The 266,073-nt window shown below is 42.5% G+C and overlaps 10 protein-coding genes, 2 long non-coding RNA genes and 1 pseudogene across 32 annotated transcripts; 9 read left to right on the top strand and 4 right to left on the bottom strand.

Annotated features, from left to right (window-relative positions):
* Positions 1-21,308: 21,308 nt before the first annotated feature.
* CD3E (CD3 epsilon subunit of T-cell receptor complex) lies at positions 21,309-32,122 on the top strand. Its single transcript, XM_081240652.1, has 9 exons — positions 21,309-21,347; positions 21,460-21,568; positions 23,908-23,928; positions 25,460-25,474; positions 28,317-28,421; positions 28,850-29,056; positions 29,888-30,055; positions 30,582-30,628; positions 31,461-32,122. The coding sequence occupies exons 2-9, from the start codon at positions 21,520-21,522 to the stop codon at positions 31,515-31,517; spliced, it is 669 nt and encodes a 222-aa protein (XP_081096778.1). The 5' UTR covers positions 21,309-21,347; positions 21,460-21,519; the 3' UTR covers positions 31,518-32,122.
* A 5,311-nt stretch (positions 32,123-37,433) lies between these two features.
* CD3D (CD3 delta subunit of T-cell receptor complex) lies at positions 37,434-41,541 on the bottom strand. Its single transcript, XM_081239615.1, has 5 exons — positions 41,380-41,541; positions 39,524-39,742; positions 38,938-39,069; positions 38,612-38,655; positions 37,434-38,390 (listed from the first exon to the last, which is right to left on the bottom strand). The coding sequence occupies exons 1-5, from the start codon at positions 41,432-41,434 to the stop codon at positions 38,325-38,327; spliced, it is 516 nt and encodes a 171-aa protein (XP_081095741.1). The 5' UTR covers positions 41,435-41,541; the 3' UTR covers positions 37,434-38,324.
* Positions 41,542-42,994: 1,453 nt separating this feature from the next.
* On the top strand, positions 42,995-51,951 carry CD3G (CD3 gamma subunit of T-cell receptor complex). 2 transcript variants are annotated; one of them, XM_081239579.1, is made up of 7 exons: positions 42,995-43,121; positions 45,999-46,022; positions 46,508-46,723; positions 47,511-47,642; positions 48,294-48,337; positions 49,347-49,426; positions 51,175-51,951. In XM_081239579.1, the coding sequence occupies exons 1-6, from the start codon at positions 43,067-43,069 to the stop codon at positions 49,410-49,412; spliced, it is 537 nt and encodes a 178-aa protein (XP_081095705.1). In that variant the 5' UTR covers positions 42,995-43,066; the 3' UTR covers positions 49,413-49,426; positions 51,175-51,951. The 2 variants fall into 2 exon arrangements, with proteins under 2 accessions (XP_081095705.1, XP_081095704.1); XM_081239578.1 differs by having other exon boundaries at positions 49,347-49,430.
* A 2,766-nt stretch (positions 51,952-54,717) lies between these two features.
* UBE4A (ubiquitination factor E4A) lies at positions 54,718-90,267 on the top strand. The gene is made up of 20 exons (XM_081239666.1): positions 54,718-54,800; positions 60,099-60,260; positions 65,535-65,708; positions 66,315-66,427; positions 67,631-67,783; positions 68,430-68,589; positions 68,836-69,038; positions 69,241-69,432; positions 70,375-70,708; positions 71,754-71,874; positions 73,599-73,903; positions 75,177-75,309; positions 76,330-76,517; positions 78,030-78,130; positions 78,245-78,358; positions 79,900-80,074; positions 84,043-84,223; positions 84,658-84,805; positions 85,901-86,058; positions 87,205-90,267. The coding sequence occupies exons 2-20, from the start codon at positions 60,140-60,142 to the stop codon at positions 87,332-87,334; spliced, it is 3,204 nt and encodes a 1,067-aa protein (XP_081095792.1). The 5' UTR covers positions 54,718-54,800; positions 60,099-60,139; the 3' UTR covers positions 87,335-90,267.
* Positions 90,268-92,120: 1,853 nt separating this feature from the next.
* ATP5MG (ATP synthase membrane subunit g) lies at positions 92,121-112,519 on the top strand. Of its 2 annotated transcripts, none has more exons than XM_081239937.1 (3): positions 92,121-92,451; positions 97,799-97,959; positions 112,351-112,519. In XM_081239937.1, the coding sequence occupies exons 1-3, from the start codon at positions 92,400-92,402 to the stop codon at positions 112,414-112,416; spliced, it is 279 nt and encodes a 92-aa protein (XP_081096063.1). In that variant the 5' UTR covers positions 92,121-92,399; the 3' UTR covers positions 112,417-112,519. The 2 variants fall into 2 exon arrangements, with proteins under 2 accessions (XP_081096063.1, XP_081096062.1); XM_081239936.1 differs by lacking the exon at positions 112,351-112,519 and adding an exon at positions 99,262-99,450 and having other exon boundaries at positions 92,135-92,451.
* An 8,704-nt stretch (positions 112,520-121,223) lies between these two features.
* On the top strand, positions 121,224-197,664 carry KMT2A (lysine methyltransferase 2A). Of its 8 annotated transcripts, none has more exons than XM_081239650.1 (37): positions 121,224-121,665; positions 123,764-123,862; positions 146,667-146,736; positions 149,720-152,373; positions 153,697-153,874; positions 154,940-155,174; positions 157,318-157,382; positions 157,817-158,194; positions 158,717-158,790; positions 159,768-159,899; positions 160,477-160,590; positions 164,087-164,233; positions 164,660-164,752; positions 164,964-165,084; positions 166,035-166,157; positions 166,582-166,766; positions 167,757-167,930; positions 168,907-169,017; positions 169,325-169,398; positions 170,567-170,760; positions 171,086-171,192; positions 172,041-172,178; positions 173,526-173,684; positions 173,960-174,077; positions 174,200-174,278; positions 175,356-175,516; positions 175,713-175,898; positions 176,111-180,359; positions 181,048-181,128; positions 182,067-182,131; positions 183,221-183,391; positions 184,451-184,525; positions 190,163-190,337; positions 190,500-190,607; positions 191,484-191,567; positions 191,985-192,114; positions 192,709-197,664. In XM_081239650.1, the coding sequence occupies exons 1-37, from the start codon at positions 121,228-121,230 to the stop codon at positions 192,982-192,984; spliced, it is 12,021 nt and encodes a 4,006-aa protein (XP_081095776.1). In that variant the 5' UTR covers positions 121,224-121,227; the 3' UTR covers positions 192,985-197,664. The 8 variants fall into 8 exon arrangements, with proteins under 8 accessions (XP_081095776.1, XP_081095777.1, XP_081095774.1 ...); XM_081239651.1 differs by having other exon boundaries at positions 164,657-164,752; positions 166,035-166,148; XM_081239648.1 differs by having other exon boundaries at positions 164,657-164,752.
* LOC308620267 (small ribosomal subunit protein uS8-like) lies at positions 158,848-159,565 on the top strand (annotated as a pseudogene). Its single transcript has one exon. The product of its transcript is annotated as a small ribosomal subunit protein uS8-like (transcript).
* On the bottom strand, positions 196,853-198,440 carry LOC308620268. Its single transcript, XR_014016301.1, has 2 exons — positions 198,343-198,440; positions 196,853-198,005 (listed from the first exon to the last, which is right to left on the bottom strand). It is a non-coding gene; the product is annotated as an uncharacterized lncRNA (long non-coding RNA).
* On the top strand, positions 198,368-202,080 carry TTC36 (tetratricopeptide repeat domain 36; the record flags this gene model as incomplete). The annotated part of the gene is made up of 3 exons (XM_081239665.1): positions 198,368-198,485; positions 199,484-199,672; positions 201,807-202,080. 3 exons carry the CDS (start codon positions 198,368-198,370, stop codon positions 202,067-202,069), a joined length of 570 nt encoding a protein of 189 aa, XP_081095791.1. The 3' UTR covers positions 202,070-202,080.
* On the bottom strand, positions 200,062-202,218 carry LOC308620269. 3 transcript variants are annotated; one of them, XR_014016302.1, is made up of 3 exons: positions 202,129-202,218; positions 200,671-200,787; positions 200,062-200,183 (listed from the first exon to the last, which is right to left on the bottom strand). It is a non-coding gene; the product is annotated as an uncharacterized lncRNA (long non-coding RNA). The 3 variants fall into 3 exon arrangements; XR_014016303.1 differs by having other exon boundaries at positions 202,125-202,210; XR_014016304.1 differs by lacking the exon at positions 202,129-202,218 and adding an exon at positions 201,821-201,908.
* Positions 202,219-202,221: 3 nt separating this feature from the next.
* TMEM25 (transmembrane protein 25) lies at positions 202,222-208,714 on the top strand. Of its 9 annotated transcripts, none has more exons than XM_081239657.1 (10): positions 202,222-202,384; positions 202,632-202,711; positions 202,904-202,997; positions 203,265-203,576; positions 204,023-204,313; positions 204,520-204,651; positions 204,961-204,991; positions 205,147-205,247; positions 205,390-205,476; positions 208,523-208,714. In XM_081239657.1, the coding sequence occupies exons 3-10, from the start codon at positions 202,928-202,930 to the stop codon at positions 208,609-208,611; spliced, it is 1,113 nt and encodes a 370-aa protein (XP_081095783.1). In that variant the 5' UTR covers positions 202,222-202,384; positions 202,632-202,711; positions 202,904-202,927; the 3' UTR covers positions 208,612-208,714. The 9 variants fall into 9 exon arrangements, with proteins under 9 accessions (XP_081095783.1, XP_081095782.1, XP_081095785.1 ...); XM_081239656.1 differs by having other exon boundaries at positions 208,520-208,714; XM_081239659.1 differs by lacking the exon at positions 208,523-208,714 and adding an exon at positions 206,647-206,903.
* A 6,709-nt stretch (positions 208,715-215,423) lies between these two features.
* Positions 215,424-232,134, bottom strand: IFT46 (intraflagellar transport 46). Its single transcript, XM_081239647.1, has 12 exons — positions 231,941-232,134; positions 231,100-231,196; positions 226,861-226,940; positions 224,192-224,331; positions 222,447-222,521; positions 222,198-222,291; positions 221,640-221,768; positions 220,089-220,210; positions 219,658-219,724; positions 216,642-216,702; positions 216,272-216,357; positions 215,424-215,912 (listed from the first exon to the last, which is right to left on the bottom strand). Exons 3-12 carry the CDS (start codon positions 226,903-226,905, stop codon positions 215,817-215,819), a joined length of 915 nt encoding a protein of 304 aa, XP_081095773.1. The 5' UTR covers positions 226,906-226,940; positions 231,100-231,196; positions 231,941-232,134; the 3' UTR covers positions 215,424-215,816.
* A 3,925-nt stretch (positions 232,135-236,059) lies between these two features.
* ARCN1 (archain 1) lies at positions 236,060-262,230 on the top strand. The gene is made up of 10 exons (XM_081240934.1): positions 236,060-236,220; positions 246,880-247,143; positions 247,653-247,832; positions 247,964-248,169; positions 248,996-249,160; positions 252,832-252,997; positions 254,936-255,083; positions 255,394-255,502; positions 258,161-258,365; positions 260,277-262,230. The coding sequence occupies exons 1-10, from the start codon at positions 236,218-236,220 to the stop codon at positions 260,364-260,366; spliced, it is 1,536 nt and encodes a 511-aa protein (XP_081097060.1). The 5' UTR covers positions 236,060-236,217; the 3' UTR covers positions 260,367-262,230.
* The last annotated feature ends 3,843 nt before the right edge of the window (positions 262,231-266,073 follow it).

The raw sequence follows: 266,073 nt of genomic DNA, 5'->3' as shown, positions 1-266,073 counted from the left end.
TCTAGCTGCTAGCTTTCCCCGAGACCCACCTAAAATAGACTGACCAAAACAAATCTCAGTGTTTAATGACGCTTTACGTTCGAAGGATTTAAAGAGGAATCAGGACATCATCCCAGCTCATTTACCCTATCTCAAGACAGTTTGCAAAGTGCTTTTATCTACACAACACTGCCATGAAGTATTCCCATTTCACCAGTGAAGACAGTAAGAGCCCAGAAAAGTGATTTGCACAGCCAACAGGTAGCAGAACTGGAACTTTTTTGACTCCTTTTTTTTTTTTTTTTTTTTGGCTGCACAGCATGTGGGATCTTAGTTCCCCAACCAGGGAGGGATCCAACCCATGTCCTCTGCAATGGAAATGCAGAGTCTTAAGTCCCCTTTTTTGACTCTTAAATCTAGTTCTCTTTCCACAAAATAATAGCTAATGTGAACAATCAGACAGAGGACTCTCAAGGAAAAATTTTTCCTAATAACTTTTTTGTACCTCTGATTTTCTGCCATTTTGGGGACAGCCATCTGTCTGAGAAATCTAAAGAGTTGAGGACTTTAAATGAGAAAAGGTGCCTCCTTGTCTGGCAGGACGATGGGTAATTGTTACAGATTAATGAAGCAGCGTGGAAACAGCAGTAGGAGGGGGATGAAGATTACACACACAGTTGAAGTAGGCTTGACCAGGAATCTAACCTAGAACAGAAGAAACAAATTGCCCTTATGCCTGGATTAGTAATCTAGAAACTCTTTAGTGATTCATAAAATCTCCTAGTGAAACCCTGGAACAAAGAAGTTTCCAGGACGGGGAGGAAGGGGCAAGCTAGCTAGAAAAAATAAAACAGCTTAAAGAGGGAAGCAAAGAGAAAATTCCACCAAGAGGGAGGCAGATTACGGAAGAAAAAGAAAAGCAAAAGAGGAGAGAAAAGCAGCAGGAGAAAGATGTCATGATGATGGAGCAAAAAAGGTAAACAACAGCAAAAATCAGTCCCCATTAGAACTAAGAAAACAGGGGCTCCCCAGATGAAGACCAGCGGTGTCCCAGCATGAGTGTCCTGTGAAGAGTGTTTCTGAACACAGAATGTTTAGCTCCTTTGTCAGCTTCTAGGCCGGAAATGCTGGGGAAACATTTCAAATGGTGATAGGATAAAAGAGCTTTTCTGGTATGTAGGTCCAAAGAGTTCAGCTCCAGGAGCCTGAAAGAAAAGGAGTTAAGGAAACTTGAGCCTCTTTGTTGGCTTTCAAATTGCAGGGCAGTGCAGCTCTGGAGAGGTAAAGCCTGAGGTTTTGAAGTCTACCACAAATTGCAAACTTTGGTGAGAGGTAGGGTTACCAAAAGGCTCAGCGATGCAGTGAACAGCAGCATGAGAGGAATGGGGGCGGGAAGGACTGAACAAACTGCCCCTTTGTCAGGAGGAGAAGAGTCCCCCCTCCCAGGTAGCCAGAAGCCCTGTGAGCTGGCTGCCAGCACTGCTCTGGGGAGTCAGCCGCTGCCCAGACCCCATTCCTCAGCAGAGTTCAAGTTCCTGGCTGTGTGCCCGGCAACACCCAATTCCTTCCAGTTCGCAGGAGAGTCAGCCGGTTCTCCTCCCTGGGTGGGGAGGGGAGAGGCCAAGGGCTGGACTTGCTAAGTAGAGAAAACACTAAAGAAAAAGGACGTTTGTCCCTAAGAGTCCCCAGGTTGCCAGTCAGCAGGAGTCTGATCAGAGCTGGAGGCATCTGGGTAAGGCCTAAGTTACAGTTCAGTTCGTATCTGGGCAAATGAGAGAAAAGGAAGAGGAGTTCTGGAGTTTAAAAAGAAGAAAAGTGAAGTTTTCAGAGATATTACTTTCTCTCTAAACTTTTCCAGAGAAAAATTCTGATTGTCGTTAAAATTCGTGGCATCACCTCATCTGTCCCCTCCCCAACACATTTCCTAAAACTATTTCTAATGGATACTGAGACCTTGGTCAGTAGGAAACTCACTGGGGGCTCAGAAGACAAAAAGGACAACTGGCCTGTATCAATATTTGTAAAGATTGTTTTCTTAGCATCCTAGGCAAAAATGTTTTTTTTCACCACAAGATGAAAATAACATTCTGTGAAGCAAGGAAAACAAATAATTTAGCTCTTGGGGTGATTCAAATAAAGTATTTAGTTACTCAACAGTTTTGGTCCATATGTCTTTCTTACTAGAAAAGCTCTATGAAATTTTTGTTATATGCTAGGCTAGAAATACTAAGTAGAATAAGAAGGACTTCTTAAATTAAATAAATAAATAAATATTAAAGTAGAACAAGACATTTCTGCCTGGGGGGAAGAATCAGTCTAAAGAGGATTGGGAGGTGAGGAGTGTATGTAAGCAAGTAGTTACCGTATTTGCAACTTTTGAACCAGTCCTAAAAGGATGAATAGAGAGGACAGAAGAGAAACAGATGGGTGGAATGTGGTATCCGCAAGAACCTGCAAGCAATTCCTCAAATCTAGTGCATAGGGAGGAGTGGCAGTTCAGGAGGCTGGAGAGAGGTTGGGCCCAGATGTTGAGGGTCCTCATTCGCCATCTGAAGGTGTATGGACTTGATCCTGACAAATATATCCGTTGGGAGTAGCTAACATGTGACCAGAAGAGAGAATTTGGTATTTCCCAGAACCATAAAAAATAACAAGGTATAACTGAATCACTTTGCTGTACACTTGAACATCGTAAATTAATTATACTTGAATTTTTTTAATAGTTATAAAACAAATAAGGAGGGACTTCCCTGGTGGCACAGTGGTTAAGAATCCGCCTGCCAGTGCAGAGGACATGGGTTTGAGCCCTGGTCCGGGAAGATCCCACATGCCGCAGAGCAGCTAAGCCCGTGCACCACAACTACCGAGCCTGTGCTCTAGAGCCTGTGAGACACAACTACTGAGCCTGTGTGCCACAACTACTGAAGCCCACGTGCCTAGAGCCCATACGCTGCAACAAGAGAAGCCACTGCAATGAGAAACCCGTGCACCACAACAAAGAGTAGCCCCCGCTCGCCGCAACTAGAGAAAGCCAGCGCACAGCAACGAAGACCCAACGCAGCCAAAAATAAATAAATAAAAACAAATAAGGAGTGAAGGCCTTGAGACATCAACCACCACATACTCAACCAACTGCCTCATAAGGCCCCTGGCCTAGGAGCCAGAATGAAAATATAAACTTACTACGTGTTTTCAGAAGACTCAGACTCCTAGCCTTCCCTAACCAACAATTCCAATCTATAGCTCCTTTTTTTTTTTTTTTCTAACTTCCTCTGGTTTAGAGACCTTTTCAAAGATGAGAGAGAATGTCAGAGTCCTAGATGAGAGGTGGATTCTCAGCCCAAGGAAGAGGTGTGTTCCCTTGGGTCCTCCTCCTTGCCACAAGGTTCCTACAGACAGTCCAGGGCAAGTCTGGATCTGAGACTGAGCTCTAATGGCTTAGTAAAACCATGGGCAGGAATGCTCTTCTACCTCCCCACCTCTTGGCAGCTTATATGTACACTTCTCCAGTAAAGCCTCAGACTCCTTTCTTAATTATAGAGGAGAGGCATCATAATCTTATTAAACAACCCAAGGAAGAGACTCTGAAGTTTAACCCTTCGTATTCTAAAGAGAAGTTAGGGCTTCCCCGGTGGCGCAGTGGTTGAGAGTCCGCCTGCCGATGCAGGGGACGCGGGTTCGTGCCCCGGTCCGGGAGGATCCCACGTGCCGCGGAGCGGCTGGGCCCGTGAGCCATGGCCGCTGGGCCTGCGCGTCCGGAGCCTGTGCTCCGCAACGGGAGAGGCCGCGGCGGTGAGAGGCCCGCGTACCGCACCAACAAAAAAAAAAAAAAAAAAAAAAAAAAAAAAAGAGAAGTTAGATGGATTTGCACAGGGTTGGAGAGATAGGGTGTCTTTAAAGATAAACTTGAAGATTCTCCCAGGAGGATAAAGAGACCTTGATGGAGGCATTTGTCTATCTCCCTGTTTACCATATGCACTACATCTAAATACTGGGTGAGAATTTACATTTACATAGTGCTTATTGATGAATGTAGTACCTTTTGGTTACCATGACCAATTTTCATTCTTAGGAAATTATTTCATTTCCTGAGAAAAGAAATCGCCTCTTCTTATACTTCTTTTTCTTCTTCTTCTTTTTTTTTTTTTTTGCTAGTAAATATTCGGAAGCATGAGGCATAGGAACTGGAGTCCAACCTGCTTAGATCCGAATTCAAGCTTGGCCACTTACTAGCTGTGTGGCCTTGGGCAGTTATTTAATTCTCTGTGCCTCAATTATCTTACACGTAAAATGAGAATAATATCTGACCCATAGGTCTCCCCTGGTGGCACAGTGGTTAAGAATCTGCCTGCCAATGCAGGGGACACGGGTTCGAGCCCTGGTCTGGGAAGATCCCACATGCCATGGAGCAACTAAGCCCGTGCACCACAACTACTGAGCCTGCGCTCTAGAGCCTGCAAGCCACAACTACTGAGCCCACATGCCACAACTACTGAAACCTGTGTGCCTAGAGCCCGTGCTCCACAACAGGAGAGGCCACGATAATGAGAAGCCCGCGCAATGCAATGAAGAGCAGCCCCGCTCACTGCAACTAGAGAAAGCCCACACGCAGCAATGAAGACCCAGTGTAGCGTAGCCAAAAATAAATAAATAAAAATGTTCAGAAAAGTTAAAAAAAAAGAGTAAGTACTACTTTATGTCTGGGTAATTTTGTTTCCACTTATATGAAGATTTGATTCTTTGATTCCACTTATATGAAGTTCTAGAACAGGCAAAACTAATGTTTGGTGGGAAAAAAATCATAACAGTGTTTGCCCTTGGGGGAGTGAGTTGGGGAAGGAATTGACTAGAGAGGCATGTGGGAAATTTCTGGAGTGATATTAATGTTCTGCATCTTGATATGGGTTTGGGTTATAGAAGCTTAGGCATTTGCCAAGTTCTTTGAATGGTATATGCTTAAGTCTTGTGTGTTTCATTGTATGCAAATTTTATTTCAATGTATTCTTAAAAGGAATTTTAAATGAATATTGAACTCTCATTAATGCTGAAGTGTGTAGGAGGATGTGTCCTGATGTCTGAAATTGTAAAATGCATACAAAAAATAAGATATTAATGGATAAGTGGATAAAGGGATGAAAAGAGAAATGAATAGATATATGATATAAATCATGTATTAATATATAGTAAAATGTTAGCTGAAGAAACTAAGCAGGGAATATAGGTGTTTACTGTAAAATCCTTTCAATTTTTCTGCATGTTTGAAACTTTTCATAATAAAATGTTGGCAAAAATCTGCTTCCTCATTTACCAAGTTTCCTTAGCATTCAGTAAATGACAACACCAAACTTAGAAATAAAATGTTTGAGAGTCATTATTTTACATCATTCTAGTTTAGACATCATTCCTTAGAATATTGGTCAATTTTAACAAATAAAAATTACCATTAATTTAAAAATTACCATTTATCAAGTGCCTACTGTGTTCCCAGAACCACCACAGGCATGTCACAGATATTATGTCTGATCCCCGTAATAGCAAGATAAGCAGAGGTCTCCATTTTATAGATGAGGTAATTGAGGCACAAAGAGACTCATTCATTCTAATACCTATCGAGCCCTTGTGGGTGGAGAGAAAAGGGGGAAAACGAGAATGAATGACCAGAGATGAGACTGAAAATCTAATCAGGGGTGAGACCCTAAAGGCCCTTGATAAGAGTTAAGGAGTTTGGACTTTATCTGGAGGGCAACGGGGAGACATTGAAAACTTTTCAGCAGAAAGTGATCTGATCAGATTTGTATATTTAAAAGATCATGTGGGACTTCCCTGGTGGTCCAGTGGTTAAGAATCAGCCTCCCAATGCAGGGGACACAGGTTCGATCCCTGGTCAGGAAACTAAGATCCCACATGCCGCAGAGCAACTAAGCCCCCAACACCACAACGAAGAGCCTGTGCACCACAACGAAGACCCAGCACAGCCAAAATTTCAAAAAATAAATCAATAAATAAAAAATAAAAGATCACGCAACTACAATTTGGAGAGAGACAATGGAGGGGAACAAGACCGAAAGCGAGAAGATGCTTCTGGGAACAGTAATCAACAGGCAGGTAATTTGACAGGAACTGAAACAATGGCAGAGGGAATGGAGAGAAGTAGGGATTTGAGAGCTATGAAGGAGGCAGAGTGGATAGAGATTCGTGCATGATTAGAAGTGGAAGTGAGGGAAAGTGTCGGAGGATAATTCTCAAATTTTTAGCATAGGTAACTTTGTGGACAGTGGCTGCCCTTCTCTGAAATGGAGAGGGTGAGGAGTTGTCAAGTTTGATGTTCCTGTGGGACAGCCAAGCAGAGATGTTCAGTACAAAATGGGATAAATGGATCCGAGCTCCAAAGAGAGCTCTGGGCCAGAGATGCCAGTTGGAGGTCTCCAGCCCTTCCAGAAGGCAATTGTGGGGCCACTGTAGAGTGAGAAGGGATGCGGTCCTAGGACAGAATCTACAGGCTGAACATCACCTAAGGAATAAGAGAAAAGGAGATCTCTGAAGAAAGTGGGTAAACGCGAGGGAGAGAGAAGAAAATAACTGGAGTGGTGTCCCAAAGCTAAAGGAAGAGGGAGGTTTCCAAAAAAAAAAAAAGGCAAATATACAAAATATCAAATGCTACTGAGAGTCAAGTAAAATAAGGACTGAAAGTATTCACTAGATCACCCAACTGGTGACCTTGGTGAAAGCACTTTCACCTGAAAAGTAGTAAAGGTGGAGGTCGTTTTGCAGTCGATGGAGGGGTAAATGGGAGTGAGGAAGGGGTTTACTTATGGTCAGAGCTTATGAAGGAGAGCAGAAGAGGCAGTAACTAGGAGGCAATGTGGTAGAAAGAAGTTTTTTAGCTTTTGGCTCATTTGTTGGTTTTAAGAAAGGAAAGTATTAGCATGTTAAAATGCTTCCTGGAATGAACCAGCAAACAGGAGGAAGTGTACCTCCCTCATTGTTAACAAGAGGTTAAGAATGTTCAGAGACCTCCCTGGTGGTTAAGAATCTGCCTGCCAATGCAGGGGACACGGGTTCAAGCCCTGGTCTGGGAAGATCCCACATGCCTCGGAGCAACTAAGCCCGTGCGCCACAACTACTGAGCCTGCCCTCTAGGGCCCATGAGCCACAACTACTAAGCCCATGTGCCATAGCTACTGAACCCCACGTGCCTAGAGCCCGTGCTCTGCAACAAGAGAATCCACCACAATGAGAAGCCCATGCATCGCAACGAAGACTAGCCCCTGCTCGCTGCAACTAGAGAAAGCCTGCACACAACAATGGAGACCCAACGCAGCCAAAAACAAGTAAAATTAAATAAATAAATAAATATATATATATATATATATATATATATATTTTTTTTTTTTTTTTTTTTTTTAATGCTCAGGGGATGCTTAGGACAGTCCTGCTTTATACCTGTTGTCCTGCTGTAATGGTTCATAGTACCCCTTTCGGAGGACTTCCCTGGTGGTCCAGTGGTTAAGACTCCACACTTCCAATGCAGGGGACGCAGTTTCGATCCCTGGGTGGGAAACTAGGATCCCACATGCCATGCAGGGTGGCCAAAAAATAAAAAATTAAAATTAAAAAATATACCCCATTCACACTGTGACAGTGTGGAAGATAATATATATGGTCAACCTAGATAAGGGGGAAGCCCAGGCTGTGCAAAGACTTGGCTAACTTTGAAAGTGAAAGTGTTGGGACCAAAACTTGAAGTTTTCATCCGTGTGTGTGTGTGTGTGTGTGTGTGTGTTTATAAAGTTTTTTTTGCCTCCTGAGAGAATTCTCATCTAGTGGTTCCTACTTCATTTGTGTACTAGGGAAGAAAGGTCACTGTCCTAGGATGAGGCAAGGAGACAGAGGAGCAGAAGTCGGAAAGGGAGAGGAGGTCTGACACAGTTGGTGACAGGAATGAGAGGAGAAATTGGCCAAAGTCAAGTAGCATTCCCAAGGTCACCTACCTAGTGGCATGGTCAGAATTCAAAACCAGGCCTGCCCAGCTCTCAAGTCAACTCCAGAGCCAATCTGAACTCTTCCTACAATACCAGTCACCCCTTCTCATTACAATGTATCAAATGGGACTTCCCTGGTGGTCCAGAGGTTAGGACTCAGTACTTCTACTGTCAGAGCCCGGGTTCAATCCCTTGTTGGGGAACCAAGATCCTGCAAGCTGCGCAGCACGGCCAAAAAAAAAAAAAAAAAAAGAATGTATCAAGCATGTCTACGGTCAGCCCTCCATTGTATGTTCAGGCCACTCTCTGACCAGTGGTGCCTTCCTTCCCTCCCCATCACTACCACTGTCACCATTCTGAGACTTCTGAAGCACAAGTAAATGAAATAAACATTAGGCATCCTCTTCTCGGCATCTCTCCTAAAAGAAAAGATTTGATGAGAGAATATTTGGAGATTTTGTCAAAAATGAGGTTTGGATTATGCCAAAATCTCACTATGTTGTTCCTTCTATGTCCTATTACTCATTTTTTGTATGTGTTTTTTTGTTTTTTGTTTTTTAATAGTTTTGAGCAACTACCAAGTATCAGGCACTGTCCTCAAGAATTCAAGGTATGGGACTTCCCTGGTGATCCAGTGGGTAAGACTCCACGCTCCCAATGCAGGGGGCCCAGGTTTGATCCCTGGTCGGGGAACTAGATCCCACATTCATGCCACAACTAAGAAGCCCATATGCTGCAACTAAACAAGCCTCAGTGAAGATCCCACGAGCCACAACTGAGACCTGGCACAGCCAAAATAAATAAACAAATTTTTTTTAAAAAAAGAATTCAAGTGTAAAAAAAAAGATAAGATCTTAGCCCTTAAGGCATGATCAGGCTAATAACAAAAAAAGTAGTCATAATAAAGGTTGATATGCAATATAAAAGTGCATACCAGTCACCAGTGATAACACAAGAATACTGAAAGCCTTCCCACTAAATTCAGGAACAAGACCAGGATGCCCACTCTCACCACTTCTATTCAACATAATATTGGAAGTCTTAACCACAGCAATCAGACAAGAAAAAAAAAATTAAAGTTTTCCAAATTGGAAGGGAAGAGGTAAAACTGTCACTATCTGCAGACGACATGATACTCTATATAGAGAACCCTAAAATCTCTACACAAAAACTATTAGAACTAATAAATGAATTCAGCAAGGTAGCAAGATACAAGATTAATATACAGAAATCTGTTGCATTTCTATACACTAATAATGAAATATCAGAAAGAGAAAGTTTTAAAAATCCCATTTAAAAAAATAATAAAATAAATAAATAAAATAAAATCACATTAAAAAAAAAAAACTAGGAATAAACTTAACCCAGGGGGTGAAAGACTCATATGCTGAAAACTATAAAACACTGATAAAGAAACTGAAGATGATTCAAAGAAATGAAAACATACCCTGGACTGGAAGAATGAATATTGTTAAAATGGCCATACTACCCAAAGCAATCTACAGATTTAATGATATCCCTATCAAATTACTCATGACATTTTTCACAGAATTAGAACAAATAATCCTAAAATTTATATGGAACCATAAAAGATCCAGAATTGCCAGAGCAATCCTGAGGAAAAAGAACAAAGTAGGAGGCATAACTCTCCCAGACTTCAGACAATACTACAAAGCTACAAAATACTATGGTATTGGCAAAAAAACAGACAATGTAGTTCAATGGAACAGAATAGAGAGCCCAGAAATAAACCTACACACCTACAGTCAATTAATCTTTGACAAAAGAGGCAAGAATATACAATGGAGAAGAGACAGTCTCTTCAGCAAATGGTTTTGGGAAAGCTGGACAGCCTCAGGTAAACCAATGAAGTTAGAATACTCCCTCACCCCATCCAGAATAATAAACTCAAAATGGCTTAAAGACTTGAATGTAAGACATGACATCATAAAACTCCTAGAGGAGAGCATAGGCAAAACCTTCTCTGACATAACTTGTAGCAATCTTTTCTCAGATAAGTCTCCCAAGACAAAAGAAATAAAAGCAAAAATAAACAAATGGGACCTAATTAAACTTATAAGCTTTTGCACAGCCAAGGAAACCATCAACAAAACAAAAGGACAACCTATGGACTGGGAGAAAATATTTGCAAACAATGTGACCAACAAGGACTTAATTTCCAAAATATATTAACAGCTCATACAACTCAATATCAAATAAATAAATAAACAACCCACCCAATCAGAAAATGGGCAGAAGACCTAAATAGACATTTCTCCAAAGACATACAGAGGACCAACAGGCACCTGAAAAGATGCTCAACATCACTAATTATTAGAGAAAGGCAAAGCAAAAGCACAATGAGGTATCACCTCACACCAGACAGAATGGCCATCATCAAAAAGTCGACAAATAACAAATGCTGGAGAGGGTGTGGAGAAAAGGGAACCCTCTTGCACTGTTGGTGGGAATGTAAATTGGTGCAGCCACTATGGAGAACAGTATAGAGGTTCCTTAAAAAACTACAAATAGAGTTATCATATGATTCAGCATCCCACTCCTGGGCATATATCTGGAAAAAACAAAAACTCTGATTCAAAAAGACACATGTACCCCAATGTTCATAGCAGCACTATTTACAATAGCCACTACTTCGAAGCAACCTAACTGTCCGTCAATAGATGAATAGATAAAGATGTGAGGTACATATATATATATATATATATATGAATATTACTCAACTATAAAAAAGTCAGCTATTGCCATTTGCATCAATGTGGATGGACCTAGAGATTATCATACTAAGTGAAGTAACTCAGAGAAAGACAAGTATCATATGATATCACTTTTATGTGGAATCTAAAAAATAATACAAATGAATCTATATACAAAACAGAAACAGACTCACAGCCATAGAAAACAAATTGATGGTTACCAAATGGGACACGGAGGTGGGGAGAGACAAATTAGGAGTATGGGATTAACAGACACAAACTACTATACATAAAATAGATAAGCAACAAGGATTTACTGTATAGAACAGGGAGTTATACCCAATATCTTAATAAGTTAATAATAACCTATAATGGAATATAATCTGCAAAAACAAAAAACAAATCACTATGCTATACACCTAAAACTAAAACAATATTGTAAATCAAATACACTTCAATAAAAAAAAAGTTTACCTGTTCCTTGGAAAAAATGCCATCTCATCGATCAGACACAGTACTTAGCACACTGTAGGTGTTCAGTAAACACTGGTGATTGAGTAAGCTGATCTCGGGTTAGCAGAAACAAGTTTTTTTTTTTTTAATTAAATTTATTGTTCATCTTAAAGCAAATCAAATACACAGTAACATGGCAATTCCAACTTGTTCAGAAAAAGTGATAACTGAGTTCTACTGAGAAATAAGTACTTTTAGGATAATGGGGAAAACATAAGTTTTGACTAAAAATTCTTTCTTCTTCATAAAACCAAAGTCAACTCAAGGTGTTCTTTCACGAAAAAAAGTCTACCATTTTGAGTTTTTCCCCTAATCTAGTTTATTTCTTTGGTATTTTTATATGAATGATTTGTAGTAATTTGTTTGTAACAGCCAAAGAGAATTTAACCATGGTACTAGTAATAAACAGCAGATTACCAAAACTTTAATATTTATTCCTCTCTATTTTATCTTGAGAAGCAAAACCTTTATGAAAGAAAATGTAATTTAGCAGAACCACTGAAAAAGGGTTCTACCATACTAAGTTCATTCTTATTTTCATCTCTATACCTTTCTCAAACTGTTTCTTTCCTTTAACATTCTTTCTTTACTGCTCCCCACCTATTCACAGCCTTCTTTTTCTCTTAGGGTGGGGGTGGGTGACCATATAATTTACTGTCCAAACTGGAACAGTTGGTTTTTGGTTTGGGTTTTGGTTTTCATGGAAAGACATTTTATTTTAAATACAGCAGTGTGTACAAGCCAATCCCAAACTCCCAATTCATCCCTCCCCCAACCCCCCCAACCATAAATTCATTCTCTAAGTCTGTGAGTCTGTTTCTGTTTTGTAAATTAAGTTCATTTGTATCATTTTCTTTTTAGATTCTGCATATAAGCAATAATATCATATGATATTTTTCTTTCTCTGTCTGACTTAGTTCACTTCAAACTGGAACTGTTTTGAGACTGAAAGTGGCATTATTGATATTTACACTGGAAAAATAAAACAGGGCTTTCCCAGGGACACTGGGATGTAGGGTCACCCTACTTTAAACTCTCGGGTCCTCAGTTTCCACATTAATAAAGTGAGGGGGTTGGACCAACTGACTTCTAAGGACCCTTCTAGTCTTAACCATCAAAGAGTCTACTGTTCTGATTTAACCTGCTTCATCCTCAAAATTCAGTCTTACTCAGAAAACCTCAGATGTTGCAAGGCCTCAGAACCACTCTTTTTCATCACAGGTCCATTGAATGTTGAGAAGCAGCAAAGGTGCTGAGTTAGCTAAGGCATTTCAGCCTCTCTGCACTCCCCTCTATTTCCCATCAAGGCCTGTTGCCTGCAAGGGAACAAGCAGGTTGGACTTGTCGGCTCAGAAGCATTTCTGGGTGGAAAGGGCAGCCCAGCTGCTTGTCCAGGCAAACAGTATGTGTCTTCCCTGGTGAGTCAGAGCCAGAGAGAGAAAGCATGCCTGCCCAGACCCCTGGGGGGTTCCCCTCCCCCTCCCCAGCTTCCAGCTCCTGAAAGGGGAAGACAGGGAAAAATTCTCAGCAACGTTGCTGTTTTCTTCCAGCCTGCCTCCGTGTTATACACCCTCTGAGTGTCAGTGTCTGCTGGGCTACACTAGCAGTAAGCAGAGGAAATGAGGCTTTCAAAGACAGAGCAAAAAATGATCATTTAAAGCTGTCACCCTGAGTGCAAGCTCTTACTCTAATGATGCTGACATTATTCCAAACGTTTCTATTTTATTTATTTATTTTTTTATTTATTTTTTTTTTTGCGGTACGCGGGCCTCTCACTGTTGTGGCCTCTCCCATTGCGGAGCACAGGCTCTGGATGCGCAGGCTCCGCGGCCATGCCTCACGGGCGCAGCCGCTCCGCGGCATGTGGGATCCTCCCGGATGGGTGCACGAACCCGCGTCCCCTTTATCGGCAGGCGGACTCTCAACCACTGCGCCACCAGGGAAGCCCTCCAAACGTTTCTAGACTCTTCTGGAATGGCCTTAGCAGCTTGAACCACAATTTTTTTTTTTTTGGAGATCCTTAACGATGACAAATCTTCACGCTTTTGAGAGCTAGTTTGATTCTCCAACACATCTAAAAGTCACATAGATCAAATCCAAAAAGTGTGAGAAAGTGAGTAACCAAACACCACTGATTATAAAATCAGGAGAATGAAGATCTTGTGTAGTGTGTACGAGCTCCCTGAGGAGCCTTTCAAAGGCAAAAAAACTAAAGGACTCTTTTGTGCGTAACTATGATGAGAGGATAATCCCTCCTAGAGCTTAAGATCGCTCCTGTGGTTACTGAGCTGGATATAGGCACGAACAGGGGAGCTTCCCGGCAGGTCCAGTGGTTAAGGCTCCACCCTTTAAATGCAGGGGGTGAGGGTTTGACCCCTGATCTGGGAACTAGGATCCCACATGCGGAGTGGCACGGCCAAAAGAAAGAAGGAAAAAAAAAACACTCAGAAGCCCTTCTCTTTTCACGGAATAAGGCCCTTCATGACCCGGCCCCACCAACTATCCAGCCCCACTTCCACGTTTTCCAGGCTCCTTGAAACTCACTCTTGGCCACGCCAAACTAACCACATGTGTGTTCTTACCTTCATGTATATATCTGTACATGCTATTCTGTCTACTTTGTCCATCTGATGAATTCTTATTTGCCTTTCAAAATTAAGCTCACATTCTATGAAGTCTTCCCTGAGCCCTGGAGCCAGAGTTAATAGTTCCTTACACCTTGTAACACCTTTATTATGGCCCTTGCTGCACTATGCCATCATTACTTGTTTACACATCTGTCTCCACTCTAGACTGAGTCCTTTGAGGGCAGGGTCCAGGTCTTTTCATCTCTGTATCCTCAGCACCTAAACGTGCTAGACACACAGTAGAGGCTCAATGTACATTTGCTAAAGGAGTGACTACATACCTACCAGATAGGCTCCTGTGGGCTCTATGCTGGGCTCCCACGCCTCAGCGAAGCCATGAGGTATGGAGCGCCCTCTGGTGGAACCCAAAAAAGCTCCAAGGTTGAAGACCTAAAACCAAGTCCCAGCTTTAACTTTGCTTATTTTTATGTCTCAGTAAAGATCCTCTCCATAATTGAAAAATCTACACTGAACAAGAGTTTTCCACCTTCCACTGTTTTCAGCCTAGTAGCCATCATGAAAGGAGGGGAGCAAATATAATCTATAATATATATAATAGATTCTATTTGAATATGTATAATGTAATGTATTAAATCATAATTGTCAGGATGTGTCTCCTACTTTTATTCATTTATTCTAGGTCTTAATTACTGAATGGATGATTCAACCTAGAGGTCTGAAACCTAGAATTTGGAATGTACTCATCCATTCATTTATTTAATAAATAATGATTTGACTGAATAAGAAAACTGAGGCTAAACACTTAAAGAGCAACTGATATATGCCCCACACTGTGCTGAAGAAATATTAGAAGATGCCATATTGGGCTTTAAGGAATTCACAGATACTTCATACTAGAAGCTTCTATCTGCAAAGCTCTTTGCAAAGCATTTGAAGACATTATATCCTTTAATTATGACTATTCTTTTTTACAGATGAAGAAAATGAGGAGGAGGATGTGAAGCGATTTGCCCAGCTATCCAGCTCACTTCCACTACAAAATAAATGGAAGAACTAGCGCTCATTCTGGGGATTCTGTATTTAAAACCAAACCTCTTCCCATGCGTTCTCACAAAGCCCCACAAAGTCAAAGGCTTTTTTTTTTTTTTTTACCATTTTACTATAGAGAATTTCAAACATATACAAAAGTATACAAAATGGTATACAAAATGACCCCTAGGTACCTATCACTCAGCCCTGATTATCAGCAACTCATGGTCAACTTTTTTCCACTTATACCTTCACCTATCCATCCAATCTTATTTTGAACAAATGGAAAAAAATCATTTCACCCATAAATATAACTTCAATGCCACTGTCACACCTAAAAAGAATTAACATTTCCTAAATATCAAATATCCAGTGTTAAAATTTCCACTTATCTCATAAATGTTATGTTTTTTACAGTTTACATATTTGTGTTTTATTGTTGTTTTTTTTTAATTGGAGTAAAGTTGCTTTACAATGTTGTGTTAGTTTCTGCTGTACAATGAAGTGAATCAGCTATATGTATACCTATATCCCCTCCCTCTTGGACCTCCCTCCCAACACCCCACCCCACCCCACCCATCTAGGTCATCACAGAGCACTGAGCTGAGCTCCCTGTGCTAAAGAGTAGGTTCCCACTAGCTATGTATTTTACACATGGTAGTGTATTTATGTCAAACCTAATCTCCCAATTCGTCCAACCCTCCTCTTCCCTCCCTGTGCCCACATGTCCGTTCTCTACGTCTACGTCTCTATTCCTGTCCTACAAATAGGATCATCTGTACCATTTCCCTAGATTCCACGTATATATGTTAATATGCGATATTTGTTTTTCTGTTTCTGGCTTACTTCACTCTGTGTGACAGACTCTAGGTCCATCCACATCTCTACAAATGACCCAATTTCGTTCCTCTTTATGGCTGAGTAATATTCAGCAATGTTGTATATATGTACCACATCTTCTTTATCCATTCATCTATTGTTGGACATTTAGGTTGTTTCCATGTCCTGACTATTGTAAATAGTGCTGCAGTGCGCATTGGGGTACATGTGTCCTGAGAAAATCATAATTCAAAAGGATACAGTTTACATATTTGAATTAGGGTCCAAGTAAGGTGCAAAATTTGCAATTGGTCCATATGTTTCCTAAGTCTCTTTTAATCTATAGCTTCCTCTTCATCACTTTTTCATTTCCTTGAAATTTACATTTAAAGAAACTGAGTCATTTGTCTCTGGATATTTCCACAGTCTGGACTTTTTGCCTACATTATTATGTCGTGTAATATGTTCCTCTGTATTTCCTATAAATTGGATTTAGAGCAATGTTTCTCAATCTTCAGTGGGCATCAGAGTCTCTTCTGAATAGTTTGTTGAAACAGATTGCGGGACCCCACCTTCAGAGTTTCTGTTTCTGGTCCCAGGCAAGTCCTGAAATTTTGCATTTCTAACAAGTTGTCAGGTGATGATTGACCACACCTGAGAGTCATGCTGTAGACTTGACTGAGCCTCAGTCAGAATCAGAGTTGATTTTTTGTAAGACTACCTCACATGTGGTATCGTATTCTTCCTTCAAGAGGTACATAATGTCATCTTTTTTGGTTCTGTCAAGCAGTCTTCAATGCTCAGTGCCTAGAACCATTCATTCATTTATTAGGCATTATAAACTATGATGTTCTAATTCTATCATTCCTGCTTCATTTACTAGCTAGGCTACTTCTAGGAAGGGAAACTCCCTCATCTGCTAAACGGTTACCCAGTGGGATAGTTCATACAGGAAAGATTAGTTTTGAACACAACAACCTGGTTCACTAGTATCGTTCAATTGTTACCATTTAAAGATTTTTTTGTGTGTTTGTTTGTAGTGTCATTATAAACTCATGGCATTAAACATATTTGATGCATTGCAAACATTACAGATATTATACTTATTGATTCTCAAATTATCCCATCATTAGCTGGTGGGAGCCTCTTCAGATTGGCTCTCGAATCCTTGTAAGGTGTGTTGCTATGTTATTTAGGAATATTCAGGTCTGGGAATTCCCTGGTGGCCCAGTGGTTAGGACTTGGTGCTTTCACTGTCTCACTGCCGGGGCCCAGCCCGGGTTCAATCCCTGATCGGGGAACTAAGCTTCCGCAAGCTGCACGGTGCGGCCAAAAAAAAGGAAAAAGAATATTCAGGTCTGCTATGGAAAATAAGAGAAGGAAACAAATAAGGAGGATAGAAGAAATTAAGTGTAGAAGTGAGTAGCTTGTGAGGTAGATAGAGCAGGGCTTAATGAATAAAGCAGATATCTGTTGATATAAGAAGCAGTGGACAGACTAAGTAGGTGACTACTAATCTACACAAGGCACATGAAACACCAGATACTTCTGAGACACTCACTATTTGTAAAATCTTAAATCAGTCATTTGCTTGTGACACCTATTGTGGCACTCTGTGTACTCTGCCTGACAAACGCAGGTAAAACCCATAACTGCCTATCACAGTAATTGACAAGCTACAGCTGTAGCCTGGAATTGTTGCCCTTGTGTTCCTACAACAAGAGTATAGGAGAGGGGAAAGTCTTCCTTGACCCTCTTAGGGTCCCTGGCTGGGTCTGAAAATTAAACTGACAAAGAAAGATTAACGGGAGGAAAACCTACACATTGATTTAATGTAATTTTGCAAGACATGGGAGACTTCATAAGGAAATGAAGACTCAGAGAAACACACCTGAGTATTTTATGCTGGGTTTGCTGAAGAGTGGACCATTGTGGTGGAATAATAGTTTGAGGAGTATGAGGTCATTGTTCTACACTGGGGGGAATTTCACAAGGACAGATTCTTCGAGTTCCTCTGTCTTTGGAGATAAGAATGTTCCTTTCCTCCAGGCATAGGTAGGGAACCTATCACATGAGGATTTATGACCTACATGTTTCAGGGTAGAAGGGCAAGGGGGGAAGGTGAGAGTGAGCTTCCTGCTGCTGCTGCTGTTTTCTCAAAGTCCTTCAGCTTAAAATATTCAATATGCCAAGGTGCCATCTTTTGGGGTAGTATGTCCTGAGCCCCTTGATGGGAGCAAGAGTGTTTGCAATCCAGCCACCATCATCTGCAGAGCCTCCCTGTTCATCCACAATCCCAGTCCTTGCAGCAGAGAGAAAGGTAGGGCTGATGAACATTATGTAGACAGGATTCACACCCAGTGGGTCTTCCACCGGTTTATACCCTATCCCAGAGGGATTAAACTTCCACATCTCTTTCCCATTGCTACTCATTAAATGTTTTTAATTGATTTAATAAACCAAATGAATCAAGGGTATTAATTTTGTCTGTGAACCATTCTGCTCTGTGATCTCTGGGATTGTTTGTTATATAGTATATTAAGAGGCCATCATAACATCAAGGTAATTTCTCATATGACAGTCTTTTTGACACATGTGACAAGATGTTGCAGCCTCATCTTGTCTACTTCTCGCCCCAGGTCTGAAATCATCCACAATTCTTCAGGTATCCTTGATTACTTTTTTTTTTTAATAAATTTATTTATTTTTTATTTTTATTTTGGGTTGCGTTGGGTCTTTGTTGCTGTGTGCAGGCTTTCTCTGGTTGTGGCAAGCGGGGGCTACTTTTCGTTGCGGTGCACGGGCTTCTGATTGTGGTGGCTTCTCTTGTTGCGGAGCACAGGCTCTAGGCGTGCGGGCTTCAGCAGCTGTGGCACACGGGCCCAGTAGTTGTGGCATGCGAGCTCTAGAGCGCAGGCTCAGTAGCTGTGGCACACGGGCTTAGTTGCTCCACGTCATGTGGGATCTTCCTGGGTCAGGACTTGAACCCGTGTCCCCTACATTGGCAAGTGGATTCTTAACCACTGCGCCACCAGGGAAGCCCTCCTTGATTACTTTTAATGTGAAATAGTATTTGAGGCCTACTTATCTGGGCTTTGGGGGTGCTCATTGCTACTGAATTAGTAAATTATTTTTTTAACTATGTACTGTTTTATGTTATATAGGCTTCTTAGTTCTTCCATTAAAATGAATAATTTAAAGTTAAATATGCAAGCTCAGATCTGAATCTACTCTTTATACAATCAACTCTCAGCTAGTCCAACTTTACAGATAAATGCATAAGTGGGAAAGGAAATAGAGATATCAGATTTGGTATGACAAGCTGAACACACACGTTATTTATCCCCTTTCACTCCTGAAACCCTACTAAAATGGTATATACCCATAAAAGACAAGGAGAATGTGAAGATAACAGCAGATAGGAAATGGAACAAAAGTTTAGAAGCTGAAAAACCAGTGAATGAGTGGCAAATGACTTACCATACCAGAAAAAGTTAAATTCTTCCAGAGTATTGAAGAAGTAAAATACTACTTAACTCTTTCATTGAGGTCAGCATAATGCCAATACAAAAATCAAAGATACTGTAACAAAGAAATTTCAAGCCTATTTCACTAATGAAAATAGAGGGAAAAATCAGAAAGAACGAAGGAAAGAAAGAGAGGAAGGAAGGAAGGAAGGAAGGAAGGAAGGAAGGAAGGAAGGAAGGAAGGAAAGAAGGGAGAAAGGAAGGAGGGAGAAAGGAAGGAGGGAGAAAGGAAGAAAGAAAATACAGAGGGAGGGAGGATGGAAGGGACCACTACCAAACAGGATTTATCCAGTTGTATGGTCAGGCCATTCAAATGGTTGTTCTCTTGCTCTCTGTACATCTCCTGCTCAACCAGTCGCTGTTTCACTCACATTACTATCCAATTAATCATAGGGCTTAATTAGCCCCTGGTAACTGAGCCCAACTGACATCAATTCCCACCCCCACGCCCCCCAGAGCAAAAGCCACTATGTCTTTCCAGGCCACCTGCCACACACAGTGGGGTGTCACTCCAGGACACTTTGTGAAAGATCCCCTGTCCAATAAACCATTGATGTCTCTGTCCCTGTCTCCAGGCTCTTTCTTTGGTCACTAACTGGGCAAGTACAAGGTGTTCAGGCCTGCAGGGTGCAGCCCAACACCAGTTATACAACAATGGTTTAATATTAGAAAATCTACACATGTAATTTACCACATAAACAGATTCAGAGAAAAACTACATGAGCAACTCAATAGAAGTAGAAAAAGCATTGAATAAAATCCCATGCCTATTCAGGATAAAAATTCTTTGTAAATTGGAACTAGAAGGGAATTCTTTAACCTGATAAATAATAACTATTAAAATCCTTCAGCAAATATTATCCTAAATGGGGAAATAGCAGATTCATTTCCAAATTAAGAATTGAGAAGAACGCCCAATGTCCCCACTTCTATTCCATGTTGTATCATACAGAGCCCTGTCCAGTGCAGTACAATAAGGAAAACAAATTAGAGGATTACAGAACAAAAAAAGAGGAACTAAAGCTGTAATTGTTGGCAGATGACATGATTTTTCACAATACCATAACAAAAGACTATAAACAAATGATTAAGAATAATAGGAGAATTTAGCAATGAAACATATAAGATTAACATATATAAATATATATTAATATATATATAATCTGTGTGTATATATATATATAAACAGATAATATTAATAAACATTTGTATCCCAACAATTAACTAAAAACAGCTTTAAAAAATTTTAGAGTGTAATCTATAAAAATGTTGAATTACTATGTTATACACCTGAAGCTAACATATTATTGCAAATCAACTATACCTCAATTAAAAAAAAAAGATACCACCTAACATAGTATCAGAGTATATTCAACAAAAATCTAACCCAAAGAAAATGTGACCTATATAGAGGAAATTATAAAACATTGAGACATTTAAAAATAAATAAATGGAGAGCTGGGACTTCCCTGGTGGTCCAGTGGGTAAGACTCCATCTTCCCAATGCAGGGGGCCTGGGTTGGATCCCTGATCGGGGAACTAGATCCCACATGCATGCCGCAACTAAGAGTCCAGATACTGTAACTAAAGATCTTGCATGCCACAACTAAGACCTGGCGCAGCCAAAATAAATAAATATTTTTTTAAAAAAGGAATTCGGGGGCTTCCCTGGTGGCACAGTGGTTGGGGGTCCGCCTGCCAATACACGGGACACGGGTTCGTGCCCCGGTCCAGGAGGATCCCACGTGCCGTGGAGCGGCTGGGCCCGGGAGCCATGGCCGCTGGGCCTGTGCGTCTGGAGACTGTGCTCCGCAGCGGGACAGGCCGCGACGGTGAGAGGCCCGCATACCGCAAAAAAAAAGAAAGAAAGCAGCTCTTTGGTGCTCCTCTCTCTGCCTGTCACAGCTTGTTTGGCGGGCAGGGGTTTCTGAGAAGGGAGCCCCTGACATGGGGGTTGCATTGTGCAAGGCCCAGACAACTAAACTGAAGGTATTTTTCACAGCACCTTCAGGTCTTGCTCGTCCAATGGGAGGATGTGGGGCCCAACTCTCCCCAGACAACCCAGGTGGCTGCTTCTGCCTCGAACGTTTCCCAGTGACGTAGAAACCTGCAGGCCCAGAGGCCCCTCCACACTTCCTGTGTAGGTTTCAGAAACCGGCCTCCCCTCCCAGCCTTAGGTGCCTGCTTCAGAAAATGGTGAGTCTCCCTCTTACAAAGCCCCCTTCTTCATCCCAGCATTGAAAGCAATGGCCCCAGGGTCCTCATCTCCATCAGGGGTTTTGAAAAAGTCCTCTGGCTTCTTTTTCAGAAGTTATAAGCCAACTGGCCTCCGCCATCTTAGGTAGAGTGTGTGTCTGATGAGGGAAGGATGCAGTCGGGGAATCTCTGGAGAGTTCTGGGACTCTGCCTCTTATCAGGTGAGTAGGATGGAATGAAAAGGGGGGTGTTTCTCCAGACCATGGAAGGCTCACAGCCTAAGCTGGTGCTGCCCAGTGGTACCAAGGAACCTCATTTACTAGAAAATATAAAGTGTTTGTGCAATGTTAGCGTAGGGAACCAGGGCTGGAGGCTAGTGCGTGCCCAGGAGACCTTTCAGAGAACAGCCAAAGGAAAGCAGTTGGGATGATCATATCTACTGAAAGCAAGGCGGTCTTTGTGCCTCTGAGAACAAGCTCATTCTGTCAATGGACAGCCAAGCCCTTAAGAGCTAACACAGAAGAGATTAGAAGAGTTAACCTTCACTCTTTGTTGTGAGGAGACTAGATAGTTGAACCCAAACTCTGCACAGGGTATACAGCAAGCTTAGTATCTGAGACAATGAAACACCTCATAATTTTCAGTCTTCTTCAGTTGACAAAGAGCTTTCAATTACTTTAGTCCTTTTTGAAGCCAGGTGGAATATAAATTGATAAATAACCAAGAGCATTTCCATATCTCATAACAGACAAAGAAGATTCTTTTAAAGGTTGCCATTTATTGAGTGTCAGATACCGTGTTAAAAAAGTCTTTACACGTGTTAACTAATTTAATCCTTACCTCCACCTTGGAAGATAAATGTTATATGTATCCCCTATTTTACAGATGAAGAAACTAATACTCAAAGAAGCTCAATAACTTGTTTAGAACCACACAGTTAGTAAGTGCTGAAGCTGATCTGGGACCTCAGGACTGCCTATGGGCCTGTGCTCTTAATGACAGCACGACCTGATGCCAGGCAGCTCACAAGGGTTTTATTTCAGAGACCTAGAAACTGCTATCACAGCTGGGGCTCCCATCTCAGAGCTACAGCCATGGTTTCTCTACTTCCTGCTTCATCTTGGGTTTCTCAAGCTTGAATGTTCATACAAATCACAGGGAGATATTGTTAAATTGCAACTTCTGCTTCAGTGGGTCTGGAGTGGGACTGCGATTCTGCATTTCTAATAAGCTCTCTGGCTTATTCGTCTGCTACTGGTCCAGGAAACACATTTGGAGTGTCAAGGGGCAGAGTGTGACTCCTTCAAGGAATTGGCTTAGAGGCCTATAGTATAAACTATGCTCTGCAGAGCGGGGGGGAGAGAGAGAGAGAGAGAGAGAGAGAGAGAGAGAGAGAGAGAGAGAGAGAGAGAGAGAGAGAGAGAGAGAGAATACCAAAGACCCAAGCATCTCTAGAGATTTGGCATCATGAGAATGTGCCCAGTCTGCTCTGGTTATGCAGGTGCGGGCAGGAGGCAGTTGGGAGGGGTGTCTCACCCAATATAGAGGCTGTTGATAAAAGAGGTACACATAAAACTTTAAGGCAGGACTTCCCTGGTGGTGCAGTGGTTAAGAATCTGCCTGCCAATGAAGGGGACATGGGCTCGATCCCTGGTCCGGGAGGATCCCACATTCAGCGGAGCAACTAAGCCCATGTGCCACAACTACTGAGCCTGCACTCTAGAGCCCGTGAGTCACAACTACTGAGCCTGCGTGCCACAACTACTGAAGCCCACGTACCTAGAGCCCGTGCTCCGCAACAAGAGAAGGCACTGCAATGAGAAGGCCACCCACCGTAACGAAGGGTAGCCCCCACTCGCCACAACTAGAGAACTCCCACAAGCAGCAACGAAGACCCAACGCAGCCAAAAATAAAATTAATTAATTTTTTTTAAAAAACAAAAACTTTAAGGCAATGTCAGGGAAACTGATTTTTATAAAGAATCCAAATTACTGCTAAGTGTGGGGACTCTGGAGGGCCCAGTGGAAATATGGTGGGACTCTTCAATGCACAGGTTCTAGTTGATGAATAAATGGTTTCAAATATTTCCATCTCTTTCTCAAGTAGGAAACAAATGGAAAAACCAAACCATCAGACAAGCAGGAGTCAGAGATGGAACAAGAATCTCAGTCTTTGTACCTAACCCAGAGCTTGTTTTTCTTCCACAGTCAGAGATTTCTTTTCAAAATTGTGGCTGGGCTGCAAACTTCTTTGGCTGTTTCTCCAGTCTCCCCAGATGTACCCTCAACGTTTTCTAACTTCTGTTTGCTAAATATTGTGTGTTCATGTTTAACGCTAGATGCTTTCTTCTTCTGTTTCATCCCGAATTGACCAGGAACCCGTGGTCAGTACGCAGCAGTCTTTGTCACTTATCTGGGGTATAGGAATAACTGTGATCCAGCAGTGGGTGGAAAGGACCTTAGATCTTCAGAAATGGGCAGACTAGGCCTTAGAACTTTTTCTGCTTGGAATCTCAGGCACTCACATTTACTAACTCTTTTTTTCTTATTTATTTTCTAGTTGGTGCTTGGGCAGAAGAAGGTGAGATATGCTTTCTTTCCTTGTTATGAAGTCAGCCCAATGTGTTTTGTATTTATGAGTGGAGTTTTCATTAGACCTCCCACAGAGCTCCCACAGATACCAATAAAAGAGGTTTCTATCATCTTCTCCTCTGCCTTTTCTTCATAAGTCTAGAGATAGTTCTAGCCAAGAAGAGGAATGAAACAGAGATCATAGGAAATAATAAGTCTTAACTATTCAAAAGAAAAAAATTGAGACAACTAAAAAAGTGCAAACAGTTTTCATTTGTTTGCATTTCATATTTGATGGGAGATTTTTGTAGAGGGTTTGTGGCTTGAATGCCTGCATGGAGATGCACTGAGTAAGCCTCTGGGGCAGCATTTGAGTGCACTTTCAGAATTACATGTCCAACTACTTTGAATGTATGTGCATATGTGTTCATGTGTGCACTTGCATATGAGTGTGCCTGCCCTGGACTTACTTTCTCAGTCATTGCGGAGAGTCAAGAATGTCCCAATATTGGAAGGCTTTCTATTCAGTCAGCTCCTCCAAATTGAGTGAACCAATTTTGCGTTTAAAGGCAGCCACTGGGCCAGTCTCCATTCCATTGCATTACACTGCCTAATTTGTAGTGTCCTTTGGATACTCTTTTTAATATATCATGGAGAATGTGTTAATGTTTCATTATTGACAGATGGGGTATATCAAAAGCACTGATATGCTTCAGAATAACTCACCTCTTCCACATGTTATTGGCCATTTAGGGTTGATTTTGTTTATCATTTAATTTATGCCCAATACAGATCTTCTTCTTTCCCCAGCTTTATTGGAATATAGTTGACATATAACATGGGGTGAGCTTAAGGCATACAATGTAATGATTTCATAAATATATTTTTATATTTATATACCAAATATATATATTATAGTCAAAATGATTACTTAGAACCCTTTTTTATAATTCGTTACCAGTTGTTTAATGTAGGATCCTATACAGCTTTTTGTATACAGCCATGGGGAATTTGAATACCCATTGTTTTCTTTTTTCTTTTTTTTAACATCTTTATTGGAGTATAATTGCTTTACAATGGTGCGTTAGTTTCTGCTTTATAACAAAGTGAATCAGTTATACATATACATATGTTCCCATATCTCTTCCCTCTTGCGTCTCCCACCCTCCCACCCTCCCTATCCCACCCCTCTAGGTGGTCACAAACCACCGAGCTGATCTCCCTGTGCTATGCTGCTGCTTTCCACTAGCTAACACATATATATGGAATCTAAGAAAAAAAAAAAAAAAAAAAGGTCATGAAGAACCTAGGGGTAAGATGGGAATAAAGACACAGACCTACTAGAGAATGGACTTGAGGATATGGGGAGGGGCAAGGGTAAGCTGTGACAAAGTGAGAGAGTGGCATGGACATATATACACTACCAAACATATCCATTGTTTTCTAAAGGTTGAGGGAAGAGTCCTAACCCATGGCAGCAGGGTCTGATCTTAGTAGCTGATAGGAGTATTGCTAACAGTTTCTTATCATTTCCTTTTCAGATTTCGAAGAAACTGGTAAGACGATTTTCACTCTGTACGACTTCCTTTCAAATGTGGAACAAAATGGTCATAGAAGACAATCATAGTAATAAATACTAAGAACCAGAACTATTAGAGGGAAAATACAATTATCTTTCAATGATATGTGCCTATGTTTGTTGCTAACTGTCAGGTCTGATTGTAGCTGAGCGTGATGTGTATCCCTGAGCATCCATTCAGGAAAGAATATACATGTAGGTGTTGAAGCCACCACAAGTTTTTGTGTAAATCATGAATTCATTGAAAGCAGAGATGGCGTCTTATTTACCTGGCCCAGTGCCTGGCACATAGTAGGTGCTCAATGAATATTTTTTGAATGAATAAATAATCATACATGTGAATGCATCACTAGTTTCTTCCCCTCAAGAAGCTGATGATCTTGGGAATTCCCTGGCAGCCCAGTGGTTAGGACTCCACGCTTTCACTGCGGAGGGCCCAGTTTCAATCCCTGGTTGGGGAACTAAGATCCCTCAAGACAGGTGGTATGGTCATAAAAAAAAAAAAAAAGCTGATGGTCTTATTTGAAAGACAAATAATTGATAATATAGTCTTTTGCATGTTATGGGTAGATACAGAATAAAATATAAAGAGTGGTCAACTCTACAGAGGATGGTTGGGGAAAGCTCCCCAGAGGAGGTGATTCTTGAGCTGAATTTTAAAGGGTGAGCTTATATTTTAAGGAAGAATATCTCAGGCAGAGGAGAAGGCCATGTAGTGTGAGGTTAAGAGTCTAACTCTGAATCTAGACAGTTGTATATGAATCCTGGCTCAACTTCTTATTTGCTGAGTGTCTTTGAATAATTTACTTAACTTCTCTGTGCCATAGCATCATTACATGCAAAATGGAAATAATAATGATACCTAGCTGGTAGGGTTGTTATGAGGACTGAATGAGTAATTTACCTAGAACATTATCTGATGTATAGAAAGCAGGGGGTGGATTTTAGCTATCATTATATGGGAAGTATGCAGACTAATTAATATGCATTAAAGTTTATTGAGCATGTGTGTTCTACGTATTGCCCTTAATATTTTACCTGAATTTCCTCATATAATTCTCCTAACATCCCTATTCTACAGGTAAGAAAACCAAGGCTTAGAAAATAAATATATAGTCCAATCAGAGAGAGAAATATAAATGCAGATTTAGCTGATGCTGAAGCTCATTTTTTTAATCATTATGAATGTGTATAAAAGTTTTGTGAGCGTAGACATCTAGGCCCTCATATGCGAATGTGCTGGTCTGAGCTCTACTACTGCATTTGTGCCAAAAGGAGTTGTGAGCAATTTCCATTACATTGCTTTTCCAAACAAACACACCAATCAGAGTGAAACTCCTATTTACTTCTAAATTATTTTATTTATGATTTCTAGTTTAATATTTCTAAGAAATATCAGAGCTGAAAAATTATTCCCAAATCAAAATATTATAGACTATCTATTGTCATTATACTCAACTCCCAATTATTAGCAGATAGCTCCACCTGGAGAATGACTTGTTTACATTCCGTATGATCTCAGCTGGAGGGCTGACTGAGCAACTGGGGCAGAACTCTGTTCTGTTCTCCATTAGCAGGACCCCCAGAAGGAAAGGAAGAAAGTAACTAACGCTTTCCTTGAGCATCTGCTATGCACCATCCATTTTCACCTTCATAATCCATTTAATTCTCACGAATACCCTGTGAAGTGGATGTTTTATCTCCATTTCCCAGATGAAGAAACTGAAGCTCTGAGAAGTTAAATGGTTTTCCCTTGGTCACAGCCTAAAGCAGATCTGGGATTCAAACACAGTGCTACTGACTCAGCCCAGCGCTCCGTCCCCAACAGCACACTGTAGCAAAACACCCCCAACAGAGAGAGGGCTGTCTCTGAGCACCACTCTCCACTCTTCCAGCTGTCATATACAGGCTCAAGCATAGCCTAGTGCCGCCCAGTGTCCCAGCCACAAGTTTTCTAGGAAATGAGGGTGCTCCCCAGCCCACTTCCCAGGGCAAAATTGCTTACTGTGGGGAATTTGGCTGGATCCCCAAATTATAATAGTGGATTTCAGTTGTCCACACCAATAGTTCTAACAAAAATAATTGAGGGGCTTCCCTGGTGGCGCAGTGGTTGAGAGTCCACCTGCCGATACAGGGGACACAGTTTTGTGCCCCGGTCCGGGAAGATCCCACGTGCCGCGGAGCGGCTGGGCCCGTGAGCCATGGCCGCTGAGCCTGCGTGTCCGGAGCCTGTGCTCCACAATGGGAGAGGCCACAACAGAGAGAGGCCCGCGTACCGCAAAAAAAAAACAAAAAAATTGAGAGTTGATTGCACTCATATATAATTTAAACTAAAGTCACATTTTATTAGAAGAACTATTTCCTTAAAATGTGCATAGTGCTTCACATAATTTAAGGGCAATAACAGAAAAGTGGCATGGAATAAGAAGAAAGATATTTGATCTCTACTATGAGGGTTTCTGTTAGTTTTAAGTAAGAACTTCTGAATAACGAAAAACAGGTAAACCCAAGTATCAGTGATTCAAATGTACGAAGGTCTTTATCTCTGAGAAGACCCTTTCATATCTACCTGGAATATGGTTCTTGCTAATGCAAGAGAATAAGCTTGAAGATGACTGGAATTTTTTAGCTTTAGGATTTTAAGACTCTGAGCTCTAGTGGATCTAAATCTAGAAGCATATGCTGGTATATTCTCAGATTGATGTACCTGAGTTGTGTCTATGAGCATATCTTATAGGACAAGTACATACCTCACCTTCAAGAGTTGGAACTCCCTAAAAAACAGGCCCTCTTTGGGAATTCTTGGGGATAGTATCTAGTTCCACTTGAAATTTTTCCCCTACAATTTAAACTTAAACCAAGGTTATTTTCTTACCATTCCTTCCTTTTTTCATTTTCAGATGAAGAAACACAAACACTGAAATGTAAGTTTATCAGTCTTTTATATCTGCCCTATCTGATGATGCAAGTCAATGGTTGGGAAGAAGGAACTGATTGAGAGAGATTAACCCCAAGAACTGAGGTCCTCCCAACCTCATATTTCTAACTCCCATTTTAGAAACATTACAAATAAGGACTGCTGTGGATTTTCTTTACTTCCCTCCTGCCCTTCCAAGTCCCCATGTCCATGCCTAAACTCTGAAGGCACCTTCAAAAGTTTCTCTAGGGCCCCTTCTCCTACATATCTCCTCTTTCATACTCCCAGCCAGCAGAGTTCCCTTTTGACAAGAAAATCTAAGATCTAGGATGTCAGAGGACTTTCCGCATTTGGTTGATTCTTCTGCTACTAATTTGCCTTAAGTCTTACTGGGTTCTCCCCTTAATTTCCCTTCTCTTTTGTCCCATTCCCCAGTATATAAAGTCTCCATCTCTGGAAACAGTGTAGAGCTGACATGCCCTGAGGATACTGTATCTGAGGAAATAACTTGGAAAAAAGATAATAATGACATGCCCCATCATAACAACCCACTGTTACTGAAGGATTTTTCAGAAATAGAGAACAGCGGATATTATACCTGCTCAAAGGACAAGAATCATGGGATCTACCTGAAAGCAAGAGGTAATATAGATCTTCAGAGCAAGCACTATTAGACTCTTTAGGGAGGACCATTTCAGAAGGGCATTCCCAATATTTCCCCTAACCCAACTCAGAGTCCCCTGGCATCTTTGTGCTTCTGTGACACTCAATCCGGGACTGTCTGGGGCCACACAGCATCAGTGTTTTCTGAAATATAGATTAAACACCAATATGGGGCTGTCTGGGTAAACTCAGTCAGCTCTAGATCTAAAACTACAATGTCCCAAGAGACAAGATTGGGTCCTTTGCATTATATCATGTCCAGAATTACGGGACACCAATATTAGTTTATCTGATGCTTTATCCAGAGAGGAATTCTCCAAGATTTACCAAAAGGACTCAAAGCCACTCTACTAAAATGTCATAAACTAAGGCATATTAATAAGCAATAATGATAGCTAACAATCATTGAGTGCTTATTAAGTTTTAAGCACTATACCAAATACTTGCCGGGGCTTTTCACACAATCCTTTTAACCACCATATGGGTTGAGTGCTATCTTACTCCCATTTTATAGATGAGGAAACAGAGGTTTTGTGAGTTGAACACACATTCCACAGCTTTCACAGCTAGTGAGTAGCATGGCTGGGACTTGAACCCAGGACTGTCTGACTGCAGAGCCTCTACGCATGAACACCATAGTTTGCTTGTTGTTATAAACGTGTTGAAAGGGGGCAGGGGGTGTCTGACCATGGCAGGCATGTGAGTATTAAAGGGAGAACGACCTTCATTTTTTCCTTCCTCATCTCCAGTGTCCTGTGTTTTCCTTTCTGGGTGATTTCTCTTCTTCTCTCCACACTCCCCACCCCACAGTGTGTGAGAACTGCGTGGAGGCGGATCTGACGGTGGTGGCCGCAATCATCATAGTGGACATCTGCATCACTTTGGGCTTGCTGCTGCTGGTGTATTACTGGAGCAAGAGCAGAAAGGCCAGGGCCGTGCCTGTGACGAGAGGAGCGGGTGCTGGCAGCAGGCCCAGGGGTAAGACCATGGAGGAGATTCCCGCCAAGGGGGGATGTCCAGCCCAGGCCAGGATGGGCTGGCAAGTCCAGGGCGAGGTCAAGACAGCTTCTCTAGAACATTCACAGTGTGGCCAAGATCTTGACAGAGAGTGTCCCATTTCAGATCACTCCTGTCCTCTCCACCCTTGAAAAATGAAAAAACGTTTACTACCAGGATGGGCTTCTTCAAGTGTCTGTCAGTGTTCTGGAGTAATCAGACTCTACCCCTCAATCTTTGGGAAGACTTTGGGACATTAGTTCCTGCCTTTTCCTTGCCCTCCCAACTCCAACCTGTGGGAAACAGAGGAAGGACCTTTAGCTGAGGTCACAAATGATAAGGACAGTGTGGGGTCATTAGAGATGGGATGAAACAAAGCAAAGAGAAAGGGCAGCTGAAATAGAAAAAAGAAGTAGAGGGGAGTTCGCCCTCCTTAATCTGGGTCTCATTCTCACAAGATTGGTGTTTCCTCATGGAAATGAATATTTTTCCCTTCCCTCCTCTGCAGGGCAAAACAGGGAGAGGCCACCACCTGTACCCAACCCAGACTATGAGGTAACAAGGGATAAAGTGGGGGGAGGGGTCTTTCTAGGAGAGAAGGGGACAGGTGGGACTGTCCATCTGGTCCATCAGACACTTCAAATCCTCTCCCTCAGGGCTCCAGGACAACCCAACATATGCCCACCTCTGCATCCATCATAGTAGAACGGGGCCATCTCAAAGGCTGCAGGGCTTCCACAACCACGGGTGGTAGGGGTGAGGTGCTGCTCCTATTTCTCTGGCTTATTCGTTAGCTGGGCGACAGCCATGGGGAATACCATACACCCAGACTCTAACATGATAAACTCATGACTGATGTTCCACCGGCATGCACCTACCAGTTGTTGGAATATGAAAATATTTCACTGGTGAATAGCCCCAAGCTTCCTCCATCCTCCATCCCCAGCACACACACTGCCAGACATCACAGCCCCTCCCCCACTGGACCACCTCTAGATTGGGCAACTGAAGAGTTACTGCCTGGCATAGCAGAAAACCACCAGGATTGTTCTGATTGCTCAGTGTATGTGCACTACGAATTGTTAAATATTTTGAATATCACACCTGGACAAACTCAACAAATATTTATTGAGCAGCAGTCAAGAGCATGCTCTTCACTTTCGCACGAGTGACTTCATTTAATTCTGAGAAAAGCCCCAAGAGTTGGGTCTTTAGTTTCCCATTTTTGAGACAGGAAAACTGAGGCTCACAGGAGGTGACCAGATCAAATCTCTTACCAGTTGAGCCTGCCTCCTGACCCCTGGTCTAAGGTTCTTCAGAGGCCCTTCTTTCTCAGGAGTGACCTCCTCCCACCCTGCTGACCACCCCCTCTCTATTCCACCCCTAGCCCATCCGGAAAGGCCAGCGGGACCTGTATGCTGGCCTAAATCAGAGAGGCATCTGACAGCTCCTGAAGACACTGTCTCCCACTGACCCAGGTCTGGCTCCTCTCCAGGCCTGCTACTCCCTGTTCCCTGGGCAAACCTTGGACCCCACAGGAGAACTGTTCCTCTGCCTTGTGGGGAGCTCACACCCTCAGCCTTGTCCCCGGCGGCCTCCTTCCTGCTTCTCTGCTGGCCCCCATCCAAGGATGTGGCTGCCTCATTATCCTTTGAAACATCATCACTACTCACCCCTCACACCTGGCCTCCCCTCTTATCAGGATATTTATTTCTGTTCTTCACACACCCCCATTCCTTCCTGCCCTGATGGCTGTTACTTCTCCCTTTGGCTCCCTCCTTCTCCTGCATAGAAGTTGCCCCATCCCTAACTATTCCATCTACATTTCCCTGTTTCTAGCTCTCTCTTTGGCGACCCTCTGTGGGAATGGACTGGGTAAATGCTGGCAGAGGTCCTGCCCTGTTCACAGACCCTGGCCCGGAGTTAGTCCTGTGCCCCTTCCCTCCCTGTCTCCACAGCAGGCCCCTAGACGGTCATTTGCAGCTCCATGAATGTGCTAGCCTCCTTTTCAGCTGAGAGAGAAAAGAAATAAAGTGTATTTGGCTGAAAGAGTCGCTGTCCCTCTTTTCTGGGAGGCCCTCAGAGGCTGCCTTGTTTCCTAAGACAACACAGGTCCTCCCTTCCTCTGACTATATTCCTAGCTATGACCCCAAATGCCAGTACTACCTGTTTTCACAGCTGAAACAGGCATTATCTGAAGCTCTCTTTGGAAAGGGCATCAGGGAATAAATCAAGAGAGAGAGAGGGAGTGGGAGGGAGGGAGGGAGGGAAGGAGGAAGGAAGGAAAAGAAAGAAAAGAGAGAGAGAGAAAGAAAGAGAAAGAAAGAAATGATCGTTTGCCTAACGTCTTTTGGAGAAAAACATCAAGGATGGCAGAGAGTGCCTGATGGGTCCCTGATGGAGTGGTCAGCTCAGAAAATGGGTGAGACAGAAACAGAGGCCTTGAAAGGTAGATGAAGGCAGCAGACAGAGGAGAGGAGGTGAAGGGGAGGCAGTGGACACACATTTCCTCGCTGCCTCGAAAAGGAAGCGCCTCCGCGGAACTGGGGCTGGGGAGGGGAGGGGAGGGGAGGGGGGGAGGTGCTGCCGGGCAGGCCCCTCTCCCTCCACTGTGAGAGGCAGCAGGCTGCAGCCCAAGGCGGGCTGTGGTTTAGCGGCCAGGATGTGGGCTGCACTCTGAGCGAGGGACATGGGTGCAGCGCAGCAGAGACTGGTGTTGTGGGAGGGTTTCTTTCCACTCTCCCAGGGCACACACTCAGCTTGCAGAGAGAAGATGCCAGAGCACTGAGGACCTCTCAGCCCAGCTCAAACCAGTGGGCTCTCCTTGCTCCCTCTCTGCAGTCAGAAACCTCTCTGCTGACCCCAGGACTATGTAAGAGTGTGACTACGGCTCACAAAAGCCCTTTGTGGTTGGCAACATGCACATTACTGGACACACTCAGCCTTGGTCTTGTGGCTACAGTTTCTATTTTTTGGCCACTGCTGAAGCTGCTTCTCTCCCTGTAAGCACTCAGCACTCAGGCTCCAAAGGAATCTCTGTGATGTTGACCATGACTAGCTGCTGAACAGCAGGCTGGCCCAGGGGTGGCAGTTCTGTCCCAGGTATATTTAATGCTGCCCACGCAAGGGAGGTGTGGCTCAGCGTAATGAAAGCCATAATAGCTAACACTTAGGAAGCATTTACTCTGCTCTAGAAATTGTGTTTAGCACTTTACAAGCGTTATCTCATTTCATCCTATGATGACCGACCGACAAGGTAGACGTCCTTATTTTACAGATGAGAATAGGGGGCTCAAAGAGGTGAAGTCATACACTCAAGGTGCACAGTTAGTCAGGGACAGAGCTGGAATTAGCCGCCAAGGCTGTCCAACTCCAATGCTCTGAACAGCTACCCAGTGCTGACTGTGATCCTTAGAAATGCTCTCCAGTTTCCTGACTTAAGAACTCTGTATTGAATTACTTAGGTGTTCCTTCCAAGAGTGCTTTTCTAATCACTTGTGTGACAGACCAGCACTGTGCTAAGTACTAACAGGATACAAACAGTTCCTGTCTTCAAGGAGCTTACAATTATATGAGTGGCCAAGTATGCAAAAATAACGTTAAACAAGGACACAACCAATGTAAGCACAGAAGAGCTATAGACGGTGTTGTCAGTGTCCCCAGGAGGAGCTGAGAGGGCTGAGGTGGTTGGCAAAAGCTCCATGGAGGAGGAGAGACTTGATCTGGACCCTGAAGGGAGGGATGGAGAGAATTTGAAGACAAAGGAGAAGGCACTCCACTCACTGAAGATGAACTAGATAACCAAAATAGCCCTTTAGCTATTAAATAAACTGAAGTCAGAGCTGAAAACCTTTCCACAAAGAAAACTCCAGACCAAGATGGCTTCCTTGGTGAAATCTATCAAACATTTAAGGAAGAAATAATACCAATTCTATACAAACCCTTTCCGAAAATTGAAGAGAGAATACTTCCGACTCATTCTATGAAGACCAAACTTGTCACGCGCAATGCTTAATATTATGTGTCAGATTGGCTGAGCCACGGTACCCAGACATTTGGTCAAACACACCTCATTGTGTTGTGAAGGTACTCTTTAGCTGAGATTAGCATTTATATCAGTCGACTTTGAGTAAAGCAGATTACCTTCTATAATGTGGGAGAGCCTCATCCAATCAGTGAAGGCCTTAAGAAAAAGCAGACTGAGGTCCTCTGAGGAAGGGGGCGCTCTCTCTGTCTCTAGACCTTCCTTTGGGCTCAACGTGCAACATCAACTGCAACTCTGTTGCTCTGAAGAACCCTGACTAACATACCCTGATATCAAAAAAACAGACAAAGACATTACGAGAAAAGAAAGCTGCAGACCAATATCCCATATGAATAGATGCAAAAATGCCTCACGGGCTCCCCTGGTTGCGCAGTGGTTAAGAATCCACCTGCCAATGCAGGGGACACGGGTTCGAGCCCTGGTCTGGGAAGATCCCACATGCTGCAGAACAACTAAGCCCGTGCTCCACAACTACTGAGCCTGTGCTCCAGAACCCGCGAGCCACAACTACTGAGCCCGTGTGCCTAGAACCCGTGCTCCACAACAAGAGAAGCCACCGCAATGAGAAGCCCGCACACCGCAACGAAGATGGGCCCCCGCTCGCCGCAACTAGAGAAAGCCCGTGCACAGCAACGAAGACCCAACACAGCCAAAAAAAAAAAAAAGTAAGCTTCACAAAATTTTAGCAAATTTAATCTAATAATATACACACACCAAAAAAATATATAATGACCAAGTACAGTTTATTTCAGGAATGCAGGATTGGTTTAACAGATCATGCCATCAATGTAATTTACCATATTAATAGACAAAAAAAGTAAAACCATATAATCATCTCAAAGGATACAGAAGAAGCTATTCAGTTACAGAAACAACTATTTTTGTTTAAAATTCTCAGCAAACTGGAAAGAGAAGGGAATGACCTCAACCTGTTAGAGGGCATCTAAGAAAAACGTACAGCCTACATCATACTTAATGATGAAAGACAGTGCTTTCCCCCTAAGATCACAAATAAGGCGGGACTTCCCTGGTGGTCCAGTGGTTAAGACTCCACGCTCCCAATGCAGGGGGCCTGGGTTCAATTCCAGGGAACTAGATCCCACATGCCGCAACTAAGAGTTCACATGCCGCAACTAAAGATCCCACGTGCTGCAACTAAGAGCCGGCACAGCCAAATAAATAAATATTTAGAATGGACCCAGAACTTAAAAACAAACAAACAAAAAAACCACAAATAAGGCAAGGCTGTCCTCTCTCCACTTCTACTCAACATTGTACTGGAGGTTCTAGCAGTGCAATGAGCCAAGAAACAGAAGTAAAACAGATCCAGATTGGAAATGGAAAAGCTGGAAATAAAAAACTGTCTTTATTCACAAACAACATGATCAAATATATGGAGTATCCGATGGGATCTACAAAAAAAAAGCTACTAGAATTAATAAATGGGTTTAGGAAATTTTCAGGAGAGAAGATTAATATACAAAAAGTAATTGTATTCCTATACAATTTCAAGGAACTACTGGAAATCAAAATTTTTTAAATAACATAAACAATATAATCAAAAATATAGTAAAACACTTAGGGATAAATCTGACAAAAGACGTGTTCATGGACTGGAAGACTCAATATCATTATGATGTCAGTTCTCTCCAAACTGATCTATAAATTCAATTCAATTCTGATCAAAATCTCAGCAGGCATTTTGTAGTAACTGAGAAGGCAATTCATATGGGACTGCAAAGAACCTAGAATAGCCAGACTACTTTCTTTAAAAGTTGTATCCCAGCCATTCCACTCCTGAGTATTTATCCAATAGAGATAAGAGTGTATGTCCTTGTATATGAGTGTATGACTTATGTAATGATTTATGTATGACTGTTCATAGCAACTTAATTTGTAATAGCCAAAACCAGGAAACACTCAAAAGACAATCAAGGGGTGAATGGATAAACAACTTGTGGTATATCCGTACAATGGAGTACTACTGAACATTAGAAAGGAATGAACTATCCATAGACGCAACAAGATGGATGAATCTCAAAATAATTATGCTGAGTGTAAGGAGCCAGACCAGAAAAGGATACATATTATATTATTTCACTTATTTAAAACTCTAGAAAAATGGAAACTAATCTATAATGACAGAAAGCCGATCAGTGGTTGCCTAGAGGATGAGAAGATAAGGAAGAGATTGCATGCAAAGGGGCACAAGGAAACTGTCCAGGGTATTGGGTAAGTTCATACTTATCAATCTTGGTGATGTTTCACAAGTGTATACATATGCCAAAACTTATCAAATTTTACACGTTATATATATGCAGTTTATTCATGTCAGTTTACTTCAGTAAAGCTGTGTTTTAAAAGCGCAAAAAAAAAAAAAGAGAGCTGAGGGGACCCAAGTTTCCAGAAGGGTTCAGGTGAAGGTCAGTGTTTCTCATCCTTGGCTTCACATTAGAATTAGCTTAGGCAGTTTGAAAAGTCCTGATGTTCCAACCCAGTATAATCAGCATCTCTGGGGGTGCCACCCAGGCATCAGTACTTTGAAAGCTCCCCAGGAGATTCCAATGTGCAGTGAATTTTGAGAACTGATGAGCTGTAGAGGGGGACATAAGGGTATATGAGGAGCACAGGGTCAAAGGAAGTGTGCAGGGCATGGGAAGGACACAAGTATTGCTGCAATGCAAGCCGTGGAAGAGTTGCCCAAGGTGGAGGGATCCAGTGTGAAAATGGGATCTAGGGCTAGGAGGACTGCAGCAGTAGGGTATAAAGGGTAGGAATGAATCATAACCATGAATGAAGCATGTGTAAATTGGAAGTTCATTATGTCTCTAACAAAGTAAGGGTCTGTGTGTATCTTGAGGAGATAGTGGGCAGAATCATCCAGATCTCTGGCTATGTGGTTGTTAATAATTTTCTCCTTTGGGAACCCTGGTCTAAGAAACTCCCACTCTTGGGGACTTCCCTGGTGGTCCAGTGGTTAAAACTTTGCCTTCCAATGCAGGGGGTGTGGGTTCGATCCCTGGTCGGGGAGCTAAGACCCCACATGCCTCACAGCCAAAAAACCAAAACATGAAGCAGAAGCAATATTATAACAAATTCAGTAAAGACTTTAAAAATGGTCCACATCAAAAAAATCTTTAAAAAAAAAACGCCCATCTCTCATTAAACTGTTCTGAAGTTTATTGAATTACTCTTAGGCAGAGAAAAAAAAGATGGGTTCCCACACATGGTAGACAGGAATGGGCGTAAAGGACACAAAAGAGTAAGTGGTCTCAATTCTTCCTCTAAACCAGAGATTCTCTGAATTGAGCCTGCTTCAGAATCACCTGGGGACCCAAGAGTGTCCCCAAGTGGGACCCAAGTGTGTATTTTTTAAAATAAATCCCAAAGTTTCAGAACCACCACTAACCCAATGGCTAAAGATGCCATCTATTGAAAATATCCTAATTCCCCACTCAGTCTCAGACGCCAGCTTTCCAGGTGTGTGGAGAAGGATAGTATGTTTTAATTGATAAAGAGTTTCTGATGCCAGTTTACTATGCAGAAGGCAGGGGTGGGGCAGGGACAGGTTCTGAGGAAAGAAAATAGAACGGTACCTTCTATACAGGGGAAAAGGGTACGGAAGGGGCCTTGGCTGAGACCTCCTTGTAGGTAGTGGATACCACTCCACAGGAGTCATAAAGCCAAGGCCAGCCCCTTAACAGAAATGGGACTTTGTCATACACACTCTCGGAGCCTTGATAAGAAGTGATCCTCAGGGCCTTTGATGTCTCTGCCACCTCCGCTCATGATGTCATGGAAACTTCTGAGTGGCTGTGTCCCTAAACACAGCAGCCCGCCCTCCACTGTGGTGAGGAAGTCAAAGCCGTAGAAGGGTTGTAATGGGGGACTGGAGCCAAGAGAGTATGGTGGGGCCGATCCTGCACCCACGGAGCCCACCAGGACAGAAACACCAGTGGGTCAAGATATGGTGGGAGACTGCCCATCACATGGTCCATGTGGGGCAGAGGAGGGAATTGATGAAGGAAGGACACAGATGGGCAGGGAGGGCAAGGGCCCAGTCAAGTCAGGGCCACTCCCATGCCTTGTCCAGGAGCCTTCAAAAGTCCAGGCGCCTGCTGAGTGAAGGAGGACAGCTTTCTTGGCTGAGCAAGGAGAGAAGGTCCAGTCGATAACCAATGAGCCTAGAAGCCACCAGCCTCAGGTTCACTTGTTCCGAGCCCAGTTCTCACCAAGACGACTGTACTGAGCATCATTCCGATCTCGAAGGGGCTAAGAGATGAGAAGGAGAAACAGTGAGGCAGTGTCAGAACTCTCCCAGGGAGAACCCCAGCAGAGCCCAGAGATGAGAGCTCATTCCCGGCCTTTCCAGACCCCCCAGTGATGAATTCCCCACTAGGACCTTCACACATGTACACATTAAACCTAGTATCAGGCTCTCCATCCCCACTCACTCCTCCCCCCATTCTCATCTTTTTCCCCTCAGGGCTCACCTGATAGAGCTGGTCATTCCCCAGCAAAACTTGAGTGTCAGCAACTAGAAGAACCAGGGAAAGAGAGTCAACAAGGGCCAGGAGATGGGACAGTGAGACCCCATGAATGCTGCAGGGGGACTGCAGCTGGTCACACCCTTGGAAGTCTGCATGAGCTATATGGGCACCTAAGTTCTGTCAGCAACCAGTTGTAGGAGTCCTTAGGAGATTGCAATAGTGACTCCCAGATGAGACACAACCCACCTCCAGCCCCATTCCTTAGCAGGTACACACTCATACCCACATTCACAGCCACAACACACACATGTTCTGTCCCTTCCACTTACCCCTGGAGAGCCTTCCAGTCTCATGCCCAGCAAAGCAGTAGACACCCAAAGCAAGGAGCACAGTGGCAATGATGTCGGTGATGACGATGCCTGCCAGGGTGGCTGAGTCCAGCTCCACACAGTTCTGGCACACTGTGGGGGAAGGGAGGCCGAAGGAGAGGTGGAGGGTCTTCAAGATCAGGGAACCATCTCTGCCCCTTAGGTCAGCCCCAGGATCTCTCATGCCAAGACCCAAACTTGGAAAAAGTCCTGCTGAGAGCCTTGGTACATCTACCTCTAACCTTCAACCCAAGAAATCCCTGAGGAGAGCCAAGAAGTTGTCTCAGCTTTGTAGGAACTTAAACAAGACCGTAGGCCAACCACTCTCCCAACCAAGCCCCTACTGCTTGGGTCACAAGGTCCCTATTGTTCTTTTGCCATTAAGCTATTTCCCACTCAGGGCTCCAAAATCTGGCTCATACCATTACGAGAGCAACCCAGTTTTGTTGAGAGCACGGACTGGTACACCAGAGCTCCCTACACCTAGAAAGTTCTCATATCCAGAGGCCCCATCCATTCCAACCCAAAGGGTCTTAGAAGCACATACTTCGATAGTATACTTGCAGAGTAGGTATTTTGCTGGTTTGTCCATCTGTCCCATTGCACACATACACTCCTCGTGGGTCCAGGTTGCGGTTTCCCAAGTCCATAGCTTTATTGTCTAAGGCCAGTTGTCCTACCGTTCCTTCTAGCCACGTGACACTGGTATTGCATCTCAAAAATACTCTGTCCTCAAGTTCTTCCACAGTGATATTGAAGGGGTTCACTAAGGGAAAAAATACCACGATTGGAGCCAGCTCTTTGGTCTGCACCAGACTCTTTGTTCTGCTGAGACTCATACTTAAGAAGGACCACTTTCCAAGTCTAGAATAGTTCATGGTTTCTAGTGAGAGAGACGGAAGTCACAAGAGAAGTGCTTCAATAGGCTCCCCACAAACTGCAGGGACCAAGAAGGACATGAGGATACAATCCAAACAGAGGACAGACCCTGATGGACATGGAGCAAAAGAGGAAAACATGGAGCTGGGTCGATCCAAGAACCTTCCTGGAAATGTGTTCAGACCACTGATTAGAAGTAGGAGGGGAGCCCAGACTGCTAAAACTCGCAAGAGATATGGAAAGGCAGAAGAATGGTCCTCGATTGGAGATGTCCACATTTTTTTCTCCAAGAAACCTTCTGATTCTACTTCCCAGCCACCTGCAACACTCCCACGTCAACTTCTCGTCTTCTGCCCCCTAGCCCCACCCTTGCCCCAACCACTACCAAGGGAATGGTACTACTAAAGCCTTTCCTATGGCCAATAATGGCTGGGGGTAGGAGAGAAGCTAATATGAATTACCATCCCAGTGGTCCAAAAGGGCACCTAGGGCAAATTCCATGTAAAGATTTTTAGTTGTTCCACCCTTGCTTAGGAGGAGAGGGACAGGAAAAATAATTTTATTGAATCTGTTCTTGGGGCTCCACACAGGTCAAGTCTTGTGGGGAGTTTAAGGGTTGGAGGTATGAACAGCACCTTTCTAGATCCACTGAACTGCTGTGACTGAGAGCAACTCCACAGCCCACAGAAGCACTGGAATCTATATCTCTAATCCCAGGAAAAAGTGGAATCTACATTCTTCCTGAGATTCATAGTCAGTTACCAATTTGGATAGAAGAGCATCCTCTAGAAAACCCCCCGAAGAGCCATTTCTTGTGCCTCTGTAGCAGGTCAGGAGAAAATGCATGTATTCTCAGGGAGATACATGTGCATCAGATGCTCCACATCACAGAGTCATGTATTCCTTGGGGATCCGTTTCCAACGGAAATCCTGGATGTCCCAAAGAAGCTGACTACTAGGGTAACCATTCATCCCAGTTTGCCTGGGATTGAGAGAATACCTGGGACATGAGAGTATCAGTTTTAAAACCAGGCAAACATGGATGAGTGGGTCATTCTACTACCCCAAATCTGCCCTCCCTCCTGCTCAGCCTCAATTTAACTTTTCTCTTAAAGCATTCCCCTGAGGGCTGGGCTATGGTGGGCCCAGGTGGTGACATCATGATGGCCAAATGACCAAGAGTCCTGGATCCCAAAGGCTCTCTGCCCTAGAAGGAACAGTGCTCCCATTACCAGCCCTAGGCTAAGGCACACACATACTGCAACACTTCCTACAGATCTCTGGCCTAAGGTCTTCAGAGAGACATTCAAGGCCAAGATGTACCCCTAGCTGGAGTCAGTCAAAGCCAAGAGCCTGTGCTTCCCAGACCCTGTGCTACATCCCAACATGGCCCTCCTTGACAATGCTGCCTGGTGAATTGAAGCTAGCATTGAGAAGGACTTTCGAGTGGACCACATTCCACGTGGTAATGTCCCTCTTAGGTCCCTTCTCCAAGATGCCCCCATCCACCCAGAGAAGCCTTACCTTGGGAGAGAAAGGCAGCCAGTATCAGGCCAGACAGAAAACTTCTGTGCTCCATCTTCCAGCAGAATTCCTCCAGAAGACAGACCCAAGTCACAGAACTCTCAGCCAAGGTGAAAGCCGCCTGCCCCCAACTGACTCATGTGTACCCGGAAAGAGTAAAGGGTGGTGGAGGCACTAGAAGACGCCTATTTCTCTGCTCTCTGCTGTTGGTGATGGGAGGCTGCCAGGGTAGAGGTAGGCTGGAGGTGGGGTAGGAAGGAAGCAGGTGCAAATCGCTCTTTCTCAGAGCATGGAGGGTGGGGGAGGGATGGAAGGGGGAAGCAGAGGATATGGAAAAGGTTGCCTGGATTTCTAGGAAGTAAAAGGAGATTCAGGGTGTCCTTTCTTGAGTCACCGATGAAAAACAAGAAATTCTGAGTTCCTGTCAGCAACATCACTACATTTACTTACCACCTAAAAACTGCCACCTCTCAAAACCCTTGAGACAAGCTGTGAACCCCATCCCATAAGCCATATCAGCTAGGTTCTTCCCTTTCCTGGTCTTTCTTGGGACTCTACCCGTGGTCCTTCTTGGACCACCTGGGACACCAGACTAAGTAGCTTCTTACCAGTGGGAGTTTGAGCTTTGGGAGCCCCCTAACAAGAGATTTACATCCTGGCTCCAATACTGCCTACCTGCTGGGTCTGAGCCAGTCACAGAATTCTTCAGAGCCTGATTCCCTCAGTACCATGAGAAGAATTCGAATGGAATGTTTCCATGGTACCTGACACTTCATATGTTCTCAATAAGAGAGAAAGTTATTTATAACAATATGATTAACTCGCAGCACAATTGAGCCTCCCCAGGAGACAAATGGACTTTTTTCCTCTGGGCTATGGAAATCCCAAACTGTCTACACTGTCGCAGTTAGACTGTAATTTATCTGAGGGTAGAGAGCATACGTGTCTTGCTCACTCCTGTATCACCAGCACCTGGCCTGTGCGTGGCCCATGACGAGAGCTCCGTACATTTTTGTCAATTCACTGGCTGACTGGCTGAGGGGCCTGAGATCCTGGGAATGCAGCTGACCCTAGTCCTTGGAAATGTATGGTCTGTCTTGGTGGAATTGTCCTACCTATTCCTTTCCAGGCAGGCACCACTTTGATGATCTCATCTCAAGACAGCGGTGAAAAAAATCCCTGGACTGAGGTGACTTTCTGTCCAGAGTTCCAGCCCCAAGCACCTAAGAGTTCTCACCTAAATTCACTAGTTCTAACAACAACAGCTAGCAACAGGCAACAGCTGGCTGAGATCCAAGTAACAAGTGGTGGCAGAAACGTTTATCTTCCCCTCATAAAAAGAAAGGGGCCCAGGCCACCTCCTGCCCAGCACCCAAGGTGGCTTTCTGTACAAGCTGAGTCTCTGAGATGGGAATCCAGCACTCCCTCACGCTCCCTCCCCTCCACCACCCACGCTCCTCTCCTTAACTGAAAAGCCAGAGATATCTGCACCTGCAGCCCTCCTGAGCCCTGCCCCCACCCACTGCCCACACTTGAAGTAGAGGGTGGAGGCTCCGGGTTCTTGTCTTCTCACAGGGGCCCCAGCCTTAAGGATGCTGGGCGGAGCCAGGCTATACGCTAGCACAGGCTGGCTGGCTGGCTGCTAGGGGCTGCTCAGTGCTTCTGCGGGAGAAGAACAGAGGCTGCTATGGAGCAGGGGAAGCGTCTGGCTGGCCTCATCCTGGCTATCACTCTTCTTCAAGGTAAGGGCCCGCTAGGGGGTCTGACAGTCTGGAGAAGGGCTCAAGGGAAGAAGCCATAACTGGGGGGCAAGAATATTGGGATCCCCTAACCTCGAGCTGTCACCCTAAAGTTCAGAGAAAGAAGGGCAAAAATGAAGCTTCTCAGTGCTCTCTGCTAAAGAGAAGCCGTGTTCCATGGGAGAGATGGAGTCCTTGTCTCTTAAGAAATCAAAACAGATGACTTTACTGGCTTGAGAGAGAATCTGGATGCCACCCTCTTAGGTTTGAGTGTAGCCCAAAGGGCACAGGCCAGGAATCTGAAGAGAAAAGGTATGTGCTCCTTAACTCAGAGCTGGGGTTAGGAGTAGACCTATGAAGCATTCACTCACTCTGTTGTTCAGCTGGTCAACAAATACGTGTGAGATCCCATTACGTGTTAGGCTAGAAGGGTATAAAGTTGAATAAAAACCCTCTGATCCAATTCGCTCATAGTCTAACTGAAGAGACAAGTTTCAACGTTGCCAGATTGAGTATAAGGTACAATATAGGTTGCCTGAACGAATATTCAGTTGGAAATACAATAGGAAGTGGATGAACTGGGCCGATGCCTGGAATCTGGACTAGAGATGATCCTCTCCACATTGAAAGTTGTTGAAATCATGCAACAACTATGAGAGATGTGAGGAAGAGGAGGCTGAGGATAGAACTGTGAGGATACCACCTTTAAGGAATAGTTAGAGAACAAACATGTCAGTAAAGAGATAAGGGAATGATCCAAGAGCTGAAATAATCAGATGAGTGCTATTCCGTAGAAACCAAGGGAGTAGAGAGCCTCCAGAAGGAGAAAATCACCATGAGTATGAAATACTAAAGAGACGTCCACTGATATAAGAATATATTCAAAAGTTTAAGTCTGTATATATACTAGCAAATGTAAAATAGATAGCTAGTGGGAAGTAGCCGCGTAGCACAGGGAGATCAGCTCGGTGCTTTGTGACCACCTAGAGGGGTAGGATAGGGAGGGTGGCAGGGAGACACAAAAGGGAGGAGATATGGGGAGTTTTGAATCAGAGTTAGAATGAGGGGACTCTTTGTTCCTCCCATGGTGATCAGGTGGATGGGGAGAAGAGCTAGTTAGAAATCTGCTTAACTCTTTGTCTTGCTTTTCTTTATCTTCATTTACTCATTTATTCACTCATACATTCATTCAAAATATATAAAGCTCCTACTGTGTTCCAGGTACTGTGCTGGATGAATTATTCATAAACAGTTCACCCCGTATGAAGTTCTAAGACTGTTGACTCCTTCCAACTGTTTCCATCACTCTTTGATCTATGCCCCCATCTCTCCCCATAACAAACTCTACCTCTAGCCAAACTATCTCTTTTGTCCTTTTCCAAGTCTGTATCTTTGTTCAGCTATTCTTTCTACCTGGAAACTCTTTCTCTGTCTGGTGAATTCTTACTCATTCTTCAAGGCAGAACCAAATGCCATCTTCTCTGTCAAGCTTTCCCTGTCCCCTCACCCTTGGTCAAAATCAATAGTTTCTACCCCTTTCCATATGCATTTATATAAATACCAAATGATAATTTATAAGTACTATTACATTTATTACATTTGTGTTTATTTTTTTCCCACTTCATTGTAAACTCTTCAGAAGCGGCAGCTAGTTATTTGTATCACCACCCTTTTCTTCCACACTCGTTACTCATGTCAGACACATAATAGTGGTGAGTGTTTGGATTAAATCCAATTGAACTGAACTCCAGTGTTGGTTCTCTATAGTATGTCTACCATGCAACTCTACTACTCTGAGTTTTGAGACAGATTTGAGGGCTATTTAATAGCTAACTCCTTTGGGACATTCAGGGTTTCCACAAACAATGGATCACCAAGGCTGAAGGTTTTAGAAGTAACTCAGCTCTAAAAGACTTCAGCTAATGCACACCCAGTGTTTGCCAGGGCTTTAGCTGCCAAAGGAACAGAGCTTTCCACACTGTACAGGCCATACCCTTACGGATCCTGCAATACAGTTCTGCAATGCTAACCGTCCAGAGCTAGTGTCAGACCTCAAAGGTTAAGGTTTCAGTCCCCAGAAAGACTGCCCTCACTTTAAAAGCTAGGCACAAGTTCAGGGATCCCCAGACTACCCACACTTCTAACGAACTGCCTACAAATCTGGAGGGTTCCCAAGAACCCCCTCAGAATTTGCTAGAACAACTCACAGAACTCCGGAAAGGCCTACACTTACGACTACAGTTTTATTATAAAAAATAAAATCAGATCTAGCCAAATGAAGAGACACATAGGGTGAGGTCTGGGAGGGTCCTGAACACAGAGCTTCCATGCCCTCTCCTTCAGGAATTAAAATACATCACCCTCCTGGTACATTGATATATTCACCAACTAGGAAGTATGACTGAGTTTTTATTGGGGTTTCATTACATAGTCATGATTGATTGAATCATTAGTCATGTGACTGAATTCAATCTCCAGTCCTCCTCCCCCTCCTAGGGCTCAAAGTCCCAATTCTCCAATCACATGTTTGGTCTTGACCAGTCCCATCCTGAGTCATCTCATTAGCATAAACTCATGTGTGATCCAAGGGCCCACGAAGAATCACAAAGGCAATCCTGTCATTCGTGAAATTCCACGGGTTGAGAAACTCCCTCCCAGAAACCCAGGAGAAAGACCAGACAAACTCTTTGCTATACAACACCCTAAATTCGGTTTGGTGATTTAGGCTACAATCCAAGGAACTAGTTATAGATACTGTCACTCACATGAATTAGGCTCTCGCTCTCCATGTTGGCCTCAAATGACTGTGGAAATGATACATCAGGGGATCTGAATGACTCCACGCCCAGCTGATCCTCTGTCTCTCTTCTGTCTCTACAGGTACTATGGCACAGTTGAATGAAGGTAGGGGAAGTGGCTTCTTTCTATCATCAACCTCTGAGGAAATTCATGGAAATATGGCTTCCCACAACAGTAGTCCTATAGGAGCAAGTGCAGAGCTAAGAAGGGATGGGATGATGAAGGATAGACAGCAAACCTCTCCAGTGTCAAGCAAATCAGTGGCCAGTCTTGACCTCCCTGGCCGCTTTCCTGTAGCTAAGCAATTAATTTTCTGGTTCTTGGAGGAGAAACAGGACCCTAGCAGCTAGGCATTACTCAAAGCACAACCTATGAATCAACAGCATTGGCATCACCTGGGAGCATGTTAGAAATGCAGAATCTCAGTCCCTCTCCAGAGCTATTGAATAAAACCTGAAATTCTAACTAGACCCCATGTGATTCATGTGCACATTAAAGCTTAAGAAGCAGTACTGTCATGGTCTTCTCCTGATGCCCTGAGACAGGGAGAATTTCAGAGGCAAGATTTTAACAGACATTTCCTTTTTCAGTAAAAGTGGATGACAATCGAGAAGATGGTTCAGTACTTCTGACCTGTGACATGAATGAAAAAGATATCAGATGGTTTAAAGATGAGGTGGCAATAAGTCCTGTAATCACAGATAAAAAGACTTGGAATCTTGGAAGTAGTACCAAGGACCCTCGAGGGATATATTGGTGTCAAGGATCAAAGAACCGTTCAAAACCACTCCAAGTATATTATAGAAGTACGTATCCCCTTTGGTATGCTTGTGTGAAGTTAAACAGTACTTGCTGTTCTGGTGAGCTTCTTGTCTGGGGTGAGTGTGGAAATAGATGCTAAACAGTGAAGTAAGAGCCAGTTTTCTTAATCTCAACGTACTTCTTTTTTTTTTTTAATTTATTTATTTGGCTGTGCCGGGTCTTAGTTGCGACACGTGGGATTTTCATTGAGGCATGGGGGATCTTTAGTTGCATCATGCAGGATCTAATTCCCTGACCAGGGATCAAACTCTGGCCCCCTGCATTGGGAGCATGGAGACGTAACCACTGGACCACCAGGGAAGTCCCTCAACTTACTTCTTTTTGAATTTAACAAAGCAGTTCCCCCAAATTCTTGAAAAAGCATAGCCTGTATTGAAAAGCCTGACTCACTTTTGGGTAGGCCCCACAGATTGGAGCAGTCAGCAGTTTATATAAAGTGAGTTAGGGCAGGTAAGGGAGACAGGGGAGACTACAAGGTAAGCAACAGAAATGTAGAAGGCAGTTGAGCATGGAGAATGGGACCTGGTCTTCCTTATATTTCAATAGTTGCTGGTAGTAATACTACATGGGCTTCCCCAGGACTCCTGGGGGACGGAAGCACATCAAAAAGCATCGAGTTCTCAGCCCAAGGATCTTCCCAGGCAATTCCCTTGCCATACCACCCACAGAGAGAGCAGTCTGCTGCCCTAGACAGAGGTATTATCTCAGGAGAAAAAAATCCAGAACAATTTTCACACCTCGAAGGAGGCTTATCCTTCCCTTTCCCCACAGTGTGTCAGAACTGCATTGAGCTGAATTCAGCCACTGTGTCTGGCTTTATCTTCGCTGAAGTCATCAGCATTTTCCTCCTTGCTGTTGGGGTCTACTACATTGCTGGACAGGAAGGAGTTCGCCAGTCAAGAGGTAAAAGAATGCTCTTAGATGAGAGGTGAGACCACCTGGGACCCTTAGCCTCCTTCCTACCAAAATAGAACCAATAGAAAAGACTGGGTTGGCACGTGTCACTGATGAGCACGGCTGGGTGGGGCTCTGGTTCTGCCGGCAGGAGAAAAGGACACTTTGTGTTTTCACAGCATATTTGCCTATCTCAAGATCCAACTCTCTCTGATTTGTCCTCTGTGCTTTTTAAATAACTCTTTCTTGAAGAAAAACCTACATACAGAAAAGTGCATGAATCACATACACACAGCTCAAAAAATTTTCTAACAAAGCAAACACACATATGAATCCAGCACCCAGTTTAAGAAAGAGAATGAACACTTGTGGTCACTTCCAGCCTCCACTTAGTCCCGAAAGCGACCACTATCCTGACTTCTAACAACATTGATTCATTTTGCCTGTTTTTGTTTCTTACGTAAATAGATTCATACAGTAAGTACTCTTGTGTGTGGCTTCTTTTACTCAACAATATGCTGTGACATCTATCCATAGTGTTATATGTAGATGTATTTCACTAATTCTTATTGCTATTCGGTACTCCATTGGGTGAATATATCCCAGTTTATTATTCATTCTATCTTGTGTATGTGTACATTTTGTTTATTTTTTGTGCAGCTTCAGACAAGCAGACACTGTTGTCCAATGACCAGCTCTATCAGGTAAGGGAATGTGAAGTGAAAGAGACATTGCTAGTTAGTAGTGGTAAAATTTTGGAATGGGAGGGGCAAGTTATTTGGAAGAAACTGCTTAGGACATACCAGATGATGGCATCGTTATCCCTTTGGGTAGAATGGATGAAATAAAGAGAAGGGTTGAGAGAGACTGAGGTCAGGGTCTAGTGAGAAAAAGTTGAAGAACACACAGAGAATCTAGATACAGAGCCTCCATTCTTGTCCTCTTCCACTCCCAGGACCATGAAGAAACCACTCCAAAGCCTTGAACATAAAAAGCACTCAATAGTATGCATCAATAGAAAACAAACTTATGGTTACCGGGGGTAAGGGCAGGGAGGGATAAATAGGGAGATTGGGATTGACATATAAACACTATTATATACAAAACAGATAACTAATAAGAACCTGCTGTATAGCACAGGGAATTCTACTCAATACCCTGTAATGATCTATATGGGAAAAGACTCTTTAAAAAAGTGTTTTTTTAAAAAAGAATGGATATATGTATATGTATAATAGATTCACTTTGCTGTATACCTGAAACTAACACAACATTGTAAATCAACTATACTCCAATAAAAATTTTTTAAAAGTATATATATATGGGGCTTCCCTGGTGGCGCAGTGGTTGAGAGTCCACCTGCCGATGCAGGGGACGCAGGTTCGTGCCCCGGTCTGGGAAGATCCCACATTGCCGCGGAGCGGCTGGGCCCGTGAGCCATGGTCACTGAGCCTGCACGTCCGGAGCCTGTGCTCCGCAATGGGAGAGGCCACAACAGTGAGAGGCCCACGTACTGCAAAAAAAAAAAAAAAAAAAAGTATATATATATATATATATATATATATATATATATATATATTTGAAGAAAGGTGAAAAAAATAAAGACATTTAGAGTGAAAGCTAAAAAAAATTTTTTAATTAGAAAATAACTATGCATCAAATTAATTCATAGAGGATGATGGAAAATGATTATGACTGTACTATCCTTTTTAGCCCCTTAAGGAACGGGAAGATGACCAATACAGCCACCTTCAAGGAAACCATCTGAGGAAGAACTGAGCCCAGGACTCAGAGTACGTGTGTCTGTCTACACCAATTCTAAGAAAGTGCCTTTGCACTACCTGCCTTCCCAACTACTGCCAAGTTTATCTCCTTTCCCCAAGCAGCTATAAGGATGGGATGGGTGGGGAGGATTGATTGATAATTCCTTGGGGGGAGGGGGATGACTCTCCTGTGCATTGTAGGATTTTTAGCAGCATCCCTCGCCTCTGTCCACCAAATGCCAGTAGTACTCCCCAGCTGTGACAACAAAAATATCTCCAGATATTGCAAGTATCCCCACGGGAGGCAAAGTTGCCCTTAGTTAAGAATCACTGAACCTATATTAACCTTCCAACCACCCAAGCAATCAATCAGAAGTTCTAATTCAATCAACCAGAAATTTCAATCAGGAAAACAGGGCCCAGGCATTATTCGGTTTTCTGAACCAGTTGCAATTTTTCTTTTTTTAATCCGGGTGTTTTCCCTTCTATCCAGTTCTCAGAAACAGAGCAATACATTTTGGAGCAATCCTAGTAGAGATTTTCAACCCTAAATCTAGACTCAAGATTCCCAAAGGTGACAAATGGTGAAGAAAGGCCATCAGAGCAAATTCGGGTTTTTCTCAAAAAAAAAAAAAAAAAAAAAAAGTAAAGTAAAACTTGTATGGTGTTTCAGGAGCGCCACCTATTGGAAGTAATTTTTCTGTAAAAGAAAAACGAAAAGGTCAACTAACCTCCTTTATTTGAATACCATTTTTTTAAGTTTTAATTTTTATTTACTTTCTTTATAAGTCATAATTCACATGGTTCTAATATGCAGCGAAAGGTCTCCCTCCGCCTCCCTCTCCAGCCACCCAGTTGCCTTCTACAGAGGCAAACAATAATACTAGTTTCTTATATAGCTTTACAAGATATTTAAAGTATTATATATCGGTGGTATTCTAGGCATACATAAGCAAATTCTTTTCTTTATGGATGATAAATGCATAGTGATTTTTTGTTTGGTTTGGTTTTGGCTGCGTTGTGTCTTCATTGCTGCGCGTGGGCTTTCTCTAGTTGCAGCAAGTGGGGGCTACTCTTCACTGCAATGCGCTGGCTTCTCATTGCTCTAGCTTCTCTTGTTGTGGAGCATGGGCTCTAGGCGCACGGGCTTCAGTAGTTGTGGCACATGGGCTCAGCAGCTGTGGCACACGGGCTTAGTTGCTCCGCAGCATGTGGAATCTTCCTGGACCAGGGATGGAACCCATGTCCCCTGCATTGTCAGGCAGATTCTTAACCACTGTGCCACCAGGGAAGTCCCCAAGCAAATCTTAAGTACACATTATTCTTCCTTCCCCTATTTTTCACACAAATGTTATCATACTATACATCTTGCACTTCTCACCTAATAAAACCTGAAGATTACTTCATACCAATATATAAAGGAGCTCCTTTTTTTTTAATGCAGCCACTTTGTACAGATCCCCTATAATTTATTTAACCAGTCCTCTATTGATGGACATTTAAGTTTGTTCTTTTGCTCTTACAATGCCACAATGACTGTATAAATGTCATTTTTTTAAATTGTATTGAGTTATAATTTACATAAAATTTACTCATTTTAAGTGATTTCACCTGTTCTCGGTAATTTTTAGCAAATTTACCCAGTTGTACAACCATCACCATAATCCAGGTTTAGAATATTTCCATCAGTCTCTTAAGATCTCTTGTGCTCTTTGCAGTCACTCCTTGTTCTCACCCTCAATGCCAGGCAATCACTAATCTCTTTTCTATCTCTTTAGATTTGCCTTTTCTGGATAAATGGAGTCATACAGTATGCTGCTCTGGACATTCTCGTACAAGTCTTCGTGTGGACATAAGTTTTCATTTGTCTGGGTTGATATCTAGGAGTGAAGAATTGCTGGGTTGTATGGTAAATTTATGTATAATATTTTAAGAAACTGCCAGTTTGCCAAACTGGCTGTTCCATTTTACATTCCCACCAGTGATGGATGAATAAGGTTCCTGTTTCTCCACATCCTCACAAATATTTGTTACTATCTTTTTTAGTATAGCCATTCTAGTAGATGTAAAATAGTATCTTATTGTGGCTTTAATTTGCATTCCCTAATGACTAATGATGTTGAACATATTTTCATGTGCTTATTAACTATTCTTATCATATCTTTAGTGAAGCGTGTGTTCAAAACTTTTTCTTTAATTGAGTTGTTTTTCTTCTAACTATTGAATTGTAAAAGTTCTTATATATTTTTGAATACAAGTCTTTTATCGGCTACATGATTTGCAAATATATCTACCAGTCTGTGACTTGTCTTTTCATTTTCTTAATGGTGTCTTTTGAACTGCAAGGGTTTTTAATTTTGCTGAAGACTGTTTTATCCATTTTTTTTTATGGATTGTGCTTTTCGTGTCATGTCTAAGAAATCTTTGCCAAACCCAAAGTCACAAAGATTTCTCATATGTCTTGTTTTTACAGTTTTATTTCTAACAATAAATGTCATTTTGAACATTAAGACTATTTGTAACAAATACAAATAAATGGAATTGCAAGACCATAATGTATTTGCACCTGTAATTTAATTAAATATTGCCAAATTTCACTTCATAGAGGTTGGACCAATACATAATTCTAACAAGAGTGCCTACTGTTCCATACACAATCTAACAGTGTACTATTAAAATTTTTGAACTTTGCCCATCTGATAAGTTAAAAATGGCATCTCAGCCTAATTTTAATCTGCACTTTTCTAACCATTTGTTTTTCCTTCTCATGAAATACAGGCTCATATCCTTTGATTTTTTTTTTACTGTTACTCTTGGAGTTTAGAATATAACTCCTTCTCTTAGTGTTATTTATTTATTGGCTGCATTGGGCCTTTGTTGCTGCGCACGGGCTTTCTCTAGTTGCTCGAGCAGGGGCTACTCTTCGTTGCGGTACACGGGCTTCTCGTTGCAGTGGCTTCTCTTGTTGTGGAGCACGGGCTCTAGGTGCGTGGGCTTCAGTAGTTGCAGCACGCAGGCTCAGTAGTTGCAGCATGTGGGCCCTAGAGCGTGTGGGCTTCAGTAGTTGTGGTGAGTGGACTCAGTAGTTGTGGCGTACAGGCTCTAGGGCGCACAGGCTTCAGTAGTTGTGGTGCGCAGGCTCAGTAGTTGTGGCACACGGACTTAGTTGCTCCGTGGCATGTGGGATCTTCCCAGAACAGGGATTGAACCCAGGTCCCCTGCATTGGCAGGTCGATTCTTAACCACTGCGCCACCAGGGAAGCCCCTGATCTTCTTCTTATTGACTTGCAACAACCTTTTACATATTTGGGAAAATAGATCTTTTGTTTGTGGCATTAGTTGCAAATATTTTTCCAGTGTTGTTATTTAGATTTTGACTTTACTTATGGTCGGTTTTCTATACACATTTTACAAATATTTGACTGTAGTAGAATTCACTGTTCTTTCGTGGCTTCTGGGTTGTTTCTTATTTAGAAAGGCCTTCTCCCATTCTTAGATTATTCTTTTACAAAACTTCTCCCATTAATACCTCTAGCATTTTCCTGGTTTCACTTTATATATTTAAATCTTTGATCCATCTTGAATTAGTTTTAGTGTAAAGGTCTAATATATTGACTAACATTTAAATCCATAGCTACCCACTTATTCTGGAAGTATTTATTGAATAATTCACCTTGTGCACATTAATTTTAAATGCTACATTACCACTCCACTCTCACCAGATTGTAAGCTCCAGGAAAACTTGTATTTTTTTTCCACTACTGTAGCTTCAGGAGCTAGAAAAATGCTGGAACATAATAGGCACTCTAAGACTGCTTAACATTTGGTGTGTGTGTCTGTGTGTGTTACAGTATACTATTCAGTGGCATTAAGTACATTCACAATGTTGTGCAACCATCACCACTCTCATTTTCAGAATTTTTTATTATCCTGAAGAAACACTCTACCCATTAAACAATAACTCCCCATTCCTCCCTCACCCCAGCCCCTGGTAACCTCTATTTTACCTTCTGTTTCTATGAATTTGCCTACCCTGGGTACCACATATAAGTGGAGTCATACGATATTTGTCCTTTTGTGTCTGGCTTATTTCACTTGGCATAATGTTCTCAAGGTTCATAGCAAGGATCAAAATTTCCTTCCTTTTTAAGGCTTAATAATCATGTGTATGTATATGCCACATTTTGTTTGTCCATTTACCCGTCAATGGACATTCTGGGTTGTTTCCACCTTTAACCTATTACAAATGATACTGCTATGAACAGTGGTGTACAAGTATCTGTTTGAGTCCCTGCTTTCAATTCTTTAGAGTATTTACCCAGAAGTGGAATTGCTGCATCTTATGATAATTCTGTTTAACTCTTTGAGGAACTACCAAACTGTTTTCCCAAAGTGCTCCACTATTTTACATTCCCATCAGCAATGCACAAGGGTTCCTATCTCTCCACATCCTCACCAAGACTTATCTTCTATTTTTTTTCATAATCACCTTCCTAATGGGTATGAGGTGGTATTTCACTGTGGTCTCAATTTGCACTTCCCTAATGATTAGTGACATTGAGCTTCTTTTCATGTGCTTATTGGCCATTTGTATATCTTCTATAGAGAAATGCTTATTCAATCCCATTGTCCATTCTTTAATCAAGTTGTTTAGGTTTTTTGTTGTTGAGTTATAGGCTTTTTTATATAACTCGATATTAATGTTTTTTATCAGATATGTGTTTTACAAATATTTTCTGTCACTCTATGAATTGTCTTTTCACTTGCATGCTTGAAAAGTATGCTGCTTCCTTTGCCTTTGTGTACCTCAAAGTAACCTTTAGGATGTACTCGTCTTCACTTTACAAATAAGAAAACTGCACTCCAGTCAAAGCATATCTTAACACATTTCCGGGTACCTAATAACAGTTCACAAGTTTCAGTTATTGTTAATGCTACTGTTATTGCTTCATAGATAATAATTATCTATTTAGAGTTACAGAAGCTGTTTCAGAAAGGCCTAAGATCGGTGGGACAATTAGCGTAAGTCCACAGAGGCCTTAGCAGTGCCAGGGTTCACCAAATCATATGTGCTGCTGATACATGGGTTTCCGGGTGCTGCATATTACGTTGAGCTCCACCACAACCCGCTCCCAACTCAACCTGACCCGCCCCCAATCCAACCCCAAATCCACTTCCGGCCACTTCCGCCCCGCCCAAGCCAGTTAGCGCATGCTCAGTGGGGATGTTAGCGCGCCCGCTTCCAGCGCAGGGCGAAACACCCGGCTTCCGGCGCCCAGATGAGATTCCACAAGGCCCGGCGCCTTGTCATGACGTAAGCTCCGGTTGCCGTGCTGAGTCGGAAGTGGGAACCTTTCGGCCGCTGAGATTCTGCCGTGTCGTCGCTGCTGGCCCTCAGGCTCTGGTAAGAGAGGATATAGCTGGCGGGGAGGGTATCGTTGAGTCTCCAATGGGATTTTTTTTTCTCCTAGTCGAATGCCAGTCCAAACCTCTGCACTCTTACGTCCTCCAAATGCCTTCTCCTGTGCTTTCCTAAACACTGTCTCTCTCCTTCATGAACTTCGACCCTGCTTTGGGAACCCCTTACAGTGCTCCAGCTTCTGGCATCTCTGCCCATCTTTGCCATTTCCCTCCTGGAAAAGGCCGAATCCTGGCCTTGCATTATCTTTGGTTTTCTTTCTCTGGAAGGTGCGCCGAGTGGGTGGGTCTCCCTCCGTGCCGCGAATCCCTTATGGAACCTGGAGGGACAGAATATAAAGAGTAGACAACAAATAGCTAGGTGCAAAAGAAGAGAAAATTAAGCACGAGTCGCAGTAGTCAAACCAGTCGAATCCGTATGGCAAGGTGTTGATATTTCTAAAGGCAAGTGATCAGTTCACCACTCAAAACTCTCCTGGCGCTCTGCTTCTTGCTCCCTCGGCAATTGGGTTTAGAAGACATTTCTAAAATTGAGTAACCAGAGCTCAGGAGCTTATGCTTGATGGGTCTCTCTTTGGATTCAGTTTTTCACTCCCAGAATATGTTTAGTCTCACTGCCTTGGTCTGTTTTGGTCTCACATGGGAGCCGTCCTGAGATAAAATGGGACCCAGGAAGGAATGCTGTGTGCTTTGCGACTTGATGAGATCCTTCTAGCTTGCTGATGTGATGGAAGGATCTGTTGCCACAACAAAGGCCTGAACGTGTAACAATGAAAACATTTTTTAAATTCCTTTTTTGGTTTGATCTATGTATTACTCACCAGGAAAGAGACCTTATGGAGCATAATTTAATAAAGCTTGATTTTTTAATAGATTTATTTATTTCATTTTTGGCTGCATTGGGTCCTCGTTGCTGCACGTGGGCTTCCTCTAGTTGTGGCGAGTGGTCGCTACTCTTCGCTGCAGTGCGCGGGCCTCTCATTGCAGTGGCCTCCCCTGTTGTGGAGCACGGGCTCTAGGTGCACGGGCTCAGTAGTTGTGGCTCGCGGGCTCTAGAGTACAAACTCAGTAGTTGTAGCACACGGGCTTAGTTGCTCCGTGACATGTGGGATCCTCCCAGACCAGGGCTCGAACCCGTGTCCCCTGCATTGACAGGCGGATTCTCAACCACTGCACCACCAGAGAAACCCTAAAGCTTGATTTTGACAATCTTAGGTTTGTGAAGTATTCCAAGTATTTCTGTTTAAAAGCAATACCAAATCTGATGTTAGAACGTTTATGTGCTCACCTCTTTAAAGCTGACAGTGCCCCTTAAGGGATTAGCAGTACTCTTTATAAACAAAAGATTGAATCAGGGGAGGGTGAGAGGATTTTGTAGGACTGGAGATAGACAGCTTTTACAAATGTAGAGTCTTGCATCATGTGTATAAGAGGGAAACGTGGGGCTTCCATGGTGGCGCAGTGGTTGAGAGTCCGCCTGCCAATGCAGGGGACACGGGTTCGTGCCCCGGTCCGGGAAGATCCCACATGCCGCGGAGCGGCTGGGGCCGTGAGCCTGTGCCTCCGCGGCGGGAGAGGCCACAACAGTGAGATGCCCGCGTACCGCAAAAAAAAAAAAAAAAAAAAAAAGAGGGAAACGTGTTTTTAAAGGGGACATATTTGGGGAATTCCCTGGCGGTCCAGTGGTTAGGACTACGGTGCTTTCACTGCGGAGGGCTCAGGTTCAATCGCTGGTCGGGGAACTAAGATCCTGCAAGCCGTGCAGCCAAAAGTAAATAAAGAAAGAAAGAAGACGTCTTTTAAAAATGAAATCCAAAAACATCTAAGGACTGGTGGTTATATTGATTGGTTATTTGCCAAAGGCTGACAGCAGGATAGTACTTTATCTTTGTATGGCAGTTGAAAGTAGAAGATTATAAATTCCTGATGACATTGAATACTAAACAAAATATCAAGGTTCCATTTTATCAGACCTTTCTTTTGGAGGGGTACTCTTTTTACATTTGTGTGATCATTGAACAAATCTAAACTGACATCTCCACAAATGTTCCCATCAAGTGATCAGTCCTCCTTTTTCCTGTAAAATTTTCCTGGTTGCACAGTGTTAGCTATTTTTCTATGAAAATAGTTTTTGCACTATTACTTCAAATAGATTTTAAGTACATATGAGAAAGTTGAGCTTAGTGAGGTAGGCAAAGCCCTTTTTGTTTTTCAGAAAGACAGATAGCATAGATGACAACAGAGATTTATTTCCATTCTCTATTCTACACGTTCTGAGATATCACTGAGCCACAAGTGTCTGGCCCAATAGTTTGACCCAATAGCAACCCAGGACAAACAGTAAAACCCTTACCTTGAAGTAGGATTATGGGTGCTGCTATTGATTACAAGAAGGTCAGGAGTAATTACATGTAAGATTGAATCATTCAATACATATTTATTTGGGCTTTTGTGATTACGGGCTATGCCAGGTACAGAAGAAAAAAATAATCAGATATGAACCTGTGTTCAAATTGCTTACCTTCTAGTAAGATAGAAGATCTACTTTAGGAATACAGTGTAGAAAGTTATAAATCCTGTTAATATAGGTAAAATGTAGTGGGAAGCTAGCTTTATATACTGCAACAGTATATTATTGAAAGGAGGAAATAATGCCGTTTGTGATGATAAATTGTCTTTATCTCTCTTGATAGTCTTAAGTGCCTGTGTCCTTTGTTCTGATTCTTAGCTTTCAACTCACTTCCTTTCTGCATAGATGGTGCAGGTGATTCATTTCCTTTGTACTAATCTGAACTCTTTTCAGTTGTATTGGCTTCCACAATGTAGGGAAATCTACTGGCTTTTTTATAACTGAGAAGACTCTCTCCATCTCACATCTCTTTTCCTACATGTTGGCTTAGTTTTAGGCTAGGCCTTCTCTAGATGGTAGAAAGATGGCAACTCCAGTTTCCTATCTTACTAGCCTAACAACCCAAGCAGGAAAAAAGAGTCCACTTTTCTGTAGATTTAGCCAAAGGCCTGTAGCTGGTGTTCACTGATTCTGTTAGGCCTTGCTAGGGTCTTGTGCCCACTCCTGAATCAGTCACTTTGGGCAGAGAATACTGTATTCTTTTTGGCCAGGCCAGATTCATATGCCCATTTCTAGAGCTAATGGGTAAGGTCGTCCCCTTCTGTACACATGGACCGGGAATGGGTTGGATCCCCAAAGGAAAAATGTGGGTGTCATGTTGAAAAAAGAGGTTGATATTTTGCAGACAGAAAAATAACGAGAGCTCACTACACTTTTTGCATTCCTCTGGGTACCTCAGAATAGAGGTAGGGTGGTGGTCAGCTAACAGTGACACAATTCTTGGTGCCTCTACATGAATTAGGGGTAATAATTAAGCTTATGCAATGTTTAAATGGGAGGAAAGACCTCTCAAGGATTGTTCATTCCAACACTAAATATGCTGTCTTTCTTTTCTGCATTATTAAGCTCAACTAAACTATACATAGTAGAAAGTAAAATACATAGAGCAACATCTAACAGTTCAGTTCCTTGAAGCAGTAAAGCCCTGCACTATGCTGAGAAGAGACTAGACTGTCTGCCTGAGTCATTACAGCTCAGTAGCCATTAGCCCTTATGCGGAAAGCACGACAGAGGAGCATGAAACAACTGGTAGAAATGCCTCAGAAGTGTCAAAAAGTGTTAGTCTCTCTTCCTCCAAAAAATAAGGGTAACTCTTCCGATTTGCATTAGCTTTTGTTAATAGGGTTCTGTAAGGGGTCTTAACTCAATTAATTAAAGGTAGACCGAACATTCTTTTTTTTCTCCCACATTTGTGTCCCTGACCCCACTCCTTCTAAGGCCTCTGTCCTTGTAGCAGTTCAGCATCCTTGTAAGCAGAATATTCATACCCTTTGTCTCTTCTCACCCTTTTCAGGGTTGTATTTCTATGCTGTGGCCTTAAAATTTCAGAAAGGGGAGAAAGCCTTTCAGGGAGCTCTGCTCATTCCGTTGTGCTGCTGAGCCCCCTTGGCGCTTGGATGAGGAAATGTAATCAGAAGAGTGCAAATGCAGGCTCAGTCAGCTCCTTTAAATACCTTTGAGGTATATATCTATTTCATATTATACATTAGGAATTTGTGTTTCTTCAGTATTATAAAGTCAGATAAATAGGGAAAGTTAAATATAGAATTAAGCAAAGACCATTTAGTTTTTAGAGGAAAAAATATCAGTAGTCATAAGCCTAGAAGTAGAGATAGACTGCTTAATATAGATGTAAAACCCACGATCTGCTGCTAATCTGATTCCTGTCCTGGTTTGCAATTCCGCATCTGACATACAGACTTACATTTAGTTTCTGTGTAGCTGAGGAATTCCCAGCTCCAACTCTTAAGTCACAGAAGCCTGTGCAAGCGCCACCTTATGCTCATGGTGAGTGAGAACTAGTCGACCAGCCTAGGGATTTATGGGAAATCCATAGTTTTTGTCATATTATTTTTAAGTGCCACATTGTTGTTACAATTAGTAGCTGAGTTTCCTCTTTGACTTAAATAATTCTTTCTATTTAATCTATTTTTTTAAAGGTATAGTAAATAGAAACATGTCAACAGATAAATGCATTCCAGCTGAACATTTTTTAAGCTTTTTGGTTTTAGCCACCCCCAAATCAAGCCAACTTGTCCAGTTAGTAGGTTTGTAACCATTTTGCCAAAAATTGTCTTGAATCTTGGGATAGGAGTTGGCAAGTCTTACCCAAACCCTTTTAAAATGTATTCAAGAAATGGGGCTTCCCTGGTGGCGCAGTGGTTGAGAGTCCGCCTGCCGATGCAGGGGACATGGGTTCGTTCGTGCCCCGGTCCGGGAAGATTCCACATGCCACGGAGCGGCTGGGCCCGTGAGCCATGGCTGCTGAGCCTGTGCGTCTGGAGCCTGTGCTCCGCAACGGGAGAGGCCACAACAGTGAGAGGCCCGCGTACCGCAAAAAAAAAAAAAGAAAAGAAAAAGAAATGGGAGCAGGGGCTTCCCTGGTGGCGCAGTTGTTGAGAGTCCGCCTGCTGATGCAGGGGACACAGGTTCGTGCCCCCGTCCGGGAAGATACCACGTGCCGCGGAGCGGCTGGGCCCGTGAGCCATGGCACGGAGCCTGTGCTCTGCAACGGCAGAGGCCACAACAGCGAGAGGCCCACGTACCACAAAAAAAAAAAAAAAAAAAAAAGAAATGGGAGCAGAAACAACTATGATAATATTATAACTGTTGTGTTATCTGCCCTTCGGCGTCTAATACCTGTCCTTTCTATAGCCCCTCCCCCTAGGTCTGGATGGAGGATACTTTAAAGTGAAATGACAGACCAGGAGAATAACAACAACATCTCAAGTAACCCCTTTGCTGCTCTTTTTGGCTCCCTGGCTGATGCCAAGCAGTTTGCAGCAGTCCAAAAAGAGCAGCTGAAGCAGCAATCTGGTAAGTGGACGAACCAGTAGCAGCAGATGAGATGACCTAGAATGGGGTCTTCCCAAATTAAGTATTCTTTGGGTCCTTAATTGCAACTAGAATTTAAGTTTAGGGCAGAAGTTTTTTGTGTGTTTGTATTTGTTGTTTGTTTTGTTTTGGGTTCTTCTCCGTGTCCCATTGCCTGCATAAAAAAGAGACCAGATAACAGGTGGTTCCAGAGTAACAGATGCCAGTCATGATCCTAAAGCTGTCAAGCTCTTTTATTTTAAAAATCACCTAATGAAAGATACTTAACAAAGATACTAATTTTTTTTAACATAGGAAACTGAGGTTATAGGCATAGGTGTGGAAAGCAAGTCACATGCAGCTGTAGAAAGCAGATGTGTTGAAGGAAGAATTATAAAAGCTTTTTCGCCTGTAGAGAAATAAATGAGATTTGTTCTTAAGCCAAGTGCTTCAGAGTCTATCTCAAGCAGAACGCTTCTTTCACTCCATAGAGTGGCCACTTTCATAACTTACTGCTTTCAGAACAGACATCTAGGAAAATCTGATCCTTAACCTTAATGTGAAAAAAATTAGGATAATATCTTACTAATCAGAAAAATGATTTTCCTCATCTGGGACCAAAATTAAGATCAAGTCTACCTCCCACCTATAAGGTAACATATGGACTAGAAGAAGTAGCATGCTGTTTCTCAAATATATTAGTCTTCTGAGGGTATTCACAATGTTTCAAGCCAGAAATTGCTCCCCTTCTCCTTCCTCCAAAAAGAATAATAGTGTTATTGTTTTTAGGAAAGGAGAAATGTTTATGTTTTCCCTTTATTTTGTTTATTTCAGAAGTATTCAGATATGTAGCTAAGTTGTGGCCTTACTCTCTGATTAAGATTGAATAAAAAGGAGGTCAGGGGACTTCCCTGGTGGCACAGTGGTTAAGAATCTGCCTGCCAGTGCAGGGGACACAGGTTCAAGCCCTGGTCCAGGAATATCCCACATGCCGTGGAGCAACTAAGCCCGTGCGCCACAACTACTGAGCCTGTGCTCTAGAGTCTGTGAGCCACAACTGCTGAGTCTGCATGCTGCAACTACTGAAACCTGCACGCCTAGAACCCATGCTCTGCAACAAGAGAAGCCACCTCGATGAGAAGCCCGCGCACCACAACGAAGAGTAGCCCCTGCTCACCACAGGTAGAGAAAGCCCACGCACAGCAACGAAGACCCAGCACAGCCAAAAATAAATTTAAAAAATTTTTTTTAAAAAGGAAAAGGAGGTCAGGGGAAGACACATGAGTAGTAGACGAAGTGATGGATGAAACAAGGGAGAAATACATGTAATGCTGACTTTTTTAATGTGATAGAAATAGGCACCTCTGAGTCTCTGTCTCTGAAAACTTTCCCAGATTTCTAAAATACAGGATCAGAATGGGAAACCTTGGATTAAGAGATTGAAGGAGAGAATGGAGAGTGAGGAGTTGGAAAAATAAGGAAATGAGAAAATAAAGTTTTTAAGTATGTGGTTGAGGGAAATTTCGCTAATCAGCACCTATTACTCTTGGAATTCAGAAGGGAATAGAGTGGTATAGGAATAGAGTGACAGAACGCTCATCCTTCTGGCTATAAACAGACATAAGGCTGGCTAGGGTTGGGAGCACTGCAGGCACCAAGCAGTGGGGACAAATCAGGTGCATGCCCTTCTGTTACTATTTTGGCACCTCATCATCTTAGTTTGTTTACAGTGAGTTTGTCAGGCCACCTGATCTAACCTGTTTTCCACCAGCAGTTAGTACTCTACCAAAACCTTTGGCCTCCTTTATTGAGCTTCACTTTTACTAAAGTCACCACAGTGAAGCAACTCTTGCTTCTTTTTGTTTTTAAGATATTTTATTGTATTTATTTATTTATTTATTTTGCGGTACATGGGCCTCTCACTGTTGTGGCCTCTCCCGTTGCGGAGCACAGGCTCCGGACGCACAGGCTCAATAGTTGCAGCACACAGGCTCTCTAGTTGTGGGGCACGGGCTCTAGAGCACGGGCTTAGTTGCCCCACAGCATGTGGGATCTTAGTTCCTCGAACAGGGATCGAACCCGTGTCCCCTGCATTCAAAGGAGGAGTCTTATTTTTTTTTAATAAATTTATTTATTTTATTTATTTATTTTTGGCTGCGTTGGGTCTCCGTTGCTGCGCACAGTCTTTCTCTAGTTGTGGCAAGCGAGGGCTACTCTTCATTGCGGTGCGCGGGCTTCTCATCATAGTGGCTTCCCTTGTTGCGGAGCATGGACTCTAGGCGCGCAAGCTTCAGTAGTTGCAGCACACAGGCTCAGTAGTTGTGGCTCACGGACTCTACAGCACAGGCTCAGTAGTTGTGGCTTATGGGCTTAGTTGCTCCACGGCATGTGGGATCTTCCCGGACCAGGGCTCGAATCCATATCCCCTTCATTGGCAGGCAGATTCTCAACCACTGCGCCACCAGGGAAGCCCCTCAAAGGCAGATTCTTAACCACTGGACTACCAGGGAAGTCCCACAACTCTTACTTCTGCAAGTTTTGCCTGGACTTTTAGAGTTAACTGTTTTTTGTCAGTAGAGGAAAAAAGCAGATGCAGACTTGTGTGTAGCTTTTAATGAACAACCTACTTATATACCCCTTTAGCGTGAGTGCCATCTGAGAAGCTCTTGTAAATTGCTTTATAAAAAATAAAAGGAGGGGCTTCCCTGGTGGCGCAGTGGTTGAGAGTCCGCCTGCCGATGCAGGGGACACGGGTTCATGCCCCAGTCTGGGAAGATCCCACATGCCGCAGAGCGACTAGGCCCGTGACCCATGGCCGCTGAGCCTGCGCGTCCGGAGCCTGTGCTCCGCAACGGGAGAGGCCACAACAGTGAGAGGCCTGCGTAACGCAAAAAAAGAAAAAAAAAAGAAAAAAGTAACTCATTGGAAAAACAACAAAAGTTAGGAACAGGGACTTCCCTAGTGGTCCAGTGGTTAAGACTCCACATGCTCCCAGTGCAGGGGGCATGGGTTCAATGCCTGGCTGGGGAACTAAGATCCCGCATGCCATGCCACACAGTGCGGCCAAAAAAAAGTTAGAAATGATTTATATGTGATAATCAAGTTACTTTAAAAATCCAGTCTCGGGCTTCTCAGGTGGTACAGTGGTTAAGAATCCGCCTGCCAATGCAGGGGACACTGGTTCGAGCCCTGGTCTGGGAAGATCCCACATGCTGCAGAGCAACTAAGCCTGTGCTCCACAACTACTGAGCCTGCGCTCTAGAGCCCTTGAGCCACAACTACTGAAGCCCGCGCGCCTAGAGCCCGTGCTCTGCAACAAGAGAAGCAACCACAGTGAGAAGCCTGCGCACCACAACGAAGAGTAGCCCCTGCTCACCTCAACTAGGGAAAAGCCCGCGTGCAGCAACGAAGACCCAGTGCAGCCAAAAAAAAAAAAATCCAGTCTCACTAATAATTAGAGAAATGCCCATTAAAAGAACAATTAGGATAGTTTTTAGTCTATGAAGTTTTGTTTTTTGTTTTTTTGGTTTCATTTATTTATTTATTTATTTTTGGCTGCGTTGGGTCTTCTTCGTTGCTGTGCGCAGCCTTTCTTTAGTTGCAGTGAGCGGGGACTACTCTTCATTGCAGTGCGTGGGCTTCTCATCACGGTGGCTTCTCTTGTTGTAGAGCACGGGCTCTAGGTGCGCGGGCTTCAGTAGCTGTGGCACACGGGCTCAGTAGTTATGGCTTGTGGGCTCTAGAGCGCAGGCTCAGTAGTTGTGGTGCACGGGCTTAGTTGCTCCGCGGCACGTGGGATCTTACCGGACCAGTGCTTGAATCCGCGTCCCCTGCATTGGCAGGCGGATTCTTAACCACTGCGCCACCAGGGGAGCCCCAAGCCATATTTAATATAATTAAAGGCATACTGATCTATTGGGTAATTCTTTGCCCACTAGGATTCTGTAGGGAAGATAGTGTTGCTACTATTGGCATTTTGGAATACCATTAATTATGAGTACAAAGAATAAAACTTTTGGTTTTTAAAATGTGGTAGATTTTATAGCCAGGGATTTCAGAATTCTGTATTTTAAATGTTTCCTGATACAACTCAATAGCAAAAAATACAAACAGTCCAATTTAAAAATGGGCACAGAATCTGAATAAACATTTTTCCAAAGATGACATACAGATGGCCAACAGGTACATTAAAAGGTGCTCAACATCCCTAATCGATGAAAAGAAAAAACATCACTAATTGGGGAAATGTAAATCAAAACCACCTCACACCTCTTAGAATGGCTATTATCAAAAAGACAAGAAATAACAAGTGTTGGCAAGGATGTGGAGAAAAGGGAATTCTTGTGCACTGTTGCTGGGATTGTAAATTGGTGCAGGCACTATGGAAAATAGAATGGAGGTTCCTAAAAAAAATAAATACAGAACTACCATATGATCCAGCAATTCCACTTCTGGGTATTTATCCAAAGAAAACAAAAACACTAATTCAAGAAGATATATGCACCCCCATGTTCATTGCATCAGTATACAATAACCAAGATGTGAAAACATCCTAAATGTCCATGAACAGATGAATAAAGAAAACGATGTAATTACACACATGCACGGACATACACACACACGAATATTATTCAGCCATAAATAAAAAAGAAATCTTGCCATTTGCAACAACAGGTAGACAGTGGTTGGACCTTGAGGGCATTATGCTGAGGGATATAAGTCAGAAAGACGAATACCATATGATCTCACTTATGTGGAATATTAAAAAAAAAAAACAAGCTGATAGATACAGAGAATAGATTGGTGGTTGCCCAAGGCGGGGGGTGGGGGTGGGGATGGGCAAAATAGGTGAAGGGTTTCAAAAGGTACAAATTTCCACTTATAAAGAATCCATGGGGATGCAATGAACAGCATGGTGACTGTAGTTAACAGTACAGTATTGTGTATTTCAAAGTTGTTAAGAAAGTCGATCTTAATAACACTTATCACAAGAAAAAAATTTGTAGCTATGTATGGTGACAGACATTAACTAGATTTATTGTAGTGATCATTTAACAATATAAATATTGAATCATTATGTTGTGCACCTGAAACTAATATGTCAGTGATACCTTCATTTAAAAAAAAAGGTGTTGCCTGACTTGAGATGTTCACTAATTAGATAGTTAACTTGTTTAACACCCCAAATTATCCTCCGCTTGGTTACATTTATCATGTGTACTTGGTTTTCTCTTAAAGAGAGCATTGTAACTGTTAATGACTTACATTTTCTGGCAGATGAACTCCCCGCCAGCCCAGATGACTCAGATAATAGTGTGTCAGAGAGCCTGGATGAATTTGATTACTCTGTGGCTGAGATTAGCCGCTCATTCCGTTCACAGCAGGAAATATGTGAGCAACTCAACATCAATCACATGATCCAAAGGATCTTCCTCATCACTCTGGACAACAGTGAGTTACATCTTTGCAGCCAGCGTATTTATTACTCTGCCCTTCCTGCTTGGGCTCGGGACTTGCTCCTAGAAACTTACGGTATCTGATGGTTAAACAAACCCATCATACTCCCTGGAACACAGGGTTTATATTTCAAGGAAGCTTTTAATGTGACCTAAAGCAGAATTTTGACACAGATACAACTTTCATTTCTATTTTGATACTGACTGGGCTATGTAGCTACTGCCTTTACTACCTTAAAAGGGAAATGGGAATGGTAGCTAAATCCATTTTCTTCTTAGAGGTGACCTAAACATTTAGATGAAAACCCCAAGAAGGGTCAGATAGTGTTTCCCCTCTGTGCCCTATCTGTAGTTAAACCCCAGAATTAGTGCTGATGTCTGGGATTTACTCTTTAAATGTCATGGTGTTAGGTTTATAACAAAGCACATGCTCTTTGAGGGGTAAAAAAGACTTAAATCTTTAGATACTGCTCTGTGTGTCAAGATCATTCTGATATTACCTGAGTCAAACTTGGGGTTCAAGAGAAATGCCATCAAGATCAGTTGTCTGTATAAGACAGAAGCATTATCCTTAACCTACCAGATTAAAACCATTTCCCAGGTGACCCAAGCCTGAAAAGTGGGAATGGCATCCCCAGCCGTTGTGTGTATTTGGAAGAAATGGCAGTAGACCTGGAAGATCAAGACTGGCTTGATATGAACAACGTAGAGCAGGTACCATTCTTACATTCCTTACGTGTGCCTTCAGGAAAAATTAGCCTTGCAGCTGAACTCTGCTCACCTTTCTCCAACCATGGCTTTGCTTAGCTCCATCTCTTACATTGTCTGTGGTGTTCCTCTTTTGGAATCTTCTCATCTACCATGGTCCCATGTCCAAATCTATCCATCCTTTAAGACCTAGTTAAAATGCCATCCTGTTTACAAAGTTTTGCCAAGTAGGAGTTATTTTCCCCTCTGGGCTCCGGCTGTAACCTCCATGCATTTCTTATGGGAATTGTCTCTTTCTGTCTCATGTCTTGGCTTCTTTATGAACCTGTCTTCTCTCTCCCGTAGACACTAATATTTATCAAGGCCAAGGTCCATCTCTTTTTTTATATCTTTTCCAAAATCAAAACAATGCATTTTACCTTACAGGTGCCTAATTAACATTAAAGGAATAAAAATTTGATAGGGAAGACTTGACAACTTGTAGTTTAACTTCATAATTGGGTTGGCCAAAAAGTTCATTCGGGTTTTTCTGTACAGTGGTATGGGAAAACCCAAACGAACTTTTTGGCCAACCCAGTACATTTAAACTGTGTTTATATAAGTCTGAGTGAGGTCAGCAATGATGCAGAGTAGTAGATTTCACATATGAGTTTAATCTCTGATTCTCCACACCATTCAACAAATATTCTTTTAATGCTTACTCTGTGCTAGGCGCTATGCTAGACACTTATGCTTGCTTTAGGATAACTACATAAACAATTAGATTTGTATACATAATATTTTCTAAAGTAATGATACACTGAGCCCTTTTTTCCCCATTTGTTCTACGTTCTGTGATTCTTATAATAACCTGTGTCAAAATTATCTTTTATATCTTGATGTTCTAAAATAAACTTCGCAGTGGTCGGGGGAGATAAATTAGGAGTTTGGGATTAAGAGATACACACTACTACATATAAAATAGATAAACAACAGGGACCAACTATATAGCACAGGGAACTATATTCAATGTCTTATAATAACCTATAATGGAAAAGAATCTGAAAAAGAATAGCTATATATGTGTGTGTAACTGAATCACTTTGCTGAACACTTGAAACTAACACAACATTGTAAATCAACAATACTTCAATAAAAAATACATCAAAAAATTTTAAAAATAAACTTTGCAGTGATTTTGTATTTTTATTTATTTGTTTTTCTTAATAGGCCGTCTTCACTCGCTTATTACTTCAAGATCCAGGCAACCACTTGATTAACATGACCTCTTCTACAACGTTGAATCTCTCTGCTGATCGAGATGCAGGGGAGAGGCACATTTTTTGTTACCTTTATTCCTGTTTCCAAAGAGCCAAGGAAGAGGTAAAAGAATAATCCCTATTGAGTACTCTATTGTCCTCTTGGGTGTGACTTTAACACATAAGCCAGAGAGTTGGATCAATGTCTTTTTTTTTTTTTGGCTGTGCCGTGCAGCATGCAGGATCTTCCCCAACCAAGGGTCGAACCCACACCCCCTGCAGTGGAAGCACAGAGTCTTAACCACTGGACCACCAGGGAAGTCCCAAGATCAGTGTCTATTATATCAATTTATATACATCATATTATATCTGGAACTGGATATCAGAGGCACTGTTAGATTATCTTCTAAAGTTTTAGTCTCTCCTTTCTGTGGCTTGGGGTCTACCCCTTTCCCCACCTAACAAGTGCCTCCTATTATTCTCTCTACAAACGTCTTAATATATCACACCCTTACTAAAAAAAAGGTCTGATAAATTCATTTCCACTAAGGTGTATATAACAGAGTAGACTAAGCTTGATCGCTTCCAGCATTAGAATTTCTAACAGGTGATTCCTTAAACCAAAGAATGAACTCTCATGGCTTTTCAAGCATCCACAGGAAAGCACTACTGTTTTGGGACACAAGTGTCTTTTCCCTTCTATTTGCTATATCTGTCCTTGTGCCAGGTCACAGAGCTAGCCTCTTCCCTCTCTTCATTGCCGTTTCCAGATTACCAAAGTTCCAGAGAACCTGCTGCCCTTTGCAGTGCAGTGCAGGAACCTCACTGTGTCCAATACCCGAACAGTTCTCCTCACCCCCGAGATCTATGTTGACCAGAACATCCACGAGCAACTGGTAGATTTGATGTTGGAAGCCATCCTAGGAGGCCGTGAGTAGATAAGCAACATCTATGAGCTTCTACATTTGATTTCCAAGTGTAACCTTCCTCTAATTGCATTAGAAAGCCTGAGAGCCACTATGGTTCCAGCGTCAATTAAGGAAGAGAGCTCACACCTTGACCTTGGAGGTTGAATACCAGTAGAATTATCAAAAGTATCAGAAGAGTAAAGAGCTGTGTGTAAAGGCGTCTAAAAATTCTTACGGCCTCCTCTCTCTCTCTTTTGTCTTCTCTCAGATTTTGAAGGTATAGCTGAGTTTCTGGATGAGGTCATCGAAGCCTTGATACTGGATGAGGAAGTTCGAACATTTCCAGAAGTCATGATTCCAGTGTTTGATATTTTATTGGGCCGAATAAAAGATCTAGAACTCTGCCAGATCCTGTTGTATGCATATCTGGACATTCTTCTCTATTTCACTAGGCAAAAGGATATGGCAAAGGTAGGTCTGAAAGCTCATATGTATTCAGTTGAGTTGGAAGCTTAATACTCTATGCTTCCCTATCCTGAGGGCAGTGCAATATTACCTATGGAATAAGAGAAAGATACATTGGTTGTTGTATAGCCTTAACTCTTTGAGGCCCCCTCATCCCATCATTTATCTCATCATACAGACAAATAACTAGGCCTGTCTTCTCCTACAGGTTTTTGTAGAATACATTCAGCCCAAGGATCCTAGTAATGGGCAGATGTACCAGAAGACCTTGCTGGGAGTAATCCTGAATATCTCCTGCTTATTAAAGACTCCGGGTGTAGTAGAAAATCATGGCTACTTCCTGAATCCATCTCGTTCCAGTCCCCAGGAGATCAAAGTACAAGAGGCCAACATTCATCAGGTGGAGCTGTTTACCAGTGTATCCCAGCCCCCTGATCTTAGATTAAGTATCGTTTGCTCAGAAAGCAGATGCAGATAAGGCTGCTTGAGCCTCTTTGGGAGAGCAGATCAATCTGGTTGGCTGTCTACCATGATCATGTACAGAAATGGCCCTCTTTTTAGCAGGTGCTAAGAGCAGAGGACAAACCTTTGTGTGGTTTAAGAGTAAGCTGCTGCTCTTCTTTGCCCTGTGCTGTAGCACAGCTACCTGCTCTCAATCCTCGTTTTTCTCACCAAGCTATTTCTTATAACTTTAGCTCTTAAAATCTTCTGACTGAACTCCAGCTTAAAAGCCAAATTGTTTTCCTTTTCCTCCTTCTACTTATGTCCTCTCTTTTGGGGCTTCTTAGCATAAATTATGGTAGAAGTCTGGCCAACATATGACCATAAATGGTTGAACTGCGGGCAGTTTAAATCTCCCGTCATCACAACTTTCTAAAGCAGGGGTCGGCAAATTATACCAGTGGCCAAATCCAGCCTGTCGCCCATTTTTGTAAATAGTTTTATTGAACCCAGCCATGCCCATGTGTATATGTATTGTTTATGGCTTGATTTCATGCCACAGTGGTAGAGTTGAATAGTTGCTACAGAGACCATATGGCATGCAAAGCCAAAAATACTTATCATCTGGCCCTCTGCAGAAAAACTTTACCATCCCCTATTCTAAAGCTATGTAAATGCTACCTGCAGTTTGGCAGCTCATCAGGAAATCTCTTAAAAGTTCCCAGAAAAAAAAAAAATTTTTTTTTTTAATCAGAAATGGTGGCGTAAGGCACAGGGAGAGTGAGGGAGAAGATTAGGATTCGTGTATTTTTGGAAATTGCCAGTGGCTAAGATTTGAGAGTAACAAATATTAGGATTGTGAAACTGGAATGTTCTGTGGTTGTGTTTTCTGGTTAAACAGTTCATGGCTCGGTTCCATGAAAAGATCTACCAGATGTTGAAGAACTTACTCCAGCTCTCTCCAGAAACCAAACACTGTATCTTGTCCTGGCTTGGAAACTGTTTGCATGCAAATGCAGGCCGCACCAAGATTTGGGCCAATCAGATGCCAGAAATCTTCTTCCAAATGTATGCCTCGGATGCCTTCTTTCTGAATTTGGGTGCTGCTCTCCTGAAGTTATGCCAGCCATTTTGCAAACCCAGATCCTCTCGGCTCCTCACCTTTAATCCCACTTACTGTGCCCTGAAGGAGTTGAACGATGAAGAACGAAAAATAAAAAATGTACACATGAGAGGTAAGGGGGAGCTGGTCTTCTCAAAACAGTGTGTGCGTAACATCTTAGCCATTCACTTCTATATCCTTTTTCACAGAGGTCCCTCTTTCTCAAGATGAGGCAAAAAGAAAAGCTATTATGAATTTTAAAAAGGCAGACTTTTAAAAACTGTCATTTTTTAGATGTCCTTTAATGAGACCTTCTCTCTGAATTTGGTAGACTTGGATATTCGCTCATTCATTCATTCATTATGAAAATGAATAAAGTACAGTCCCTGTCCTTTTTGAACTCGAAGTCTCCACAGGAAGGCAGATATGTTAACAGATCATCATAATATGGTCTAGGGCTAATCTACAGGAGCACAGAGGAGGGAGTAAATGACTAATTCTACAGAAGCTGGAGGTCTTCATAGCTGAATCCTGAAAAATGAGTTGGGTTTATCAAGCAAAGGAGCAAAGGAGGCCCTTTATATAGAGGGAAAAACAAGTAGGAAGGTACACAGCTGTGAAATGGCTAAGGAACAGTGAGGAAGCTCAGTGTGGCTGGAACAAGGGGTAGGTGGGGGAAGGGGTATGGGAATTGGCAGGAAATACTAGCCTAGGGGAAAACTCAATACAGAGAAGTGAAAAGAAGAAGATAAATCACTCTTAATTCTACCACTCAAAATGAATCACTCAATCTGGATGTATTTCCTCCCAGTTTTATAACTCTTCTAATTATAAAAGTAACACATGCTCAAAAGCAAATAATCTTAAATACAGAAAAGCACAGAATAGATACAAATGATCTATTATCTACCCCCTGGAGAAATCTATAGTGCTATCATTCCTTTTAATTGTTGGTGATTTCATGAACAAGCTAAAGAGATTTAACTGCATTTCTATACACTGAGAAGCCAAATTACATTTTTTAGACAAGAGAGTAGGAATGTGAGAAGATGTGTTTTTAAGAAGATACTACTTAATCCACTAATAGCAGGATGGAAGTTGAACTAGAATAAGGGGACACTGGAGCCAAGATAGATGTCTGTGGCAAGCCATTTACTCTTCCTTTTAATTTCTTTGAGGTTTGGACAAAGAAACCTGTTTGATCCCAGCTGTGCGGGAGCCGAAGTTTCCCCAGAACTACAACCTTGTAACAGAAAACCTTGTCCTGACAGAGTACACCTTGTACTTGGGATTTCACAGGTAACTCCTCTGATGTCATGAGGAAAGAACTGCTTGGTTGTGTTGATAACCAGAAGGTTGAAAGTGCGTCTTACAGATAACAATCTCACTTTATTCTGAAGGCTGACATTAGGATCTAGTAGGAAAAGGGCATTATATGCATTTATTTGTGTCTACATGAAGTGGCTTTATCCATATAACTTGAATTTATTTTTAATTTTTGACGTGTTAAACTTTTTAAAATTAAAGATACACTAGTATTTTTCTCTAAACTTGCAAATTTTTAAATCACTATCTTCCTTTTGTCATCTGCTAAAGTGGAATTGTTTTCATTTAACATTTCACATTCTGCTCTTGAATTTTCATTACTTATTACTCCTGATGAAAAAAGAGAAAGCTTTACTCTATGGTATAGAGACAAAATTGACAAAATTAAATATTTATAAGGTATTTCAGTAAGATCAGTAGGAACATAAAAATCTGTATCAAAGATAAGGAGGATTCTGGAAGTGTGAAGATTTGAGAGCTAAAGTGTATGACTTCAAAAAATGGTCTGGTTCTGGCTAACCGTATGTCATTCTATGATTTTTTTTTCCCTCTGATTTAGCTGACTGTGACAAGTATAAATAAGGGGAGAAAATAGCTACTCACAGTCTATAGGAAGGTATACTGAGGACAGCAATTTTTAATGCCTTTTCGGGATACTTAAACTGACACAGCATTTTTCAAAACTCAGCAAATTTTTGGAAAAATGAAATTATATCTTTATTAGAGACATTTTCTATCCCTATCATTGACATTTTAAGTGACAACAATAGATAACAATTTAGCATGTGTTTAACCTGTTCAACCACCTAGATTCAAACACAAAAATGAATGTCATCTAGTTTCCCAGTATTGGCTAGCTAACCCTAGACATTATCCACAAGGCCAAGAATGACTTTGGACTGTACACATAGACACAACTATCTGTAACATTGAATTATGGGTCTTCCTTTCATTAGAGAACATTTGGCTGACCCTTTTTGAAGAATCATTTAATTTTATATTGAGCATCAGAGGACTGGAAGCTGCTCTTAGGCTGCATCATAGGTGGCTACTGGTTGATATGTGGTCATTAGTAATCTAGACTCCTTTCTCACCAGCTTTAGTTCTCTACTAACCATGGAAAGACTGTCCATATAACCACATCCAGGTACAGTCATTGCACTTGTGTGGTGTCAAACTACCCTGCTGGGCTTCTTGTACTTTGCCTGATTGTTATATATTGTACACAGTAAAAGCCCAATCTACACCCTGCTCAACCGAGCCATTTTATGGATGGTGCATTTCAGCCGAAGACAACTAGCCTAATCTATGTAATTAGGTTCAATTCTTGAATACTTGGTAACATTTTCCCGGTGCTATGCCCCCACCTCTGTCCTGTCAATAACTTCTGTGATTGCCTTCTGTGTCATCACAACTGCAGCTCCCTACATCCTAAAAGGGAATAATAGAATAAGTAAGTGAGGATTTGGTTTTCAAAAATGGTCTGTAAGGGAGGATGGGAGGGAGATGCAAGAGGGAGGGGATATGGGGATATATGTATACGTATAGCTGATTCACTTTGCTATACAGCAGAAATTAACACTGTAAAGCAATTATACTCCAATAAAGATGTTAAAATTTAAAAAAAAAAACAGTTTGTACTCAACTGGCCCTATATGAGCCTCCTGACCCAGTCTTTTCTGCTTTCTTGGGGGCAGGTTGCATGATCAGATGGTAAAAATCAACCAAAATCTGCATCGGCTGCAGGTAGCCTGGCGGGATGCTCAGCAAAGTTCTAGCCCTGCTGCTGACAACCTCCGTGAGCAGTTTGAACGACTGATGACCATCTATCTTTCTACTAAGACTGCCATGACTGAGCCGCAAATGCTGCAAAACTGCCTAAATTTGCAGGTGTCCATGGCCGTTCTCCTAGTTCAACTGGCCATGGGCAATGAGGGCTCACAGCCGATAGAGCTAACTTTTCCTTTGCCAGATGGCTACAGTTCTTTGGCTTACGTGCCAGGTAAGCAGGCTCTCCCTTGGGAGCTTCCTATTTATAGCTATCTAAGTTTAACTGGGTCACGTTGGAAGTTTAATCCTCAAAATATCCTTCCTTAGTTATCATTCAGCTGTTTTTGGAGAAACAACTCAAACTTGTAGGTAATGTCTGTTGGTTGAAGCCTGGGGGAACTGATACCTTGTTCCTCAGCCTTGTGTCGCCACTGCTGTGCAGATAAGAAAATAGTCTTCAAAGGATGAAGTGCAGTCATGAAGTTGTCATTCAACTTATAAATTTATGTGTCTAACCCACCCCCCTGTGCTATTCTTTAGGAAAAAAAATATCATCTCCTCTTGGTTAACCCAGAAGTGAGATTGTGTATGTGTGTATGTTGGTGAGGGGTCGGCAGAAACTGTCCGTCAAAATCAGGTTACATGTTCTTGATCACTGTACTGGTCATCTATTGCTGAGTCACAAATTACCCCAAAACATAGCAACTTAACACAATACACATTATCACACACAGTTTCCACGGGTCAGTGATCCAGGAGTAGCTTAGCTGCATGGTTCTGACTCTGGTCCTTCGTGAGGTTGCAACCAGACTGTCCACCAGTGCCATGGGAATCTGAAGACTCGACCAGAGCTGGAGGATCTGCTTACAAGCCTGGTCGTGTGGTTGTTGGCAAACCTCAGTTGCTTGCCGGTTTCTTTTCCAGGCCACACAGGACTCTCCTCAGTACTGCTAACGGTATGGCAGGTGGCTCCCTCAGAGCAGGGAACCAAAATGGAAGCTGTAGGCTTTTATAACCTAATTATGGAAATGACATGCCATCACTTCTATGTGCCCCATAGTGTGTCTTCTACCCTGGAATAGTGTAGGAGGAGATATACAAGGGCATAAGTACTAGAAGGCAAAGACCAGTGGAGGACTCCAGAGAGTGAAGACCATAGTCATCTAATGTATTCATTTCTATTCAAGATTCTTTTTCATCTAAAGGGTTATTTGAATGCACAGTTAACCTTGAGTTTGGAAGTATATGTCTATCAGTATACTTTCTTAAACTGCACTGGTGTGTTAATATTTTATGTCTCTACTATTCTGTTTACTTGGATAAAAATAAAAATTGACTTACATTCAAAGGAGATTCTATATTAATTTATCGTCATTTCTAGTACCTACAAGACATTTGGGGTTTTTTAAACCTTCACTAAGTAGAGTAAAAGGGAGGAATTTAAATATTGCATAATACAAAGAGTCAGATGTTTGGCTAATTCCAGTGAATATTATTTTTCTCAGAATTTTTTGCAGATAACTTGGGTGATTTCCTCATTTTTCTCCGCCGCTTTGCCGATGACATCTTGGAGACATCAGCAGATTCCCTGGAACATGTCCTTCATTTTATCACCATTTTCACTGGAAGCATAGAAAGGTGAAGTGCTGAAAGCGTGACTCTGTCACAGTTTAGAGCTGCAAACATTCAGAAGACTTCTAAACCAAGAAATAAACAAGCCTGAATCATAAGGGGTTGCCTTCAGAAGTTGTGTTAACATTAATGAATCACCTGACTATCCTTATGGGTAGCCCCAAATCCCACACTTGAGAGGCATAATAAACAAAGGACTTTGCCCACAGAGAATTTGAACCTGCATATAAGGTACCTGATGGGAATTTCACTGCTAGTCCCTGGTTAAAATAGTTACCTTAATGCCAGAGACCTTGCCAGGTGCTAATGATCTTCTAATGTATGATAACAAAGTTTGCTCTTAAAATTCTGAGTTGGATGAGCCGTAAACTTGGGTAAATGCTCTCTGATCTCAAGTCTTACCATTCATAGCTTCTAGTCCTCCTTCCCAAAGGAAGATGCTCACTGGCCTGTAGAGTTGCTTCTCTGATTTTTTGGTGGTAGGCCAAAGGAAACAGTATGTATGTAAGTGAGAATTTGCTGCACAAAGAAGAGATCCACAATCCCCTGAGCCGTGTCAGTGAGACACAGGTAGAAGCCAGTCCTTCACTGAACTGAGCAGACCTAATGAAAAATCATAAGTCAACAAGTATTAGGTGCACATGGTATGCATATAAGTAATGTGGAATAATTATATCCTGGCCCTTAGCCTCAGAAAGCTTGGAAAGGCAAGTTTATCCCAGATGAAGCTGTCAGAGAATAGTAAGTCATGCATTGTTATACAGAAGTAAACAGAATGGCGGAGCGTTAAATAGAAACTTAAGAACTCATCCTCGTAATTGGTAAGCTGTGATCTTAAAGAGCTGAATGGTACACTCTGCATATCCCCCAGAAATTGACCGACTTAAAGCTGCGGAGTCGTGTTTTCTCCTGTAACTCTCTGTACAGATGATATATGATGTTTTGACTCCTCGTATAGAGAGAATAGTTATAAATTTGGGAGTTAAATTTTCTGCCTGCTCAGTTTGCTTTCTGCCCTATTCATAGGATGAAGAATCCCCACCTAAGGGCCAAACTCGCTGAGGTGTTGGAAGCAGTGATGCCCCACATGGATCAGACCCCAAATCCCTTGGTATCCAGTGTGTTCCACCGGAAACGTGTGTTCTGCAACTTTCCCTATGCATCCCACCTTGCAGAAGCTCTAATCAAGGTCTTTGTGGACATTGAGTTTACAGGTAAAGCAGTCTAGAACCAAGAAACTGATCGCTGATCAGTTTTTAAATGTCAGGAAAATATCATAAGCCATCATTTATTGAATACCTACCATGTGCTACCCTTGATGCTAAGTGCTTTTTTCACATTGTTTCCTTAATCTGTCACCATCTGGTAAGTTTTACTCTGTTATCCCCATTTACCTATAAAGACATGGATGCTCAAAAAGATTAAATTATTCGTTTATGTCATACAATTAAGTGGTAGAATCAGGTCTCTCTCACCTTAAAAAAGAAAAACACATACTGTTAACAACTTTACTATAATTTTTGATAGAATCATACTCAAATAAATAAGGCTGTCCAATTAAAACCCCAGGTCTTTATTTTTCTCTGCCTCAGAATTACAGAATGGTGATAATGAGATGATGTGCTGACTGAGATATTCTTTTGTCTTATCCAGACGGTCTAACTCTCGTACAGTTTAATTGTTAGATTAAGAATAACAGCAACATTCCCTTTCTCTCATGCCCTTTTGAGCTGTAACCCTGAGATGCTGTGTCTGAGTAAACAGTACCCCCTCTCAACCGGTAAACAAGATATGCAAAGCAGTTACTTAAGACCCCTTTTAAAGGGGATGTCCTGCCAGCCAGTGATAAATACAATTAACATTAAAGAGACATTTAACACTTTACTGACTGTTTTTCCATATTTGAATTTTGACTTTGTTACTTGCTTAGTTTCCTCATTTGTAAAAGGGGTTGAAGTGATGGTTGAGGCAGTGTATGTAAATCTTTATAATATATAAGAAGTTGCACGATAAATCATTGCAGTTATCTCATTATACAGACACTATGACCCTTTGGTTGTAATATTAGAGGGTGTATTATAATTCCTGTTTTATTTTCTGAGGAAGTGGGAGTTGAGAAAGAGTAAGAGACTTGCATTAAGTGGAGCCAGAAGGAAAACCTAAGTCTCCTGACTCCAAATCCCATGCCCCTCCTTTATTATATGACCCAACCTGTAGAGCTCTGGTGGTACCTCTGGCATGTCAAAAGCAGTATAAGCCTCAGATTTTTAGCTCCTGGCCTGATTTTTCAGAGTAATCAAGAACCAGTTGGCCACACAGTTGGGATGTTATCTATGAAGAATGTGGGGATTACTTTTAGTAGCCCATCCTGCACGTGGCTGGCACTGCCACAATGGCCAGTGCAGAGGCCTCATTCAAAGTCTGATAAGTAGTCTACGTTTGGATATGGAAGCATTTGTTTCCCTTGGCTTTTATTTTGCAGCTCAGTCTTTGTCCTTTTCTGAGTACTGTATCGTTTATATGTCCCCCTCTTGTTCTGTCGGTAAGGAGATAAGCAAACACTTGATTATGACTCTAGGCCTTCATAAACTCCCACGGCAGGTCTTGCCGGTAGCCTTGACGCATTCAGAATTTTCATAAAATAAATGGCTACACATAAACATAAGCTCTTGCCTTTTCTCTAATAGCACTACCTTTGCTGATGTTTTGCTCTTACCTTACTCCAGGAGACCCCCATCAGTTTGAGCAGAAGTTTAATTACCGCCGCCCCATGTATCCCATCCTCAGGTACATGTGGGGAACAGATACCTATCGAGAAAGCATTAAGGTGAGAATGTTTTTGGTGAAACCAAAATTGAGTTATCTGAGTTTTGCTCCACATAAGCCCCAATGGGTTGCGATTCAGTACTAAAATGTTTTTTTCTTGGGCTGGGACTTACAGGATTTGGCTGACTATGCCTCTAAGAATTTAGAAGCCATGAATCCCCCACTCTTCCTCCGCTTTCTTAACCTGCTGATGAACGATGCCATCTTCCTTTTGGATGAAGCCATACAGGTAAAAAAACAAACAAACAGATTTAACTGCCCTTATACCATCATACATACTTTTTACCTCTTAGTCATAATAGAGCAATCCTTATGCTAGCGATCCCCTAGTACCAGGCTTGGACACCAAAAATTTGCAAGTAGTAATGTACCACCAACCTTGCCCTTGTAGAGTTTGATAGGTATTGTTCCATTAGAGACCAAGACCAAGGGCCTTATGAGCTAGGATGATATTTTGGCAGAGAGTGGAAAAGAAAGTGTGAAAGGCCAAACTAAGGTACACTGGCAGAACTAATCAGTCTAGCACTACAGAAAGAAATCAGAGGATCTTCATTCAGTTAGTGCTTTCAACTTTCTTGCATCCCAAGACATCAGTAACAGTGACTGACCAAGGCAATGATTCTTAGCCCTCTTTCCTAAAAGGTTCTGACTTTTATACCACTATTTGGAAAAAAAATCTCTGGTTTGGGTTATTTTTTCACATGAAGACTCCAAGTCATCAGTACTCTTCATCTGTCCACTGCCTCCCAAATCTTTAGCTATATCTGAAACATGAGTTTTACAAAGTATACACCTGGGGGTCTCTCAGTTCCTTCAGCTTAACCCTCCCTTGTGGAGCTGCTTATTGCTCCTATAAAAACTTCCCTTATCTGCGACAGGTGTAAGATAGGGCAGTGACCCAAAGGGAGACAAAGCAGGTAAATCATGAGGGTAGCCTGTTGGATAGCCCACACACTCCTCGTATTGATTAGCAATCTCCCAGTAACTTGTATTTGATTTGTGAGAAAATGTTCCTGCTTTGTTCATAATCCCATACTTAAAGATTTTAGATCTGTTGCCTTAGAAAACAAGTCCTGTAATAAATAGACGTTTCTAAGCAAGAGCTATGTGACAGAATGACACAGATGGCGTTTTCATGGGACTGTAAGTTTAACATGCTTGCTACAATAGCAAGAATGTTGAGAGGTAGAGGGTTTTAAATATTTATGGTTCTCCTTCCAGACATTTTGCATGTTTGATAGAGCTTTGTTTTTTGATAAGCAGTTTTGGGGGGTGGGGGTTTTTTTCATCTTTCATCTTTTTTTTTTCCCTGTAGCCTGTTTGCTTTTACCAATATTTCATATACTATTTATCCTTGTTTCTATTTCATAGACTATAATATTTCCAGGGGAATTACCCATAAGTCTACCCAGGCTGAAACAATTTTTCCCACAATTTCTTTTTTATCTTTTTTTGTCTTTTTTTCGTCTTTTTTTTTTTTTTTTTTTTTAGTCTGTGCCTTGCGGCATGCAGGATTCTTAGTTCCCCAACCAGGGATCAAACCCATGTCCCCTGCATTGGGAGCGTGGAGTCTTAGCCACTGGACCGTCAGGGAAGTCTCCCCACAATTTCTTTTTAAACTTCAGCCCTGTGCTGAGAAAGCCTCATGTCTCTTAGGTAGTCCGTGGTTTTCCCAGCTTAGTGGACTAGATTTTAAATAAGACCTCTTAAATATCATCTTCCCTTCAATACACTTTGTTCTCTGATACCTTCCACCTCTGGTTTCTGTAGTATTTGAGCAAGATAAAAATTCAACAAATTGAGAAGGACCGAGGTGAATGGGACAGTCTGACTCCAGAAGCCCGCCGAGAGAAGGAGGCTGGCCTACAGATGTTTGGACAGCTGGCACGTTTCCATAACATCATGTCCAATGAAACAATTGGTACCCTTGCCTTTCTGACATCAGGTAAGGATACAACACACTGCTTTCCCAAAACATGCAGTGGTTAAGATCTGCTTCATTTGAGGGATCAGCCCACTGAGACTCTGGTGACAGTATCCTCCTCCACAGTCTGAGAGGAAGTGAATCACTAGAGAAGCTTCAAAAAGAATGATGTTGTCCATTGTTGACATGGGAAGGAGGAAATGGTCATCCTCACACAGCTGCCAGAAAGCATAAGTTAGTACCATTGTTCTTGAGGACACAACTTAGCCATATCAATATATCTGGGGGTGTTTGTATTACCTGAAAAAAAATATTCTTGAACTCTGGTTAAATGTGGTAGATCAAACAGAGATACTTATCTCTACTCTCTCTAGAGCTGCACTGTCCAGTTCAGTAGTCACTTGCCACATGTGGCTCTCAAGCATTTAAACTTTGGCTAGTCGGAATTGAGATGTGATATAAGTAGAAAATACACACTGCAAGACTTTGTATTTAAAAACAAAGTAGGGCTTACCTGGTGGCGCAGTGGTTGAGAGTCCGCCTGCCGATGCAGGGGACACGGGTTCGTGCCTCGGTCCAGGAGGATCCCACATGCCGCAGAGCAGCTGGGCCCGTGAGCCATGGCTGCTGAGCCTGCGCGTCCGGAGCCTGTGCTCCACAACGGGAGAGGCCACAACAGTGAGAGGCCCGCATACAATCAATCAATCAATCAATCAATCAATCAATAAGTAAGGAAGGAAATAAGTAAGGAAATAAATAAGTAAGGAAATAAATAAATACATACATACATACATACATACATACAAAGTAAAACCTTTCATTAAAAATTTTTATATTGATTATATATGAAGTGACAACCAAGGATCACCAGACATTTGAGGAAATCCTCTAATGTGAAACACAGATAATAGATGAAAACTCTTTAAAACAGGGGTCCCCAACCCCCAGGCCGTGGACCAGTATCGGTCCACAGCCTGTTAGGAACAGGGCCGCACAGCAGGAGGTGAGCGGCAGGCGAGTGAGCGAAGCTTCATCTGCCGCTCCCCATTGCTCCCCATCACTTGCATTACCACCTGAACCATCACCCCACCCCCACCCCCGGTCCGTGGAAAAATTGTCTTACACAAAACCAGTCCCTAGTGCCAAAAAGGTTGGGGACTGCTGCTTTAAAATATCTTTATAATTTCAGAGGTATGAGAGAAGATACAGCATACATAAAACGGAAAGAAAGAGGCAACACAAGGGATTATGCAAAGAACAAGAAGGAGCTCTTGGATATTGAAAATACAACTTCAGAAATTTTGAAAAGTCAGTAGAAGGGTTAGAAGATAAATTCAAGGAACTCTTCCGTGAAAGTAGAACAGAAAAAGAGATGGAAATTAGAAGAGAAAACAAGAAACTAAAGGATCAATCTAGGAAGTGTCAAAAGAGAAAAATGAAAGGACATTATCAAAGAAATAATACCCCCCAAATTCCCCAAAACTAAGAGATTCTAAATTAAAAGGAGCCACCAAGTACCCAGCGCAGGGAATTTTTAAACCCCTACACTAAGGTATATCATTGTGGCATTTCAGAAAATCAGGGTACCTAAAAGGTTCCAGAGAAAAAAATCAGGTCATGTACAATGGTTTAAACATCAAAACATCTTTGAATTTCACAGCACTGACGTTTGAAGCTGGAACACAGTCCTGATGGAAAATATCTTTTCAGCCTAGAATCTTATAGCCAACCAAATCATTTTACCCTGTTTGAGGGTAAAATGTAAGGACATCTTCAGACGTGAAGGTATCAGATTTACTTCCGGTGTACCCTTTTTGGAGAAGCTACAAAAGGATAAATATACTCCATCAAAATGGAGGAAAGTGGAATCCTGTAAGAGAGATGCAAAGGAAGTTCCCAGGCTGATGATAGAGGTAGCTTGTATGACCACCACACCATAGGCCTATAAAACAAGGAGTCCAGATTGGAGTGATGAATGGAAGCTTCCAGAAAGAACATCTCCAAAAACTATTTTTGAGAGTTTTACATTTCTGGTGGAGAGTTTAGAAAGATTTAATGATAGGTACTCTGAAAATAAGCGGAGAAAAAGAAGTATTAAAAAGTATATATAGGGGCTTCCCTGGTGGCGCAGTGGTTGAGAGCCCGCCTGCCGAAGTAGGGGACATGGGTTCGTGCCCCGGTCCGGGAAGATCCCACGTGCCGCGGAGCGGCTAGGCCCATGAGCCATGACCACTGAGCCTGTGCGTCCAGAGCGCAACGGGAGAGGCCACAGCAGGGAGAGGCCCGCGCACCACAAAAAAAAAAAAAAAGTATATATATTGGCACTTTCCTGGCAGCACAGTGGTTAAGAATCCGCCTGCCAATGCAGGGGACATGGGTTCAAGCCCTGGTCAGGGAAGATCCCACATGCTGTGGAGCAGCTAAGCCTGTGCACCACAACTACTAAACCTGCGCTGTAGAGCCCGCGAGCCACAACTACTAAGCTCACGGGCCACAACTACTGAAGCCCACACACCTAGAGCCCATGCTCCGCAGCAAGAGAAGCCACTGCAATAAGCCCGTGCATCGCAATGAAGAGTAGCCCCTGCTTGCTGCAACTAGAGAAAGCCCGTGTGCAGCAACAAAGACCCATGAAGCCAAAAATAGTAATAAATAAAAATTTTTTAATTAAAAAATATATTATTTTAAAAATAAATAAAAATTAAAAGTATATATTACTTTATATATATAATCATTAGAATACTATGTGGCTCTGCTATATATGATATTAACATAATCTTAATGACAAAATCTAAATTATTTCACCAAAGATTTGTTTATATATTAGGGGAATTTGTATTTGGGGAAGAGGGACAGCAATGAGAGCTAAACTCTCATCAGTAGTAGAGTCAACAGATAATGACTAAAATTGAAAAATTAAGAGCCAGCAGTACTAAGCAAACCTTACACTACTTGGCTTGTTGCACTTGGTATTTATTTATTCATTCATTCATTCATTCATTCATGCCATGACCTAGCAGTTCCTTACAAATTTGTTGTAGGAAGTAATGTCTACAAGATATGTACACAGTGAAGTTCATCAGTTAGTGAAATGCTTATAATAAGAAAAAATTGACAACAATAGTAATGTCCAGCAATAAAGATAGAGTACATAAATAACTCATGGTGCAGTCACACATTGGAAAACTATGTGGCCATTAAAAAGGGTTATGAGGGCTTCCCTGGTGGCTCAGTGGTTGAGAGTCCGCCTGCCGATGCAGGGGACACGGGTTCGTGTCCTGGTCCGGGAGGATCCCACATGCCATGGAGCGGCTGGGCGCGTGAGCCATGGCTGCTGAGCCTGCGCGTCCGGAGCCTGTGCTCCACACCGGGAGAGGCCACAATAAGTGAGAGGCCCGCGTACCGTAAAAAAAAAAAAAAAAAAAAAAAAACGGTATGAATCGTCACTATCCTATAGAACTTTATGTGATGGAAGTGTTCTATAAATCTGGACTGTCCAATACTATAGATACTAGCCACATGTGGCCACTGAACACTTGAAATGTGGGTAGTGTATCTGAAAAACTGAATTTTTAATTTAATTTTAATTAATTTAAATAGTCACATGTGGCCAGTGGCTACCATGTTGGACAGCACAAGAACCTATATTTACTGAAATGGTAAGGTATTTACGATATCATTAATGAAAAAAGTAAGTTACAGAATATGTACAATATGATAATCATTTTGTTTTATAAATGTATATGTATGTAAATATGGACAGAAAAACTAGAAGGATATATTAGCAAAATGTTAACAGTGTTTACATCTGAGTAGTAGTTTTTATATTTTGTTTGCTTTTCCTTGTCTAATATTTTCTAATATTACTGCAATGAAAATGTATTTTGAAAAATAGCAGTCCCCAGAGGTCTCCAAGTAAAACTCTAAGACATTGTAAGTTGAAAATTGCTAATGGATTGAGTTTTCACAGACTTTGGCTTTTTTTCCAGAGATCAAATCCCTCTTTGTGCATCCTTTCCTGGCTGAGCGCATCATCTCCATGCTGAACTACTTCCTGCAGCACCTGGTTGGCCCCAAGATGGGGGCCTTAAAAGTCAAGGACTTCAGTGAATTCGACTTCAAACCCCAGCAGCTCGTTTCAGATATCTGCACCATCTACTTAAATCTTGGGTACCTGAGATTTAATTGGGCAGGCCAGAGGCCTTGCTCATGTTTTAACTGGGGGTTTTGACAGTGGAATGACTAGCTGGTGATTATGTAGAAATAGAAAGGAAATGGTTTGTTTCTAGTTGGCTGATGAAGGAATCTTCTATAGTTTTAAATAATGAGATTTTGTATGACCTGTGGGATGTTATTTGGAATTTCCAACACTCTCCCTTGATCTGTGCAAAGATAAACTTTACTGATTGTTCCATTGTTTGGAAAAGCAGTATATTTTTAAGGTCATGGGATACTTGATAAGACTTCCTTCCTAAAAATTAGAAGAAATCATTCTGTATCAAAAGAACATTCATGGTATATAACTTTGTTCCTCAACCCATCTGTTATTGCCCTCTTTGACCTATCCTCTGATGCTCAGTTTCCTTCTGATGCTGACCTTCTAGGGATGAGGAGAATTTCTGTGCCACTGTGCCCAAGGATGGACGTTCCTATTCCCCAACTCTCTTTGCACAGACAGTCCGAGTCCTGAAGAAAATAAATAAGCCTGGGAATATGATTGTGGCTTTCAGCAACTTAGCAGAGAGAATCAAGGTAAGGAGGAGGATAATTTGCTTATTAACATGTTCAATAAAAATCATGTCAACTCAGCCGTTCTGCTTTTTTACCCAGTTTGAGGGGGGAAAAGAGTATTGCATTGAAAAAATATAAATAGCTGATCCTTCCTGATTAGTCAATGGCTAAAACTACCATATTCTTTAATAGTACCACTCTTTTCAATATGAGGGTGAGAACAGAAAAATAGTTTAAGAAGCTTCTACTAAAAAGAATTTACAGATTTTTAATAGGCTGTTTTTATGAAAACTTCTCTGTATAGTGTTACCAATAGATTTGAAAATCTATGATATTTATGCAGAACTTTTTAGAATACAATTCAAGATTAGTAGCTCTTTGTCATTGATTTTTATTGATTTTTCTCTGTTCTCTCTATTTGTAGTTGGTAGTTGGCTTATATAGGAATGGCCATACATTTTAAAGATTAAAATACTATATTGTACTCAGCTAATCACTTTCGTTGGAGCAGCTTCATTTGCATTTATGAAGAAGGAAAAATTATGGCACAGAGTCTAATGGAAAACCTTCCTAATTGATAACAGTCTTCCCTTCATTGAGTTACTTATTTATTGAATTGGGCTTCATCTTTGCCTAGAGCTTAGGCGGATGGATCGCTGAGGAACTAAAGTTCAATCAGATGTTGAGGCCACTTTTAAATTCCCATACCTGTTTGTACCTAAAGCCGGAAACTGCTTTTCATACACAGACTGCATGAGTAACTCTGTAATTATACAAATAATAACCCCCTCCAACCCCCACCCCTTACAGCTGGGCTGTTGTCAGAAGGATGGATGTTGTGCATGGTGTGGTTTTTTTCCTTGTTAACATTTAAATCCATTTCTGGTCGTGGCTGCTAGCGGCTGAGCCAAACTGAAGATTCAGAGTTGGGGCTGAATGTTAAATTTGCTCCTATAGTATCCATATTGGCTTGTTTAGAACATAAAGCTGAGAATTGTTACTGTCGCCGTAAAGGGTTACTAACAATAACCCTTGAAGATTAAGGTATAGTCATTGAGCATTTTGAGTTCAGCTGCTTCTGTGATTTCCCTGTAACTACCCGGTATTTGTGCTCAGTCTCTAGCAGACCTCCAACAACAGGAAGAGGAGACCTATGCAGATGCCTGTGATGAGTTTCTGGATCCCATCATGAGCACACTGATGTCTGACCCTGTGGTGCTGCCGTCTTCCAGAGTCACTGTGGATAGATCCACCATTGCCAGACATTTGCTCAGGTAAGCCAGCCCCCAAAAGCAGCCTCAAGAGTACAGGTGTACATTTGTCTGCTATCATCTTTTTCTCCCAGTACAGTACTATGCACCCAATAGGTACTCCACATTGTTGATTTATTAACATATTGTGTTGAGGAGGCATTTTGGTAGAAGTATATCACTTGATTGTTCAGGATTCCAACATCCAAAACAAGACACCTGTTGAGAAATGCTGGAGCTAACCTTACCTCTTCCTTCCTCAAGGAAATAATTTCTGTCCATTATAAAATATGTCAACGTGGAGTATAAGTTGACTTGAAATTGTTTTAATTTTACTTTAGTTGTAAAAATATAAAAGACAGATTGAAAAAAAAAATTCAGGTTTTACACTCATCGTATGGGTTTACCCACATTCTGCTGCAGCTGTTGAACTCAGCCATGGTGACTACAAGTTTTCCCCAGCCTACTCTCAGTGCAGCATTAGAAAGAAATGGGTACTGAGAGACTCTGCTTATTTAAAATGAAGTTATATAAGTTGACCCAGATCTAGGGAGATAATGTTCTTTAAATATTGGAAAAAAGGATGTTCTACTTGATGGTATTTGGTATTAAGCACTCGCTATATGCATGATGCTGTGCTGGATAGTATGTCTTTTCCAAAGTGTCAGTGAGAGTTTATATTTTTATCGTGGCTTCAGAATACAGAGAGAAGGTATATCATCTTACCTATGAGGAAGCCATAATCTGCATTTACTTGAAGAGCAATCAGCTAGCTAAATCCAGTGTCAGCCTACAAAGCTTTATCCCTTAACACCTTATACTGTTTCAAGAGTCTGTCACTAAAACTACAAACAGCTCTTTATGCTGACATGATTGTTATAGGGTCTCTGTCTTGGGGAAATGGAATCAAATACCATCTGAAGAGCAATGTTGAGATAAAGTTTGTTAAGCGGAGAGACAAAGTAGCTAAAAAATCTGCAAAAAAACCAAAAAACCTCCCAAATCACTCTCTCTCATCCCATTTTTTCTAACCTCAAGTCAGCACTTGATTCAGAATCATAATACACTCTAGCTTCAGTCTCAAGGTGGGATGCCTAGGTATTCTCTTTGTGGCTGAAGATGTTAGAACTTACGGAAATAACCCCATTTCTCTTTTCCTCTTTGTCTCAGTGACCAAACAGATCCCTTTAACCGTAGTCCCCTCACCATGGACCAGATCCGGCCAAACACAGAACTAAAAGAAAAAATCCAACGGTGGCTTGCAGAAAGGAAACAACAACAAAAGGAGCAACTTGAATAAATACTGTGACCTAAACAAACCAAAAACCAACCCCAGTGTGTAGATAAACAATTGTTTGTGGTTTCTCTCTTTCTGGTTCTGTTCCTTTCCTTTTTCTTGCTTTCTTTTTTTTCTTCACCCTTTACTAAATTAGAGAACTGCTCTTTCTCAAATTATGATAATTAAAATTCCTAAGACTTTACAGTGCTCCTGGCTTGCAGGAAATTATACTTATAGCATCACCACGTTTGGAAATCATCACTAATTTTTACCCTTTGTTATATCTCTTCCTGTTCTTTCTTCTTCCTTTTCTTACCTTAAATTACATTAACTTCAACTACTAAAACCTCCTGCCACCTTACTATTTCTCTTCCAAGAACTGCTCAAACATCTTTGGTGAGCACTGCTTTTAAGTATATGATGTCACGTATTTCAGTGACAGCTGATATCAGAAAGTCCTGTGTTACCAAGGTATTTACTAGACTTTATGACCCAGACTTCAGCCCTTTTCCTTGTTACAGCTCTGCAATGTTACAGAATAACATTTTGTATAAAAGCAGATACCTTGATGTTTGAGTAGATTTTTGAATAAGATGAAAGATGACATGAAAAAAGGAATCTTATGCAACTTCAGTTGGTAGCTCTTAGTTTTGTGTTATCTTGTAACTCAAAGATACCTTGGAGGCCAAACACTCCCTCATGGAGTTGTCATTACCACAGAAAATTTAGCCCTATAATATTTTTAGGAGGATTGGTAGAACAAATTTGCAGTTTTGACACTTTATTCAGAAAATTCCGAGGTGAGAAAAGAAGGCTATTGGGCCCTTTTCATCTACTGAAAATCAAGGACTAGGCTTGAGTAGAAAAGTTAGGCAACAAATATTGTAACTATGAAAAATGTCATTTTAAGACACTAATATCAGCAGTATATCTCAGTATATATATATATATATATATATATATATATATATATATACACACACACACACCTACGTACACACACCATGTACATTTTTATATTGGTCTAGTGTAAAAAGAGTACCACTGTATATTGTCTCTTCCATGGTAAGATGTCTGCAGTGTGTGGCCATGTTTACTAACACTTATTCTAGACAAAATTCTGAGACTGTAAAATGTATATAGTTAATGTTTGTTTGGGCTTATGACCTGACTTCTAAGAGCTGCTTCCAACTCATCCTTAGGTCATCAATTAACAGAGCAGGAATTTGAGCACAACCTTGTCCACAAACCATTTTAAATACCCACTTAGCCCTATGTAATTAGTAGATGGATGGGCCCCACTTTTACAAGTTGAGCTTGAGTTCCCTACTCAGTTGTGCAGCTTAACATGCTGAGTGAGGCACATTCCCCTGTGGACTGTCTATATCACTGTCCCTCTAAGCCCGAAAATATAACTAACAAGAAAAGTGGTATGATCTAGAAACGGGTCATTGCTTCATTTAGAGGATACTACTGTTAACCACGGCCTCTTTCAAATAAGATGGTAGTTTTACGGTAATCCAACACAAGTTGTTATAAGCAGTCCTTGATGTGTTTTTGATGGTATCAGCTGGAAACCCTCAAGTCGAGGGCATCCCACACTAGATATAAAGTAGATGTTGCCTATTGCTGTGCTTATAAATGAAAAAGGCAGTCTAGGACTCTTGCAAATGCCAGAATGTAAGATAGTAATTCAGTATGCTCCCTGGGCCTTTAAGGCATGGGTTGACAGGATTTGTTTATTTTCTTAAAATGAGCTTCATTTCATATTTATTATCCTCCTTTACTTCTCTGAGAATGAACTATATAAAATAAGCTTCAATTTACTTGCATTTATCTTCCAAACCCAATGTAGTAGGATATTTTCATTTTTAAAAGAAGTGGGGAAAAGACCAGAGTTTTATAGGAGAAAATTGGAGGAAAAAACGGGCACAAAACCTCAGAAGGCAGCTGTTCCCAGCAGCTTTCTAGTTAAGAACCTCTATGCTGCCTCTTGTATCTGTGTCTGTATTCTACTTCTGTATTAAGTTAAGTCTTCAGATTGTAAGCCTTTTCTGGCAAGGTTTTTTGTTTTTTGTTTTTTTTTTAAATCTCTTTTCCTGAAACTTTTTATGAATGGCTGTGGCACCATTAATGCTGCTGAATATCTATAAACTCATCACAAAGGCAAGTGCATAGCTTAAGGCCACTGTTGGTAAGGAAACCAAGTGTCCTCTGTGCCTTTTTCCTTTCCTTGAAGTAATTTAAGACATCCCAAAAATGAGACTAAAAAATTATGATCGTGGTACAACATGGTGCATATGTGCACTCGGAAGCTTAAAGAGGGCTTGTGTTTTCTGGAACTCGGAAGCAAGCTCTAAATCTATTAGAGCAGACTTTCTGACATACCTAGTTTTATGTGTTGGCTTTGCTCGCATATGATAGGAAAGTGAAGACTCTTTAATCAGCTCTAGTATTGCTTACTAAGAGGGTAATACTAAACTTGGAAAATTAAGTAGGTTTTATCAAGCAATCTGGGTTTGTTTGTTTTTAATATAGTTTTTCATAGATATGTGAAAACTGAAAGAAATGTCAAAGGTTTTTTAATGGTGCAGGTGAAGGTGCCAGTTGCTATTTGGTATCACACTCTACAAAAGCTTCATTACTTTATTTGATGCTGGTTACTAAGCAGCCATTGCACAGAGCATAAGTCTACTGGGTGCCTTTACAAGCCAGAGGCTGATGCTGCACTGTTGATATCATGTGAGGAAATAATGCACATTCTCTAACTGCTTGGAAAAGAAAACCTAGAAACAAAGAAAGTGAAGAACAAAACGACAGGAAGTTTGATTGAAATAAAACTTGATCAACGTAACTGTATTTTGGAACATTCCAGGAAGGTTACTTCTTGTCATACTTGCCTGGGGGTGTTTGTTCAAAGCTTGTATTTAATAAATGAACATCTGACTTAACAACCTTTGTTATCACTGCTTTATTACAGTATCAAAAGCTAGTGGCAGGGCTTCCCTGGTGGCGCAGTGTTTGGGAGTCCGCCTGCCAATGCAGGGGACGCAGGTTCGTGCCCCAGTTCGGGAGGATCCCACATGCCGCGGAGCGGCTGGGCCCGTGAGTCATGGCCGCTGAGCCTGCGCATCCGGAGCCTGTGCTCCGCAACGGGAGAGGCCACAACAGTGAGAGGCCTGCGTACCGCAAAAAAAAAAAAAAAAAGCTAGTGGCAATTCCAGAAATCCCTCTGAAAACTAAGAGGGCTCTGAACTTTACTTTTTTTTAAAGGTCGTATCAAATGTGTGGCCTGGGTGACCTAACCTGCCTTACCAGGCTTTTGGACCCTGGAGTTATCTTCAGATGAGTCTCAGGGCATGTTTCTTCCTAAGCAGTTCACTTCTGGCTTCACTTTTCTTCATCTGGCCTAAACCCCAGGTCTTTCATTTTAATCATTCGCTATCAAGTTCCCCTTTCTTGCCCCTTGTTTCTGCACCTCTGCTATGCAAAACCTCAGCCCAGATTAACCCAACCATTTCCCTCTGCTCCAATATCCCAGCTACAGGCTACTGTTGGAGAAAAAGGACACAAACTAGAGTGGTGTGACCAACAACCCTTCTGTGTGTCCTTAAGTTCAACAATTATTCCAAACTTTAACTTCTTTCCTTAGATTTTCTCCCACCCTCCCACTTAACCCTCACACTCAGATGACTTAGTCTTCTACTTCATAGATTCCAGAATTTCCACTTTCAAATTCACGTCCATCATCGCATCTGTGGAAAAGGCCCCACAGTTTCAAGGCTAATCCCTCCAACCTTATTTCCAGCCTCATCAGGAATCTTGTCAATCCCGCTTCTCGATCTTCAATCTCTCCCTTGAGTTTCATATCTCATATTTGGTTTTCTGGCTGGTATTCCTTTATAGCCATATCTTCACTCTGGCTTCTATCCTAATTGAAACTGCCCTAGCTAATGTTTCTATAATGCTACATTAACTTCCTCATCCTTAATTTTACTTCTCTGGAGTATCAGGCAACTGAATCACTCCTTCACTGAAGCGCTGTTATTGACTCCTTGATATCACTCCTAATTTTTCATTCCACCTCTAACCATTCCATCAATCAGAGTTTTACTTCTACTCAGGCTTCCCCGGGTCCATTACTTATTGTTTTTCTCATCAAATGCCACATCCCTACGTATATCTTTCCTTCCAGTCATATTAACTATAAAGTTCAACTCCGTAGGACACAGCTGTTCTGTTATACATCAACCCAAGGATCTCCTTCTCTAGGAAGTCTTCCCAGATCAGCACCACGCCTAATCCGATACTAATGCCTCTTCTCTGTTTACATTGCAACCTCATCAGATCCCAACTCTGCCACTCACTAGCTACTGTGGCCATTTACCAATGCCAGTCTTAAATGGGCACACTACCTAACACACAGGCTTTCTTTAAATTCCAAAATGCCTGACAGACTGGAGGCCCTCAGTAAATGTGATTTTGTTCCTTATATCCCCATAGTTCCTTGCAGCTGGTTAGGGAATTAGGGGAATTGGATTCCAATCCTAATACAGGATGCGGGGGAGACCAGGATTACACCTAACTTTACGTGTTTGGCCTAGGACCCTCTCTGCCTTTGTAAGACGATCATGTTGGCCTAGAAAAATCGCAGCGGTGCCTTCCAACCCTAACTTGCCTCGTTCTCTCTGAAAAGCTGCAAAAGCAACCAGCGCAAAAAAAAAAAAAAAAAAAAAAAAAGTGGAGGTCTGCGGCACCGCAGGGCGCATGCGCCATCCCTCCTCGCGCCGGCCTTTCAGACTTCCCTGAGCGGCTGCCCCAAGAAATGCCTGTTTCTCTGCGGAATTCCGTTGTTTTTTACGTGCTCTCTGGTCTCATCTTCTCGTACCCACTTTCTCATTTGTGACTGAAGAAAATGAATTGGCCCACTGAATTCCGGAAAAATACTAGGACACCTAAATATCTTGGACCGGCGCGGAAAGGGGCGGCCTGACCTTGGAAGCGGAACGGGGCCCTGCGGCAGGTCCTTCCGGGAGGGTGACATTCAGCCGGCCAGTCGGCGCGACAGGCTTTCCGTCCTAGAGACATGGCCCAGTTTGTCCGTAACCTCGCGGAGAAGGCCCCGGCGCTGGTCAGCGGTGAGCGCGGCATCAGCCCGCCTACGCGGGTACCCGGGCGGGCGGAGAGGCCTGCGAGGGCTCGAGGGGAGGACGCGGGAGGCGGTCACCCGAGCGGCCGGCGAGAGCCGCGGCGGGCACGGCCTGAACGTGGGGGGTGGGGGGGCAGGAGGCGGATTGGCGGCTCTTCTCTAGCTTTCCGCTGGCCAGGCCTGCGGCTTGGGTTCTGTCTACAACCTAGAGATTCTGAATTCTGACCGCAACAGCGAGCGGAGGGAGTGTGCAGGCAGCCGGGGTTGCCCAGCAGCCGCCGCCATGACGCCCTTCGACCTCCAGGAGGAGGAATAGAGAGGGGATGGGTCCGCTAGGAGAGCGTGGGAGACGACAGGCAGAGACACATGAAAGCACAGAAATACGGCCTCATCAGCTTGTCTGCTTCTCAGTGGAGTATGTGGAAGTCTGCAGACTTTTTAAGGATGGGTGACCTTTGGAACGTTGCCTTTGTATTCTGTCCTGGCCAGATTCTGCGATACTTCGCCTTTAATCTAAGGGAATTTTTAGGTGAAATTGAGCTTTACGAACGAATATTCCTGCCCCGGTATGCATAGGAAGGGATATTTGTAAGCAGCAATGTTTATTACCATAGGTTAGCGTTCGTGGGGATTTTCTGTTCGAAAAAGCTGGATGTATCCTTACTGGTAGAACGCTGTATTTCAGAACAACCCTGAGTAGTCACAGCCCAGGGTAGTAGTCATGTCAGTAAATATTTCATTTGTGTGCTGTAGCAAGCTATTCATTTTATCCTCATAGTGAGATCAGTTAAGTAGACGGAAGCTTCTTTGCTAGATGTGCTATATTCTAGTAAGTGGTTGAAGCGCAGATCTCTGAACGGCTTTCGCTCAGATTTTCTTCGTTGTCTCCTCCCTTTTCTCCATCAGCAGTCGAACAATGAGTTGTTGAATGCCTGACAGTGTCAGATACTTTAAATACTTGATCCTCTTCTCCTACAGAACCCCACAGTCCACTATTACAAGTTTACACACTTTACCAAAGAACTTAAGTTTACAACTTGACTAAGATAAAGCTCTACATTTTTACATAATACAAGAAGAAGGAACAGTGGCTTGATTATTTGGACTTTGTGGATGATTTGAGGCAAATGTTTTTAAATTTCAGGGTGGATTTTTTTCCTCCTACCAGGGCTTTCACATCTTTTCCGTGGTGCATCTTGGGGAATTGCAAACCAATTTTAATGATAATTTACAAAAAGAAAAGTAATATGAAAATAATTATGAAATATATCAACCATTTCCTCTATTACTATGAATAATTGAAAGATATAGGTTGTTATTCTTCCAGAAGTACTCAGAAAGGAGAACTCAACTGGGGCCAGAATGTTAAAGTGGAGCTGTATTTTGCTTCGTAACTTAACTCAGTGTATTAAATGTTAATGTTAAATATCTAAACTATTGCTAACTATATCTGTTAATTCTCCTGGAGGACAAAGAAGCTTACAGAAATAAGTAATTTTAATTCATCAAACTTCCCCGGAAAGGTCATAGAGTCTGGGGGTTTTTTTGTTTTTTGTTTTTTTTCCTGTTAAGTAAACTTGAGACTTTATTGGGATTTCACCAGCTTTTCCAGTTAATCTCTTTCTGTTCCAGGAACCAGTCCAGGGTACCACAGTGCAATGAGTTGTCTATCTCTCTAGTCTCCTGTGTGACAGTTTCCCAACCTTTCCTTACCTTTCATGACCTTGACAGTCTCAAGATGTCTGTGTAGGTGTCTGTCTAGGTATCCTTTAAAGATGTTCCCCATTTTGGATTTGTCTGGTGTCTTTGTCATGATTAGTCTGGAGCTATGGGGCTGTTGTTGTTTTTTTCTTTTTCTTTTTTTTTTCTTTGGCAGCATGCGGGTTTGAACCCGCGCCCCCTGCAGTGCAAGTGTAGGGTCTTAACCACTGGACCGCCAGGGAAGTCCCTGGAGCTATGGATTTTGAGAAAGAATACCACAAAAGTGAAGTCCCCTAATCACATATCATGATGTAAGTGATATCCGTATAACATCACTAGTGAAGTTCGCTTCCATCACTTGGTTAAGGTAGTTTCACTAGGTTTCTCCGAAAGTTACTGTTTTTTCCTTTCCATGCTGTATTCTTTAGAAGCAAGTAACTAAATTGGGGGAGGCAGGGGCAGGATTCTATCTCCTGTAAGAGAGAATATTTACATATATTTAAATAGAATTCTTCTGTGAGACAGATTTGTCTCTTCTTCCCCATTTTTTTATTCAGTCATTTATTGTATGGACTCACATACATTTACTTCAAACTTTGTACCTCCAGGAGCACAGTATGTTATTTATTTTGTTGCTCACATTGTTCCAGCTTTGGTCATTGAGAACTGTCACTTGGGCACCTCTCTCCCTTCGACATTCCCCTTTACTTTCTGGTATTACAAGATGCTTCAGCCTTTTTTTTTTTTTCTTCCCCTGCCATGCCACATGGCTTGCAGGATCTTAGTTCCCTGACCAGGGATTGAACCCGGGCCCCGGCAGCGAAAACGCTGAGTCCTAACCACTGGACCGCCAGGGAATTCCCCCGATTCATCTTACGTATCCCCTACCCCAGCCTTAGAATTAGCCATTTCTCCAAGGAACCCTAGTTCCTTTTACTGGACAAATGTATTTTGAAACTAAGATCTAGGTACTGGATATGTTCCTTGCCACTAGACTATGCTAGTCACCCCTTATTCATGGAACGTAAGTTCCAAAACCTCCAGTGGATGCCTGAAACCACAGATAGTACTGAATCCTATATATGCTGTTTTTTCCTATACATACATACCTATGATAAAGTTTAATCTATAAATTAGGCACAGTAAAAGATTAACAACAATAACTAATAAAACAGAACAATTAAAATACTGCAATAAAAGTTACGTGAGGAGGGCTCTGTCTCAGAATATCTTAGTGTACTGTACTCACCCTTCTGATGAGTGAGATGCTATAATGCCTACATGATAGGATGAGGTGGGGCAGATGATGTAGGCATTGTGACACAGCATTAGGATGGAACAGGGACAGCACGAAATTTCATCACACTACTCAGAAAGGCACACAATTTAAAACTTATGGATTGTTCAGTTCTGGAATTTTCCATTTAATATTTTCAGACAGTGGTTGACTGCAGGTAACTGAAACTATGGAAAGCAAAACCACAGATATGGGGGGACTGTTGTACTAGAATATCATTCCTCTAGGCCCTCTCACTGGGCAAGGAGGTGTGTGCGTATAGGTATTCCTCTACTTAGAATAGAATTACGTACCAGTAAACCTATCACAAGTTGAGAATATTGTAAGTCGAAAATGCATTTATTACACCTAACCTACCAAACATCATAACTTAGCCTAGCCTACCTTAATCGTGCTCAGAATACTTACATTAGCCTAAGGTTGGGCAGAATCACCTACCACAAAGCCTATTTCAGAAAACAGTGTTGAATATCTCACGTAATTTATTGAGTACTGTATTGAAAGTGAAAAATAGAATACTTGTGTGTTGGTTGTTTACCCTCATATCACATGATAGAGACTAACTGCAGCTTGCTGGCACTGCCCAGCATTACAAAAAAGTATGGTACCCACTATCGCTAGCCTGGGAAAAGATCAAAATTCAAAGTATCATTTTTACTGAATGTATATCACTTTCACACTGTAAATTGAAAAATTATAAGTTGAACCATCAAAAATTGGGGACCATCTGTATATTCACCCATGGGTGTGTGTACACACACACACATATGACCATTGAACAATGGGGATTAAGGATGCTGACCCCCATGCAGTTGAAAATCTGAATATAACTACAGTTGGCCCTCCATATCCACAGTCCCACATCCATGCATTCAACCAACCTCAGATGGTGAAGTACCGTAGTACATATTTATTGAAAAACATCCACATATAAGTGGACCTGTGCAGTTCAAAGGTCAACTATAGTTGTTTCTTATTGATCAGTCTGTATATAAAACTAAACATGGGTTCATAATGAATGTCTCCAACTCTAATCCAGTACCACAGGGTTTGTTCTTTTCTTCCACATCTATAACTTCCCTCTCTTACAGTGAGAAACCTGGCTCCCATCATCCACCATTCATTTACTTATATTTTGTTCATCCCTTGTATACATGTAAAGCAGTTTCAAACTTTTTAACCTAAACTCCCTGAGAAACAAATTTACCAACTAAAGTACAGTGTTTGTGTACATTGTACTGATTTGTTTGTTTGTTTATAAAGAAGAATATATCTGTATGTTGAAGATAATTTTAAAGACTGTTGACTGTTAAACAAGACGTTGTTCTCTTTGATGTCTTACAGGCGTTGGCAGTTCTATTTAGAGCTATCTGTTAGAGCTTTGGGTCCGCTTAAAGATTTACCCGTGACCCTAAGCCAGAGGATGATGGAGATAGTAAATTTAAGAGTAGTGAAATACCTAAATACAGGCAGTTAATAATAGGGAAAGTACCAGGAGCTTTGGGTTATCTATCTTTAAGCAATAGACACTTTATGGATGTTCATGTATTTGTGCTGTTTTTGTCATGCTCTCTTGTAATTTTTTATATAAAATACCTTTTCTTTTGCTGAAATCACTACCATAGTCTTACATCTACCCTGGTGGTTAAAAATTTTTTTTCCTGAAATAGTAAATACCTTGAGGAATTTCAGCTTAATAACAGAGTTAAGTTTTGGCTGCTCTTAACAATACATGTAGGCTGCATTTTTATTATTTGTGGTATTTTGAAGGAGGAGCAGCTGTGCTTTTGTTAATCCAGAACATATTGATGAGGATACCAAAAACGAGTACTAATTAATATAATTCCATCTGGATTTGTGGCCAATATAGTGACAAGTTTTAATCTTATTCTTAAGGATGCCATTCTACAGAGTTCCTTCCCTCCCCTTCTGCACCTCTTCCTTCCAAATTTTTTGGTCTCTACAAGACAATATGGTTACATTGCTGCTGTTTTCTTGTTTTTTGAACACAATTTCTAGTAACTTTATAGTTAACTAGATTTGCCATTCATAAATGAAGTACTAGTACTCTGGTACTGGCCACTAGTGAAGTCCTGGCATAATTGAATGTGCTTATAGCTTCCTGCCTGATTGAACTGCCCTGTGGCACAGGTGTTCTGCATCTTTAAAAGCCTCTGGTTTCCAGGGAGCAGCTTTGACTTTTCACACCGGGTGCACATTTGGTACAAGCATTGAATGAATGTGATGCATGAATAAATATTTGTGTCCAGCCCACACATCTGCTTCTTTCGGTCTCTAGTGAGTTCATCCTGGTTTTTTGTTTTGTTTTGTTTTCCAGCTGCTGTGACTTACTCGAAGCCTCGATTGGCCACATTTTGGCACTATGCCAAGGTTGAGCTGGTTCCTCCAACCCCTGCTGAGATCCCTACAGCTATTCAGAGCTTGAAAAAAATTATCAATAGTGCTCAAACTGGTAGCTTCAAACAGCTTACAGTTAAGGTAACTATGGGCTAAATGAAAACGTATGTGCATAAAAGAAAATGTCTCCCCTTGGGATTTTTCTGATTTTTTGATTAATATATGTATTTTTCAGTGAGGCTGAAACCAACATAATGAGAGATAATCTCTTTTTTGACTTTGGAGAAGGATACTTTGTAATTTTGTCATCTGGGTTGAAATAATCGAGCTATTTTATGTCTTAGTTTCCTATTAGTCTTATAACAAAGAAGTGATCATTTTTACTGGGCGGCTTTTTTTTTTCCTTTCCTATTTGTTTAGTGTACTAAATAGAATGGCTTGCTTTGCTGATTCTGTACTTTTTTTGTCTGTAGTCCTAAAACTATCCTCAATTTGGCCAAAAGATCTCTTGGTCTATATCACAGTCAAGCAGCTAACACTCATGGAGGGTAAAAATACCAAAACCTAGAAGCATATAATATGATATGAAGGGTGGAGATAAAATCTAAAGACTTAAGAATTCTAAAGAATTGGAACTTGAGGACTTCCCTGGTGGTCCAGTGGTTAAGACTCCTCTGTGCTCCCAGTGCAGGGGGCACAGGTTCTATCCCTGGTCAGGGAACTAAGATCCCACATGCCACTCAGCACGGCCGAAAAAAAAAAAGAAAAAAGAATTTGAACAAATTCACTTCCAGGTGCTAAAAGGAAAAGGCCCAATTTTGTTGTGGAAAGGTATTTTTTTCAACTGGAGTTTCAAGATCCATATTTGTGCTTGTGTGAACCGCTGTTTTCTGGAACTGTGTGTGTGTACTTGTTCTCTTTAGGGCAATAAAACATTGATCTGTGAAACTAATTACTGAATACTTGGAAAGAATTAAACCAAATAATAAATGAATAAAAATTATGTCTAAAGGGGAAGATAGAGCCCTTCATCTTTCAACAGATTTTCTTTGGCCAGACAGAAATGTCTGTCCAGAGACTTGCCTTCCTATAGCCATCCTTTCATATGAATGCCCTGTCTAAATGTGGCAGCTATTTCCAGGATGTGGGTTGTTTTAGGGCTCGTAAAGTGTCTCATAAACTAATAATGAAAGGGTTAAGTCAGTTCAGGTCTTTAAAGAATGCTTTGAAAGAATTTATAAGCTCTGGCCTACTTACCTTACATAATTGAAAGTTCAGGGGTTCTCAGCAGTTAAAGTTAACATCAGTAATTCTTGACTTTGACTAAAACTCCCCTTTAATTTGAATAGCATCCTTATATTCTCTGTCACTTAATCCTGGAAAAGAATAGTTTTAAATATATAAGAAAAAAATGTACATTAAAATTTGTGCTTCTTTTTTCAGGAAGCTCTACTGAATGGTTTGGTGGCCACTGAGGTGTGGATGTGGTTTTATGTTGGCGAGATCATAGGCAAGCGTGGCATCATTGGCTATAATGTTTGAAGACCAGTCTTTGCTTTGTTATTTGGGTGTTCTTGGACCATGTGTGAGCAGACTGCCATTTGAATAAAATAAGACAATGTGTCAAAATCAGTGTTTTCTCTGTCAAGCACTACATGGAAGGTCACAATTTCTCTTGATATTAAGTTGCCTTGTCTTTTGCTTTAATACATTAATACAGCTCTAAATGCATGTCTTTGCTTAGCCTGCAATTGGAAAGGATAGATACGAATATACCAACCTGGTACATGTATATATGAGGATAGCATTTTACTTTGAAGGCTTGAAATAAATGATATTTAAGCTTAATTTTAGAAAAGTTGGGGAAAGGCTTTGAGAAAACAAGAACTTGTTCCAGTAGGAGAAAAATAATACCATGTGCCAAACATGGTATATACTAGTTAAATCACCTAGTATAAAGAATACAATTTGGACTGTTTTTCTTTGCTAAAATCAGAGAAAGACCCCTTTGACAACAGCTGTGTCTGTAAATGTAGGGGTACTTTTTGTCAGTTTGAATATAGCTTCCCCAAAAGAGACCAGCCGGGTGATGTTCTGTGTGTCTTTGTAACATCTTTAACACTAGGACAGAGAATGAAAGCAATGACCTGTGTTTTCAATTTAATTTTGATATGTTATTAATGTCTTTTTTTTTTAAGGACCTCTCTTTACAAAAATAAAATATCCTATAGATATTTAACAGGATTATAGTTTAGTATCGTCCATGGGTCAAAATAGTATATTATGTCCTGAAATAAATACAAGTGATTGGTATCAGTCTGTCATCTTGAGCCACTTTATTGAGGATTTGGGAGCGACTTAATCATTCATTGGTCTTTCCTGGGGTTCTTACCATCTATGAATGTCTCGTTGGTATGTTTCTAAATCTGTTGTAACTCTCTTTGCAGCCACTGCACAACATGGAATACCAGCTGACGATAAGCAAAAGATGATTGCATATTGGAAAAGCATCATGGCTCACAATATAGTATTAATCCTTTAATAGTATTGAACCTTTATCCAGTCAATCCCAAATTTACCAACTGGTTTTGAACACTGCTGCTTTAGCCAATAAAGGGCACAGCTTTTCTTTGTGATAGGCAAGAACTCACCAAGGAGAGACTGCTACTCTCTGAACTGTGAAGTAATGCCTAACTTACTGCAGGTGGTCAAAACTGAAACTACCTCTTTTCAGAAAGCATTCAGTAACTTAAAATATACATAGCAACAGACAGAAAAGACACCACTACAATAATGGTGATTCTCATGAATTTTTCTATTGCATACGGGAGTGAGCAGTGCAATTAATTTTTCTAAAATGTAAAGGTATGAGATCAGTTAGCACTAGTAAGAACCTCCAGAGGCCAAGTTGATTCATGATATGTAACGTGATTTTAGTTTAACTACATGGTCGCCACACCAGAAAGTCCTCAAAATAAATGTTGACTACTCACTCCACTGCTACTTCCTCCTCCTTTGCCATATGGCACACCTCTGGTGTAGGCTGGCTAATAGTGTATGTACAGAATTTTCTTGGGTTAAAATAGCAGTGGACTCTCAAGCGGCCACTTGACTTCTGCAGGCCTGTTACTTTTTGTCCTCCTAAACCCCAAATGTGTTGCCTCCTAGCAGAGAACTGTTCAGACTGTCTTTCACTGAATTTTTGCGTGCCAAGTGTTTGCCACTGGCAACTTAAGTTTGAAGTCGGATATTTTTGGTGCACCTCCTAAATCCAGGTATGCTAAATGGTAGAAACATTCATGAACAAGACTGTTACCTGTTTCACAGAGCTTGATCTGGTGAGACAGGTAACTAAGCATGCAGTTAGAGTACCGAGCGGCTTGTGAATGGAAACCCATTGAAGGACTTAGACAAGGCACAATCCCTGCCTTCACTTTGTATAGTCTAGCAGCGGCGGGCAATTTCAAATCCATTAACAAAAGCTAGGGTAGAAATATGCATGGGGTGCGTGTGGTCTTAAAGTTGTTAAACATAAATTGTCAATAAACAGCAAAGCCTTCCTGAGGCTTGCATTTCAAGACCACATTGAATGTGATTCTGTCCACATTGCATACTTAATCCTCTGTTCTATATGCCTCAGCATTACTCTCCTTGGATAAGCTGCTTTTTTCTTTTCCACTTATCTTTTATATACCTAAGTACATATTCTGCCCTGATTTCTAAGGATAGCTCAATATAATTTACTTTTTTAACATCTCATGTTTGTATAGCACTTTACATTTCCACTATCTCATTTGGCCCTCAACTTCCCTCTGAGGCATGTGGCACAAATGATAGACCCACTTAAGACATCTTTTATCAGAGACATACTACAGCCACAGGAGTTAGTATCTGCTGGTCAGTAATGTGTTAAGAAGTCAGGAACTAAGCAGCAGAAACACTCAGTGATTTGGCTAGGATCCCATGAGTAATCCGTAGAATCGCAAGTTGGGCCCAGGCGGTGATCCCATGTGTAGCCTCTGCCCTGCCTTCACTCCTTGTAGACTCCCTTACGTTGTTTTTTACGGTTCCATTCTGCAGTGCTTTCTGTATGTTCTCAGTCCTTTGCCCTACTGTCAAGCTGTTTAAGCTTTCTGGCAAATCAGATGTCAGCCTACCTAATCTTATATAAAGTGATATCTAGCTTTGTGAGACGTAGTATTTCCTAATATGGTTTTCATTTCTACTGAATACGAATTGGTATGATCAGGATGACTCGAGATTAATACAGTAGCAATTCCACCAGAGATTCCCTTACCAGGGAACTTAACACTAGGCCTGCTTACCAAATGAAAGGCCCCTATACTATTAAAATACTGATAAATACATGCAAGGCCCTTGACAACATGCCTTCAGCCTTGGTGTAATCGCATTTTGCTACCAACCAGGCCTTCAGCCACACAGCTTCTAACCAGTCCCCATAAAAACTCAAAGCTTTAAATCTAGTTTTCAGATTATGTACCCACTGCCCCGATTGTTGCAGTTTTCTACCAGTCACCAGGCCACTCTTCTTTATTGATAAATTTTTTTCTCCTGGCTTTCTGTCAGTCTACAAAACGAGTTCTGTCTTAATTCTTGGCCATTTCAACATACACGTGGGTCAGTAGTTTTCAAAGTAAGGAAACTTGGTAATGAAAATTCTCAGGTTCTACCTAGGAATGGGGGATGGGATCTGGCACTCTCTGAACTGGCTCTCCGTTTAATTCTGATGCATGCTAAAGTTTGAGAACTATTGACATAAATTGTCCTTCCAACAAACTGGGCTCAGTTCCCTTAAAAAGCCCAATGATAATGTCTCACCTTCCCTGGGCACTCATTCCTGTCCTTACCAAGGAATTTCAGCCACTCCATGGTTTCAGTTTCACGCATCCCTCTCTCTGACCACCTATAATCTTTCCAGCCCATTCCCTGTAATAGCCCAGCTATATTCATTTGGAGTCACCAGGACCATCAATAAATTGATGCTGCCATTTCCTTCACCACCTCGCTGTCCTCTCTTCTCCCGGCTTATTTATATTCCATGGTCAATTGGGATCACTCTCTTGAATAAACCCTGAACTTCTTCACCTCTCACTCATTTTGTTGTCCTCATTTGCCAAAACCACATCCTCGGCTAAGTCTGTGTAGTCTGTACTTGCACCCGTGTAGCTGAATGTAGCTGGAGGAAACAGCCAAGGTGGCTACTCTCAGTTTATATTCATGATCAGAATCTTCAGATGGTACCTAGTACTACCTGACAACCACACTGCGTTTCCTTGGGCCACGATTATTTCTGTCAGCAGATGACCTTGCTTACTACTTAACTAAGAAAACTAAAGCAATTGGAGAACTTCCATTGGCTCCCACAGCGTCATTCTCACAAACTGCACCCATAAATATTCTCCGCCTTGCCTATACTAGATGGTTCATGTGCCTTTTTTTTTTTTTTTTTTCCTCTTTCTTTCGTGTTTTGGCCCTGCAGCTTGTGGGATCTTAGTTCCCTTACCAGGGATCGAACCCAGCCCCTCGGCAGTGGAAGTGCGGAGTCCTAACCGTCAGACCGCCAGGGAACTCCCAATTCATGCTCCTTTTTAAAGCCAATCCCTCCATTCAATGTCTTTGTACTATCATTTATCCCCTTTTCCTGTTGTTTGTTGTTCCTATGAGTGTATACACATTATCCCATCTTTTACAAAATTAGCCCCCTTTTGCAGCAAAACACCTCAAAAGTTGTCAATATTCAGGGCCTTCCCTGGTGGTCCAGTGGATAAGACTCCACGCTCCCAATGCAGGGCACCCGGGTTTGATCCCTGGTCGGGAACTAGATCCCACATGCTACAACTAAAGATCCCTCATGCTGCAACTAAAGATCCCGCATGCCACAGCGAAGATCCCGCGTGCAGCAACTAAGACCCGGCGCAGCCTAAATAAATAAAATATTTTTTTGAAAGTTACCGATATTCAGTGTCTCCAAATCCTGTTCTCCCTTCAATCCATTCCAATCCAGCACTCATTCCTACCCCTCCACTGAAACTGCTCTTCTGACACTTTAAATGGGTCACTTCTCAATCCTCATTTTACTTGCTCTTTCAGCAATGTCTGACTCAGCTATTTCCTCCTGCTTGATGCACTTTCTGATAGACCTGACTTCCAGAACTTTCCTTTGGCCTTCCTTCTTCCTTCCTTTTTGTTCATGTCTCAGTTTCCTTTTCTGGTTCCTCCTTTCCCTGGCAGCCTGTCTTTGGAATATCCCAAACATAAGGCTCAGCTCTCTCGCTCTCTTTCTCCCTCTCTCTCTCTCTCTCTCTCTCTCTCTCTCTCTCTCTCTCTCTCTCTCTCTCTCTCATCATTCCACTGGAGATCTCATCCAGTCTCCTGGTTTAAATGATGCCTCTTAACTGATGACTCTCAAATTTATAGCTCTAGTCCCTACCTCTCCTCTGAGCTCTAGGCTTATATGCCACTACACCTCCACTTGGGTGTTTAGTAGACATCTCAAACTTAGTATATCCAAAGTGAACTCCTGACTTTCCTTCCCCATCCCCATCCCAAACCTGTTCCGCAGTTTTCTCTCTCTCAGCTGATGGCAACTCTATCCTTCCGGTTGCTCAGGCTGAAAACCTTTGGAGTCATCCTTGACTCGTGTCTTTCATGTTCTATATCGATCCTTCAAGAAGTCCTATTGGTTCTACCTTCAACCACCTCCATCACTAACACCAAGGTGCTATTGTCTCTCACTGGGATTGCTGAAATGCCCTCTTAAATGGCCTCCTGCTGCCAAGCTTGTCTGTCTACAGTCTATTTACATCAGTCAGAGCGTATCAAAGTGTAAGTCATACCATGTCACTCCTCTGCTCAGAACCCTCAATGGCTCCCGCCTCACTCAGATTTGAAGCTAAAGTCCTTACTGTGGGCCACAAGGCCCAGCAAGACCTGGCTTTCCATTATATCTCTGACTTCAACCCCCTCTACCCTTCTCCTTTCTCACCCTGCCCCACTGGCCCCCTTGCTGTTTCTCAAACTCACCAGGCAACTCCTGCCTTAGCACTGACTGGTTCCTCAGTTTGGAATACTCTACCCCAAGATCTTCCCAGGGCTGGTTCCCTCACCTCATTCAATATTTTCAGTGTGGGCTTCCCCAGGCATCCTAATTATAATTGCAAGAAACCTAACTCCAAATACTCTTTTCTCCTTTCCTGCTTTTTTCCCCAAAAATTTCAACTTCTAATAGTCCACGTGATTTACTGGATTATTATGTTTATTGTTTTACCTTGCTAAAATAAATGCAAGCCCCACAAAGGCAGAAATGTTTGAAAATCTATTTTGTTCACTGATACTATCCCAAGCTCCAAGCACATAATCACTCAATACAGATATGATGAGTAAATTAATTTATCCATTAATGAATCTGTACCTTTATAAATGCTGTTCTCTTGGCCTTTCTACCTGTACATCTCTGTTCCACTTTGAGAAGTCTTTTCTGATTTTCCCAAACTGCTTCCCTTTCCCCTCCTGTTGGGCCTCTTATAGCACACATCACTGTACCCTAATGACACATTTACATTGGTTTATTCCCCTTGCTAAGCTTTTTAAGGAAGGTACAGTGTCTAATTCACCTTTGTAATCCTAGCCTATCCCATTATCTATCTGACTTGTCTATAGTAGGTTTTCAAACAGTAAAACAGCGAACTCTAGCTTACCGTGTTTGGTGCTAGGTTGATAAAACAGAGTTTAGTGGCAGTTTGCCACAGAGGGAGACGCAGGCCTAGGGGACTCATTTCCTCAAGGCCTGCAGGCTGAGACTGCTACAAAGCTGATGCCAGCTGAGTCACTCCTGCATCTCAACCTCAACTCTGAAACTCAGAGATTTGGATCCCTGATTATCAGCCCTTCTCTACTAAGCAAGCTTAGTGCAGTGCTGCCTTCATATAAGACCTAGGAGGGAAGAACGAGGGTGGGCAGCAGAAGATCCTTTATAGAAGACCGAGCCTGAAATCTGAAAATCCCAGAAATTCCTCAGGAACTGATCATCTTAACTCCCTCTTTTTTTTTTTTTTTCGCGGTACGCGGGCCTCTCACTGTTGTGGCCTCTCCCGTTGCGGAGCACAGGCTCCGGACGCGCAGGCTCAGCAGCCATGGCTCACGGGCCCAGCCGCTCAGCGGCACGTGGGATCTTCCCGGAGCTTCCTGGAGCTTCCTGGACCGGGGCACGAACCCGCGTCCCCTGCATCGGCAGGCGGACTCTTAACCACTGCGCCACCAGGGAAGCCCTTAACTCCCTCTTTCTTTGCCACACCTGCCTTTCAGGAATTATACCCTTCGGAGAGCTGAAAGAAGCACATCATATATAAGTTTATAGCACCACACTATTCTCATAGGATTTACACATGCAGCCTATGGGTGGATTTTTTTTTTAACATTTTTATTGGAGTATAATTGCTTTACAATGGTGTATTAGTTTCTGCTTTATAACAAAGTGAATCAGTTATACATATACATATATCCCCATATGTCCTCCCTCTTCTGTCTCCCTCCCACCCTCCCTATCCCACCCCTCTAGGTGGTCACAAAGCACCGACCTGATCACCCTATGCTACGCGGCTGCTTCCCACTAGCTGTTTTACATTTGGTAGTGTATATATGTCCATGTCACTCTCTCACTTCGTCCCAGCTTACCCTTCCCCCTCCCCATGTCCTCAAGTCCCTTCTCTACGTCTGCGTCTTTATTCCTGTCCTGCCCCTAGGTTCTTCAGAACCTTTTTTTTTTTAGATTCCATGTATATGTGTTAGCATACGGTATTTGTTTTTCTCTTTCTGACTTACTTCACTTTGTATGACAGACTCTAGGTCCATCCACCTCACTACAAATAACTCAGTTTCGTTTCTTTTTATGGCTGAGTAATATTCCATTGTATATATGTGCCACATCTTCTTTATCCATTCATCTGTCGATGGACACTTAGGTTGCTTCCATGTCCTGGCTATTGTAAATAGATACGGGTGGATTTTTATAAGAATCATATGTTGGACTTCTTGCACAAAGTAAAAATGGTTATCTTTAGAGCCTCGAAGTTTTAATGCATTCCAGTGTTGTCAAATCCAAAAGCAATTCAAACACTGTTGTGTGGTTTTGAATTATAGACTACTTGTTAAAATAGCGATTGTTTCCCCTAAGGATTGCCTGCATTTCTTTTTTTTTTTTTTGCAATACGTGGGCCTCTCACTGCTGTGGCCTTTCCCACTGCGGAGCACAGGCTCCGGACACGCAGCCTCAGCGGCCATGGCTTACGGGCCCAGCCACTCCATAGCATGTGGGATCTTCCCAGACCGGGGCACGAACCCGTGTCCCCTGCATCAGCAGGCGGACTCTCAACCACTGCGCCACCAGGGAAGCCCTGCCTGCATTTTTACGTTGATGTCATCTCACTTTGGGTCTCAAGAGGGTAGGGAAGTTAATAGAACAAGTGAATAACTATAGTTCTGAGATAACAGTGAATTCTAACATGATGGTAGAAAAGTGATTACCACTTTTGATGACCTTCAGGTGGAGTAATGGAAAGAAAACCGTGTAAGCCCAGGATTGTTGTTTTGGGAGTTTTTTTAAAGTAATGTGAGCCAAATAAATATTGTCAGGAGTGATATTTTGATCGTCATTACTTTGTTTGTTTTTTAATATTTATTTAGTTAGTTGCACTGGGTCTTAGCTGCAGCACGTGGGCTTCTTAGTTGTGGCATGCAAACTCTTAGTCGTGGCATACATGTGGGATCTAGTTCCCCGACCAGGGATTGAACCCGGGCCCTCTGCGTTGGGAGTGTTGAGTCTTATCCCCTGCGCCACCAGGGAAGTCCCTGCTTTACTTTGAATCCTGTTATGGTTTCATCTGCCTTGAATATTGCGAGCAGAAGAATGCTTTATTATGTGATACCCACGTTACTGCTACATTAGGGAAACTGATTTCCACTTCTGTGCAGGCTCCAAATTTCACCCCCACTGCACTAAGGGTAAACACTGAAGCCAAATGGCCCTGGATTTGAGACCCTTGAGTTTGTTTGCTCTACCTTCACCATCTGACACCACCCCCTCCACCGCCTGCCACCGCGAGCCACCCATCCCAGAAGAAAGCTGCCTCTAAACACTGAGTAGCAAGCATCTCAAAGTTGTCTGTGGAAAGGCCCACCTAAAGAACACATCAGCAACGGAACCCTTTTTCTTTTCTCTCTTAAAATGGTATCCGTAGCTGCGTGTTTTCCTTATTGCCCGTCTCAGCTAAGACAAAGGCCTGGTGCAGGTTAGCAGAAGCCACTCCGATTAGATGTTTTGAAACAAAATGTTACTCTCCTCACTGTTCAGTGCAGAGTGAAATGATGTGGAACCATTCGCGGTGAGGTGAGTGAGTCAGGGTTGAAGGACTGGAATGCAGGACTTGATTCCTGGTTTCCTAGCTCTAACTACATCCTCTCTATGCTTGGATATTTAACCTGGTCATTGCACCGTGAGGGGCAGGAATGGGGAAGGGGGATGGTTTGCTTTTTATGTGTTTATTCAGAAACTTACATCTGAGCTCTAACCCACATGTAAGACACTTCATTTCAACTCTAGCAGGAGCAAGTGATGATTCATAACGTATTCTTTGTGTCAGAGTCCCATGATTTTTCCTGGGTCTTAAGCAGTAGGATTGTCTAGATGTTAATAGAGAGGACTCAGAACAGAGAAGAGAATGTGGCTAAAGAGAAAAGGCTAAACCCTAATCCTAATTATCTTAAAAGTCAAATTAACCAGTGATCCTTTAACTACCTAGTCTCTACCCATAATGTTTCAAAATAAATTCTCAGTTTTTAAACTTGGTATCAGAAGCTCATGTAACTTCACCTGTTAGAGACATTAATAAGCGTAGCTTTTAAAGCAGGCTTACATTTTTGTATCAGATTATGAGGTCTTTGCCTTGTGCAATGATGGCCATGCTCTCATGGTTTTGTTTGTTTGGTTTTTTACTTCAGTTATCTTCCAAAAGATACACAGTGAGTATTTTTCTTTTCAGTCTAGGAATAAACTAAACACAATGCATGCGTTGTATTATGTATGTTTCAAAAACATGTCAAAACAAGCTTATTCATCTAGCCTTGAAAAAGATAACCTTTGGGAAAACTTAGGAGAGAACTTGGGAGAGAAAATAACCAAATGCTTATTACTCAAAAGGCTTCTTCAAGTGACCATAAAGTCTAGTCTTTCAATGCTAACATCTTCACTTGTGGAAATTCATCTCAGAATCAGGAATTGGTAGCTTCCAGTTCCTCTGAGAATATTCCTCAATCAACAAGTTGTCCACCTAGCTAAGGGACAGCTTCCTGGAATTAAGACTGAAGAACCTAGGTTATAATTAACTCAGACTTCCTCCTCCTCTTGTACCTTGGCCATGACCTTAATCCTCACCTAGAGTTTCCACCTCATCTACGGATAAAAATTTGTTCTAATTTAGACCAACTGAACTCTAGTCTTGTTAGCCTAAGGTGAGTTAGCATTGGTGGCTGAAAGGAATCCTAAACCAATTTCAGACCATTTAGTTAGACTTTAAGCATGACTCAAAGAAATCTAGACATATCAGTGGGAGGATAACTTTGCTCAGTATTACCCTTTTTCTGTCTGTAGTTTAAAAAATTTTTTTTAATTCGGTAATGTTAGGTCTAGTGAATTTTTTCAAAGTAATTTGGAGGCAAACAAAATGTTTCCAGTTATAGGAACTGCAGCATTGACAATACACAGAAGTAATTAAAAGGAGTGTTAAAATGGGAAGGGCTTTGGAATTTAGCAGCTTTCAGTGACATGGATTTAAAGTCATATTTATGTGAGAATCAGTAGGTCCATTGACTTATCTAAAGATCCCAAAGCCTTATATGATCTCCTTGGCTCTTAAAATTTCACAAGAGATAAGGTTTATGGGATAAAGAATATAGAATCAAGTGTTTGGCAGGCATGGAAGTTGAGATTCAAAGAAGCCATTATACACCTTCGTTCACATGACAGTCTTTGAGAAAATAGGAATGCCTTACCTATTACATTAAGGAAAAATAGAAACTATCTAGCAAGGACTCCTTCAATTTCCTCCCCTGACCTCAAACTGATCTATTTCTTCCCTCCTTTCTCCTGTCCTAGAGGAAAACATTTAGAACATTCTTTCCGAAATTATCCTTCTACATTTGCTCTTGCTTCTCTGCCTTTCCACTCTTCAGTGATCTGAAAAGACCTACTCATTCCCCATTTTCCTTTGTTCATTTATTTATTTGTTCAACAAACATATATTACACTATTGTTATAGGGCATATTAAGTGCTTGGGATACTGAAAATAAAAGCCACATATCCTACCTTCAAAGGGCTCAAAGGGAAGAGGTAGCAAAATAAACAATTACAAATCACACAATTATGATACATCATGTAAAGATCAACAAGAGAAGTCTGCACATTCTGCTATGGTTGTATACACAGGAGAGGTTGAAGAATGCTGGGGTAAAGGGGCTGGCACCTGAGATGGGTCTAGAAGTTAGCCAAGAGAACAAAAGGGGAAAGAAGGACTTTTTAGACAGAGGGAATAGCATGCACCAAAGCAGGACCGTAGGAGAGAATTCAAATTTAATAAGGCAGGAACACAAGGAATAGATGTGTGTTGGAGGAAGGGGTGAGGGAGAATTAGACCAAATGACACAGGATCTTCAAGATGATAAGGAATTATTAAAGTATTTTAAGGATGGAAGTAATATGGTGAGATTTGCATTTTAGGAAGATCAGTCTTCAATCAGAGGATGATTAGACTGGGAACTATAGCAGTTATCCTGAAAAGAAATGAGCAATTGGAAGTGCACAGTGGTGTAATTAGAGGAGGCTGTACAGAAAGAGGCAAACTTCGGTGTAAACAGGAATTTAGTTTAAGGACATACAAGCGAAGATGCCCAACAGTGTTGGTTCTGTGTGTCTGAAATTAGAAAGAGCGGTTAGTGCTGAAGATGTAAATTTGGAAGTAACAAACACACTGCAGGGACTGGGGCCTGGCTTCTGAGATGAGATTGCTTAGGAAGAATGGGAAAGCTTCAGGAGGGGCCGGTAGGTGTTTCTGTAGGTTTTGTTTATTGCTGTATCCCCAGCACCTACAGCTGTGCCTGGTATGTAGGCAGCACTCAGTAAGTATTTGAATACATGAATGAAATAATGAAAAGAAAAGAGGATTAAGAACATAACTCTGAGAAACATCAACATTTAGGGATGGACACAGAAAAGAAGCCACTGAAGGGATCTGAGATAGAAAGATTAGAAAGGTAGGTGGAAAAGCAAGAAGGAGAGAGTGGGGTCATGGAAACCAAGGGAAGAGAGCTTCCAGAAGTTCAACCATGCTGCAGAAAGACCAGGTACAACAAGAACTGAAAAGTCTCCATTAGTTTTAGCAACTAGAAAGTCATGGGAGGTTTTTGGCGGCAGCAGTTTCAATGGGGGCAGTGGGTGGCCAGAGGATAGTGTTTGCAGAGTATGTGGAGAATGGGAAGGAAGTGGAGGCTCTGAAGGTAGATGAGTCTTTTCAGAAACTTGGCTGCATCTTCATGAAGCCATTTTTTCTTTCCTTTTTCATTGATACTTTCCCTGAAGCTATAGATAGGCTCAAGTCTCCCTCTCTTAAAAACAAACAAAAACACCACCTTCCCTTTAGTTCATTCTCAAGCTATTGACCTATCTTTCATTACCCTTCTTCTCAAGCGAATGGAAGTATGTGAGTGTATCTTGAATCCTCTTTCTTCTGTTAACTTTCCCTTTCATTTATTTTCTGACCGAGGCAGCCCTTGTAATGTATCACTCTGTAATGACTATATGTATATAATTAACTTGTTCATTTACTTATCCATTCATCCTTGCCTCTTTCTCTCCCTACATTTAGTACATCAACAAATCCTTACTCTATCTTCAAAATATATCCTGAATCTGTCCATTTCTCATCACCTCCACATTACCACCCAAGGCCAGGACACCCTCATCTCTCACCTGGACCACAGCAGTCACCTGCCAACAGATCTCCCCACCTTCACCCTTGCCTCTCTATTATCTATTCTTATACTAGCAGCCAGAGTGATCCTTTCAAGTATTAAGTATTTTGTCAGTCTTCTATTCAGAACCTCCAGTGGCTCTTCATCTCATTTGAAGTCTCTGTATGAGCTGAAGCACCCCCTCCCCCATTGCTTGGCTCAACACATTTCTACCACTGTTCCCGCCATTGGCCTGACTGCAGCCACACTGGCCTCTTTCTTGTCCCCTAAACACACTCCACCTCAGCCCATCTGCATTTGGTTTACTCTCTCACTTCCTCAGCACTCTGTTCATATAGCCCCTTAACCCAAAGGTCTCCCCTGGCCAGCCTTCAAAAACAATTGCACCTTAGCCTCTCCCAGCTCTCTACCCTCTTCATCGTACCTACATAGCACTTGTCACCAGCTGACTTATGATAGTAACTTATTTGTTGTCTGTTTCCCTTCACTAGACTCTGAGCACCTACAAAGTGTCCCTACCAAGAGCACCTCCCTTGGAGAAGCAGAGACAAAGATAACTGAGGAACTATTCCTGCCCTTGAGGAACCCGCACTTCAGTGAGTCATACAACCTAACAAGTAATTAGAATGGAAATGCTCAAAGCTGTCTGGATGCAAGAGTCAGGCCCCGGGGAACAGTGTGGTTTGGGGCAGCAGTTTGGGCACTCTTCCACCTGGGTAGTAGTTACAACCATGAGTTCACTCTAAGAGAATGTGAGAAACGAAAAGCACTCAGGAGGCATCAGTGTCTAAGGGGTGAAGGACAGAGAAAGCAGCCAAGAAGAAGAATCAGAGGTGAAGAAGGGCTGGAAGAATGGAAGAAAGACAAGACAGAAGCTCACTGAGGTTGAAGCTACTATATTGTCTTTCTAGAATATTACTACTAGTCATTGCAATGAAAACATTTATTAACAGTTGGCTACGTGCTGTTACCGTTCTAAGCATGTTCCATATGTTCACACATTAAACCTCACAATGACACAGGAAGTTAGGCACTAGTATGGCCCCATTTTACAGAGAGGAAATGGATTCACTTACCCAAGTGCACCCACCTACTGAGAAATAAAGATTAGAACCCAAACAGTTTGAGCTTGCACTCTTAAACACTATGTTGTTATCCTTAATACAATACTGTGCCAGCTCTATATGCATTTTCCTATTTTATTGAGTAGCTATTAAGGTCAGGTACTGTTCTAGCCTCTGGATACAGAGCAGTGAAGTGGACCAAGTACCTCCCTTCATGGAGTGCATATCCTTGTGGGGGTGATTGACATGAAACAAGTCCGTAGATGCAGATACAAGTGCTATGAAGAAAAACGAAGCAGGGTAAGGTATCACGAATGACAGAGGTGGCCTCTCTGAGGAGGTGACATTGAAGTAGAGATCTGGAGGAAGTGAGAGAGTGAGCCAAGAGGATATCTGGGGGAAGAACATTCCAGGCAGAGGGAACAGCGAGTGCAGAAGCCTTAAAGTGTGAGTGTGCAGGTGTGTTCCAGGAACTGCAAGGAGGTCAAAGCAGTAGGAGCACAATGAACTAGGGAGAGAGAGGCGAGAGGTAAGGTCGGAAAGGTACAGAAAGGCTTCCAGGACATATTGTTAAGTGAAAAAGATTAAGGGATAAGGGATAGTAGTTTGTATGGTATAATAACATTGAGTAAAGAAGTATGTGCGTGTCTGTGTGTACATCCATATAGATAGATGATAGATAGATAGATAGATAGATAGATAGATAAATATATATAAATGTGTTTATATTCTGAAATAATAGCCAAAAAACTTAATAGTGATTATCTTTTGAGGGAAGGAAGGGATATTTAGACTTTTTATTTTATATTCTTCCCTACTATTTGGAAAATTTTACCTCGCATATGTGACTTTCATAATAACCAAAAAATAGCTAAAACTCTTAACCACATGTTAAGGGGCCCAAGCTAAAGTCCTCTTTCCCTTTATGGCTGAGCCTCTCCAAAGTTGCGTCCACTGGCTCCTTGCTCTCTCCCTGTCCTCTTGCCCTCTCCCTGTCCTCCTCAACCAAATACAGTCCGACTCCAGACTTCACGTCTCCCCTGCCACCGCACTTACAGGGCTCACCTGTGACTTCCCTGGGACTACGAGGAACACTCTTCAGTCCCTTTTGCTTCTGGAACTCTCTGCTACATTTGACATTGTTTACAGCTCCTCTGGTTGAAACACTTTTTCCTTTGGCTTCCCTCTTGCCCCCTTTTATCTCACTGAGCATTTTAAACAAATAATTCATTACAAAAGTTTTTTTGGCCATGCCACGTGGCACACGGGATCTTAGTTCCCCGTCCAGGGATCCCGTACGTCCTGCAGTGGAAGCTCGGAGTCTTAACCATTGGACCGCCAGGGAAATCCCACACTGAGCGTTCTTTCTCAGTCTCCTTCCACTGGCTACTTTTTGTTAGCCTACTAGATAGAAAGATAAGTTTCTTCTGGTTGTATTCTTGACACATTTGCTTCTGTGTGCCACACACACTCTTTCTGTGTGGTCTCATCCCTGCCCATAGTTTCAGTGACCATCTTCATGCTTCAAGTCCCAGATCTCTATTTTTAGCCTTTTCTCCTGAGCTCTAGTCCAGGATATCCAACTGCCTATTAAACAGCTCCACCTGCAGATCTCACAGGATCTCAAACTCCAGTGTTCTAAAACCAAGCTCATCATCTCCAAGCAAAAACACCTTCCTTCTCCTGTTGTCCTTATCTTAGTTGGTGGTATTGCCGTCTGCTTGATCGACTGCAGCTGGCAACCTGAGACAAGGCCCTCTTTTTCATCCCCCAGATCTAAATGGACACCAAAAGTCATTCTATCTGCTAAATACCCCTGGAATCTGTCCTCATTCCTACATCTTCATTGCCACTGCTCCCATCATCTGGACTACTGCATGTAGTAGTATTTCAGCGTACTTCAGACATATGAGTCTGAAGGCGTGGGAAGAGGTCAGAAATACCCTCACTGCATTTTCTGCCTCTAGGCTCACCATCAGCCTGCTTCCTTACACCCAGTTGCTACAGTGATGTGGCACAAATTCCCTCATGTCAGTCTCTGTTTGAAATCTGCCCTTTCCCCCTAAACTTTCCAGAATAAATCCCAAACTCCTTAATATGATCTGGCCAGTCTTTTTTTTTTTTTTTTCCCCTGCCACACAGCTTGTGGGATCTTAGTTCCCTGACTAGGGATTGAACCCTGGCCCTCAGCAGTAAAAGCATGGAGTCCTAACCACTGGACCACCAGGGAATCCCCTGGCCAGTCATTTTTTGACACTTTCCCTCGTGTACCTAGTGTTTGAGCAACACTGAAGTACTCTTTGTTTTTCAAAGACCTCTTTCCTTTTCATGTTTCTGTGGAAGTTTTGTGACATAACGTCATTGTATCTCCAGATCTAACATAATACCTGGTACAAAGTAGATGTTCAATAAATGCTAGTTGAATAAATGAAAGAACAGAAAATCAGAAAGCACAGAGGTTGAAGGTAAGCACACCAATCAGAAGACTTACTGTAAGAGTGCAATTTAGGGACTTCCCTGGTGGTGTAGTGGATAAGACTCTGCACTCCCAATGCAGGGGACCCGGGTTCAATCCCTGGTCAGGGAACTAGATCCCACATGCATGCCACAACTAAGAGTTTGCATGCCACCACAACTAAGGTGCCCTGGAGCCGCAACTAAGGAGCCCGCCTGCCGCAATGAGGAGCTGGCGCAACCGAATAAATATATATATTTTTAATTTTATTTATTTTTTGGCTGTGTTGCGTCTTTGTTGCTGCGCGTGGGCTTTCTCTAGTTGCGGCGAGCGGGGGCTACTCTTCGCTGCAGTGAGCGAGCTTCTCATTGCGGTGGGTTCTCTTGTTGAAGAGCACAGGCTCCAGGCGCACGGGCTTCAGTAGTTGCGGCTCGCGGGGCCTAGAGTGCACGGGCTCAGTAGTTATGGCACACGGCCTTAGTTGCTCCGGGGCATGTGGGATCTTCCTGGACCAGGGATCGAACCTATGTCCCCTGCATTGGCAGGCGGATTCTTAACCACTGCGCCACCAGGGAAGTCCCATAACTATTTAAAAAAACAAAAAAGAGTACAATTTGCAGGTAACCCGGAAGAGAGGGAGAGGAAATGCTTTCGTTCAACATTTCCTTCAAGTTTCTACAAGGTGAAGCAGTAATAATCAAATAATAATTATTCCTATTATTTTTCTCTCTTTGAGAGATATAAACTTTGATCATCGGTACAATTTCAAATGGAGACAACTTAACTGATTTTAAATAAAATGTATTTTTTAAAAAGCCAGCACACACGACTGCCTCTGACAAAATAAGACCCCTTGGGTATAAATCCCAAGGTCCAACAGTGCAGCTGGGAAGAGTCATTTATTCCACAAATATTAATTTAGCTGATACAGATGCTGCTTGGCACAGGGGATACAAAGAAAAGCAATACACAGCTCCTGTTCTCAAGGAGCTCACGGCCCCCAAATTATCTAGTCTTTGCCTTTGGCCAGGACTACACCTAATCCTTTACAGAAAGCCAGCTGTTCATGCTGGGGTGATTAGTTAAAGTCCTTTTAGTCACAGATATAGCTATACCTAATTCTTTAGGAATGGAAACTCGTGGAAGGGGCAGTAGGAAAATGCAACCATTGCTTTCTTAATGGAAGGGCGCCTTCATAGAAGAGTAATGGACTTGGCTCTTCCTTCCCCAGGAGAAAGCAGCATCTAAGGATTCTGAACAGTCCTCTCTGTTCAGTGATGATCAAGCCTTCCTATGGGCAAGCTTAAATGACTCAGCCACCATTCTTTTCTTAGTTCCAGGACTTTGGGGACTACTAATGCAATGTTTCCCACTGGGGGCCTGTTTGGAAAAAGGAAATTGCTTATTTGAGAGGGGGTATCTTCACCAATGACTAAGGAAGTGTTTCCATCTGAATGCGAGAGAATGCACTTTACTTGGATTAGGTCATTCAGTCTTCATAATAATCCTGTGAAGTTGCTCTTAATATCCTTATTTTTGCAGATTAGGAAACTGAGGCATCATGAGCCTAGGTGCCTGGTTCAAGATCACATAGTTACAATGACTGGATCTGAGTCCATGTTAGTTTCACCACAATACTGGTTTGCAACTAGAAATCTTTCCAGACAGGAGAAAAGGGAATGAACATCTAGAGGTCCCTTCAAACCAGAAGCAATTCATGAGTTTGCAGGAAGGGGCAAAATTTGGGGTGCCCTTCTTAAAAATTTCCTTACATCATTTGGAAAAATAATTTAAATATGTGCGTGTCTATTAAGTTGGCAAAAATCAAGAAGTTAAAAAATCCTTTTCGGAAGGGTGTGGAGAAAGCACTCAAACATTGCTGGTGGAGTATGATTAGTACAATCTTTACGGGGCAGCAACTCAATCTTTACAGCGGACAACATGGCATACATTTATCAAAATTATAGGTGCACATACCTTTTGACTTAGCAAATTCCACTTCTAGAAATGTATACTACAGATACATTTGCATGCTTGCAAAGTAACATACGTTCAAGGTTGTGCACTGCAGCATTGTTTGAAACAGCAAAAGTTTGGAAATAAGTGCCCACTAACAGAGAACTGGTTAAAGTATGCTACATCTATTCCGTGCAGCCCCAAGAATGAGGAAATGCTGTCTACTGACCAGAATGATTTCCAAGATATAGATTTCTAAGCAAAATCCAGGAAATGGGTTTGATATTTTTTCATTTGAGGAAAAACTTCTATATGTATTTGCTTGTATAGGTACAGACTACCTCTGGAAGAATATACAAGAGACAGATAACCTTAGTTGCCCCTAAGAAAGGATAAGGTATGACTGCAGGAGGAGAGGGTAGTTAAAGTAAGAGTGGAGTGAAAACTTTATTTCTTTAAATTTTTAACCATATTAATATATTAGGTAGTCAGGAAAAATAAGCTGAATTAAAATTTAAAATAAAAAATTAAATAAAGCACATGCAGTTTAAGGTAACTTATGAGTAAGGCATAGAATGCCTTTTTTCAAAAGTACATTCACATTGCTGTGAAGTTATTTCCACATCCATCCCCATAACTCTTTTCATCTTATAGATCTGAAACTCTCTACCTATTAAACAATAACGCCCCATTCTCCCCTCACTCTGTCCGCTGGCACCCACCATTATACTTTCTGTCTTTACAATTTTGACTACTCTGAGGACCTCAGATAAGTGGAATCATACAGTATTTGTCTTTTTGTGTCTGGCTTATTTCACTTAGCATAATGTCCTCAAGATTCATCCATGTTGTAACATATTACAGAATTTCGTTCCTTTTTTTAAGGCTGAATAATATTCTATTGTATGAGTATGCCACATTTTGGTAATCCGTTCATTGGTTGATGGACACTTGGTTTGCTTCCATGTTTTGGCTATTGTGAATAATGCTGCCATGAACATGGGTATACAAATATCTCCTCAAGATCCTGCTTTCAGTTCTTTTGGGTATATACCCAGAAGTGGAACTGCTGGATCATATAGTAATTTTTTTTTTTCCTCAAGGAACCACCATACTGTTTTCCACAATGGCTGCACCGTTTTATATTCCTGCCAACTGTGCACAAAGGTTCCAATTTCTCCACATCTTCACCAACACTTGTTGTTTTCCTAATGGTAGTGAGGTGGCATAGTATGTCTTTTGGGGAATCAGCAGTATGGTTAGTTGATAGTGGTGTCAGACCCCAATGAGATTTGGTCTTGCCACTTACTAGCTGTGTGACTTTGGACATTACGCCAGTTTCCCCATTGGTAAAATCAGAATTATCTCGGAGGGTTGGTGAGAATTGAATGCGCATGAAGCACTCAGGCTCACAGAAAGCACTCAAGAAATATAAGTTATTATTCTTTCCACCTTAAAAGCTCCAATAATAAACCAAATTCCGACTTGCTCTGGCTCCTTCTGGACGAGTCAGGAGGCAAAGAGACAAACTAGATGATTTTATCAAGGAGTTTTCTACTTAGAGGCTTGAGTCTGAGGACTTCACACAATCTTCACAGACATTCTTCCTTCCTGCTGTCCCCACTCAGCCTGCAGACCTCCCACCTGTGCCCAAAGAAGAGTGCTTGAAAGGAAGAGGTTACTCAGAACCCAGCCGGTTTATGTTTTCTCAGGGGTGGAGGTCGGGAAGAAATCCTGTTGACACAGTTTTGTAAAGTCTGTCACTCAGTCCCCTGCCTATTACCTTTGCAGACCGTTATGCATATTAAAGAAGGGGGGGCGGCAAATACAAAAGAAAAATAAGCGAGAGTGAGTGAGAGAGGGAACAAATCAGGATGCTTGAGGGAATCCACGTGGTCGCCAATCTGTAACTGATCAGAGCAGCGACACTGAAGCAAAACCCTCAGCGCCTAACGCTAAATATATTGCAATGGAGAAACCGTCCACAATGGGGTGTCTATGTCCTTAGCAGAGTCCTGGGGCTGCCGTTTAAGAGACTCCCCGTACTCCCACCCTTTTTGCACCTAGTAAACCACGCGATGTAACAACGGAATCTGGTTCTGTGTGTGCGCTGTGGGAGTGTGAGCTTTGCAAACCATCTGGGCTCCATCCTGCGCGGTTGGAACCACGATCGATCCAGGACGAGTTGGGGGAGTTGGAGCTTGCCTGTGTCTCCTTCCTCTCCCTGCTCCTCTCTAGCCCCCACCCCATCGTTCGCTCTGCACAAACGTTTCGCGGGTGGAGGGACGTAGGTTTTCAGCACCAGGAGGCCGTGGACCTTCTCTGGAGGCTGCAGTGCATCCAGAGGGCCAGAGCTGATTGCAACCTGCTCACCACGACCCTCCCCCTCCTCCCCAAATTCGCTGCCCCAGGCTGTTATATTACAGGCGGGGCGCTGTACCGGTGCGGGAGTCCAGGAAGGCTGCGTGACCTTCCAGCGAACTCCACCTCGGCCAGGGGTGGGAGGGATGGAGGCTGCCCCGGGGCCTGCTGGCTGTGTATCGATCCCCCAGCCTCAGCCAACACAAGTTCTCCCGGTACAAACCCCTCCCTCCCTTCTGTGCTTTCCCAGCCTTGCAGGCTTCTAACGCCTAGCTTGAGGCGCCCTCCTATCTTTCCCGCAATAAAGTGAACCGGGTGGGTATGCATCCCCCGCCCTAACCCTCCCCTTCCCCCTCCCCCCTCTGCCTACTAACCCCGCGCACAGAGCTCGCTGCCGGCGGGCCCCTTCCACCCAGTGTATCATAATGCCCAACGCTCTTCTCCTCCCCCTCTCTTAATCTGAAACGTGGTCGCGAGCCCCCCCCACCACCCCTGCGTGCATACATTAGGGTCTGCTTTGCATGCAGCGGCAGGCAGAGAACTGAGGAAGAAGGGGCGGGGGCGCTTTTGCCCGCCTCTTCCCTCCAGGCCCCGTTAGCCACCCAGTTTCAGCTTCGTTGTAACGCCGCCTCGTTAGCGGAGCACGCCGCGGCCCCAGTGCCCGGGCTGGAGAAACACAACCCAACTCTCTGCAAAAGGGCACCAAAGCCAGAGGTTTCTTAGCCCCGAGCGCACAGTAGGACGAGGGGGTGGCGAGAGGCCGACCACTCGGTGTGTGCATTTTGGAGAGAGCTCCAGCCTGAAAATGGGAGGGGCTCTTTTTTTTTATTATTTTTTAAAGCGCATTCATTGAGGCCCTTTCTATTTTGCATATTGTAAACTGGGCAACAATTCCATCTTGCCTGTAGCACAATAAGGGCTCTTTTATTCTAGAAGTGTTAAATCCGGGCTAACCCCTCCCGTATCCGTGCCTCGAGGCGGAGAAGGCGCACTCGTCCCCGGCCCGGCAGCCGCGTTAGACTGGAAGCTGCTCTCCCGGGCGGTTCGATTCCCAGCGCATCCCGGGAACGTGTGTAATCGGCCTCTCGGCTCTAGAGGCTGCAGGCGGCCGGCCTCCCTCCGCCTCCATCCTCTCCGTAGCCCTCGCCCCTCCCCCTCTCCCCGGAACCCGCGCTCCGCGTCGGGCTCCTGGGCTTCCTTCCCCCCTCCTTTTCCCGAGTAATGCCGCTCCCGGAGGGCGGGGCACGCAGTTATCCAGGTTGCGGGGCGGGCGGGCGGGAGGCAGGCTGCGGCCCGGGCCTCGGGATGGAGTAGCCGCGGCCCGGCGTCGGCAGCGCGGGCCCGAGCCCGCTATACAGCTTGCTGGGCCGGCTGGCGCGGCCCGGCCCTCGGCATAGAGGCCGCGGGGTGCAGGCGGCCGGGCGGCGCCGAGCGGGCCAGGCAGGTTCCGGGGCCCGCGGCCCCCCCCTCCGCCTCCCCGCCCCCCTGTGTTGTCGCCTCTCCCTCTCGCTGCTTCACTTCACGGGGCGAACATGGCGCACAGCTGTCGGTGGCGCTTCCCCGCCCGACCCGGGACCACCGGGGGCGGCGGCGGCGGGGGGCGCCGGGGCCTAGGGGGCGCCCCGCGGCAACGCGTCCCGGCCCTGCTCCTTCCCCCCGGGCCCCTGGTCGGCGGCGGCGGCCCCGGGGCGCCCCCCTCCCCCCCGGCTGTGGCGGCCGCGGCGGCGGCGGCGGCGGCGGGAAGCGGCGGGGTTGGGGTTCCAGGGGGAGCGGCCGCCGCCTCAGCAGCCTCCTCGTCGTCCGCCTCGTCTTCGTCTTCGTCATCGTCCTCAGCCTCCTCTGGGCCGGCCCTGCTCCGGGTGGGCCCGGGTTTCGACGCGGCGCTGCAGGTCTCGGCCGCCATCGGCACCAACCTGCGCCGGTTCCGGGCCGTGTTTGGGGAGAGCGGCGGGGGAGGCGGCAGCGGAGAGGTAAGGGGGCGAGGAACCCCCAGGTCCGGGGTCTCGACCCTCTGCGGAGCCCCCTCCCCTCCCCCATCCGGGATTGTGGAGCATCCCAATTCGGGGACCATCCTGGGGTCCCTGACCCGGGGCAGATGGCCCTCCCATCTCGGGACCCCCATCCAGGGGTGCAGACCCCCAGGCGTCCCCACCCCGGGGTTCGGACCCATCTGGCCGAGGGCGTTTGACCCCCCACCCTCCTTCCCCTGACCCTTCCCCACATCCTCTGGCACAGACCCCTCGCCCGGGTTTCCCATCCCGGGACTGAACCCCTCCTCCCTTTCACAGATTACCTCATCAGAGCGAGATTCCTCCCTCCCTTCCTCCTAGAGACTTGATCCCGCCACATCCCCGCCTCCCTCTCTGGGCAGATGTTTTACTCCTGGGGCAGTTTTCCTCTTGGGCATCTCTCGGGGGATGGCCTCATCCAAAGCCACGTTCTTCTCCCACCCTTGGGGACCGATGCCCCTTCTAGCACCTTGCTTTCGAAAACCTGATGAACCCTCGCTCCGTCCCCGGGCCAGGTCCCTACACTACCAGCCACTCCCCCTTCCTTCACCTCCACCCGCACCCCCCCCGCCCCCAGAGGAGAGGTCCTCCCCTCATCCCGCCCTTCCCCACCAGGAAAAAGCTACTTTCCTCTCCACCTTGCCTCCCTTCGCCTTCTTTCCCTCTGAAGATAACGGCGATCTCCTCCTACAGCAGTCTGTTTCCCCCATTTTACAGAGCTGCAGTTTCTAGCCTATTGGTAGCAGGGGATTACTCTACCTTCACTCCACCCTTTCCCTCCTTTAGAATGAAGGATTAGTGGCATCTTCGAGGGGAAAATTGTCCACTGTCCCCTAGGCTCAGAGAAGAGCAGCTTTCCACCATTCCCCCTGGAGAGGAGGCAGGTTTTCCCTCCAGCTCTGGGGAAGGGGGCCCCCGTGAGGGGCGGTGTTTGTGGGGTACTTGGGCAGCATCCTCCCAGGGGAAGCAGCTGCTCTCCTACCCCACCCACTGCGCCTGAGAGCACGCAGTCTTCAAACCTAGCTCCCTCCCGCCCTTCTCCTTTTCTCCGTCATTTCATTATTGATCCACCTTTTCCTAGGCCAATCCTGGGGCTTGGAAGGGGTGGGGGAAGCAGGGTTGGGGTGAGGAGAGTAGATAAGGGACAGTTTTACTGTAGTGCGGTGGTGGTGGCTGCTTCTGGTTGAGAGAAAGAGGGTTATGAAGAGGTTATGAAGCAAAGTTATTCCTTAGAAGGAGTTAGCGTTCTCTCTCTGATTTGGTTGAGGGGGACCCAAGGTGGATGAAGGATCTCCAGCTTTGCCCCTTCCCCATTTAGTACTGGGGCGGGAATGGGGATGCTTTGATAGGCATTATTCTGCCCCCTTCAGCCAAAAGGAAAGTTGCCCTGGGAAGGGAAGTTGAGTTCAGGTTCAGCCAGTGGCGTTGCGCATTTGTTTTACATTGGATGCAGAAGGGGGAGTTTGAATCGTAGGGGAAGGGGGAGAATGGGATGGGGGATGCTAGGAGGAAGAGCAGCTGCTAGGGGCTGAAGCGGAGGGGGGTAGGGGGTTGCTGCTTTGGAGTGCTCTTGATTGAAACAGAAAGGGAAAGATAACAACCAGCCGTTTCCTGCGTGCTCTGCCGTTGGTGCACACAAAATATCCTGGGCAAACCCCTCGTCCCCTATTGTGCCCCGCACCCCTTTAGATTTACAGAAAGATCCTGGGCAGAAGGGGAGGGAGGAGATCCCAGGGACCCTGGCCCCTCCTTTCAAGGAGCTGGCATTTTTTAGTTGTTAGTCTTCCTGCCTCCTTTTTTAAATCGTTTCTAAGGCATCCTGATCAGGAGACTGACAACAACCCGCCTTCTGACAGAGCAAGGAGGACATGATGGGGGCGTGTTCCTTGCGATGTAGCTAGCTGCAGCGTCCCTTTTCCCTGCCTCTCTCTGCTCTCTCTCCACCTCCTTTTCCCAGCCTTCAGAAGGCAGCTGCAGTCAGCAGGATTGTTTGAGACTATTTATTGGTTGCTGTAGATTATTATTTTTTTTTTGAAAGGCCAATTCTGTATTTTTTAAGCTAACAACACAGATCCCATGTAGTTGGAGAACCAAAGGCCTCATACATGACAAAAAGACTGAACCGTTCAGGTTACTTGCATGGAGTTGGTGCTTAAATGTGAGTTGATTTTGCTTTTTTAAAAGATACAGCAGCAAAAAAAAAAAAAAATAGACTTACTGACATTTCATTTACCTGCTTGTTTTCAAAATTGAGACTTGCCTGGTTATATGTAGAATTTTAGCCCCATGTATATTTGAGTATAATAAGAAAGTCTCTATTAGGAGAAGTTAGTCTATTTTTAAGGGGATCCTGAGAAGCATTTTCTTTTTGTCTAGCATGCTTATTTATTTTATACTGAAGGACCAAGTGTTCACATTCCAAATGTTGTTATCACATATTCAAAAGCAAAGTTTTATGCTGACAGCTTCCAATCATAGCTTTTCAAGAGACTGGTTAGAAAGAGAGCCACCTGGATTCAGGGACCTAATGTCTGGGCACCAGAATATTTTATCTGTTGGTCTTTGACAAATCACCTCTAAAGTTTTAATCAGGTGCTAACATTTTCTTACCCACTGGCATTATTTTGCTTAGCAGTAGTATGTAGTATAAGGCCTGTCAAGGAAATGCAGTAATTTCAAATAAGATCATATTAATACTTTTTTTCTTTAAAACTTTTGCCTGAACAGTAGTTGCTACTTCATTATGAGGAAAGTGGTTGACTCCTTACATTAAACTTCAGTATTTTTCTGAATTAGGCTTGAATGAGCTGTTGTTCCATTGGTAAGCCTTTTATATGGTAGTTTGAGTTAATCTAGGATGGGTTAATGGTATGCATTCATGAGTGCTAACCCATGGTATGGCTTAGTACTAAACCATGTGATTATATCCTTTGACCTGGTTGTTTTCAAGGTGGAAACCAAGCATTTTGTTACAGAGTCTTACAAATCAATGATAAAGTTCCAACAAGGAGGTTTAGGGTTCCCATGGGCTGACATAGAGTTCTAAAGATTGTTTCTCAGAAGTTGCTCACGGATCTGTATCAAGGCTTGTCTGGATTCATGAAGACATGGTTTGTGATCCAAAAGGATTCTAGCCTCTTTAAATTCTGGTTCGCTTTAAGTGAATAATGACTATAACTTCATAACAACACATAAGTTAATACTTATTGAATACTAAGTTAAGGTGGTTGAAAGGTGACAGAACTTCCAGATCAGTTCCCTGTTTAAACTCCTTTAGCTGTAGAAGATTTGTCCTTTACTGCCACAGGTTCTGAACTTCCCTCGGGATTGATATCTCTCTGAGAAATAACTACATGTAAGAGTTCTTCATGACCAAGGTCTGTCAGAATGGGATTATCTTAAAAAATATATAGGTGTTGCTGATCTCCTATTTTGGCTTTCTGTGTGACAATTATGAAGTAGAATTAGAGTTTTATTTGATTGAGCACTGTGAGAAATCACAGAGGTCTGCTTTTTCGCCTTCCCTTTCCCCTGCATGGTGTCAGGGTCCCACTTTTCTGAGGATTGTCTCAGGTGGTATATATGTGACTCTACTTTGCCATCTAATTAAACATAGTACAGCATCCTCTCTGTTGACTAGAATTTGGGCTGTTTTAATGTGAACCCCAGAAATGGTCTATTTATCAGCAAGTAATCTTTGTTTATTACTTTCATAATCCAATTGCCATTCCTACCACCTCACAAAATGTTAAAAGCAGAATTTCCACCCTGATCATAGCATGGTGAACTTTGATTAGATATAAATGGAAACCGAATCACAACATTGGTATGTATTTGTATTTGAAATGGCAGTTTAGTTTGGCTGGACTAAGGTGGGCTCTTGGGTTGGGCTTAGAAAAGATGGTGGTCCTGGAGTGGGAGAGTGATTTTTCTTTTTTTTTGATTTTCGTTGGGCATATGTGCCAAGAGTGGGAGTTGCTCCTTCATTGCCTTCACAGCTAATCCTGAGTTGGGCAGAAGGAAAGTGAAGCAGAGAACACAAGTGGACTAGAAGAAGCCCCTCCGCGTGAAAGTCGTTGTACATGGGCTCTCCTCGCACTCATCTCTCATCTCTGTCACTCACCAGTCTGGAGAGTTTCACTTTTAACTTGAAACTTCAGTAAAATGAAAAGATTGGGCTAAATGTCAGCTCAGGAATCTTTTCTGCTCCAGTATTCTGATTCCTCTCTGTTTTATTAATTGTTTGCTCAGGTCAGAACTTCTTATTCTGAATTTATTTAAAAAGTCAGAGTCAGTGAGCCTGTATAGTAATTTTTTTTTTCTTTTTTCTTTTTTGGCTGCATTGGGTCTTTGTTGCTGTGCGCGGGCTTTCTCTAGTTGTGGCGAACGGGGGCTACTCTTCGTTGCGGTGCGCAGCCTTCTCATTGTGGTGGCTTCTCTTCTTGCGGAGCACAGGCTCTAGGCTGTGCGCGGGCTTCAGTAGTTGTAGCACGCGAGCTCAGTAGTTGTGGCTCGCGGGCTCTAAGCGCAGGCTCAGTCGTTGTGGCGCACAGGCTTAGTTGCTCCACGGCATGTGGGATCTTCCCGGACCAGGGATGGAACCCGTGTCCCCTGCATTGGCAGGCGGATTCTCAACCACTGTGCCACCAGGGAAGCCCTGTTTGGTAATTTTTAATATCAGAGTGTATATTTGCCATTAAACTGCCATTATTATTGGGAAGAGAAATTAGAACTTGGTGGGAAAGTTTTCATTGTATGGACAAAATGTAAGGATTTTATGGAAAAAGTTCTTTGCTCAAGTCGACCAATTTCATTTATAAGAAAAGTAAAGATAAAATTTTAAGTATAACTCATTATCTGGTGTTGAGAGGCCCTCTTGTTTGGCTAAATTTGTTTTCATGTTTTCAATATTGTAGATTCCTGACTCTCCAAAAGGGAAGTTATTTTCAGTCTGGGTGGTATATTCCTTTAGGTGTGTGAGCTTTTAAATGAAAAAAATCCAATACACTAATGTATTTACAGATCCAAAGTGGTGGTACCAACGTTGCAGGGAGTAGTTGTTAATACGCTCTAAAACGTAGTCTGGTTTGTACTGAGCATCACAAATGCAGTCTTTAGAACTTTTCTTCATCTTTCACTGAAAGGCATATCACTTGTCCCCATCTTTACCTTCCATCTAATTATCTTAAGGCACATGCTCTTGTAGGAAATCATCGTTCACAAAATAGTGATTGATCTTTTGATTGGAAGTTGAGAAGAGAAAATACTCCCATCTTGACTCCCCTCCCGTCTCTGCTCACCTGGGAGCTGGCCTTCCATAGAGCAGCTGTGCAGGCTTAATACCCGTTGCCTTCCTTGCCCTGTGGCTGGGGTGGGGGTGGTGGCAACACTTGTTTCACTTGCTCTGAGGCATAACAGACTGCAGTGCCTCTCTCTCCTTTGGAGACTCACTGTTTTAATTGTAGGTCTCCTAATTAAGATCTCTTTGTGCCTGCCCACATTCCACTAGTGTTGGCACAGAACTTCAGCTTCCTTCTAGCACTTAACTGAAGGCCTTCAATCCGGCCTTTTGTGAATATCTTGTCTCTTTCCATTCTTCCTCTGCCAAGGTGGAGAGCCCAGTGGCATAGACCTATGAGAAAGGGGGAAGCTTTGTGACTGTCACTAGTTTGGGAGGAATTTATTCTAGAATTGCTGGGATGGGACCTTCTTTTGTTTGTATATGTTATTTTCAGGAATTAAGAAAAGTTAAATTACTAATGAGTCTGACATGAGGTACCCACATTTTAGTCAGATTCTTAACCCTATAGGCACTAGTAGGAAGAAGGAAGCTAAAGAGTTTACTATTAAAAAGTGTTTGTTTGGGTCTTATCTAGATTGATTTAAAGCTTGATAAATAAAAGCTTATGGAGTAAATCACAGACTTGGGGGTTTTGTGGTTGCGAAGAATGACATTACTGATTGTTCCTAAATTGTATCAGATTTTAAAGCATAGAGTTAACTTTGATATTTGAATTAACTTTTTTGATTAGAAAAGACTGCAGGAGGATCTAGAAATTATTGAGTTAATTAAGAATACTCTTGTAGCCTCCAGTATTTCTTGAGAAGATCAGGAATTGGCTAGGTTTCTAGAGCAGTTTCAGAATAAGGGAAAGTAATTTTTCTGGAAAATGTAGTTTCACTCTAGTTCCCATTATGATAGTGCTCAGAATACAGCATGTCCTTTTAACGGATCTATATGTGCCATGCTAGAGGAAATGCAGTCTTTATTAAGAAGAAGGAATCTTGAATCCTTCACCTGGACCCAGATGGTTTCATTGAACACATCAGTATGAGGCGGACAAAGGGCTACTTTTTTGTTGTTATTGTCATTTCCTTGGTTGTGAAGAAGGCCTGAAAGAAGGAAGTTTATGGCGTGCATGAAATAAAGCTGGAGGCCTGCGCTCTTATACCTGAGTGGGTGGTTTTATGGCCTAATTCTCTAATTGCTGGCATTTATGACAGTGTGGATGCAACTGGCCCTGTGGCTGAGGTGGATTATGTTGGGAATAGGGAGAGAAAAGGGGTCCTTTTGTTAGCCTTTTCATTTTCCCCCTCAATAAGTTCTCTGAGAAAGCCCTGAGGAAATACAGAGACCCTTGGACTGAGGGAATGGCATCCCATAAAATGGTTCTTTATGTTTTTAAAAAGGATGAGCTGCTTTTCTTGATCTATCCAAAGAAATCCATACCACCACTGTTAAATATTTCAATGAGCTTTGTACCTTGTCAGGTTACACACCAGGGGAAGCCAACCAGGAGGCTGGAGGTGCTGCTAGGCGTTTGCTTTTAAAGACTAAGACATTTGAAAGAAGAATGTTGTTGTGTGACTTGTAGTTGTTTTGGATGATATAAATCCCCTTGTAGGATTCGTATGAAACTTCTTAGAGGCCAAACTTGGTTTAACTTTTTAGATTTTGAATGCAACTATTCTAATGAGTTTTAGTCTTAAGGAAACAGTTAAAGATATAAATGTAAGAGTTAGTTGGCAGTTTTCTGTGCTGTGTATGAAAATTCCCCTTTCTTTGAAATGAGTAGTTGTTTTTCTGTTGGACAAATAGACTAAAGGGATTTCCCCAGCTGTTTTACCTTTAATTATCGCTTCAGCAATGCCTTGTGGGGCACCAGTGGGTAGGATCTATTCAACTGCCATTTATTTCTGGAGTTGGAGTTTTTTCCATATATTTTATCTGTTTTCTTGCATTTCTGTGTTTTGGGTTTGGTTGGAATGTTTGGGTGTAGATGTTTTGATGTCCCTCATCAGTAAGAGCTATGAACCTTTCTAACATTCGAATTGTTTTAGAGAGATCCAACCCTTATGGTCCACGCTTTGCTGAAGCATCATTGTTTCATTCTCATTTTACAGCATCAAAGTAATTGTGGCTTTCTGTCTTGAATTAGGGGAGTAATATTACTTGTGAGGAGTGTTTTTGGAGAAATTTTTTTTCACTGAGCTCTCCTTTGTACTATCTCAGTTCTAAAAACTGGGGAGTAGTTAATCACACGTATCTGTAATAAATATCTACACCTAAAGGAATAAATATTTACACGTGCTTGTATTCAACTTCTGTCCATCCATGAGTATTGACTGATTTTTAGATCAAACACAAGCATACAACATTGTCCCTAGATTATTGCCTTTAATTATAAGCAGTAAAACCATGTGGATAACATCTCTTAAAGCTTAGTTAATGAGGAAATCCTTTTGTAATCTCTCCAGCAAGGATTTTTTATTTGTGCATATATAAATACCTTTATAAAGGAAGGACAGAATCTCATTATGTAATCTGTAATAGTGTGAGATAGTACAGCGCAGTAATTAAGAGCTATTAAGACCATGGGCTCTGGGTTCAGACTGCCTGGGTTCAAATCTTGGCTCCACTATTTATTAGCTGAATGACCTTGAAAAACTCTCTTAACCTCTCTGCTTCAGTTTCTTCATTTGTAAATCAATGGTAATTGTGCTTCATAAGATTATTGTGAGGCTTAATTGAAATTATGCATGCAAAGTACTTAGCACTTTGCCTGGTACAGAGGAATCCCTAATTATTATTAGGACTCAGATTGAAAGGACAGGAGTGCTTAATCTTTTTTTTTTTTTTTTCCCCACCAAGGTAGCAGGTTTTTTTTACTTGGAGGTATACATATATATGTATACACATATATACCTATTCGAGTGCTATAATCTTGACTTTAGAATGTTCTTGATTTTGGTAGGGGTGTCAAGTTCATCAGTAAGCTAGGTGGAACCAAACTGAAGCCAGTCACACATCTTGGTGACAGTGGGTACCGTTGGTATCCAACTAGAATGTAATTAGCGATAAGGCACAAAAGGGAATAAAAAGAACAGGACAGTAAATAGGCAGGTAGGTAACCAAGGAAGGCAGTGCCTTCATGAGTTACATAACTGTCAAGCCAAGGCAGCTATATTGGGGTTGCTACCCTTGGTCCCTGTAACTAGTATTCCTTATCTTTTTGAGTATGAGTACTTGGTGATTTCCTAAAACAACTCTGAGGTTCTTCAGGGCTCTTGGCCCCCAAGTTCAGATTCATTAGTCTGTACTTGGTAACTCTTTGACATTTGTTCTCAAGTTTTAGCTTAGGGAGAGTAAGTGTAGGTCTGTGGAGATCAATGCAGCTAACAATTTAATTACAGAAGAAATGCTAAGTTGTAACTTAACTTGAGAAATAAAAATAACCACAAGTAGAGTAGTCAAAAACAAGTTAAACTTCACCTAGTAGAGGACAGTATGCTTAAGGAGGAAAAATATAGTTCTGTTTTATCTCACCTAAAAAAAGATGTGCTGAAATACTTAATACACTGTCTTTTACAGATGAAGAAACTGAGGTACAGACATGTTAAATAGATTTCCTAAGTCATATGGCTAGTAAGTGGCAGAGCTAGAGTTCAAATCCAGCTCTGTAACTAAGTGAAGGCTTGTTCGTGCTCTCTGCACTGTGGTACCTTCAGTCCCTTTCTCTTCTCACCCCATCCAATAAATTTCTAAGGCTTGTCTGTGACACTATTGTATTGTTTCTTTAATCTGTCCCTGTTTTTCTGTTTTTACCATCCTACCTTAAATTTCCATTACCTTTGCATGGATTAAAACCATAAGCTCCTAACCGGTCTCTCTGCCTCCCTTTTCACTGTATCGTGGTGCCAGTGGTTTTCTTAAATACAGATCTGATTCTGTCGCTTTATTCCTAAAACCCTTTGACTACTCACTGAATGTAAAATAAGATTTAAAATTCCCAGCCCTTTATAATCTAGCTGGCCTACATTTCTACATTTTGAACATTATCTCCTGAACACACATTTTCACTTAAAGTGCTTCAACCATATTGAACTACCAGTCTATTAGATATTCTTCACATTCTGTGTGTACCTGCCTTTATACCTTTGCTAATGCCTTTCCTTTGCCTTAAAATGTTTCCCATCTTGACCTGCCTCTGACTTATTCATCTTTCATGGCTCAGTTCAGATCCCCAGATCCCAGCTCTTCCGTGAAGCTTTCAAGATACCACGACTAGCTGAAATTCAACTTCTTTCCTGTTTTCTTACTGCACTTTATACCTACCCTTAAAAAATTTACTCCAGAATACTTTACGTTGTAAATACTTTTGATTGTGTCTGTCTTTCCCCCTTTAGATTATGATTTCCTTAAGACACAGACCATTTCTGAGTCATCATTTATGTTTTATATTGTTTACAGTGGTGACTTTTCATATAGAAGGTGATCAGTGAATGTTTGTTGAACTGAAAATTTGGTATACATACAACTTCTAGGAACACTTTGCAAGGACATATCGCATAAGCTATTATGTTGTTCAAGACTATTAGCAGGATAGTTTTGAGTAATTTTGAAAAATAGTAAGCTAACTTAAGCACAGCAGAGGAAAGTCTTAAGAGCCATCAAAGGACATTTTTGTAAAAGTACCGATTGGGGCTTTAAAAGTGATGTTGAGTGTTATAAAGCAGAAACCAACACACCATTGTAAAGCAATTATACTCCAATAAAGATGTTAAAAAAAAAAGTGATGTTGAGGAATCCTGATGGGATGGCATCATCTTTTATATAGATAATGCTGGCACTGATCACCCACTTACTTGAGTGTTGTTTCCACTTCTAGGTTCCTCAACTTAGAGGGGATGCGGATACCTTGGAGAGGTTTCTGAGGAGACTCAAAAGATGATTATATGATTGGAAGTCAGTCCTATGAGGAAAGGTTGGGAGAATGAAAAGTTAAGAGGCAACTTAATAACTCTTCAAAAAACATGAATGGATCCATTATTGGGAATGGTAACCAGCTGTTTTCCAGCTCTACTGATGCTAAAATAAGAGAAAAATAGGTTTAAATTGAAGCAAAGGGTAGTTGTGTAAGGAACTTGTTGCTAATGATGGTTTTCATTATAGTGATGGCGAAAAGATTACCGAAATAATTTTATGATCTTCTCTGGAGGTTAATTTTAAAGGACAGGAGTCCTGCCTATGTATGTGTAAAATGACTTCTCAAGCTACCTTCTCATTCTCTGAATCAATAAGTATATTTCTATTTAGACCCTAGAGGGCATGGATCATGTTTTATACTTTTTAATATTCCCCAAGGGGTCCTAGGGTCTCACTGCCTCCCTAAAAAGTATTTGAATTGTCGATTTATGGCAATAATTAACTTTCAGTAGTAAGCTCCAAAGAAATGTCTTTCTGAAATTATTATTATTATTATTATTTTTTGCCGTACGAGGGCCTCTCACTGTTGTGGCCTCTCCCATTGCGGAGCACAGGCTCCGGACGCGCAGGCTCAGCGGCCATGGCTCACGGGCCTAGCCGCTCCGCGGCATGTGGGATCTTCCCGGACCGGGGCACGAACCCCTGTCCCCTGCATCAGCAGGCGGACTCTCAACCACTGCGCCACCAGGGAAGCCCCATGAAATTATTTTATAGTGGTTTTATAGGAGAATAAAAACTTAGTAAATGGAGCTAAGAGGGAAACCTTAAACATCAAGAGAAACCAGGTAAAGTAGTAGGCGTGGTCTCAATTATAGGAAACAAATATTTATAGCTTTTATGTCCATTTTCAGTTGTAGTCTAAAGAGCTGTGCTTCAGAATATCCCTTGTTAAGGGTATCACTGCTTGTGGATGCATTATAACAAGTGCTTTGTAAATCCTTTCCAGTCTAATAAGTTGGCTTCATGTGAATGAGGATTATAAAGGCCTCTGACCCTTGGCTTTTGAGGCCATGAGGAGGGCTTACATTACTTAGAATGAAACCTTTTTAGATATGTTGGGTTGCAAAAAGCATTTCCGGTACAGTCAGAATGAAAACTGTGAATTGGGATTATTCATATAGATTACCAAAAGTCTGGGCAGAGCTGATATTAACACCAGCTCATTCTCCTACTAGCTCTTAGTTCCAAATCCTTGAGTGGGTTATTGAAGCTTTAGGACTTTGGAATTTAGTACTGGAATTGTGTATAATTTCCTTCTTGTAGATAAATGGATACTAGGCTTATTTAAGGTTATTTGGCTTTAAATATTAAAAATATCATATAGTGAATGCTGCCTACTCTTAACCAGACCATCTCATAAAATGACTGGAGTTCAAAGGTGAAGCTGGATTGTTGCAGGGATACTGCAAGCAGTGGCACAGTGAAGGGCGGCTTGATTCCCTAATTGTAAAATTGGTGTCATTTGAGAAACTGGGAATTGGAAATATAAGGGAGTCATACTTTTCCCGTAACTTTTTAAAAAAAAAATTTATGTATTTTATTTATTTATTTTTGGTTGCATTGGGTCTTTGTTGCTGTGCGCGGGCTTTCTCTAGTTGCGGTGAGCCGGGGCTACTCTTCATTGCGGTGCAGCGGGCTTCTCCTTGCAGTGGCTTCTCTTGTTGCAGAGCATGGGCTCTAGGCGCGTGGGCCTCAGTAGTTGTGGCTCGCGGGCTCTAGAGCGCAGGCTCAGTAGTTGTGGCGCACGGGCTTAGTTGCTCCGCGGCATGTGGGTTCTTCCTGGACCAGGGCTCGAACCCGTTTCCCTTGCTTTTGGCAGGCAGATTCTTAACCACTGCGCCACCAGGGAAGCCCCTTTTCCTGCAATTTTTTTTTTTTTTTTTTGCGGTACACGGGCCTCTCACTGTTGTGGCCTCTCCCGATGTGGAGCACAGGCTCCGGACACGCAGGCTCAACGGCCATGGCTCACGGGCCCAGCCGCTCCGCGGCATGTGGGGTCTTCCTGGACCGGGGCACGAACCCGTGTCCCCTGCATCGGCAGGCAGACTCTCAACCATTGCGCCACCAGGGAAGCCCCCTTCCCGTAACTTTAATTGCTAATCATACAGGTATAAATTCAGAAAGCAAAAGATTATAAACAGCTAAGAATAATTCTCATGATTTTTTATTCTACTTGAGAGATTCCAGTGTTAGACTAATAAAATACCAGGGACTTTTTTTTAAAGTAAGTTAATGCCACGTAATGTGTGCTTCTCAGAATGTGATGATGAACTTTCAAATATGCTGTAGTAGTCAGAAGAGTCAGTTGGTTTTTTAAGCTAGTAAGAACACAAAACTTCCCAACTCATATATTGAACATTAATTCGTCAAAATTGTGTTGGCTGACAAAGTAGCTTTGTTGTTTTGCCAAAGGGAATGTTTACTTTTGTCATGTAACTTCACTTTGCTCCTTCAGAAAACTGGCTTTTTGGACAGATAACTCTTTTTACCTTTAGAGGAAAGAAAGTTGTGAATTTCTCAATGTTACTTTAGTTGCTGTTGATCATTCGACAGCCCAGAAGGAAAGATGCAACCTGACTTTTGCAGCAAGATCAGAACAAGCTGGAAGAAAAAACTACAAATTTTATAGTACAAACTTGTAGTTGAATGAACATATAGCTCAAAATGAAGTTAACTGCTGAAAGTTGGCATATGGAGGACACCCAAACCTCTTGTAATAAAAAGAACCATCTCTGAAAACAGTGTTGGTGTTTGTTTAATTTTTCCAGCCTATTCAAGTGGTCTAGTCATTTTGTGGTACTTTCCTGTTAAACACAGAAGAATAAACCCTGTCATTGTGCTGATTAATTTAATTTCTACAGTATATCAGTTAAGTGGGCTTATTTCTTCTGCTTCAGCAAGTAGATAAACCAGTTCAGACTTGGAACCTAGGAGTTTGGAAGTCCTGATTGTTTGTTTGTTTGTTTGTTTTTTAAGGTCCTGTGAAGTAATTTGGGGCATTGCCAAGAATCTGTATAGCTTACTGTCTGATGTAGTGCATTCATTTTGCCTTTTTTTTTTTTTTTTTTTAAGACAATGAGCTTCTTTTTGTCTACCTCTTTTTCCGGAGCAGGATGGGTGGAGTTCACCTGTCTCATTTGTTTAGCTGTTCTGAGCATCTTTGCTTCTTGCTCTTGTTGATAATGGAGTGAGGATGAGGAGATACTTCTTTCTTTAATTATGAAGTGGTATCATTTGTATTTCTTAGGTGAGAGTTGGTAGGTAGAATTGAATTAAATATTTGAAAACAATTTCATTCTTGTGTGGGTGAAATTTTACCAACTATTGTTATTGAAGAACATTGTATTACCGTCTTTGCACTCTTTAATCCTACGTGACTTTTGGGGTTAGCATTTCTCAGTATCAGGCAGAGATCATATTTAAAACAGTGTAAATCATTTCCTATCTGTTATGCATTCAAACAGCCACAGTTCTCTTTGAGGCACCAATAGCCAGAGAGAATCTGGCCTTGGCCCTGTCCCTGCCATTTTGTTGACAAGAGACTATGATGTCAGTTCAGTAACTGTGTACATTTCTAGACTGCTTGGATTTCAGAGGCCATCTTGGCTTAAGAAGTTTGTCTCCTGATATCTGTGTATTTGACTATGCTTGTATTTTATTCTTTTCCCTTCTTATAAATTCAACAACATCATTGTTAAATTCACTTTTTGGAAATGATTTACAGGTGTCACTATCTTTTTTTCTTTTACAAATGGTGAAAAACTGCTTGCAAAGAGGCTCATCTTCCCCCTAAATGGCATTCATAAACATAGCACTCCACAGTGTAAGAAACGGTGACTGGAAATCTAATCTGTTTTTCAAAGAACATCTTTTATGTACCAGGCAGATGACCAAGTGTTGGGGCATTAGCATTGAACAAGTCCCTTCCCCCCTTCCCTCATGGAACTTACTGTCTAATTTCTCTTTACTGAGCTCGGCTTAAAATATAGCATGAATATAAATACTAAAATTATAATACCTTGCAAGATACTTTGGAAGTTGGTAATTTGAAGGCCAAAGCTCTCAAAACTAGTATTAACAGAACTGTTCTTGGGAGCAATTCAAGTAGTAGTCTTCATTTACTGAGTTACTGGTTCTTTTTTTTTTTTGCGGTACGCGGGCCTCTCACTGTTGTGGCCTCTCCCGTTGTGGAGCGCAGGCTCAGCAGCCATGGCTCACGGACCCAGCTGCTCTGCGGCATGTGGGATCTTCCCGGACCGGGGCACGAACCCGTGTCCCCTGCATTGGCAGGCGGACTCTCAACCACTGTGCCACCAGGGAAGCCCGAGTTACTGATTCTTGAGAGTCAGTTATACCAAGTGTAATATATGAATCAAGATATTTAAAGTACTCCCAGGGTATTTAATAGCTTTCCCCTTCCTGTTAAAAGGGAACTTAAGCCCTAGCACATCCTTTACTGCCTTCTACAACTGAAGAAGGGCCACTCTCCACTTGTACTCTGGATTCCATCCCCTCTCATCTACTCGGGGTCATTCCCACAGTTACTCCCCCTCTCTCCTGCATCACCAGTTTCTCTCTCATCAACATATAAAACTGTCTAACTGTCTTCATATCCGTGTATTAAAAAACCCTTGACCCCAGGTCCTCCCCCAGCTACTGCCCAATTTTCTACTCCCTTTCACAACAGAACTCCTTAAAAGTGCAGTATGTAATTGCAGGTGCCACTTTCTCACCTCTCAGCCACTCCTCAACCCCTGCAATTGGGCTTTTATCCCCAGGACTCTAGGAAATTGCTCTTATCAAAATCCTCAAGGGCCTCTCTCTTGCCAGATTGAATAGATAATTCTCAGTCCTCCTCCTGTTCAACCTTTGGGCAGCATTTGAACCAGGTGACCACTCCCTTCTTGAAACACTCTTTTCTTGGATTCTGTAACACTACACTCATCTGATTTTTTCTTAACTCATTGGTTATTAATTTTCAGTATTCTGTATGGCTTCCTTCCTCTGCTTAACTCCCCTGAATGCTGGCTTCACCTAAGAGTCTGCCTTTGGCCACCTTCTCTATCTGTGCACTTGTCCTCAGTGACCTCATCCAGGCCTCATCTGTATGCTGAGGACTCCTAAATCTTTGTCTCTAAACCTTGACTACTTCTTTGAGTCCCAGGCTTGTATTTCCAGCTGCCTATTTGACATTCCATTTGCATAATAGTAAGAATAAGCATGATGAGCGTTTATTGAGTGTTGTGGGCCAGGCAGTATTCTCAGTGCTTCACATGTATTATCTCACCTAATCTTGCCCACCTGCTGAGGTAGCCACTGCTATTCCCAGACAAGGAAACAGATATGCATTGAAGCACTTGGATATTTAGTAGATATCTTACACTTCCCATGTCCAGGAAGTCTTGATTTTCTCCTTTCTCCTTGTTTCAGAATGACTCTGCCCTTTACCCAATAGCTCAGGCCTAAAATTTGAGAGTTATCCTTGATTTCTCTCTATATTCACATTCTAAATAACCCATCAGCAAATTCTGTCTGTACTACCTCCAAATACCTTAAATCCAACTTCCTCTTATTAATTCTCCTACCAAAACCCCACACTTACCCATTATAATCTTTTTTTTTTTTTTTTTTTTTTGCGGTACGCGGGCCTCTCACTGGTGTGGCCTCTCCCGTTGCGGAGCACAGGCTCTGGACGCGCAGGCTCAGCGGCCATGGCTCACGGGCCCAGCGGCTCCGCGGCATGTGGGATCTTCCCGGACCGGGGCACGAACCCGCATCCCCTGCATCGGCAGGCGGACTCTCAACCACTGCGCCACCAGGGAAGCCCCATTATAATCTTTTGGCTGGACTGTTCTCTTATCTCCCTGCTTGTGTTCTTACCTCAGTGAAGTTTGTTCTTCACACAGCAACTGTAGATTCCTTGTGTGAATCAGTCAGATCTTACTATTCCCTCACTTTAAACATGTTGGTATCTCTCCCCCATCTCCCTTCTCCCCGCTGCTTGGATAAATCCAGATTTCTTACCCTGTCTGGCAAAGCCGTACATGATCTGGCCTCCGGTCAGGTCTGCTGCTTCCAGCACCACCTCTTCTCACCTCACTCATTCTGCTGCACGGCCACACTGGCCTTTTGGTCTGTCATACATGCCATGCTCATTGCTGTCTCTGGGCCTTTGCAGTTACTATCTAGCTAGAATACTGTGCCACCTAGATCTTTATATGTCTGTCTTTTTCTCATCATTTCAGTCTAAATCTGGGTTCAGCCACTTTTTTCTGCAAAGGGCCAGATGGTTTCTGTCGCAACGACTCCCCCCTGCTGTTGTGGTCCAGGAGCAGCCATAGACAATACAGAAATGATGACACACGGGGCTGTGTGCCGATAAAACTTTATTTATGCACACTGAAATTTGAATTTCTTATAACTTTCATGTGCATGAAATATTCTTCTTTGGATTTTTTTAACCACTTAAAAATGTTAAAAACCATTCTTAGTTCATGGATTGAACAAACCAGGTGGCAGGCCAGATTTGGCCTGTGGCCCACAGTTTGCCAAGGTCAGAAGCCTTTCCTGGCCACCCTAGTGAAAACAGCCCTCACAGGTAACCCCCATCAATCCTTCGCGCCCTCGTTGCGTTCTTTATTTGTTACATGGTTATTTACTCATAGGGCAGGAATTCTGTCAGTTCTTCACCTGTGTAGAGTCTGGCAGTGCCTGGCAACACTCAGTAAATACTTGCTGGAGTGATTGAATGCCAGTCACATTTGAATTTTGGCTGTAGACTGCTATCTGGTCTCCAGTTATTCAGTCTCTTTCCTACCCTAATTTCATATGTATGTATCTAGAATAGACTTCAAACTTCAAAGTTATGCCTTGTCTACATTTGAGACCCAAAGGTAGCTCCTGCTGTTTATTGGATGAGCTTTGACCATACCATCCTAGAATTGACAAGGTTCTGATACTTTATTTGTCTTTGATCTTGGCCCTGCTGTGGCTACCCCTTTCCAACCAAATCAATTTTTATCAATTTTGCATCTGATTTCCCACTTCTCCCCATTACCCCCTCCCATTTATTCTTTTTTTAAAAAATATTGCTTGATTGATTGATTGATTGATTTGGCTGCACCGGGTCTTAGTTGTGGCACTGGGGATCTTTGTTGCAGCATGCGGGATCTTTGTGGGGATCTTTAGTTGTGGCATGTGGGATCTAGTTCCCTGGCCAGGGATCAAACCCGGGCCCCCTACATTGGGAGCGTGGAGTCTTAACCACTGGACCACAAGGGAGGTCCCCTCCCTCCCACTTATTCTTTCTTTTTTTTTTTTAATTCCTTTTTTTTTTAATAAATAAATTTATTTATTTATTTTGGCTGCGTTGGGTCTTTGTTGCTGAGCGCGGGTTTTCTCTAGTTGTGGCGAGCGGGGCTACTCTTTGTTGCGGCGCGTGGGCTTCTCATTGTGGTGGCTTCTCTAGTGGCGGAGCATGGGCTCTAGGCACGTGGGCTTCAGTAGTTGTGGCATGTGGGCTCAGTAGTTATGGCTCACGGGCTCTAGAGCACAGGCTCAGTAGTTGTGGCGCATGGGCTTAGTTGCTCCGCGGCATGTGGGATCTTCCCAGACCAGGGATCGAACCTGTGACCCCTGCATTGGCAGGCGGATTCTTAACCACTGCACCACCAGGGAAGCCCTCCCATTTATTCTTAATCAGCCATTGTCCATGATTTATTTCCTTTAGAGCTACGGTCTAAAAAAACTTTTGTAGGTTGTGAGCCTCTTTTTTTCTTTGAGAATCTGAAGAAATCTGTGTCTCTCGTCTGGCAGATGCCCATATAAACAGAGTTTTGCCTGTGATTTCAGCAAACTCTCTAAGCTTACTCCTGCCTATCAACTTGTCTGCAACTAAATGCATGCTTAGCCCCTTTTCTGATAGGAGAGAGCTCCCTTCCGTTGCACTTTGTCTTCGTTCTCAATCAGTGCCAACCCCTCCTCCCCACCCCTTTTCAATTCATTAGCGATTTGCTGTTGAGAATTTTCAGTCTCTTCCTGGCTGCTGTGTTCTCTTTCAGCATGTAAACACATTCAACTCAAAAAGTAGTCCTGGACTTCCCTGGCGGTCCAGTGGTTAAGACTCCACACTGTGGGGAAACTAAGATCCCACATGCTGTGTGGTGCAGCCAGTAAACAAACAAACAAATAAGTAATCCCCCCAGGCAAATCTTTCCCTACGTTGTGCCCATTGTCTCCTTTCCCATGTAATTGAGTTTTTTCAGAAGAGTGGTCTATACTGCCGTTTTTGTCACTTTCTAATCACACCTTGACCCACTGCACTTTGGTTCCTCCTGCCTCTAACACTGCCTTGAAGTTGACCTTGGTAAGGTCATAGGTGACTTCCCAATTTTGATATCCTCTGTACAAAATCCTTTTGTATCCCTCCCCAACTTGGCCATCTCTTGATGTGTATTCTTCCCTTGACTGTTCATGATCTTTCTCCTTGGCCATTCCATCTCTGTCTTCCCCCTTAGCGTCCCTTTCCCCTGTACGTGAAGTGTGGGTATTCCCTGGGGATCTGCCATGTATCCTCTTTTTCTCTCTGTATTCTCTCCCTGGGTGACTGTTTATACATACAGTTTCAGCATTCATAAATTCATTGAATCAGATGCGTTTTCTCCAGATCATTATATCTTACAACTTGGACAGACATTTCAAATTCAAGCGTCTAAACTGATTTCCCTCCTGCTCCCAGAAACCTCTCTTCTTTCTTTTTTCCCAATCTTATAAATATATCACCATAAACCTAATCAACCGAAGCCCAACACCTGCAAGTCTTTACTGATTCTTTCCATCCCCTGAACCTTTTATATTGAAACCTTGTTCATTTTGCCTCCTAACTGTCTATGGAATCTGCCCTTTTCCTTAATCCCCATTGCCACTGCAGTCATTTTATAGCTGTTCTTACTGCCTCTGGTTTTAAAGGCAGTCTCTACTTCCCCACTGCTGTCATAGTGATCTTTTGAAAATATAAATCTAATCATGCTTCTCTCCTGCCCGAAAGTGTTACTGATGAGCTGTAGCCCTCAGGATGAGGCCCACACTTCCTTGAAGATAAACTTCAAACTCAGAAAGGCATTTAAGACCTTTCATGATCTGCCTCTGCCTTTTTTCCTCCTCAATATCTTATGCTCCTTTCCCACATCAGCTAGGGCCTCAGCCCTACTGAACTGTCTGTAATTTCACTCCATGCCATGCTCTTTCGTATCTCTGTGCCTTTGTATGTGTTATTCTCTCTGCCTGAAATATCTCCCTTCAACCCTAATTTACCATCCTTCAGAAGTTTGAGTAAGCTTTCACCCTTTCTGCAGTGGCTTTCCTGACTCTTTCTCCTTGACTAGGTTAGTCACCTTTCTGCTATGCTTCCATATTCATTTTTCTGGCATGTGTATTCCTCTGGCATAGCAGGAAACACACTGCATTCCATTCGTTTTTGTGGTTTTAAAACTTAATTAATTAATTAATTAATTAATTAATTAATTTTTGGCTGTGTTGGGTCTTCGTTGCGGTGCCAGGGCTTTCTCTAGTTGCGACGAGCAGAGGCTACTCTTGGTTGCAGTGTGTGGGCTTTTCATTGCCGGGCTTCTCTTGTTGCGGAGCACGGGTTCTAGGCACAAGGGCTTCAGTAGTTGTGGCATGTGGGCTCAGTAGTTGTGGTGCACAGGCTTAGTTGCTCCGTGGCACATGGGATCTTCCTGGACCAGGGCTCGAATCCATGTCCCCTGCACTGGCAGGCGGATTCTTAACCACTGTGCCACCAGGAAAGACCCCTCTCTATGAATTCTTAAAAGAAGAATCTTATTGTCTATTTCTTTTGAGTCCACCAGTATTTTCTGCTACTGTGCTATTACCACATAATGTTTTTTAAACAGTGTACTGCATTTCCTTTATTTTCATTTTACAAACATTTATTACTCTAAATTTGTGTCAGATACTAAAATACAACAATGAATAAGTAAACTTTCCCTGTCTTTAAAGAGTGAATGCTCTAGAAAAGGAGACAAACTTGTAAACACATTCTTTATCCATTATGCTAATTAAGTACTGGTGATTATATATGTCTTTAAAATACAGCACTAAGACCTTGGTATTTTATTTTTTTAATTTATTTATCTTTTTGGCCACACTGCCCAGCTTGTGGGATCTTAGTTCCCCAACCAGAGATCAAATGCAGGCCCTTAGCAGTGAAAGCACAGAGTCCTAACCACTGGACCACCAGGGAATTCCCAAGCCCTTGTTACTTTAGAGCTTGTAGCGATAGACACTCAGAGAAATGTGCCAGCAGCAGTGGTAGCTAACTGGAATAAATTCCCAAAGGAGAAGTGTTACTCTTCTTTAACTAGAGCTACTGAGACACACAATATGCCTCCCTGACGTTTCTTTGTCTTCTTTAGGTGTTCTTAGTAATTTTCTTAGTTCTGTGGCCTCCTCATATGATGGAACCATATATGATGATACCAAAAATTATAAGCCTTCAAAACAAAGAATTTCAAACAGTTACGTATCGGGCGCTTTTGATACTGTCTATTTTTATTTATTTATTTATTTTTTTTGCGGTACGCGGGCCTCTCACTCTTGCGGCCTCTCCCGTTGCGGAGCACAGGCTCCGGACGCGCAGGCTCAGCGGCCATGGCTCACGGGCCCAGCCGCTCTGCGGCATGTGGGATCTTCCCGGACCGGGGCACGAACCCGCGTCCCCTGCATCGGCAGGCGGACTCTCAACCACTGTGCCACCAGGGAAGCCCCTGTCTATGGTTTTTGATGTTATTTTCAGTTGATACATCAGTAAACCTCTGTAGGTGAAGAAATTTGATTTTTTTTTAAACTCTAAAGACTAACCATTTGGGAGACAGAAGAACGCTAAGGTACTTACCACCTAATTCAGTGCTTTGAAGTGCTGAGTCTCTTGCTAGAAAAGAAAGAAGGTTATGAGCGGTCATCCTAGGCCTTATTCATCAAAGGCCAGTTGTGGCCAAGCTTGTTTAATAGAAGAGTTTTCAAAATAGCTTTGGAACCTCCACATTAGATTAGGAGGTGAAGAACTCCAGGTGAGTGATTTCTGCTCTGACTAAATTGGGAAGAACTTACAGGAGGAGCTAAAATCTATTTTAGTTGGGGGTAGGAAGGAAAAGGCCTTGACGTCTATCAGTTGCAAGTTTATCAGATCACTGGTATTACTAGGAACTGTGTCGCATCTAATCACTGCAGATGATTTAGGTCTCGATTACTTAAACTCTCAGATTTCTAATGCTGGAGTGGTGCCTAGTACAATACTGAGGCATGGAGATACACATTGCCATCCTTTGGAAGAATTTTGAAATTTGTTGAATATTTCTCCATGAACCTAATACTAATACAAGTGGAAGAATGAACTATTCCAAGATTTAAGCCAGTTTTTTATTCCAGAATATGAATTACATAATAATTTATCCTTCACCGGCATTTTAAGGGCTTTTGGCTTTCTAAAGGAAGGCTGAGATTGTGCACCTGCCTGTCTGCTTTAGATACTTCTTGGGAGCAGGATCATGTCTTACTACTTATCTTTGCATTGGGAACAGGTAGCATATAAATGGTTTTTGAATGAATGGACAAGTAAAAGAAATAGTGTTTTGTTTGCAGAGTTGTCCTAGTAGTACATAATTCCTTGAAATACAGAACTTCATGTAGTTTTCTAAAATACCTTCATCATTACATTTTATCTGTAAACATCATTGTAATACTTTGGGTTCACTTAGATTCTCTTGTGGAAAACATATTCCTATTGCTTCATCACAAATATAATAGCCACTAAAGGATTAAAATTCTGCCATTAAAATAAAAATCATCAAATGTTAAGACATTTATGGGTAACGTAGAATTTGCTAGTAAACGTATGTTTGGAAGTTCTCAAATAACCCCTAGAGATAGGGGTAGGGATAATAAAGAAATTCCACACATTTATTATTTTAGAATTAGCTTTCACTTGGGAAACGACATTAGCTTCATTGCATTCCTAATCTCTGGAAGCTAAATATGATCCAGCAGTATTTTATGGTGCTCAACTTGGCAAGGATATTTTTCTGTCTTTGGAGGTAAGAAAAGGGTAAAATCTTGACGATCTCGTGACACCATTATCCAGAAGGAATAGGTTTGTTGCTTCTTGCCTATACTTTGTCTTGGAGTGCTGTGCTCATCAGAGGAAGCCAGAGTGAAGGGAAAAGTATGGGTGGCTGTTTGGGCCCAGATTCCAGGAATACTTCATCCTGTGTAGCGTGGGGTCTCCTGTTTCCTGTCTTAACGAGAGTGTCCAGGCTTATGATGCCATAGTGCCAAACATGGATTTAATTGCAGCTTCTCTTGTTACCTTTTTTGTAGACATTTTGACTTAGTCTTTTGATTTCTGGGCAAGCCTAAATCCCTGGGAAGCTAGCACTGTTACCTTGTTTACTGCATCTTCCAGGAGCCCCATGTGTTTAAAGGGGATGATGGGAACGACAGGAGAGGCAAAAAGGACTTCATTTGTAGCGCCTTCTTGCAGCATTTTTTCCCCCAGTGCTTTCTCAGCTTGTTTTTCCTTAGATTTTGGGAGACTCTTACGTGGAATTGGAAGTTCAGTTAGCCGACCAGAGGTCTTTAACATAACAATGGTGGCTTTTGTTTTTGGCTAAACTGTCTGGATTATTTAAACAATGGGTGCTTATTTTTTAAAGCATGCTTCAAGAAGTCAGTCTATATTTGAAGTGAAAAGAAAGCTCTTGGGTGGAAGTCAAGTCATTCTTTTCTTATTCCAACTACAAGACCACAAAGAAAGAGTTAATGCTTTCTGTCATTTTGGAAAGTACTTGGAAACTTTAAACATTGGCAGAGTTAGTTAAATTACTGCTTGACAGCTCAGTAGTACTCTTCTGGAGCACACTGAATTAGGGTTGTACAGTTACATATTGTGAAAGTTAGAAATATAGACAAGTGACTCACTAAGGTTGCTGATAATAAACATAGCAATGTGGATCTCGTATGTTTCTTTTAAAGATTAAACATTTTTCATTACTTCAGCTGTTGGTTACTTTACCTGTTGGCTATTGTATGTATAGTTGCTAGAACTCTCTCATTGCAACACTTGGAGCATAGAACTTACGCATTTAGCAATGTAGTCCCCTGGCAAGCGTTAGGAAATCCTCAGATGTCTTTGTGAAATGCATAGATTAGCAGTTGTTCCATAAGGATAATGCAGGGAAAGAATGAATTAAATCAGAAACTTTAAGGATTTGAAAATGCGTGTCATCTTACTTTAATAGTAGCTGAAAGAATAGGGTATTTTGTACTGTAGGTAATTTATTGGATTCCTTTACATATTTATAGTTTAAGATTGTAGCCATTATGGTAGGAAGTTATTTGTAAATAACTATGATCTTGGGCAAGTCATTTGGCCCTTCAGAACTTCAGTTTCTAAAACCACATCAATAATAAGAACTACAATATGGACACCACATTATAGTTTTATGAATGATTTTACATAAATTATATAACTTACATAAATTATTTCATTTATTCCTTACAACGCTCCAATAAATTAAAAAATTGAGACCTCAGACAAGCCCTTCCCTCTCTTCAGTGGTAGCATGTGCCGACAAACGAGAGGATGAAGTGGCCCCCTTTACAGTTGGGGGGCTTTAACTGTTGGAACTTAGTTTGGGGATTATCAGTATAAATTGGAGGTACAAGAAAATCTGTCTATAATTCCTTATTTTGTTCTTATTTTATGTGGATTTTGTTTCTGGCATCTGAAATTCTTATCTCTTTGTAGAAAACTCGTTAGTTTCTGAGTCGGTGAATTTCTATTAATCAGGTTGTTTAAATAGACCATATTTCTTGACAATTTGTTCAAAATCGGTTAAATCCTTAGTATTTTTTTAAAAGGCAGGTTAAAAGTTAGAGGTAAAGAGAAGTTTTTGCCTTTTCTCAGTATGACTGAAAATAAGATGCTTCCTTCAGTTATTCTTGGATGCATTCTTGAATTGATGTGGTCAATTCTTCATCCCTTTCACAAATGCTGCTGCCCACCATTAAGTCTCTTATCACAGGGCATTTAAAAATGATGCCATAAAATGCATGTTGAGAATCTTTGGATCTCAAATGTATAGAAATCACATCTAAATGTCAATTCCTGAGTTAAGGAACTGACGATAATGGCAATTTCAGTCTCTATTAATACTTAGTAGACAAGAGATTATGATATTGTAGATTATTCCTTATGTGTCTGTAGACTTAACTACTTGTTGAAAAGATATATTTGTTTTATTGGGGCTGTATATTTCTGCCATTGTACTGATTTGCTTACTTGAATTAAAGTCATTCTTTAATTGTTTTGGGCTGTATCTATAGTTTGAAATTTAGGACTGTCCCCTATGTACTGTGCACCAAAGATGACTTATCAATGCATTGTTCAATTACTACACAGCTCCTATTTGTCTGTAATGAAGCCATATGGCTGGGTCCATTTATTTCAGTATTAAGTTATTTTATAATAATATCCATATGAATGATGATGAGTAATACATAGAGGCTAAATTTTCCAAATTCATTTGTGTCTCCTCTGGGCATTTCTTTGGGATATGTTCAGATTCATGTTTTGTTTTTTTTTTCCTGATTTTAAAATAATTTTCCTTTGTTATAGGATGAGCAGTTCTTAGGTTTTGGCTCAGATGAAGAAGTCAGAGTACGAAGTCCCACAAGGTCTCCTTCAGGTATGGCCAGTTAAATGCATGGCATCTTTACGTTTTGTTTGTTAAGAGACTGTGACTTCCCCTTGCCTTCTTTGCATGTAAAGGGTGGTCTTAAATACTGGGTTTTTTTGGGTGCATCCTTCCCTTTCCCTCACACTAAGTAGGAAATGGCTTAGGAGCTAGACCTCTTTAAGGGACTTCTCTGTCAGGCCGCTTTTGGTTTATCCTTGATTATGCTTCTCTGTGGGAACCACCAGAGGCATGAGGGCTAGATTTCCATGGAATGCTTGCAAAACCTGGTAGGCAAATTGAAGGTTACCTACTGAGAGCAGCATCCTCAGATATACACATTTTGAATTGTATGGCAGTAAATATGACTTTGGAAATAATTTGGCCATTGTTTTTTACAGATGAAATTTGGTCTACTGTTGTCAAAGAACTAAAAACAAAATGTTGGCACTGTATGAAACTATTTTATCTGATGCTTGAAAAACTGTGTTAAAATAAAGAAAATAAAAACGACATGGGTATTTCCATTTATTAGCAATATTTGTCATTGTTCTCAATAAGAATATATCTAGAATGTCTTGAAATTCTAGACTTAACAGCAGTTTCCTGCAAGATGGTCCTCAGTGGAAATAACATTTAATGGCTTGCAGAATTCTGTTCTGTATAGGAAAGGGCTATAGATCTTTTGATGAAAAAAACATTCCCCATCTGTGCTGCCATTCTGACTTCTTGTATGGTTGTCTTTGATTGTATGTGCATAGACAGTCTAGTTAAATATGATGTTGTTAGCTGTGCTTTTGGTCCTTGATGTTGACATAGTTTGTGATGTTTGTTAGCATTTGCATTTCATTTGAGTCATCATATATTATATAGTAATCTAACTCAAACACATAAGTTGACAATTCTTCCTTTCCCAAGTGGGGTGGTATTGCCATTCTAGTTGAGAGGACTTAGCCAGTAGTATTCCAGTATCTGTGCCATTCAGACAGTAGCAATATTCTCTTTAAGATGTGATGATATCTTAAAACTTCGTATCAGGCGATGATAGAGATTGTCTGGTCTAACCCTTCATTTATAGATAATAAAATGAGGCCCAGAAAAGACATGGTGAGCAGTTACTTCTGACTGATTTGTCAGTTCTTTGAATGTGTTGTGGATTATGGAAGTTAGCAGAGCAGGACTCTTCTCTATTCTGCTTTTTCTACCTGTCCACCAAAAGCTTTTTTTAAAAGATGGATAGAAGAGGTTTTCAGAATTAATAAAGGCGTATGAGTAGCCAGGTTCAAGTCTACCAAGATTATAAGGAATCTTGTGATGTACTTCTGGGTAGGAGTTTATTTTGTTAATTCACAACCCTTTCTTGTCGGTTTCCTCTTAAGTTTTTTTCTTGGCTGTCAGTGTACCTTAAATGTTGTTTGTTTTTTGTTTGTTTTTTTAAACCATCTGTATATACTTTATTAAGAAATGAAACTGTTTCTCTGCTGTCTTCTAGTCCATTACTTTCATTGTAATTTAGTATATATTGGGAACAAATTTGTGAATCTTAATCTATTAAGAAGTTTCAAGTTAATTGGTGAGGAAAGCATTTATATTTAGAAAGCTCAACAATAAGACCTCTGTTGATTTCTTTTCTGTTAGAAAGCTGGTTCCATAGTCTAAAATGTTCCATCATAATGGCATAAATCTCTTCTGGTGCCTCTTAGGGGAGGTTTTAATCTCAGAAGAATGTTGAGTCATATAAAACATTGAAAAGTCACGAGAGAAGAGATGATATGATAGAGGAGGCAACTCTTAATACATTTAGAAAAGTACAGACTATATGTGGTGATCAATCTGTGGTGTATATAAATCAAATCACTATGTTGTACACCTGGAACTAATATATATTGTATGTCAATTATACTTCAATAAAAAAAGAATGCATCTTTAAAAAGAAAAGAAAGTACAGACTATACAAAGAATTTTAGGGAGTTCCCAGGTGGCCTAGTGGTTAGGATTCCAGGCTTTCACTGCTTTCAGTGCTGGGGCCTGGGTTCAATCTCTGGTCAGGGAACTGAGATCCCACAAGCTGTGCAGCATGGCCAAAAACAAAAACAAAACCAAAAAAAGATAATTTTAGAAAACAGTGGTTTTCTGAAGTCTCTTGATAAGCAGCAAATTGAGCTGATTTATAAGTTGGCAAATTCCTTTTATTTAGAATAGAAGAAATCTGATTTAAATTGTCAGTTTGCTCTTGACATCAATTATGGTTAAATCTTTTTTGTAATTTGAGACTAACTAGTTCAAGAACCTGTAGGTAGGAGAATAGATTAATGGACATCTCATGTCATTTCACTGATTAGTTCACCTACCACTGAGCTCAGTGATCTTATTCTGATGTGTCATGAGTGAATGTTTTTCTTTTCAATGAAACTTTCTTAACTTACTCTGGCAAAGCAGATTGAAAATATAGGAAGCTGAGCTGCCTATAGAAGTTGGTATGTTATTGTAGCCTATAGAAGTTGGTATGTTGTTGACTGAAGAGCATCTTGTTCAGATTTATTAAAGCCAAAATTCTGAGTTGAAAAAATGGGATGACTTACTATAAATGTTTTCTCAGATATTAACTCTTGGTGGCTACGATATGGAAAAGGTCATACAGATTTTTTTTAAAACACACCTTTTTTTTTAATTCAGAAAAAACCTTCTTGTTCACCCAAAGTTGTAGGAAAATTAGTTTTATATACTAATTGCTCAGTTGAAAACCTCTTATTATCTTAGTTTTTCTATCAAAAAGGTAGTTAAGTGTTCTTTTAGGTAGGATGTTATTTACTTGATTTCTTTGAGTCAGGTTTTTGGTGAAAAGAAACTAAACACAACTAGGATGTTTTATTGACTGATTAGACCCAGGTAGAGTTCAGTACAGAATGGCTTGTGCTAAATTATATTCAGCTTAGTTAAGACCTAAACTACAAAGCTAAATATATGCTCTTCATTGTTTAATTTCTATACACAGTTAAAACTAGTCCTCGAAAACCTCGCGGGAGACCTAGAAGTGGCTCTGACCGAAATTCAGCTCTCCTCTCAGACCCATCTGTGTTCTCCCCTCTAAATAAATCAGAGACCAAATCTGGATATAAGATCAAGAAGAAAGATTCTAAAAGTATAGAAAAGAAGAGAGGAAGACCTCCCACCTTCCCTGGAGTAAAACTCAAAATAACACATGGAAAGGACATTTCAGAGTTACCAAAGGGAAACAAAGAAGATAGCCTGAAGAAAATGAAACGCACACCTTCTGCTACATTTCAGCAAGCCACAAAGATTAAAAAATTAAGAGCAGGTAAACTCTCTCCTCTCAAGTCAAAGTTTAAGACAGGGAAGCTTCAAATAGGAAGGAAGGGGGTACAGATTGTACGCCGGCGAGGAAGGCCTCCATCAACAGAAAGGATAAAGACCCCTTCAGGTCTCCTCATTAACTCTGAACTGGAAAAGCCCCAGAAGGTCCGGAAAGACAAGGAAGGAACACCTCCACTCACAAAAGAAGATAAGACAGTAGTCAGACAAAGCCCTCGAAGGATTAAGCCGGTTAGGATTATTCCTTCTTCTAAAAGGACAGATGCAACAATTGCTAAGCAGCTCTTGCAGAGGGCAAAAAAGGGGGCTCAAAAGAAAATTGAGAAAGAAGCAGCTCAGCTGCAAGGAAGAAAGGTGAAGACACAGGTCAAAAACATCCGACAGTTCATCATGCCTGTTGTCAGTGCCATCTCCTCGAGGATCATTAAAACCCCTCGGCGGTTCATAGAGGATGAGGATTATGACCCTCCAATTAAAATTGCCCGACTGGAGTCTACACCGAATAGTAGATTCAGTGCCACGTCCTGTGGATCTTCCGAAAAATCAAGTGCAGCTTCTCAGCACTCCTCTCAAATGTCTTCAGACTCCTCCCGGTCCAGTAGCCCCAGTGTTGATACCTCCACAGATTCTCAGGCCTCTGAGGAGATTCAGGTACTTCCTGAAGAGCGGAGCGCTACCCCCGAAGTTCACACTCCACTGCCTATTTCCCAGTCCCCAGAAAACGATAGTAATGACAGGAGAAGCAGAAGGTATTCAGTGTCAGAGAGAAGTTTTGGATCTAGAACGACGAAAAAGTTGTCCACCCTACAGAGTGCCCCCCAGCAGCAGACCTCTTCCTCGCCACCTCCACCCCTGCTTACTCCACCGCCCCCGCTGCAGCCAGCCTCCAGTATCTCTGACCACACACCTTGGCTCATGCCTCCAACCATCCCTCTAGCATCACCATTTTTGCCTACTTCTGCCGCTCCCATGCAAGGGAAGCGAAAATCTATTTTGCGAGAACCGACATTTAGGTGGACTTCTTTAAAGCACTCTAGGTCAGAGCCACAGTACTTTTCCTCAGCAAAGTATGCCAAAGAAGGTCTTATTCGCAAACCAATATTTGATAATTTCCGCCCCCCTCCACTGACTCCTGAAGATGTCGGCTTTGCGTCCGGGTTTTCTACATCTGGTACTGCTGCTTCAGCCCGACTGTTTTCGCCACTCCCTTCTGGAACAAGGTTTGATATGCACAAAAGGAGCCCTCTTCTGAGAGCTCCGCGATTTACTCCAAGTGAGGCTCACTCTAGGATATTTGAGTCTGTAACCTTGCCTAGTAATCGAACTTCCGCTGGGACATCTTCTTCAGGAGTATCTAACAGGAAAAGGAAACGAAAAGTGTTTAGCCCTATTCGATCTGAACCAAGATCTCCGTCTCACTCCATGAGGACAAGAAGTGGAAGGCTTAGCACTTCTGAGCTGCCACCTCTCACCCCACCGTCCTCTGTCTCTTCCTCGTTAAGCATTTCTGTTAGTCCTCTTGCCACTAGTGCCTTAAACCCAACTTTTACTTTTCCTTCTCACTCCCTGACTCAGTCTGGGGAATCTGCAGAGAAAAACCAGAGACCAAGGAAGCAGACTAGTGCTCCGGCAGAGCCATTTTCGTCCAGTAGTCCCACTCCTCTCTTCCCTTGGTTCACCCCAGGCTCTCAGACTGAGAGAGGGAGAAATAAAGACAAGGCCCCTGAGGAGCTGTCCAAAGAGCGAGATGCTGACAAGAGCGTGGAGAAGGACAAGAGTAGAGAGAGAGACCGGGAGAGAGAAAAAGAGAATAAGCGGGAGTCCAGGAAAGAGAAAAGGAAAAAGGGATCAGAAATTCAGAGTAGCTCTGCTTTGTATCCTGTGGGTAGGGTTTCCAAAGAGAAGGTTGTTGGTGAAGATGTGGCCACTTCATCTTCTGCCAAAAAAGCAACCGGGCGGAAGAAGTCTTCATCACTTGATTCTGGGACTGATATTGCTTCTGTGACTCTTGGGGATACAACAGCTGTCAAAACCAAAATACTTATAAAGAAAGGGAGAGGAAATCTGGAAAAAACCAACTTGGACCTCGGCCCAACTGCCCCATCCCTGGAGAAGGAGAAAACCCTCTGCCTTTCCACTCCTTCATCTAGCACTGTTAAACATTCCACTTCCTCCATAGGCTCCATGTTGGCTCAGGCAGACAAGCTTCCAATGACTGACAAGAGGGTTGCCAGCCTCCTAAAAAAGGCCAAAGCCCAGCTCTGCAAGATTGAGAAGAGTAAGAGTCTTAAACAAACTGACCAGCCCAAAGCACAGGTACTCTTTTCCCTCTTGCCCATTAAAATCAACAGTTTCTCGAGCCCCATCTAGGAGCAAGTTTTAGGCTGAGTGTTTCAGTTAGATCCACGTATGGGAATCAGGAAAAGATGGTGGCATTCGCAGTGGTCCTTTACGGACGGGTAGGATTTTGATAGGTAGAAAATGATAGGGGAGAAAGTTTTAAGGAGAGGAAGCAGTGTAGGGTAGAGATAGAAAAGTATAAAACGTACTTGAGGAACGGGAATAGCTGGACTGGTACGTGTAGGAAGGCGGTGAACCAAGACTGAAAGGTACGTGGGGCCACATTACCCTGAATGCTGAGCTGTTTGTACTTAATGGGATTGGTGTGATGGAATCTGTGACTTCATTTTGAAGATGCATTTTTGCAGTCAGATTGTTTTACTGTTGTTTACTATAGGAAACAGGGCGGGGGGAATCTCTTCCTCTGAGTTGTGAGTGATCAGACCAATAGAAAATAGGTATTTGCAGAATACATGTGAGAAACACTTAGCCTCAAGTTGTGGTACAGAAAAGCTGTACAATTCAGTTAGTTAAGATGATGACAAACAGATTTTTGTAAAGAAGAGCTTTTTTTTTTTTTTTTTTAATTAACAAGGCGAGCTAGGCACTGGTCTTTTCTGAGAAAACCTGCCAATCTTTAGATTGTTTTTAAACACTGTCATGTAGTAGATGCATGTTTATACCAACATATCAAGTTAGGTTAAGATGACCACAAACTTAGGTTTTAACGTTATTCAACGTAGGGCCACATTTACATTTAGTAATTCTGCCAGTTGAGAGGTCTAGCAGGAAAATGAAGAGACTTGTTTCTGACACCATTCTGGATGTTTTTGGTCAACCTCCTAGTGGTAGGAGCCGGGGCTCTTTAAAATGTGAGACATTTCTGTTTGGAGCCGTGGCCTTTTATACTTCCATTTATAGGTTATTTCCCCCTACTTCTCTGTTGATCAGGGAAATATAAGAAATAGTCTGTGGTTAGATAAGCCCTATTTACACGAGAATGAGCTTCCTGATAATGCAGACTGGCAGCTTGATTTTTTTTTTGAGGGAAATTTTGAAGAAGTAGTATAATTGGGAATAGAAGCTTAGTTGATTTCTGTTTTTTGATGAGAATCCTTTTCTGCCAGTTTTAGAAGTAGGTGATTTCTATATGTTGATATGGCATATCAGCTGGGAATAACTAGAGTTGTATGTGTTGAATCTAGATTATAAGTTAATCAACTATACCTTGGCTTCATTCAATTATATTTTCAACGCATATGGTTGTTATTGTTTGTTTTTGGCTTGCCTCCTACTCAGGGTCAAGAAAGTGACTCATCGGAGACCTCTGTGCGAGGACCCCGGATTAAACACGTCTGCAGAAGAGCTGCTGTTGCCCTTGGCCGAAAACGAGCTGTGTTTCCTGATGACATGCCCACCCTGAGTGCCTTACCTTGGGAAGAACGAGAAAAGATTTTGTCTTCCATGGGAAATGATGGTAGGTCGGGGGTGTCAACCTTGAGGTCTAAGCAGACACTGGGTTCGTTTGCTGATCATCCTGGGAGTGCCCAGTAGGCTCTTCATAGCATTATATGTTAGGCTGGGTCCTCCAAAAACCAGATGGCGGAGGGCAGGGGGATTAAATGTGTAAGGGTGTTATTAGAGGAAATGCCTGAGAGAGAAAAGGGGGAGGGAGTCAGGAAAGGCCGGGAGAGCTGTCAGACTGCTGCCCTGTAAGTCTGACCCTAGTGAAGGAGAGCGGGAAGGAAGGCTGGCCAGAATCCTCCTGGATGCCATGCAGTGTGAGAAAGCTCGGCAAGGCTGTCAGGGAGCCCTTGAGCAAGCATTGACTGTCAGAGGAGTCTCGTGTCTCCCAGGAACAGGCCTACCCTAGTATCCCTGCCACGCTTGTCACTGCCTGAGAGCAACCTCTGTGGTAATTGTGGCCTCTGTACCCCTGGATTTTAGAGCACAGCAGCTGGGGCCCTGTGGTTTCAGGTCTGTGAGGCACATTCTCATGGGTCTCAGATGAAATTTAGAGGTTTGGAGAGTCTTCAGAAGCATTCAATTCATATTCTTTTTTTTTTTTAATGCTTTCTTTACTTTCTTTTTTTTAATCATATTTTCTTTTTTTTAAAAAATTAATTAATTATTTTTTTTGTATTTTGGCCACGCTGCGTGGCTTTCAGGATGTTCCCCAACCAGGGATCGAACCCGGGCCCCTGCAGTGAAAGTGCCAAACCCTAAGAACTAGGTCACCAGCGAACTCCCTCAATTCATATTCTTGACTTTAGGTGACACTGTATTTTGTGTTCATTGTTTGGATTTCTGCTTTCATCAAGCTGCAAGTTATAGGCATTTTTAAACATTTAAGTAATTATTTAAAACAGGCTCCGTGTTCTGCATATGAATATTTTTATTGTAATGAATTTGATTTTTGGAGTCCCAATTAAGACAAGGTTTGAGCGTACATACTAACATCAGTAGAGTTTGAGAATCTCCCCTCTGCTCCCAGGAAGGAACCAGATACTCTGTCAGAGCTAATGCCACGTTTCTTTAACAGACAAGTCATCGATTGCTGGCTCAGAAGACGCCGAACCTCTTGCTCCGCCCATCAAACCAATTAAACCCGTCACCAGAAACAAGGCGCCGCAGGAACCTCCAGTAAAGAAGGGACGGCGGTCAAGGCGGTGTGGACAGTGTCCCGGCTGCCAGGTGCCTGAGGACTGTGGTGTGTGCACTAACTGCTTGGACAAGCCCAAGTTTGGTGGCCGCAACATAAAGAAGCAGTGCTGCAAGTGAGTGCGCATCTCTCTGGGGGGCTGGTCTCAGCCACTGTCCCGCTTGTCACAGAGAAAATGCACCCGAACGCCCAGTGTGGTTGTACCAAGTCACCTCAAGTTGCAAGATGAGTTGCACGCTTGGATTTTGTGCTGTGCTGGGTTTGGGCTGTGCTTAAATCAGAAACCCTCAGGCGCGGTGCTGTGAACGTTCTGTATCTGCTCAGGTCAGTGTGGTAGCCCTTAGCCGTATGGCTATTTAGCACCTGAAACATGGTTGGTGTGACTGAGGAACGACATTTAAAATTTCCATGTAATTTTAGATTCACATAGCCATATGTGTCTAGAGCTGCCATATCAGTGCAACTCTGGAGGGTTCCTACTTAGTCACCAACGAGTTTAGGCCTACTGTTTATCAGGTCAACTGAAATTACCTTTATCTTTATGGCATTCAGGAAATAGTGGTGATATAAGTCTCTCCACTCTCTAACTCTCAGAATATTTTCATGCCTATGGAAGTCTTCCCCTGCCCCGCACGCTACTTGCGGAATCTTAGTTCCCCAGCCAGGGATCGAACCCGGGCCACGGCAGTGAAAGCGCCGAGTCCTAACCACTGGACTGCCAGGGAATTCCCTGGAAGTTTTTTTTTTTTTTTTTTTTTTTTTTTTTTTAATTTTTATTTATTTATTTTTTTGCGGTACGCAGGCCTCTCACTGCTGTGGCCTCTCCCGTTGCGGAGCACAGGCTCCGGACGCACAGGCCCAGCGGCCATGGCTCACGGGCCCAGCCGCTCCACGGCACATGGGATCCTCCCGGACCGGGGCACGAACCCGTATCCCCTGCATCGGCAGGCGGACTCTCAACCACTGCGCCACCAGGGAGGCCCTCCCTGGAAGTTTTGATTACTCTACCTTTTTTCCCCTTTTTCTAGTCAGTTTGTGGATGCACTTTCTACTCTCTGGGATAATTTGTTTAAAGTGGATCAAGAGAATTGCATAAATAAATTTTGGTGGTCGAGTATCTCATCAAGTGCCTGGCACCAGGAATAGATATTATCTATAGATATTTGCTGAATGAACGAATAACATGAAAGTGATTTATATAAAACATAACTGGGAGAAATGCTGCATTACTTACTTAAGGGGAGACAGTTTCTAGGAGACACTGAGAAAGAAGTTCTGTGCTTTGGTTTAGTCTGGCCTTAAGCAAGCATCTTGTCTCAGTCCCATTAGTGGAAAGAAGTGAGACAATTCACAGAACAACAAAAAAAAAGGTACATGATAGCAAGATAAAATTGCACTAAATTTAGGGGTTGCAGTGGATTCAGTCCAATATTAAACTTCAAATTAAGTTTTGAGTTACAGTAAACTGAGGATTGAAATATCTATCAAAGCCCTGAGATAGACCTGTAGCATTGTAGTGGCAGACAAAGGACTCGGGTAATTTTAGTCCATTTTGTATTCAGATTACTATATGAATAATAATCTCATAAGGGAGCAGAACTGATTTGACTGCAAGAAATAATGACTGATCCTTTTGTGGGTGGCGCTAGTCAGTACTGGGTTGCAAGACATTTGAGTCCCATTTCAAAAATAATTTGATATTTGCTCCTTTTAGATCCTCAAGATAGGTGAAATTGCTGATCAAAGGATTTAAAGGCTTCAGTTTAAATAATGAGCAGTCCTTTTTTTCAACTCTCAAAATGAACCTGAATAAAGGTTCATGGATTCTTTTTTTTTTTTTTAATTAATTAATTAATTGATTGATTTTTGGCTGTGTTGGGTCTTCGTTGCCATGCGCGGGCTTTCTCTAGTTGTGGCGAGCGGGGGCTACTCTGTCGCGGTGCACGGGCTTCTCATTGCAGTGGCTTCTCTTGTTGAGGAGCACGGGCTCTAGGTGCGCTGGCTTCAGTAGTTGTGGCTCGTGGGCTCTAGAGCGCGGGCTCAGTAGTTGTGGTGCACGGGCTTAGTTGCTCCGTGGCATGTGGGATATTCCCGGACAAGGACTCAAACGTGTGTCCGCTGCATTGGCAGGTGGGTTCTTAACCACTGCACCACCAGGGAAGCCCAGGGTTCACGGATTCTTGCAGACGAATTAATACTTGCTTCAATTGCTTCTCTCCTACATGAAGTTTACTTTATGGTATCCCTTATTATTCTAGGATGAGAAAATGTCAGAATCTACAATGGATGCCTTCCAAAGCCTACCTTCAGAAGCAAGCAAAAGGTAGTGTTGTCAAAAGATCTTCCCCCAAATGCTTCCTGCTTTAATGTCATATAGTTATGTACATCTAGTGTAAAGAGAATACTAGCCTTTTTTCAAGTACTGCTGTTTCCCAGGGAGCTGTTGGTTGTTGAAGCTGGGTGATAGGTACATGAGTGTTCATTTTACTCTTCCCTTCACCTTGGAGTATGTTTGAATATTTTCATAAGAAAATTTTTTTTAATTCATACAAAAAATTACATTATATTTCATTTCCTAGAGTAATAAAAGTATACCTGTTTCACTTGCCAACTTGGCATTAACTTCCTTGAGTCTTCCGGTGTCAACTTTAGCTGTAGGAAACTGAGACTAAGATTGTTACATTCCTATACTTATATTTTAAATAAAATTTTCTCACTTACAGAAAAATAATCTTGCTTTCCCCCCCCCACCCCCAGCTGTGAAGAAGAAAGAGAAAAAGTCTAAGACCAGTGAAAAGAAAGAGAGCAAAGAGAGCAGTGTTGTGAAGAGCTTGGCGGACTCTAGTCAGAAGTCTACCCCATCAGCAAGAGAGGATCCCGCCCCCAAGAAAAGCAACAGTGAGCCACCTCTGCGCAAGCCCCCGGAAGACAAGAGTGAGGAAGGGAATGCCTCCACCCCAGGACCTGAGGCCAAACAAGTGGCCACGCCCTCTTCCAGGAAGTCCAGCAAGCAGGTCTCCCAGCCGGCACCAGCCATCCCCCTACAGCCCCCCAGCACAGCACCACCGAGAAAAGAAGCCCCCAAGACCACTCCTAGTGAGCCCAAGAAAAAGCAGCCTCCACCTCCAGAGTCAGGTGAGTGAGGACAGCAGGAAGAACTGCCGAACCAGAAGTACCAGCACAGGACACTGACATCTTAAACAGCATTTGGAAAACTGAAATGTATATTTTTAAGTCTTTGGTACAAGAAAATTAGCTCTCTTTTAAATATTTAATTTTTTTGTTTGGCTGTGTCGGGTCTTAGTTGTGGCACAAGGGATCTTTTAGTTGCGGCATGCATGCGGGATCTAGTTCCCTGACTACGGATCAAACCCGGGCCCTCTGCGTTGGGAGTGTGGAGTATTAACCACTGGACCACCAGGGAAGTCCCAATTAGCTCTCTTTTAACTGTTATATAATAATAAAGAAATAGAAGCAAAAACCAGTTAAGTTGGAGATACTGTCTTAATTTCCTGTTTAAAGCCTAGAGTTTAAATAGTTTGTTTTTTTCTAATGCCCTTTTCTTTGCAGGCCAATCAGTGCTAGAGTCATCGTTGCTATTTAGCATTAACTGTAAATTTAGTGGCATCTGACTGCAGTTTATTTTGAATTCTTTAGGTCCAGAGCAAAGCAAGCAGAAAAAAGTGGCTCCTCGCCCCAGTATTCCTGTAAAACAAAAGCCTAAAGAAAAGGTGAGGAAAGATTTGTTTCCCTGCCATTTGTCAAAGATGTGTTCTATTCTGTAGGGAAATAGCCTTATCCTTGACATTTACGAAATTGAGTGAAACTGCATTTCTGCCTCTGTGTAGATGGCAGTGGAATTTCTTAAAATTAGCAAACTTCAGGTTTAGGCTTTAGCTCACTTGCTTTTTTTCTCTTTTTTTTTCCCGTTGTTGTTTTCCCCTTCTTTGTGGTCCCACATGCTTATGCTTATGCTGCAGGCTGATGAGTATAAGTTTTTTTTCCCCCTCAACATCCGCTAGCAGTATTTGTCTATAACAGTCACTCACTATTTTTATTATGTGGAGAGAGAGGTCTTTAAGACTTTTCCAGTTCTTTCTGTGCCCCCATAGTGGTGTGCATGCACGTCCAGGCTGATGCTCTCGAGAGCATCAGCAATGCTGAAAAGAGAGGCACATGCCAGGTTCTTATTAAGTCATGTTCCAGAGTTACTGTCCAGTTTCAAACTGTGATGATGAAGCATGGTTACATTGGCAAACCTGAAATCATTGATGATCACAGAGCTGGGAAAATTGTTTTGAATCTCATAGGCAGGTTACACAAGTGTGGAGTGATCAGCCCCAGATTTGATGTGTGCAACTCCAAGATCTAGAAAAATGGCAGAATAACCTGCTCCCATCTGGTCAGTGTGGTTTCATTGTACTGACAACCTCAGCTGGCATCGTGGACCACGAGGAAGCAAGATGAAGACACGCAGGAGGGAAAAGCCTGGGATGTGTTTTCTAGGGTATAAATACATACGTGCCAATAAAATGCTTCAATGGAAAAAAAAATCTCCTGAAGATTACTTGTCTGTTTCTGTAGGATACTTATATTGGAAACATGTTTTCCAGATCTATTAAGATTTGTCATTTGCATTATTATCTGTTGCAAGAGTGAAGGCAGGCAGGGTTTGGATTTGTTCTTTATCCATCTTCTATCCCCATAGGAAAAACCACCTCCAGTCAATAAGCAGGAGAATGCAGGCACTTTGAACATCCTCAGCACTCTCTCCAATGGCAATAGTTCAAAGCAAAAAGTCCCAGCAGATGGAGTCCACAGGATCAGAGTGGACTTTAAGGTAAAAGTGTTCAGTGACCACGGAGTATATTGAGTGTTGTGGACTTTAAATCAAGAAAATGATGTTACCAAAGGTGTTGAAAGAGAGGAAATTCATTTGGGGGGTGGGGCGGAGGAATGAAGATCTGCCATTAATAGATGGGTTCAGGTGTGTGAGAACTCCGGTCAGTGTTACCAGGTCAGTCTGTGAACTGACTGAAGTACAGAGGCACGGAGCCAGTCCTGCCCATCCTGAGCTGTAAAGTGCTTTTAGATGAGAACAGTATCTGAGGAAGTGCTTCTTTCACATAGGTATAATCAAACCATGATGATCGCTTGAATCAGCAAAACTCTTAAGGGAAATTCAATCCCAGTAAATCTTTGCATTGTAGTTAACAGGTGAGCCTTTTAAGAGTTTGTGTCTGAGATTTAAAATTTTCAAAGCAGCAGTTATTTTGAACTCATTGAGATGAAATATTCTCGACATTCTGGTGTCACGCTAATTTTATGCTTTTCGTCCTTATTTTCAATGCAGCGTTTTTTCATTGCAGCGTTGTGTCGTGAAACTGTCAAAAGTATCTTTTTCTCTCTCTCCGCAGGAGGATTGTGAAGCAGAAAATGTGTGGGAGATGGGAGGCTTAGGAATCTTGACCTCTGTTCCTATAACACCCAGGGTGGTTTGCTTTCTCTGTGCCAGTAGTGGGCATGTAGAGGTAAGATATCCTGCTTCTTGGTACCCCAGACAGTATAATGATAGATTATTTTGCTGTGATGAAAGAAATCATTATATTCTGTTTTGTTGGTATATAGCAGGCACTATATCCTGTTGAAACCTGCAAATGAAATGCTTTGAAGTTTTTTAGAAATTTCAGGAAGGAGTCTGCTTTTTATTAGAGTAGCAGGTTTTTTTTTTTTTTTAGAGTAGCAGTTATTGAGTGTGAAAAGTTTAATAGTTTCATCTCTTAAATTCACTCATTATTAGAGTTCTGATTTTTTGCTAGATGTCCAAACATGGAAGAAATGATAAATGTTTTTCTAGAAAAAGAGATGCTGTTGATAGTTGTTTTATGTTGAATAGCAAAACTTCCTTGTCTATAAAGAGCTCTTAGCAATTAATAAGAAAAAGGAAAACGCCCAGTAAAAAAAATAGTCTAAGGGCAGGAGTATATAATTCACAAAACGAGAAGTAAAAACATGGTGGGAGGGGAGCGTTAAGCCTTCCGATTACAAAACACTGTAAATTAAAGCATGATAAAAAGGATCAAGTGGAAATGGAGACTTTCTGTTTCTGGAAATTTAAATTAGTTACAGTCTTTCTGAGAAGATTGTTTGGAAATATGTATTTATCTTTAAAATGGGTATACCCTCTAACCCAGCAATGCACTCCAGGCATTTATCTTGAGGATATAATTAGATAAATTATATGTGTATGTATGTTTGTATACATGTATGTACATAATAAACCCTTCTATATGTATAAATATTTGTATATATATAATAAACAGAAGGGTTTATTTCAGTATTTATGATAATAAAAAATTGGAGACAACCCAAAAAGTCATCAATAAGGGGCTGGTACTTTGGTTAAAATAATTATAGGACATGCATATAATGGCACATATGAAGTCCTAAAGATGATAATATAGATTCATATTGACATGGAAAGATGTCCATGACACATCACTGAGTTAACAGAGCAGGTCACAAAATAGTATGTAAAAAGCATTATCCCGGGCTTCCCTGGTGGCGCAGTGGTTGAGAGTCCGCCTGCCGATGCAGGGGACGCAGGTTCGTGCCCCGGTCCGGGAAGATGCCACATGCCGCGAAGCGGCTGGGCCCGTGAGCCATGGCCGCTGAGCCTGCGCGTCCGGAGCCTGTGCTTCGCAATGGGAGAGGCCACAACAGTGAGAGGCCCGTGTACCGCAAAAAAAAAAAAAAAAAAAAAAAAAAAAAAAGCATTATCCCATTTTGGTTTGGAAAAATGTTTTTGAAATATATATGTAGAAAGATTCTGAAGGATTTACACCAAAATCTTAAGAGTGTAGTTGGATTGTGGTTGACTTCTGTTTTTTCTTTATCTTTTTGAGTTTGTTTGCAGTGAGTATGTGCCACCTTTATCATAAGGGGGGAAAAAGGTAGCACAATTTTAACTAGGAAGCAGTAATTTGTCATTCATGTAGTTCTCAATTCCTGAATACCTCCTTAGGTTATTATTTGTCACATATGTATTCTAAGGTCATAAAGAAAACCCAAAGCCAAGTTGTAATCCAGATGTTGAGCAGTCATTGAGACTCACTAGCTAAGACATTCAGTCCTGCCCACTTGCTATTTTAAATTAGACATTAGCAAGTGCGGACAATATTGAATAAGAATTCACCAAAACTGCCTCTGTGATTTAGTTTAATGCAGATCCTTTATGTATGCAGATTATATAATCCGATATGCTATTTTTCTTCTACATCTTTAAGCTTTCTAAATAATTTCAAAAATAAACTATCAGACATAAAGTAATTTTTCTGCAAAATTATATTCACAAATAACTGTATGCTGAAAGTTATATATTAAAGAGTGCCTTTTTAAATGAAAATGATACCAGTATGTGGATTTTTAAATATGCAAAGAAAAAAGTAGTTTTAATGGGCAAAAATTAGCAGCTTAAATAGTAATGGGATGAACAATAATTTTGAGGTGTAAGTTTTGTTTTCCTTGGGGTTCTTATTATATGGTTGTATCTTAAATATAGATTTAAGAAATTAAGAATATATGACATCATTATATGATAAAGTATATGGAGAAATGCAAAATTGTCATTGTAAACGTTCAGCAATATTTTTTTTAAAAATTCAGTGATTCAGACATTTAATGAAATAAAGGCATTAAAAAAATAAATTACACATTAGCAGAATTATTGCCTGGTATTCATTCATTAAGGAAATATTTTTTTAGTGCCTGTTACGAACAATATATTGTTCTAAGTGCTGGAGTTGCTTTAGATAGCGTTGAAACTGAGACTGTTCAGTCTATGTAAGTGCCAGGGGTCTACTGTACCTCTTTTCCTACCTAATTTTAACTCTCGTTGCATCCATACACATGTTACCCACAGGAATAACTTATTTTCGTAACACCAGTGCTTCAACTTCTGTGTTAAAAGTTTTTTTTTTTTTCCAGAGTATAATTGCTCTAATTTAAATTGTGTAGCTGTGCACAGCAATCCCACAGGATTCCTAAAAACTGAAATTAGAAAATGAATAGCCCACTGCCTACATTGCACTCCTAAAGCATAACCAGTGCTTGATGAATTTTCCCTCCATTCAAATTTTTAAAAACTTTTTATGTTGACATGATTTCGGATTTACAGAAAAGCTACAAGAGTGGTACAAAGAATTCCCACATAACACCCTTTACCTGGATTTCCCAAGCATTAATATTTTTTTATTGGAGTAAAATTGCTTTAGCATTAATATTTTTAATTTGCTTTATCGTTTTCTCTTTGTATATGTATTGTACAAAATAAATAAAATATGTACACACATTTTATATGTAGACATTTTTTTTCTTAAAATTTGAGAGCAAGTTGCAGACATATGCCCTTTTACCTCTAAATTTTATACTGTGTATTTCCTAAAACCAAGGACATCCTCTTATATAACCACAATATAATTATCAAAATCAGGAAATTAACGTTGGTATTTTACAATTATTTAAGTAGACTTTATTTAGTTTTGACCAGTTGTCCCACTGATTCTTTTATGGCAGAAGAAAATTATGAGTCACACTCACTTGGATTTCTGAAAATCTCTTTATCAGTATGAAAATAACTTACTTCTAAAATTAGAGATGGGAAGGACAAACCAGAACTTACAGTCATTTAGTAGATTATAGAGAGCCTTTAAAACCATCCCTGTTTCCCCTTACCCCACTCTTTTACATCGCCTTAGCTCTTTGTTGATACCTCTTTTACGGCACTTAGCACATTCTATTAAATCTTAGATTGTATCTATTTAGTTATTTTATAATTCTACTATTATTACTGCTTTAGTCCCCTGAAACTCCCCAGTATTCTGCTTTTTTAACATAGTCATTACTTAGTGAACATGTTGAATACAGTATGTATACCACTACTCCTAAAGCTCAAAAAGTAAGCAGGTAGGATTTGGTTGATATTTCTATGTGCTATTTGACCGCCTCTGTGTTCCCGTCTTACCCTAGTTTGTGTATTGCCAAGTCTGTTGTGAGCCCTTCCACAAGTTTTGTTTGGAGGAGCACGAGCGCCCTCTGGAGGACCAGCTGGAAAACTGGTGTTGTCGGCGCTGCAAGTTCTGTCATGTTTGTGGAAGGCAGCACCAGGCCACCAAGGTACGATGCTGAGTAATGGGGCCACTTACAGTATTACTCTGTATCTCCATTTCTGCCTTTTAATCTAGGATTTCGTACGCACATTTTTCCTGTTGGCTTAGCCTGTTTTTACTGTTTAACTGGGTGTAATCAATTGCCTATTGTTGTGTTTTAATTTAATTTTGGGAGTATAGCAGAAAACGTGGCATTGGATAAAATCCTCAAAATAAATCAAATCTCCTTTATCAGAATGTTCAACCCTGAGTACCTTTGGCAGGACATAAATCCCTATGCCTTGAGAGTAAATAATTTATGAGGAAATTTAAGCTGTCACAGTGATGTGCTGTATTTACTTGAAGAAAAGTATGAAATGGGGTACTAAGTGACAGGTGTCCAGTGAAGGTGAGGTGATGCCCACCTTTTTGCCTTCTTGTTTTCTTACAGCAGCTGCTGGAGTGTAATAAGTGCCGAAACAGCTATCACCCTGAGTGCCTGGGACCAAATTACCCCACCAAACCCACAAAGAAAAAGAAAGTTTGGGTGAGTTTCTCACACAATGGGCAGTTTCAGAGAGAATTGTCATGGGACTGTTAGGCGTGCACAAATTGTAAGAGGACTACCCTGCTTGAGGAAGAAAAGCCGTCCCAGTAGAGAAGTCAACTCTAGAAATGGATTGCGTTTGAGACCTTCTTAAATAAGAAGAGATATTAAAAACAAGAAGTTCCTATTGAATTTCTGTTGTCTCTTCCAGATCTGTACCAAGTGTGTTCGCTGCAAGAGCTGTGGATCCACGACTCCCGGCAAAGGGTGGGATGCACAGTGGTCTCACGATTTCTCCCTCTGCCATGATTGTGCCAAACTCTTTGCTAAAGGTACCTCAGAAAAGCCAGTTTTGTCAACTTTCAGAGGTTGTACTTAGTGTTTGGGAGGTGAACTGGACACTGCAGTGGAATGGAAAGGTCTTACCATTCTTGTCAAGGACGCCATTTAGACAAATTTCCTAAGTTTCTGGTCTTGCTCTTTTCCTTACACAGAGACTTAGAGCAACTAGAAAGGTTTTGTTATCTTTGGGGGGATGAATCAAGGAAGACTTTTGATAGTAACTCACCACAAAGAAATGCTCTAAACCAGTATTTCCCAAAGTGAGGTATATATCCATTTGATTGTTTCAGAAATGATTTTAGGTGGTACTGAGTCAAGGATTTTATCTTAATAATTGTGCTAGAAAAAAATTATAGCCAATACATTAAACTGACTTAGGATAATAATATAAAGTTCACTATTGAAGTTATTTAAGCAAATCAATATTAAGTCTATTAAGTAAAAAATAATAAGAGATGATACATGGATAAAACAAATTGATGAAGGGTGTATATTTTTCCGAATTTTAGGAAGCACTGCTCTAAGCTCTAAGGTAAAAGCACTAGGAATAAGGGAAAAGTGTAAATTAACTGTGTTTTTTTTACTCCCATTACCCTCTCCTCTTTTTTAAAAACTTAAACATTTCTTTGGAATGTTTAAGAGAGAAAGTTCTCTCTTCCATTCTTTTTCTATTACGTTATCTATAAAATCTACCTCATGACCTTTAAAAATGGATCTTAAAGAAGAGAACTAGTGGCATATTCTGAGAGCTCAGAATAATCTTGACACTTTACAGATGTGTAAACATTCCATGGTAGATGCATGCTGGCATTTGTAAGTAGTTTCAGAAGCAGAATATGGTGGCTGGCATTTTACATCACATTGGCATAGGTGAGTCAAGGGCTTTAGAGGCATTGGTATGTGAACCAAAGCTCTGCTGAAAACTTCGCTTTGCTTTCAGGAAACTTCTGCCCTCTCTGTGATAAGTGTTATGATGATGATGACTACGAGAGTAAGATGATGCAGTGTGGGAAATGTGATCGATGGGTCCATTCCAAATGTGAGAATCTTTCAGGTACAGAAGGTTGGAGTCTTTTTATTACAGTTTCCTTCTTTCTTGGTTCAGCTGCATTTACAGCCCCCAAAGTACTATAAACATAAAATTAGGGTAGTGTTGTTACTTGAAGTCTTTTTAAATTTATTTTTTAGTCTCTAAAATAAGAACATTGTGTTAAATTTGTGCTCATTTATCTTGAACACATCCTTTAAGATACTTATTTGCTGTCCTTTGTGGGTACCATAACCTATTGATTCTCCAGTGACTAAATCCTGAGTTAGTGTTAATAACGTCCCTTCAGAGATCAATGCATATGAGTTCTTCAGGGGTATGAGAGTCTTAATACTGTTCTAACATGCAGCTTGATATTAAGTTCAGTGGAATAGCTTTCTCTTTTCCCTGTCTCCCACTCTTCAGAGCACCTCATCATTGTAGGTTTTTGTTTTCCCAGATGAGATGTATGAGATTCTGTCTAATCTTCCGGAAAGTGTGGCCTACACTTGCGTGAACTGTACTGAGCGGCACCCGGCAGAGTGGCGACTGGCCCTTGAAAAAGAGCTCCAGATCTCTCTGAAGCAAGTACTGACAGCCTTGTTGAACTCTCGGACCACCAGCCACTTGCTACGCTACCGACAGGTAGGCCCACGTCTCATTTTGTATTCCGAATGGTGGTTTTTGCCCAGTCGTGGAATGTGTGCGTTTTTGTGTGTGTGCGCCTTTCAGTTTATTTTCTTTTGCCTCACTCTTCATTTAGTTTTGTAGAGTTCCTTGCTTTGGCCTTAGGCTATTAAGAAAATTTTTAGCACCAAGAGTAAAACCCTTCTCTGGGGTAAGAAGAAGGAAGGGGCCATATCTCTTTCAAAGGTCTTGCTGTTGTAATATGAAATTTGGACTCTGTATTCTGAAGGCCATGGGGAGCCCAATGAAGGACTTCACCCAAAAGAGTAACCTGATCAGAGTTGCTTCTTAGAAAAAAATTAAAAAACAAAAAAATGATTCCGACTGGAGTGAGAGGAAGGATTGGAGAAGCCTGAGCCTACAGGCAGGAGCCGTGGTTAGGAGGCAGTGGTGGTGCTCTGGGCAAGAGGGAGCAGGATGGTGGCCTGATCTGCGAGGGTGGTAGTGGGGCCAGAGACCCTTCGGCTCCAGGAAAGTTCCAGGGCTCCTCAGGACACGATTTGAAAATCACTGCTTCTTGTCCGTTTAAGTCATGAACTATATACATAAAGTAGTCATTGGGAACACAGGTATAATGTTGGAAGAACCACATGGATAGCTTTAACTCAGAGCTAGGCTGCTGCTTTATCTTTTAATAGAGTCTGTTTTTTGAATAGGAAAATTAGCAGTATCTGTGTCTTACTCAAAAGGAATTGGACAGTTTCTGTTTCTTCATACTAGGTTGGGAGTTGTCAAGCAAAGCTCCTCAGTGAACCTAGCCAAGCTATTAGATAGCCAGCTCGTTTTAACTTTCCTTTTCTAGTATTTGAGAAATCTGTGATTATTTTCACGTTCTTTAGGTTTTATAATACGCATCATTCAGTACCATCTTTATTCATTTTAGTAGAATCTGCATAGGTGCCTCATTTTCAGTGTTAGATAAAAGAAACATATCTTTCCTGACGACAGGCTGCCAAACCTCCGGACTTAAATCCTGAGACAGAGGAGAGTATACCTTCCCGCAGCTCCCCAGAAGGGCCTGATCCACCAGTGCTTACTGAGGTCAGCAAACAGGAAGATCAACAGCCTTTAGATCTGGAAGGAGTCAAGAGGAAAATGGACCAAGGGAACTACACATCTGTGGTATGTCTATACAGCAAACTACCTAAATTTCCAGCTCCAGTTTAGCTTCCTTGGGTCTTTTGGGGGATGAGGCTGGGTGTTAGCATTAAAAGATGGTTTGTATTGTATTTAGAAATGTCATGTGGTTTTAAATACCTAAAAATATGTGAGTTATTTTAGTTCTGTGTTTTGGAAGATGGTTATGATAGGGAAGGTAGTGTCTTTTTGTTGTTGTTGTTGTTGTTGTTGTTGTTGTTGTTGTTGTACGTGGGCCTCTCACTGTTGTGGCCTCTCCCGTTGCGGAGCATAGGCTCTGGACGTGCAGGCTCAGCGGCCATGGCTCACGGGCGCAGCTGCTCTGCGGCATGTGGGATCCTCCCGGGCCGGGGCATGAACCTGTGTCTCCTGCATTGGCAGGCAGATTCTCAACCACTGCGCCACCAGGGAAGCCCAGTGTCTTTTTATTTGGCTTTCACCTGAGTTCTTCAAAAATTATTTTTATATTAAAATTATTTTTATATTAAAACTGTTTATGGAAAATTACTAATGTGCAATTAATTGGTTTGCCCCTTTTGAGATCACATCCGAGTAATATGTCTTCTTATAATGGACGTTCATTTCTAGATAGATGCCTTTTAATTTTATGATTTTAAGGAAGTGTAGGAAATGATCACCTGTTATCTCATGGTCCAAGTGTTTGCTATTCAGTTGTTTATTCATTTTAGTCTAAGTAAAAAATCGTGGCCCTGTTTGGTAACTTACCAGGATACAGCTAATTTATCTGCATTCTTACCTTATTAGCCTGGCATGTCTTGACTGCCACAAGTTAGTTATGAACTGAATCCCAAAGGCCTCCACTAAAGAGAAATTACACCGTATTAAAATGGGGTGTCCGTTTTCTATTGGATCTCTGTGCTGGATGATTTAGGAGGGAAGAGGAAGTGGTTTTGAGAGCACACTGTTCTATGAATAATTAATGCTTTCTTTTTGTATACAGTTGGAGTTCAGTGATGATATCGTGAAGATCATTCAAGCAGCCATTAACTCAGATGGAGGGCAGCCAGAGATTAAAAAAGCCAACAGCATGGTCAAGTCCTTCTTTATTCGGGTGAATGATATTAATAGTTCGTGTCTTTGATGCTTAATCCGTGGGTTGTTACCACATGAACAGAACAGACTTGTTCTCATCTATGTTTTGCTTTGTCATGTGTATAAATCATTTTTCATTTAATTCGTTCCTCTGATTCTTTGGGAGGAGATTAGTGAGGTTCCAGAGTGGATGGATCTTTCCCTTGGTGGCCTGAAATCATCCTTATATTGACAGAGAAGCTGGTGTGAAGTTGTTGATTTTTATGTGCTTTCCAATTGAATGGTCACATGCTTACATTTTGTTTGTTTGTTTGTTTTTCTGTTAGCAAATGGAACGTGTTTTTCCATGGTTCAGTGTCAAAAAGTCCAGGTTTTGGGAGCCAAATAAAGTATCAAGCAAGTGAGTAAATTCAGTATTACTTTTTTTCGCTTCGTCAGCTAGAAATCTGAGCGTTCTTATATTTTTAGATTGAGGGGTTTCTTTAGACTAGGTTTTAATATTAAAGATTAATCAGTTGAAATGCCTTTTAAAAAAATAAATTTATTTATGTATTTGTTTGTTTTTTGGCTGTGTTGGATCTTCGTTGCTGTGCGTGGGCTTTCTCTAGTTGCAGCAAGCGGGGGCTACTCTTCATTGCGGTGCGCGGGCTTCTCATTGTCATGGCTTCTCTTGCTGCAGAGCATGGGCTCTGGGCACGCGGGCTTCAGTAGTTGTGGCACTCGGGCTCTAGAGCGCAGGCTCAGTAGTTGCGGTGCATGGGCTTAGTTGCTCTGCGGCATGTGGGATCTTCCTGGGCCAGGGATCGAACCCGTGTCCCCTGCATTGGCAGGCGGATTCTAAACCACTGTGCCACCAGGGAAGCCCTGAAATGCCTTTTTATTGCTGCTTTAGAGACAACACTTAATGTTTATTGCAGTCTGCTGCCCTTTTTTTCTTTATTTATGTATTTGTTGTTTTAGGGAACTTGTGGCATATGTACAATACATGTACGATATATATAACCCAGGTATAACTGGGTTCTATCTTATTTCGTTCAAATAGTGCTCTCAACAGTTCTTTTTTTTTTTTTTTTTAAGATGTTGTGGGTAGGAGTTTATTAATTAATTAATTTATTTTTGCTGTGTTGCGTCTTTGTTTCTGTGCGAGGGCTTTCTCTAGTTGTGGCAGGCGGGGGCCACTCCTCATCGCGGTGCGTGGGCCTCTCACTGTGGCGGCTTCTCTAGTTGTGGAGCACAGGCTCCAGACACGCAGGCTCAGTAGTTCTCAACAGTTCTTGATTCTCCATATTTAACCTTAAATTTTTATTCCAGTAAATCCTTTTGACACATTGATAAGGTTATCATTTGTTTCTAGATGTTTAACCAAGAGTCACAATACATCGGGATTATATTTTTAAAAATAATAAAGTCCTGTGTAGGCAGTTTTCAAATTCTGTGACTTGTTCTTACAGTCTGAAAGGCTTGTGCCCGGGCCTGAGACCTGATGATATCAAGAATTTGACTGTTTTGTACAGTTCTGGGTATCTTGTAGGAGTTCAATAAATACTTGTTGAATCGATTATTTCCAGCAGTGGGATGTTACCAAACGCAGTGCTTCCACCTTCACTTGACCATAATTATGCTCAGTGGCAGGAGCGAGAGGAAAACAGCCACACTGAGCAGCCTCCTTTAATGAAGAAAATCATTCCAGCTCCCAAACCTAAAGGGCCTGGAGAGCCAGACTCACCAACTCCTCTGCATCCTCCTACACCACCAATTTTGAGTAAGACACCAAATGAAGACTTGTTATCCATTTCTCTCTGGGTGCAAATGATTGACTTTGTGACTCTAAATTTAATGTACTTCCGTATTGGAAAAATTTCCCGGTGATCCTTAAATGTAATAAAATCGTTGTTTTTGCTTCACTTGGAATGTTACCAGAGAATTGATACAAGTAACGTAACGGATAGTAAGATAGCGTAACTTTGAACACTTTTTGAAAGTGTTGATTTCATAGGCTCTAGGCTATTTAAGCTGAATTGTTTTCTTTTTTCCTGATATCAGACATAGTATTGCCAATTTTAACTGTATGTCTTCTGGGTTCCAAGGTACTGATAGGAGTCGAGAAGACAGTCCAGAACTGAACCCACCCCCAGGCATAGAAGATAATAGACAGTGTGCATTGTGTTTGACGTACGGTGACGACAGTGCTAATGTAAGTACCTTGGTGCACTGGGTCCTGCTTAGTAGACTAGCCAATAACGACCTCTTTGTGTCTAAACTTGGTGACCAGTGCCATTTATTCAATGAATATTTGTCACTTAGTTTGTGGCATTTGGGTTTTTTTTTTTTTCTATAACTGATTTAATTGATTTAAAGGATGAGTTGCCTTAAATTAATGTGCTGATATCTTGTAATTTCTATTGGCAGTTCCTCAAAAAAATATTTTATGAAAGTGAATAAAACAGAAGTTGCACATTAAGTAGCTTGTGTTTAATGCAGTTATTAGCAGTGTGGTTAAGGTCCCCAGGTCTGGCAGTTTGCCTGGATTCGTTTCTGTGCTCTGCCGCCTACTTGTTGACCTTGGCAAAGAGTTGAACCTCTCTGACCCTCAGTTTCATTTTTAAAATGAGGATAATAATGATCTTACCTCAGAATGGTTATGAGGATTAAAGAAAATAATGTATGTAAAGCCTTATTTGGGTCCTGGCACATAGTAAGCTTACAGTTTTTTTAAAAAAGGTTTTTAAGGCAAGCTGAGAGAAGTGGCTTTGAAATATGGTTTTAAAGAAGTCAGGGGGCACTTCTATAAACCTGTCACATATTGCTTGTTCTTTAATCCTTTATGATTATAAAATATTTCCAGTCTGTGGAAAAGGTAATCGAAAAAGGTGAGAAGTGAAAACAAAGAGACTTGGAATTGTGATTTTTGTGTGCACCCCTAAGTTAAAGAATTAGACTTGATTTACTGGAGTTATCCTGAATGAGGTAAAGCTAATACCAAGGAAAACCCTATTTGACATTATATTCTTCAAAGAAAAAATGAAATGTCTTGTTTCCTAGGATGCTGGCCGTTTGCTCTACATTGGCCAAAACGAATGGACACATGTAAATTGCGCTTTGTGGTCAGCAGAAGTGTTTGAAGATGATGATGGGTCACTGAAGAATGTGCATATGGCTGTGATCAGGGGCAAGCAGCTGGTAAGAACCTGTGGGTGAATGTTATGGAAGAGACTCCCTCTCAGTTTCCAGATGTTCTTTCTGGGGCTAAATGCTGCCTCTTTGATGTTTCTCGTAGCTCCCTCGGGATGGTTAGCCAGCAGCAAATATTGGTGTACACTGTAGGTAGATTGCTATTCTGACCCTTGGAGGATGGGTACAAAAGACATAGAAAACAAAGTCTTATCCAGTTGGGGAGATAATTCAGATGCCCAAGAAAGGTATTAATTTATTAAGTGATTTAGACAAAATGACCTCAGAGGTTCCAGTTGAATCAGCACTCTGAGGCTCCATAGGATAAACCCACAAAATACATACACGAAGGGGGGATGTAGAAGGTGATTGGTGTAGCAGCTTAGAGTAATCAGAAAAGGCTATGAGGGCTTCCCTGGTGGCGCAGTGGTTGAGGGTCCGCCTGCCGATGCAGGGGACATGGGTTCGTGCCCCGGTCCGGGAGGATCCCACATGCTGCAGAGTGGCTGGGCCCGTGAGCCATGGCCGCTGGGCCTGCGCGTCCAGAGCCTGTGCTCTGCAATGGGGGAGGCCACAACAGTGAGAGGCCCGCGTACTGCAAAAAAAAAATAAAAATAAAGAAATAAAGCTGCATATACACTAATATGTATAAAATAGATAACTAATAATAACCTCTGTATAAAAAATAAATTAAATTAAAAAAATTAAAAAAAAAAAGAAAAGGCTATGAAGGAGTAAAATTTTTAAAACTATATTTTGACGGGGGGAGACAATGAAGGATTATCAGGAAGAAACAAAAAATAGCGCATGCATAAGAAGCATAAGTAAAATGTGCGGAGAGCACAAATAAAAAGTCTTCCCTGGAGAGGAGCCCAGACTGTGACTGTGACAGAATGAGGTAGTCACATATAGCCTAGTTGAAGGAAATCTTTGAATCACAGAAATTCATCAGTTAGGCCTAGTAATTAAGAACTGTTGTGTGTCTGACTAGTATAATCTCTCCAGAACTGAGTTCTTTTGGATATAACAGCTTTCTACCAAGATGATGTTTTTACATCGATCTTAAAAGTTTCATCTTCTCTAAATCCGTCGTGCATCCTAGAAAAAACTGTTTTGATTCAAGTTCTAAATCGAATTGTAATATTTAAAATTAATGGTCATAGGCCGCATGGGCCATAGGAAAGACAGGATTTGTAGAGGAGGCTTTATGGCTCATATCACTTCTCTGTAGTTCAGCAGATGACCGATAGCACAGTGAATTGTGGGAAACCCAGAACGGGGGGACTCTAGGGGAGATGGAAAATGGCTCAAACTTCGGAGAGGCTGACCTGGACTCTGTTCTTTCTGGGTTGGTAGAGATGTGAATTCTGCCAAAAGCCAGGAGCCACTGTGGGTTGCTGCCTTACCTCCTGCACCAGTAACTATCACTTCATGTGTTCCCGAGCCAAGAACTGTGTGTTTCTGGATGATAAAAAAGTATACTGCCCACGACACCGGGATTTGATCAAAGGCGAGGTGAGACGGCTTTAGCTGCTTTTCGAGTTCTCGAGGAAAAGAGGCTGAAACTAGCAAGATGGTGAACTGTATTCCACCATCCTCCTAGGCGTTCCTAGTAGGTGATTCTGGGTATTCCTCGAATCACCTCCTCTTAGGAGCAATAACAGAGGCACTGCTAGTGAAACAGAAGGGTGATTTTGAGATACGCTCTGCACTTTCCCTCTGAGTCAGTATCATGGGTATATGGTGTGTAAAAGGGATCGCCGAATAGCTACCCCGGCTTTTCATTTAAGGTGGTTCCGGAGAATGGATTTGAAGTTTTCAGAAGAGTGTTCGTGGACTTTGAAGGAATCAGCTTGAGAAGGAAGTTTCTCAGTGGCTTAGAACCAGAAAATATCCACATGATGATTGGTATGACATGGGCCTTGGTTGTTGGGGAAGGCTGGCTGTGTCACTGAGGTACTTTCTAGTCTTCAGTTTTGAAGTGGGCCTTCTCGTGATTGCCTCTAATCCGTTCTTCTGTTCTTACTCAGGCTCCATGACAATTGACTGCTTAGGGATTCTGAACGATCTCTCTGACTGTGAGGATAAGCTCTTTCCTATTGGATATCAGTAAGTAGCTCTGTAGAGAGAAGACAGCGGCCCCACCCCTTGAGCACCCTGAAGCAGTGAGTAGGTCAGTAAATGTAGAGCCATACTTGTTAGCGACTTTGAACTAATTCCTTGTTTTTTTGTTTTTTGTTTTTTTTTTGCTACTTCTCGTAGATGGGGACTAAAGATCATTTTACGTCAGCTAGATCCAGTCGTAGAAGGAAAGCATTGTTGACATAATTTCAGAATCATTTCCAAATAAAACCTAGGTAGAAGACACCAGGCCAGGCTCTTAAGATCCCACTAAATTCCATTCACCTCCGTTCAGAAGTCCAGTTTGTTGTCAGGGATCAAACACCTCATGCCTCTGTCCTCATTTTACGTTTTACATCTTCTAGGTCCTTCTAAAAATAACCCCTACAATAACAATCAAATAGTCCAGGAAGAATTTCTAATCTTTCCCACGTGAAGCAAATCGTTTAAACTTCTAGCAAACTGACGATATAAATTTAAAATTCACTTTCTCTCTCTTCCCCTTTGGAGTCTTCCTTTTGTTATATATACTCTGATTTATTCTGCATTTCAGTTGGGAAAACACAGTCTCTACTCCACATTCAGCTGGCAGCTCTTAGTGTAAAGAGCTAGGCTCCATCAGCATCCAGCAGATTTGAAGCAGTTCCATTTCTCTTGTCTCATGGGGCTTTTCTCCCAAAGGAAACACGCCAGGTTTATTCTTTCCTCACTTTGTACGCATGGTGGGGCAGTTATCCCTTCCTGAAGGCCAGTAACTATTTCTTGTAGTATCAATAGTTAGTATTTTTTTTCTTTGCATTTTAGGCTGTTTTACTAATTTTGTCCCCTGCTTACAACACAATAAAAAAGGATTTGATACTGTTTTCTGAGAGGCCAGGAAAAACCAAGGACTTCAAAAAACTTGGAAGACCCTAACCAGGAGACCCTCTAATAAGAATCCATGAAATAAAGCTAAATTTTGTAAATCAAGGAGGCCAGGGAACCTAGGCTGAGAAGAGGTTTTGACAAATGTCAGTCTCTGCTTCTGTCCTCGCACTCACGGTGACCGTTGCCGTCTGCGTGCAGGTGTTCTCGGGTGTACTGGAGCACCACGGATGCTCGCAAACGCTGCGTGTACACATGCAAGATAGTGGAATGCCGCCCTCCGGTTGTGGAGCCAGATATCAACAGCACTGTTGAACATGATGAAAACAGGACCATTGCTCACAGTCCAACATCTTTTGCAGGTTAGTCTTTAATCAAGATGGGACTTGAATTCGATGTGGGGGAATGTTGCGATGGACGGGTGGGAAAAAGGCATTGCCTTGGGAGGTCACATTTGCTTCTGTTCTGGTACTTACCTGACCGCTGGCTTTTTCTTGGTTCATTTGTTTGATATCTTAATTAAACTTTTTTAGTAAGAGTTTTTATTTCCTGCCACAGAAATTTCACCTAAAGAAAGTCAAAACACAGCTGAAATTGTAAGTCCTCCATCACCAGATCGACCTCCTCATTCACAGACCTCTGGTTCCTGTTTCTATCACGTCATCTCAAAGGTCCCTAGGATTCGAACACCCAGCTATTCTCCAACACAGAGATCCCCTGGCTGTCGGCCACTGCCTTCTGCAGGTAAAGGACTTCACTGATCTACCCGACCCAAGGAGGTCAGCTCAAAGATTAGTTCGTTATGCTGTCAGGCACCTTTATCGTGGTGACTTCTGCCAATGGAAAACTGTTGATCTTCCGTTAGCTCTAAACATACCTAGCCAAGTCATTGAAACCAGTGGTACAGCACATGTGTCCAATCTGTAATGGACTTTATTACTTTCTCTCTCGTTTAGGAAGCCCTACCCCAACCACCCATGAGATTGTCACAGTGGGTGACCCTTTACTCTCCTCTGGACTTCGAAGCATTGGCTCCAGGCGTCACAGTACTTCTTCCTTGTCACCCCAGCGATCTAAACTCCGGATAATGTCTCCAATGAGAACTGGGAGCACTTACTCCAGGAACAGTGTTTCCTCAGTCGCCGCCACCGTAGGGACCGCTGCAGATCTTGAGTCAAGTGCCAAAGCGGTTGATCATGTCTTAGGGCCGCTGAATTCTAACACTAATTTAGGGCAGAACACTCCCACCTCTTCACATCTGCAAAGGACGGTAGTTACTATGGGCACTAAAACCAGTCACCTCGATGGCTCTTCATCTTCAGAAATGAAGCATTCCAGCGCTTCAGACTCCGCATCCAAGAGCTCCTCTTCGAAGGGAGAGAAGACCAAAATGCCGAGCGCCAAGAACTCAGAGGGATCGGCACATAGTGTGGCTTACCCTGGCCTTCCGAAACTGGCCCCACAGGTTCATAACGCAACAGCTGGAGAATTAAATGTTAGTAAAACGGGCACTTTTGCTGAACTGTCTTCAGTGCCATTTTCTTCTAAAGAGGCCCTCCCGTTCCCGCCACTCCATTTGAGAGGGCAGAGGAATGATCGAGACCAACAGACAGATTCCAGCCAGTCAGCAAACTCCCCTCCCAATGAAGATACTGAAGTCAAAACCTTGAAGCTATCTGGAGTGAGCAACAGATCGTCCATTATCAACGAACACGTGGGATCCAGCTCCAGAGACAGGAGACAGAAAGGGAAAAAATCTTGTAAAGAAGTGTTCAAAGAAAAGCATTCCAGTAAATCTTTTTTGGAACCTGGTCAGGTGGCAACTGGTGAGGAAGGAAACCTAAAGCCAGAGTTTGTTGATGAAGTTTTGCCTCCTGAGTTCATGGGGCAACGACCATGTAATAATGTTTCCTCTGATAAGATTGGGGACAAAGTCCATTCTATTCCAGGAGTCCCCAAAGCTCCATCCATGCAAGTAGAAGGGTCTGCCAAGGAATTACAGACACCCCGGAAACGTACAGTCAAAGTAACACTGACACCTCTAAAAATGGAGGGTGAGAGTCAGTCCAAGAATACCCTAAAAGAAAGTAGTCCTCTTTCCCCTTTGCAGATAGAGTCAGCGTCTCCAACAGAACCAATTTCCACTTCCGAAGGTCCAGGAGATGGTCCAGTCGCCCAAGCAAGCCCCAATAATACCTCATCCCAGGATTCTCAAAGTAATAACTATCAGAATCTTCCAGTACAGGACAGAAACCTAATGCTTCCAGATGGCCCCAAACCTCAGGAGGATGGCTCTTTCAAGAGGAGATATCCCCGTCGCAGTGCCCGGGCACGTTCTAACATGTTCTTTGGGCTCACCCCACTCTATGGAGTAAGGTCCTATGGCGAAGAAGACATTCCGTTTTACAGCAGCTCAACTGGGAAGAAGCGAGGCAAGAGATCCGCTGAAGGACAGGTGGACGGGGCTGATGACTTGAGCACTTCCGACGAAGACGATTTATACTATTACAATTTCACTAGGACAGTGATTTCTTCAGGTGGAGAGGAACGGCTGACACCCCATAATTTATTTCGGGAGGAGGACCAGTGTGATCTTCCCAAAATCTCACAGTTGGATGGTGTTGACGATGGGACAGAGAGTGATACTAGCGTCACAGCCACAACGAGGAAAAGCAGCCAGATCCCAAAAAGAAACAGTAAAGAAAACGGAACAGAGAACTTGAAGATGGATCGGCCTGAAGACACTGGTGAAAAAGAGCATGTCATTAAGAGCTCTGTTGGCCACAAAAATGAGCCAAAGATGGATAACTGCCACTCTGTGAGCAGAGTGAAAACACAGGGACAGGATTCCTTGGAAGCTCAGCTCAGCTCATTGGAGTCAAGCCGCAGGGTCCACACAAGCACCCCCTCAGACAAAAACTTACTGGACACCTATAATACTGAGCTCCTGAAATCGGATTCAGATAATAACAACAGTGATGACTGTGGGAACATCCTGCCCTCAGACATTATGGATTTTGTACTAAAGAATACTCCATCCATGCAGGCTTTGGGTGAGAGCCCAGAGTCCTCTTCGTCGGAACTCCTGAATCTTGGTGAAGGTTTGGGTCTTGATAGTAATCGTGAAAAAGACATGGGTCTTTTCGAAGTGTTTTCTCAGCAGTTGCCGACAACGGAAGCCGTGGACAGCAGTGTCTCTTCCTCCATCTCAGCAGAGGAGCAGTTCGAGTTGCCACTAGAGCTGCCATCAGACCTCTCTGTCCTGACCACCCGGAGTCCCACTGTCCCGAGCCAGAACCCCAGTAGGCTAGCTGTAATCTCAGACTCAGGAGAGAAGAGAGGAACCATCCCAGAAAAATCTGTGGCCTCCTCTGAAGGTGACTCCTCCCTGCTGAGTCCAGGAGTTGATCCCAGCCCTGAAGGCCACATGACTCCTGACCACTTTATCCAAGGTCACATGGATGCAGACCACATCTCCAGCCCTCCTTGTGGTTCGGTGGAGCAAGGTCATGGCAACAATCAGGATTTAACTAGAAATAGTAGCACCCCTGGCCTTCAGGTACCTGTTTCCCCTACCGTTCCTATCCAGAACCAGAAATACGTGCCCAACTCTACCGATAGCCCTGGCCCGTCTCAGATTTCTAATGCCGCTGTCCAGACCACTCCGCCCCACCTGAAACCAGCCACCGAGAAACTCATTGTTGTTAACCAGAACATGCAGCCACTTTATGTTCTCCAGACTCTTCCGAATGGAGTGACCCAAAAAATCCAGCTGACCTCTTCTGTTAGTTCAGCACCCAGTGTGATGGAGACAAATACGTCAGTATTGGGGCCCATGGGAAGTGGTCTCACCCTAACCACAGGACTCAGTCCAAGCCTGCCGACTTCCCAGTCTTTATTCCCTCCTGCTAGCAAAGGATTGCTCCCCATGCCTCATCACCAGCACTTACATTCCTTCCCTGCAGCTACTCAGAGTAGCTTCCCACCAAACATCAGCAGTTCTCCTTCAGGCCTACTTATCGGGGTCCAGCCTCCTCCAGATCCCCAGCTTTTGGTCTCAGAAGCCAGCCAGAGGACAGAGCTCAGTACCACAGGAGCCACTCCATCCTCTGGACTCAAGAAAAGACCCATATCTCGCCTGCAGACCCGAAAGAATAAAAAACTCGCTCCCTCTAGTACCCCTTCAAACATCGCCCCTTCTGACGTGGTTTCCAACATGACATTGATTAACTTCACACCCTCCCAGCTTCCAAATCATCCCAATCTGTTAGACTTGGGGTCACTTAATACTTCATCTCACCGAACTGTCCCCAACATCATAAAAAGATCTAAGTCCGGCATCATGTATTTTGAACAGGCGCCCCTGTTACCGCAGAATGTGGGAGGAACTGCTGCCCCGGCGGCGGGTGCGGCCACCATAAGCCAGGATACCGGCCACCTCACGTCAGGGCCTGTGTCTGGCTTGGCCTCCGGTTCCTCCGTCTTGAACGTTGTATCCATGCAAACGACAACCGCCCCTACAAGTAGCGCGTCCGTTCCAGGACATGTCGCGTTAACCAACCCGAGGTTGCTTGGTAGCCCGGATATTGGCTCCATAAGCAATCTTTTAATCAAAGCCAGCCAGCAGAGCCTGGGGATTCAAGACCAGCCTGTGGCTTTACCGCCAAGTTCAGGAATGTTTCCACAACTGGGGACGTCACAGACTCCCTCTACTGCTGCAATGACGGCAGCATCTAGCATCTGTGTGCTCCCCTCGGCTCAGACTGCGGGCATAACAGCTGCTTCGCCTTCAGGGGAAGCAGAAGAACACTATCAGCTCCAGCATGTGAACCAGCTCCTCGCCAGCAAAACGGGGATTCTCTCTTCCCAGCGGGATCTTGATTCTGCTCCAGGGACCCAGGGCTCCAACTTTACGCAGACGGTAGATGCTCCTAATAGCATGGGGCTGGAGCAGAATAAGGCTTTATCCTCAGCTATGCAAGCCAGCTCCACCTCTCCCGGGGGCTCTCCGTCCTCTGGACAGCAGTCAGCAAGTCCCTCGGTGCCGGGGCCCCTGAAACCCAAACCAAAAATCAAACGGATTCAGCTGCCCTTGGACAAAGGGAGTGGCAAGAAGCACAAAGTTTCCCACTCGCGGACCAGTTCTTCTGAAGCACACATTCCAGACCAGGAAGCCAACACGACGCCCCCGACCTCAGTCACAGGGTGAGAGATGCAGACCTTGGCTCTGCTGGGTCTGAGGGGTTTCGTGCTCTGGATTAGAGGCCGTTGAAGTGGGCTTCTGGGAGGGACACACCTCTGCCCAAGTTGCATTACTTGGGTTTTCTGGGCTTTGACTTTGATTTTTTTTTTTTTTGTTTTGTTTTGTTTCCTCACAGTGGTGATTTATAGAGTAAAATCTAGTTCCATCCGTGGGCAGTTGGTCCCTTGGATAGAACCACGTCTTTAATTGCTGTTTGCGCTGATTTAGAACAGTGCTGCTGTTTGCTCCTGTTTCTTTTTTGCTGAGGCTTAGTTAGGATACTAAGGGATGATTCCTGTCTGGAAGGCAAAACCACCTGTTGTAGATCCTCATGGTGTCCTTTTCTGAAACATTATCATTAAAATATACATAAAGTACACAAAGTGAATTTTTACCTAGGTACGCATCCATGTAGCTGCCATTCAGATCATAACATAAAATATTTCTAGTGTTCCAGAAGGCTCCTGGTGCCCTCTCTCAGTCAGTACCCCCCCAAGGTAACCACTGTCTAACCCGTATCACCACAGGTTAGTTTTCTCAGCCCATAAATTTTATGAGATCCTGTTAGAGTCGTTTCTTTAGACTAACCTCCATGTTGGGTACATATTTACTGTTGTTCTTCTTGAAAAGATACACATGATTTTGTTCCAGGACTCCAGGAGCAGAGGCTGAGCAGCAGGATATAGCTAACGTGGAGCAGTCACCACAGAAAGAGTGTGGGCAGCCTGCAGGGTAAGTATGAGACTTAGTTCCTTGAGGGGAAGCACTCAGTTCTGTCCACCTCATTTACAAAATAGTCCTTCCTGATTTGTGTTGATTTTTTTTTTTTTTTTTTTGGCCAAAGTTTTTTTAATGGAATTAATACATGTTTGTAAAGAAAAAAAAAAAAAGAATTATTTAAATAATGGGTGATGGTTCCATGTTCTTCCTGCCTACCCTGTTCCCAGTTTATTGCCTAGAGGTAATCGTTGCTCGTAATTTGTTTTCATTCATACCAACATTTCTATGCATACAGATATGCATGGTGTACATTTGAATACGTATATACCTTTTTTACATAAAATAAATAATGCCGTACATGCTGTTCTATACTTGTTTTTTTTCAGCTATTGTATTGTGCACATATCTCTATGCCACTTCATTTTTTAATGGCTGCCTCCAGTTCTGTTGTGTAGACCTACAGTAATTTATTTAACTAGTTCCCTCTTGGTCTGCATCTGGATTGTTTGCAGGATTTATTTAATTGTAAAAAGTGAAAATAGGTATGGTTTACTGGTTCATCATGCAGGCTGCTTTTGTTTTTAATTAAACCAGCTAACTCACTTAAGGAACTCCAGAACTGCTTCTAACAAGCGTCCTTTTATTTTTTTCTAACAGTTAAGGGTAGGTATGAGAAGAATTTTAAGGACACAGTCTACAGCTCCAAAAGCAAAAACTTCATGTCAAATGTTTGGGAGAGAATCTCACAAAAGATAGTTGATGTTATGTATCGTACAGTAGTGTGGTGGTGTGTTCATTCAACAGGTTGTTCACAAAGCATCCTGTGATTCATGTCTAGTGGTTGTTTTGTATAACTGATACAGCTGTATGGTAGATTGTGGACAGTTTTTATCTTTGAATTGAAGAACTAGCTGGTGTTACATCTCACATTTGGTTTTCTTTTCATGTAGGCAAGTGGCTGTTCTTCCTGAGATTCAGACAACACAGAATCCAGCAGATGAACAAGAAAATTCAGGTATGTGGGTGGGTAACAGGTTAGATGGGTAACGGGTTAGAATCAGAATTTCCAAGCCAGAAGTACTGTAAAAGTCACCTTCTCTACCTATTGACTTTCTAGATTTAAAAAAAAAAAAGGTCAAAGCGCTAAAGATGTTAAGTGATTGGCCAAAGGACACGAAACTAAAACCTATAAATACTCTCCTGCTCTGTTTGCTGTAACAGCAGTGTGACTGAAATAGGTCACAATAAGCTGCCTTCATCCTTTAGTTGTCACTAGTGAAGACCAAGAACCATTTTTATTATATAATAGAGCCAGATTTAGGTTATGACTCCAGATAACATCTCCATAGCACTTCTGTCCTGATGAATTTCATCAGTAAACAACTAGTCACTTCAAGACAGAGAACTCTGGATATAAGACTTTGTCCTTTTCCGTTGAGGGGATCCCCAGAAGAAAAGCAGGCAGAGAAAATGCTTAGCCATATGATTTGGGATGCAGTCACATTCTGCTGATTTGCTGATTCCTGGAGAGGATTGATCCATCTCTCTGTAAGAAGGCAGTGTGAGGGGTGGTGGCTGAGAGTACCGGCTCTGCAGTCAGATAGGTTGAAATCCCAGCTTTACCACTTACTAGCTGTATGAACATGGGCTGCTTAACCTCTCTCTGCCTCAGTTTTCTCACCTTTAAAATGTAGATAATTTCTCACCTACCTCATTGGACTTGTGAGGTTTATCTGAGTTAATACAGGAAGTTCCTAGAAGAGTGCCTCATATGTAGTGTTTCATACATGTTAACCATCGTTATTTTTTAGCTTTGACTCTGTTGAGGGCAATTACTGAAAAACTGTCAGATTGTTATACCAGAAACTACCAGAGAGATAGCATAACTTCACATTAAAAAAAAAAATTCTAGTTTTGGTCACTTCCTAGCTATAACCTCAGGCAAGCTGCTCCACCTCTTTGAACCTCAGGTTTGTTATCTGTAAACGGGAGTAATAAAACCAGCTGTGTAATGTTGTTAGGCTTGGAGATAACGTGCATAAAGTCCTCAGTAGGTGTTTGCTATGGCATCCACTTTGGCCCCTATCTATTTTCTCCCTCACAGAACCTAAAACAGCGGAAGAAGAAGAAAGTAATTTCAGCTCTCCACTGATGCTTTGGCTCCAGCAAGAACAGAAGCGGAAGGAAAGCATTGCTGAGAAAAAGCCCAAAAAAGGACTTGTTTTTGAAATTTCAAGTGACGATGGCTTTCAGATCTGTGCGGAAAGTATCGAAGGTGAGTGGATTAAATTAGGCCAGCCCAACAGCCCAGGCTCTGCTCAGCTAGGGCTGCAGTAGTACCATTTATGTGAGCAGCTCCATATGAGATAGATGGAATTGGAGACACTAGAAGGCAAGAGGCCACTAGTGAGAGTATTGCTGCAGTAGAGATGTCAGGTAATAAAGCCCACTTCCAGTGGGAGAAGAAAGGAGAGAAGAGCAGACACAGTCATGACTGCTTGGCTATAGAGGGTAGAGAGAGAGGACTCAAAGATGCCTCTGGGGCTTCCCTGGTGGTGCAGTGGTTGAGAGTCCGCCTGCCGATGCAGGGGACACGGGTTCGTGCCCCGGTCCGGGAAGATCCCACGTGCCGCAGAGCGGCTGGGCCCGTGAGCCATGGCCTCTGAGCCTGCGCGTCCGGAGCCTGTGCTCCGCAACGGGAGAGGCTACAACAGTGAGAGGCCCGCGTACCACAAAAAAAAAAAAAGAAGATGCCTCTGAAGATTGCGGCCTGGGTGACTGGAAAAAAAAAAAAAAAAAAGACATGTAAGGAGAACAAAAAAATAACTAGTTTGAGTGTACACACTCTGCGTAAGATGTATTGAGTGTGGAGTGTGGGAGAAAATCCAACAGATAGGAAGAGATCGTAGACTCTTAGGTTAGAGCTGGAAGGGATTGTAAAGGTTTTCTAGTTACAGCCCTTCATTGTAGGGGACTGAGAGGTTGTGATCTCCTTCCCACCGTCCTGGTTAACCGTTGGTGCTGGTGTTGTTTGGGATAGCAGTACAGGGAGTAGAGTTAATACCACACATTCAGGTTTGGGACCTGGACTCCCCTCGGGAAGTGAGTGCTTTGAGGATGCAGGGGTCATTTTCAGAAGGTGGAAACCTCCTCACCGCTTCTGTATCCTTTGTAACAGAAGGGAGCACTGTTGGGTGGGGCACCTTCCCAGCTTCTTTCTTATTCACTGAACTGATTTAAACTAAGAAAATGACAAAAAGCTGTTCTAGCAGGGGATCTTTTCACATCACTGGCGTTCAGAGATGTTTGACTGAATTATCTTATTTCCTCACAGATGCCTGGAAGTCATTGACAGACAAAGTCCAGGAGGCTCGGTCCAACGCCCGCCTGAAGCAGCTTTCATTTGCAGGTAACGCTGCAGCGGTCATTTTACTGCCGTCTCGGTATCCTCTGGTAACCTGTGGGTCTAAGCTACAGGGTTGATTTCACCAAAAAAAAAAAAAAATCAACCTTTTTTTAAAAAAATCATTTTTCATAGCTTTATTGAGATATAAACCTTACACTACACAGTTTACCCATTTAAAGCGTACAAATCGATGGCTCTTAGTGTATTCACAGAGCTGTGTAAGCAATTGCAGAACATTTTCGTCGTCCCTAAAAGAAGCCCCATAGCCATTAGCAGTCATTGCTCAGCCCCAGCCCCCGGCAGCCACTAATCTACTCTCTGTCCCTCTGGATGTACCTGTTCTGTACATTTCCTACAGAAATGAATCATATAATACGTGGCCTTCTGTGACTGGCTTGTTTCATTTAACATGATGCTTTCAAGGTTTCTCTCTACTGTAACATTGTCTCAGTACTTCGTTCGTTTTTTTCTTTTACAGATGAATCTTTTTTATTGTGGTAAAATACACATAACATAAAAGTTACCGTCTTAATTATTCTTTTTATTTTTTTTAACATCTTTATTGGAGTATAATTGCTTTACAGTGGTGTGTTAGTTTCTGCTGTATAACAGAGTGAATCAGCTATACGTATACATACATCCCCATATCTCATCTTAATTATTTTTAAGTATACAGTTCAGTGGTGTTAAATACATCCACCTTTTTGTGCAGCCAGCACCACCATCCATCCCCATAACTTTTCATCTTGTAAATCTGAAGCTCTATGTCCATTAAACAGTGATTCCCCATTCTCCTCTTCCCCCAGCTTCTGGTAACCACCATTATTCTTTCTGTCTTTGTGATTTATAACTATTTTAAGTACCTCATATAAGTGGAATCATACAGTGTTTGTCCTCTTGTGACTGGCTTAGTACACTCGGCATAATGTCCTCAAGGTGCATCCTTGCTGTAGCATGTTGCAGAACTTACTCCCTTTTTCAGGCTGAATAACATTCCATTGTATGTATGTATCACATTTACTTTATCAGTTGATCCATCTGTGGGCACTTGGATTGCTTCCAAATTTTTGTTGTTTTGAATAATTCTGTGAACATGGGTGTACAGAGATCTCTTTAAGATTTTGCGTTCTGTTCTTTTGGGTATATACCCAGAAGTGGAATTGCTGGATCATATGGGGATGCTATTTTTAATTTTTTGAGAAACCACCATACTGTTTTCTACAGTGGCTGTACCATTTTACGTTCCCACCAATGGTACACAAGACTTCCGATTTGTCCGCATCCTCACCAGTACTTATTGTTTTCTGTACATTTCCCTATTGACTTGAGATGTTGAGCATCTTTTCATGTGCTTATTGGCCATTTATATATCCTCTTTAGAGAAATGTTTATTCAAAGTCCTTTGTCTATATTTTCATCAGGTTGTTTGCTTTTTTGTTGTTGAGTTTTAGAAGTTCTATGTATTCTGGATATTAATCCCTTATCAGATATATGATTTGCAAATATTTTCTCCTATTCTGTGGGCTGCCTCCTTTTTTACTCTGGATAGTGTCTTTTTTGTTTTTTGTTTTTTTTAGATTGGTGAGGGAGATATTTTGGGGGCAGGAAAATATGGTTCATAGGTCCTGCTCTGTCCAACTGTGGCAGTCATTGGGTGAACTATAATTAAATTTGTACATGGCCTCTCCCAGGAGTCACTCTGAAATGATTACTGGTAATATGTGTAAGACTCTGCTCCTGGAGGAAACCAGCATCCCGAGCTCAGTGTTCTCAGTCTCAAATTGAGTAGCTCAGCCCTTTTCGCCAACGGCACAAAGATTGCTTTCATTTATCCATGTCTTTTGCTGCCACATGGAATGGTGGTTAGAAACCATGAACTCTGGAGACAGAAACTGAGTTCAAGTCCCATTTCTGCCCTTTTGCTATCAGTATTATTTCAGGTGCAAGCTAATTTAGTTCTTCAAGGCTTAATCTCCTTAAGTGGGAATATTAATGCAACCTTCAAAATTTGTTGTGAGGATTAATTAAAATAATGAACCTGGGAATTCCCTGGCGGTCTAGTGGTTAGGACTCTGTTCTTACTGCCGAGGGCCCAGGTTCAGTCCCTTGTAGGGGAACTAAGATCCCACAAGCTGTGCGGTGCAGCAAAAAATAAAAAAATAAAAATAAAGTAATGAAGCTGACATGATTTATTTAAGTACCCTAATATGCCAAATTAAGATCATTATCCTGACTGAAGGGATTTGAGATAGAATTCAGAGAAATCACTGAATACTAGCTTTTTTTTTTTTTTTTTTTTTTTTTTCGGTACGTGGGCCTCTCACTGTTGTGGCCTCTCCTGTTGCGGAGCGCAGGCTCCGCGGCCATGGCTCACGGGCCCAGCCGCTCCACGGCATGTGGGATCTTCCCGGACCGGGGCACGAACCCGTGTCCCCTGCATCGGCAGGCGGACTCTCAACCACTGCGCCACCAGGGAAGCCCAATACTAGCTTTTTTTAATACTATCGATGCACAAAATTTTTTAATCATCATGAAGTCCACTTTGTCTCTTTTTTCTTTGGTTACCTGTGCTTTTGATGTCATATCCGAGAAATCATTGCTAAATTCAGTGTCCTGAAGATTTTGTCCTATGTTTTCTTCTGAGAGTTTATAGTTTTAGGTCTTACGTTTAGGTCCTGGACCCATTTTGAGTTAATTTTTATATATGGTATTAGGTAAGGGTCCAAGGGTTCTGGTGACATTAAAGCTGAGACCTGGGCTTCCCTGGTGGCGCAGTGGTTAAGAATCCGCCTGCCAACGCAGGGGACACGGGTTTGAGCCCTGGTCCGGGAAGATCCCACATGCCGCAGAGCAACTAAACCCGTGCACCACAACTGCTGAGCCTGCGCTCTAGAACCCGCGAGCTACAACTACTGAGCCCACGTGCCACAACTACTTAGCCTGTGCCCTAGAGCCCGCGAACCACGGCTACTGCAGCCCATGCGCCTAGAGCCCGTGCTCCGCAACAGGAGAAGCCACCACAATGAGAAGCCCGTGCACCGCAACGAAGAGTAGCCCCCGCTCACCGCTCCTAGAGAAAGCCCGCGCACAGCAACAAAGACCCAACTCAGCCAAAAATAAATAAATAAATTTATTTAAAAAAAAAAAAAAATCTGAGACCTTTCTGTCTCGGGTACCTTCCTGTCTTGTTCACCTTTGTTTTCCCAAGATTCTGTCTGGCACAGTGGAGAGATGGAAAGAATGCGGGAGATACAGTAGGTGCTCAGTAAATGTTTGTTGGATGAACAAGTGAATGGCCCACATGAGAAAAGATTGTTCCCTGTTGTAGTACTTTATACTACACCTTTATCTGGTTGCTTTCACATTGCAAGGTTTGTGTTCATATCTGCCTCCCTCTGCCAAGGGCTCCTTGAGAACAGGGGCCATGTGTAACTCATCTTTCTTTTCCCATTATTGACACAGTGTCCAATCTCACTGTAAGCCCTGCAGTGAAGGTTGACCACTAGAGATGAACACTCAGCCTAAACATTAAAATGAATTTTGTGAAAATACACTCAAGTATGTTTTTTAATGGCTTTTTCTACCTAGGAATCCACAGCAATCTAAAACTCCTAGGAAGAAATTCTTAGGGAAAGTCAGTGTTGTATAGAAAAAAAAAATGTTTGCCATTGTCTTATATATGACTTCAAGCTCTTATATTGTCGACTTGTGTTTTATACTTTTATAGGTTGAGTTCTAATCGGAGCAACGATTGTGATCATAAGAATGTTGCTTATCTGGAGACTTAACTTTCTGCTTGCCACTAAAACCAAATTATATTCCTTAGAGATTATTGTAAGTGAAGTGGAAATTAGGCACCTGATAATAACTTTCCCCTCTTTTTTTTTTTTTTTTTTTTTTTTTTTTGGCGGTACGCGGGCCTCTCCCGTTGCGGAGCACAGGCTCCAGACGCGCAGGCTCAGCGGCCATGGCTCACGGGCCTAGCTGCTCCACGGCATGTGGGATCTTCCCGGACCGGGGCATGAACCCGTGTCCCCTGCATCGGCAGGCGGACTCTCAACCACTGCACCACCAGGGAAGCCCACCTTTCCCCTCTTTTAAAAAATTATACAAGATGTAGAATTTTAAAATTTGGAGAAGCTAATCACCACAATAACAAATTGGTGGACGGGGTCCCACCTCCTAGAAGTAGTTGTTAACACTGAAACACGGATATCCTTCCAGACATAGCATATGGCCCCAGATTACACTGGGGTTACATCTCTATAAATATGCTTTATAACACAAACTGTGTGTCTGTTGGAATTGCATGTGTGATCCTAACACAGTTATGCCTATGAAATAATATCTTGTCCACAATAGATGCTATTATTATTTTGGTATCTGTTAATACCAAAAACAGTAATTGTAAATGATAGACTACTATTTATTTAACTAGCTATTTGCTAGTGTTAAAAAGAGGTATGGCAATTATTACTGTGTCCCATCCTTTAAGGAAAGAAGCCAATCATTTAATTTTTTTATTATTATTATTTTTAATATTTATTTATTTATTTGGTTGCACCGGGTCTTAGTCACAGCATGTGGGCTCCTTAGTTGTGGCATGCAAACTTTCAGTTGTGGCATGCATGTTGAATCTAGTTCCCTGACCAGGGATTGAACCCGGGCCCCCTGCATTGGGAGCGCAGAGTCTTAGCCACTGCACCACCAGGGAAATCCTGAAGCCAATCATTTTAGAAAGCCTTTGACCATCTATGCCAGCAGACTTACATAAATGGTTTTTTTTTTTTTTTTTTTTTTTTTTTGCGGTACGTGGGCCTCTCACTGTTGTGGCCTCTCCCATTGCGGAGCACAGGCTCCGGATGCGCAGACTCAGCGGCCATGGCTCACAGGCCTAGCCACTCCGCAGCATGTGGGATCTTCCCGGACCGGGGCACGAACCCATGTCCCCTGCATCGGCAGGCGGACTCTCAACCACTGCGCCACCAGGGAAGCCCTGGTTTTTTTTAATAAAAAGAAATAAGAAATGCTCATTAATGGAATAAGACTGAGTAAAACAAAGTGGCTATTGAGTGTATTTCTTCATAAGCTCACTGTAACGGCACGGAAGAGAGTTCTGTGTTAGGGGTTCACTAACATTCTTTATGAATTTTAGTGAGGTGCCTGTGTGCATGTGAGCTTATTACTCCACTACCTGTAAACAAAAATGGAATCATAGTTAGAGTTATACAGACCACGGTTCAAATCCTGTCACGGTAGCTCTGTGACCTTGGGTGTGAGCCCAGGTTTACTTACCTTGAGATGGAGCTAGCATTTCCTGCCTGGTGTGGTCATTATGCCACGAAATGAAATAACACATATAGCATTTCTGTGTACATAGAGAACATAGAAAATAGTCCATAGTTCGGTGGCATGCTTTTTTCACTCAATCTATCATTATCATGAATGTTTTCCATATTGATGGATCTGTACCTGCATCATTTTAATGGCTATCTAATGTTAATTTCTAGCTTGTCTTTAGTATAATTCACCCTTGAGCAGCCTCTGGCAGAGTGATTCCCTAGCTTAGGCATTTCTGTGGTTCTATGCGGCTTCCTGTTGGCTGGGCTCCTCACTACCCTGGTGCCTTTGATCCTGCAGGTGTGAACGGTTTGAGGATGCTGGGGATTCTCCACGATGCAGTTGTGTTCCTGATTGAGCAACTCTCTGGTGCCAAGCACTGTAGGAATTACAAATTCCGTTTCCACAAACCAGAGGAGGCCAATGAACCTCCACTGAATCCTCATGGCTCGGCCAGGGCTGAAGTCCACCTGAGGCAAGTTCTCTTCCTTTCCGTAAGCAGCTTGAGGTCTTGATTTTATGATCTAATGATACAATTATTTTCCCACTTAACCTTTGAGATTTCCAGTGTTAACACTGTCCTTCACTGGTTCTGTTAAAGTATTTCTCTAAGTATATTTTCATCTTTTGGCTCCAGGAAGTCAGCATTTGACATGTTTAACTTCCTGGCTTCTAAACACCGGCAGCCTCCTGAATACAACCCCAATGATGAGGAAGAGGAGGAGGTACAGCTGAAGTCAGCTCGGTAAGCCTGGAGTAGAGAGCGGTCATAAGAAATACTTTTTACGAATGAAATGCCATTTACGGCAACCTGGAAGGACCTAGAGATTATCATACTAAGTGAAGTGAGTCAGAGAAAGACAAATACCATATGATACCACTTATATGTGGAATCAAAAATATGATACAAATGAACTTATTTACAAAACAGAAACAGACTCACAGACACAGAAAACAAACTTTGGTTACCAAAGGGGAAAGGTGATAGGGATAAATTAGGAGTTTGGGATTAGCAGGTACAAACTACTGTATATAAAATAGGTAAACAGCAAGGTGCTACTGTATATAGCACAGGGAACCATATTCAATATCCTGTAATAAACCATAAAGGAAAAGAATGTGAAAAAGAATATACGTATAACTGAATCACTTTGCTATATACCAGAAACTAACACAACATTGTAAATCAACTATACTTCAATAAAAAATTTTAAAATAAAATAAAAAAAGAAATACTCTTTGCTTCCCTCTGTTGCAGTTTTGCTTAGATCGCAATTTCCCAGATAACATTTAAGAAGACTGAAATAGAGTTTGTGTTGAAGTAACAGTAGCTGGCTGTCAAAAAGAGAGAGGAATGTGTTTTAGAGGAGAAATTCAAATAACTATAAGATGTATATTTTACTTTCTTTAACTGTAGTATACTCTGTCAGCTTTGCATGTACCACCACAGACTTCATATATAACATACTATATTTTAGGCCTAATTTTATAAGGCATTTGTTATGCTTGGGATCGAACACACAGAATAGTGTAGTCATACGTTCTAGGAACCTTGGATCCAAGACTCAAAACTGATGATTTCCTGAAGAGAATTCATTAATAACGAACCGTCTCTCTTTAGGAGGGCAACTAGTATGGATCTGCCAATGCCCATGCGTTTCCGGCACTTAAAAAAGACTTCTAAGGAGGCAGTTGGTGTCTACAGGTATGGCTAAAATTGTAGAAAGAATTATAGAAAACTAATGAAGTTTTCCAAAATCAAAGTGGATCAAATGCTGGAGTGACCTCCTTCATTCAGTAAGTGAGGTTTTTATCGATATTTCTAATTGAACCTGATGTCCTGGGACCCTGCAACTCCTTGTGTTGAACGAGGAATTTAACACAGTAAGCTTTAAAGTATTGCTACTTCTGGTGGGCTTTGGAACAGAGAAATCTTTAATCCTTGGCTGTTTGTTAGAGTGATTAATATACTCAAATCAGGTGGGTCCAGATTCTTTCCAAGTCTCTGTCTCTCCTGGGGAACTAATAGACCAGGAGATTTTATTCATATATTCATGTATTCACACATTTAACCTTATTTGCAAAATCTGCGGCTGATGTCTTTTCCATCTTCATGTCCTAGGTCTCCCATCCATGGCCGGGGTCTTTTTTGTAAGAGAAACATCGATGCAGGTGAGATGGTGATTGAGTACGCTGGCAACGTCATCCGTTCCATCCAGACTGACAAGCGAGAGAAGTACTATGACAGCAAGGTGAGTTCCACACTTTCATTCTCCAGTTCTTTCGTTATAGAAAGGGGCCATCAACTATAAAGATGATCCCTAGATTGCAGAAGAATTAGTATATTTTAATTAGACTTTTTTTTTTTTTTTTTTTTTTACATTTTAACATCTCTGAATTTGTAGTGGGCCCAGTCCACTCTCGGGATTAGCACACAAAGATACTCTTTGAAGGTTTGTCTGAGTGGATCCCAGGATCACAAGCACACAGTGACGGGAATTCCCTGGCGGTCCGGTGGTTAGGACTCGATGCTTTCACTGCAGGGGCCCGGGTTCAATCCCTGGTCGGGAAACTAAGATCCCGCGAGCTGCTCGGTGCAGCTGAAAAAAAAAAAAAACTAGTGACACAAGTTTTAGGTTTCTCTTGCCTGTGGAGACATTAAGAAACCTCTGGTCCAGTGCCTGTAATCTGTCATGGAAGCATCCTGAAAGATGGGAGAAATCCAGAAATTTTACCAGAAGAACCTGTTCATCAGTGGCTAAGGTCACATCAGAAGAAGGTTGGGAAATGTTGTCAAGCCTGCGCTGCAATAAATAACAGGTTCTTCTCTGCTCTCCTTCCTGTAGGGCATCGGTTGCTACATGTTCCGGATCGATGACTCCGAGGTGGTAGATGCCACCATGCATGGAAACGCCGCCCGCTTCATCAATCACTCGTGTGAGCCGAACTGCTACTCTCGGGTTATCAATATCGACGGGCAGAAGCACATTGTCATCTTCGCCATGCGCAAAATCTACCGAGGGGAGGAACTCACTTACGACTATAAGTTCCCCATTGAGGATGCCAGCAACAAGCTACCCTGCAACTGTGGTGCCAAGAAATGCCGGAAGTTCCTAAACTAAAGCTGCTCTTCTCCCTACTGTTGGAGCACTAGGACCCAGGGCCTCCAAAACAGTGCCGAAGGCCTTTGCCAGCAGCCAGGAGTTCCAGGATTGAGTGGGCACAGTTGAGGGGCCTCCGTGATGGCTGGGCTCCCTTAGGTCCCATATTCACATTATACATGTGATCATAGTCCTGGAGAGAGATGAGGTCTCGAAGAAAAGATCTGCGATCGGCCTTCTGCTGGGACCCCTCTGATTGTGTGCCATTAAAAAGCGGGAAACGGGTCCCTAGCAGACTTGCCTGGAAGGAGCCTATAGAGGGTTAGTTATGTTGGGAGATCGGGCCTGAGCACCTCCTCAGAGAGAAGTTGCCATCCTTGCCTTGGCCTTTCCAGAGCACTGTAAGCAAGGGGTCAGGCACAGCCCCAGTGCGGGTGGGGTTGGTTGCCAGCCGGGCCCAGCCTGTAGCCGTGTGTTGAACAAAGACGGTCTGGTGGTTTTCCCTACTGTGCTCCCACTTGAGAGTTCCCTTCTGGTTGGGAGACAGGATTTCCTAGCACCTTTGGTGTCAAAGGCTGTCTTGGGGTTGTGCCAGTTCATTACCAGACGTTGAGCCTGTGGGCTGTAAGTGGGAGTGTTACCCCCATGAGCCTTATCTCAGACAGTCACCTTCCTAGACAATAGGAGCGGCTTCCCTCTCATTCCTTCTCTTCACTCCACTTTTCTCGTCCCCCCGCCCCGTTCTGCATCCCACTGCGTTCCCGTGCTCTCTGGGTGGTAGGGGAGAGTGACTCCCTGCTCGAGGACACTCCCTGTTGGGCATAGGATGTGCCTACAAAACGTTCCCTGAGCCTGTAAGCACTCCCAGTGGGGAAGTGGACAGGAGCCATTGGCCATAACCAGACAGAATTTGGAGACGTTTTCAGAAAACTCCACTGAGAGTTTTAAAGAAATATATGTAGCATGATTTTTTTAGAAGAGGAAGATTATTTAAATAGGAGTTGAATCATGCAACAACCAGAGTATCACAACCAGGGTAACCCCTGGGCCCCATTCCTAGGACGTGATAACTTTATTTTCCCCTTGTTAAGACATAGGAAGACTTAATTTTTAAATGGTCAGTGTCCAGTTGAAGGCAGAACACTAATCAGATTTCAAGGCCCAAAACTTGGGGACTAGACCACCTTGTATCGAGGGAACTCTGCCACCTGCACAAAATCTATGGATAAAGTAAATTAAATGACACTACTGCCCTGATTACTGCCCTGATTACTCCCTAGGATGTGGTCAAAACAGCATCAAATGTTTCTTCTCTTCCTTTCCCCAAGACAGTGTCCTGAACCTGTTAAATTAAGTCATTGGATTTTACTCTGTTCTGTTTACAGTTTACTATTTAAGGTTTTATAAATGTAAATATATTTTGTATATTTTTCTATGAGAAGCACTTCATAGGGAGAAGCACTTATGACAAGGCTATTTTTTAAACCGCGGTATTATCCTAATTTAAAAGAAGATCGGTTTTTAATAATTTTTTATTTTCATAGGATGAAGTTAGAGAAAATATTCAGCTGAACACACAAAGTCTGGTTTTTCCTGCCCAACTTCCCCCTGGAAGGTGTACTTTTTGTTGTTTAATGTGTAGCTTGTTTGTGCCCTGTTGACATAAACGTTTCCTGGGTTTGCTCTTTGACAATAAATGGCAAAGGAAGGTCCCCCCAACTCCATCGGGCCACTCCCCTCCTTCCCAAATCGAAGCTCCTGAAAAGGCTGCGGTAGGATCTCGACACAGCAGTTTCTCCTCTTCTTTCCTGCCCTGTCTCTCTCCTCTCTGGCACAGCTCAGTGCTGAGAGGTGGGAACCTACACTTCCCTCGTCTTTCCTCCTTCAGAGTTAGCAACCAAGCTGAATGGCAACCTGACATTTTCCATCACCATCTGCTTCCTAGGTCACCTCGTTCCCTCTGCCTCTGCCCACCAGGTCCTCGTGCCTGCAAAGACCCCCCCCCGGATTCCCCTGTGCCCTCTTTTGGGGCAGCCCGTTGAAACTGAAGCACAGTCTGACCACTCACGATAAAGCAGATTCTCCTCTGCCTCTGTCAGCTACAAGGTTTCAGAGCAGCGTAGTCCAGTGGAGGGCGAGGCACCTTTTCTCGCCTCGAGAAGCCCATTTCTACGGAAGGAAGTCTAGCGAAGCAATACGACTCAGCCCAGCGCGCTCTGCCCCGGGACTCGTGGCTCTGCTGTGCCTTCCATCCTGGGCTCCCCGTTCTTCCGTGACCTTAATTAAGAACTTTGGTGGGTCTGCTGGAACACTGTCACTGTTTTCACTGTCATGCAAGGAGCCCAGCACTGTGGCCAGGAAGGCAGAGACTCCCTGTCATCGTGGAGAAGTGCCAGCAGGGGACTGGGGAAAGCACTCTACCCAGACCTCACCTCCCTTCCTCCTTTTGCCCGTGAACAAGATACGGTGGCCCAAGGGGTTCCACTAGTGTCTGGTTTCCTTTATTATTGCACTGTGTGAGGTTTTTTTGTAAATCCTTTTATTCCTATTTTTTTTAAAGAAAAATACCTTAAGCTGCATTTGTTACTGAAATGATTAATGCACTGATGGGTCATGAATTCACCTTGAGAAAGACCCAAAGGCCAGTCGGGGGTGGGGGAAACTCAGCTAAATAGACCTAGTTACTGCCCTGCTAGGCCGTGCTGTACTGTGAGCCCCTCCTCAGCTCTTTCTACCAGTCCCAAACCCTGAGGCCAGGGGAGGAACCCCCAGCTCTCCTTCTCCTGCCAGCTGCAGATGGTTTGCCTTGCCTTTCCACTCCCTGTCAACCGCGGAAATGAGGAATTCCTCTTAGAGCTCAGCCTTGAGTCCATTGCCAAATTTCAGCGTACCTGCCAGCAACTTGGGGAATAAGCTAAGGTTTCCCTACAAGAGGGAAAGAAGGCAAAAAAAAAAAAAAAAAAAAAAAAAGGCATAGCTATCTCCAAAACACCTCCGAGTTTGTTTTGAAAGTGACCAAGGGAATCTCCGCACAAAAGTGCAGACTGAGGAACTGTGGTGGGTCATTCCCAAGAATCCCCTAAGGGGCATCCCGAATCCCTAAGGAGTAACAGCTGCAAACCTGGTCAGTTCTCAGTGACAGAGCCAGCTCACAGCTTTGCTGCTAGAACCTGTTGTGGCTGCATTTCCTGGTGGCCAGTGACAACTGTGTAACCAGAATAGCTGCATGGCGCTGACCCTTTGGCTGGAACTTGGTCCCTTGGCTCCCTCCATTACCGTCCGCCACCTCCAGCCCGGCCCCTCCTGTTTTTAGACCAATGACAAGAATCAAGGGGGAAGCCCTGGCAGCTACATAAAAGTTTTCAACCAGACTCCTTTGCCGGGATCCACTCCACCACCCCGCTTGCCTCTGTCAAACCCCCGGCCAATGCCGTGAGCACCATGCAGCTCCCTTGATTTAAAAAAAAAAAAAAAAAAAAAAATATATATATACAACAACAAAAAACAAAAAAAAAAACCTTTTAATGAATGTATCTTTCTAAAGGACTGTCGTTCAATCAAGTATCTGAAAATACTAAAGGTCAAAACCTTGTCAGATGTTAAGTTTGATTTGGGATTTTTTAAAAATAGAAATCAAGTTGTGGTTTTTTTGGTTTTTTTTTTTTTTAAAGGAAAAGCGGGTCATTGCAAAGGGCTGGGTGTAATTTTATGTTTCATTTCCTTCATTTTAAAGCAATACAAGGTTATCTAGCAGATGGTGTTGTGCCGAATCATGAATACCAGTCAAGTCTCACACTCTGAAAACTTGCAACTTTTTTGTTTTGGTTTTCAAATAAATATAAATATGATATATATAGGAACTAATATAGTAATGCACCATGTAACAAAGCCTAGTTCAGTCCATGGCTTTTAATTCTCTTAACACTATAGATAAGGATTGTGTTACAGTTGCTAGTAGTGGCAGGAAAATGTCAGTCTGGCGCTCCTCTGGTCCCCCCCACCCCCGCAATGGAGGGGGAGGACCCATCCTAAGGGGATGGCGGAACAGTCCATTCCTGGGATCAGAGAGAAATGCAGAAATGGTGTCACCTGGATTTTTTCTGCCTGTGAATGTTGCCAGTCAGTACCTGTACTCCTTGTTTCTCTATTTTTGGTTATGAATGTTGGGGTTACCACCTGCATTTAGGGGAAAATTGTGTTCTGTGCTTTCCTGGTATCTTGTTACGAGGTACTCTAGTTCTGTCTTTCAACCAAGAAAATAGACTTGTGGTGTTTCTTTTATTGAACTTTTACCAGTCTCTTTAGTAAATACAGGTAGTTGAATAATTGTTTCAAAAGCTCAACAGATGACAAGCTTCTTTTCTAGAAATAAGACATTTCTTGACAACTTTATCATGTATAACAGATCTTTCGGTTTTTTTTTTCCTTGTGTTCTTCCAAGCTTCTGGTTAGAGAAAAAGAGAAAAATAAAGGAAAAAAATGTGTCTAAAGTCCATCAGTGTTAACTCCCTGTGACAGGGATGAAGGAAAATACTTTAATAGTTCAAAAAATAATAATGCTGAAAGCTGTCTACGAAAGACTGAATGTAAAAGTAAAAAGTGTACATAGTTGTAAAAAAAAAGGAGTTTTTAAACATGTTTATTTTCTATGCACTTTTTTTTATTTAAGTGATAGTTTAATTAATAAACATGTCAAGTTTATTGCTGCACATGGTTGAACTTTCTTTTGGCTTTGGCTGAGGTGGATGAATGGGAGGGGCGTGGCCCCGTGACCTGATTACAAAGTCCCTTCCACAGTCCTTTCTTTTAAGGTGGAATCATGAAATCATTCCCCACCGCCTTCCTTCAGGCCCCACTCTACACTGTCTCTCAACCATATTTTCTTCCCCTATTCATCAGTGATGTATGTTCAGGACCTAATGAACTCTGGATATGAGGAACGGGTCAAGACGACAAAGGAATAGTTCCTTTACTTTGTACATATATCCCCCTTCTTCATCCACGGGTGGTCAAGCGTTGGCTTCTAATGAGTTCCTCCCAATCTACGAATATAATAAAATGAAAGCATTTCAGGGAGAGCCTGGGCAGTACCCTCTCTTTGCTCCACTCCACCTTAAAGCTGAAATGCAATTTATTTACTCTGTTTCTCCCTAGGACTGGGGTGGGGGTAGGGAGGCAGTTGAGAAATATTTGTAAATATATTCTGCCAAGCCAGGGTCACTATCCCCAGGCTAAAGGGGGCTGAGTTTACACTGCAGCCCAGGAATGGTCAACACTCCTCCTCATGGGGGCTGGTCCTCAAACGGACCTCCTCCCTCTGGATCAGCTGGCTGGAGGCTCGGCCCTCACCCCTTTTTCCTCCCTCTCACGGGGAGTCACCTTTTTGGATTTTGAGTTGAGCACCATGGGGACTCCAAATGATCAGGCAGTGTTGCAGGCCATCTTCAACCCCGACACTCCGTTTGGAGACATTGTTGGGTTGGACCTGGGAGAGGAAGCAGAGAAGGAAGAAGGAGATGAAGGTCAGTATTCGACCTTGGAGTATAGCTCTCCACATTGGCTGGTCTGCTGCCTTGCTGGGGTGGCAGAGGTAGGTGGTCTTACGAGGGCCCTTGTTCCACGACCCTTGGATGATGATTGCTGATCCTCAGTGCACTGACGGGGGCTTGGCAAGAGTCACTGTGCCCAGAGGAGAAAGCCAGGTTTCTCCTCCACCACCACCCTCTGAACTTACCTCCCCACTCAGTTCACCCCATGGTGCAAGCTTAACTGTGCTGATGGGGAGAGGGGCCATGTGAAATGCTCACGTCTTTGTCACAACAGAGTATGTCACCCTCCACAGCAGGGAAGAAAGAAACAGGGCCGGGGGTGGCTCAGCTAAACGGCTCCAACCTAAGCAAGTATTCAGTGTCACGCACCTTACAAGCCAAGCCCTGAGCTAATTCTTCCAGAGCGAGTGTGCTCACTGGCTTTTCCACCAGCCCCTTAGGGGGCCTGCTGTCCGCGTCAGGGGTTTTTGATGCCCTTTGTTTCTAAAGGAGTGAAACCTAAGCCTTAATGAAACTTCAGGCTGAAAAGCTGAGAGAAACACTGGAAATGGTTTTCATGACCCGGGTATGTCATGGAGGCCTTCCTGTTGGAAGTAGTGGAGTAGAACAGAACAAAATAGAGACAGACTGAAGAGCCAGAAAGACCTGGGTTCAAATCCAAGTTATGGGCGGTGTGACCTTGAGCAAATCATTTAGCTACAGGCTAAGGAGTTTGGGTTTCATTCTCTTGGCAGTGGGGAGCCAACCAAGGCCCCTTTCCCAGGTCCCTTTGGAACTTTAAGCAGTGCTAGTTCTCTGCCTTGCTGATCTCAGTTCCCCCTGCCCCAAACACTGCATCTGACTCCTGCTGTGACCTACACCCCTGCCCAGTCAGCCCTGGCTCGTGTCCCAGGTTTCCAAAGCCCCAGGTGGCTTTTGCTTCCTGCTCCCAACTGCACACCTGTCCCCTCCTGGCTCCCTCCCTGGCACAGATGGAGTTTTCCCTCAAGCACAGCTGGAGCAGTCCAAGGCCCTGGAGCTGCAAGGGGTGATGGCAGCAGAGGCTGGCGACCTCAGCACAGCCCTGGAGAAGTTTGGCCAAGCCATCAACCTGCTGCCTGAGAGGGCCTCGGCTTACAACAACCGAGCCCAGGCCCGGCGACTCCGGGGAGACGTGACAGGTGAGGAGAGAGTCCCTGGAGCCTGTGCAGACCAGAGACGGTGTGTCTGTGGGGCTTGGGCACAGGGCGTGGGAAGTCACTAAGCCCCTCTGGAACCTATGTCTCTATCCATAAGAGACATATCATGGGCTCGGCTAATCTCTTGGGGATATTGTGAGAGTCAGGGGGACTGCATTCCATTTACTTATTGATAAAAATTTAATGAGAGCCTACCATTCTAGCAGTGGGCTAGGTGCTGAGGATTACAGTGCTTATAGCAATTACTATATGTCAGGCACTCAGCACTTCACATGTGAGTTGTAGTCATTCATATAATCCTCACAACAACCCTAAAATGTACGTGCTATTGTTATCTCCATTTTACAGATGAAGAAACTGAAGCATGGAGGTTAAGTAGCTTCCTACTCATGCAGCTGAGAAGCGGCAGAGCTGGGATCTGGTCCAGGTGGCAGGGCTCCAGAGCCTGTGCTCTTAATCCCCACATGATACTGCTTCTCAAGAAGCTCACAGCCTAGAGGGTAGAACAGACACATAGATATAATAGCAGCATAACAAGCCAACAGGGTTCAGTATGGGATCTGTTCCTGAGGGGTGAGTTTTGAAGGATGAGTGGGCGTTAGCTGGATGGAGGGCAGGGAGTAGGAGAAGGCACGGCCTGTAGAGGTCCTGAAGTCATGGACAGGTACAGGGAATCTGGCTGGAAAAGGGAGTGCTGGAAGAATGGAGCCTCTCCAGAGCCTGGAGAGGTAAACAGGGTCCAGAGAGTGAACAACTGCGAACATTAGGCCGAGATCGGACTTTGTCTTGAAAACACCGGGAATCACTAATGGGTTTCAACGAAAGGGTAAATCACAGAAGCCTAGTAGGGAACTACTAGACTATCGAGACCCGTGGTGGTAGAGGTGTTCCTGGGGCCAGGAATGCCAGGCTGGGGAGCTTGGACTCCATTCTGGGAATATTGGGGGACTCTGAGGGCCTTTCCCAGGCTTGTCTGTCACCTGGCTTTGGCAGAGAAGGGCCACAAAGGCCGCTGGGACAGCCTGCAGACCAACACCCGAGAGCATCAGAGGGGATTCTGCCTGGAGAAGGTCTTCAATTCCTCCTGACCAGCTCCTCTGAGGGAAAGCAAAGAATGCTGTGATTAGAAAGCTTCTCAACCGACCAGTCAGGATGGGGAGCAGAGCCTCTGCTGGGTTCCAGGGACCAAAACGCACAGAGAGGACAGGGCAAGATCAGCCTTGCTGTAGGATGCTGCTGGCGCTCCCCCAGCGCCCTGCCCTGACAGGCGCGATAGACTAGAGAACTTGAGTGAATTGAAGAAATGCAGCTCAGTACCCTACAGTGGATACCAGCTGGCTGCCTGAGGTTGAGTTCACAGCTCTGATGCCTAATGAGCCAAGTATTTATGAGGATGATAAAAACAAAAATGCTGCAGGCCACCTCTGGCTCCAAGACCTCTTTCAAAGAAAATTAGATACAAAATAATGAAGACCATGGAAATAAAGAATGAGAAGAGGCAGTCAGTAGAGAACACAGGTGAGAGAAGCGGTTTTAAGGCATCAATGGAAAAGAGGAGAGAAATGTCTTCAAAAGTTAGAGAGGGACTTCCTTGGGGGTCCAGTGGTTAAGAATCTGTGCTTTCACTGCAGGGTCACGGCTTCAATCCCTGGTCAGCGAAGTTAAGATTCCGCATGCCCCGTGGTGCGGCAAAAAAAAAAAAGAGAAAAAAAGGACTTTATTGTATAAGACATGGTTGTCAGTTAATTCTAATGTTTTTGGACTCTGGGATTCGGAGTCAGTCACCTGGCACATGGTAGATGGTTAAGCCTGGCAACAGGGCCAGATTCATAACATAGTGACCCTCCGTCCGTGTTTTGATGTATCAGATGGTGGAAAATAACACGGACAAGGCGAGACCTGGACTTCAGTCCCAGCTCTGCCACTAACTGGCTGTGCAGCCCAGGCCGAGTCTTGCCAAATCTTCCAGTCTTCATCTGCGTAAAGGGAATAACAATACCGATCTCTAGGGTCAAGTGCAGGAGGGATGTAAACGGCCGAGCCCCAGAGCCTCCACTCGGGGCCGGATCGCTTGCTGGCCGCGGCCCTGACCCCCGCCCGTCCGTCGGTTCCGCAGGCGCCCTGGAGGACCTGGAGCGCGCGCTGGCGCTGAGCGGCGGTCGGGGTCGCGCCGCCCGCCAGGGCTTCGTGCAACGCGGGCTCGTGGCGCGACTGCAGGGCCGGGACGACGACGCCCGCAGGGACTTCGAGCGGGCAGCGCGGCTGGGCAGCGCGTTCGCTCGGCGCCAGCTGGTGCTGCTCAACCCGTATGCGGCGCTGTGCAACCGCATGCTGGCCGACGTGATGGGGCAGCTGCGCGGGCCCCGCGACCGGCGCTGAGCCGCCGGCGGGCGGGCGGGCGTGGGGGGAAGGGGGGCGCCCGCAACCAATAAACCTGCCGGCTCTCCCAGCCACCGCCTGTGTCTGCGTCCTCCGCCGTCCCCGCAGGGAAGGGCGCTCAAGTATCCCTGGCGCGCAAGGCAGTCAGCGAGGCCCGGGATGTGGCCCCGGAGCCGCCGCCCTGGGGTAGGGGGTCCTTTGGGCCGAGGTCGGGCATCGATTGGCCCTGCCTGGCGCAGCCCGGGCCCCTGCGGACGACTGCGGTGCTCATCAGACCTGAGCAGTCGCTCCGGCTGCTCTCAGGGAGTGAGCCAGGTGAGCCGCACCGGAAGGCGGGGCGAGGCGGGGGCGGGCTTGCTTCGCGACCCCCGCCTCGCGGATCCTCTCCTCTTCGGCCCAAATCCGGAGGAGGGGAGAAGGGGCGTAGGTGGGTGAGGGAAGCGGGCAGGAGAGAGCCGGGGTCGGGAGAAGGACGGTCCCTTTGGGGGAGGGGCACGTGTACCCGAGTGTTTACGCGCGCGCGTGTGTGCTTCTGGGCCTGGGGCGGGCTGCACGGTTGCAGGTTGTTTCTGTGTACCTGCGAGCGTGTGCCTGTTTGTCCCGTGGAGTCAGCGCTCAGTTCTGGGCCCGCAAGGTGTACAGGTACGTGCTGGCTGGGTTTGGACCTTTGGGCTCGACCATTTGCGTCCTTGCCTTCACCACTGTGGATCGTTCTACATTTGTGTTTCCGTGCATGGTTTATTTTTGTTTCTGGAGAGTAAATTCCTGGAGCAGTTATTAAGCTTCTCTGCTCTCACCTGGCTAACATCGAGGCCTGCCCCCTTCTCTCGGCAGCCTGGGGCCCAGGCCGGGGCCACCATGGCGCTGCCTCCAGGGCCAGCTACCCTCCCGCACACACTTCTGCTCCTGCCGGCCCTTCTGAGCTCAGGTACACCCCTGTTCATCCCTTGGCCATGCATTTGTGCGGTCAAGTCCCCCTCTCTCCCCTCCTTGCCTGCATCTTCAGTTTGGGTACCCACTCCAGGCACCAGAGCTGGGTTCCCTTCATCCACCTCCCCAAGGTCCAGCCGTCCCTGCTTAGAGAACCCAGGAGCTCTGTCTCTTGGCCTGCTGCCCTTCTGTAACTGGACCTCATCCCGGTCACAGAACAGTACTAAGCCTCCACCAGCTCTCCCCAGAATCCCCTGTGTTCCAGGTTGGGGGGAGTTGGCGCCACAAATTGATGGTCATACCTGGGCAGAGCGGGCACTTCGAGAGAATGAACGCCACGCCTTCACCTGCTGGGTGGCAGGGGGGCCTGGCACCCCCCGATTGGCCTGGTACCTGGATGGACAGCTGCAGAAGGCCAGCACCTCAAGACTGCTGAGCGTGGGCAGGGAGGCCTTCTCTGGAGGCACCAGCACTTTCACTGTCACTGCCCAGCGGGCCCAGCATGAGCTCAACTGCTCCCTGCAGGACCCAGACAGTGGCCGGTCAGCCAACGCCTCCGTCCTCCTCAATGTGCAATGTGAGTGCCCCTCAGGTGGTTCTCTGCCCAGGGACCCCCAGCAGCCACCAGGCAGGTGGTCTGGTAGGACATTTAAAAAACACTTAAGCACTCTGCAAATACTAACTCACTTTATCCTCACAATAATCCTATGAGGTAATTACTATTGTTGTCCCCATTTTACAAATGACAAAACTGAGGCACAGAGAGGTTAAGCAATCTGCCCAGGGTCACACAGCTGGTAAGTAGCAGAGCCAGGATTCAAATCTTGACATTTTTGGTTCTAGTGTTTATACTCTTAATCTTCATTTGTACGAAATGCTGCCTCTCTGGCAGACCCAGCCATCCTGTTTCCCAGTGCCCCCTAAGGAGAGGTCCAGACCCCTGGCTCCCTTCTGGGTTTGGGAAGAAAGGGAAGGCGTGCAAGGGGCTGTGGTGGGAACATACTGGTCTCTGCTTTGCACCAGTTAAGCCGGAGATTGCCCAGGTTGGGGCCAAGTACCAGGAAGCTCAAGGCCCGGGCCTCCTGGTCGTCCTTTTTGCCCTGGTGCGTGCGAACCCGCCTGCCAACGTGACCTGGATCGACCAGGATGGGCTGGTGACTGTCAACGCCTCTGATTTCCTGGTGCTGGATGCCCAGAACTACCCCTGGCTCACCAAACACACCGTGCAGCTGCAGCTCCGCAGCCTGCCACACAACCTCTCCGTGGTGGCCACCAACGACGTGGGTGTCACCAGCGCCTCGCTTCCGGCCCCAGGTGAGCACTGCCAGCCATGGGCCCAGCAAAGCCTCGGATGGGTGTGGGATCATGGTGCAGAAACAGGAAGGCTTGTTGCCTTTTGGGCGAGTCTGGTGAAAGCTGTCCCTGGCCACCTGGGGCAAGGAGGGCAGAGCAGTGACCTGTGGCATCTCAGAGTTGGGGGGCCCTGCCCGCTGGGAACCTAACCAGAGAATGACCTGCAGGGCTCCTGGCCACCCGGGTGGAAGTGCCACTGCTGGGCATCGTTGTGGCTGGAGGGCTTGCCTTGGGCACCCTGGTGGGGTTCAGCACCTTGGTGGCCTGCCTGGTCTGCAGGAAAGCGAAGAAGACCAAAGGTAGGGCCAAAGCAGGGCGGGGGCAGAGGGTGGCTGGGGAAGGGGAGACGAGGTCAGGGGGTGGGCAGCAAGGCCGTGGCAGCGAGTGGAGCTGGGCAGAACGCCTCTGACAAGTGGTAGGACCGGTCTTCCTGGGCGTGGCCATGATTTAGGCCACATGCATCCCAGGTAGCAGGGCCAGGCACTGGGAAGCCAGTCTGGGCATCTGAGAGACCCCTTGCCTGAGGGTTCTGGGCCTGAAGAGGGCAGGGGGCAGAGCCCAGAGCAGGTGGGCACACTGAGACACTGCTGTGGTTTCTTTCTCCTCAGGCCCCTCCCGGCGCCCATCCCTGATCTCTAGGTAACTCTCCCTGGGGCTGGGTGGATGGGCCAAATGGAGAGGCAGCATGGGGACAGGGGGGATCCTGGGCTTTCCGGTAGTTCGGGAACGGGCCGCAAGCAGGAGTCTATGCCCGCTGGTGCCAGGGCCCATCCAAGCCTTTTTCTGCCCTGTAGTGACTCCAACAACCTGAAACTCAACAACGTGCGCCTGCCACGGGAGAACATGTCCCTCCCATCCCACCTGCAGCTCAACGACCTCACTCCGGACTCCAGAGGTACATCCAGGACCCTCTGTTGGCCCCAGCTTTATCTGTGGAGGTGCTTCTGAGAAAAAGAGAGACCCTGGGCCTTAGGAGGGTCTAGACCCCGTCGGGCACACACCTCATCCCGGGCACCATCCCCTTTGTCACCCCACAGGGAAACCAGCGGACCAGCAGATGGCTCAGGACAACAGCCAGCCAGAGCTTCTGGATCCGGAGCCCGGCGGCCTCCTCACCAGCCGAGGTACGGGAAAGGGGCCTGCTGCCCTGCTCCCCGGCCCTTTTGCTTGTGCCAAAGGGCCTCTGAATCCCCAAGGGGCAGAGAGTGGTCTCCCAACTTTCAAGGAATGAGGGTGACTGAGTCTCCTGGGATCTCTGACCCGCAGGTTTCATCCGTCTCCCAATGCTGGGCTACATTTATCGGGTGTCCAGTGTGAGCAGTGATGAGATCTGGCTCTGAGCTGAGGCTAAGACAGAGGGTGCCTTCTTGGCCCCTGGGCACCCTCCCGGTTCTCCTCCAAGGCATCCTCTGCCTGGCCACATTGCCAACGGGACGAGGCCATGCCACTGCCACTTTTGCTTGTCCTCTGGGTCACTGGTATCCTTGGCAAGGCTGCCAGCTGGACCTAAGCCCTTGTTCCAACTCTGGTTGAGGGCCTGCATGATTGCCTGTGCCCAGGCGGATGGGGCTCTCTGTCCAGGTGTGCCTGGAGGTCGTCCAGCATCTAAGCGTGGCATGGCCTGTCGGCTTGGGGCAGCTCTCTGCCCCACACCGGTGCTCCTCAGCACCGTGTACAGCAGGCATGGGGCAAGCCTGGTTGGGAGGGCCCTGCACGTCCTGGATCTCCTTCCCATGCTATGCAGCTTTGCTCCCTCAGGGAAAATTTAGGACCCTGCTAGCTGTAGAGAACCAACCTGCCCTTTGCACAGGAACTCACCTCTGGCCCAGCAGCGCTGGCCAAGCACAAACCAGTACCCTTTGCTGCATACCTCTCTGCCCCAGCCCCCTCTTGGGCATCATAGGTTATACATTGGACCTTCTCCACTTCTTCACTTGGCACTAGACTTCCCCTCTGGCCTGGGCCCTGGTGGTGCCAGCGCCTGGTGTTAGCACAAGAAAGGGGAAGAATGGGAGGTGAGAAGTCTGGTGTGTCCAGACCTGCATGTAGCTATGCCTTGTTTTCTTACAGTGTTAGCACTTTAAGCACATCTTCCAGGGAGGGGGTGAGCAAGGGCCCCAGGGCCCTGTGTGGGGCTTCCCCAAGTCTGGCCTTTTTATGATTCACTGTGAGTGCCCTGAGCCCTCAAGGTTGACGGGTTCCTGCTCAAAAGTATCTACCCCGCTATGGGACCCCAGCCCTGACTGCCCCATCAGCAGGAAGCTGTTCTTCCTGTCCCATCCTCTGTTCTTTAGGGGATGGCCAGAGTGGCACATAACTTGACAGTGCTGGAAACCTTAGGGGGACGTGGAAAAAGCAGGGAGATCACATATCCCAAAACGACCCAAGAACACTTTTGGAAAGCAACGTGGAAAAGATTGCAGATTAACAGAGTGCAAAGTGTATTTTCCCCTTCTTGGTATCTTGTTTTGTAATTTTTCTCACGTTACTGCCGAGGACAGTGCTGAGCACGTGGTAGATTCTCAATAAACTTGACTGAGTGAGTGCTGCATGTCTGTTTCATTCCCTCAAATATGTTTTTTTTCTAACCGAAGTATAGTTGATTTACAAAGGTATGTTAGTTTCAGGTGTACAGCAACGTGATTCACACACACACACACACACACACATTCTTTTTCAGATTCTTTTCCATTATAGGTTATTACAAAATATTGACTATAGTTCCCTATGCTATACAGCACGTCCTTGTTGTTTATCTGTTTTATATATAGCAGTGTGATATTCTACTCTTAAGTCTTTTAAATCTGGAAAAATTAAAAGACACAAAAAGAATTTATAGTGCATCGAGATAAAAATTTTTTAACACCATGTGGTCTGTTCTGAGAGTTACTACTTACATCTATATACAGCAGTGTGTATCTTTTAATCCCCAACTCCTAATTCTTTTTTATGGATGAGAAATACTCCACTGTGTGTATGAGAGAGAGAGAGAGAGTGTGTGTGTGTGTATCACATCCTCTTTATCCATTCATCTGTGATGGACACTTAGGTTACTTTCAAGTCTTGGCTATTGTAAATTGTGCTGCTATGAACACTGGGGTGCATGTAACTTTTAGAATTAGAGTTTTCATCTTTTCTGGATATGTGCCCAGGAGTGGGACTGCTAGATCATACGGTAGCTCTCTTTGAAGTTTCTGAGGAAGCTCCATACTGTTTTCCATAGTGGCTGCACCAATTTACGTTCTTACCAACAGTCTAGGAGGGTTCCTTTTTCTCCATACCCTCTCCAGCATGCTGAAGTGTTTAAGGGTAAAGTGCACTGATGTCTGCAACTTACTTGAAATGTATCAAAAAATAAGACTGAGGAATGGATAGAGAGGTATGGCTGTATGATAAAGCAAATATAGCAAAATGTTAATTGTAGGATTTAGTTGGTGAGTATTCAGAATTCACTGTACAATTCTTCCAAAATTCTTTTATTTAACAGTTTTCATAATAAAATATTGGGGGAGGATCCCTGATCTAGTTACTTCTCTGATATTTCTGAAATCTTTTTAATCTAAGGATCATGGAATTTTCAAGCATTACTAGTACCCTTAACAAGACAGTTCAATCTTTCCTGGGAAAGAAGACCAATTTTTATTTTTATTTTTTATTTTTGGCTGCACCGCACAGCTTGCGGGATCTTAGTTCCCCAACCAGGGATTGAACCCGGGCCCTCGGCAGTGAAAGCGTGGAGTCCTAACCACTGGACCGCCAGGGAATTCCCCAATTTTTATATACTTCACTCACCTAATCTTTAATCTTTACTCTCCAATAATAGGCAGGTCACTAGTTACCTTGAGCTGGAACATACAGCAGTCCAGCATTTTGGGCAGGCACAGCTCAGGCTGCATTTTCCCACCTGGACTATGTTTTACTGAATTCCTCCAGACACAGTAGACTATTTACTCAAGACTTGTAAAAATTAATGTTCAACTTTGTGCATTGCTGGTGGGAATGTCCATGGTGCAGCCACTATGGAAGCTAGTATGGCAGTTCCTCAAAAAGTTAAATATAGAATTACCGTATGATCCAGCAATTCCACTTCTAGGTTTATTCCCAAAAAAACTGAAAGCAGGGACTCTGTTATTTGTACACCAATATTAATAGCAGTGTTATTTGCAGCAGCCGACAGGTGGAAATGCAAATGTCCATTAACAGATGAATGGATAAAGGAAATGTATATACACACGATGGAATATTATTCAGCTTTTTAAAAAGGCCATTCTGACACATGCTGCAACATGGATGAACCTTGAAAACATTATGCTACGTGCAGTAAACCAGATACAAAAGGACAAATTGTGTATGATTCAACTTATGTGGTACCTGGACTAGGCAAATCCATAGAAACAGAAAATAGAAGTTACTGGGGACTGAGGGAGGGAAAGGAAGGAATCGTTGTTTAATGGGTCCAGAGTTTCAACTGGGGATGATGAAAAAGTTCAGAAGCTGGACAGTGGTGATGGTTGCCCAACAATGTGAATGTACTTAATACCCCTGGATTGTACACTTAAAAAGTTAAAATGGTAAATTTCATGTTTTGTGTATTTTACTTTGATTTTAAAAAAATTTTTGATTACTGATTCAATCTTCTGATTATAGGTCTTACAAGTTCTCTTTTTCAGTATTGGTAAGTTTTGTGTTTCTAGGAATTTGTCCATTTCATCTAGGTTGTCCAGTTTGTTGCTATAAACTGTTCACAGTACCCTCTGCTCCTGTTCACTTCTGTAGAATTGGCAGTAATGTCCCCACTTCCATTTCTGGCTGGAGTTATTTGAGTCTCTCTTTCTTAGACAATTGGCTAAAGGCTTTTCAATTCTGTTAATCTTTTTGAAGAACCAACTTTTGGTTTTGTTGATTTTCTCTATTGTTTTTCTATCCTCTATTCATTTATCTCTGCTCTAATCTTTATTATTTGCTTCCTTCAGCTAGCTTTTTTTTTTTTTTTTTGGCTGCGCCGTGTGGCAAGTAGGATCTTAGTTCCCTGACCAGGGATCGAACCCACGCCCCCTGCATTGGAAGCGCAGAGTCTTAACCACTGGACTGCCAGGGAAGTCCCCCTTCTGCTAGCTTTGAGTTTAGTTTGTTCTTCTTTTTCTAGTTCCTCAGGTTGTAAAGTCAGATTGCTTATTTGAGATCTTCCTTCTTTTTTTTTTTATTAGTTTCTGCTTTATAACAAAGTGAATCAGTCATACATATACATCTGTTCCCACATCCCTTCCCTCATGCATCTCCCTCCCTCCCACCCTCCCCATCCCACCCCTCCAGGCGGTCACAAAGCACCGAGCTGATCTCCCTGTGGTCTGCGGCTGCTTCCCACTATCTATCTACCTTACGTTTGGTAGTGTATATATGTCCATGCCTCTCTTTCGCTTTGTCACAGCTTACCCTTCCCCCTCCCCATATCCTCAAGTCCATTCTCAAGTAGGTCTGTGTCTTTATTCCCGTTTTGCCCCTAGGTTCTTCATGACATTTTTTTTTTAATTCCGTATATATGTGTTAGCATACGGTATTTGTCTTTCTCTTTCTGACTAACTTCACTCTGTATGACAGACTCTAGGTCTATCCACCTCATTACAAATAGCTCAGTTTCGTTTCTTTTTATGGCTGAGTAATATTCCATTGTATATATGTGCCACATCTTCTTTATCCATTCATCCGATGATGGACACTTAGGTTGTTTCCAGCTCCGGGCTATTGTGAATAGAGCTGCAATGAACATTTTGGTACATGTCTCTTTTTGAATTATGGTTTTCTCAGGGTCTATGCCTAGTAGTGGGATTGCTGGGTCATATGGTAGTTCTATTTTTAGTTTTTTAAGGAACCTCCATACTGTTCTCCATAGTGGCTGTACCAATTCACATTCCCACCAGCAGTGCAAGAGTGTTCCCTTTTCTCCACACCCTCTCCAGCATTTATTGTTTCTAGATTTCTTGATGATGGCCATTCTGACTGGTGTGAGATGATATCTCATTGTAGTTTTGATTTGCATTTCTCTAATGATTAATGATGTTGAGCATCCTTTCATGTGTTTGTTGGCAGTCTGTATATCTTCTTTGGAGAAATGCCTATTTAAGTCTTCTGCCCATTTTTGGATTGGGTTGTTTGTTTTTTTGCTATTGAGCTGCATGAGCTGTTTATAAATTTTGGAGATTAATCCTTTGTCAGTTGCTTCATTTGCAAATATTTTCTCCCATTCTGAGGGTTGTCTTTTGGTCTTGTTTATGGTTTCCTTTGCTGTGCAAAAGCTTTGAAGTTTCATTAGGTCCCATTTGTTTATCTTTGTTTTTATTTCCATTTCTCTAGGAGGTGGGTCCAAAAGGATCTTGCTGTGATTTATGTCATAGAGTGTTCTACCTATGTTTTCCTCTAAGAGTTTGATAGTTTCTGGCCTTACATTTAAGTCTTTAATCCATTTTGAGCTTATTTTTGTGTATGGTGTTAGGGAATGACCTTCTTTTTTAATGTAAGCAATTACAGCTATAAATTGCCTCTGAGCACTGCTTTTGCTGTATCCCGTAAGTTTTGGAATGCTGTGTTTTTGTTTTCATTTATCTCTAAGTATTTTCTAATTTTCCTTGTGATTTCTTCTTTGCCCCATTGGTTAAGAGAGTATTGTTTAATTTACACAAAATTTTTCAGTTCTCCTTACTGTTTTCTAACTTCATTCCATTGTGGTCTGAGAAATTACTTTGTTTGTTATTTACCTTTTTATTTTTTTAATTTTTTAAAATTTATTTTAAAATAAATGTATGTATGTATTTATTTTTGGCTGTGTTGGGTCTTTGTTGCTGCGCGTGGGCTTTCTCTAGTTGAGGCGAGCGGGGGCTACTCTTTGTTGTGGTGTGCAGGCTTCTCATTGCGGTGGCTTCCTTTGTTGCGGAGCATGGGCTCTAGGCACGTGGGCTTCAGTAGTTGTGGCACATGGGCTCAGTAGTTGTGGCTCGCAGGCTATAGAGCTCAGGCTCAGTAGTTGTGGTGCACGGGCTTTGTTGCTCTGCGGCATGTGGGATCTTCCTGGCCCAGGGCTTGAACCCAGGTCCCCTGCATTGGCAGGCGGATTCTTAACCACTGCGCCACCAGGGAAGTCCCACACATTTTTCATTTTCACCAAGAATTTTATTGAACAATGTATTCACTAACCGAATGAATTTTTTGGCCAGCCCAATGGCCAGCCCAATATTTCATGGATATAGAATCTTCTCATCTCTCTTTGACAGTGGTTCTCAAATTTGTCTGCATATTGAAATAATCTGAGGAAGTTAAAAAATATGGATTCTTGTATCCTACCTCCAGAGATTGTGATTTTATTAGGCTGGTGTGTTGTCTGGGAGAGGAAACTTATCTTTAAAATATCTCCAGTTGGGACTTCCCTGGTGGTCCAGTGGCTAAGACTCCGCACTCCCAATTCCGGGGGCCTGGGTTCGATCCCTGGTCAGGGAACTAGATCCCACATGCCGCAACTAAGAGTTCACATGCCGCAACTAAAGATCCCACGTGCTGCAACTAAGACCCGGTGCACCAAATAAATAAATAAATATTTTAAAAATGATAATAAAATAAATAAATAAATATATATATATATATATATATATATCTCCAGTTGATTCTAACATGCAACCAAACTTGAGAACTACTGCTCTATGAATATTATAGTTAAAAAAATTTTTTTCATATCTTGCCTGCTTTGCTTCTCTGATATCCTTTGTTCTATTTTTGTCTTTTTCTGGCTTTCTTCAAATGCCTGGTGACTGTACATTCATATTTAAGAATGAGAGTTGCAAGCATGCCTGCGCACCCACACACACACACACCCACACACACACACACACACGAATGAGATACCCACAAGCTGAATGGAAGTTGATGGTAGGTAGGGGGGACCAAATAAGTCTATAAGCTTGAAGACTCCCTGTCAATATCTTTAGGTCTTTTCTCTTTGGCTGATCAGTTTCCCAAGGGAGGACTGCTCCGATATTGTGCTTTGGAGGGATAAGCCGGAAGAGGGCTGAGAGTCTCATTGCTCATTCCTCTATTTTGTCCTCTTATTTTAAATATGGCCCCTTATTCCTGTCCTCAGAATTGCTTGGTGTTCTCATGGCCAGACGCGCCTTGGTTTAAAGGGGACTATCTTCTGTCAGGGTAAGGAGGTGGGCAGCACAGATGGGGAAGGTTCTGGGGATCCCATCTTTCTACAAACCTTCAGCCAATCCTCCTGTCTGCAGCCCCTCCCTGCTCACATGCCATCAGAAATATCTGACACTTTCGATTCCTGATCCTTTCCAGGATTCTGCAGTGTCAAATGGCTTACTTATTGGTTTCTCTGTCCCTCTCCTCTACTGGAAATCAAGTATTAGGTTTTTTCCCCTCCCCCTGCCCACTAAATCTGTTACCACTTGTCCATCTTTCAAAATTGTATTGCTCTCTGGTCTACAGTCATTTTCTTTCCTATTATCTGTCCTTGCTGGTTTATACCTTTAAAAAAAATTCCTATACTGTCATTTTAGGAAGGTTAAAGGAGGGAATGCAAATGTAAATACTTGAGTTCAATTTTTGTTTATTTAGAAATGTTGAGAGCCTGGGATAGCAGAGGGGAGGGACACTTCAAGCCAGGAAAATAGACTGCATAAAGGTTTAGTTAGGAGAGGGAACTCATGAATCATGTGTAGAGCATGGCAAGCAGGCTGGTTTTGTGGCTTTCGCTGGGGAATTAGAAAAACGAGAATCTCGGGCAGGGAGAGAATAGCCAAATGGAAAATCTAAAAGGCCAAGTGAAACATTTATACTTAGTAACATAATTATTAGATCTTACATTTTGTGGCATTTAATCTTTTCACATATTTTCACCCATAGGACAAGCCTAGGAGTTAAGTTAGTGTTTATTATAACTGTTTCACAGCTAGAGTAACTGAGGCATAGAAGTTAACTTATTTTTCTAGGGCCACAGATCAAGTAGCCAAAAGAGAGTAACCTCAGATTGTGGAGGAGGAGGAGCCCACGATGGAAACAGTGTCTGAAGTGCTCACTGGAGAGGTCAGTGGACGTGCTAGGGTAGGGAGACAGGCTAACATTACAGGCCTGCGCATCAGCCAGTAACTTCGGCAGGAAGTACAGCTGACCCTCGTTATTTGCAGATTCTGTATTTGTGAATTCACTTACTAAAGTTTATCTGTAATCCTAAAATCGATACTTGCAGTGTTTTTACAATCGTTTGCAAACATGCTTAGAGCAGTGAAAAATATGAGTCGCCCGACACGTACCTTCCCAGCTGAGGCTGAACAAGGCGACGTCCTGCCTCCTGGTTTCGGCTCTCACACTCAAGGAGTGCCCTATCCAAGGTCTATCTAATGCCTCAGTTTTTGCTTGTTGGTGGTGGTTTCAGTGTTTAAAATGGCCGCCCTGGGACTTCCCTGATGGTCCAGTGGCTAAGACCCCATGCTCCCGATGCAGGGGGCCTGGGTTCGATCCCTGGTCAGGGAACTAGATCCCACATGCCACAACTGAAAAAAAAAAAAAAGATGCGGTGCTGGCTAGAGTTAACTAAGTGTAGTAAGGCTGTCATGTGCCTCACAGAGAGAGTGCGTTAGATAAGCTTCATTATGGCATGACTTACAGTGCTGGTGGCTCTGAGTCCAATGCATCAATGGTTGCTGATGATGTTATGACAGAGGCACACAGGAACCGTACCTTCTATTTCCCCCAGGAGCAGTGGTTCGGTATTTGCTAATTCAGTGTCTGCGGTGACTTGATAGAACATAGCTACTGTGAATAACGCGAGTCGACTATACTTACTAGTGCTGAGTCTCGGTTCTAGCCAAAGGAGGCAGTCTGATTGTTCCCTGAAAACCTGATGGAGAATCTGAGTTCCTATCACGTTTTTGCCTCTCTTTTTCCTTGAGTGAAATGTGAGCATTAATGGCATCCATCTGAGAGAAGAGCACCTGGTCCCAACATGGTGTCAAAGTGAGGCCTGAGCTCAGATGTTCCTGCTCAAGTTTAAGCATGAGATGAACATCAGAGTTGGCTTAAGGGTCTGTAGGAAACGATGCCCCTCCTTTCTCGTGTTTCTCGGGTATGTGTTAGGCTGTAGCATCTTACTGTAATTTTCCCCTCCGACCAGTTCTTGCCCCGTATATCAGTACTTGGCTCCATTACCCGCCCAGCTGCTCAAGCCAGAAAACCTGGGAGTCGCCCTTTCTTCTCTTCCCTCTCCCACATTCGCTCTATCACTAAGTTCTGTTGGTTCCACCTCTCCTGGTTGGTTATCTGTTGTCTCGTACCCCACACCTTCCCTTCTGTACTTTATGCTGCTCGATTTTCCAGATTCCCTTGCCAGCTGTTAATTTCTGGCAGTGGGAGGCACCAGCAAGCTAGGAGAGGGTGGGAGAGAGCCCAAAGGCAGCAGCCCTTGCCCAGGGTGGCTGTAGTAGGGGTGAGGGTCTCAGACCTGCTCGGCCAACCCGGCCACTGCGGCAGCTCTTCTGTTTCCAGCCCCTGCAGTGGACACTCCCCTTTAACCTCTTGTTCCTTCAGCACTCTCCATTCTCCCTTTTGTTTCTTCAGCCCTTCCAAAACTTGTGTAACCAACTGCCCATACTTAACATCCTTTGTTAGAAATAATTAGTATGGTTTCTGACTGGAGCTTAGCTGATAAAACCTCCAAAATACTTCCTGAATCTGTCCATCTCTACCACTACCACCCAGTCCAAGACACCATCATCCCTCACCTGGGTGACTGCAATAGCTAGGCTCCCTGAGACCACAAACAGACAGGTCTGGAGCTAGACAGGCAGGTAGCCTGTAAGGTAGGTAGCACTACCTGGTGGGAGACCCCCAGAAAAAATAAGTTCTGGGAGAAAAAAGTTCCCCCTCTATTGCCAACCTTGGAGGACTGGGGTTTGATTTTATTTCACAAAGTTGATTTGCTTAAACTGCTATTCACTTAATGCCTATTCCTAGGCCAAGTTCCTTATCTCTACCTATGCTCAGTCTGCCTTCTCTCTTTCATATTTAAAGGACAGCAGGATAACCTGAAAGATAAGAGCATTTTATTTGTAAAGTCTTTGCCAACTAACTTTAAGAATGAAAGAAAATAATTCTATTGTTATCTCAACATCTTTTAAGCCTTCCTCCCCACCTGAACATCCTGGGATCCCAGGAATTCCAGTGCTTCTAACTCACATCCCCACAGTAGTGTAGATGCATAATTAATTTCCATGGGAAGGAACTCTGACACAGGCATTAGCCATTTAACGACCATGGGCAGTGCTTTCTGGCAGAGAGAGCAGTAAGACGTGCGCTGTCTCCGAATCAAGCTGTGAGGCAGGCAAGGCCGCCAAGTGGCTGACAGTGATCCCTCCTTCTCAGACGGGGCAGAGAAGCCAGCTCAGCCTTGAAACAGAGTGACATGGGAGGTGTCTCAGCTGAAGGTTAACGTCTCTGCATCTCCTGCTTGGGAGGTGGAGTTGGATGGAGGGGTGAATGCTTTCTTGCCTTCAGCTAGAGCTTTAAAATGCTGTGAGGAGAGAGAGGGAACGTGAAGGATTGGGGACATACTAGTTACTACATTTTAGCAAGAACTAACCTTGCTTCCTGCTTCCATTCATTAGGCCACTTGGTTCTCCTGTAAGAATGAGTATCCACTGTAGATCCTCACCTAGCCTTGTCTAAGGCCCACATTGCTTCTACTTCCCCTTCCTTTACAAGCCCCACCCCTGCCTGCTTTGCAGTTCCCTTCGTTATGGGGAAGGGTGATGGTAACTCCAGGCAGAGACGTCCTCCATTGTCACAGGACAGAATCACAGCAGACCCACAATAGTGGCGACAGCAGCAATCCTCACTACAGCTTAAGTCAATCTCCAATGCTGGTCTTACCTGTGAGTTCTTGAATTCCGAGTAGAGGGAAAAGAGCAGATGGAGGGACTGAATCCGACTCTTGTAGATGGGGATGTCTAGGATGGCTGAAACCGAGAACTCCCGTGAGCAGAAATAAACAAAAATCTGGAAGCTATGGGGCATTTCTTTCTAGGATGGCCAGTCCCCTCCCAGATGGGATGTGTTACTATAACTCTGGGGGTTAAATACCCAGCAGGTAGTCACATAAACCCAAATACCACCCCCGCGTGCTGCCAAATAGCACAACGGGCTTAAAGTAAAGGCTGTAACTCAGAGTAAACCAGCCTTTTCAACAGCCCACAATGAATTTATCCAGAGATGGGGTCAAGGAAGGGATGGAAGGGCTTACCACAGATCATGTCTATGTACTCTGCCAGGCTGCAGTCAATCTCTGCTGTGGGCAGGCTCACCTAGGAGGGGCACGGGATGGACGCGAGTCAAAAGGCTGAAATTTCAGTGGTCCTAGCATCACTCACTCTGAAGGAAAAGAGCTCCGAGCATAAGGGGTGACATGGGCTGAATTGTGTTCCCCCCAAATTCATATGTTTTAAGTCCTAACCTCTAAGTGCCTCAGACCATGTGACTATATTTGCAGATATGGTTGTAAAAAAGAGAAGTTAAAATGAGGTCATTAGGGTGAACCCTAATCCAGTATGACTGGAATCCTTATAAGAAGAGGAAATGAGGACCTAGACACATACAGAGGGAAGACCACGTGAAGACACAGGGAGGAGACAGCCAAGGAGAAAGGGTCTAAAAGAAATCAACTCTGCTGACAATTTGATCTCCAACTTCTAGCTTCCAGAGTGTGAAAAAACAAATTTCTGTTGCTTAAGCCACCCAGTCTGTGGCACTTTGTTATGGCAGCCCTAGCAAATAATACAACGTGCCTTTTGTTTTCCCCCTGATCAGTAAAATGGAATTGGTTATACTCATTAACCACCAAAGTAGCATATGATATAACAGGGCCAAAATATTTTATAAGTAAAATATACTGCCATACAGTCTTCCTGTATGTATTTGTGAAGAAGAAACTGGACCCCAGTTATGGCCAAGTATTTATAGTCACTTGGTGTTAGAAGGCCTAATGGTCCTTGGACACCACAGGAACAGAAAAAAATGACATGACATCTCAGTAGGCTCCAGATCTAAACTAATATTGTAAGTTTAAAAACCACTGGCTTCTTAAAAATTTTTTGTTCTCTTTTTACAAAAATCAGAGTAGATGGTTCTGCAATTTCCTTTTTCCATGTAACAACATGTCATTGATATTTCTCTGTATCAGAGCAAAATAAGGCCAAACGATATTCCATTGTATATTTCACTGAATGGATGTACTACAATCTATCTATTCAATTCCCTAATCAGACAGTTTTCTTCAGCTATAGCTTTAAAATGCTGTGAGAAAAGAGATTGTTTTCAAATTCTTTGCTTTTACAACAATTTCTCAATAAACATGTACCGAAAACTCTGTCTTCATGGAGCTTGTATTTTAGTAGGGAGAAACAAAAGACAAAATAAGTAAGGTATACAATATGTTAGAAGGTAAGTATCATGGAGAAAAAGCAGGGAAAGAGCTTGGGGAACGTGGTGAAGCTATTTTAAACACCATGGCCAGGAAGGACCTGTTATCATCTTTGCTCAGTTTTCTTGATATGTAAGAGCTTTTTGCTTGGACAGTAACGTTGTCACATATATATGTAAGTAACTTTCTTTCTTCTTGGCCGCGACACGTGGCATGCGGGATCTTAGTTCCATGATCAGGGCTCGAACCCGTGTCCCCTGCATTGAGAGTGTGGAGTCTTAACCATTGGACTGCCAGGCAAGTCCTATATAGTTTTATTTTTGTTTTAACTGTTTAATTCATTTGGAATTCCTGTATGCATATGGTTGAGGCTTAGATCTATTTAATTTTTCTCAAATGGCTGGTCAATCATCTCATCACAACCCATCCTATCTCTAATCATTTAATTCCCAACTATGTTTTTTTTTTTTTTTTCTTTTGGCCACACAGCACGTGGGATCTTAGTTCCCCAACCAGGGATTGAACCCACGCCCCTTGCTTTGGAAGTGCGGAATCTTAACCACTGGACCGCCAGGGAAGTCCCTCTAATCATTTAAAATAACCATCTTTCTTATACAACAAATTTCGACATTTACATGGGTTTGTTTCTGGATTGTTATGTGCTGCTGATCTATTTCTATTCCTAATCAGTACTTTATTGTTTTATTTACTACAGCTTTATAATGTGTTTCTAATGTCTGACAGGGCAAATCCTCATTTTTTCCCTAAAATTTTCATGATTAGTCTTAAAAATTGATTCTCTCAGATAAACTTTGTTACTGAATTTTCAGTTTCTAAAACAATGCAGTTAAAATCCTAATTGAAACGGCCTTCCATTTCCACGGTGAACTGGGGAGGACTGACAGTGCTGAGCGACTGACCCCTCCCTTCCAGGAACATGGCTTGACTCCTCATTCACTCAGAGCTTGTGTCTGCCCTTCACTAAAGTTTTATAATTGGTTTTCAAAAAAGTCCTGACAATTTCTTATTAAATATATTCCTGGGCACTTTTTAAAAATTTAGGATCATTATGAATAGGACTTCAGCTTCTTAGAATAGCATATACACCTCTGTGGAAAAGGTGGAGTCTAAAGTGATAATACAAAAAGTACATATGTTCATCAAAAGGTATGTACTCATAGTAATAGGACACTAATATTACAGAGTAATTTGCAATATCCCCAAACTGGAAACTACCCAAATGGCTATCATAGAATGGATATATTCAAACAATGGAATACCATACAGTTGTGAGAACAAATATATAACCATGATGTAGGAACAATATGGATGACTCTCCACATGGATGAACAATATAGATGAGCAAATAAGACACAAAGGAACATGATTATATTTAGATAAAATACAAAACTGGCAAACCTAGGGAGTTCCCTGGTGGCCTAGTGGTTAGGATTCCAGGCTTTCACTGATTCCAGGTTCAATCCCTGGTCGGGGAACTGAGATCCTGCAAGCCATGTGGCATGGCCAAAAAACAAACAAAAACAAAAAAATCAGGCAAACCTAATCTGTGCTATTAGAAGTCAGGAAAATAGTTACGTTGGGAGGTGGAATCCTGAGGGTGCTTCCAGGATGCCAGAGATGTTCTGTTTTTTTGATCTGATGTGTTGGTTACACAAAGGTGTTCAGTTGGTGAAAGTTAATCAACACTTACGTGTATGTTTATGATTTTGTATTATACTTCAATTTAAAAGTTAATGATAATAGTAATACAAGAAGAGAGAAAACACTGGGCCCTAGAATGAATGCCACACTTTCTTAGCTCCTGCTACCTTCCACTCACCTTTCCCAAAAGCTCTTCAAACTCTGGAGACCATTCCTGCATTAGCATGTCAATATCGGGCATAGGCCTACAAGTACAGAGGTAAATGTGAATAGAAAACATGGGCTGGTATCAGCAGTCTCTGCATCAGGATATTCTAGACTGAAGGGAGATTCTCAGTCTGGCACATTAGGATTTCAGGAAAACATAGACTGGGTGGGCCAAACTTACCCAGGACCTGGGGTTTGGAGAAGCTGGCTAAGTAATAATACCAGATAAATCATAATCTTTATGTCTGTACTGTTAGCCAGTAGCAGCCAGGATCCATAGATCCTCAGGTTGATATATCTCAAATATGTCCCAGCCTTGGGACCCCCTTCTCAGAAGCAATGGCTTCACAGGTGGTGAAGGTTACCATGGGTTACTACAGTGAAGAATGTACTATTTCTTACCTGGTGTAGTGCACAGTCGCAGGGGGCTTGGAGCGGTGTAATTCAGAGATGCTCTCAATCCATGTGTCAATGGCTTTGGGATTCTTTTCTGCATCTTCCAGGCTCTTTACTTTCATATGTTGCTAGAAAAATAAGGGGAAAGCCTGGCTGATGGCACTGAAGGATGTTCGTTTGTTTGTTTTTCTAGAATTTTTTTTAAAATAAATTTATTTATTTATTTTTGGCTGTGTTGGGTCTTTGTTGCTGTGCGTGGGCTTTCTCTAGTTGCGGCAAGTGGAGGCTACTCTTTCATTGTGGTGCACAGGTTTGTCATTGCGTTGGCTTCTCTTGTTGCAGAGCATGGGCTCTAGGCACGTGGGCTTTAGTAGTTGTGGCACACGGGCTCAGCAGTTGTGGCTCACGTGCTCTAGATGGCAGGCTCAGTAGTTGTGGCACACGGGCTTAGTTGCTCCGCGGCATCTGGGATCTTCCCGGACCAGGGCTTGAGCCGTGTCCCCTGTGTTGGCAGGTGGATTCGTAACCACTGCACCACCAGGGAAGCCCTTGAAGGATGTTTTTACTCTTGTTTTTACAGAGTGGCTCATCATATGCTGTTCGTATTCAAGGTAGCTGCTGAAAAGGGAAGCCTGCCAGGAGCCAAATGAAGATTATAGGAAACCCTGATAAAATCTTCTGTAGCCAGGGGAAGGGGGCAGGTCAACAGGACAGAAATGACCACAATAAGATACCATTTCACACCTACTAGGATGGCTAGAATAAAAAAGACAGACAATACCAAGTGCTGGCGAGGATGTGGAGAAATTGGAACTCTAATTCATTGCTGGTGGGATTGTAAAATGATTCAGCCACTCTGGAAAACAGTTCAGCAGTTCCTCAAAATATTAAACAGTTTCCATATGGCTCAGCAATCCCACTCCTACCTATATACACAAGACAACAATATATGTGCATGCAACAACTTGTATATGTTCACAGATGCAGAATTAACAGAAATGGAAACAACTGGTAAGTGGATAGACAAAATATGGTATGTCCATACAATGGAATATTATTCAGCCATAAAAAAGGGAATGAAGTAGTGACCAGGGTTTAAGAGCAGGGGAAATGAGGAGAGGAGTGACTACTAATGGGTATGGGGTTTCTTTTCGTTTTGTTTTGGTTTTTGGCCCTGCCTCACAGCTTGTGGGATCTTAGTTCCCCCACCACGGATTGAACCCAGGCTCACCGCTGTGAAAGTGCTGAGTCCTAACCACTGGACCATCAGGGAATTCCCAAGGGGTTTCTTTTTGGAATAATGAAAATGTTCTTAAATAGTGGTGATGGTTGTACAGCTCTGTGAATATACTAAAAGTCACTGAATTGTACAATTTAAAAGGGTGAATTTCATGGTAGGTAAATTATATCTTAATACAACTGTTACTGAAAAAAAACAGGGCTGGTTGAAACCATAGCCATCCCTTTTAATAGGCAGTAAGTCAACTGTTCAAATACCAGCAAGGCTTCTACTCTCGGCCCCCTGGAGCTAGGGCCTGTGCTAGGCTAGTATCTTACTGTGACGCTGTGCTGTTTGGAATTCTCTGTTAACCAAAGTGAGAGCACTGTAGGGTCCGACTGCTTTGTAGAAGGCTCATCCAATACCAGTAGGCCAAGGCTGTCAGGTTTTCCATCAGGACGTGGAACCTGGTTAGGAGAAAGGTAAGAAAGCAGAGAAAAAAACCATGGGAGGGATATAAAAAGGTACACTTGCTTCCAATAAGCTGAAGAGGAAGAACTCTTCTGGTTCATCATTATTTCTAGTATTAAAAAGCATGCCTGTATATCATGCTGTACTAAAGTACTACCTAGACAAAAATACATGATCTATAGGACCTTAAATATAAAGCTGAAGTCATGGATAATTAGGAGGCAGATATATGACAAATTTTTAACACCTAATGAGATAATCAATGAGTATAATTTGGAGTTGAGAGCAAGTTAAGAACTCCAGTGAAATGAAGAATATATATTAAGGTAGCTATTGCTAGTCAGGGAAATTAGTGGAACTGTTAGAGTGATAGAGGGGTCAGAAGAAACACCTAAGGAGTCAGTTTTAGGATGTTCTGACTGTACCTTTAAGAATGCATCAATATCCCCGACAGCTGGGATAAAAGCAGGAATGAAAGGTTTCAGTTTGTGGTCCAGGTCAATCAACTGAGGTGTATACCTAGGAGATATTGCCACGGGAAGGTGGAGACTGTCAGAGAAACTTACTTTATTATTCAGGCTGAAAAAACCTAAGGGGAATGGCCATGTTTCAGACTAGAGGAAGGAAAGGGCAAGGCAGGGCCGGGGATTATGGTGGCAGGGCCTGGTACTCACCTACTGATGTACTGGAAGAGTTCCTTAATCTCAGCAGAAACTGGCAAATGCTCATAACCTGCAGGATCATAGGCACTGGAGAAAGGAAAATGTGGTTCAAGGTAGCCAGAGAAGAGCAGGGGTTGCTGAGCCCTGGTTCAGCCCGGGTGTTACTCTGGCCATAGGGCATATGACTCTGGACCTAGTTTCTGCTCCACCCACATCTGCCTTTTCTGAGCAGCTTGCAAGGTAACTTTAAAAGTGGTTATAATTAGCTCTCAGCTATCTCTGACAATGAAGAACAGAGCTACAGAAAATCAAAAACATAATTTAAAAAAATTTTAGAATGCAGCAGAAATTGTTTTCCCTTTTTTTTGAATGAAGGGGATGAAGAGAAAAGATGGAATGAGATCTTAATTTCTGACATGAAAACGGTTTACCCCAAGAAAAAAAGGAATTTTTACAAAGATGTTTTTCAGTGTTATTTATAAAAGTAAAAAATTAGAAACAAAATGTCCAACACTTGAGAGATGGTTAGATATGTCAAGATGAATACCACAGTTATTAAAAATACTTGTATTAATACATGTATACAGTAAAAAAGTAGTAGAGTACATATTAATGACTATAATTAAGTAAAATGTAATGAATTGACAAAGTATATAAGTGACTAGGAAAGTTATTTAATGTTCTTCTGGGAAGAGTTGCTTAACAAAAAAACTAAATAGTTTATATTTCCCCAGATTATAATTTATGGAAGCAGAATAATGAAGTAAACTGGGAAGCATGAAAAGTCAGTCTGGTATTAAACATTTGCCTAATTTACTTAGTGTCTACCTTCAGGTGGATAATTCAAAGGTAACTTTTTATTTTTACTAAACTACTTCATTGAATAAAGTATGCATGCACATGATAGGAAATAAAAGGTACAAAATGTCAGTGGAAAGTTATGTCCCCTTCCACCCCTGTTCCCTTGCCACCAAGTTCCCCTCCCAAGAGTAATCAGTATTATTAGTTCCTAGGGTAGCCTAGAGATAGCTTATGTAATATTTGTTTTATACACATGGTAGCACAGCATAAAGACTTCTATGCCTTTTTAAAATGTAACAGTGTCCCTTGGAGATTGTTCTTTACAGTGCACAGAGTACTGCCTCATACTTTTTAGTGGCTAGAAAGAATTCTACTGATTGGCTACACCAGTTAATTGTATTTTAAATGAATGGGCTTTAGAATCTACTTTGATTAAAACCTACAGGGGTGGGTCATGAGTAATCTAGCACCAGAGCTGGAATATGGTGAGGAGAATTTTTACTGAAGCATCATGCAGGAACATTTTGCCTCAATACAGGGTTCCGGATGCACCTATTCTCTACCCGTCCTCAAAGGGTCTGAGCCTAAAATTGAAATGTTCCTGTGCATGTATGTTTCCCTTGCTAAATAGAAATGCTTTCGTATGTGTATAAATTTATCTTCTCTTCCCTAGAATGTGAATTCCTTGGAGTCAGAGACCATCAGTTAAACTGACTCAGCAAATCCTCATGAAATCCCTGAGCCCACAAGTGTTTCCGATAGTGCAAGTGACATCACAGGATTCGGGCAGTAGAGCCAAAAAAGAAGGAAAACTCATTACGCTGGGTTTCTGAGCATCTGATAATCCTAAATAGAGGAGATCAAAAGAGCTGCTGGAATTTCACTTCTCACTGACGTCCTCCTGTCCAGTGTTTTGAAGGAGGCGTTTTCCTCCTTGGCAAGGGGGCTTTTCTCACCCTTCCAGAGGGGCCCCGTGCTCTTCATCATCACTATCGTCATCATCAGAATCAGTTTCAGATGAGTCATCATCGTCGTCATCATCATCGTTTTCACTAAAGCCCCGCTGAGGAGTGAGCTGCGAGGTCTTCTTTTTCTCCTGAGATAGGGCAGGAGATAGAAAGGTCCAGGTAAGGAGAAATTTAGTGTACCTTTACCCAGTTCTCTCCTAGTGCTCCAACCAGTACCCTCCCGCCTGACACCAATTCACTGGAAAGAGAAGGAAGCACTCCCCAGAAGGGCCTCGAGAACCTCCTTCTGCTCCTCCTTAGCTACTACCTGAGTCCCCACTTTCTATAACCATGGTCTCTTCCTCTGCTTGAGGCTTGGGTATAAATTTTATCCAATACATATCTCTTTTACCTGTTACTTAGGAGATTCTGAGAACTCTGCATAAACTTTAACCAGTCAGCTCCAACTCTAAAACTGAGGGACTTCTGAAGAAGAAAGCAACTCTAAATATAATAGTTATTTTGGGAAGAAATGGGGGAAGATGAAGTAGGGAAGACACACTTTAGGGAATCTTAATACTCACAAAGATCATAGGGAGGAAATCTAGTATTTAATTTGCAAGACTGCCCAGGGTAAGCTGCTTGTAACTATCAAAAGAAGAAAGTTCATAGTCAACCCCGGGCCTGGATTCTGACCAGCAGTTCCGGAGACTGTGGGTTTTCCCTTTCCATTCAATGGGTATCTGACCTATGCATGGTTCCCCTCCCTTCCCCTGTAAGTTAAATGCAATGACTGTACATTATATCTTGAGATAAGAGACTCTTCTGTCCTTGGCATTACGACCTACCTTTCTGGGCTTCTGGTTCTAGATGCACCACCCCACCCTCAAGCCGACGAGAAGGGGTAAGGTGGTGCTTGGGCTTGCCGGGGCAGTTGGGACAGGGTCCATGTCTTTGACTCTAGGGCCTGGAGCCTGTGGCATGCCCTCACTTAGGACCTAAAGGGTGGCCAATTGGCCCCCTTTAAAAATAGGTTTTTCAAGCTTGGTTTCCATATGCCATATGGCTTACACTGAGGTTAAGAGATGATTGGTTCTAGTTTTTTAAATTATTTAACATTTCTTTTACATTAAAGCAGCTACTGCCATATAAAACTGTGACACATTACAGGACATCAAAAACTTCTCTGGGTTACATTCTCCTCTAAGCATAACACAGATTTATTATACATAGATAAAAATATATTTTAACTCATCTGTAACATGTGAGACTGATGACACAGTTGCAGAATATGCCTCATTGGTATACAACTGGTAAGAATCTCCCACAGTGTTCTTTCCTAATTCAAAATCTGCCCAAATTATTCTTGGTCACATGGGAAGCAGTCTGGCAAGGGGAGATTTTTAAGAATATCGTCAGCTCAAAGATTATTCAAAAGTGGATCCTATCTGCTGATTCTGGGTGCATATTAAATTGGAAAGATAAATGAGCCTTGAATATTGACTACATCATGATGAAAACTAGAAAAATTTAGGGTGAATATACAAAATTAGGAGGTCAATTTAGGAAAATTGTTCACTTTTCTTTTGTCTGCTTCTTCAAAGTAGTGCTTTGCAAAATCTCTGACCTATGGGAGAAGACTTTATATACCACAGACAAGATGCCAAAAAATTACTTTGTAGGTAAGATGTCAAACAGCACACTAGTCACAAAGTGGGGCTATCTTAAAACATTACCTTTTAGACTTTCTATGAAATCCGTCTCTGTTACTACAGCTTTCTGCATTACTTCAAATATTCTCCTTCACCTGAGTTTTCAAAATGCCTGTTCTTGGAGGACGATTAAAACATAACCATTGGACCATGTGCTAAGCCTAAACACGGGCTGTTAGTGCACATGTGCAAATTTAAGGCCGTATCTGGCTAGAGCTGTAGGTATCCTTTCATCTCACTTTCAGAAACGGTGATTCTCTTGGTTCACAGAATGACACCAAAGTGACATCTGGGCCTTAAGACTTCAAAACTACAGTCTCTTTCACAAAATACTAGCAGTATCACAACTGTTGACAGTGAACCAATGCCAGGATCAATCATTCCAAACTTTCTTTATCATAAGAATTACTTGGAGTGCTTGCTCAAAATATACATTTGCAGGCTTTTACCTTCAAGATTCTGATTAGGCAGTTCTGGGTGGGGACTGGAAATGTTTTTGTAAATTTAAAATTTTATTTATTTATTTATTTACTTATTTATTTATTTATTGGCCATGCCACGCGGCATGTGAGATCTTAGTTCCCCGACCAGGGGATCGAACCCGTGCCCCTTGCAGTGGAAGCACAGAGTTCTAACCACTGGACCACCAGGGAATTCCTATCTGTTTGTTTTTTTTTTAAATAAGTACCCCAGTTGATTATTACGATCAGAAAAGTTTGTGAAACACTGGCCTGTGTTATATGAAATTTCTCACCAAAACATCAGCTATAACAGTAAGCTTTATTCCTGAAGGAGAGTCAAAATCTTAATGCTCTTGGCTCTTGACTGTCCTCCACGAGCTCAAAGGAACCCAGTCACTGGAGGTGAGTATTTAAGAAATGTTTGTTACTGAACTAGTGTCATTTCAAACTAACTACGAAAAATTCAAAGCAGAGATTTCACAAGAAGCTGTGGGTTATACTGCACCTTGTTATTTTCCTCTTTGTACTCATCACTGCTGTTGTCAGCCATAGTCTTGTTAGGAAGATGGGTGGAACGACGAAGTCCTTGGAAGAAAAGTTTTCCTTTTAGGTTATTGTTTTTTGGGTTTTTAAAAAAATATTTATTTGGTTGTGCTGGGTCTTAGTTGTGGCAGGCGGGCTCCTTAGTTGTGGCATGCAAACTCTTAGTGGCGACATGCATGTGGGATCTAGTTCCCTGACCAGGGATCGAACCCAGGCCCCCTAGCATTGGGAGCGTGGAGTCTTAACCACTCTGCCACCAGGGAAGTCCCTAGGTTGTTGTTAAAATGATTTTCAAAGACAGATATTTTTCATTTATAATATTTTATGCTCTAACCATTTTATGGAACAGGGTTTATAAGAATATCTAGCTGAAAGACAGGAAACTGAATTCTAGTCATGGCTCTGTCAATTCAATTTGAGATATACTTACTAAGTTTTTTTTTTTTTTTTTGCGGTACGCGGGTCTCTCACTGTTGTGGCCTCTCCCGTTGCGGAGCACAGGCTCCGGACGTACAGGCTCAGCGGCCACGGCTCACGGGCCCAGCCGCTCCACAGCACGTGGGATCTTCCCAGACCGGGGCACGAACCCGTGTCCCCTGCATCGGCAGGCGGACTCTCAACCACTACGCCACCAAGGAAGCCCTTACTAAGTATTACTATGCTTAAGGCATTAGGTTAGGCATTATACTAACTGATTATCTGCCATTACATATATAGCATAAAATCTGCCCTTAGTTTACATATTGGTGAGATGAGGTTAGTAATTAGTTAGTAATTAGTAAAGCAAAAGGAGTGCTGGATTTATAGTCAGAAGACTGGGTTTACAGGACAATTCTATCAGGTGGACAAAATGACTTAACCTCTCTGAGTCTCAGTATTCCCACTTCTAAATGGGGTCAGTAATATTTCTCAGTCAGGATTGTTGTAAGAATCAACTGAAAACAATTTTTTTTTTTTTTTTTTTTTTGCGGTACGCGGGCCTCTCACTGCTGCGGCCTCTCCCGTTGAAGAGTACAAGCTCCGGACGCGCAGGCTCAGCGGCCATGGCTCACGGGCCCAGCCGCTCTGCAGCATGTGGGATCTTCCCGGACCGGGGCACGATCCCGTGTCCCCTGCATCGGCAGGCGGACTCTCAACCATTGCGCCACCAGGGAAGCCCTGAAAACAATTTTATGTGGAAGGAAATGTCCTAGTTCCTGGCAAATAGTAGTCACAAATATGAATCTGAATCAGTGTCTATAAGATAAAAGCAATAAAATATTCTGAACAATTAAAAGCATAACCAGATGTAAGATATTATTAACTGGCATGAAAACATGTTCAGTGATTTCTAAGTCAAATGAATGCCCACTAAACACCATTTTTCTGCCTTTTAAATTGCCTAAACTGAAAACAAATTATAATGTCCACAGCTGGCAAGATTATAAATGTGCTCAAGTCAAAAACCTGGGTGTCAGGGGACTCCCCTGGTGGTCCAGTGGGTAAGACTCTGAGCTCCCAGTACACAGGGCCCCAGTTCAACGCCCGGTCAGGGAACTAGATCCCGCATGCTGCAACTAAGAAGCCTGCATGCAGCAGCTAAAAGTTCACATGCTGCAACTAAGACCCAGCACAGCCAAAACAAATAAATAAATATTAAAAAACAAAAACAAAAAACCTGGGTGTCAGATAACTAACAAGGACCTACTATATAGCACAGGGAACTATACTCAGTATTTTCTAATAACCTATAAGGGAAAAGAATCTGAAAACGAATGTATGAATAAATAAATAAATAAATAAAACGGAATTACTGTGCAATACATCTGAAAGTAACACAACATTGTAAATCAACTATACTTCAATAGATAAATAAATACGTATGACAGGCATTAAAAAATTAAAAATTAATTAAAAATTTAAAACAAGTAAGTAGGTCAATGACCTGGTTAAAAAAAAAAAAAACAGGGCTTCCCTGGTGGTGCAGTGGTTGAGAGTCTGCCTGCCGATGCTGGGGACACGGGTTCGTGCCCCCAGTCCGGGAGGATCCCACATGCTGCGGAGCGGCTGGGCCCGTGAGCCACGGCCGCTGAGCCTGCGCGTCCGGAGCCTGTGCTCCGCAACGGGAGAGGCCACAACAGTGAGAGGCCCGCATACCGCAAACAACAACAACAACAACAACAACAAAACACCTGAGTGTCTAGGTATACATATACCGAAAGACTGAAAGCAGGGACTCAAACAGATACTTGTACACCAATGTTCATAGCAACATATTCACAACTGCCAAAAGGTGGAAACCACCCAAGTGTCCATTGACAGACAAATGGGTAAACAAAATGTGGTTATACAAACAATGGAATATTATTCAGCCTTAAAAAGGAAGGAAAATTTAACACATGCTGCAGCATGAATGAACCTTGAAAACATTAAGCTACATGAAATAAGCCAGACAGGAAAGGACAAACACTGTATGATTCTGCTTATGCAGTACCTACAATAGGTAAATTCATAGAGGCAAAGTAGAATAGAGGTTACCAGCAGCTGGGGGGTGGGGGGGAGGGAAGGGGAATGGAGAGTTATTGTTTAATAATAACTCTGTTCAGGATGATGAAAAAGTTCTGGAAATAGTAGAGATACTTACGCAACAACACGAATGTACTTAATGCTACTGAACTGTACACCTCGAAATGGTTAAAATGGTAAATTTTACATTAGGCAAGTTTACCACAATAAACAAACAACCCTGGATGTCGTCCCTGATTCCTAACTCAAGAGCTAAATCCAATCCATCAGCAAGTCTTAGTGATTCTACTACAACAACACCTCTAGCATTTGCCAAGTCTCTCTATTCTCAACTTCCTCCCCACATCCAAGCCACTATCGCCTCCACTCAGCCATGGCGACAGTCCTTCTAACTGGCTCCTTGCTTTCACCTTTGCACCTTTCAGTCCATGCCATGCATAACAGCAGTATGGCCTCTAAAGCCCTGCTTGTTATACCTCCTGACTACCTCTGAGGTTACTCTCTCCTACCATATGCCCGTCTCTTTCAAGTCCTCAAACTAACCCAAGTTCTTTCTGGCCTCAGGGCCTTTTCACATTTCACTAGCTGCCCCCTCTTCCTGGCCTATTTTTCCTCTGTGTCTAAATCCTCCTCACCTTTCAGTTTCAACCATCACCTCCTTAGGGCTTCCCTGACCCTCCATCAAAAGTAGATCCCACTCCTCACCAATATTCTCCATAACATCAAACTCTTTGCTTCCATCAATGCACTTAACACATTTGTAATTGTGTTTCTTTATTCGTTTGGCATCCGTCTCCCATAATTACAGGCATCAGGATGGCAGGGTCAATGTCTCTTTTAATGCTGTATACCTGGGAATTCTCTGGCGGTCCAGTGGTTAGGACTCCGAGCTCTCCCTGCCGAAGACCTGGGTTCAATCCCTGGTCGGGAAACTCAAATCCCACAAGCCACGCGGCGCGACCAAAACAAAGAAACAAACAAAAAACTGTATACCTAGTGCCAAGCATAAGGCTGAGGGATAATAGGCATTCAAAAAATGTTGAACAAATGATGGTGTCAAGTCCTCTAAAGATATTCTGTTGAGGTTTCAATTGGAATTGCAGGTTAAGGATAGGTAACTGAAGCATCTTCAGAACTGAGCAAAAGAGTTTTGATAAATTAAACAAACAATCGTGAACCCCCGGCAGGCTGTGGGCAGAACACTATCATGAAGTAAATGGCGATGGGGAACACTGGTTAGGTTGATGGAAGATCCTGCAATCTGGGTGGCTGTGTTTTCTCCCCCCTTAACTATTTGGAAAACAGAAGCAATGGCAAGTAACTTGACTCTGAAAGCCAACATCTGCTAATAGAAAATAGAAAATTCTTGGGGACAATCATGAATCCATCTTGCAACCCTCAAGGCGGTACCTACCAGGGTCAAACGTATTCTCCATGTGGTAATAGACAATTGTTTTGTTTCTGTTTCTAAGAAAATAGGGCTAAGTTCTAAGCTACATGTCATTCTAAGGTACATGTCATTCACGTGAGATCAACAGTTTTGATTCTCATGGTTTATTTGGAGATGACTTTTTTTCTTTTTTTACAAATTTTGGTTTGTTTTTAATAACCGCTGACTTACAATTGCAAAACAAACAAAACAAAGAGAAAAACAAAAAACAACCATTTCTTTCTTTCCTCTTCATGCCTCTCTTACCTTTGTGTCCTGTGGTTGGAGCATCAATACTCGCAACCTCTTCAGGGTCGTTAATCTCTAGACGCTCATCATATGTCTGGTTTTCAACGGTCTTGGTCTAAGCAAAAGGAAATATGATTACAGAGCTCCTATCACGGGACATTAAGCACTTTGTGGGGAGGTGGATTCCAAACCAGCATTGGTTCCTCTTCCTTACCCAAGACACCAGTTTTACCTGAAACCTTCACCATACCCCCCATTCAAACTTTCCTTAAGGCTTCTTGGCCCCAGGTCAAGCAGTTAAGTCATTCTGCTGCAGCCCTTATTTAGGAACTGCTGGCAGGCCGGCTGAGGAACGAGGGAATCGTGGAGAGAAACGACAGCCAACTTCTGAAGCAGCTCCCCAAAGCTGTTAAGATACCCGCGCAAGAGCAAAACAGTATTTGTCTGTAGATAATGGCTGTCTCCTCCGGTTCGATCAGTTTCGCAAGGCGGCCGGAGCTTCTCAAGGGAGGCTGTAGAGGCTCTAGAAAGAGTTCTGTCTCTGGGGTTACCTGGGAGGGAGGGGCGTTCCCCGAAGACAGGGTAAACTCCAGTCTCTTGGTCCCACCCAATAATCCCGAAAGCATCACCCTCGCCCCCACCACACCACCCCCGTCTTGTATGTCGGATCCACTTAAGTTTCTTGGGGAGTAAAGGAAACAGGATGGTTGGTGATGGCGTGAAGGAAGGAGGTAAAGAACAGTCGTCAAGAAGATGGGAAGAGGTGGAGGGGAGGCGGGGAGAGGGAAGGGGAGTCCTTTCTATTCCTCTACGGAGGGAGAAACAGAGTTCTCTTTCTGCTAGGGTGAGTACGAATTACCTGTAGCCCCTCTGAATCCGTCTTCTCTATGTGGAAAGAACCCCAGCCTAGGGCTTGGGTCTCACTCCAATCTCAGGCCAGGCCACTTCTACTTGGAAGAAGGCCAAGGGCTTCTACTCGGAGCGACCGGCCTGTTGTCAGTCGCTAAGCAAAAAAAGAAAAAAAAGAAAAGAAAAAATCGCGAGACTTTCTTTCACTCTCGTGAGACCTTCTCCACTCGCGTGTTAAGTCTCTTCCAGCATTGAGGGATGATCCAGGGAGGATCTAGAGGGGCTCGAATCCTGTTTGTCTAGGGTTTCAATAAATTTGTCTGTGGCGGCATCTAGCGGCCGGGGGCGGCAAAGCTGACGGATGAATTTCGGTTCGCATAGAGTTAGCCTTCCAATCCAGAAATGTGGTGTGCCTGTCTTCCTCAGGACAAGGAGCACTGGGTATGCAATTCCTACTAAGTCAGTCCAATCACACTTTAGGCAAACTCGGAAGTTTAGCTAAATTCCCAGGACACTTTGTACGACCTTTTATAGTATTTATATTACATTATAGTCCTTCCCCTCCACTGTGTCCCATTGCATGGGACATAACTTATAGTACTATCAAATTATTCATTATCTGAGATTCAGGTTTAACCCATTCTCCTGCATTTTTAAAAAAACATCTTTATTGGAGTATAACTGCTTTACAATGGTGTGTTAATTTCTGCTTTATAACAAAGTGAATCAGCTATACATATACATATATCCCCATATCTCCTCACTCTTGCGTCTCCCTCCCACCCTCCCTATCCCACCCCTCTAGGTGGTCACGAAGCACCGAGCTGACCTCCCTGTGCTATGTGGCTGCTTCCTTCTCCTGCGTTTTTATTTGCTAAAGAAGACTGTGGGCTTCTTTAGGGCAGGGTCTGTGTCTAATTAGTTTTTAAGCTTTTCACAGCTCAGTGCATTGCATAAATCAGTCACTTTCAAAATGCTCATTGTGTGGATGAATGAAGGAATGAATGAATGAAGATGTAAGGAACAAATATTTCAAAACTACAGACGTAGTTAATTTGGGGAGTCAGAGGGAGAGAAACAAAAGAATTTTGGAAATTTGATCATGAAAACCTGCCAGAGGAAAGTGAAAATTGGCTTTAAAAAGGGAAATCAGAGACACCTCTTCTGAGACACTTCTGGTTAAAAGGGAAATGCAAAACATTAAAAAATATTTTGTCATGTTATTGCTAACAATAATGGACATGTATTGTTGAGCATTTAGTATGTAGGAGCACTTAGAGTGGATAATCTTATTTATTAATATGTAATCTAACTTCATAACTTTATGAGATAGATGTTACTGCCAATACACAGGTCAGGTAATTGAGCTTTAGGAGAGTTAAAGTAACTTGCCTAAAGTTACCCAGGCAGTAAGTGCAGAAAATGGGAGTCACGCACAGGTCAGTCTAATTCCCAAGTCTCTGCTTTTAACCACTGTGACATACTGCCTCTAAGGCACTCCTCACGAAGCATGCTTGCAGAGGTGATTTTCTTCTGCAGTTTAATTCAGCTAATTTCATATTTCCAAAGAATCAGTATCAATTGGTCTTTGCTGAACTTTGGTGGTCCATATTGAAAGCCCCTGGAAGTTGCCATAATAAAGCAATAATTCCAGGCAGAATTTTTACTTTTTTAAATTAAGAATTTGTTCATTTTTTTAGACTCACAGACGTAGAGAACAGACTTGTGGTTGCCAAGGGGGAGGAGGGTAGAGGAGGGATGGATTGGGAGTTTGAGATTAGCAGATGCAAACTATTATATAGAGAATGAAGAAACAACAAGGTCCTACTTACAGCACAGGGAACTATATTCAATATCTTGTAATAAACCACAATAGAAAAGAATATGAAAAAGAATATATATATATATATAACTGAATCACTTTATTGTACACCAGAAACTAACACAACATTGTATGTCAACTATACTTCAATAAAATAAATTTTAAAAATAATTTGTTCATCTTTTTAAAAAATGTGTTTTTAATAACAAAAATAAACAATATGGTTTGATATATATCCTTCCAGACACGTAAAGTTTAAAAGTTTTCGAGCTTTGTAAAGATTCTACTAGAAAGCCATTGGAAATGGAATTGAAATGAGTAAGAGGGAGTATTCTATAATGCAGTGCTCAAGGGTACAGGTTGTGAAGTTGAGCAGCCTTTGTTTGAATCCTGGCTTTGCTACTTTCTAGCCCTGACACCTGTGGTAAAATGGTTTTCCTCTCTGTACCTTGGTTTCCCCACCTGCAAAAGGGAGGTATTAATGGTACTTAGAGAATTCGTGTGAGGATTAAGTAAAATAATCTGGGGGACTTCCCTGGTGGCGCAGTGGATAAGACTCTGTGCTCCCAATGCAGGGGGCCCGGCTTCGATCCCTGGTCAGGGAACTAGATCCCCCATGCATGCCGCAACTAAGGAGCCCACATGCTGCCACTAAGACCCTGTGCAACCAAAAAAAAAAAAAAAAAGTAAAATAATCTGTGTGAAGAATTTGGAGTAACGCCTGGTACATTGTAAGTGTTCAATAAACATTAAGGAGTACACAGGAGATATAGAGAGGCAGTGTGACATAATGAGAAAAGCTGAGTTTGCATCCTGGCTCTACCACTTGCTGGCTGTATGAATTTGGGCAAATGCTTAACTTTTTTGATCTTCAGTGTCCTTATCTGAATTGTTGTGTATAACGATTAGAGATAATATGTGTAAAGTACCTGACATAAAATAAACAATAAAAGATTGCTGTTTATCCATTATTGCAGCAATAATGGAAAAACAGTTGAGCCACTAACATGGCATAAAATAATGTGGGGAAGAACTGCTGAATCACTTATAATCTGAAAAGTCTGACATTTGGCATGGAAGACTACCCATACAATCAGAAGACCAGATTTGAATCTTGTTTCCATTATAGAACTAGAACTTTGGGTACATTTCTTAAACTTGTCATCATTTTCTTCATTTACAAAATGGACATAAGCACAGTAACTGCCCTGCTTCCTACACACTTTTTTGAAAAAAAAGATATAATTTACCATAAAAACCATAAAAAGCCACCCTTTTAAAATGTACAATTCAGTGGTTTTTAGTATTTCACGAGGTTGTGTAACCACCACTTCTATCTAATTCCAGAACATTTTCATCACCCCAAAAAGCAAAACTCATTCCCTATTTCTCCCCTCCCCCAGTCCCTTGCAGCCCTACTTCTTGTCTCTATGGGTTTGTCTACTCCAGATGTTTCATATAAATGGAGTCATACAAAGTGTGGTCTTCTGTGACCAGCATTTTTCACTTAACATAATATTTTCAAGGTTCATCCATGTTGTATCATATATCAATACTTTATTCCTTTTTGTGACTAAAGTGTCCTTTTGTTATGGACACTTGGAATGTTTCCATTTTTTTGCCATTATGGATAATGCTTGTATGAACATTAGTGTACAAATCTCTGTGTGAATGTATGCTTTTAATTCTCTTGGGTATATACCTAGGAGTGGAATTGCTGGGTCACATGGTAACTCCATGTTTAACTTTTTGAGGAACTGCCAAACTGCTTCCCAAAGCAGCTGCACTAGTTCACGATCCCACCAACAGTGTATGAGGGTTCTAATTTCTCCACATTCTCACCAACACTTATTATTACAGCCATCCTAGTGGGTATGAAGCAGGGTTTTGATTTGCAGATCCCTAAGGATTAAAGATGTTGAGCATCTTTTTATGTGCTTATTATTCATTTGTTTATCTTCTTTAGAGAAATGGCTATTTTGGCCATTTTAAAATTGGATTTTTTGTCTTTCCATTGTGGAATTTTAAGAGTTCTTTATATATTCTGGCTACTAGTCCCTTATGAACAACAGTTATTTTGTATATCAAATGATATAGTGGCTGTGAGAGCCTTATAAACTGCAAGAGACGTCGCAAATTAAACGAAGGCACTGACGAGCAGGGAAAGGACAGAAGCCAGCGGTTCTACGCTGGTGGTCGAGTTCGGGGGCCTCCCAGACACAGCCCGCGTCTCAGCCTGCGCGCACAGTCTTCCCACCCCACGGCGCCCCGCCCCCCGCCCTTTGACCCGTGCCGTTTCCGGTTGGAGACGTGGCTCGAGGCCGCCATCTTGGCAAGAGGAGAAGCGGCCGGCGCTCCTGTCAGGGGGGCAGCAGCTCCGGAGCGGCTGGTGCTCCCCTTCCCCCGACCCCAGCCCTAGCTGCAGTGGCGTCGGAGCTCGGGTGCGCCCCACCACCGCCGTCGCCATGGTAAGACCCGGGCCGGGCCCAACTCCCGGGTCCCGGCCTTGCTCGACCGCTCTCCCTGCTGCCGGCCTGTGCTGGGTCCAGAGGAGCCCCGCCCCGAGGGCCCGGAGCTGGGCGCTTCCCCCGGGCTCTGGGAGCAGGGTGGTCTTCCGCACCCTGTGCCCGACCTCCCGGGAGATCCGAGGGACCTGACTCCCGTCCCTCTGTGGTCGCGCCCACACCCCTCCCCCGCAACCAGCTGGGCACCCTCCTCTGCCGGGACCCGGGCCCTAAAACGGGCCCAGGGTTGTTGCTCTGCAAGAACCTCTTAGTGATGTCCCTTGGACCCCACGCTGTGGACGTGGGCGCTAGTGTCCAGCAGGTTCCGTGGGCACCTAGGCGCAGCAAGCTGGGCCTCTCGAGGGTTCTCTTCCGTTTGTAAAAACTCACCTCTCATCCCCGGTGTTCCGTAGGCCGTTGAAGTTTGAAATCTAAACCCATTAGTGTTCAGGACTTTTTTTTTAGTTTGTTTGAAAAGGACAAATAGAGGAAAGTTCGAAAGGAGGCATAGAACAGGAAGGAGTAACTTCTGACATTAATTTGTCACTAATTTGTCGGACCCAGGTGTCCCAGAAACCTGCCACCTACTTCTGTAGATCTTAGGTGGGTCTGTTTGTCAGTGTGGTTGAGTATACACTGTGTATAAGAGCACTGGGAAAATGTGAGCCGAATTATCGATATCACAGGCTATCTGCCTTCAGGGAGCTTGTCGTTCAGGTGAAGTGAAATGTGAAGGTGGCATATCGTAATCAGATATCTCACAGGAGGGAGGAGGGGTTTATACTCTGGGACCTGTTACTTGCCTTCAGTTGCATTATCTTTGTGTTCTCATCTACTGTTAAAATTAACGTGGGTGCGAGATGGGACACAACAGTGCTCAGTCCACTACCTCTTGCTTTCTCACGACGATGTGTGGATATTCATGAAGTAGGAGAAATTTTTTGGTTCCAAACAAGCTAGTAATTTTTTTTAAGTGCACTTTATGCCCTTCAGTCTTTTGAAGGGCGTTTTTTTTTTAATTCTCTTTTTGTCAGTAGATTATTAATTTGATTTAAAGCATCTTCCTGTACACTTAAGAGATGACCGTATAATTTGGTGCCAGTCAATAAGTTCTGTTCACGACCTTTTTAGATGAGCACTTGGTTGGTGGGGGGGGGCGATTCATGCTTGGGCTTTAAACCACTGAAAGGTTTTCTTCAGCTTCAGGCATAGAAATTGCATCAAGTAGGTCTACCTCATAAAACTTTCATGTTGGACATAAAATTTCCCAAAACTCCTTTCTTCGTTTCCACTAGGAGGCTTAGTATTTGGGTAGTGATTTTTAAACTACTTCCTTTATACATCCTGGATGTACCTATAGTGCATTTCAGAGTCTATTGTAACATTAAAAGCAAAATTAAAGTCTTGTGTTATATAAACGAAATATAGATTAATCTTTACAAAAACCTTGTTTGTTGAAAAGTTCTTGGAACCTCATACTATTTTTTTTCCTAGTACGATTTTCAATTCATAGATAACCAGAGGTATGGTAGAGCCCTAGGTGTTGAGTGGTAAATACAAAAATATAAACTTTGCATATTATTTGGACATGTGTGCATATACATACAGTTGTGTCATGTTTAAATATGCATATGTTTCTGAATTACTTGGGACTTGGCATGATCCAGATACCTACAGATTTGTGTACTCTGGATAACAACTTAGTACATTCTGTAAGACATTATTAAGTATTTTTCTGTGTAATGTTTTCGGGTTCTATTCCTTTACAAAGAGATCCCTGGACAAAGAAGGGTCCAAATAGGGTAACATTTTGTAAGATTTCTTGGATCTAAAAGTTGTATCCAAACTTCTGAAAGTTGATTTTTCCTCAACATTTTATTATAAAATTTTCAAACATGTAGGAAAGTTGAAAGAGCTTTACAGTGAACACCCCATGTAACTAACAGCTAGATTCTGTAATTAACATTTCACTATTCTTGCTTTATCACGCATCTAATGATCCATTCATCCCTGTAGCCATCTTTTTTTAAAAATGTGCTTTAGGGTAAGTTGTAGATATCAGTATGTAAATGTTGATTTTTGAACAATAAATTTCCTTTAGCTTTAGTTACTGAAGTTGGTGCAAAATGTCCTACACTACAAAGTCCTTCTAGAGAAATAAATGAACAAATGGAAAAACAAATGGCCTATGATGACTTTGTTATAAAATGAAGTACAAAAAAAGCATCTTTTGATTTGATCTTTTTTTCTAGCTTTCTGCAAATCAATGAGAACATGTTCTTATTTTCTTAACACTTGTCAGATATCATTATAGTCAGTTCTTTTTCTTAGTAAACTTATATTTGAATGAACTTGATACTAAGTCTCATGGTAGCCCTAATCTGTAAAATTTTTACTTATCTACAGAGTGCTGTTCTCTTATTTACTAAGTATAGGCAATGAGTAAATTTACTGTAGTGATCACATTAAATATAAATGATCACAATATGTTCAGTTCCCAAGAGTCATTTAGAAAGCTAGATTTGGGTTTGTATGGCTGGTCTACACATGATGAGGGCCGGGGGAGACTGAAATCCTACACAGTAATAACAGTTCCCAGTTAGGGAGTTATTATTGTTTTGGTTTTTCTTTTTTCTTTTTCTTTTTCATATACAATACAGCAGCTGCACAGCTATTGTATTCTTTATGTATTTTTTTTGATTGTTGTTTGAGAGGAGAGTGAAGAATGAAAATGATTTTCTTGAGTTTCTTTTGATTTACCATCTTATTTATTCTCCAAATAGAAGGTACACTGCAGAAACTGAGAACAATGTCCTTTTATTTTTATACTCTACAGGTTTTTGTTTTAGAACAGAAACTTGTGATGAGCTTAAAACTCTCACTGAGTAACTTCAGGTTTTGGTTTTGTATGTGCTCTGTATTTTATTGTAATCTTCCCCCGATTTGATTTTATCTGTAATGACTTCATGCATACAAGAAAGACGAAATGGTCCTCTATGACAGTTGTAGAAGCTGGCCTTAATATGATCATGAATTATATATATATATATATCATCATTACAGTGAATTACGAGGAACAAAGTGACTGGCTAATTCTGGAAGTGAGGAATACTGAAGCATTTAGAGGTTCAAGGAAGTCCTTGACTTTTTTCTTTAGGGAATTATGCGTATTTATGCTGAATTACTACCTGTTATGCTTGGACCTCTATCACTAGTGGGTATGAAGAGATGATATGGCAGCTATCTGACACACGTATACTATACACACACATGATTTGTTTTGGTTAGTTTGCCTTCTGGCAGCTTAATATTAATGTAAAGTATGGTTCCAAAGTTTTTTTTGTTGGTTTGTTTTTTTATTTAACAAATTTAATCAGTTATACATATACATATGTTCCCATATCCCCTCCCTTTTGCGGTTCCAAAGTATTGATAGTGGGACTTCCTTGGTGGTCCAGTGGTAAGAATCTGCCTTCCAATGCAGGGGACGTGGGTTCGATCCCTGGTCCGGGAGCTAAGATCCCATGTGCCATGGGGCAACTAAGCCCATGTGCCACAACTACTGACCTCATGCTCCTCAACTAGAGAGTCCGCGTGCCACAAATTACAGAGCCCATGAGCCGTGGAACCCACGGGCCACAAGTACAGAGCCCAGGCACACTGGAGCCCGTGCCACAACAAGAGAGAGAAAACCCACATGCCACAACTAGAGAGAAGCCCACGCACCAATAAAAAACCCCCAAAAACCAAACTATTGATAGTTACCACTGGAGCAGTGGGTGTGAAATGGAGGTATTGCACATTTTCTGTTGCTGTAAAGTTTTCAGATGCTTACACTTATAGAATCTTAAAGATGCAAAGGCACTTTCACATAAACCTCTATTTTCACATAAGCTAACCTCTATTTTATTTTATTTTATTTATTTAAAAAATTAATTTATTAATTTATTTTTGGCTGCCTTGGGTCTTCGTTGCAGCGCTCAGGCTTCCTCTAGTTGTGGCAAGCAGGAGCTCCTCTTCATCTCAGTGCACAGACTTCTCATTGCGGTGGCTTCTCTTGTTCCGGAGCGCAGGCTCAGTAGTTGTGGCTCACGGGCTCTAGAGCGCAGGCTCAGTAGTTGTGGCGCACAGGCTTAGTTGCTCCACGGCATGTGGGATCTTCCCGGACTAGGGCTTGAACCTGTGTCCCCTGCATTGGCACGCAGATTTTTAACCGCTGTGCCACCAGGGAAGTCCCTAACCTCTATTTTAGGGATATTTCAAGAAACAATTAAGTGACATCCAAGGTAACATAATTAGTGGCAGAGGCAGAACAGAAACCTAATTCTCCAGGTTTCTTTACTCAAGGAACTTTCTGATCCATGTAGTTAAAGCTGGGTAGCAGAGTGTTGTTATTTAATCCAAAAACAAATGACAGTATATTCAAAGCATTTTAAGTATTAAGAGGAAAGTTGTCTGACAAAGTGTAACCTAATGAGAAATTTTATTTTGTTTTTTTAAACAGTCCTGAAGAGATCATCTACATAACTCCTGGACCCTCAGTTTTTGTATCTATAAAACGATCAAGGGCTCTTGAAAGTTTGTTTTAGGTCTAAATGCTCTTTTCCAAAAATGTAAAAAACAAGTAAAATAACTGTATAGAGAATCATACTTATTCACTCTTCCACAAAGAAAATCAGATCAAATTACAGTAGGAAAAATTAACCTACCTTTTAGTATATACTATTTTTTTTTTTAAAGGAGATGTTGGGGGTAGGAGTTTATTAATTTATTATTTATTTATTTATTTTTGCTGTGTTGGGTCTTCATTTCTGTGCGAGGGATTTCTCTAGTTGTGGCAAGCGGGGGCCACTCTTCATCGTGGTACGCGGGCCTCTCACTATCGCGGCCTCTCTTGTTGCAGAGCACAGGCTCCAGACACGCAGGCTCGGTAGTTGTGGCTCACGGGCCTAGTTGCTCCGTGGCATGTGGGATCCTCCCAGACCAGGGCTCGAACCCGTGTCCCCTGCATTAGCAGGCAGTTTCTCAACCACTGCGCCACCAGGGAAGCCCCTATATTATTTTTTAATAATTGGTAAACATTTATGTGAAGGGAAGCTTAATTATTTAAAGGCATTTAAGATGAATGTTAATTTAGGGTGGGTTAAATTTATCTTGTTTCGAGCTAACCATACCTTCCAGCCATGTTAATAACTGTTAGTAACATGGATAACAGTGAATAGAAACCTGTGTCAGCTTTGTGGATCCTGTGATTGTGGTGTCTTGGGTGTTTTGAGGTTTAGAGCCATGCTTAGTGTTGGGCACTTTGGTCCTACTTTGGGAGCCTTATTCTGCTTATATCTGGATAGTGGAGTGTCTCAAAGAGAGTCCCAGAGTTCTCCTTGGGACCTACTGTTTTATCCTACTGTTTCTTCATCTTTACATACTCAAATTCCCTGATTCATCAAAGCATAATTTAAATGCTGTTTCTTCCATCAAGTCATCAGTAATCTTGTGAGCTAGAAGTAATTTCTTCCTCTGAATTCCTATAGTACATTACTTAACACATTCTGCCTAGTGTTACAGTTATTTATGTTTGCGTCTTATCCCTATTAGCCTGCTGCTGCCTTTTTTTTTTGAGTTATAATCGACATATAGCATATTACTTTCACGTGTACAACATAATAATTTGATATTTGTATGTATTGTGAAATGATCACCAAAATAAGTCTAGTTAACATTCATCACTATACATAGTTACAAAAAAATTTAGTTTTTGGGGGATGCGAACTTTTGAGATCTCACTAGATTTCTTAAGAGAAGAATGCCAGTCTTACTGATTTCTTCATAGTATTCCCAGAGAGCATCTAGTGTGTATAGTGGGTGTCCAATAAATAATTATTTAGTTAATTCTTATAATAATACTGCTAAAATGGAGATTGCCACTGCCTATAATTAGCCTTTGACCATGCCCAATCAATAAAGCAAAGTGGGTGAATTGCCCCTCTACATAGCGTACACCTTTCTGGTTACAGGTTGCCTTTAATTTCCCTTTCATGTCGCCTTGATGTTAATTTTTACCTAAACTCTGTATGGTATGGAGGTGTTTTAAATTCCAGCTGCCTAAGAACTACCCTGAAACATACACAAATTGTTTCTAACAGGCTTATTATTATTAGGTATGTTAGACATGGGCTTTGTATTAAATCAACATATTTATATAGGTCTGAAGGTTTGGTCTGAGCATCCTTTCTCTGAGTAGACTTTTGACTTCAAGTATTTAAATTGTGCTGTGCTTAGTATCTTTACTGTGGCTTATTCTGTTCCTTCAAAACCTCATAAAAGTCTAAGGCGGGGTACCATACTTCTTAGGACTGTGGTCCTCGGCCCTTTTTTTTGGTGAGGAGTGCCTCTATAAGTATTAAATTTATGATGTGCTCCTATTTATTAGTAATATTTCTCACTGCATAAAGTGAGTCTCCATGGGTCTTTTGAGAATTACTACTCTAGAGGATCTATGAATTCTCTGACATTATATGTAAAATTTTGTGGGGAATCCATTTGCATTATTTGAGTATTAAAAACCTGCCAAACCCATAAAGGTAAAAGTCCATTGCCTTGACGTGACAAATTTTTTAATGACATGCATTTCTTGGCAAGTTTATTATTAATAATGGTGCTGTTTTACATTGTGTGTGTGTTTTACGTTTACATATTTTGTGGCATTAGTTGTATAGCTTTGGCTTACAGTTTTATTACACTCATTTGGTCCTCATAATAGCTTGTGAGGTAGTCAGATGATGCTCCATTTTCTCAGAGAGGAAACTGAGGCTAAGAGAGGTTGAAACGTAACTTAAGTCAGACAGATAGTAAATAGAAGAATAAAAAATAGAATCCAAATCGTCTCACTTCCAGTCATTTAATTTTCCTGGTATGTTAACTTGGTTCTTCACAAATTTAGAACACTATTTCTAATTCACGTAGTCTTTGGGAGAAGGAGAAACCAATGTGAGGTGATCCCAAATATAAGGGAATTCCTCATTTACCTGATGAGAATATTAAGAAAAGCTTTTCAGAATATAAAACTTTTAGGACTGTAGCACAAATAGTTAAATATGTTCTTAAAGTATTTAATAATTTACTTATACATACTGTTAAAGTTACATAAATAAGATTTTAATTGAGAAATAATTCCTTTTTTCTGTTCTTATATTCATGAAACAGGTTATCCAAATTCTTCACAAGCATCATCATCACTAGGTCTTCTTTTTGAATTACCAGTTTTTTAGAACTTTTATACGTTGAGTTTTTTGATATTTGACACTTTTCGAATTCATATATTATATTGATACTTTTGGAAATTTTAACCCATTTGTATAACATTATGACAGTTGATTTTAAAAGAAATATTTTGAGGGAATTTCCTGGTGGTCCAGTGGTTAGGACTCTGTGCTTTCATTGTCGAGGGCCCAGGTTCAATCCCTGGTTGACGAACTAAGATCCCACAAACCTTACTTTATTTGGATGTACATGTCATACAAAGCTTTAGTGAACCAATACAGAGACATACTTGCTTATCATATTCACAAGCTAAAGCAGCAACTACCTTTTTCTTTTTTCTTTCTTTTTTTGCAGTGGTTGAAGCATGGTTTGGTTGAAACATGAACCTCATGATAAAAATTAATGTGAAATCAAATTTCTTGGGTATATTTGGTTTTAGTCTTCAAACAAGTCTCTAAGTCTCTTGCCTGGTGATAATTTTAGGTCAATTTCTTCTCTTTCGGGATTAAGGTATTATCATTATGTGTGTACCAAAATTACAGGAGTCCTTGCCCTTATTTGAAGAAATCTTTCTTTGTCTCACACTATTAATTTAAAGACATGGATGGGGGACAGTGTGGGGAATATAGTCTATATATAATATCTTTGTATAGTGACAGATGGTAACTAGATTATCATGGTGATCATTTTAAAATGTATAGAAATATCAAATAACTATATTGTATACCAGAACTAACATTGTGTTGTAGGTCAGTCATACTTTAAAAATAAACAAACAAACAAACTCACAGAAAAGAGATCAGATTTGTGGTTACCAGAGGCAGGGAGTGGGGGCAGGGAGAACTGGATGCAGGTAGTCAAAAAGTGCAAACTTCCAGTCATAAGATAAATAAGTACTAGGCATGCATTCAACAGTAAGATAAATATAACTAATACTGCTGTATCTTATATATGAAAGTTGTTAAGAGAGTAACATCACAAGTTCTCATCAGAAGGAAAAAGAATTTTTTTTCTATTTCTTTTTGGCTGCACCGTGCGGCTTGCGGGATCTTAGTTCCCTGACCAGGGATCGAACCCAGGCCCTTGCCAGTGAAAGTATGGAGTCCTCTAACCACTGGACCACCAGAGAGCTCCCTTTTTTCTATTTCTTTAATGTTGTATCTATATGAGATGATGGATGTTCACCAAACTTATGTGGTAATAATTTCATGATGTATGTAAGTCAAATCATTATGCTATACATGTTAAACTTTTACAGTGCTGTATGTCAATTACATTTCAATAAAACCAGAAGGAAAAAATGAAATTAAAGACATGGAATCACCGGGACTTCCCCGGCGGTCCAGTGGTTAAGACTCTGCCTTCCAACGAAGAAGGCGTGTGTTCAATCCCTGGTTGGGGAACTAAGATCCCATATGCCGTGGGGTGTGGCCAAAAACTTAAAAAAAAGACATGGAATCACCATGAGGTACAATTAAAATATCTCACATTTTTATATGTTAATTTTACCTCAGTAAAGCTGAATTAAATAAAATTCTGTGGCCAACAACAACGAAATAGTAAAGTTAAAGACATGAGGTGGGAGATTTCCTTTGAAAAGAATGGGTCATAACCTTGTTGCATTTTTATTCTTTTTCTGGAATCCTTTACTCCCCTCAGTATATCTTCTTGCCTCATGCCTGGGTGGTAGCAGAAACCTCCCAAGTAGTTGGTGATAGTGAAAGATACATTTCTTAACTACAAAACTGTTTATTAAAAAAAAAAACAACTATTTATTTATTTTTAAAATTATAAGTATTTTGGGGAAAGTGGCTGCTTTGGGACTTTCAAGCTAGCTTATTTGCCACTCTTGAAGTAACCAACTGTAATTTTATACTCTATACCTCTGTATGTCTAAAGTATTTTCTTATCTTTTTAAAAGGATATAACTTACAAAACAAGATTCTTCCTGAGAGTATTTATTTATGATGCAGAACTACTTTCTTTTTTTTAACTTTTTAATTCTATACAATGTAACTTTATGCTGGAATAATTAAGGAAATTTTCAATATAGAGTTGATAGACTCAGGAATATAAAATTGTATAACTCCCTTAAATGAGCTTCTTTCTAAACTTGCAGTTGTTATTTGGGAAATAGAGCAGTCGATAGCATTATTCTTGAGATTTCACATGAGAAAATTTGCCTGATGTTCATTGGAAGCAAATCAATCAGTAAAAATACAAATCTGTTTGGTAGAGGGAAATTATTTGTGCAGGATATAGATCAAACACTTTTTCAATATAAATTGTTTTTACCTAGCTGCTTGGAAATAAGCGCGATGGTAATTATCTCCCAAATACGCTAATGACCTATCCTTGATGAATAAGGACATTGTGTTCTCCTATAATTATTATAAAACTGTATTGCTGTTTTGAAACTATGAGAATATTTATTCAAATTGACTAACTTGTTTTTTCTTCAAGCTGCTCACCTCTAGAGGACAGGTTTCTGTAAAGCTGAGAAGCCTGACCAGTAGGATGTTGATATTTCAGAGGTTGTATCCTAGGATTGAGGCTTCCAAAATGTGTAAATAGTCTTTTTGTTACTTGTCCTTGTGAACTTTTGGGTTCCTGTACTGAAGAGACTATTAACACTGTACTTAATATTCTTACTACTCTGCTAATGGCATTTGGTCTTCTCTTCTTTGATGCTTTATTCATTTTGTTTAATGAAATGCCAGACTCTGAAAAAAAAAACTGTTAGTCTTGATCACTCCCCAGTGTCAAAACCTGTGTGAAACATAGAGTCATTTAGTTTTTCATTTTACAGATTGTTTGCGTGTCTGGAGGTAAGATAGTGTGGGATGGGAAGGTTAATCAAAGAGCAGAAGATAAATTTAGACTCACTAGATTGGTTCCATATTCTAGGTAAAAATGAAAGGAAAGGTCAGGGGCCTTGTATAAATCTTCAGTCTGCCTGATCAGACCTCTCTTTTGGCTGTGGAGATCTCTGTTCTCCCTAGAAAAAGTTTAAGCTCTTCTTTATGGGTCTGCCAAAGCAGAGAGCAACCCAGTTTTGAGTCACAGGGGATCCATTCATAATATATGTGTAGACCTAGAAAAAACTATTTCTTTACTAAGTTTTTCTCTAGGTATGTTACTGAAAAACAGGAGTAACAGCTTCATTTTCCTCTGCTTTAGCTTTGTCTTATGAATGACATACTGTAATTAAAAGAGCAATGAAGTAGAGTTTGAAAGTCAGCATTCTAATAGTAGTCACATCACTAAATAACTGAGTGTACCATTCTACAGAAGATGTGAGGATGTTGAGAAAACACATGTAAAGAAATAATTAATTAGTACTTATTTATATGTTCCCGGCAGGTGCTGTTGGCAGCAGCAGTCTGCACAAAAGCAGGAAAGGCTATTGTTTCTCGACAGTTCGTAGAGATGACCCGAACTCGGATTGAGGGCTTGTTAGCAGCTTTTCCAAAGCTCATGAACACTGGAAAACAACACACATTTGTTGAAACAGAGAGTGTCAGATATGTTTACCAGCCTATGGAGAAACTGTACATGGTACTGATCACTACCAAAAACAGCAACATCTTAGAAGATCTGGAGACCCTAAGGCTCTTCTCAAGAGTGGTAAGAGTCCTGTAATATTGGGTTACAGTTTTTGTTTTTAAATTTGTGTGTGTGTGTGTGTGTGTGTGTAAAACTGTTTTTCCCCCAAAGCAGCTGATGCTTATCAGTTTGCATGTTCTATGCCCCCAGCCGTCATCCCAGCATCTTATTGCTACAGCTCCTATTCATTCAGCAGACACTGGGTATCCTAGACTGTAAGTATTACAAAGGAGAATATGAGAACTGCCCTTTTGTTTCCCATTTCTCTAGCAGTTACTGTAACCTGCCTTTGTGGTTCTGACACTTGTTTGGCCATATTTTTAGATAATATTCTTCAGGTAAGATTTGTTGATGTAGCCACACACATAAAAGACTTTATGCCACAGACTTGCTTAAAATACAGAGTAGCAGAAGGAGCTAATAAAGGGATTTAGGCTTATTGAAATTTGTGTATTTTAAAGGATGATAACTGGAAAACAAAACTGCTGATAAATTCTAAATCTTTCTTTTCCATTGCTCTCCATGATTAGATTCCTGAATATTGCCGAGCCTTAGAAGAGAATGAAATATCTGAGCACTGTTTTGATTTGATTTTTGCATTTGATGAAATTGTTGCCCTGGGATACCGGGAGAATGTTAACCTGGCACAGATCAGAACCTTCACAGAAATGGATTCTCATGAGGAAAAGGTGTTCAGAGCAGTCAGAGAGGTAAATAGGGTCTTCTCTGGGACAGCTGGTTTGTATATCTTTCTTTTAGGCTTCATTATCTGATTTTCCCTTTTTTGTTCGCTAGTCTAGTCTGTACTCAAAGCTACATCCAAGTATGTATCTTCTTGTAGACTCAAGAACGTGAAGCCAAGGCTGAGATGCGGCGTAAAGCAAAAGAATTACAACAGGCCCGAAGAGATGCAGAGAGACAGGGCAAAAAAGCACCAGGCTTTGGGGGATTTGGAAGCTCCACAGTGTCTGGAGGTAGCACAGCTGCTATGATCACAGAGACCATCATTGAAACTGATAAACCAAAAGTGGCACCTGCACCAGCCAGGTATAATCCAGTGTATCACCCAGAATGCAATCCTAGAATGGCAGATGAAGGCTGTATGCGTGTATCTCAGAGTGATATCTGATTTTTAGGCAAACTGTAAATAACGAGTGACTTGATGAAGTAAGATGTAATATTAAATTTGGCTGCATAATATGGGGATAAAGGAGAAATCTGAATGTGGTGTTTTTCCTTCTGTGTAAAAGAGAGTTCTTTTACAAATTATAACATGATCTCAGTTTCCTATGAGAGTTGCCTTATTTTGGGAGAAGAGGGGATATTTAACTGTTTAAGGAACATGTATTTTTAATCTAATGTTCATGAATGGATTTAAGGGAGAGTCTGAACTACCTGAAATTATGTGAAAAAGTTCGTTTGTACGCAGGTATATTTATCTGGATAGAAGGTACAAAGTTTTCATCAGATCACACATACTTACGAAAGTATACCTGTGGTCTTTGGGTACTTGAAGCTTATATGGGTTTTTTTGTTTTGTTTCTGGCCGCGCCCCTGTGGCATACATGATCTTAGTCCCCGACCAGGGATGAACCCGTGGCCCCTGCAGTGGAAGCACAGAGTCCTAACTACTGGACCACCAGGGAATTCCTGAAGCTTACATGTTAATTGTGACCCAGCTGTCAGTTCAGGCAGGGAATAGTCTAGTTGTCCACTAAACACTAGGAAGCTTGTGTTTTTTCCTTGAGGTATTCACATTTCTCTTAAAGAACAGCTTCAAGGAAAGCTTCAGTGATAGAGAATTATTAATTAGTTTTTAACTTTTTTAATCACGTGTGTATTTTTGTGTGTATGTGTGTGTTCTTCCACTTAGGCCTTCAGGCCCTAGCAAGGCTTTGAAACTGGGAGCCAAAGGAAAGGAAGTAGATAACTTTGTTGACAAATTGAAATCTGAAGGTGAAACTATCATGTCCTCCAGTATGGGCAAGCGTACCTCTGAAGCAACCAAAGTGCATGCTCCACCCATTAATATGGAGAGGTAAGTAGTAACTCTTTCAGTAAGAACAGACCACATAGTATTAAAAAAAAATTATCTCAATGCACTGTAAATTCTTTTTGTGTCTTAATTTTTCCAGATTGAAAACACTTAAAGAGTATATTCTAAACAAGGTCCTACTGTAAAGCACAGGGAACTGTATTCATTATCCTGTGATAAACCATAATGGAAAAGAATATGAAAAAGAATATATATATATGTATAACTGAGTCACTTTGCTGTACAGCAGTTAAGCACAACATTGTAAATCAGCTATACTTACATAAAAATTTTTTTTAAAAAGCACATTCTAGGTATTAACATGAGGTCTTGCCCCCTCCCCCCTTTAAACATGATTGGGGGCTCTCAGCCATCTGTTTTCTATTAAGTTTAGAACTTACCTTTCTATCAACTCTGTGGTGGCTAAATTAAACAAAAATAACTTTTCTTTGTGCCTAGTGTGTACTTTGTCTCTTAAAATGGAGTGGAATTAGAGGGCTAGAGCTATGATTAGCACTATACTATATTTTGGCATGTCTTTTTCTAATTAATTTTTTTTATTTTAATTTTAATTAATTTATTTTTGGTTGCATTGGGTCTTCATTGCTGCACGTGGACTTCCTCTAGGTGCGTCGAGCGGGGGCTACTCTTTGTTTGCGTGCACGGGCTTCTCATTGCGGTGGCTTCTCTTGTTGTGGAGCATGAGCTCTAGGCACCTGGGCTTCAGTATCTGTGGCACACGGGCTCAGTAGTTGTGGCTCGCAGACTCTAGATCGCAGGCTCAGTAGTTGTGGCACATGGTCTTAGTTGCTCCATGGCATGTGGGATCTTCCCGGACTAGGGCTTGAACCCATGTCCCCTGCATTGGCAGGTGGATTCTCAACCACTGCGCCACCAGGTAAGTCCTTCTAATTAAGTTTTAAGGAGGACAAAATTTATAAATATCTTTAGTAGCAAATAATGTATTATCTTTTGCCTTTTAAGTATTTGAACCCAGTATAGAATATTTTGATTTGTCTCTTATCTCAGGACTGTGGTACTGTTTGGTAACATTTTTAAGTGGTAGTTATCAAGTTCACATACTCAGATTTCTTGTTTTGAAGCCCAGACCTTCTACTGTTACTGATGGTTTTGAGGTCAAGTGAAAGATGAGTCTGGGAGGATACCTCTATCAGGTGTGCATAAAAGAGGAGTATGTTGTATGTCTTATTCTGTATGAAATGAACGGGGTTACGTCGGGTAAATCTCTTAAATCACTAAAGCTCCTGTGCTATTCCTAGTAGTTGCTTTGAGGGAGACAGAGGCTTGACACTATTTTAATAAGATGTTGGAGACCATCATGTACTAGAGAGGACTTGAGACTCTTTTCTGAATGATGAAATACTTCTTGAGCATGGAGCAAATGCTTGTGAAGGTAAATGAGACCCTGCATTGTCTTAAGATACATTCCTCTGTGGTCTTGAGTCTCATGCCTTTGTTTCTGGGAAGGCTTAGAGGTTAGAACAGAACAAAGTAGGATGCCAGAATAGTCTTTTTAAGCCTCTGCAGTTTACCCAGCTAAAAATAGTTTTAGTAAGGAATATGGATAGATTGTACTTAATAATTGCCCATAGCAGTAGCACCTTTTATTTTACTTATTTTGAAAACTAGATTATACATTCATGTAGTTCAAAATTCAAAAGGTTCAAAGGGTATTGAACTAAAACTTCTTCCTCCTGCCCAGCCACGCAGGTTTCTCTTTTTGGAGGCAACTAGTATTAACTAGGTTTTTTTTTTTTTAATTTAAAAAATTTTTTTTTAAATTTAAAATTTTTTGGCCACGCCTCATGTCATGCAGGATCTTAGTTCCCCAACCAGGGATTGAACTCGCACCCCTGCGGTGGAAGCGCGGAGTCTTAACCACTTGGATGCCGGGGAAATCTCAATATTAACTAGTTTTTGTGTGAACCTTCCAAGAAGGATAGTCTATGTATAGATGAATAAAAACATGATATAATTTCTGTATTTCTCCTTTTTATACATTAGTGGTGGCATACTAGACACATTTTCCAATTGCTTTTTTCACTTAATTATTTCGAAGACAAGAATTTCCTTATTTGAAGCTATAGAGACATGACAACCAAATGCAGTACCTTACCCTAGACTGGATCTTGTACTACTATAAGGGGCATTATTAGGTCAACTGACAAAATTAGCATATGAATGGTAGATTAAAGTATTGTGTCAATGTAAATTTATGAAGTTAATAACAGTACTGTGGTTACGTGAAAGAATATCCTGTTCTTATAAAATACACTCTGAAAATGTTTAGGGGTAAAGGGCCATGATGTATATATTCTGCCTGTAAATGGTTCAGGGAAAAAAGTAAAATATATTTATATAGAGAGAGTGTGCAAATGATAAAACAAATGGGATAAAATGTTAACAATAGGTAAAAAGGGTATACATGGGGCTTCCCTGGTGGCGCAGTGGTTGAGAGTTCGCCTGCCGGTGCAGGGGACACGGGTTTGTGCCCCGGTCCGGGAAGATCCCACATGCCGCGGAGCGGCTGGGCCCGTGAGCCATGGTCGCTGAGCCTGCACGTCTGGAGCCTGCGCTCCGCAATGGGAGAGGCCACAACAGTGAGAGGCCTGCGTACCGCCAAAAAAAAAAAAAAGGGTATACATGTATTTCTGTTATAATTTTATTTTTTGAAATTTTTTTCAAATAGAAAGCTTTTTCAGTTGTTCCTCTTTTTTTTCTAATTGCCCAGTATTCATTTTTGTGGATATACTTTTATGTATTTAAGTAGTCCCCCTATTGACAGACATTTGTTTCTAAACTTCTGCTATTACAAACAATTCTTCAGTAAATAACTACTACATTGTTTTGCACAGGTGAGAATTTATCTGTAGGATGAGGATTTGCTGAACCAAAGGGTGTAATGCTTTTATTTTATTTTTTAGGGATAAAGGTTTTTTTCCTTTTTTTAATTGAAGTATAGTTGATTTATAATGTTATGCTAATTTCTGCTGTACAGCAAAGTGACTCAGTTATGCATACATATATATAATATATACACATTCTTTTTAATTTTTATTTTAAATTTTATTTGTTTATTTTTGGCTGCGTTGGGTTTTCATTGCTGTGCGCGGGCTTTCTCTAGCTGCGGTGAGCGGGGGCTACTCTTCGTGGCGGTGTGCAGGCTTCTCATTGCAGTGGCTTCTCTTGTTCAGAGCACGGCTCTAGGCACGTGGGCTTCAGTAGTTGTGGCATGCAGGCTCAGTAGTTGTGACTCACGGGCTCTAGAGCGCAGGCTCAGTAGTTGTGGCGCACGGGCTTAGTTGCTCTGTGGCATGTGGAATCTTCCCGGCCCAGGGCTCGAACCCGTATCCCCTGCACTGGCAGGCAGATTCTTAACCACTGTGCCACCAGGGAAGTCCCCACATTATTTTTTAATATTCTTTTCCATTATGGTTTATCCCAGGAGATTGGATATAGTTCCTTGTGCTATACAGTAGGACCTTGTTGTTTATCCATTCTAAATGTGATAGTTGATATAATGCTTTAAATTTTGGTACATATGGCTGCAGCACCTTTAAATAAGTTGCTGATGGCTAATCACCATTAAACCCCGGAGAAAGGGAGTTCTGGTTTTTACCTGTCTGAGCAGATTTATCATTCTTCCTCTGCAGTGTGCACATGAAGATTGAGGAAAAGATCACACTAACCTGTGGACGAGATGGAGGATTACAGAATATGGAGTTGCATGGCATGATCATGCTTAGGATCTCAGATGATAAATTTGGCCGAATTCGTCTTCATGTGGAAAATGAAGACAAGAAAGGGGTGCAGCTACAGGTGTGTAGAGGCTTTTGATAAGGGAGTATTAAGGCTTTTGTCTACCTAACACAGTCTTTCTCAGCTGGAGTTCCTTGTGTGAACCATAGAACACAGAAGATTATTTAACTTATATAACTAGTGCCATTCTAGATGCATAGGAAAGAAGTTAATTTATTACCTATGGTGGAAGCCTTGAATTGATAAATGCCTTCCCAAGCCAGTTGGGAATGATTGGCAGCAGCTATATTAGTATGGCCTTTTAATACTGGAATTGAGTGAAAGGTCATTTTGAAATCTAATAAATGACTTCATACTCACTAACAAAGGTACAAAGAGATGCATATTTGTTACTATTACGCAAAGAGTAAATTCATTTAGGATATTGCTTGAAATATAATTTAGAAAACAACAAAGTTTTAAAACTTAATAGGGTGGCATTTTATTTTATTTTTAAATTTATTTATTTTATTTTATTTTATTTTTGGCTGCGTTGAGTCACTTGCTGCACACAGGCTTTCTCTAGTTGCAGTGAGTCTTTGTTGTGGTGCACGGGGTTCTCATTGCGGTGGCTTCTCTTGTTGCAGAGCACGGGCTCTAGGTGCCTGAACTTCAGTAGTTGTGGCATGCGGGCTCAGTAGTTGTGGCTCACGGGCTCTAGGACGTAGGCTCAGTAGTTGTGGCGCACAGGCTTAGTTGCTCTGCGGCATGTGGGATCTTCCTGGACTGGGGCTCGAACCCCTGTCCCCTGCATTGGCAGGCGGATTCTTAACCACTGCGCCACCAGGGAAGCCCGGGAGGTATTTTATTAAAGCAGGTTATGACACTAAGTTTACTCATTCTGCTGCTATATAAACTGCCAGTGCTTGCTTTGTTAGCTGAAGGGCAATATCTAATGGTATATTTGAAAAGTACATAAAATTCTTAAAAATGAATATGTATGTTCCACCTACCTGGCTATGTAAGAGACCTTCTTTATATTATTACAGTTGTTCTTGTTACAGTTTATTTAGATGGTTGATCTTATATCTCTTGTCACGAGAACAAAGCCTTTTCAGCGAAGAAAGTGGTTTTGTCTGCGTTTTATTCCACTCATAACCAGCACACAGTTGTCTTTTGGAAGTAGTGCTTATATTATTTGACAGTAGCTTTGCTGGCTTGTAAAGTCTATGTAGTCTGCTATCCAAAAGTTACTTCTTTTTCCTTTTTTCTCCTAATGTGACTTCTTTTAAAAAGATCAGTCCATCTTAGTTGGCCTGAGTTTGAACAACTTTAGCTCTTCAGGCAAAATTGCAACTAAGCTTTCCACAGAGCTTTTCCGTCTCCTGTCTCCTTAGTATAAGGCCAGGACTGCTATGTGACACAGCCAGCTGATCAACGTCTGACCCTGGTCTTCTATTTGGCAAGCTTGGCCTCACCATCAGGCTGCTCCCTATGAAGTATTTTTGTAAAGGACTTGGTTAATGGTCTTTTAACTTTTTCAGTTACAAAGTTACTAACTTGTTACTTACAAACAAAATGGCTTAGAGTTGAAATTACTTTATTACTATTTTTTAAATGTCTTAAATCTTTAAAAGTCTTTGAAGGAGGGAAATCTTTCTTCAAAATCAAAAATAATTGGAAATTTTTTTTTTTTTTTTTTTTTTGTGGACCTCTCACTGTTGTGGCCTCTCCCGTTGCAGAGCACAGGCTCCGGACGCACAGGCTCAGCAGCCATGGCTCTCGGGCCCAGCCGCTCCGCGGCATGTGGGATCCTCCCGGACCGGGGCACGAACCCATGTCCCCTGCATCGGCAGGCGGACTCTCAACCACTGTGCCACCAGGGAAGCCCAATAATTGGAAATTTTTAGGCACCTTGTTTTAGATGTTTAGATTATGGGCCATGTAAGATCAAAAGGAATTTATTTCCTGTCTTATAATGTCTGAACCTCAGAAGTTTTCTTTCCCTTCTCATTTCAGACCCATCCAAATGTGGATAAAAAACTTTTCACTGCAGAATCTCTAATTGGCTTGAAGAATCCAGAGAAGTCATTTCCAGTCAGTAGTGACGTTGGGGTGCTAAAGTGGAGACTCCAAACCACAGAGGAGTCTTTTATTCCACTGACAAGTAAGTGCCTCTGGCCAGTCCTACTAAGCTAGACTGCACTGAGAACTAGAAATAGCCCTGGCTTGTACATTCTTCGTTGCCACAATTCTTTTTGACAAAATGACCTTTCAAAAAGGACTCAGTGCTATATTTAGTGTATTTTGGTAATAAGTAGCTTAAATTTTAAATACCTTTAATTTTGAAACCATTATTTTTAGTAGTTTACACTAGGATGTTTAAGGCCTGCAGTTGTCAGTTTTGATTTGCCATCTTAACTTTCCTCCATTCTTTTTCTAATGTTCTAATATATCTGCTTTGCTTTTCTCTTCAGTTAATTGCTGGCCCTCAGAAAGTGGAAATGGTTGTGATGTCAACATAGAATATGAGCTACAAGATGATAATTTAGAACTGAATGATGTGGTCATCACCATCCCACTCCCGTAAGTACCCCACATAATCATTTTTTGTATAGCAAGCTTATAGAACTAGTCTTTTGGAACTCATTTTGGAGGCAGCACTTAGCTGGCCATCCATTCTAAGAAATTTTGTTTCTCATAAAGGTCAGTTGTGAAAGAAGCCAGGTACAAAAAGCTGCATACTTACTATGTGATGCCACTTATAAGACATTCTGAAAAGGTATTACTCTTGGAACAGAAATCAAGCATTTGATTGCCAAGAGAAGAAGCATTTGATTGCAGAGGAGCACAAAGGAACTTTTGGAGATGATGGAAGTGTTCTATGACTTGATTGTAATGGTGCTTACAAGATACATTTGTCAATGCATTGAGCTGTACACTTTTAAAGGAGTGGATATTACTGATTTTAAAGCCAAACAAGCAAAGCTGGTTATAGTTCTAGGGCTGTGTTTTCAGATATTGGTCTTCAGATTGTTCATGTAGTAATGAAGGTTTCCAGAAGGAGGAGCCAATTCTCAGTCAGACTTTCTCTGCTTTGTTTTGCAACTCTTAAAGGAATTGAGTCTGTCAGACTGAAGTTTTCTTTTTTACTTTGTTCTCTAAATTTTCAGCTGCAGGTGAGAGTATGTTTTCAAGGGTACTATTCTTGCTGAAACAAGGTATCTACATTAGTTTCAGTAAATTTTCTAAGAGCTTTATTGAGGTATAGTTGACGTGATAAACTACACATATTTAAATTATAAAGTTTGATAAATTTTGGCATGTATGCACCATCATCACAACTAAGATAACAAAAATATGCATCCCCCCCCCAGAAGTTTAGTTCCGGTAAGTTTTTGATGTGTGCTTAAATGGCCTACTTTCTAGGATCATCTGGAAATACTCTCTACTTTAAGTTTATCTCCTCACTAGCATTTCTAGTGACTGAACTATTATTACTTCACCATTGAATCCCTGCTTCTCTCCTCTGCCTTTCAGCACCCCCATGATTAAGTACAGGGCTTAATTATGAATACCCAGTAAGTGAATTCTTAGTGTGTCTATACTATTAAATTGCTTGGTTATTATTACAGAGAAAATGGTTCTAATTTAATCTGTAGTTTTGTTCAAATTAATTTTAATTTAATTTGAATTAAAACTAAATCTAATTTATTTGTAGTTTGATTCAGGCCTTTACGTGGCCAGGTCTGGTTTTAGTCATTCTTATTTCCATTTTTAAAAATATGCTTTAGGGCTTCCCTGGTGGCGCAGTGGTTGAGAGTCCGCCTGCCGATGCAGGGGACACGGGTTCGTGCCCTGGTCCGGGAAGATCCCACATGCCGCGGAGCGGCTGGGCCCGTGAGCCATGGCCGCTGAGCCTGCACGTCCGGAGCCTGTGCCCCGCAACGGGAGAGGCCACAACAGTGAGAGGCCCGCGTACCACAAGGAAAAAAAAAAAAAAAAAAAATATGCTTTATTACCAATATCCCCTTTAATGGGCTAACCATCTTATTCTTCACAGCTTGGTTATTATTTCAGAACAGTAGATGGCTGCCTTGAACCATTGTGAGACTTGGGCGTTGGTGACAGGTGTGGGTTTTATTTTGTCAAGATTTATTTTACTAGACTATTTTTAGGATGCCACAAGTTTTAGGCCTCTCCATCTACCCTATAATTGTGGTTGTGGTGGTTTCCTGTGTCTTAGTTCAACTTTGCAACAGTCTCCAGAAGAGACCCTTAGACAGCATTTTACCCTATTGTCTAGGACTGATCAAATTAGAGGGTCTCAGAATCAGAATTGGAACAAGGGCAAAGGGAAGAAACATATATACAACTGGGACCATAAAATTGATAGGGAAGAGTTAATTGTGTTATATCACCCTTAAAGTTTTCTTTGTCTCCCTTATTTACCCTGCCTTTAACGCAAACATTGGGTGTCACTGGTGAATTAAAAGATGGTAAATTTAGAGTGTGTAGGAGTAGCTGGCACTGCCTGTCAGCCGTGTGCGGGGATGCACAGTGCGTCCTGACTAGCCCTGGTTCTCCTGCAGACTAAGGACAACCATGTAATATCTCTCTTTCCCATCACGTTCACATTTTGCCCAGGGGTAATTGTGCTTTCACTTATCAAATAAAAGTTCAGTTACTGGATTATAAATCAAATAAACCCACTGGCATCAACTGCAATAAGTTTTAAAACCTTCTAAAACCTTTTAAAAACATCCTCTCAAAGGTCCAAATTCATCTCCATTCTAAATAACCACATAATGGTGTTTAAGTTCTCCCCCACTGTTATTATCAACCTGTTTTCCCCCTCATTGGCATCTATGAAGAGAGCTACACTATGTTAAAATTCCATCATGACAAGGCAGCAAACCATTAGTGCAGTATTTTTGGAAATACATCCCACTTTACACATTTGTCAGTCTCAGTCCCCTGCCAGCTCCAGATCTAGTCCATAAGTTGGAGCAGCCCGGGAGTATGTTTGCCCATTACTTATGGTTGAATATATCTGTACCTACAAAAGGAATGAGACCCTTGGCCAAGGTTAAGGGTCCTTGAAGTTATCAGGGAGTCTAATTTTTTCTAGGACTATATAAAAGTGGGCAGAATTTGAGGAGCATAATCAAATTTGGGGCTGGTTTTCCTTGGCATAGTTCTGGCTCTGGACAGCTAACTTGACACGGATGTTTCTTGTGACAGATCTGGTGTTGGCGCACCGGTGATTGGTGAGATTGATGGCGAATATCGACATGACAGTCGACGAAATACCTTGGAGTGGTGCCTGCCAGTGATTGATGCCAAAAATAAGAGTGGCAGCCTTGAGTTCAGCATTGCTGGGCAGCCCAATGATTTCTTCCCTGTTCAAGTCTACTTCATCTCCAAAAAAAATTACTGTAACATACAGGTACCCCTGTTTAATAGAAAACTTATACGGGGAAAGTGGTAGGACAGCTACCTGATAGGCCACATGAATTCATGGTCAGAGCAGAAATCAGAAACGCTGATGTCCCCCGTGGATTCCATTGCTGCCTCATTATATAATCTTGGTCAGTTCTTCACCTGCTTTATCTCAGTTCTCCTCTCTAGATCAAAGTAAAGAAATTGAATATGACTACATATAAAAGTACTTATGGGTTGTGCAAGACTCATATCTCTTAGTTGCCTGTTTTTTTTTTAATAATCTCATGTATCTTAAAATCCATTTGCCAAAACACGCAACACGTGACTTAGTAATGCCTTCTGTATTGTCACTTGGTTTGATCCCAAGGAATGAAAGAAAGTTTATTTGAAAGACAAAATTACTGCCAAAAAAGGTGATTCTAATACAAATAGATACAGTTTTTCTGTTCTTTTATGTCACAGCTTCCCTTCATTAATACGGATAATCATAAGCCAATTCTGTTGTAAACCTTGTCCTTAAGGTAGGCAGGCAAAGCAGGGGAAATCTCTGAACTGTTTATTTATTTATTTATTTATTTATTCATGCATTCATTCATTCATTCCGTGCCATGCATCTTGTGGGATCTTAGTTTCCTGACCAGGGATTGAACCCAGGCCCATGGCAGTGAAAGCACTGAGTGCTAACTACTGGACCGCCAGGGATTTCCCTGTGAACTGTCCTTCACATCATTATTTTTAACTCTTTGTTCTTCCAGCTTTCAAATTGCATTATAAGCACCGAGTTTATATTGTTATCTTTCCCTCTGACTTGATTTGCTTGTCATTCTGGTTATCTTCCCAGATGGTCTCTGTCTCTCCTGAAAGTGCTTGGGAAGTTATAGTTTCATCTGCTGGATAATTTCAAAGAGCAGTTCTCCCTCTCCCTCCCCCTCTCCCTCCCCCTCCCCTCTCTCCCTCTCCCCCACTCCCTCTCCCCCCCCCCCCCCCCCGCTCTCCCTCTCCCCTGCCCCACCGCCTCCCTCCCCGCCATCTCAGTTATTGGCTTAACCCCATCAGTATTGGGAGCACATTGTTGAACCCAAGACGTTTTCCTGTTATTGACCATTTGAAGAACAGGACAGTATAATTGCTCTGTCAGAACCTCACTAGAAAATATGAATCAATGGTTTAAGTTTTGTGTTGGTGCCATTACACGCACCATTGTTACAGGTAGTTCATTAAATTGGACATCTATTATTATTAATAAAGAGAAATCTCAGGACTTCCCTGGTGGTGTACTGGTTAGGACTCTGAACTCCCAACGCAGGGGGCCCGGGTTTGATCCCTGGTCGGGGAACTATATCCTGCATGCATGCCGCAACTAAGGAGCCCGCCTCCCGCAACTAAATACCCAGTGCAACCAAATAAATAAATACTAAAAAAAAAAGTACGTTTAAATAAAAAATAAATAAAAAGAAATCTCATTAGAAGGACCCAACCATACCTAGAAAACGAATCTGATAGAACAACTTAGTGAGACTGCGAGCAAATTAAACAAATAATGTTGAATTGTTAGAATGTTGCATTTTGGATCAAAATGTTAATTGATCATCCTGATAGAACGTCTATGACTTTCATAGGTTTTATAGGGCAGGGCCTGGGCAGTGGCCACTCATTCTGGACCTTTTACTTAATATTAATACCACTCTACATGTCATCCCAACAGTTGTCTTTTCTATCTAGAGAGCAGATTAATCATGTTGGTGGGGAAGAGTGATGCTGTGAGCTGCAGTTGTGAATTGAACTTTTTTAGTATTTCTGAGTTGCTTTTAATACTGCTTTAGGAGATTTGATCTGTTCTGTACTGAGAATTTAGCCAGCACCTTAAAGACCCGCTGTCCTTCTGCTTTACCTTACTCTCTGTTTGTTTTCCTAGGTTACCAAAGTGACCCAGGTAGATGGAAACAGCCCTGTAAGGTTTTCCACAGAGACCACTTTCCTAGTGGATAAGTATGAAATTCTGTAATACCAAGAAGAGGGAACCGAAAAGGAAAAATTTCAAATTAATAAAGAAGAAGCCAACAGTGGCTGAAGAGTTTTTTCCAAACCTGCAAGCCCTTGGAGACCGTTTTTTTCAAATACAGTGCACGATTCTCTGAGCGCAAGGACCCTCAACTCACCCTCAGTGTTTCAGTGTCACAGAGACATTCTCTGGCAAAGAAATGACACAAACATAAAGGGAAAGGCAGCTGATTTCTTTGGCAGATTTTACTGGCCAGCAGGAAAGCAAGCTCTACAGAGAATGCCCCCAGTAAACACTTTGTCCCCCATCAGCTAAGTTGTTTTTTATTTTAATCCCTAAATATATTTCATACTTTGTTTTTAAGCAGTTTTCTCTGCAGAAGGTTTTAATCTTTCATACTCCTTTCCTTTACCTTCAGTTTTTTTCTTTCTATATAGCCAATCCAGCCCTGAGATCATCTGCGTATAGGCACTATATTTGGCACTCTGGGAACAGGTTGATCTAATCCATTCTTGATTTCTGGACTATGCAGGTGAACTGCTTGAGGGGTAGGGGTTCTAGAAGTTAAAAGATAAGGATGTCTTATCCTTTTCCTGTATCTATTCATCCCTCCCTTCCTTTGCCAGGCTGTTTTCCTTGCAGGCTTGTTGCTCTGGTTTAGAACAGTAGTGTGAATCCCACTTGTGTCAATATTAAAGACAGCTGAGAAGCAGCTTTCAAATGGTATAGCCCCCACTTCAAGGTGTCTGGGAGGAGAATGGTCATGTCCAGTTAGGGATTTCACACCCACAGGTAATCATGTCTGCTGCTGGTGCTACCCAGCCTTCCATTCTCCATATTTTGGGTACTTCAGCTAAAACATGATAGCTAATGGTCTTTGTAATCCATTCACATTCCTGAGATTCACCACCTCCCTCTTTCTGAATGTTCTCTGTGTCATCACTTTTTTCCTTTCTATCAGACATGAGGTTATGATTTTGGAGCCTGTAGGCTCAGTGAGTCTTTGTGCCAATCCCATTGGTCCTGAGCTATCAAGGAGCCTCCATTTTCACCACCAAGTTTTTAGCATTTCAAGATGCAGCTGATTACATTGCTGTGTAGGCATTGATATACTCCATTCTAGCCTGCCCAGCATTTTTTCAGCAGCCTTTCTGTTCCTGTGTCTGAAATCCTTCCTGTTTCTCCCCTAAGCCTTTTCTGTTTAGTGTCATCATGTAATGGTTGTTTCTCAGCCCCATCTCATCCATTACTTCTTCAATGGAGAAGACTCCATCAGCCAGCCCAGCGTTGGCTTTTAACCCAGTATTGCACTGGGAGTTGGTGAAGTTGCTGCCAGGCTGCAGCCACAGACGGGGGGAAGAGACAGATGACAGTAGATGACTTCCTGCACTTTGAGCTGGTTGGAGAGTACGACTCCCACTCTGAACAACATCTGGCCTCCCCTGCAGAGAGTGTCCTGTAGTTGAAGCAGAGCAGTCACACACAAATGGCCATGGATGGAATTGTTTGCCAAAGAAACTTCTGGCCTTTCCCTTTCCCTTAACTGCATCAGGGAAGAGTCCTTATCTCTAGCTTGGTTTCCACATAAGGTTTTTTTGAGGAAGGGGACTGGAACAAAAAATCTGTCATGTAGTTAAGTAGACAAGAAATCTTATTAATTCAGTTTTGTTTGGGAGTTGTGTGTCCATATGATTTTTTTAAAGTGAAGTTTAGTTTCACAAAAACTTTTTTTTCTAAAATTACTTTTGGGGTAATATTTAAAATGAGAGAAGTTTTGTAACCCTGTAAAATACATAGGGAATATAACATTCCATTGTACACAAAGAAGGCAAATTCTTTAATCAAATAAAAAGTATTATAAAATGAATGTTTTTTAGACTGTTGACTCTCTCATACTTTGGTGTCTTCTCTGGTGTCTTCAGAATGCTGTAACAGGATCTAAGATTAAAAATTAATGATATGTTTCTTTAAGAGGAAATAATCTCTATCTGAGAGTATTCATTGCCTTTTCTCCCTATTACAGGTATTGTGTCTTCTTGTGTATTTTTCTACATTTGAGCATATACACATACACATGCACTCCTGACGGTGTAGCTTTTGAATTTGATGCCACTTACGGGCTTTTGATCTTAGTTTTGTCAGAGCCAGTTGTAGAGTCAGAAAAATGAGGCTTCATCTTTAAAGAATAACCATAGTTGGTGATATCTTGGAGCATTCTCTTCCCCATTAGACAAACAGTGGTAAGAAGTAAGTGATGCAGGCATGAGTGATGAAGGCCTTCCTTGGAAGTTGATAATTCCCTCAGAAAAGGCTTCTTCCTTACTTTCTTTTATTTAACTTGAAAAACTATTGAATGTCACCAAATTGTTTGGAAGGCAAATCTCTGATGAATAGTAAGTTTCTGGAATGAATAAGTTTTTATTTTAATGTTGGAAGCCAAGATTTTGAGAAATTGCAAGAGAAATTGCAAGTATCTTTAATGTTGCTGAAGTGTGGCTTGGATCTCTCAGGCTGTAACGTTAATCCAGTGAAATGAAGCACACCAAAACCATGCCACACCCTCTGACTGGCAGCTGATCCCTCCACAGCATCAAGGGGAGTTTTTGTTGGCCTCTTGTGAGGGAAACTAACAAAATAATTAGATCTGACTGAGCATTCTGTTTAATGTAGGAGGCTTGTGGTTCCTGCTCTGGGTTAATTAATTCCACACAGAGGAGGTAGGGAGGTAGGTGAGTTCCTTTTAAAAAAAAAGGTCTGTCATTCATCTACTCACAGTATCAAACCCCAAATCTATCAACCCATGCATCTCTACAGGAAACTTTGCCCTCCAATTTAACGTTGTTCACACTGGGTAGGCTCTCAGAGATTTCCAGGGTTGATAGAGCATAGCTTTTCTTAAAAGTTTATGGGACTTCCCTGGCGGTCCAGTGGTTAAGACTGCGCTTCCAGTGCGGGGGGTGCACGTTTGATCCCTGGTCAGGGAACTAAGATCCTGCATGCTGCGAGACGGGGCCAAAAAAAAAAAAAAGTTTTCATCTGCAGGGCTCATTGGAGGAGGAGAGGAGGAAAATAGGAGGAGTCCCCATCCTCAGGAAGATTGAAGTCGAACTGGAAGCAATGGCTGTACCTCCTTACAAAGCTTTCTTGCTAAGGTAGGTCGGCATCAACTGCAACTAGTGATACTCAACATGGGTCTCAATAAGGGTGAGGAATAGAGCTTTGGTCTGGTAGGTTTTAGAGGAATCACTCAAAAGGAAGCAAAAACTCAGAATTGACTCCCCTGTACTATGCACATCTCTCACTGCAACCATCCTCTCCCTTCATTCCCTCTTTTTGCCCCATTTGGTAAATATATTTGCAGCTGTAGAGCTTCTTTGAAACTCCTAGAAGATCCACAAGTAGGTTGGTTGCTGTGTATTGCTCCTGACCCAAGAGCAGACGCATCTCTACAAGAGTCGGTTTCACATCTCACCCTGGGGAGTTAGTGACTGATGTGGAGGCAGGCCTTTAGGAAGTTTAGACTACTTTTCCAAACTGAGCTGTTGCCCCCTCTCAAACACAAGAGTCAAGCAACCAGGCGGCTTTCAGAAGCTTGGGCCACTCCCCTACCTCTACCCTCAGTGGTCAAAAAGGAAAGTTTTTTGCCTTGCTGTTCATAGGGCAGGGGTTATGTGGTTATTTAAGGCTTAGTCCAATTCTGGGAAGTTCCCATAGGTGTAAATCTGAGATCAGGTTAACGAGCTTTTTGAAAAAGAGGTGTTACCAATTCAAAGCAATGAGAGAAATGGAAATAGGTCTTGTTTCCCATTCTTTTGCCCGAATGAATGCTTGTTCTTTTCAGCTCATAGGAAGGTTCTGAGCCACGGAGGGTAAATAAGACCAGTCTTCTGTCCTACCCAAATTTCCCACTCAGCCTGGACGTATCTTAGCTGTGGGTGGAAGTGTGAATTGTGCAATTTCTAAGACAAGCTGAGAAGAGGGCTTCTGCTCTTTTGAAGGTAGTGAAGAAAGGTTTGAACTTTTTCTCCAAGTTGGATGCAGTGAGGAGTTACTTGGCATCATTGCTGCCACCGCACCTACACTAATGATGCCTGATTCAGGATCCAAAGAGGCCAGAAAGGTTAGCTTCCTGGGATAGGGTGTGCATCTACAGGGATTGCTTGCTGTAATGAGCAATAATCACCTCTTTCTGGGGCTGGAGGGTGTACAATTTGAGAGGACGGACAGAGCTGGGAAATGTGCTGTGGCAAAGGCAGGCTGGGTGTGGAAGTCCACTCGTGACATTCATAGCCAAGTGAAGAGGTCCTTAAAAAATCCACCCTTCCACACCCAGTCTTTGCCCTCTCCCCCTGCTTCCACTTCGGAAAGTCTGAAGCATGCTTGGAAAGCTGTTTTCTGCTTTCTTCTCTCTTCCTCCCCCTTTCTGAGCTCCCAGCTGCTCAACCTCTTGCGTAACTGTGAGAGAGCACTGAGTTTTTTGATGGGCTCCAGATGTGGAGCGGGGTGGGGATGGTAGGTCTGAAGTCCCCTGAGTGCTCTAACTGTGGGAACATAGGGCCCCGACAGCAGGAGCGAGGACACATTGCACAGAACCTTTATCATGGGGTCAGCTGACCGCTGGGCTGGGAGGACAGAGAGCAGATGGGTGATGTTTCAACCCCCTGCCTCAGCATCAGCCGCCTCCGTGGCAACCTTGATTATTCCCTGAAATTCCTCCTGACCAGGACGGTAAGGAAGAGCTGGAATTGTGAAACAGAGTTATGTGAAAAGTCTTTGCGGTACCCCAGTCTGAGCCTCTTCCCTCAAACTCTGGGTCTTGGCACATAAGATACAACAAGTTTGGGGTTTGTTTCTTTTTCTTTCTTTTCTTTTTTAAACAGAATAGCCTGAAAATTACTGTTGTGATCTGCCTCATAAAAAGGTGGTCAGAGTTAAAATACTTTTATGAGCCTCAAACAGTGTGAAGAAAGAAAGAATAAGAGGCTTCCACCCCCAACACCGCTCCTCCACCCCAGGCCAAATCCTGGGGCTTCCTGGTGCCCACAGCACATGCTGAAGCCTGATAGTTTAACCTCTATTAGCTATAGCAGGTAGCTGCAGAGAGCATCCCAGCCCCTCCTGCTTCTAGTCCGGTCAGCTCCAGCCTCCAGCCGTGGGGGGTCCCCCTGCTAATGCTGGCCCTGTCAATGAGTGACCAAAGATTCCTGCAATTCAATCTTCTGCTGTTCCTGGGTTAGGCAAGGAGGGTACACACTAAAGTCACTGAATCAGAGCAAGGTTTGTCCATCCCAAAGAGGACAAATTATTTTCTGCTATCCTTCCCTCACTGGAATTTATGCCAGCCTTGGCTTTCTCCTTCCTCTCCTTCAGGGAGGAAGAGTCTCAGGGGTCCCTCCAGTGCTGGTTAAAGAGGTCCAGTCTAGCTGCGTTCAGCTCCCTAGGGCCTCCCCTGTCAGTCTCCTGGGGTGAGAGCTGGCTGTGCAAGGTAAGGATCCGCTGTCAGCTTGGATTTCGGGTGGGGAGAATGACTTTCAACCAGGCTCAGTTTCTAGGCTTCCCTTAGGTTTTCGGTGCCCCCCCTCTTCTTCCTTATTAACCCCTCGCTCCTACAGAGACCCAAACTGCTGTAGCATGGTGTGCTCAACAGTACACGTACAGCTTGTCTCCCAATTGTAATCCTGCAGGTTGTGGTGGGGGTGGAGCTACACGG

This window comes from Mesoplodon bidens (genome assembly GCF_964165515.1).
Source record: "Mesoplodon bidens genome assembly, chromosome: 7".
In the NCBI taxonomy this organism is placed as follows: Eukaryota; Metazoa; Chordata; class Mammalia; order Artiodactyla; family Ziphiidae; genus Mesoplodon; species Mesoplodon bidens.
Note: the sequence above shows the minus strand (reverse complement) of the source record. Positions and strands in the feature narration are given on the sequence as shown.

Excerpts from the sequence above, each read along its gene's own strand:
- CD3E (XM_081240652.1), top strand. The coding sequence starts at position 21,520 with ATGCAGTCGGGGAATCTCTGGAGAGTTCTGGGACTCTGCCTCTTATCA. Across the intron at positions 28,422-28,849 it reads AGAAACACAAACACTGAAAT|TATATAAAGTCTCCATCTCT; the intron begins GTAAGTTTATCA and ends CCCATTCCCCAG. Across the intron at positions 30,056-30,581 it reads TGCTGGCAGCAGGCCCAGGG|GGCAAAACAGGGAGAGGCCA; the intron begins GTAAGACCATGG and ends CCTCCTCTGCAG.
- UBE4A (XM_081239666.1), top strand. The coding sequence starts at position 60,140 with ATGACAGACCAGGAGAATAACAACAACATCTCAAGTAACCCCTTTGCT. Across the intron at positions 78,359-79,899 it reads TTTTGGATGAAGCCATACAG|TATTTGAGCAAGATAAAAAT; the intron begins GTAAAAAAACAA and ends TGGTTTCTGTAG. Across the intron at positions 84,806-85,900 it reads ACTTAGCAGAGAGAATCAAG|TCTCTAGCAGACCTCCAACA; the intron begins GTAAGGAGGAGG and ends ATTTGTGCTCAG.
- CD3G (XM_081239579.1), top strand. The coding sequence starts at position 43,067 with ATGGAGCAGGGGAAGCGTCTGGCTGGCCTCATCCTGGCTATCACTCTT. Across the intron at positions 46,724-47,510 it reads ACTCCAAGTATATTATAGAA|TGTGTCAGAACTGCATTGAG; the intron begins GTACGTATCCCC and ends CTTTCCCCACAG. Across the intron at positions 47,643-48,293 it reads AGGAGTTCGCCAGTCAAGAG|CTTCAGACAAGCAGACACTG; the intron begins GTAAAAGAATGC and ends TTTTTTGTGCAG.
- KMT2A (XM_081239648.1), top strand. The coding sequence starts at position 121,228 with ATGGCGCACAGCTGTCGGTGGCGCTTCCCCGCCCGACCCGGGACCACC. Across the intron at positions 123,863-146,666 it reads CATGGAGTTGGTGCTTAAAT|GATGAGCAGTTCTTAGGTTT; the intron begins GTGAGTTGATTT and ends CCTTTGTTATAG. Across the intron at positions 164,234-164,656 it reads GGCAGCACCAGGCCACCAAG|CAGCTGCTGGAGTGTAATAA; the intron begins GTACGATGCTGA and ends GTTTTCTTACAG.
- TMEM25 (XM_081239660.1), top strand. The coding sequence starts at position 202,229 with ATGTGGCCCCGGAGCCGCCGCCCTGGGGTAGGGGGTCCTTTGGGCCGA. Across the intron at positions 202,385-202,903 it reads GCTCTCAGGGAGTGAGCCAG|CCTGGGGCCCAGGCCGGGGC; the intron begins GTGAGCCGCACC and ends TTCTCTCGGCAG. Across the intron at positions 204,992-205,146 it reads CGCCCATCCCTGATCTCTAG|TGACTCCAACAACCTGAAAC; the intron begins GTAACTCTCCCT and ends TCTGCCCTGTAG.
- IFT46 (XM_081239647.1), bottom strand. The coding sequence starts at position 226,905 with ATGGCTGACAACAGCAGTGATGAGTACAAAGAGGAAAATAACAAG. Across the intron at positions 220,211-221,639 it reads CCAAACAGCACAGCGTCACA|CAACATATGAAAGTAAAGAG; the intron begins GTAAGATACTAG and ends TTATTTTTCTAG. Across the intron at positions 219,725-220,088 it reads GCGACTGTGCACTACACCAG|GCCTATGCCCGATATTGACA; the intron begins GTAAGAAATAGT and ends CTGTACTTGTAG.
- ATP5MG (XM_081239936.1), top strand. The coding sequence starts at position 92,400 with ATGGCCCAGTTTGTCCGTAACCTCGCGGAGAAGGCCCCGGCGCTGGTC. Across the intron at positions 92,452-97,798 it reads GGCCCCGGCGCTGGTCAGCG|CTGCTGTGACTTACTCGAAG; the intron begins GTGAGCGCGGCA and ends TTTGTTTTCCAG. Across the intron at positions 97,960-99,261 it reads TCAAACAGCTTACAGTTAAG|GAAGCTCTACTGAATGGTTT; the intron begins GTAACTATGGGC and ends TTCTTTTTTCAG.
- ARCN1 (XM_081240934.1), top strand. Across the intron at positions 249,161-252,831 it reads CCACCCATTAATATGGAGAG|TGTGCACATGAAGATTGAGG; the intron begins GTAAGTAGTAAC and ends CTTCCTCTGCAG. Across the intron at positions 258,366-260,276 it reads AAAATTACTGTAACATACAG|GTTACCAAAGTGACCCAGGT; the intron begins GTACCCCTGTTT and ends TTGTTTTCCTAG.
- CD3D (XM_081239615.1), bottom strand. The coding sequence starts at position 41,434 with ATGGAGCACAGAAGTTTTCTGTCTGGCCTGATACTGGCTGCCTTTCTC. Across the intron at positions 39,743-41,379 it reads GGCTGCCTTTCTCTCCCAAG|TGAACCCCTTCAATATCACT; the intron begins GTAAGGCTTCTC and ends TTTTTCCCTTAG. Across the intron at positions 38,656-38,937 it reads GACTGGAAGGCTCTCCAGGG|TTGCTGACACTCAAGTTTTG; the intron begins GTAAGTGGAAGG and ends TGGTTCTTCTAG.